The sequence below is a fragment of the Halichoeres trimaculatus genome, unplaced genomic scaffold (genome assembly GCF_033239565.1).
Source record: "Halichoeres trimaculatus isolate MK-OKI-2021-1 unplaced genomic scaffold, fHalTri1.1 fHalTri1_scaffold_17, whole genome shotgun sequence".
NCBI lineage: Eukaryota > Metazoa > Chordata > Actinopteri > Labriformes > Labridae > Halichoeres > Halichoeres trimaculatus.
The window spans coordinates 2,376,428-2,664,785 of record NW_027437195.1 but is presented as its reverse complement, the minus strand read 5'-3'; the positions used below and the strand labels follow the sequence as shown (position 1 = coordinate 2,664,785).

The window sequence follows — 288,358 nt, the reverse complement described above, 5'->3', positions numbered from 1 at the left end:
TGACTCTTTGATGGCTTAAATCTTAATTTATAGGAGTGATGAACATTTTGATACAAACTACGGAAAGGTGTGAAACTGATGAATGGCCTATTAACAGAAATGAGTATTATGAAGAGTGTGTGTGTGTGTGTGTGTGTGTGTGTGTGTGTGTGTGTGTGTGTGTGTGTGTGTGTGTGTGTGTGTGTGCTCAGCGGTGTAGATGCACAGAGAGCTCAGAGAAAAGTAGCAAAGCTGTTGGTCTGCATGTCTGCACGGCACAGAGAGAGGCACTGCTCTCAGCATCATCATCATCATTATTATCACCATCATTATCATCATCATCATCATCATCATAGTCATCATCATCATCATTGTGCTGGGGTCCACCTCACAAGCCTCCAGCTCCTGCAGCAGCGTCAGTGTCTGAGTTTCTCCAGTGCCGGTGTTCTGTTAAAATCTGCTGCCTTGTAAAGGAATGCTGCTGCTTTATAGGCTTTTAATTGTGTAACTGCTGAATTACTTTCACAATACCTCTCTCCTCTTTTTTTTTCATTTATATAATATTTTGTATGCTTTTGAAAAAAATTTAGATTTTAAGATTTATGGACGTTGTCTGTAGAATAATGCTCCAAAGCTGCTTGGTAGCACGTTTATATGAAACACCGGGGCCAACATGATTTAACTTCTTTATCTGTTTCCATCAGAAAAACAAGCTCATTTTTTATTATTATCATTTATGTTTTACAGAGTCTAAAGAATGATGAAATGTGGACTTTTAAAGATGAAATGTCGAAGTTTCCTGTGACAGTGGAAAAAAGGGCCCACAGATTAGTTTGTAAATATTGTGAGGGTCGAGGATTTATCCCACATACATGCTGTTCTGTTTCTGACGCAGTCACTTAAGATGTAAACTGTTTTTCTTAGAAATTATAAACTTTTTCCAAATAAAACATATCTACAGTTTTATTGTTGTTTTTTTCCTGTTGCAGCTTTCAGCATCAGTGGGAGAAAAAGATCCCGTCCAGCACAAACAGACGGCGACTGAACGCCTGCTGCAGCTGATGTGAGCTGAAACTGTCAGATCAGGGATCATAGACAGAACCGCTCGGTTATCTGGATGTAAGCTGGAGTGTTAGATTTATAGATTTAAAGTTGTGATGTAGCGTGGGTAAAGTCATGGATTTAGTAAGAAATTAGTATGTGTGTCTTTTTTTGTTTTGTTTGTCTGTTTGTTTTGTTTTGTTTTTTGAAGGAGAAGCTCAGCAGAGCAGAGAGTTGTTAGCACTCACGAGGACTGATGATGTTTCAGTTCCATAAATAATTCATTAATATCTAAATCTCCACACATCAGGCACATCAGACTCACGCCGTAATAAAATCTGAAATCTACACCCAAACTCTCACATTGTTGATCAACCTGATCCTACGTCTTAGTCTTTCATTCAGGCCACTCTGGGCTTCCGTACAGTCGGCCCATCAGCTCAGCTGAGCCTTAAAGAAGCAGCTGATGGAAACTTTTGTTAAAATGGATTAAAACAATGCTGAACGAAAACATTTACAATCTTCACATCTTTATTGTGCTGTTTATACCCGTGCATGTCAAACCCTGCATGGACCCTGATGTGGACTCACAGCTCTGTTTTTCTGAGCCTTCAGTCCGGTTTTTGCACAAAAGGTTTTAAGTCTAACGCCTCGTATAATCAGTGACAGGATTTAAAGATCATTCCTTCAGGAAGGAATGATCAGGAGGTCTAACAGTTTATCCTGAGAAATCTTTCCCCGAAAAGACGCTAAAGAGATAATTTCATGATGAAATCTTAAACATTTTTGATGAAGTGTTTTTCTTTAACACTCAGGGAGGTTTTTACAGTTTATCTGACTGTTTCTTTGATTTCTGCAGGAAACCTGAGCTGGTGTTACAATTTATCCCCAAATTAATGCTTCATGAAAAATTATTGAATCTGCTTTCATTTCAGAGGTTGAAATAACTGCAGTAAGTTGGTTATTGATTGTTTTGGGGTTTTTTTTCTGTGATTTTTGATGAACAAAACATTTGTGCCCTGATAGTTTTCAGAAGAGACATGAGGAAGTCTTTCAAACCCTTCAAAATAAAAGCCTACAGCTGTTGATTTTTAACAGGGATATTTAAAAAAAGATGTTTTTCATTCTGCCATCTGTTGTTGAGGAGTAAAAATGTCCTGTGAAAAAAATGAAATGTGCACAAACCCCCCGTACAGCTGGCTGCAGACACACTGATTCCAATAAACACATTTAAAGAAGTGTGAGACCCAACAAGCTGACTTCTTGTTTCAAGAGGGTTTAGTCTCAAGAGGCTCTGATCTCTCCTCCTCCTACAGCTGAAGGATCAGGACGGAGTTTACGATGACTCTGTTGTGTTTTTGTCAAATAAATCTTCATTTACAGCCGCTCCTGTGACTCCCTCTTTAACCTGCGTGACTCAAACAGATGAAGACTTCTAACCAGTGTCACATGTTTTCTTCCTCTGAGTCACGCTCCGTTCTCCTCTTTAATAATCACTCAGCAGCTCACTCAGACGTAAGGATGTTGTGTGTTTGTTTCTCACATCATCATAATCATCATCGTCATCCTTTATTTAAGATTCCCAGCAGGCAGACACATTAATGACCTCTTCACCTCCATGAGATGTTAAGCTCCACGTGAAGACGTGTGAAGGGATGGTGTGTTGTTTACCATGCTTTTCAGCACACACACACAGACACACACACAGATGCTGCATCCCAACCGAAGAGGCCTGAACCCCGTTGGTCAGCTGCTCAGCAGAGAGTCAAAGCTTTGATCAAAACTGAACAGACAAAGAATTCAAATAGTCCTGTCTCTGCTGTGTTTCAGCTCAGATAAATACGTCTGCAGGAAATATGGAGCTATTTTCTTTTTCTGGTCTTTGGCAGAGACACACACATCAAACAGAGAGGATATCTGCTGGCTGTCAGCAGCTTCACCTCTCTGTACCTCTGTCAGGGGGGAGAGGATGCAGTCCTCTGAGAGCACGAGTCAGACATCATCCCCCTGATTCTGCCTGCAGTGATTTACGGATTTTAATGCCGATTATCTACGACACAGGGCGTGAAGCAGAACTGCACCGTGTCTCAGCTTCAGAGGCTTTGAAGGACTGTACAGAGCTCCTGGCTCAGCGACTGACTGACTGACTGACTGACTGACTGACTGACTGACTGACTGACTGACTGACTGACTGACCATCATTTCCTCTGTCTCAGCTTCTGACTACCATCACTCTAAGACCCATCCCTGGAGCCTGAACGACTGCAGTTTAATCCATCAAACAGACGTTTGAGTTTAATCTCTAACAGTCAAATTAATCTGTGAGCTCAGTCAGAGACAATGAATCCATGAACATGTCACTAATTTTACTTGAATCGTGCATTAAAACAAAGCAGCTGCTCAGCTCCAGATGTGCTGGCTGATTTTTTTTCCCACAGTAAACGAGCAATTTGTAGAGATCATGCTTGTTCATTTGGGATTATTGAATATTCAAGAGAAATAAATCTGCAAAGTTTAAAATGACAGATCATCCTCAGCTGCAAGATGAAAAATTAAACTACAAAGCTGGAAACACAAGCTCAACCCAGCAGATTTATCAGTGCAAGTATCATTACTATGACTCTAACACAGGGAATATTCATCATGATCCAGATATCTATCCCTTTTTTCTTGTTATGTTGTTTCCAAACACAAGTCCCAATGTTTCTCCATCAGAAATCCTTTTTTTTTTTATTCACAGAAAGAACAATCTGTGAGATTAGCTCCTCCTAAATTTGAACAGACTGTGTCTTCAACTGGAAATGTAAAGGATTAAAATCAGCTTTTAAAAAAATCTACAATCAGACAAAGTCTGAGTCAGTTTGACTCTGTTGTAAATGTGATCAAACATTTCAACTCTAGTTAATCTGAACTGTATCACAGGTTGTTTCTGTTAAATTAACTGAAGTCCAGGACATCAGGTCTGACTCTGAGCTCAGCAGTAAAAACCAGCGTGGAGTTAACAGCTCTGTGAACATTACAGGGCCATAAAAGCAGAATGACTCTGAGCGGCTGCTTTACTTCACATGTGAATCAGATCAACACAGAGAACAGAGCCTTCAAACCAACAATGGATTAAAATGAAAGTCTTAATAAAACACAATAAATGACTTTGAAAATCAACCACAGGGCTCTCCAGAGGCTGAGGCCTCCAAATGACTCTGATTGTTTTTTTACAACCCACTGTTAGAGTCCATCAGCTGTTCGATCCATGAAATTATTTAAAGCAAAAGTCCTTTTTCTCAGACTGCCAGCATAAAATGTCACATTTTATAACAAGTATGAAACTGATTTTTGCTTATTTATTTATTTATTTTACTCCCACTAGAGTCTTAAAAATAACCTAGTCGAGCTTAATAATTCAGCTATCCCTTTAATGTTTCTCCAAATTTGAAAAAGAAGTTTCCAGCTAACAGAAAAAAACCTGTTTACCTGTGTGGCTGTTCAGGAGTTTTGAAACCTGCTCTACATAAGGTTCAGCCAGTTAAACACAGCTCGGAGGTTTCTCTAAGAGGAGTTCACCTGCCCCTTTGAAGGAGTCAGCTTTATTTCCCTCCTTTGGCCTTATTTCTCTTTGAACTCGCGCGCCCTCTGAACACTGTTTGTGAACACGCGCGTGCGACCTATGGCGCATGCGGCGTGAAGCGGTTCAGACCCCGGACTCTCCAGTGAGAGCCAGTGAGGCCTGAGAGCTCGTAAAGAAATCAGACAGCGTGTGGGTGATGTTTCATTTGTATTTTAATGTATATAATTTCTCACTTTAGGTAGATTTTCGTTTTTTTTCTGCCCAATAAAATGACATAAACACGGCGCGCGCAGCTGTGTGGCACTGCGGCGCGCGTGCAGCCTCCTCCTCAAACTGAATGGCGTTACATGGGATACAAAGAGGCAGAATTACAACATTTAATATCCATAAAAATGTCACAAAGTTCATTACGATATATTCAGACACGTCAGACGGCGTCACGTGGCGCCGGCCTGCGTCACATCACAAACTTAAATTAAATATAAATAGCGCACACAGAACCAATAATAAAATGTAGATATGTACAACTGTGCAACATGGCAACACGTTTGTTTTTTCATCACACCACCACCAGCATGTCGTCGAGTCCACTCTATGTACACACGGAATCACGTGACCTGATTTTTGTTTATCAGCTGTCCGAGTCCACGTCGCTTTTACTCTGGTCGCTTTTCTCCGCGGACGCTTTGGTGGCTTTGTTCCATTTCTGCGAGTTCTCGGACTCCTCTGAAGAAGAGCGCTTCTGCCTCCTCCACTTCGCGCGTCTGTTTTTGAACCAAACCTACGTGATAGAAGAGAAGAGCTTTAAACTGAGGCCGACACGCTCCGGGTCTCTGCTTTTATAAAGTCACACAGTCACAGCGTCCCGGTAATTTCCCTCCTTAGACACTTTGCATTTCAGCTCTGACTGAATACCGCCCTGACAGACTCCTGACTATATCCAAATAAAAGCCCCAACTCTCAGCAGCTTTTTAAGCGCTCCACATTTTCAGGTACATTGAATATTTAGTTGTCGGCTTTTTTTTTTTTTTTTTTTTTTTTTTTTTTCATTTTACGTTTTTTTTTTTTTAATCGTCTATTGCAAACGTCAAAAATCGCCGAGTGCAATCAAAGCTCTCGGCTGCAGCCACTTATTTTAAACATCAGATGGTGAACAACTTGTCTTTGTTTTTTCGGTTCTGAACTACATCCCTTAACTTTAATCACGTTATTTGCGCAGTAAAATTCAGTCATTTCCGTATTATTTTTTTTACAGCGTTAATAATAATAATTATTTAGTTGATGCGTGTACTTTAAACTTTCCCAAATTATCGCCTAAGAAAAATACCCTCTTTATAAATATTAACACAGCCCCGTTTGGACAAATCAACACTGACACAAAAACTAGTTTAATCTAGGCTACTTAAGTTTTTGTCGAATTTATTTTTGTAATAAATCAAATAAAACATTTTGTATTTTGTTCTTAAATCGGTTTAAATCTGAGCATCCGTCTGTTAACCTTTGTGTGTTTTATCTGTCCTCTTTTTTTTTTTTTTTTTTTACATTAAATCCATCTCTTAAGCCCGGGTACCGACAGAGCTCTTTGGGAATTCTGCGGATGAAATAGTTTAAAGCAGCGAGAAAAAAAAAAAAATAAGAGAGCTGCACTGACCTCGACCTTCTCCTCCCGGAGGTGGACCTTGCGGGCCAGCTGCTCCCGCGTGCCGACGTCCGGGTACTTGGTCTCTTGGAAGAGGCCCTCCAAAGCCTCTAGCTGCTCGTCGGTGAAGATGGTGCGGTGCCTCCGCTTCCTCCGGCAGTGCAGCTGGTTGAGGAGCTGCAGCTCGGTCCGCGACAGGCTGCTCATGTTCATGTAGGACATCATCTGGTGCGGGACCGGGGACAGCAGCACCGAGCCCGGGCTGTCGTAGCCTGCGTGGCGCAGGGGGGAGGAAGGAGACACATGAGGCACGGATGAGTTGGAACAATCAGAGTGTCACAGCGTGTGTAAACACAGAAAGACCGTTCATGAGTTATGAGGCTAATTGGAAAGCTCGGCCCTGCTTGTTTACATGCAGATTACTGCTGGTGCGTCAAGTGTCACTCTCTGCGGTCAGTCATGTGTCTTATGCACATTTTAACTCAAGCTTAAAAATAAACTGTTTATGCTCAGATCGTGAGTAAAGCGACGGTTTGGGAAGTTTAGTGACATTTATTTGGTGACATTAAATCATAGGCAGCAGTGCTGGTTTTATTCAATCAAATGCTAAAATATCACCGAGCATGCGTCAGTAAATGTCAATATTTTCGAGTTTCTAGAACAAATCTCAGTGTGTAAAACCAAGGCCGAGTTTAATTCTGCGCGTAAAGATACATTTTGATGCTCTGCAGAACATTAGAAAGTCTCCGCATACTTTAGGTCGCGAGATTTTTTTTCAAGGAAGCTAAACAAGTTATAAACAAGATTTATGGGAACTCACATTATCAATTTAAATAAAATCCTTACTACAAAGTTAGCATCAAAATAATTCAGCATTCAGTCAAAGGAGGAATTAATGTAAACATACACACAACTCGTTGTGAAAATACAAAATATGAGAGGGACGTGTGTGGTATTTAAAAATCATTCCGTGCAGATTTGTGGAAGCGACGCTTTGGTTCCACGGCTACACTAAAGTTTTTCAAAACTCATCAGAGCGGGACTCTGTTGCTCCTACCTGCTGGGATACAGGGGCACTGCTGCGGGCTGAGGCCAGGCACAGAGCCGCAGCACGGTGGACCTCCTCCGGGGCCCTGGACGTGCAGCTGTCCGTAGTAGTAGCCGTTATATCCAATCCTGGTCCCGTTCACTGACTGAATCCCGGGAGGAGAAGGCCCGCACGTGGCCGAGTACAGTCCGTTGTAGTCGGCGTAGATAGAGTCCGTGAGGCCGGCGGAGAGAACCACCGGGCCGCTTCTGTGCAGCAGCAGCGGCTCCTTGCAGCTCGGCCGGCCGGACAAGATGCTGTCGATGCTGAACATCCCAGCGGGCATCACACCGGTGCGCGGAGGCTCAGGAACGCGGGGAGGAAAAGTGAAAGTAAGCGTTTCTTGGTGTGAATTCAAAAAAACGTCCGGACAGAAAGATCTCCGAGTTCCTCTAAAAGTGCGTCATGATCACTCTGGAGGCGTCTTTTCTTTCCTGCATGCGCGGCTCCGCGAGCTCGTCTCTCGTGGATGCGGAATGGGTGTTTTAATGGGACCAGTTGGGAGCAGGGCTGGTTTTATAGGCTGCTGACGTCACCGCGGAGCAGAGCTGCTCTCGGATCAGCTGCTGCAGCGCGCGGCGTGAACGGACCCAGATCTGTGTATTGAGAATTAATTCAATTAAGATAATCCGCACTGTTTGCAGACTTTAGGAAACTCCGCTGCTGGGTCACACAGTAATCCGATTACTTCCTTGTCAGTGAAGGCATCATAATGAGTGGGACACATTAACACACATTAACTAAGATTCAGCGCGTACAGTGAGGGCAGCACACGGCCTTTATGTCAGCTCGACTCTCACAGAGTCCGAAAGAGCCGAAACAAAAGGACTTCGCCCACCGGTCCATTTCTAGAGGGTTTCTCTGGACCAGGTCCGAGGTGGTCTCCTTTAAAATTATCAGGAGGAGTAAGAGTGGCGACAGAGTTTAGTTTAGTTTAGAAATGAAACAAACAATTTAACCGTAAAACAGCTGCGGGGAAACTTTTTGTCTCAATGTGGTGACGTGAATTATTTAGAGAAAAACATTTTTTTCTATCAATTTATTTAAAAAAAAAAATCAGAGGCAACAAGAATTTACAAAAATTCATCGACTACAGTTCAGTACTCCTTCAGTTTCCTTTACACATCCGAAAAACCGAAAGCTGCAGATTATAAACTCAGGGTGGAGTGAGTTTAAGTCCACACACGAATGAGCGTCTGTCAAAGGACGTTTATAAACAAGCTGTAGCTTAAACAAAATGCCGATATTAAGTGAATTTGACTCGTTCAAAATTCATCAACTGAAAACCTTAGCGTCATCAAACTCGAGAAGAAAAAAAGTGAATAAAGCAGAATTAAAAATACAAAATATTTAGACTCGAATTGTACGTTTTAGGTGTTATCATTATCATTATTATTATTATTATTATTATTATTATTATTATTATTATCATAATTAATAGTAGTAGTAATAGCAGTAGTAGTATTTTTTATAAAAAAAATACTGATAATAATTTAGGCTGAATAATAATAATAATAATAATAATAATAATAATAATAATAATAATAATAATAATAATAACAATAATAATAATAATAATAATAATAATAATAATAATAAATAGTGACCTAATATCTCATCCCTTTGGGCCCTTGAGGGGGTTTATTTATGGCTCATTAAAGCTCCTCCAGGCTGTTTTTGCGGACTGCAAGTGAGTTGGTTGGTTCAATTTTCCAATCACGGCATTCATTCGTTTGTTTCTGTCCTTGCTACATGACTAACTGAATATTAACCATATTTTCATGTCAGTCCGGATCCACTGAGCGTTATATCTGCGCTTCATCTCATTATCGGGCCTCCGCTCCTCACTCCGCGGGGAGCAGATTTTCCTCCCGGCAGTAGCTCCCTCTCCGCGGGGTCACCTCGTCCGAACATTTCCCCCCTGACCGAGATAAGATAACGGCCCATTATCGCCTCCATTCAGCCTGGAAAAAGAGAACTTATGGGCTATTTACACCGCTAATCAACACGACCTGAGTGGGCTACAGTGTGTGTGTGTGTGTGTGTGTGTGTGTGTGTGTGTGTGTGTGTGTGTGTGTGTGTGTGTGTGTGTGTGTGTGTGTGTGTGTGTGTGTGTGTGTGTCTGTGGAGGAACGTGGATTCAGTTCAGATCTTAATGGGACTCGCTGATTGCATTTAGATCTCACTGGGGTCTTAACACATGCTCATGTCAGGCTGACAGATAAGTGTGTGACGGGAAATGTGTGTGTGTGTGTGTGTGTGTGTGTGTGTGTGTGTGTGTGTGTGTGTGTGTGTGTGTGTGTGTGTGTGTGTGTGTGTGTGTGTGTGTGTGTGTGTGTGGTTTACATCAGGGATGATTAGCGCTGCACGGCGCGGACTCACAGCTCTGTTTGAGGAGCATTGTCTCCACTAATGCGCTAAAACAGCTGATTTCAATCATATCAGAGGAGGCGTCCTCAGACCTGTTTCCCCTGCAGGGTCTTTGAATCACACTCATTTACAGGTTATTTTAAAGTGAGGATAAACACAGGACTGATGCATAAAGGTTAGTCTGACACACCGAGCTAAACGAAGCTCAACACTTCACCTGAGGAGGAGGAAAATGAGCTCTGAGCTTTATCTGACAGATCGTGGATGCCATGAAATTTCCCAGACTCTGCAGTTTTCTTATTCTATGATCTGAATTTGTATTTTTGTGGAATAAATTTTAAAAAGTTTATTTCCAGAAATTACGACAATTTTTCTTGATTCGAAAAATATGTGCGCATGCGCTGCTTCGTTATTTTCTTATTCTTTTAAAAAATATTTTTTCACCTGAATCTTCAGCCTGCTTACTGTCAGGAGACAGTGTGAACCTCAGCCCCACAGGCATGGACCCTTTACTTCATCAAGTATTTCTGCAAAATGCTCCCATTTCATCACTGATCAAACAAAAAATAAATAGAACAAAAAACAAAAAAGTTAAATTATGATATAATTGTACAGAATCGTACACTCCCTGTGAGCTAACTTTATTTTTAGGTGATAAACTGTAAAATTAATCTGATCTCTTCAGCTCATCCTGTCTGGGCTTCTCCAGTGCAAAATGAGGAATGTGAAAATTAAAGAATACTTCAACTTGTGATGTAAAAAAAAAAAAAAAAAAGTTTTCAGTGACCTCCAGACTCCCTCCTAAGCCCAAACATCGATTTATTTTTTAACCTCCATCTATGAGCTTCAGTTTAACTCTGGGTGCTTCCTTATAGTTACAGTTGGACACAGTCCACTCAGGTCAGGCCTATTCTATACACGTTTCTCATAATATGAAAAGCAAAACAGGATTTTTAGCTTTAAAATTAGATTTAAATTTTATTCCCTGTCTACATCCCAGCTCAAATCATTTGCAGGTGGATACATTTAAAATGTGACACATGGTTTTTGTGTGTGTAATGGCACACGAGGATGAGTTTTCCCTCTCCCCCTGTATGACAGGAGCTTTGCTTCTGCTGCCTTTTGATATGGAAACATGTTGTTGTTGCTGAAAAGCTTTTTTCTGTAATACAGTCACTCTGTGATTCCAGCCAAGTGCACAGACAGAGTGAGAGGAGAAACATTAAGGGCCATGCTGTTATTATTTTCACATTTATTTCTATATTTCGACTTCCCGGTGGCAGTGAAAGGAGCCAGTGAAAAGGATTGCTTTAAAGCCAAACATCCATTTGAAAATAAAAGCTGAGGAGCAGCAGTGAAGGCAGCACTTATAGGTGAATAGAAGCGTCAATCAGGCTGCAGATGGAGGCTGAAGACTCACACCGCTACAAAAGAAGATGCATCTTTATATATCAGAGCCCTGATCTGTAAAACCTGGTTAAACACAGCAAATAAAACACGGACGCTTGGTAATGCATCTGTCCGACAGAGGATAAATACAGAGTGAGGGCCGGACGGGCTTTTACATCAGACTGCAGGAAAGCAGAGCATCTGCAGCATTTACATAATCACAAGGTCAGAGAGATCCTGCAGGCCTGGATGGATGGATGGATGGATGGATGGATGGATGGATGGATGAATGGATGGATGGATGGATGCTTTTTATGTACAGAGAATTTATGGTTTCATGTCTGAACTTTTTAAAAAACCTTTTAGCAGAGATATCTTCAGTCTTTGTCTTTAACTTGCTCCAAAAAAAGAAAATGTTTGTAATTCCTATTTTAATTAGTTTGAAGACTGGTCTAAAATATCCAGCATGGCCACCAAAATCAGACATGATGGATCCAGAAAGACTGACATTTTAATCTAAACACCTAAACTATATTCAAAACCCCAATGAGGAACTCCTAAGTGGTTTCACAGTGATTTATTTGCCTGTTGATAACCCATGATTTAAGATGTGATTATCTACACCAAAATGTGTTTGCATCCTGGGAAAAGCTGTCTTGAAAAAATATATATATATAGGTAGGGGTAAAAACAGGATGGTAAGAGTCAAATCTTTCCCACAGTGGGTGATTGTCCCAGAAAAACACTACCAACTCCAGCCACAGGTGTCACTACAACCAACACCAAACAGTTTCCTCACAGAGACTTTAAGTTGTTACAGTTTAAAGTAATATCTCTGTTTTTATTGATTTGTATCTTTATTTTAAACTATCATCCAACAAGAACAGCTCAAAGTGAAACTAGACATGACTGTATTTCTCATCATGAAGCAAAACAGTAAAAAGATCAGAACAAACTTGAAGAGATGGCAGAGGTGAAAGAGTCTGTGCTCATTAAAGTCTGATGATAAATGCCATGTTTATATAAGTGATTATACGTGTGTGTGTGTGTGTGTGTGTGTGTGTGTGTGTGTGTGTGTGTGTGTGTGTGTGTGTGTGTGTGTGTGTGTAACAGTTCGACCAGATCACACCAGGACAAAGCTCCAGAGGTCAGAGTGGACGATCAGACTCACAGGTGTGAAGACAACATGTGTATTTGAAGCTTGAGAGTGTGTGAGAGTGTGTGTGGGAGCAGGTGATAGACTCATTCATAGATACACACACACACATCCAGACTGGTGCGGTGCCAGACAGGAGTGTGTGTGTGTGTGTGTGTGTGTGTGTGTGTGTGTGTGTGTGTGTGTGTGTGTGTGTGTGTGTGTGTGTGTGTGTGCATCTGAGTGCGTGTGTTGGAACAGACATTTGCAGGGAACCTTTAGTGTTTACAACCTCAGGAATGGCACTGTGTCTTCAATTACTAGATCAAAAGTTTTTTTTTTGTTTGTTTGTTTTTTTTTTTGGCTTTTTTTTTTTTTTTTTATCAGTGAGAACGTTTTAACCTGTTGTGTTTGATTTTAATGCTATCAAAATGCTTTGTCTCTCTGTGTATTTTGATTCCTTTTCTTTGACCATGAACTCTGCTCTGGCCTGCCAAGGACTCCATATGGAAATTAGCCAAATAGCTAACTCTGGCATATTAACATGGATACTGTGCTCAAATGTTCCCAAGTATGCACTGTCTCTTTAAAACAAATAAATAAAATCAAAATTAAAAACACTAATTTTTTTCATCCCAACAGTTTACCCTTATCACCAAATTGATTTTAGAAAACCCAAAACCTTAACCCTGGTTTAATCCAGTCTTTGAAAGTCTCAGCCAGTGTGAGGACACGGTCACACTGACCATATCCGTACCGTACTTAAGCACATTTCAGCCCTAAAGCACAGCTCGTTTGGTCAGTGTGACCACAACTGTGCCGTGCATAAACACAATTCTCTTCTCTGCTTTGGCACTCTTTTCAGAAGGTGGGCTTCAGCACGGTTTACTTCATGCTTGAGCACAAGCATCATCATGTATTATACATGACATATGATCCCTGCAACCGCTCCTCTCACCAATCATTTTGAACAGCAGTGGGGTGTTGGACCAAAAAAAAAACCTAACATCAGTCAAAAAGTCTCTAAAGTTGTAGCAGTGTGTCTCATTTTGCTGACTCTGATCAGATCCCATTTTTTGTAAACAGACGCTTCACAATGACGTAAGCGAGCCATGTGTGTGCCTTAAGTCTGGTTCATCCTGGAGTAGTGTGACTGCTGGTCGTACTCTGCAACAGGGGAACAGTGCTGCTGGGGGGCAAGCATGCTTGAGTACAGCACAGTTTGAATGGCCAGTTAGACTGCACCCTTAATCTTGGCAACTATTCAGATCCAGTCCTAAATTCAATCAAATTTTAGATTTTCTGACATTTTTGAATTTAATCAACAAACATTTAATTTCTATTTTTTCTCAAAATATCTTTGGTTTAAATTCATTCATACAGTCAATCAGAGATTAATATGAAGGTTTTACCGAAACTTAAAAACTGCTGCATTTGCCTCTCTGAACACTGTGTCTCGTGTAATACCACAGAGTAAAAACTGATTGAACGCATATCCTAAAAAACAAGGGAGATGTTTTCTTAAAAATATGTCAACCACTTACAGATCCCTGACATCTACCTAGCGTGGCTGGACATGTATGAACTCTGAGTGTGAGGGAAAGGAAAAAGATGGGAGAAAGAAACGAACTGTCACCATGGCTTATTAATGAATTACTCTCTCTTTTTTAAATTAATTAATTAATGTATTTTTTAATCACATTTTGCTTAGCTTTATTCTGTTTTTGGACTTTGATTTTATTTATTTATTTATTTTTTTGGGCTTTGCTCTTGTCCTGTATGCATATTAAGTGTAAAAAATTGAATAAAACAATAATTGGGAAATAAAACAATTAAATTAAATTAAAAAAAAAAAAAAAAAAACTGATCCAGGGGTTGTAAAGCAGCTGTTCTATCCCTGCTGATCTATAGAGTAAGGAAAGGTCATTACACATACACATTAAAGTGGGGTTGTAGAAAAATGATCTTTGTCAAAGTCGAGTCTAAAGAAAACACTTCCTGTGGACGCTGTTTCAATATCTGTATTCAAACAATGAGTGCTTTGAACACACAACACAAGGACTGATAGACTCTGCAGATTAGGTCAGGGGTTAACAGGGGTTAAAATCATCATCCAAGATGAGGAAGATGCATGAAGGACCCACAGCTCACCTGCCACAAGTAGCACAAACCAGGGTCTCTGAACTTCAATGGCGCTGACCTGATCCCTGCTGTGGGAATACACTGACAGGTCAATCCACAACAGATTAAAAAGGCTAATTTTAGTATCCTTAATCTATCTGACGTGCATACATGAGTCTACCTGGTCACATGTTGCTGCGTTTACTACTGTCACTTTCCTGGGTTAGTCACTGTGGGGGTCTTCGACCAAGAAATGTGAAAAACAAATCAAACATTTTCTGTTTACATGCTTAATATTAAATTTAACACCAATTTGAGTTTGTGTTTGTACAGCAATGGAAAATAAAATTATTTTTTGGTTTTGGAAGGCACTCTGAGACCCCCAGGGGATCCTGGAGGGAAATATCTCAGAATTTAGATATCAAATAGCACAGCACAATTATTCCTGTCACGTCCTCAGAGTCTCAGTGCAGTTTTTGAGCTCATCTTTGTCAATGAGAAATGTGTCATTAATGATGATTAATTAAATTATCACCGGTCCCCGCTCCAATGATTCAAAATTAAAAACAGTCCTCATAGAGATAGCAACGCAAGAACACACACACACACACACACATCTGTATTTATGGCCCATGTCAGACCTGTCATGTTGGAGCTGCAGCGTTCTCCTTTGGACTGAACCTGCGCTGCGTTCAGGGTCCACGATGAAACCCATGTGTTGTCAGGTTTGCTGCAGTTCAAGGACACACACACACACACACACACACACACACACACACACACACACACACACCAAACCCCACCACCGTTCCCACCAACCACCACCCCTTGAAAAGAGTCTGGTTCTCAAACAAAACCACAAAGTGCCTGTAGCCTGACCACAAATCTAATATCAGCCTCACACACACCAAAGGGCACGAATCTCAGACTGCAGGTTTTGTTCAGCTGTCATGTTCTTCACACAGCAGCTCCTACAAAGCTGTAAACGTAATAATCCCAACACAGACAGGCTTCTGCTGACCGAGAAACAAGCAGCAGAGACGAACGATGCTTCCTGACGTCTCATTCTTCTTTGAGCCTGCGCAGACTTTTCTCACAAACTCTGAACCAACGTTCACTTGTTCGGTTTTACTTTTGAAAATTAATTCTTAGGTGAGCAGCAGCTTACAGGCAGTCGTCTAGATAGGAGTATCAACCAGAAGTTTTTACCACTGACAGGCTCAGCAGAGGTGTGCACAGAAGGGGGGCAAAGGGGTCCCTCCCAGTGGACCAGGTGCTGTAAAACGTGTGCTGAGGTGTTTGCTGGGAGCCAAAACATGCGCTACAGTGCACTCTAGTGAGCCAATGTTGCACCAGAGTGTCCTGTGAGGGCCAAAATGCACGCTGAAGTAACTGCTTGTGAGCTAAAAATGTATGCTGAAGCGCCCCTTGTCTGGTTAAAGCATGATGATTTGCCCTCTTCAGTGGTTAGTACCCTCTTTATATGCCCCTCCCCTTTAAAAAGTCTGTGCACACCGATGCTCAGAGGGGTGAGACTTTACAGAAGATTAAGCCTTTACAGCAGAACTTCTTCCTGCTGTCTGTCCTCCTCTGTGGACTTCTCCTCAAGCAGATTTACCTCATCTCCTTCTATTTTCCCTCATGGACTTCAATGACCATTAGAGGGCGCTGTCTCTTGAATTTGGCCATATTTCATTTTGTGCCACTTGCTGCTGTGAGTAAAAAATTGTCAGCGCTGGAAGACATGAGCCCAAGTGTAAACAGGTTTTAAATGTGGCAATAATAAAATCAAAGTCTGACATTGTTCCCACATAACCTGCCAAAAGTGGAAACAGTGAAACACATCAGCAGTGTGTCCTTTCTCTCTGTGACGCTGTAGATGAGATGCACGTTAAAGCTTTAAATCTGTGCAGCATTATGGCTGATTTCTCCTCAGAACAGCCCTGAGCTGTCTGCGGCACCCGGGGTTCAGGTTTCAGGAGTGGCATGAATATACAGACACTCAAAGAGCGGCCGAATGCAAACACGTTCATTTCTTTTCAAAGAGCAGGGTGCTACCTGCTCTCGCATGTGTCCAGTCATTTTCGACTTAAATGGTTTCAATTCAGCGCCAACGTCACGCTGTCAGAAGACAGAAAAGGCCCCGCCGCTCTCTTTCAGGGGTCATCAATCATTCATTATAACCACAATCCATCAGCCAATCCTGGTAATTACTGATTACAGGCAGCCAGTCATGTGGCAGGATCAGGGAAACACACACACACACACAGATGTCATGTCAGGAATCAGAAACACATTTACACATTAGAAGGTCTGGAACATGCTCTCTGACTCCCCCTCTTTTCACAGAGGTGCTACTTAACACACTTTGGAATTATAAGAAATTCAAATGAGCTCTGCAGGCGCTGGCAGGAACATAATACAACCTCAAATTATTCTATCAAAACAAGCCGACACACACACACACACACACACACACACACACACACACACACACACACACACACACACACACACACACACACACACACACACACAGCCAGGATGAATTCAAACCTCCGCCCTGTCTCTACGCTTTGAGACGTCTTTCATTTCCACACAGCAGTGTCATGGCAGTGTGTAAAACTACAGTCAGTATGTATTTACATCTCTGCTAACACCTCAATGCACGCTCTCACTTCATCCCACGTCTGACTATTTTACACTAACTCTGCCACGCTCAGGGTATTGACTCTTTAAAGTATAATCCTGAATGAAAAACAGAAACAAACTCTGGATTTGTGTTTAGTTTTCTGTGTTGTGGTGCAGCGTTAAGTTTCTATTTCATCTCTCCCTCATCAGTCACATTTTATAAGACTTTAAGTCTAATTGTTTCTTTTATCTTAAATGGTTTCTGACATCAGTCGATCAGTTTTTATCATGACCAGGGAGGGAAGCATGGATGCTAAAAGTACTGTATTGACCTAGATATAGGACAGCCCAAATTATGAGACAACAGCCCTTTGTTCAAGACCAAAGTTCAGAAAATGAGTCTGATAACCAAAGTTTACTTTATTCAAAGGAACTTTTTTAATAGAATTTAGAGAAAATCATTGAAATAATAATTAGAGAAAGCTTTCATTTTTGTCTTTAAAGGTGCTGTGAGGAGTTTCTCAGTGATCTTGAAAAAGTCTCCCTTAGAGATTTATGCGTGATCATAATCCAAACTTTGAAATAAGATTATCGGAACCAATATATGTTATTTAGAATAGTACTCAAAGCTTTATCTTCGCTTCCTGATCGGGTTGAGCAGGACAGGATTGATTTACAGCATGTCTAAGTCTCTATGACAACACCACACCAGCTGATGAATTTAAGTAGAGAGATCTGTGTTTTTCTCTGCTGAAAACAATTTTTATGATTAATTTTGTATCTGGTGGTTTTGTATCTGGTAAAAAGTTGATTTCAACAAAGAAAATTTGTTCCAAAACAAACACACCCTGGTTAAAAGTCACGTCTTTACAACAGTGTGTGTGAGACTCCGGGCCAGAAGGTGGCGATCCTCCTCAGAGCATCTTTAAATACAATCACTAACATCTGTGTGTCATTTTATTTTTTAAATGCAATTCTACAATTGGTAACGAGCCTTTGTTACGTTTTTGAATAAACTCACACACCCTCCTGTGTCAGTTTCTTGATAACAGCCGCTTTGAGGACCACAATAAACTTTTCTTTTACAGTTTGCATTTTTCAGACAGTTTTTTTGGATGCGCAATCTTCAGACATTACTCTCTATAACTTCTTTTTTTTTGTCTGACTGACAGTTTAACGTCTCTGCTGCATTGACCATCATTATCCTAAAACTAGCATTATAACTCCACCTTAGTTTGTCTGTAAACTTGCCCAACCTTTGGTCCAGTCTGCTCTGGAAGAGTACTACTTCATGTCTCGTCTCCCATGTCTCTGCTGTGACAGACACATCACCACTCCCACAGTGAGGTCACTGGCTTTGCAAAAAGGTGGCAGCCCTGACCTTTTGAAATTATTTTCAACAACAACAACAAACGCAAACTTGTCTTATATTTGGGTCAATACGATAGTTAATAAAAATCCTGTTAATGCTGTAGTGTATCCACAGAGGGAGACATGGGGGGTTGTTGCCCTCTCTCGTGGTCCAATTGTTGAAAAACATGCAGCCAAAGTGTCCTCTTGGGAGCCAAAATGTGTGCTGAAGTGCCTTCCTGGTTAGCAGAACACACTAAACTGGCCCCTTGGCTCTCCAGAACATCCCAAACATGCTGTGTGTACCTTTCTTTTCCTTTTAGCCTCTGCACACCACTGTGTTCATGCACTCTACAGCCTTTCTTCACTCATCCTGAAAAATTTCTGACTTCGTCTCGCTGGGTCGGCTTCACCAAGTCAGAGCAGCTTTATTCTTAAAGCACATTTCAGGCCAGCCACAGCTGACGAGGTCAGTCTCAGAGCTTTACACAGAAACTACAGCGCAGCAGGTTTATGATAAAATCTGTTTTTCACGTTGTCTCCACAGAGGAGAGATGAGACTCCAGTTAAAGCAGGTGTCAGGTTGTGTTAGCAGTGGTCAGGTGGCCTCCAGGTGAGGAGCAGCTGAGACACATCCAGCTGAGCAGGCTGTCCTAAACATGTGAGGAGAGCCTGAGTCTGATGTCTTCTGTATTTTTCCAGCAGCGTCCATGAGGTGGAATCAGAGCACCTGACTTTACGAGCCTGTTTCCCTGCGGCTAATGTTCAGTGTGAACACCGCAGGACTGATCGATTCCTGCGGCCTTCAGGCGCTCCGCCCGCTTAAAGGATAAATAAAGGACACAGTTCTTGCTCTAAACTCTGTTAGCTTTCAAAGCTGAGCTCACAGTGACTCTGGGCCTACCCGTCCACCTCGAGCAGCTTGATAAATACCAAGTGTGATGGCACAGCACCAAGACCCAGGGCAGCAGGGGAAGCAGAGCACGGTGCGGCCCTGAAACAGAACCAGATTGTTGAGATCTGGGAGGTATTACCTAGCCAGCACCTGGCCTGCATGGGTCCCTCTCCTCTGTGTAACTCAATCTAAAAGCTTAACTCTGTTGAGCTACTGGCAGAGGTCCCCCATTAATCCAGTGCAGGTGCCAAAGAGCCCCGTCCCCCTGCTGCAGGGCCAGCACACGCTCCACTACCTGAGAGTTCTCCTCTCGTTGTTTTCCAGGTGAATGTGCCGCCCTGTATGCATCACGGGCAGAAATAACACGTGAAGAAAACAGAGAAGGAGCTCCTGACAGAGGAGAAATCAGAGAAGAAGACCTGATTCAACAGAGGGATGTAAATCCTTTAAAAACCTTGAGCTCTTATGAGGGATTGATAGCAGACAATGCCCCACTTAAACTCCCTGCTCACTTCTTGCCCCTGGAAATTAAAGCTGATTTTAACAGTGCTGCCATTGTGATTTACAAATAATTTGTCAGAGCGGCTAAAATCTTTAATATCCCATGATGACAGAATGGAATTAGCCACATATTTCCCCCCTAACTTTCAATTTTCCTCCTGGTTGTGTAAGCCCGGGCCCTAATCCCATCTTTATACGGCTTCAGTATTAACCCTCATCAAAAACACTCACAGAGAGGTCCCCGGCCCGCTCCAGGACCCCTCTGTGGAGCGAGGTGCGTCTGTTCACAGAGCCTCAACGTGGTCTTTGTTGGGGCAAAGTCAGGGGTAGGGGGGGTGTTGCAGTTTGCCAGCAGGAGGGGTTATTTAGGAGCCTGAGAATCAATCCAGTATTACAGTTAAGCCATGTAATAATCACCGTCATTAGGAGTAACTGGAGCGTGGAGATGACCAGAGCCTGCTCATAAACCTGCAGCTAATGCCGTGCGTTCCTTCAGACGTTTGTCATATACATAATTCAATAATCCTGGAAATACATATTAACATTCCCCTGCAGCTGAAAACTGTCAGAGCTTTGCCCCGCAGCTCCCCGGCTCTGCACTCCTTCTCCCAGGAGTTTACAAGGTCAACCTCCACATTTCTCTCCTTCCTCTCCCAGCACACTCTCAGAGAGCTTCCTCTGCAGGAGTCTGCGCAAAATTCAATTACTGCATTGGTTTTTGGGGTAATTCAGATAATCACCACGATGTATTTTAATCACAAATGTTGTTTTAAGAGGAGAAAAGGCTCTGCAGAGGCAGCACAGATATTTATTTACTGGTTTTTTAGGATGTGGGCATTTAGCAGATCCCATTAGTGAGTCTGTGTCTGCGCACTTCATGCCTGAAATCGACAGAACATTTCATTACAGCCTGCCGATCTGCTGCAATAAACAACGCCTGGTAATGCTTTAAAACCTTTACTCAACCTTAAAGTGCACCCTCTCAAATTAGACCCTGCTCAGCGTGTTGTTATTGGCACAAAACTGCAGCAGATTTCTATCACAGGTCGGATAATTCAATAAGCATGAGGGCATTCAAGCGATAGCCTCCAACCACTTCACTGGGTTATGTTATGGTTAATGTAATTCAGATTTAATGAGCGTTTATGGAGAAAATCTGGCAGATGTGCCGATAACACAACTCGAAGTAAACAGCAAAAAAAACAACTCCAACACAAAAAACTTTTTCTTTCCATAAAGACACAAAGGAAACAGAGATGTTCAGTGTCTGCAAACCACAAACTTCATCCCTCAAAATGCAGAGCTGTAATTCAGAACAGTCCCAGTAAATACAAACACCCAGTTTCATGCAAACCGGGACACACAAAACGTTTGTGTGTGAAACATGTGGCAGTATGAAAAACAGACGAGAAGAAAACTCACTGAGACAAAGAGGACGCAGGGCGCATAGAGATAAACTTTATCAAACTTTGATTTGAGTTCATGATAAACTTGAGTAAAGTCTCGTAGAAATTCATTTTTAATAAACATCAGGGCGAGGACATTACACTTTTCTCCTGATTCACTTGGCTCATGATTTTGGGGTACGATCCTGTTCTGAATTGCAATTCTTCCGTTATTTTCCCTTTAGTTCACTTTTTTAGAAACTAGGTACTAGATAGGTGAAAAAAAGAATTCGCCCCCTGCTGGAGAGAAGTGGTAACTTTTTTCCAACCCAGCTCATGAACAAAGACTAAAATGAAGGTATTGAATTTAAAAAAGATTTTTGAACATAAAATGACAATTTCAAAATTTTGTTACAAAAAATCGATATACTCACTCAAATCCTCCCCACACACAGTTTATTAGTTTTCTTTATTGACTCACTACATCTTACTTAGCAAAATTAAAAAAAAACAACAACAACAAAAAAAAAAAAAAAAAAAAACAAAGCAATAAAACAAAAGCAAAATATGTGGAGAGAAAAAAAAACAAAAAACAAAGCCAAACAATGGACCAAAAACATATAGAGATAAAAAAAAAAAAAAAAAGTTGGTAGATTGGTACAATTATATTTTTCTAGCTGAAACATGATACTGTTGTTTCAATTTCTGCTGCACTTTAAACCATATTATTTGATCTACAGTCTAAATTATTTCCTTAACAGGCATAAAACAACGATTTATCATCAACATATGAGAAACTCTGTCACTTTCTTAAAGTTATTATTTCATGTTTAATGTCTTTTTTTCTAAAGCTGCATCCAAAGTTTGGTTGAACAACAGGAGTCTCTCACATTAAAGCTGTGAATAAAAAATAAAACAAAATAAACAAAAGCTTAAAGGCAAAAACCAGCGGTACATCATCAACAGAAATAAAAACAAAAACATGACTTTAGATTTCAATTTTAGAGGTTCAAAGAAGATAAAAGCAAAGAGTAAATAATAAACAGCTAAGACAAGTAACCCTTTAAGTCGCTACATGTCATTGAAAAATGTTGAACTATATAAAACCTGATTAGGGCGTTTCTACAGCTTGAAAAAAAAAATCTGACTTTGTTGGTTTCTGATTTTAGTGGCCCAGCAACATAAAAAATGTTTTTTTGTTGTTGTTGTTTTTTTCAACTATCATTATTATTATTTGCCTTAGGTGAAATGTTAAAGAATTAAAAATAAATAGATTTCATATCCCTTGCATTTAAAATAAGGAAAAGTTAAAGGTGTTATGAGAGATTTGTGTCATAAAAAGTATTTACAGAATGTGGAGCTGCTATGCCTCAAGTTTCAGGTCCAGCCTGCAGCTCATAACATCGCTCCCTGCTCTCCGTCTGTTTCATAGTCTGTCCTGTCCTCTCTGAATAAAAACATCAGAATAAAAAAAACTACTGTACAATGAATACTAAAAGAATAATTATGTAGCAGTAAAGAAAAATACAGTGACGGAAATTGAAAACATTTTGTGTATCCTGTGTTTTTGGGACAATCAGTTTTTGCGCACAGGGTCTGTTATATGTTTAAAATCAGGTAAAATACAAATGTACCAGAAATATGTTTATATATGTTCACAATACATCACACTGTGTGTCATCTGAACATGTGGCTATGCATGTTAGAATTTCTACATGGTGAGCAGGACATGAAGAGAGCTAGTTTCCTGTTCACTGTACAGTACCCTGATTTCAAAGCAGCTAAAGATGTAAACATGTTGAGTTAAAATATTCATTCAAGCAGCTTTAAATGATTCCTCTGGTTCCTCTGTCGATAACTCCTCCATGTGTTTTTCAGTTGAGTTTAAACCTGATCCTGTTTATTAGTCGACAGGGTTATCAGGACTGAGAAATGGGTTGAATGTCTCAGCTTTAAAGATTCTCGCTCTGTCAACAGGCAGAGGGAGGTGAGATGGACTACTTTCTGTGAAGTGATCTGATACGACATCATCAGGCTGTCCCTGGTGTGGTTTTACCTCACCCAATCAGAATTGAGTATTTAACACAGCCAGGAGGTAATGTGTGAGTAAATAATCCTCCCGTTCTTCTCTCTGTGGATGGAGACAGGTTTTTCTGTCCAGCTGTCAAACATAATAAAACTCTCCCCATAAGAGCGAGCGTCTTTTTCTCTGGAAACACATCAAAACCTTCGCTGTTAACCTTTGACCTCTCTGCTGCTGAGTATCAGGATGTTTTTGGGGGGAGAGCTGGATGTGGAGTCTCTGGTAGTTTAACCCTGTGCTGATGTTTACACCTGCAGCAGAATACACATCCAGCCATCCAGAGGGATCAGCCAAGAATCTGCTCAGCTAATTGGGACTTCACTTTCCACAGAGAGAGCAGAGCAGAGCAGAGAGGTAGTGAGGAGGAGAAAAGTCTGTTGTGAACTCTATTCGCCTTAATTTCCTCTACAACGAAAGAGAAGGAAGATTAATGAAATATCCTCAAATCCATCCTGTTTCATTTCTATTAAATCAGCAGTGAAACTCAAGCATCCAGCCCAGGCTGAGGAGAGGGGGAGGAGGTCTCTGGGATAAAGTTTCCCCGTGTTGCTAAAGAGACTTTTCTGGTGGTGAGCGATGATATTTTGAAAATTCAATTGTTGCTGAAGTGCGTGGATCAGGTATCGCTTTGATTCCCCTTCAGACTCACAGTTATTTGATTACACCGGGGCTCGGACCATGTTTGGGATAAATAAGACATTTTCCATGAACCAGACGTTTTTCTCTTTAACCCTGACAAAGAGAAAATACAAGCCTTCTTAATTCTCCCTGTAGGCTGGGTGAATAATAGCAGCTATTTCCCTGAGTGCAGTGTGCTTTAAATCTGCGCTTGTGTATTCAGACAGAATGAGCTGAGGCTTCAGATGAGGCTGCGCTGAAGTGAAGTGTGAATACAAATGCAAACAGCAGCCTCCTCATTGAACACAGTGAGACGAGCCGCTCAGAGCCTGCAGAGTTGACTAATCCCATCTCAATTAGAAAGAGCTAATAAGGAGGCCTGTAATTAATCCCACAATAGAGGAGGCTGGGAACAAACAGCTTACTGCGCTAAAGCTATTAGACCTGCAGCTCCCAGTGTGTGTGGGTGGGTGTGTGTGTTTGAGGGGTTGTTGTAAATTCAAGTCCTTGAGGATGCTTGAAAAACATAGTAACATTAAGAGCCAGTGAAACATGTTAGTTTTCTAATATAACCAATTGGTACAGAATTAAAACCTGCTTCTAAGGCTCCTTGTATTCTACCAACACTTTTTTCCTCCAGCTCATCACGTGAAGCTGAGCAGAAAAAAAAACACTTCAGAGCTGGAGATTTACTCAAAGAGTTCTATGAAAATAAAGTATAAAGTCATCAGATGTTGGGAATAGAGCTGAAACAGCAAAGAGACAGGCAGCTCAAGAGACTATAATAATGCAAAATCACAACACTGATATGAAAAAGTAATCAGATGTCCATTTTTGGTGTGTGAGTGGTAGATTCATAACTTAGGAACAATCAACAGACGACACTGTGTGAGCTGCAAAACAAACTCAATGTAACCAAGGGTTTGTGTCTTATTTTTCTGGGACAGTAAGAAGTATTTGTTTTAATTGGACTGCTGCGACACTTTATGAAGTCCCACGCACACTGTCATGAAGACGTGACTCTAAACAAGGTGTGTGTTTGTTGTGAAATGAATGAAGATCAGATCGTCTTTTTAACTCTACTTTTCTTTGTTCAAGTCAACTTTTTACCAGATCCAACGCCACAATGTAAGTTATTTATCAACAGTTAGGTAGAGCTACGCTTTGAAACCTGACAACAAGCTAACTTTGTCAGTTTGTACTGTAGTTTAGTAGCCGGCTATATTTAGCTCTACTCACAGCCTGGTGCTCTAAGACGTGTCAAATATGTAATGTTAATGATCCCTGGTTCTGCCCTACCAGAGCTCATCTACCAACTCCAACCTCACCAATCAGAGCTAACGTAACCCCACTCTTCATTTTATTGATAGACTCTAAAGTTTGAACAGACCACTGCAGAATAACTGCTGACTGTGGGTTGGAATGAACATTAGCACAAACAGATTAGCCTGTGTTAAGCCTAAAGCTTTTGTTTTAGCATTTAGCCCATTTTTAGCCTTTAGCTTGTGCTTTAGCCAGGTTTAAGTCTTTAGCTTAATGTTTTGGCCTCTGATCTGTGTTTTAGCTTTAACCTATGTTGTAGCCTTTAGCTTGTGTTTTAGCTTTTAGCTCGTGTTTTAGCCTTTAGCTTGTATTTTAGCCTTTAGCTTGTATTTTAGCCTTTAGCTTGTGTTTAGCCTTCAACCTGTGTATTAGCCTTCAACCTGTCTTTCAGCCTTTAGCTTGTGCTCCATCTCTCTCCTGTTCATCTTTCTTCTGCTCTTCTGTCCTTTTTCTGTCTGACAGTTAGGCTCCAGTGTCCACCATCACTACAAAATTAATCACAGAAATTGTTTTCAGGAGAGAAAAACACAGATCTCTCTTCTCAATACTAAATTTCATCAGCCCCATGGTGTTACCTAGATGTGCTGTAAATCAATCTGGTCCTGGACCCGATCAGGAAGCTAAGAAGTAGCATTTAGGAATAACTTATATTAGTGTTGATAATCTTATTTTTAAATGTGGATTACGATCAGGCATAAGAAGTTTTTTAAAGTTACTTTTTTGGCTTTTTGTGCCTTTAATGAGATAGGAGAGGACAGTGGATAGAGTAGGAAAGGGGGGAGGGTGGGAAGTGACATGTGGTAAACAGGCCACTGGCTGAATTCGATCCCAGGCCACCCACCCGAGGGTGAACCTCGTGGGGCGCAACCCAGACTGCCAGGCCATTCTTAATTCTTCTTATTCCAAGAAACTTCTTAAGTGCGTTTTTTGTAGAAGTATTTAATGAAAAACTCTTTGAGAAGGAGACATCATGGTAAAAGTGGATATCATTGAGTTTTTGTTTTGTTTTGTTTTTTTAACACTGAAATGCCTGTCCATCTATGCTGCAGACCGTTGTTCCAGTTAAAGCTTTTTCTGGCTCTTACAAACAGTTCTGCCTCTTGCACTTGTCTCCTTTAAGATTCAACTCACCAAATCCATCTGCAGTGTGATGAACCACAATCCAAACCTGCACAGACTGAATCTCCTCCCATGCTAACAGGCTAACTGTGATGCTACACGTTGATGATGGCATGACTTCACCTTCTGTATTATTGTTTTTGTTAAATGGCCTTTGTTGTTGTTGTTTTACTGCCCTCCACTGGTCTGGTGGTGAAGTGCAATTACTTTTTTTTTTTTTTTTTTTTTTTCCATATACATTCCTTTACATCACCCACCTGTGTCTTCAGCCCACACTGGAAACATGGTTGGGTGATGACGATTGTCAGATAACCCAAGTCTGTTTGCACAAAATCTGAAGATACAAGCTTCTGTCTTTAAGTGTGAAGATAGAGATAACAGCCTCTTCTCTTCATCCCTTCTATTTCCTCTGCTGTGATGCCATGCTTGCCTTGTGGCCTCTCAAAGACCATGACTGTACGGCATCAGTGGGAAATAAGACAGGCTGAAAAACAAAAGAATCGCATCAGCTCTTAAAAACAGTTATTTGTTGTTGTTTCTTTCATCAAAAGGAGAAAAACTGTTGACACATTTTACTCACTCAGGTGGGGTTGAGGTTGGGGGCTGTAGTCAGCAGTAAATTGCCTGTCAGACTAAACTGAGGGCAGAAGACGAGTGGATGGATGACACCTTCAGGATGTGTTGCTTTTAAAACCTGTAAACCTCCTGAGCTGTGGAGCTAAAACTCTCTGAGTGTCGACTGACAGCTGGCGTGTTCGAGCCTGACGATGATTGGTTTTCAGCTGAACACACACACACACTTACACACACAGCTGTATGACAGTATGTGTGAAGGCTTCAGGCAGCATTTCTTCACCTCAGATGATTTGGCTCTCTCCTCCTGATCCCGACCTGACATTTGGTTCTCATAAGTATAGGAGACCCAGAGCGGGAACACTCTGACCCAGCAGCAGCGGCAGCACCATCAGTTGGACTCCTCCACCCTCAACTCTGCACTCTGTCATTTAAAACAATAATAAACAAGCGCTGAGGAGAGCATAAAACCTGCTGAAATCTATTACAGGGGACCAGTGTGGTTACATGGACGAGGGGGGGTTAGGCATCAGTGTAATTCAGAGTGCCATGCTGATCCGGGCCAGGCTCGCCACATACACTTATCTGATCCTTACGGGTGGTCTGACCAGAGCCGCCATGTTGGAGACTGAAGCTGGCAGATCTTGATGTCTTCTCCTCGAGTGGATTCAGAGCCAGTCTGCGAGGAGCTGCAGGAATGACGGAGAGGGGAGGGGGGGCGTGCTGTATGTGGTTCTTTGTGGAGGTTTATGTCTTTTTTAAATGCTGATGCTTTAGGCTTTCCTGGTTTGAAGATGAGTCTATTTTCCAAAAGATAACACAAAACATATGACTTCAAAAATAACTTCTCCTTAGCCCTCAGAAAGCAAACAAAAGCTGGTTTAAACCTGGGCTTTGTGTATCTGTGAGTCTGTGTGCTTCTGTGTCAAATCGACGGCTTCGCAGATGCCCAGTGGCACACTGAGCCATTTAAGGGCTACAGTCCTTTGGGGACCCTGCATCTACTGGTCTAATGTTTCTGATATGTGTGACTATTAATCCTGGATTTTTAATCCCTACAAATAAATAAAAAATATTTATGGGAGTGTCAGCTCACATAATTCATGTCCCCCTGCATAAGTCAGTGCTGTGGTTGGGGCACCCCAGTCTAAAAGGTGTGGACACACCCCTGCTTGTCTGCACATTTCTTTACCTTTCTTTGTACCTTTGTTACTTTCTTATAAAAAGATGGATCTATGCTGAACAGAGGGTTCAGTTGGTGGAATAGAGAGAGTTTTGTTGACTCAACCTTGCCCCAGGTTGAGTCACCATAACCCAGGGGGTTCCAATGCCTGGTACCTAGTTATTGGTATCACTACTCAATGCTACATTCCGTGTGTTTATGTGGTAATAAATATCAATTTGTTCCATAATAAAATCTCAAAGTTTTTCAGTTAAACATATTTATTTCTCACTACAGAACCTTGCAATGCTGTGTCCGTGTCCAGCATGGAAAATCACCGTCTCTTCCACTCTCTCACAGTCACAAGGATACGTTTAGGTACCTAAACATGGTACTGTTTCATTGATCAGTTGGTACCCATAAAAGCACCTAATTTGGTACCCGTCCTTACCCCAGATAAAAGTCAAACACCTTCTCAGGTGTTTATGGCAATGCAATTAAAGTTGATGCAAACCACCCATTGGCGTCCTGTTCCCTCTCCACAGTCAATATTCACAAACAGGATGAGCGCCATGGTTTGTGAATACATGTCAGTGGCTACACTTGAATGGTGAGTAATAATGATGACGTTTCATTATCAAACGCTGGGATTCACGCTGGGACCAAGACTGGTCTCGAGAACTGCAAGCCTAGTCTTCTTCTCTTAGAGTTGGTCAGCAAACCAGCTCATTCCTGCGTTATCCCCATAGACTGTGTGCAACATGGGCATCACCCGTCTATTCCTGAAACAGTGAAATGAAGCCAAATTGGTGGATGCGGCTATACTGGATATGACTGAGCTTTCTTTCTAACAGCTGTAGCGTGCCTGTCAGTCACATGAGCTGAGCTGTGTCTCTGATTGGACAATCATTCATTAATTTTCGGAACCGCTTATCCTGTTCAGGGTCGTGGGTGGCCGTTCAAACTTGAGAGTCTATCAATAAAATGAAGAGTGAGGTTATGTTAGCTCTGATTGGTAGATGACTGGCAGGACAGAACCAGGATTCACTGATGTTACACATTACAGACACGTCTTAGAGTACCGGGCTGCTAGCTGAGCTAAATACAAACAGCTACTAAACTACTTACAAACTGACAAAGTTAGCTTGTTGTCAAGTAAACTGGTCGCCAGTCAATCACAAGGCTGACACAGGCAGACAGACAAACTTTCACACACACGCTCACACCTATGGGCAATATAGAGTGACCACCTGATGAGCATGTTTTTGGACTGTGGGAGGAAGCCGGAGAGAACCCGGACAGAACCCACAAATGCACGGGCAGAACATGCAAACTCCACACAGAAAGGCCCATCGGCCAAGCTGCGAATAGGACCGGTGACCTCCTTGCTGTGAGGCTGCAGCGCTAACTGTTGTGCCACCATGCAGCCCATTGGACAATCAAACGATCCTAATATCTTCCAAACTGCTGATTTAGAAAAAAATTCACCACCTGTACAGTATGAGCGAATGGTGAAATTAGTGTCTCAGACCCAAGCCATTTATTGAACCAGGCCGTAAATATGCTTTTAATGCTGTAAAAGTTTGATATTTTGGCTGGGTGTGTACGTGGTTTCTGGTCTTTCTGCAGCCAGACTCCAGCAGATCTTCAGAGAACAGAGCAACTCATATGCAATTCAGCATAGGCTTCATTTTTTTTAAACCAGATGTTGCCGCTTGGTCATCACCAATGACTGTGGAGAAGCAGTTTGTCATCAACCAAAATCATCCAATAATAATAAAAATCACCAAATTTACCTGTCATGTCTGCGTGAGTGGATGTAAAATTTGCTTGTGCTGTCTCAACTTTTATGGAGAAGATGGAACCATTTAAGGTCAGTCTGGAGCCCTCCTACATGAGCAATGGATCAAATGCATCCTGATGCTATTATTGTGAGGAGACTTTTATAAAACTATAAATAAGGGGACAAAATATAAAGAGGGCATTTTGGGGGCCCCATAGGGCCTTGTATAAGGCCTAGGGCTGCCTCTCCTTACACCACAGGTCTATGTAGCTCTTATCTAGGAGCAGAAACTTTTACATTTTATATGTATCCACTCTCAAATGAAACCATGAGGTGGACTGTAAGGCTTGACTGCTGAGCCAGGTCGTGCTTCCTGTATTCACAACTTTTCTGTAGCATCATGCCGCACATCGCCCGTCTGTTTCATCTCTGAGGCACCTCCTCGCTGTTCATTAATGGAATAATTGCTGAGTGATAAAAAGCAACATGTACCAGCTTCAGGTTACGCCTTAAAAAAAGCAGAAAACATCCTGACCCTCTGATTGGCCAGCCCTCTGGAGACCTGTGAGGGGCGGGGCTATGGGTAGACTTTGGTGTTTGAGGGCCCTCCAACTTGTCATAAAACAGTTGGGAGGTACTTTCGTGATGACCTCATCATTTCAGCAAGATCTGGTGAAGATCTAGTCCAGATTAAAGCATTTCTACAACAGATGAATGTGTGGAGACTTGAAAATCTGCACATGCTCAGTCTGAACATCCAGTGTTGGTACTTTAGATCCATGTGAACCATATGGGAAAGAGGACTACACACTCTTTTGGGGACATTACAAGTGAAAAATGTAGGACTTTTACTCATAAGTGAGTGATTTTATTTGATAGCAGCACATCTGCAGAATGATGAAACATTAACTTTTGAAGGTTCATTTTTAATAAGTCAACATGAATTCTTGCAGAGTCTCTCAGAGTTGGTTTAACAGAGGAACTTTCAGATTATTTCTCTAACTTTCTGAGTTTGTGATGTTGGTTGAAATGAGTGGCATAACCTTCTCTATCTTCGTCTGATCTCTGTTTCTCTTTAAGCCTTCATGTGTGCAACCCCTCTGTATCTATAAATCATCTCATTCATCACTCTGAGGTTATATGTCAAAATCTACATGTAGCCTGTATGTTCAGGGTCATATCTATATTGTGCAAAGTGTCAGAGACATTCAGAATGACTTAAATCTAAATAAAAACACCTGGCGTGTCTTCATGTTCTGTAAAACGTCCACTTTAACCCAGCTGTAACTTTGAGTGTTGCATTAAATTCATCATTTCTCGGCTGCAGCAGAATTTAGCAGTCATGACACCGGCCACGGCAGCTGGCGGCTGCGTTACACGTGAAAAAAATCAAAGAGGTGAATGTGATCTGGTTGTGCAGGAAACCAGCTCAGCCTGTGCAGTGAACCTGGCTGCTGTAATGTATGGGCTCTGTGTAGTCGAGCATGTGAACCGCCCCCACACTCGTCTCTCTTCAGGTGACAGATGAGGGCGGCCGATGAGACCTCCTGCTCCGGAGCGGCGTCCAGATGAAAATAATTACAGGGTGTGAGATGATGAAGAGGGAGCGGGCTGACCTAATACATAATCAATACGAGCGTTTACATTCAGAGAGCAAAGTTAGTTCAGTCAGTTAACCCAGGAACAGATGAAGAAGAGGGAAAATATTCAAGTTTCATCTAAAATAATGAATGTAGCAATCAGATGTCTGTCTGCCTCTTCAGGCTGAGCTCTGCTTTGAGTCTGCCGAGCCTCTGCAATCCTTCACATGAACTTTCTGTTTCCATATCTGCTGCTTTATTAAAATACCACAGCTCCTGTTCATACAGAGGTGTAACTCATGAGCATTTTTAATAAAAACACTATTTTGAGACCTCAGGGCCTCTGTAGAGCTGGTTGCTTATCCTACGTTAGACATTAAAGCGGGGTTGCCCCAGCCTTTGTGAGGATGGGCGCTTTTCACTTTTCAGCAACTAAACAAGTCTGGAGCTACTTCTAGTCACCTTAATTTTTTTATTGACAGATACACATTTAGTAGTGATGAGAGAAAAAAATTGATTCACATTTGTATCACAATTTTTTGGGTTGGAAAAAAGTTACCGCTTTCTCCAACAGAGGGCAAAATGTCTGTCTCTGATCTCTTTTTTTTTTTTTTTTTTGAAAATATGATTCCTAATGTAGTCTGTAGACATTATCATCATTTCGCCCCCTATGGTCTGGTGTTAAAAAGTAAACTAAATATCACATAAAGTGGAAATATTGAAAAAATAAAAAGCTGTTAGAATTGAAATGGCACACCAAAAATTATAAAACAATCAAATTGGGCAGAAAGCTCTAATATTTAGCACCTTATTACAGACTCACCTTAAATATGATGTTTGACACAGTGTACTGTGAATCAGGGCCTTGTAATTTGTCTCTTTTTCTTTGATTGACCTGGTTCACACATTGCTTATCTCCAGTGGTACACCAGCCTTTGTAAAGGTAAATTACGATACAAATTTGTACAATAGCTCTGTTAACATCTGGCTCCAAAGCGATAACCACCGGCTACTGAGTCCATACACAAGCTACTGCTCATCAGGACAGGTGATGGAGTAAAAAGCCCTGTTTCCACTAAGCGGTTCAGTCCAGTTCATCTCAGTACGGCACACATTTTGTGGCGTTTCTTTTGACTAAAACTGGTACAATTCCCCAACTTACTGACCTGTACTGTCCCATTTTTGGAATCCTTCTGTGGTGGTGCCAGACAAACTGATCAAAGCTCAGAAGGTGGAGCTAGAAACACTTCAGCCTGTTGTGACTTCCTGTGTCAGCAGAAATAAAGAACAACACATAACCCTGCCATGTTTAAATCTCTAGTCCACTTCCTGAAGCAAACGTTCTCTTTTTTTGAAAAATGGCAACACCAAAAAGCCTGGAATTGCTTTCAGAACAAAACGGTTGGGCTTTTCTTCTTCATTGGATTTATTAGCGGGGTACACTGTGTCACGCTGCTATGACGTCACGCTATTACATAGCTGATGTGGCTATCAGCATCCACCTTGCCGCCTACCATGAAGGGCACAGTTGGCTGTGGAAACACAAATAGGATCGGGCTTCACTGATCCAACCAGCACCAAACTGTACAGAGGACGCGGTCACACCGGCCAACTGTGCCGTGCCTAAGCACGCTTCAGCCTTAAAGCACGTTTGGAAAGGCCATTGTGACCGCAATTGTGCTGTGCTCAAGCACGATTCGCTTCCGTGCTTTAGCACGCTTTGGAGAGGTGGGCTTCGGCACAGTTTACTTCATGCACGAGCACAAGCACGCGGACAGTGTGTGTGATCCTTGATGTATGATCGCTGCAAGAGCATCTCTCGACAATCATTTTAAACAAAGTGGGGGTGTTCGAGGGCTGTGTCGGGTGAAAACGACTTACTGTAAGTCCATAAGTCTCTAAAGTTGCAGCAGTGCTCTCTGTGTCTCATTGTGCTGACTCTGATGAGACCGCACTTCATGTAAAAAAAATGGTAAAATGGACTTGAGCTTATATAGCGCTTTTCTAGTCATGGACCACTCAAAGCTGCTGTACACCACAGGTCACACTTACCCATCCACACCCATTCACTCTCACATTCACACACTGATGGATCCAATCTTTACTATGACAGCTATCCATCAGTATCTCTAACACAGTCACGCCCTTTTCATACCCATTCACTGACGCAGCAGTGGGAGCAACTAGGGGTTAAGTGTCTTGCCCAAGGACACATCGCCATGTGTCGCACCAAGCGCATTCTCCAACTGCGCCACCGACGCCCCCGACGTAAACTTCACAATGAGGTAGGTGTGCGCGTGTGTGATGCCCACTAAAGTCTGGATCATACAGGAGAAGTGTGACCACTGGACGTACTCTCCAGCTGGGGATCGGCGCTGTGGGGGGGCAATCGTGCTTAGGCACGGGACGGTTTGGATGACCAGTGTGACCGCGCCCTGAAGCAGACCACCTGGAGGAAATGGGGCTATTGAAATGATTGGCTGATATTCTTTGTGGGGTGGGGGAGGGGAGGTTGGATAGATATAGAGTTGTAGTGAGTAGAGTTTGAGTGGATTCTTTAGGTTATTTATTCTTTTATTATTTTTTTATATTCTCTATTTTCTTGGTGAGCCCCTCATTGAGGGCCAATGAGGAACCGGTAGCTTGCGACCCACCTGTTGGCGACCGCTGCATTAAAGGATCATCACATTGTAACTTTTTAGCCGTTTTGATGTCATTTTGAGGAAATCTTTGATATAGGGTTTTTTCAGTGTTTTTCGATTCAGAGAGAGTATAATTCCTTCACTCTGGAAATAGAAATTTTAATATTTCATTAAGTTTGTATCATATTTAAAAAAAAAAAAAAAACAGTGTTGTGTGCTGCTCCAAGTGCAGCAGAATGAGAATGTAAAGTACATTTACACACAAAGGTATTTGATTTAGTGCATTGGTTCTGAACAGTTAACAAGGAAACAATATGAGACTGTCAACAGCTCAAATTATACAGAATGAACAGTTATACAATATAAAATATAATGTAATATTTAAAAAGGTTTAGATATAAAATATGAAAAGAATGAAGAATGAACATAGCTTCAATCAATGTTTAATGCTCATAGATCCTGACAGGCACATTAAGGGCTCTAATTTCGTTGACCAGGAGCATATTGTATACTCTCCCGGTGTCTCCGCCTGATCCTCCTTACAATAATGTACTCCATCTTTTTAGATCAGGTTAAAAATAAAGACTAAAACAGAAAAATATGGGAAATCACGGGTAAATCCTGAGTGACATACATTTGTTTTGTCTCTTTTTTCTTTGTCTTTTCTCTCCCTCTTTTCTTTGAATCAAATGAAATGAGAGAACCAGATATATACTCAGTATCAGATGTTAAGGCTGTTTATTGTTTAATTGTAAGATGTGCATCAAACTTCCAGCTGCCGTCAGGTTAACTTTCCATTATGACAAACGGCTTTAATCTGACATCAGATGTGATGGACAGTTAATATAGATATAAATGTATATGCTGGTTCAGACAGTTACATTAAATAGTGATTGCTGTGATTGTTTACTGCATTAAAATGTGTCTGACACTCTGGAAACCTGCCTCTGAGGCTTTGTTGACATGAGCGCACATGTGCGTTTGTCACCAAATTACAGCTGCGTGGGGTGCGCTCCGCCTTGCGCCGAGGATAGACCAGGTTGTAGCTGGCGAGCTTTCAGCGCACTTTTTGCACTTTTTTGGCACGAAATTGTCACTGCGCCAACATGAATCTGCTGACACCTCCCCCTGGTGCGCCGTCAACTCCCCCTGGTGCACAGTCACACCCATCTCTGTGCAGACGGTTTACCAAATTGTCAAATTGGCAGCTCAAGGCAGTGCGCAGCACGAAATTAACTCTGCCCGGATTCCGCCAGGCTTGCGCCTGTGTGGAACTGACCAAAGCTGATGATCTTAACCTGAAATCAGCCAAGCTCTCCATAACTTCTCGCGTTACACTCTTTCTGATCCCTGCTCCCTAACTTTTTCAAACATTTAGGCCTGGACCACAGGAATATGAATATATTCCTAAAAGCACATTTTTTTTTGTCCGATTGGGCCTCTCAACCACAGGAACGCAGCGATTTCACCCATGTAAACAGAGATTTTTTTAAACGGATAAAAAAAGTTAAGAAATATAAGGATACCCAGTTTAGTGGATCCGTGTAGCGGTGTTAAACAGAGCTGATGTTGACAGGATGACGTCAAGCACCTAGCAACAAGTCACGGTAGCAACAGTTGCTAACAAGAACGATCCCTGACATTTACCATGTTATTTCTGTGTTCGTTGCACTTTTTGCCCTCATTACAGCTCTACAAATATGTAATGTTTTTGTGTTTGCTTTTTTACCATCACCTTACTCCGTTGACTGCTTCTTCTTCCTGTGTTTGACTGCACATGCTCATAACGTTCTTCTTCTGTGGTTTTCACATTTTGCTAACCTGCCACTTATCGGCCAGGCATGGCATCGCACGCTTCAGAGGCGATTGTTTTCAGTTTTGCCTCTTCATATGGACAGAGATATTTCTGTGGTGTGGACAGAAAATTTATTTTAAACAAGGACAAAGATATCCGGTCAAAAATATATCCATATACGTGTGGTCCAGGCCTTAGTGATTTTTCTCTTTGACTTAAAATTTGAAATTGCCCAAAAACAGACAGTTAGTGATCTCTTGGTGGATTTCTGCAGCATCTAAACCCCAGAATGTGCCACAAACACTGTGTAAAGAGACTTTCTGGAGCTAAAGTCACCTGGAATAGTTCTTCTCTCCTCCTGAGATGAAAAGTCACGCCGCGTCCTCAACAGTAAATACATTTTCCTGCTCCGAAACCTCTCACAGGGCAATCTGAACACACTCATCTGTCAGAACAAGCAATATAAAACTTTCTTATCCACTGTGAGACTTGGGAAATCTCCGAGCGAGAATTGAAAGTTGGAGAACAGAACATCTGTCACGGACTAATGGCTCGACCCGCTCGCTGTAATTCCACAAATGCATCCGAGCTCTGGCTTCACGTCGACTTCACGTCACAAACATCCGAATCTGATAACAGCATGTCAGAGATAAATAAAAAAATCATTTCATTTGTCCGCCGGCCGAATGAGTAAACCGTCAGCACACACATGCAGCGCTGCGGCCCCGGCCTCGGCTGGATTAGATTGTACTGATAGAGGAGATGTATTGGAGAATTAAAGTGGTATACCTCCTGCTGTAATGCTTCATTTGTTTCATATTCATTACATGTGGTCTGAGTTACTGAATATACTGTTATTCCTCCCAACGGCTGCTTTTATTGAGTCATATGAAATGTTTTTTAAAGAGGAAATGTGATCCTGGCAGTGGCAGATATTCAGTGCTTGATTATCATCTTATAAAGCAGCGTAGAGAGGCAGAGACGCGCAGTGATATAAAGTAAAGACAGATGATGGTTGTGTTTCTGTCAAGCCCGTTTTTGTCTCATTCACATGCAAACACATCAGTCCATTTCCCCTGCAGGATTGGTCCCCTGGAAATAATATGATTCAGCCTTTTTTCACAGGGTGTGGGGTTGATTTAGAGGAGGAGGGAATGTTTCTGTGAGGGTTTAAATGCTCCGTGGAGTCCTCCTCAGACACACGGTGCTCTATGAAGGATGGCTGAGGAAATGAACAGGTGAAGGCACAAAGATGCACAGGCTTGAAACTACAGAGCCTAAAAACAGAGTACTACATCTGTGGCCCAGGTATCAGGAATATTTTATTGTTTGAGGTAACACCAGTGTTAATTTATAATCCAATAAAGTATCAACAAAGCTGCTTTCATTGAACTGTTTAGAGGTTACAGAGGAACAGTGAAAGAGTGCTGTCCTCAGATGGAGCACTGAGTTTAAAGCAGCTGGTGATCCAAACACAGAAGCTGTGGGCACAACATACAAGATAATGTGTTATGATCAGACCTGTTTAGTTTCTCCTCTGCATCTAAAAAAAAAAAAAAAAAGTCATGTCTTAACTCTTTAATTTATGACCCTTTGAGGATGTTGGAGGACAAAACGCCCTCTACCAAAAACTAATAGAAAAATAACTCATATATTTTTCTACTTTTTTTCCCCTTTTGCTCAATTTTACAATTAACTCCAGTCCAAATAAAACTGTAAAATATTTAATTAATGTAATATTTTGAATTACTATTGGATTACATTATGTCACAATTTTATTTTGGCAAAAAAAAAATAAATGAATAAATAAATAAATGAATAAATAAACAAAAAAAATGTTCTGTTCCAAACTGCCATAAAAACATAACTAATTAATTATTTTGCTGCTTTTTTCCTCAAATCATTTAGTCAACTTCAGTCCTTTTCAAAAACACTAAATATCTGATTATTTTTTAAAGAAAATAGAAAACAACACTGCTACAGTTTTTAAAGTCATTTTGATCATAGGAAAATTGTCTCAACTCATAATAACTCTAAGAATGAAAAATATCCTGTTTTTTTTTTTTTTTCAAAATGAATACCTGAAATAAGAGAATGCACGATAATACTGCGTAATGACTGTATGCTTGAAAATTGTGGCTGTAATGGGACGAGATGGGACATTTTTGTCCTCTAATGTCTTCAAATGGTCGTAAATTAAGAATTTCAAACTGCAAACAAATAAATAAAAATAAATAAATAAACATTAAATCAATTTTTCTTACTTTTCTAATATATAAAATTAAGTCTGATATTTAAAAAATCCCCATCTCTCCAACATTTATTCTATGGAAAACAATTCATTTAATGTTTTTCATAAAAGCAGAGTCACCATGTAATCAAATGGGCATTGAAAGGTTTAAGATGCAAAAACAAATTCATGTAATTCCTGTTCAAAATAATAAATAAATATTTGATATATTTAATTAGGATTGAAGTTGATGGAAAGATCTAGGCACAAAAAGTAGAGAAAAAAAATCCCTTTTATTTCTATAATAATTTTTGGTAGAGGACATTTTTGTCCTCTAATGTCCTCAAAGGGTCAAACATTTGTGTCCAGTGTATTGCTGACCTCAAAAACAAACAAAAAAAAAACCCATCACAAAACAACTTGAATTTTAAGATTTTTCATAAAAAAGATGTCGTTACAAGATTTAGGTCCACATGGAGTATCGCAACCAAATTAGCAAACCAAAAGAGCAAAAATATGACCTGGAAAGACAAAGGATCCAAGGATCCATTAAACAGAGAATACACCCTGCAGCAGCAGAGACTTCATCTGAAGTCTTTTTACTGACCTTGTGTCTGCAGCGTGAGACAAAAGCAGGTTTAGTTTCCTGGAGGTTAAAATGTCTGCTTTATCTCACAGTCCATTTGTTGTCTCAGTTTAAGAAATTAAAGAAGAAAAACCAAGAAACAAAAACCCAACAAGTGTTTATTCTGAGCTGAGTACAGAGAACGTTGGAGGATGCTCGGGAGGAAGACTGGTTTATGAGGGCGCTTTGAGGTTCAGTGTCAGTTTCAAACGTTTACAATTAAACTTACACAGCACATCATCTTTCACTGATCACACACACACACACACACACACACACACACACACACACACACACACACACACACACACACACACACACACACACACACACACACAGTCAAGTTCACAGCACCATGGAATGCCGTCTGAGTCTGTATTTAAAATCAATGGGTGCTTTTTGTCAAGAACTATAAGTAAATGGTTCCAGGCCTCAAATCAGACCAGTGACGTATGGAAAGAAAAAAAAGGATTTTCACTACACCACCAGACCAGCAGAGGGCAGTAAAACAACAACACCAACATCTCTCAGCAAAGATGTCACCATGCAAGGTGGTTGTTATGTGCAGCATCACAGTTAGCCTGTTAGCATGGCAGAAATTCAGCCTGTACTGGTTTTGATGGGGCTTTATTTCATTGCAGATGGATTAGTTGAGTCAACACTTGAAATGAGACAAGCTCTAGAGACACATCTGTTTCTAAAATCAGGAAAAAGCTTTGACAGGAACAATGATCTGCACCCAATACAACAAACATCGCCCAGTGTCTCTGTCTGACAATCAACTGTATGGATTACAAACTTTCATCTGTTTCTCTCTCAAATGAGAAAACTAGGAAAACAAATCAAGGAGGACTTCTTCAGTGTTTGAACTGTTTGTAAACTGGATCTCTACTGACACATTCAGCTGAAGGTCTCCACTTTACAGGGTCACTCTTTAAAGTGATACTCCAGGATGGAACAAGTTGGGTCCTATCACAAGGTTTAGGGCAGAAATGACCCCTACAGCAGTGTTTTTGTGCAGCAGAAGCCCAGGGCGCTCGAACCAAACACCCCCTCCCTGCTCCTCTGCTGGTTTCCTCTGCACTCAGACGGGGCCAATTTTTACTTGACCAAAAACACAAATAAACAGACTCACACCGAAAAAAAATCTGATATCGGTTGCATTCACGCTTTATCAAAAACACTGTGACTGGTCCACCAATCAGCCTCTCAAATGTGCTTGGAACCCTGGAAACTACCCCCTGTGAGGGCACTTTAAGGGGTAGATAGTTATCCCAGAACTACTCTTAAGCCCCGTTTCCACTAAGCAGTCTGGATCAGTCCAGTAAGATCAGTAAAACCTGATTCTGTTTGGGTTTCCACAGCCAACCATGCCCTTTATGGTATGACGCATGTAAGCCAGATGCCAATAGCCGCGTCAGCTACTTCACAGCGTGACGCCATAGCAGCGCAACACAGTGTACCTCACTAATCAATCCAATAAAAAAGAAAAACTTGACCATGAAGTGATGTTTCGTGACGCCATTTTCCAAATAAAAAGAAAATAATCTTCACAAAGGACTGCAGTGTTTCTAGCTCCACCTTCTGGGGTCAGATTGGTCTGGGACCCCAACAGAAGGGTACCAAAAAGTGGGATGGTATGAGTTGGTAATCTGGGAATCTTTCCCAGTTTAAGTCAAAAGAATTGCCACAAAATGTGTGCCGTACGGAGATGAACCCAACTGAACCAGTTCTTGGTGGCTTGGTGGAAATGGGGCTATAGACTCTTCTTCCTGCAGTCAAAATGAACACAGTTCTTTGAAAAGTTCCTTGTTCCTGAGGAACAGTTCTTGTGGTGGAAAAGTGCTTTTTATTTTCAAGCTTCAGTCTTCTTTACTCTTTCTCTGTGTTAGTCCTACTTTACTTTCTGCCAGTTAAGCATATCAGTGAATAGTTTAATGGTACTTATTAATCAATAGAGCTCTCTGTCATATCAGTGATCTTAGAGCAGAAAGCCGATGCTTGGTGTCACTTGTGAAATAAATGCTCTGAAGGCTAAATGTAGCACCGCTGCAACACCCAGGAGAATCAAACCCTGAACAACGCTCAGCCTGAGGTTCGGACATGATTTTCTGGCTGCGTGCCGGCTGCAATCGACCTCACTGGGAGTTGATGGTAGACTAAATGCAGAAGAGATCATTTTTTACTCGTCATTCATCTCCTTTTGCATCTGAAGTCTGAAGCGGCGGGTGAAAACTGGATTCAGAAGTCTAAACGGTCTGGGGTCTGGCTCGTCCTCCTGTCAGCAGCCTGTTAGAGGCTTTCTGAAGTTTCCAGTGACGCTCCTCGCCGAGCAGAGGCTCTGGGAAAAGGATCCGAGCCCAGGAGTAGAGTTTCCATCCCACCTACCATGTGGTGCCCTCACCGGCCCGAGCCCACTCACAGAGCCGCATTTATCCTATTACATCAATCTGCTGGGATCCACTTCACACACTGGCAGAGTTTAGGAAAATATGCAATAGATGGAATTGACAAGAAGCCACAGTTGTGGTGCACATCATGTCCATGAATATAATTCCCTTCGTTTTTTGCTGCCAAACATCTCAGACCGGCTTAATACCTTTATATGAAATCCCTCTAAAAGCGTATAATTTCCAGTGATTGCTCACACTTGTGGCCTACTTACATTCACATTGACAAGCGAGCTGTGGCACGGCTCCAGAGAACACACTCCGGCTCTCTGGTGTTTCCTCGAGCTGCCAGCTTATTTATTCTGCTGGGCTTTAAGTGTCGGCTGTGGAAAAGGGCGGAAACAAAGAGTCATTCTCAGAGCATGTGTGAAGTGAAAACTGGAACCTTTTCACGCTGCTGGGTGAGAAAGCAGAGAGCGACTTAGGCTCCTTTCCAGCGTCAGAGTTTAAACGGGTGAAGAATGAATCGACCTGTTGGCGTTTAATCTGTCCATGATGTTTCTTAAGAGATGATCTGTGATTAACTGTTCAAACACGCTCAGTCAGTTCACTCAATCATTTCTGAACAATCAAACATTGATCAGCTGTTTTTACTCCATTCTGTGTTGTTCTTAAAACACGTTCCTGTGTTATTTCATGGCCTCTTTGTCAGATTAGGGATCAGAAGTTCTCAGAGGACGACTTTCCTGCCTGCCTGCAGCCCTGTGCCCTGTGTTATTCTCCTGCTCCATCCTCACTCCTCCCTTAAATACAGACATAAAACCCTCAAAACAAAACTTTGATTTTCAATTAACATTTAGGAATTAAAATCATAAAAACAGGAAGAAACCAACTTCTTTACTCTTACATTTCCTCACTATGAAAACGTTTTTTTGTTTTTTGTTTTTTAAAATCTGTTTAAGTCTTCCTGATGACAAACAGAAGAGGAGTGTGTTTTGTGATTGACCAGTTGTTTTTTAGACGTATGCAGTGGCTGGTCTCACGGCAGTCTATCCTTATTACCTAGTTTGTCCAGGTCATGAAAAACTTTTTTACCCCAATTTTTTTATTGGTATTTAAACACAAAAGAAACATACAGTAATTGATAAACAAGTTTAGACCACTAACCCACTCAATAATAATAAAATTTAAAAACAGCAACAACAGTAATGATAATAATAATAATAATAATAATAATAATAATAATAATAATAATAATAATAATAATAATAATAATAATAATAATAATAAAAAAAAATAAATAAATAAATAAATAAATAAATAAATAAAAATCTGGACATTTCCATAGATTTTCTTTTCATTGGCACATTTAGAGCAAACATCAACAGCAGAAATATGAGTGATAAAATGCCATTAGATGGACTCTTTATTCTTTAAAAATGATAAAAAGTCAGACTCAACAAAACTAACTCATGCTATATTTGTTTCAAGTCACACGTCAAAAATGACCACTCAAGACCAGACATAGAAACTATCACTCTCTGTGTTAACGTGTACTGTATCAACTTCACTACTTGTGATCATTACAGGTTTGAAACATCTATTTGTTATTTAAGGCCTGTAGGCCTCACAGATCTGGGTTTATACAAATTAAATTCAAGTTCTAAAATCATTTCTTTTTTCTTTTTTCCAATAGAATAGCAGCTGTATTGTGTTCATGGTCAAAAGTGACCATGAACATTCTACTTATGAACAAAGGGAATTATCTGCAAAGTACACTGAAAAAAATCCCAGTTTTCCAAAATCACTGTCTTATAAAAGAACAGCTAACAAGAAGAGTAATATGATCATCATCAGTCTGTCAGATGTGTTTTCCCTGAAAAAAACATTGAAACATTTTCAACATCCCCCATCAGTGAGACAAACTGTGATCAGAGAGATTTAGACGGTGGGTGGAGGGCCTAACACTCACTGTAAAACAGGTCCACATGTCACAGCAGAGCAGCCTTTGGTCACCTTTAGAGGACACTTCTTAGAGGTAGTTGGACTTGGGTTAGAGATGAGTGTAAGGTCTGGATCCTCTACACTTTTATTTTCTTAGCTTTTAACCCAGCTTCACTAGCAAGGATCCCGCCACAACAATGTGAAGTTAAAGATTTAATGAAAAGTAATTAATGAAAGAATGTTTGAGGGAAAGAACAAGGATAGATGGAGGATTTGTCTCGAGGCTGGTCCGGCAGGTCTGCTGGATACTGGGCAGAGGGAGACTCAGTGTGGGGGTTCCGTCTCAGCGTCTCTTTGCCCGAGCTGATATTGGACCCCGGACTGTTCCTAGAGAGAAAGGTGTAGGAGATGACATTATAGAAATAAGAGGAGTTGTGATGAAGAAAGGGGGGGAAAGGGTTGGGTGGGTTGAGAGATCTGAAACTGACAAGGCCAGATGTGTTCGCCAGATATATGTAGACTTGTCAGGTCATTAGAGGCGTGGTTGAGGCGTGACCCTGCTCCCGAACCTAAGTTAACATATTAACTTCATTTATGACTCTTCCTGTTTTAGTGTTTTATGGTTTGTTTTATGAATTAAGTAACATTTTTTTAATACTATTCATTAAAATATATATTATTTTATTTTAAGAACAATGAAACAATTATTTTAGTGCTTACAAAAATGTTTTATTTATGTCTACGTCTGTTTTGTTGTGTTATCTTTTTATGTATCTCACTTTTTGTCAGCTGTGGCTGTTTTTAAAGATCATTATGAATAAGGTTCAGTTCTGCTTCTGACACTTCCTCACTTCATGTAAGCTTGTTTCACCTGACAGGTCTGGGAACATGTCTCAAGATATTTGAAGATAAAACCAAGGCCTGAGTTGCTTGATAGAAAATAAAATCTAGTTTTTTGTTTGTTTGTTTTGAAAAAAGGGGAAAAAAGTTTTGTTTACTTATTGTTTTAAAAATTATACAAGAAATTTGAAATCAGACATAAACACATGCTCAGGTTTGAGATCTCGCAGCGTACAGCCAGAATTGAATAAAAAAAGAATTGGATATGAAGAGATATAGCAGAGCACTGTTAAAGGGTCAGGAAGCAATGGACTAGACTTTGACTCGACCCAGCCTGCAACAATCCTCGTGCAGAAACTCAAAAATTATTTTTAGCATTAGTACTCATAAATCATACAAACTATTTTTCCATTTAACTTTTTGCATTTTACTGAGCAACACAAACTGGGTATAATAAGTCATAACTGAGACGCTGTGGAAAGGAGAGATAACGTCACGGGGGACACAGAAAGCATGTGAAAACCACTGTAAATATGTTTATAACTATAAATAAACTTCCTTCTGCCGATTCTTGTCTTTTTTTTTTAAGTCTAAATATCAACCCTCCTTCTTTATCCAGGCCTGGACCAGACAAAGTGACCAAAAAGAGATGAGCATAGGCAACATTCATTAGCATGCTCTGATCTCTGGCTGCAGCTTGGACGGACTGCTGCGTGAGCAAAGACTAGGCCATCAGAGATCCCCGGGCTCATAAATAAAATGAGGGGTCTGTAAAGTCGCTAAATATAGCGCCAATGTCGCAGCAACACCGCGATGGGCTTTGATGCTACATCTTCTTCATCTGCTCCTGGTGTTATCCAACTGAAAGGTGCAGTGCTGCCACCTACTGGACTGGAGTATCAAACAGTGGATTAGCAGAGGGGAAATAAACGGGCTAAAATCTGGTGACACAAGATTATGGAGAAGAGTGGTTCAGCTAGCCAGCCCCATAGACCAAACAGGGAAGAGATTAGTTTAATGATAAATCGAAAACTCTCTTTCCTCACAGGAAGGCGGTCTCAGTGCTGTTCACCTCAAGGCTTTTCTCCCCCCAGTGTGTTGTTGTTGTTGTTGTTTTTGTATCTGTCCAGATGCATTTTCATGATCTCTGCAGCTCTGACGTTTCTGCTGCCCTGACAGAGGCAGAGGGTCGAGTTGATTTGATGATCTCTGTAAACAAACCTCGAGCTGTGAGAACTTTGTTCCCCGTCCCACTGAGACTCCGCCGACCGATCGCTGACCACACCAAGGTAACCAGATCTGTCTGTTTGGACGTCTCTGTGAGCAACAAGACTTTAAAATATAATCTGAGAGGAAGTCTGCTCGAACTGACCGGGAGTCAGTTCCTCACACACACACACACACACACACACACACACACACACACACACACACACACACACACACACACACACCAGCGGCACTGCAGCAGGTATTATGTCAGGAGTCAGGGGTCAAGTGGTGAAAACAGGGTTGTTCCAAACCCTGTGACCACGCCACCTGCGTCTCCCAGAGACTCACAGCATGAGTAAACATTTAAGTCCCTGGACGGCTGCAGGCTGCAGGAATCTGAGCTGAGGTGTGAAGGCTCAGTTGAACCCTGCAGACGGCCCAGTCCTGCTGTGTATCCACTACCTTCACATGTAGCTGAACTATTTTATGGGAGATTTGGCTGCTGGGTCACCTCCTCCTGATTTGGAAAAGTTATTAATTCTCATTTGCCGTTCCTGGACAGAGGAGCAGGAACATTAAAATAATAAGGAACTTTTGTTTGGCGTAAATATGCTGATCGAGATGGAAAAACACTTCGCTGAGGGAGCAAACACGACTGGAACCTGGAGGTGAGAGTTGGCTCTTTTAGCGAGACGACTGTACCGAGGTTGTTAAAATAAAACCTCATTAAATGAACAAATCATTAACGTGTTGTTCTCTAAGATAAGCAGAAGGAAAAACAAAACCTTTAAGATTTAACAGAGCAGAAAGACTCGTGTCTGTGGACCCTGGACTTTTAGTCCATGCAGAGGACGACGTGTCAAGAGGAGCTCAGCAGTTTAGGATTCTTTACAGGATGTATCTCTCTAAAGGGGCTGCACGGTGGTGCAACGGTTAGCGCTGCAGCCTCACAGCAAGAAGGTCACCGGTTCAAATCCCCACCTCGGCCGGTGGGTCTTTCTGTGTGGAGTTTGCATGTTCTCCCCGTGCATGCGTGGGTTCTCTCCGGGTACTCCGGCTTCCTCCCACAGTCCAAAAACATGCTTACCAGGTTAATTGGTCACACCAAATTGTCCCTAGGTGTGAGTGTGTGCGTGCATGGTTGTCTGTCTATGTGTCAGCCCTGCGATTGACTGGCGACCAGTCCAGGGTGTACCCTGCCTCTCGCCTAATGATTGCTGGGATAGGCTCCAGCCACCCGCGACCCTAAACAGGATAAGCGGTATAGAAAATGGATGGATGGATGGATCTCTCTAAAGACCGTCCGGGCCCTGTTTCCACGACAATGTTCCATCTGAAAATGCTAAAACCCAGTGAAAAAAATGAGCATTTACACGGAAACGCTGAGGGACTGAATACCACCTGCAGCCATAACTGTCCTGTCCAGAAGCAGCTTTTGGATCTCCACTGAAGCAGATTTGAGCCGATCATCTGGTGTATTGGGGAATACTAAGAACAGAAGAGGAGCAACAGATGCTCATTTTGGTTAAAGACAGTCAGCAGATTCAGCAGATTGAGCAGCACAAGCACAACATGGTAGTTTGCGACGATCTTAACAATGGTGCGGTTGTCCTGTTGTCCTCTCGCTTTTCACTGAAAACACCAGCTTACTGTTTACACGACAACGGTGTTGGCAGTGTTTCATAAAAATCCCACTCTGGAGGCCGTTTTCGAAAGTTTGCATTTTAGGTTGGCTGAAACGCTGTTTCTGTGTAAACGCGAGGCTGAAACACAACAAAATTTTTGGGTTTTACCCTAAAACCATTTTCGTGTAAACAGCCCCTTGATTTTAGGTTGATTTGTGGATGTATGCATAATTTAAAACATGATTAACTTCAGTGTCATAATTAATACATTGTGAGATGAAGGCTGTATGAAACTGGGCCTTGGGCCTGACTTTGGACATGTCTGAGCTGTTCAGTGTTTAACTCCATCCCCATCAGAAGTGTCAGATCAGTTATATTTTAGTTTTATCACACTGATGGCTCGAGGAACAGGGGGGACATGAATCCCTCAGACTCACAATGACAAACATGCCAGTTTGACTAATTGACGTGATTACAGCGCATACTGAGAGTCCTGGGTCTGAGTGCTAAAGGTGTGTTCATGCTGCTCACAGATGTTAGAAATTTGTTGGAGTCAAAATCCCCAAAATCTGGAGTTGTATCTCCAGCTCAGAAAGTCAGATAAATCTCACCAGCCTGACATAGAATTCATGTTAATTTTAACTTAAAATGTTGAGCAGTAGGAATCCTGACAATAAGCTAACAGCTGATTTGACAATGATGAATTACAAATTTGTTCAAATGTAAAGTAGGTTGAATGTAAAACCACAAGACCACTAGAACAATTCACTATGGAAAAATACAATCATGGTTACATTTTTCAAGAATTTTGGTCTCCACCGATTTTGGGTCTGGAGAAATATTCTAAAGGAGACCATAAATTTCCCAAATTTCCCTTTGGGATAAATAAAGTATTTTTCATTCATTTCATTTCATTTTTCATAAAGTGGGTGTCTGATCCCAAATCTATGTACTGAAAGGCCAGGTAGACCTTAACATTATGGATAGCTGTCATCCATATGTATATATGATCTATGGGTATCTGATATGTGAACACATGAGTACATGTGAGGCTGCATGTGTATGTTTGTGCAAATAACTTACTATTGATCTAATGATGTCAGTGAAGCTTTTTCACATATTCACATAAATCTTAATGTCTTTTCTCTTTTCTTTTCCCTTTTTTATTTTTTTATTTATTTAGTTATTTATTTCTTTATTTGAAATGCTAATCTTATGTAGAGTTTACAAACTTACTTTTATTCATAGAAATAGGTTGTTGTTTACACTTCAGTTCATACAAAAAATGTTTAAACAAAACATATGTTCACTTAGGCATGGAGTGGAAAAATAACTCATTGAGCTGTTGGGTAAAGCCTTGCCCTTCCTGTTCAAAAACTCCTTCTGTCCCCCTGTGGGAAACCCCGTAGATTTTTATATGTTCAGAGCCCCAAAATTATGTTTTTTGAAAACTCCAGCCAAAGTGAAGATTTTGGAAAACTCTGGTTTCACTGGGAAACGTAGTTTTTGACTCACAACCATCACAGCCGAATGACAGGGGTTCATTCTGATTGGCTGGAAAACACACTGCCACGTAAAGGTTTAGCATGCTTCAAGCTGCTACATGTGGACAAAAGTATTTCTTAAGGAATGAGGGGGAATATTTGTTTTTGAAAATACACATACTGCATGTGTACAAGGCCTAAAATCAGCCAAACCAGGAAGGGCCTCATCCTCCGGCCCTCTGTGTAGATGTTTCTTCACGTCTGAGATGATCCATGGTACCAGCAGAGATGTGAATATCGGTCACTTCAGAAGAATCTGAGCTGGCAGGACGCTCTCCCCCATGTCACGTCCACAGAGTCTTATGATTTGGATTTTGTGTCACACGTTCAGTGAAACCTCTGATGGATGCTGGCGTGAGCTGAGGAGTTTAACTCTGTGTTTGTGACTCAAAGCAGCTAACACCGCTCTGAGCTCCTCCTCCACCCGTCCTCCGCCCGTCCTCTGCCGGCTAAATTAATGTCTGTTGTCCCTTCATTATGTTAAGCTGCCACATTAGGAGGACAACTTGTCACGGCATCACAAGTGTTTTTTCCTGTTCTGAACAGCCGCCTCTGTGCACTAATGAACCTGTGATTAATAAAAACATGTCCCCCGGAGCAGCACTGTGTCAGGGCCTATGAGGAGGAGGAGGAGGAGGGAGGAGAGGGGTTAGAGGAGTCAAGCTCCCATTACATCATCCTGCCCACATGCTGAGCGGGGACCGAGCAGCGTGATGTCACGGTTTACTCAGCGTCCAGGCCGTTTGTTTGCCTATGAGTAGCTCTTTTGTTTATTTTCATCACTCTGAATATCAGCCTCTGCCAGTTTCACTTCAACTCTAAAACTCAATTAGCTTAACGTCTCCTGCGTTTCTACCGGCGCTGCTGCTGCTGCTGCTGCCGCTGCCGGGAGCGCCTGAGAGGTGCCCATTAAAACGCCATTTCTGACGCTTTGTTTGCTTTGCAGGGCTCAATTATCAATGCACCAGCACCTTTTACAGGACCCCCGGCTGCAGGGTTTTAAGAGCTCCAGGAGAGGTGAGATCTGTGATTTTTCGAGGGCTTTCCAGGAGGAACCTCGGGGGGCGCTAAACACCTCAGCAGAGCAGAGGCAGAAACCCAACTGTGTGTGTTTTTTTATTTCACGACCCTGAAGACGTAATTTCACAGAACAACAGCCTCCCTCTTCTTGATAACTGTTAGCCTCCAGATGATCCGCGCTGAAATTATACAGCTGATGTATTCCAAGAGCATTAAATGAGAGAGCAGATATACAGGATCATGAGCCGCCTCCAGGGGGGCTCCTCCAGCAGATGGATTTGACTCAAATTATCTGCCTGTCCCTCTGACTTAGGATGTCAAACTGATAAGATACTGCGAGCGTATCCACGCCATGCACAATAACACAACATAATCAGCAGGAGGAAGAAAAAGTGCACCTCCTCACGGCCCGGCCGCTCACTTATTACCTCACCCAGGGTAATTGTTGAACTCTGCAGGGACGGATTTGAGTGAAGGCATCAGCATCATGCTATAAATTCTACCTCAGAGCCGAGGAGGGGAAAAAAGGAAAAAGTGATTGAAAGTCCGAGTTCAGTGAGAGTGCAGGCCCGAGCTGCTGGCTCTGGGTTTCATCTGATCCGCGGTGGCAATAAAAACACAAAATATTTTAAAAAAGAGACGAGGGGCGGGTCAGAGCCGGTCCCCTCTGATGTGTTTTGGATGGAAAATAGGATTAATGTGCTAAAGTGTGATTAGAATGGTTAAACAGGATTAATTGGAGCGGACTCAAGTCTCTTGGGGACCTGTGTGTGTGTGTGTGTGTCAGTGTGTGTGTCAGGGTGTTTCTGGACAGATTCCAGCTGAACCAAGTGAACAAAGCGCACTAACTGTCCAGGATTTTCCACGTCTTTCCTCCTGTACGTGTGTGTGTGTGTGTGTGTGTGTGTGTGTGTGCACAAGTGCCTTTTCCCTTTGCATTTTCTCATAGCCAGCTTGTCTCAGAGCAGATTGAACACAGCTGAGAATGTTGGTCTAGGCCTGCAGCGCACCATCCTCGGGGAATAGGCAGGAACCACGAGGCTGGACTTGGCTCGCCCCCGCGACGGCTGAAAACTGCCATGCACCCGGGGCAGGGGTCCAGGTGGATCGGCTGGGGAGAGGGGAGTAATTTGGGGGTTATTTAAAATGATCTATTAAACCCCTGAACTTTAATCAGGGCTGCTACTATACTGACAGCCGTGATTTAACTACAAATCAGTAGGACGAGGATGGGAGGGGATGGATAGGCTCAGAATGGGACCACTTCATCTGAATTATGTTCTGGGGCAGCGGGGTCGGGGCGTTAGCGTTGATGAGGCCTGCTGAGGAAAAACGATAGCTCTTAAAGAAATCTGCATTCCTTCCAAATGCAACAGATCTGCAACATCATCCCCGGCTGTTGACGCAGAAATTGCTTCATTATCCTCCTCCATCAGCCTGGTATCAGCGTGTCCGGGATGAGAGAGGGCTCAGCGCGGGGAGCAGGCAACCTTGGTGCTGTCAGCGAGAGCCAGAATACCTCACACGGGGAGCAGACCCCCTCCTGTTTGAGTTCAGTGTAAATACAGGCCGCCTCTGACGGACACCCAAAGTCAAACTGGTTTACGGAGCGCCCGAGCAGCCAGAAAGCAGAACCGGGCGCTCACAGGTCATTACCGCCGGCCGGCCTGTCACTGCGGTAATTGAAAAACCACAGGGGTGTGATGTAATCCACCGCCACATTACAGACAAGTACACACATAAATATGCAATCATCACAGGACAAGGAGCAGGACCAAGCCGTAAACACAGAGTCATGAGCGTGCTGATCCTGTGGGCGGCCGGCTTCATAAAAAGGTCTTGTTGGGTTAATATTGTTTCTGATCAAACAGATCTGGGCCTCAGAAGATCTCCACCGCTGAGAGCCGCTTCGACCGCTGTTTACAGCTCAGATGTTTGTTTTTGTCCAGGAACTCTTCCTGCTCAAACCTTTGTTAGTGTTTCAAAATACTAAACTGTCAATATTTCAGAAAAATCAAAGTTCAGATGAGGTTTGGAGCCACCCGTATCTGCTACTTGCATAAAAGAGAGTAAATATTTCTTTTCAAAATCTGTTTATTGTAATAGCTGCATATCCTGAGTTTTTATTTTTAGGACTGCGCTGTCACAGCTTGTAAAGGTTCAGGGTCCTCACAGCCGCTGGAGATTTGGCATGAAATAGGAAGACTGTATATGAAAACAGAGCAGCCACAAACATGTGTGAGCCTCAGTCATGTGGAGGTCAGACTGCCACTTATCAGCCTGATTACAGCCCAACCCATGGTCTGATCCCGTGTGGTGTCAACGTGAACGACAATCGAGGCCACATCTGGGACGCCTGGGATGGATGTTGACCAATGAGAGCACAGAGAGCTCTGCCGTTCTGTCTGTTTTAGCTCACGACTTCACAAAGTGGAAAAAAGCTGGAAGGAGCTGTGCCGAGTTTCACCAGATCCAGGAGCGCTCCGTCCCAGCACCGGTGACCTGACGGGTTCCAGTTCTCACCAATGTGTTCACGTCCTCTGGCTCCACTACGCGTGTTTTAGACCTGCCAGGACAGAGCCCTCCAGATCACGTACACAGACTTCTATCTCTGCTGGATTCTGTACAGAGCACAAACTGAGCAAGACACAAAGTCAGGCACCAAAACAACAGCTGCTTGGGTTTCAAAATAAAATACTGTGTGTCAACTTTAGTTTGTGGGGGGTTGTAAAGACGGCTCTGCTACAGATAAGCTATCACTTTTTGTTGCAGTTATCCTGAGTTTTATCTATATATATATATATATATATATATATATATATATATATATATATATATATATATATATATATATATGTCAATCGACTTTATTCTTTGATCAGTCATGTTATCTGAGCCAGAGCCGTCTCAACAACATCACAGGCCAAATCAGAATGTTTGGGCCCCGTTCATACCAACTCCTGTCAACAATCAAAAACACAGAAATAAATCAAATAAATCAATAATAAAAATGTTAGTGTTGATCCTTGGGCCTCCTTTAACTAGTGGGGGTTGGGTAGGCACTGGGCAACTGGCCAACTTGCTCCTGTCTAACCACGGCTCTGATATGTATTCTCTGAATTACTAATCTGAATGAGAATGAAGAATCTGAAATAAAATCCAAACCAATTTTCCGACTAACATGCCTTCTGGCATTCTGACAAACAGTCCTTCAGATTTTTTTTTTTACTAACAGTCCTTCAGATTTTTGTTTTTGACTGACAGTCCTTCTGATTTTCTGACTAATGGGCCTTCTGGTTTTCTGACTAACTGGCCTTTCGATTTTTTTTTTGACTATCAGGCCATCTAAATGACGGGCTGTTAAATTTTTTTGACTAATGGGTCTTTGACTAACAGGTCTTCTGACTGATGATCCTTCTAGTTTTCTGACTAACCAGCCTTGTAATTTCCTTACTTGTTACCTTACTTATGATTTTCTGCCTAAAGGGCCATCTGTTTTTGTCACTGATGTGCTTTTTGACTAATGGGCATTCTGACTAACAGGCCTTCTGATTTTTTTGACAAACGGGCCTTTGGATTTTCTGAATAATGGTCCTTTTGATTTTCTCACTGGTGGTTCTTTTGACTGATGGACCTTCTTACAAACAGGCCATCGGATTTCACATCGATGTTTCTTTGACCAATAGGCTTTCTGACTGATAGGCCATCTAATTTTCTGACTGATGGGCCTTCAAGTTTTCTGACCAATGGGTCTTCTGATTTTCTGACTGACAGGCCTTCTGAGACACCCTAAATTGGTAATAATTTCACATAGTCTAAATAACCGCCAACTAAATGATTTCTCCCCACAGTTAAAAGTAAGCATCATCACAAAAGTTGACACTGATTTTGTTCTGTAAGCTGTGAATGACGTTATAAAGATGCATTTATATTTAATCCAAAGCAGAGATGCCTTTGCTGATGATAATAATAATAATAATAATAATAATAATAATAATGTATTATAATAATATTTAATAATAATAATATTTGCAGTTTGTGTGATCTGTTTGAGATTCATATCAAAGTTTGTCATGCAGGACAAACAAAGCAAATGCCGTGTTCTGGTGACATTTGGACCTTTAAGGTGGAGGGATTCAAGGACCAGTTGAATCACTCTCTGAGTAACATGAAAAAAGCTCTACTTCAAAAGTGCTGCCAGCTGAAAATAGAGGCTATGAACTGAATTAGAGGGGGAAATTATTTATTATTTCTTAGAGATTTCAGCTGTCAGATGAACATGTGACAGCTTGTTGCTAACAGAGGTCAACAGGCTTCAGTGGAAGACAGTCAATAAGGTGTGATTAGGTAATAAGACAGCTAAATCAATGTAAATATAAATCATTGATAGTTTATTAATTTTATTTTATCTTATTTAATCATTATTTGATTTATTTTTGTTTGATGTTTTTAATTTTTTGTTTTAAATATCTGTTTGATTGTTGATATGTTTTCTTAATCCTTTTGTTTGCACATTGGCTTTGACATGTTTTTTTTTTTGTTTGTTTTTTTATGTTTTTTTTTTAATTAATAAAGAAAAAACACGTAATGCCTTTTAAGCTTATTTTTAATCTTTTTTCATATTTATAACATTTTTTTTTTTACTTCAACCACTGAATTCACCATGCAAAGGGAGCAAAGTATTCTCTACGTTTCCTGTAGCCTGATCCTTCTCTAGTCAGTTTCAAGCCCATGCACGGATGTGCCCTGTCCAGCCTCTGCTCACCCAGCTCTCCTCTGAATTCTGCATTTAACAGATGATTATTTAGTAATATCCTAACACTTAACACTGTGCATTTCAATAGTACATGTCAATACATGGACACTATTCAAATGTTTCATCAGGAGCCCCGTCATGACTTTGATTCTGTACTCGTAACATTATTGTTATGCTGTGAGGCTCAGCCTGATTTACCTTCCCATTAAACATTTGAAACTTTACAGTTGGTCTGAAGACTGTTGTTAATGTGTGCAGACCACACTGAGCTGATATCTGCTCTGCAGCTCAATTTGGGGCCTGTTATGACTTTGTGTTAACTTAGTGATTTGTCTCTCTCTGAGAGGTTTAGCGGACACAATCCTTTTATTAAATGAACATGTCTTTAAGTAAAACCTGACCTTTCTCCTGTCAGAGGGTTAAAGTGGAGCACACTGCAGCCCGTAGCCAGTCCAACACCAGATTGCTGGTTGATGAAAAGCGTTTGGCAGCAGTCGGATAGATCCACCCTTTGACTGGGCTCTAATTCTTGGTCATAACACAGTTATTTCACCCAAATCAAAAAACAGACATTTTCTCACTGTGCTGAGGATTGGAGATATTCATTGGAGATATTCATCTCTGAGAATTCTGGGAAATGTTTTTCTTTCTTTCTTTCTTTGTGGAAATCAAAGCAGTGGAAAATTGAACCTTTGGATAATCCATAGATCTCCCTGACATCAGTTTTTGTTGGAACTTCTGTCTACCAAAGAAATAGTCCCTCCAACAACTGATGACAGAGAGGATTAAAGTGAGCAACCAGGAGGTTGTTTTTGGAAGAACACGTTCGTGTTGAGTGTTCAGGAATAAAAGAAACACCGTCGTTTCATCGGGGACAAGTTTGAGAGGTGGTTTCATCCAGAAAAGTCTGTCAATGAAACAAAAAAATCAACATGCACAGCCAGACATCACTTAGTGGGAGTAAAAGTAAAGAAATCACAGCCATGCCAGTAAACATTGTTGATACTGGAGGAGTCTTTAAGACCTTGAAACTTTCAGATTTTTGAGGAGAGAAAGCCTCACAGCGATGACGGGAACAAACGAGCTGTCTTAGTTTGACCAGAGGATGCGTCAGACTTGGTCGGGTCTGATCATTCAGTCACACCGACGGTCGCTCACACGATGTACTCTGGCTAGAAAAGAGTTTTTCCTCTCAACAAATCACTTTAACAGCTATCATTAAGGTATCAGAGAGATCTGACATTTCTGAGAATCTTACTTTAAAATAAAGAAAACAACCAAAGTGGAAGGATGCAACTCTCCGAGGAGTGAATGGGAATACGAGGCACCAAAAGTCATGTATCGAGTAAACCCCTGAACCCAGCCTCCAGAGAAGGAGCCAGAGCTTTGAAGCTGATCTCAAACTGTGTCCAAAACCTGCAACAGTATCTTCTGGGTCAGTCACATGATGCATCCTGGCCAGAAAAGACATTTTCCATCTTCTGACATCTTGAAAAGCTCCATGAATAACTGAAAAACTTTGCTTGTTTGAGTCTTAACCACAAGGCTCCTCTAAGGTCAAACAACAACACATCTGTTTCATCAGATCCAGAGAGACGAGTTAACAGAGTCAGGGCTGTCCTGAAGAATTAGTCAGGTGATTATACTGTTATTAGAGACTGATACAGACTTTCTGAATTAACTTCTGCTGGAGCTTTATTTAGAGAGGGGGTATTGTGTTTCTGTTTACTCTTTATTCTGTCCCTCTGGAGACCCCGTAGAATCTATACATAATTTACAGCTCATAAAAATCTCTATTTTTCTCTCCCTGGTGTTTTAGAAAACTTGTATTCAGCCTCTGTCTGAAACAACTTGTTTTTACTGCTGTCTCTTTAAGGCTCCTCACTCCACAAACCCCCTTCACTCTGATTGGCCGGCCCTCTGGAGGCCTGCCAGGGAACGGGAGCAATGGACGAAGCCCACCCCCTCAAACATGTCATAGACCAATATGAACCTTCTGCGTGGTGTACGAATAAGGAAGTGAAAACACAGAGCTCAACAGAGTTTAAAAACATTTAAATTAGCCTTTAAAGGAGCAGTGTGTAGAAATTAGGGTTTTAGCAACATCGACACCTTCAACAATGAAGCACCAATCCACCTCTGACTGTCAGAGAGGAAAGAAAACTCTCAGACAGAGAAACAGTTATGTTTACTACACCATAAACAAAACAAAAAAAGACCTTTACAACCAATAAATATTGCTACAGAAACATTCTCCAATGGTATGTTGCTCCTTTACCTGTGGAGCAGAGAACAGCCAACTTCAGCGTCGTCCTTCAGACCCAACTTTTTCATTGATGACTCCCAGCTCTGAAACTCTACACCCATGTTTACTCTCCTTTCAGTTGCTGTCTGTCCTGGTTTCTCTTCATTTCTATCTGATCTTTTTGGACCAAAAATCTGATGATTTACACTCATGTGATGCAGGTTTGTGACTCTCCATCATGAAAATACTCTCAATACTCGTGCAAAACCACAGAAATATACTCCCTTCTTCTTCAACAACCTCTGTCTTCTTCTACTGTAGAAACAACACCCACCCCCTCTCTTCTTCTCTGAATGACTTCCAGGTAGATTTCAGGACTGGCAGCCAGGCTCATAGTGAAAACTGGGTTTTGCTCTTTTTGTCCCCGAAAATCTGCCATAGAAAATCATGGCTGTTTGTTGTGTCTACGTCCATAACACCTCAAACACTCCGGACATGTCTGTCGATGCAGTCTCGGTAAGTACTAACCATAGACTGTATATAGAGTGGACAGCGTGGCTCCGCCATTTATCATTCTATGGTTTTGAAGCCGAAATACCGCCGTCTCAGGCGCAGCCATTGGTAGCAGTTTGAAACCAGAGTCTGCGCAGTAGAGACAATGAGGGATTCTGGGAGAATCTGAGTGGAGCTGGGTGACAGAAATAATTTTTGTTTTTTTTTCTTTCGAGAGTCTAATCACTTTCTGACTCGACCTCCCGACATATTTTACAATCCCCGCAAAAAAATACACCAGAACGGCAGCTGTCAATCATCGTTAAACACTACGTAAAGTGTCATTTTTAACCTGGTATAACTAATGAAAATGAAACTTTTAAGAAAAAAAGAGGACCTGAATACAAGACAGCCAAATGATATCTTCAAATCACCACAACAATCAGACATGAGAAACATTTCTACGAGGAGTATTAGTTTTTTTAAGTTTGACCACAGCCCATCTGGAATGGCTGGAAAGCCGTATTTTTTACCAGTCACCAGGGGGAGCAGTTTTTGTGGAGACCTCACTTCAAGCCAAGCAAGCGGACGTCCATTTTTTTTTTAAGTCAATGGTACCAACTGTGTCTGGCACGGTTCATTTTATTTTGAAAGTCACCAGGTGTTTTTATGTAGTTTCCACACACAACTTCCTGTCTCACTCAATCTTCCCTGTGCTAAATTTATGCGTCACAGTTCCGGCGTCCGACAAAAATAGGATGGCTGCATATTACCTGCCTCACAGCCAGAACACAGAAGAACAGATCCAGGGTAAGTTGACTGATTGACTTGAAGGGAAACCTATCAACTATGGTGGCCTGGTGGAGTGGAGATAAACCAGAGCTATATCTGTTTATTTCAGCTGTAAGCAAGACCTGCAATGGTGTCAATATAAAAACCTTTTTTCTAACTCAATAAAAATAAAACCAAAGTTTTATTTAGCGATCATTATACACATACATCCATATACTTCACAAACATACATGAACATTATTTCCAATTTCTGTTCAGCCAAATGCTGCCAACTTCTACACACTACAGGATAGTGTTGTGTGAATCATGAACGAATCGTTCAATACCCGAGAATCATTTTACTGACTAGAGAATCATGACTCTTCACCACAAATGACTCATTTACTGACTCAGTACAAAGCTCACGATAGCCCAGCCCCTCACTCACATCACGGGAGAATGGCTGGTACGTAGAATGGCTCAACTCACAGTGTATACGGGCCATTAACTCACCCACAGTACATACGGATCACTAACTCACTCACAGTATGACTCAAAGCACATACGAGTCACTCGCCAGCTTAAATGTCCGTAGCATGGCTCGACTCTTACTCTTAGCACATACGGTCGCACTTACTCACAGAATCACTCATACAAGTCACTCGCTGGCTTGAACCTACGTAGCATTACAGTCTCAGTCCTGGAAAGGTTCGTGAGATCATTTTCCTGATTGCCAATTTGTTGTGAGGATAATTTATTTTAGAGGAGGGGTGACTTTTTGATGACTGCTGACACTTTATTTTTATTTCACTATTGTTTAAGCTATTTCCGTTTATTTTCATACTTGTCAAGAGGCTTTATTTTACTTCAGATTTATTGTACATAGTTATTTTTTCTAATGTTGCACTGTTTGAACCTTGTAAATTTCCCTAGTTATATTTATCTAATTTAATGTTATTTTTATTTGTGAGTTAGAAAAATAGAAGTTTCTTTAATATTTGTTGATCTTTCACTCTTTTTTTCACATTGGAGTGTATTAATTGTCCTTCTCAGTCATTTCGCTGGCATAAATCTCTCTGAAATATAGATTTCTATGCACTTTCTGGGTAACTGACTCGAGTGACTCAAATGACTCATAAACCCGATTCACTTTGGTGAGTTACTCATTGAAACTCGACTCAGTAAAAAGAATCGTGTTTCCCATCACTACTATGGAACCTTACAGGGATTTATCTGCTTTTGGATGCAGCCTCCAGTGGACATTTTGAAACTGCAGGGTTTTTTTTGCACTTCAACAGTTTTCGTTTTCATCATCAGAGGTTTACATTCGTCTCTGAGCTCAAACAGGTAGTGTGTCTCATGTGTTGGTAAAGCTGGATAACAATGAGGCTTAAAATCATCAGACCAGGAGGAAACGAGTGAGAGGAGCTTCTCTTAAATATATTTTATCTGTTTATGATGTAGTGTCTGTTAGTGTCAGAGTAAGTCAGAGTGAAATAAAACCCTCAGAGTGTTTGTAGTTTTAAACATTCAAACACGTGTTTTTGGGTTGGAGTTTTTGTGAAGTAATAAAAGTGAAGATTAGTTTCAGTCCGAACAGTAAACAGAGGGAGTTACAGTAAATGTGGTTTCTGATGGGAATAAATGGAGATTGGCCTGGAGTTTTATTCCAGTTTAACATTTCAAATCCAAGTTTGGATTTCTCTCATAAACTCTGTGATAGAAATAGGAGTTGGTTTTATTTTGTTTTTGTAGTATTTAACATGCAGTGTTTGGACTGGATCTCAGAGAAACATCACTGTTTTCATTTCTTACATAAACCAACCTGACGGCTCCTTCTTGCTGATGTAGCACACTGAACCAGAGATGAGTATCTGTCCCATAAAGTGTATGAAGTCAGGCAGCTGGAGCTAATAAAGTCCACTGAACCCTGTAAAACCTTCACATGTTCCTGCCTGAGTTAAAAAGCAGGATGCACACAGACGGAGGCACCGATAAATCCAGCAGGATTAGGATTGAAAACAGAGATCATACGTTTACTGTCAGAACGAGTGGACGTTGTGCTTCGTCACACTCTCTGGGTGTCCTGACAGAGATGGTGTGACTCGTTCCTGCAGACGGCTGCGTGTGGATTTCTGAGACGCTCTTTAACCTTCAGCGCAGGCTGACGGCGCTCCCAGCAGAAAATGAGCGGGTGTTACAGTGGAGAGGGGAAAAAAAAAAGAGCAAAGCGTGTGTTCCAATCATAATACCCAGCATCTCCTTGGCAAACACCTTCACAGTGAAGGAGTCATGCTTTATGAGAGTGTTAGCTGAATTAACAAATTGTAACGCAAACCAGAAACATGCCTGCAGGAAAAACAACCAGCATCGAAAAGCACATCTCAACACCCCGTCCATCTCACCCAGACTTTAAAGTCCTGCGAGGTCTTTCGGCGACACATGCCTCCTTTTTCTGAGCCGAGGTGTTTCTCTCTGGTAGATTTATAATGTTCTGTAGTTTCTAAAGGAGCCAAACATTAGCGGGTTCAGGATTTTGGCCCCTGACTCACCAAAGTGGTAGAGAATTACTCCGCACCGTCAGGGATTCAGACTTAAAGGGGAGGCTTTGCTGATGCCTGTCTGTAATTGGCCGAGGTCACGGCCGCCGCTTCACTGCTCCTGACCCCGACAGGCCTTATATATTATTACAAGACAAGGACTTCAAACCGCTCATAAAGGGAACTATCAGGGGTATTCCTCTAAACTTTTAGCTCTGGAGGTCTGCAGTTTGTAAAAATCAGGATCCCTCCTCCCTCCCTCCCTGTACACAGGTTTTTCCTCCCCCGTCCCTCCCAACATTAATCCACAACAATGGTACTTTTCATCTGAGTGAGAGCAGAGCGAAGCAAGGCTCGCGCAGCATCTGGTGAGGAGTGAGGGGTCAGAGCACCCCGAGCTACAACTGAAGGGTCTGATTCTGAGCTGGATCCAGAGATGACCACACCCGGCCTGACACTTCCACGTGTGAGGCTCTGGAAGCTGTCCACCTTCAAGGTCAGGTGACACAGTGTGACCCCTGACCCCAGATCAGGAGTTTGAGCAGTTTCCTGATATCTACTCAACACCCACAGACTGTAATGGAGGGAGTCTCTGTGAGGTCATCTGTAACGCCTAATTTACTCATAAAGCATGAGCGCCGCGCCATGCCTCCCCAAACTGGCGGTCTTTCTTTTGGTGGAGGACGCTGCAGAAGTATGTCAATCTCTGCAGAGCAGATCATAAAAACAGGAAATCAGACACAAAAACCATCAGAGTATCTGGTCATTTCAAAATAAAGCTCCATGTTCTGGCTCCCAGTGGTATCTCATATCCTTGTTAATCAAAACTACGTCACTGTCACATGGCCAGAAGTCATCAGCAGGTCAGATCCAGAGGAAAAAGTTAATTTTGGAGGTGGAAAACTTCATAATTCTATACGACACAACACACTAACAGAGAGGAGAAGAATGGACTGAAGCAGGGGCGCAGCTACCTACTTTCTGGAGGGTATGCAGACAAATGACAGCCCCCCCCCCCCCAAAAAAAAGAAAGTATTATAATATATATATATATATATATATATATATATATATATATATATATATATATATATATATTTACTGTCAATTTGGGAACACCAAATCAAGATTCTCCTGTATGAGGAAATTCAACCTCTCCAGAGCCTTGTAACCCTTAAGTAGACAACCTGCTGGGTTTGTTTCTTGAATGATATATCTCATGATCTGTTATATTGTAAAGTAATATTAGTAGTAATAGTATATCTAATGATCTGTTATATTGTAAAGTAATAGTAGTAGTAATAGTATATCTAATGATCTGTTATATTGTAAAGTAATATTAGTAGTAATAGTATATCTAATGATCTGTTATATTGTAAAGTAATAGTAGTAGTAATAGTATATCTAATGATCTGTTATATTGTAAAGTAATAGTAGTAATAGTAATTAAATAGTAACTTACTCGCGACCAATCATGTCTGCTCGACTATCAGCAGGCATGTTCAGTACAGTACAGTACAGTTTAGCGAGTAGCAGCTTTAGCTAACCTTAATTTTTACAAGCCTCATCTTTAAACACTGTCAGACAAAACTTACTGATTGTCTTTTAACCAATTTGAAAAACTTTTTTTTGATTGCTACTGAATCTTTTTCCTTCTCCCTCTTCCATTTTCTGTTCTGTGCCCCCTAAAGCTTTCATCTCTGTCCTTGCGTTAGTTGTCCTGCCCCCCACACACGCACACGCACAAACAGGGCGGATGAGAGGTGTTAAAGGAGCGGAGGGGTGCTAATCAGTGATGTGCCGACGTGCCTCTGTTATCGATTATATCGTTCAAACAAACAGCTGTCAAATACAGAAGATGCCAACTCAAAATACCCCCCCCCCCCCCCCCCCCCCATCGCTTTGGTGCCCCCTTTAGTGAGGCGCTCCTATGCGCCGCATATAGTGCATACCCACTTTTTGCGCCACTGGACTTAAAGGTGCTGGAGTTTAGGGAAGACCAGATGAGTTTAACATGCTAATTCTTCACAATGCAAGTTCGTTGCCATGGGTGGGATTCAAGTGATACGTGTGAATTAAGGGTTCGTTTCTTAGAGTTTTGCAGCCTAACATTGACAGCTGTCATGTTTGTGCTGGTAAAATGTACACAGCTGCCACTTTGATAAAGCAGCAAATTGGGTGATCTAGAACTTTATGGTATTCAAAAGCATCGCAAGCACACAGACTAGAATGCACACGCTGCAGCAGAAGCCAGTATCATGCATACAGTCAAGTTCTCCCACAAACTTTAAGCACAACACCAACAAGTTTTTTAACTTCTTCTTGTGCTATTTAATCAAAGCAACAGACTCCAGTGGATAGAGAGAATAAAGTTTAGGCTAAAAGGAACCTAAAAACCAGCTCCCTGTAGACTAGATAGCTAAACAAAGCACTTTCCTTAAAGCCACCAAGAACAGAGCTGTCTGCGGTTCTGAAAGCTGATGCTGGATAGATTTCCAGCATCAATCTGCCAGTTATCAGCTTCTGTAACAGTTTACATGATCAATCAGTGCTGATAACTGATTACCTTTAAGGAGCTTTAAGGAGACACATTACAAGACAAAGTTTACAGTGACACACACTGAAAAAGTAATGACTACAGCATTTACAGTGGGGAAAATAAGTATTGAACACCTCAACTTTTTTCTCATTACATTTATTTCCAAAGCTGCAATTCAAACAAAATTTCTACCAGACATTGGTATTAACTCAAATAATCCACACATGAAAAGAAATCACAGAAATCAGGTCCATAAATAATGATTATGTGGAATTAAGTACGGTAACACAGGAAAAAAGTATTGAACACACCATGGAAAGACTGTATACTTTGGCAAGGAAATGCACCATACCACCTGAAATCTGTCAGTAATTATTACTTGAACGTCCAATCAGTGCAAACCAACATCAGCTGGGCTAGAGCAAATTGATAGTCCTATGAAAAAGGTCGTTTTTTCACCAAGCAGTTAAATAGCACACACCTCATGATGGGTAAAGGCAAAGAGCTCTCTGAAGACATTCACTACTTGACTGTTGCTCAGCATCAGAATGGAACTGGTTACAGACTTATATCAAAGCACCTGAATATTCCAGTCAGCACAGTTGGGGCCATTATTCACAAGTGGAAGAAGCACCACCTTACCATCAACAGGCCACGCACAGGAGCTCCTTGAAGATTTCTGACCAGGGAGTCAGAAAGATAGTCAGAAGAGTACTCAACGAGCCAAGGACCACCCTGAAAGTGCTCCAGAAAGACTTGGAGGCAACAGGTACAATTGTTACAGAGAAAACTGTTGGCAATGCACTCCACCACCATGGCCCCTATGGACACTCAGCCTGCAAGACTCCATTCCTCAAGAAAAGGCATGTTGAAGCTGGTTTAAAGTTTGCTAAACAGCATCTTGACAAGCCTGTAGAATACTGGGAGAATGTTGTCTGGTCAGATGAGACCAAAACTGAACTTTTGGGCTGTCATACTACAGACCATGTTTGGAGGAGAAATGGCACTGCACATCACCCAAAAACACTGAACCAACAGTGAAGTTTGGAGGTGGAAGCATCATGGCATGGGGTTGTTTCTCATTTCATGGTGTTGGCAAACTTCATATAGTTGATGGAACAATGAATGGAGCCATGTACGGGGAAATTCTTGATCTGAATCTGCTGCCATCCACCAGGATGACGAAGATGAGACGTGGCTGGACCTTCCAGCAGGACAACGATCCAAAGCACACGGCAAAGTTGACTCTCAAATGGTTTCAAAAAAAGAAAATCAATCTGTGAGAATGGCCCAGTCAATCACCTGACTTCAGTCCAACTGAACATTTGTGGAAAGAAGTAAAGAAAAGGGTTCACCAGAGGGCACCAAAGAATATTCAAGATTTAAAGACAATCTGTGCAGAGGAATGGGCCAAAATCACACCTGAGCAGTGTGGGCCATTAGTTCAAACATACAAGAAGCTTCTGGAAGCTGTCATTGCAAACAAAGGCTTCTCCACTAAGTATTGGATGAGTCTCAGTTAGCGTGTTCAATACTTTTTTCCTGTGTTATTGTACTTAATTCCTCATAATCATTATTTATGGACCTGAACGTTGTGATTTCTTTTCATGTGGATTATTTGAGTTAATACCAATGTCTGGTAAAAAATGTTGTTTGAATTGCATCTTTGGAAATAAATGTGATGAGAAAAAAGTTCAATACTTATTTTCCCCACTGTACATGATGGCACACATTGGCACACATTGGCACACGATGGCACACGCTAAGGGTCGACGGCAAGCATACTACAAGCTCTGTGGTTGGTCTGCTGAGCATCATCATATTTCTTGCAACATAGTTACTGAATGATCAACAGCATTGGCTCCAGCTAGACATAATGCGCTGTTAAAAAAAAGGAAACAGGAAACGTTACCAGTACAAGAAAGAGACGATCCAACTGTTACACAGATCACACTGCCCCCAAGTGTTCTGGTGGAGAACTGCAGAGAAACGCAGACAGAGCTCATGACCACGTCTTAGAAGTTGACAAGAAGTAAATACCAGGCTAAAGGGGCAGCTGTGGCTCAGAGGTAGTGCCAGTTTTTGAGGGTTGGTGGTTCAATTCCAGCCCCTGCTGCTTGTGAATAAGAGGTCCATGATGTGTACACAAACCCTCTACCGTCAGACACCATCAGGCTGCTTCTCATGGCATTTGTTTCCACCTCCTTGACTGACTGACCCTCCCTGACCCCTGTCTGGGGGTTTCTGGGGGAACAACCATTGGATTCATCAGGAGTTTAACATGAAGCTCCTGTGAGTCTTTCAAGTGATGAGTGTATCGTTCTGTGAGCGGCTCCTCGGATGCGAGGCAGACCGGGCTGATAAATACCCGTCAGTCTTTTTGGCGCCAGAGAGTCACAACCAGCTCAAACTCTGCAGCTGTCTGGTTTCTTCCAGCCCTGGGGTCCGTTTCAAACTGGAAGCATTATCTCTTTATAAAGTTATATTATCCTTATAGTTTGGGTATAAAGAAGGGTCAGAAAACACTTTGTCCAGGAAGCTCCTGAGAGAATGGAGGTAAAACTGAACCCCACAGGTCGTGGACTCCTAAAACACACGTGAGCACGTGAACACGCCTCCCAGCCTGAGGAATCTTAATGAGGTATTTGGGAACAGCCATCAGGCGCAGGTCAGGCTCCCTGGGATGGATGGATGCTGCAGCCTCTCCCTGTAAAGCCTGTGTGAGTGTGATGTGTGGACTCCTACTGATAACTCTGCTTGTTGAAAAGCTTTACTTAAGTGGATCGAAAAATCCCAGCGAGAGTGATCGGATATCTCCAGGGGAGCAGAGCGGAGTTTATTCAGACAACACTTAATCCTTTTCCCTGTTAAGGAAACTGAAGCACAACTTTTAAAAAGTCTGCAGCTGAACGTCGCCGTGAGAATGTCTGTGATTAGTGACCTGAGATATTAAAGTGCAACACGAGGATTTATGAAAACATCTCATTGCGAGGAGTTCAGGGCTGGTTTCTAACATTAGGTGCAGGACATAACTCAGTCCAGGAGACACAGAGACGGATCACAGCAGTGAGGGAGTCAGAGAGGACAAAGGAAAAACAATATGAGATAAAGGAGTGTAAAAATAAGAGAATTATCTTTTTACAATGAATAAATAAAAAACATCAAACCTCTGCAGTCCCAGTCCTCTGAACCAGCAGCAGAACAAGAGAACAACAGAAATTTAAAAAAAAAGACATGCATGTTGAGGACAGAACAGAAAATATCACAGCAGGTCTTATTCTGCCCAGGCTCTTATATAGTCACACCATCAACATAATGGCCCAAGTCATTTTTTGAGGAAAATGATTTTTTTTGGGACAATGGCCCATGTCAAGAGAGTGACTTAGGCCATTAATTTCAAGCCTAAGTCAAAATTTTGGATTATTTAGGGTAAAATGTGTGACTTGGACAATTTAACAAACTTCACAGTAAACCCATATATGTTGAGTTTACTTGAAAACTGCTTGTTACCTTAAAAAAACTAAGTAATGAAATAAGTTCATTGAACTTAACATTTCAAGTAGTTACAATTATAATGAAAAATCATTCTACTGAATGTCTTTAATCAAATAAACCTGATGATTATTTGTTACAAATTAAAACATTAACTAATGTTAAAAAATGTTGCATATCACTGTAAAACCTAATAAGTTGACCCTACTCAAAACTGAAAGATGTGATATCAAAAAAATTGTCGTATGAAATATATAAATGTAATAATAAATAATTGATGCAGATCTAAATAATTAAATTAAACAACATTTTAAAGTACAGCTGTGTCTCATATCCACAGGGTTCTCTCCTCACTCATGGTTACAAACACTGTCCCAACAAAAATCAGCTCTAATTTCATAACTTTGCTGTTTGGGCCAATTTTGAAATTAGGTGTTAAAAGATTTATTGATTGATTTTTGACACAGCCAGTCTGCTCCACATAGAGAACAGACAGCTGATCGATGCCACGAGGAGCACAGACAGCTGGTCCATGCTGTGACACACAGACAAACCAGGAGTGAGGAGAGAAGGCAGTAGATATGAGACCCTGCTGTACATTGAAATTTTGTTTTTCAGGGGGTAGAGTTTGTCTGAGTCCCAAAGCACTGACTGGTGGTCTGTGCTCCATGACACTGGGTCTTGTACCTATGGACTTTGCAGTGTGCCTAATGGTTGATAAATTAATAAATAAAAATTTTGACTGGACTTTCATGCTGTTTAGGTTGATTTTGAAATTAAGTGTAAAAAGATATATTTATTTATTTTTGACACAGCCAGTCCACACCACTTAGAGCATAGACAGTTGATTGATGCCACAAAGAGCACAGACAGCTGGTCCATGCTGTGAAACACAGACAAACAGTCCATGTCATGTGGAGCACAGAGAACCTGTGCTACTGCTGCACATCTAGAAGAACAGAAGGGTCTCATATCGACTGGTCCCCTCCTCACTCACAGTTACATAACACAGTCACAAACTATTGATTCTAAATTGTGCTTACTTAAACAGTAACAAAAGTTAAATCTACTCAGAATTCATCATTTTCAACACTGAAAACTCAGACATTTGAGCAAATTAAACTTACTAAAAAATTACGTTTTCAATGCTTAATCCAATTGAGTAATTTGAACTTTAGGGTTTACAGTGTTTCATGATGGCTGCTGCTTCAAGAAGAAACAGAAACTTCAGTGTAGAAGAAGAACATGGTTCTTGAATCAGTTTCTACTGGTAAGTGATTAGGTTCACTATCATAAAGGCTAGGATATAATGTTGTGTAGTACTTTAGTCTAAATTTCACAAGTTATAGCTCGACTACAAATTTAGCTTCTTCTAGCTAGCTACCTATTCCTGGCCAGCCCACTTATTTCTACAACCAAACATAAATGAGCACAAAGCAATGATACCCATCAAAATTTTAAATTTAAAGAAATGTTTCTGCTTTTTGGTAGGAGATGTGATAATATGCCTACTCAGTGTATGGTTGATCTGACATTTGTTCAGTTTAGGTTGGAGTTTATTCATGTTTGAGTTTGTTTTATGGAATTAAAGACTGCTAATGGTCAGGGTTCAAACAGTCGTCAAAACTGGATGTTAGAAATGTGTTAAGTTCAATAAAAACTCAGCAAAGAAGACCTGAAGAAGTGAGGACAGGGACTGCCTCCTGACCAATCTGATTTACTGACATTTGTTTTAAAAAAAATTAATCTAAGTCACTTTATTCTTTAATGTCACATGATTGACACACAATGTTCTCTGCATGTCAACAGTCATCCACTGTGAAGAACTTTTGATTGAAATGATTAATTAGTTAAAAATGATCTGTATTTGGTGAAGTTTTTGTGTTTTCCCAAAAATGACTTAGACCATTGTTTTAATAGGGTGATGAAATTAAAGTCACCTCCAAACGGGGAAGGTTCTTCCCAGTGGGCTTGGACAGAGACGAGCAGCTTCAGCACAGAGGACTTAGCTTCAGTGGATCCCCTTCACACACTGCCACAACTTTTATGTTTAATCATTTCTGTCAAGTAGTTAAAAAAATTAATCAAGTCAACCACGTCTACTCAGTGGTTTATCGTGCATAATTAACTTTTCTTGAGCTTGATAGAGTTTGCAGATACAATCTATGTATTAAAATTCTGCAATTGACTTCAATGATGTTTTGAGTCATGCTGTCAAATGATTAAAGTGTTTAATCAGATTAATCACAGAGTTGCCGTGGATATAAATCAGGAAATAAGGAAATATTTTTGCACTTAACGTGTTAATTAAACACCTGTAACAGTTCATGTTAACAACAAATCTTCGTGCTTTTTGATGGAGCCTTGTTCAGTGTGTCTTCAGAGGCAACTTTGCCCTCTGCGATATTAATGGGTCTGCAGTTTGTTGTAATCCACTCAGCAGTTGTGAGCGTGGTTTGTCAGCTGGGTGACACATTAGCCAAAGTGGTAGCAGAAAAGAAAAATTCTTCCTGCAGACTGTGAATTTCTTTTGTACTCACATTTACTTACACAAACTGCCCAAAATGTGTTGCCAACATTTCAGAGACTTTGAGTCATTCTGTGCTGCAAATGAGTTAATTGTGTTAAAAATGTAAGCAAGTTTATAATGAAGATGGGTTTAATCTGATTGATAATTTAATTTTGACAGCCCTAGTTTTTAGGTGTTCACTTTTTCTCCTTTTAAAAATCAGGGAGGACTGCACCGTCTGAGAGGCTCTGAATCCCAGACTGCTCCTGCTTCTGGTCAGCGCTGTGTGATCGCTGCTGCTCTCCTTAAGCAGCAGTCTCTGCTGCAGTTTGTGGATGTGATGAGGAAGTGTGTGGTGCTTTGAAAAGAAGATGAATTTTAAATAATTTCTGAATCTTACAGTTACAGGCTTCATGTTATGTTCCTGATCCCTGTGACCAAAGGCTGGTGTCTGGATGTAAATTAAATTGAACTTTCTTTTAAGTCCAGTTTGTTCATTGTATTTTTCAAAATAAGAGCACTCATTGAATATGAACATATTCAGGATGCAGTAAAACAAAGGGAAACAGAGGTGTTATTTTGAAATTCTTTTTTTTTTTTTTGTTACTTTTTTGTTTATTTATTTTTTTATGCCTTTAACTGGATAAGGGAAGACAGTGGATAGAGCAGGAAATGGGGCAGGAGTGAGGAGCAGCACGCGGGACAGAGGCCTCAGGCTGGAATTGATCCAGGCCGTGTGAACCTCATGGTGGGCAACCTAAACCACTAGGCTACCTGTGCTCTGGAGTTGTTTCTATATAAAGGTTGATATGCTCCCAGTTTAACAGTCCGGCCCACTAGAGACCAAACCGGGGTGTATGTAGCCCCTGAACTCTCTGAGACCGCAGCTGTTCTCGGTGCAGGGACTGAGACTGTCCAGACTGTTTGGGTTCTGTTTGTGGTGTGGATTCATTTTAGCTTAAAGACTCTGAAATAAATCTTAAAATTTAATATTTTATATGCAGGAGCTGTGCAAACTACAAACCAAGTCCAAGAACTATTTTATGTCACTTCCTACAGAGCGCTTATACTTAGATTTAAGAATTTAAATATGAATTTATCTTTTATCTCATGCTGGTTGATTTTCATTTCTCTATCTTGTTTCTCTTCATGTTTATCTTTTAATTCATTTCCTGTATTTTCTCATGATTTGGATTTTTATTTCAGATGTTTTCGTTCATACTTACTGTTTATCTTAATTGATTAAATGACTAAAAGTTTAATGTTCATCACTTTATGAATAATCTTTACTGTGCTTTATGAGTCAGATCTAACCAACTGAACAGGGAGGTACACTATGAAAAAAGAAAAAAAGAACATCTGGGGGTTGCAATTATTCTACAATAAAATTAAAAAAATAATTACTGTCAGAAAAATAACAGTATTTTACCTTTTTAATGAAAATTAAAAAAGAAAATTAAAGAGTAAGACTCCTTCTGGTAAAATGTATCCCTCTGTTCTGTTCTGCTGAAAAAACAGTGTGAACCATTTTTCAAATCACATTCACAGTGTTTCACAGTTAGCTGACTTACTTTATATTGTTTACACAAATTTATTAAAACTTCTTTTTTATAAATCAAATGACCAACAGCCAGCAGTGTAAAGGAACAAAGTAAAAGTACTTTGTTAGAGTATTTACTCAGTAGGTTTTGGGAGGATCTATACTTTAAATAAGTTTCTATATTTATTGCAACTTTTACATTAGTTATCTAAATTAAAGAAAGAAAAAAAATGCTAATTTCACTTCACTACATTTACATTGTCACTGTTGTTACTCACTACAAAATAAGAAGTGAATATAATTGTCCCATCATGTCTGGACTATCAGCTCTCATATTAATCTGAGACTCATCTCAGTGAGACCACACCATCACACACACAGCCTGGAAATACCCCTCAGTGTCTACAGCATGATGGAAGAAACCTCATCCACTGGTGATAGTAGAGACACCCCCACACCCCCACACCACCACCACGCTAGTTTAGCTTCAGGCTAAACACCTGTCACCATAACTAAAAAACATTTTCACATTTCTCAGGATTGAAGGTTCATCTAACAGGATGAAGGGCCCCCTGTGTTTGCTAAAAATAACAGGATATTGGTGTTCCACAATTGACTGTCAAATCTAAAAAAACAGGGAGCAAGAGGAGAAGAAAGGAGAGAAGGAGGGAAACGCTGCAGCATTTAAGTTTTGGGAGTTTCTTTTTTTTATTAACTCAAATAACTGAAATTCTTGCTAATGTTAGCTGCTGAAATGTTCCATGGTGACATGCATATAAGCCCTGTTTCCATCAAGCGGTTCAGTTCAATTAGTCTCAGTACAGTATGCATTTTGTGGCATTTCTAGAGACTAATCCCGGGACAGATCTCCAAATAACTGAGACAAACCATCCCAAAGAATCCTCACTTCCTGTTTGACAGCAACTGCTGTATATCTCCTGGTAGCTCACAGTCTTCTCTGAAACAAAGCTGATTATTCTTTGTAACAAAGATACACATGCCAATCATAAAGAAGACGAACTGCTGGATGTCTTCATCGTTCCTCTTTGTTTACTGTGTCGCGTCACTGTGTCGTGCTGCTATGCCGTCACACTGTTACATAACTGATGCAGCTATCGGCATCCAGCTTACACGCTGTCTACCACAAGGGGGCACAGTTGGCTGTGGAGGCACAAACAGGATCAGGCTTTACTGATCTAACCAGTACTAAACCGGGCTGCTTGGTGGAAATGAGGCTTTAGTGTATTCATGAACGCAAACAAACTGGAAACATCACATATAAACTTTATAATGATTTATGAGTTTAAGAAAATAGCTACTTACCAAACAAATGAGCTCAGGTGATGCTTTCCTATGAATGCAAAAATACTGCATGATATTGTAACTGAAGACAGATGATCTGTGGTTAAGTGCTATAGTTTAGGAATACATTAAAGTTCTGTTAAAAAATGGTTGAATGGACTGCAATTAAACAGATTTTAATTTTGTGTTAATAAAGTGCTGCACTTAACAATGACAGATTAATATTGTTTCATCTCTGATCCTCACTCTCAGGATCTGAGTTTGACTCAGCTGCAGCGAGCACACCTTTACAGCCTGGCAGTGAGTACATCAAACCAACAAACTGACCGCTCTGTCTCTGTCTGATCAGCTGATTCAAACCTCCATCACACCCCCTCCACCCTAAAGTGACCCACCTGGGACCTGAAACCTGAGGCTAACTGTGTGACTGATGGAGCACGCTGTCAGAACCACACGGTCTGGAAAGCAGCACGTTCACCTGACAGGCTGAGTTTGTGGTCAGACGTCTCTGAAGAGTAATGAACTTTGTGGTCGTTTAATAGAAACGACTCCTGGAGATCATTTATTCTGGGACTGAACCGCTGTGGACTCCATGTCCCAGTCTCTGTGGGATCTCTCCACCTTCCCCCTGAAGTGAAGACTTCAAGTTTGGTTGGTTGTTGGTTGACAGCTGACTCTAAACGATGATAGGCTGACAGTCTGGGAGCTGGGATCTCCTCCTGCCTATAGCTCAGGGTTCAGACCATGGATGGATGTTTTAATCAGAGAAACTAAAGTGGTCCACAGATGGTCTGTCCTGCTGAGTTTGTTCAATGTTGAATTAATGGTCAAAATGTAATTAAATATTATCTTTTTAAAGAGGTAGAAATTAACCATAATGGAGCCTTATGTTAGAAATCAGGCTGCGTTCAGGAATGATTAAGCAGAAGTAAAAACAGTGACTTTCTGAGTTACTTTAAATGAGATGAGCTGTTTTTAAAAACATGTATTAAAAAGTCTAAAGGCTTCAGTACAACAAGTCTGATGCTTTTCTTTTTGTAATCCTCTAAACTGTGCCATCGGGCCAGTAACCGTTCAGAAAGATCACAGACTGGTTGAAACACTCACAGGAGCCTCTGAAGATGGCCTGAGGTCTGCTTTCATACATCTTCTAAATAATACTCACATTTACACTTTCTGTCACGGTCACAAACCAGAGCACAGGCTGACCACAGTTGGTGAGATATCTTCATCAGATTTCTCAGTACTTACCAAAGTTTTTATTCACAGTGCATTTGTGTCATTCATCTACAGCTGGACTTCCCGAGGAGGCTGAGGAAGTTTGGTTTAGACCAAAGCTGTTTTTGAGCCGGGCTGTAAACGTGTTTTTAATGATATAAAATTCAGTTTTTATGGCTGGGTGTGTACGTGACTTCAGGTCTTTCTGCAGCCAGCCTTAAGCTAATTCTCAATGAACAGCAACTTTTTGCACTTCAGCATTGTTTTTATTTTTATTAACCAGATGTTGCTCCTTGGGTACGACAGCTCTACTGCTATGGACCGCAGACGCCTGCAGAGAGTGGTGAAGAGAGGATGACTAAGGGTGTATTCACACCTGGATTGTTGGGGGCAGTTGTACCGAAACAGTGAGCAGCCACCCCAGAAAGTCTGGTTCGTTTGGGAATATGTGAACACAGCAATGGTGCTCGGATGTGGGACAAAATAAGTGGGTCGAGATCACCAAAATAAGTGGTCTCGGCTCGCTTCCATCCGAGCCCTGAAGTGGTGCCTGTGCAGTGAGAACACAAACGCCCCAGCAACCAGCACAACTGACTCATAACTGTGGCTCACACTGTAGTGATGGGGGCAGTAATGAGCCTGGTTGACGAGTGTACAGTCAAAACAGCAGAAGAAGAAGAAGTAGAAGAATCAACCACAGCAGCAGAAGAAGAGAGGGCTGAAGAACTGAGGAAAATAAGTTGTGGGCTCACGTGGAGCAGCAAGGAAATCAAATGCCTCATTGAAAAAACGACATATGTTGATCATATAGCCTAGCGCACACCAGTACATGAGCCATAAACGCTGCAACGCTAACTAGCCACACACGTTGTTGATGCTCCATGGCAGGTAAGAACATGAATGAATGAATGAATGAATGAATGAAAGAAGATAGGGAAACTCCCCACCTTCCGGGTATGATTTCTGACCAGTGAGAGAAAAAATCGAATGCACGTAACATTTGTTTACAAATTTTGCTTTGTGAACACAAACGAACCAAAAGACAACCGCTACAATGTTTTGCCCCTGAATCGGAGCAAAGCAAAGGAGCCAAAGGTGTGAATACACCCTAAGATTCCTCTGAGCTGTCTGCACAGGAGAGCTGTCATCGTCCTCAAAGACCCCACCCAGCCCCAACACAGACTGTTCACACTCCCACTCTCAGGCTGGAGGTCCAGGAGTATGAACTCTCTCCAGACTCAAAAACTCTTTTCTAATGTCGTCCAACTCTTTAACAGCTGATAGGAGTGTAACAACCAGAGACTTCCTCATACTCAGTTTGTACAGTTGCATTTGTATTTTTTGCACGTTAGCACATTCATTTTTGCATGGTTTAAAATTTTATTTGCTCTTTCCACTGCCTTCAAGTGCCTTATTTTCTGCACTTTTTGTACATTTGTACATTATTATTATTATTATTATTATTATTATTATTATTATTATTTATTTTTTATTTTGTATTTTTTTTTTATTTATCTATTTTTCTTTGGCTGTTTTCAATATTTGATTGTTGGCATTCAATGATGAAGGAAAAGAAAGAATTTAATTGTACAGGGAAACATGTTGTCATACTGTGCACATGACAATCAACTCTTTGAATCTTGAATTTATCCTGGAGATACAGAAAGGTACTGTTAAATGAAACCCTGAAAAATAGTAACCCCACAAAGAAAAGGCACAGTGCGGGTCATGGTTTATTGAAACAAAATCCCTGACACAGACTCAGAGAAACTACAGAATTAAATATGCAAGCGATCCACCATCACATCTGTCGATTTGTACATGGCACAAAAACTGTGAGAGACAGGGACAGTGTTGGTTAAACAGAGCAGTTGACGACGTCTCAACCGTCTTTCGTCCTCTGCACTTTGCTTCACCTCCTTACCTGGGTCTCATGTGTTAATGTAAGGACAGTCGACGGTCAGTTACGTGGTGTGTTTGGTAAACACTGAGTGCACAGAGCGTGCTGTGTGTGCTGAGGTGTTAATAACTCTCTAACTTCATTCCTCTGACTCGTGAGGAGTAACATCCGAACCAGTCTGCTCCACGTTTTTAAAGTGCAATAACCAAACTTTCATTTCTGCTTTTTCTCAGAGGAGCAGGCAGAAAATGTAATATTACCCCTCCTGTGTGAGTGTGTGTGAGTGTGTGTGACCATCAGCGCACACACTCTCATCTCTGCAGCATTATTGAAGCTGGAATACATAAGCTTCAGATAAACAGCTGTGCTCTGGTGCTGTAGCCTTAATGTTCCCGGGCTCTTTGGGAGCAGTAAGGCCCTCATCATCTCCTCTAATGCAAAGGTAATCACATGTGTGTCACTCCTCACCCCCTCCTTCACCTCCTCACCCCCCTCCCTCCAGCCCGGCCACTCCAGCATGAAAAACATCCTTTTTACAACCTTTTTATTCCTCCTCGGCTGCTGATGGACACCCGGGGAGACTGTGTGACACTGATGGCTGGGTGAGGGCATCATTTCCATGAGTAAAATATCAAGCTCCTGTCAGACCTGTCAGCCAAACACACACCGACACACAAACACGCACACACACGGGCTCAAAGCATGCTGGGAGAGAGCCGCGTCTCCTGATATGTGTCTCTTTTTATTCCAGAGTTTTCTTTTGAGCCCCAAATGGCTGGTAGGAAGAAAGAAAAAAGCATTTGTATTCACGTGTGTGACAGTTGAGGGGCCCGGGGACCCTCCTCCTCGCTCAGTGTCAGGTGGTTTACCGTTCAGCCGGCGGGGGCCACGGCAGACGCAGAGAAATGGCAGCACTTAGCCCCGGCGGCGCGACTCATTTTGTTTTCAGTGGGCAGCGTTTACAGACACTCTGTGGGCTGAAGAGGTCTGTGGGAGAAAAGTCATTTGTCTGTTTGAGCGTTTTGTTTTTCTTCACTTCTGTTGACTCGCAGACGTGTTTATTTCTCCAGAGACAGATGACATGTGATTATTCAGATCAGACGCCGTTTTACGGGCCCTCGAGGTGCAGAAAACGCCTCATAATTTTTATCCATCACAATAATACATATACAGCGCTGGGAATCATGCATTCTGAGGGGGCTCCAATTCATCTTTAACACACTCGGACATTGTGTGCCGCTCTGTGGCTGCGACTGTTTAGCTCCTCGCCTGCTCTCCGGAAAGTTTTAAACAAATTGAGTGGTTATAAAATTTGCAAATACAGCTAAAGAACAATTGGAGGGTGTTACATCACATCACACACACTCACTGAAACCTTTACCAGTGATTATTAAAGGTCAACAAAACTCTAGTTCCCACTTGTGAAGTCTGAGAAATGTTTGAGTGTTTTTTGACTCTAGGATGAAAAATCATTTCCCCTTTTTTATTTGCACAATCAAAAAGTCTCCATCCCACACAAACACTTATCTCTCCCAAAATCCATAAAGTACACAAGACAGAATCTCCAGTATGTCAAAAAGTCTCTTAAACCTGAGAGGGAACACGATGCAGCAGGTATACTGGAAGAGTTTGAAGTTGGTGCTGTTTGGGTCTGAGACTCCTCACAGACTGCAATACAGGGATCTCCTGGCCAGGGGCGTATTTAGTGGTTTGGGGGCCCAAGGCAAACCCAGTCAATGGGGCCCTCCATGTCCTTGTAACTCATCTTCCTCAGAGCTAGACTGGCCTTTCCTGGGTCCACTGTCTCTTTCCCAGAATCAAGGCATGAGACAGTGCTAATCTTGTACATGGTAACTTAACACAACTAAATGCATTTCCTCAAGTTCTGTACTTAAGTTTGACTTTGAAAAAAGTGAATCCATAATTTAGTCCACTTTGTCCTGGATTTGAAATCTTTTATGGTCAATTGACAGCTTATTTGTCCCACAGTGGGGAATTTACAGAGTAACAGTAACAAACAAGAAAGTATGAAGTGAATCTTTTTTTAAGTAAATATTGAAAAAATAATTTAGTAAAGAAAAAAATATGTAAATATCAATCACGACATAAAACTAGAAAAAAAAATCTACTGAAAGAAGTGATATTTACAGTTACCATACTTTCTGGTACTATTATTTTAAAGTTAATGTATTTTTATTTGACCCCCTGTCCAGTGAGTTATCTATGCAAAAAAAAGAGATTTTTTTGTACAATAATATTTATCACCAACTCAAAAAGTTTGATTTTGAGAAAATTATCCTGTTTCCTGGGCTAGATAAAGTCCCTAAAATCCTAAAAGTCTGATATATTATCTCAGATCTCAGAGCAACATTGTTTTTATTTCTCACTTGGTTTAAAATAAGAAAAAAATGGGGGAAAAAGTGTTTTTACCACTTTCTTCCTGAATCAAATTTTCAGATGTGTTGTAACATGGAATAGCCCATTGAATAAGAAGGGAGGGGGAGTACCCAAAACCATCATTAAAGATGAAGCCTTTTGATTTATTTTGAAGCATGTGAAGTAAGATTTAGGAAAAAGAAATGCTTTCAATTGAAGAGAACTTCATAAATCAGTTTTTAAGAGATGCTTTGGGGCCCCTGGGAACCTTGGGGCCCCAGGCAACTGCCTGTGTTTGCCTAATTGTAGCTACGCCCCTGCTCCTGACCAATCCTCCTTTAAGTCCACCTCCCATGCCTCAAGTCTGGATCATGAACTTTCCTTTGAGTTTGAGGTGAGCCAGTTATGAAATCAATGGAATCAAACCACGAAGTGAGGGCAATGGAAAGTGAAACATACATAGGTCTACATTTGGATGGTGAGTCTCCTCTGTTAACCTCTTACTGCCTGAATTAATTTACAGTTATATAAAAACATGTTTTATGTGTTTTTGCTTTCTAACTGATGCTAAATTGAGTGGAGAATGTACATTTATAGCACATACAATAGTTACAAAAACATTACATGATATATCCAGATAAAATAAATTCACTCTTTGACCAACGTGTTGGGACAAAGAGCATTTGATCCAATCCTTTATATGTGTAGAAGAAGAATCAATAGGCATTAGTGTGATTCAAAGTTCATCTCAGCTGTATGTCAAAAATTCACAGCAAAAGTCATCAAGGGCTGAACCCTGGTAAACTCTGGAGTCCATTTCAGCTGAACTCAAACTGCTCACAGGTTTTAAATCCTTCTTTTCAAAGGGAGGTGCTGGCTGGAAGCAAACCTGAGCTCTAATCATTCTTAGTCTGCCATGTTTTTATCTTCCTGTTTCAACAGGTTTATGGAATTTGTTGTTTTTTAATGTTCACACGTTTGTTTTATTGTACTGTTACTCTGTAAACTCTTGTGTCATCTCATGCTGTTACATGCACTGTAAAAAATAATCCTAATCTATTGTAGGAGCCATGAATACATTTATAGTTTGTTTTTGGTATTTCTGGAATTTTGAGGTGTGAGGTTGTTTTATGGTAATTTGTTGGTTTGTGAGGGAAGCACATTAATTGGTGTGTGGTGTATTGAGTGGGGGTGGAGATATGAAGTGATTTCCTTTTTTGTTTTTTACCTGTCATTGTTTGTGTGGCGTGGAAGGGAGAAAGGGGGTGAGCTGGGTCATCGTATCTTTTGTTGACCGTTGTTTGCTTCAAATCACCGTTAAAATCCTTTTTTCTCATGTAAAAATCAGTTTGTTATAATTTGATCATCTTCAACAATAAAAGATCAATTGTTTATCTTGGGATTTCAGTGATTTTTTGCACCGATGAGTTGGACATTTTACCAGGTCCAACCTCAGCCTCTCAGTGTTTTTTTGTGTGTTTGTTTCTTGGAAGTCGCTACATTTATGGTTAATAACCCTACATTTTACAGCAGTTTTTCTGTTTGTTTTTGTTGTTGTTGTTGTTTTTTTTGTTTTATTTATCTATTTATTTATTTAAAAACAAAATATAAAGCTGTTAAGTTACAGAAATTGTCTGTAATTTCTTTTTTAAGTCCATGCCATGGAGCACAGACAGCTGGTCTGCAAGTTATTAAATGGAGCCCAATATAGCTCAGTGTGCAGGATCAGGAATAATAGGTCTAAAAATGTTGTTTTCAGATAAAAATAGACTGAATATGAAAAATAATTCTGATCCTGCCGTAAAAACATCCTAACATATTTTCTCCACATCGCCCCCTAATGGAGAACTTGTTCCTTGGCCAGAAGCAGAGTTTGCTGATGTTTATGCAGCAGGTACTTACTGTGAGGGTTAATATATGCGTCAGTCAGAGCTGCCGGCGCTTGGTTATTATTCACTACATCAAATGAAAAAGTTAAAACAGCTTCACCTGTTTGATAAGAATCTACCCTGAAAGAGATTCAGATATTTGACTTAAGTACATTCATTTGATTTTCAAATCAAGACATCGCCAAAAACTGCCTTACACTTTCTATATAGACTCAAAAAAGCTAAATATTCTAATTTTAATCATTTGAATCTGTAATAAATTATGATAAAGGAATGTATCATTTGACATTTTCAATATTAAGTTTCAGAAAAATGTCTAAAATGACTCAACAACAAACTGTCAGGTTTAAATGTTGAAGCTGGAAATAAAAACAGTATTTCATATTTATTTCACATCGCAAAAAAAAAAACACTAATTATCTGTCTGAATACTTAAATATGCTTCATAATAATGTGTAGATTAATTTGAATGATATTATTTATGCACATGCAGCCTTTCACATGCACCTGTAGTTCAACGTGCTTTAAACTCACTCAGCAAACTTTACTTTTCATGACTGCAGATCATAAAGTCATGTTAGTATATAACACATGCATCAATTAATTATCAGAGCTTACATTTGTGTTATTGGTTAACTCATAATATTTTAAACCTCATTATTTTTCCCATATAACTGACCTCAAAACTATAGGGTTGTTTTCTTTTTATTTGTATTTTCTAATTGATTATTTTTTTTATTTACAGATTATCCAATTTTTTATTTTATTTTATTTTTTTTTCATTTTTATTAGTTTCGGTGCCTTTGTGTTTAAATGTTTCCTCGACGTCGCTGTGTGTTATTTTGACTGTTCCAGTCCAAACAGGAGGGTAAAATGTGAAACTGTTTCCTGTCTGGCCCGCGGCGTGCTGATTCTGAGAGATTTCCAGCCTCTTTGTCCTAAATCGTATTTTGTTGTTGTGCAGAGAAATTAAAGCAGCTCTCAGTCAGATGCTCCATCCTGAATATCAATCCTTCAATTAACATGCAGAAAAGCACAAGTCTGCTGCTCTGGGTCTCAGCTATCCCTCCCTGCATCCACCTCCACCTCCACCTCCTCTCCCCCTCCCTGCTGCGAGCTGAAGGAGGCCTCCGTAAAAAGTGATGGAATAGATTTATTCAGATTATCAGGTGCCGGGGCCCCTCGGCTCCCCGCTCCTGATATGTTTTCTCTACATTTGGGGCCTAATAAGGAAAGCAAACACAGATATCGCTGCTTCTTATTTCAGGACAATTGTTGCTGATGAGTTGGAGGATAAGGAGCGGAGGATGTGGAGGAAATTGGGCTCCGGGGTTCTTTCTGCGGCCCGGCGGGAGGCTGCGCGCAAAGCCTGAATAACAAATGAGTTTTTCTGAGGATTTGGCTAATCATGAGAGAGAGGGGGAGACAGAGAGAGGGAGCACTTGAACTGCGGACCTCGCACTCTAATTAACGACAGCTCCAAATGAAAAGCAGCTGGCAGTAATTACATAATTAAAGTGCCTTTAGGGGGAAGAAAAGCATAATTTCTGCAGCCATCGCCATAAATCTTGTGCTGTCCGAGCTCATAGGTTTAACATGAACTCTCGCGGAGCAGGTTAATGCATTACTCATATCAAAAACACAGGATCTCTTTGTGTTTGACTTGGACCTGCTTAATAACAAAGAGGCTGCAGGATCGCGGTGCCCGTGAACACCTCACAGAGCTGCTGGAGCATGAAGCGCCGACACCTCAACTTACCTCCGCCTGTGAACATCTCTCCTGTTTTCCACTCGGGTCCTGCCCACAGCTCCATAACATCGAGTTGCTGGGATCAGACATGTCTACGCTGCTGCAGAAAAACAGGAAACTCGGCCGCGGGTCTCTTCTCTTTGACGCATTCCTGGTCTAAAGGCGAGCACCTCCACCTGGCGCTGTGTGCGCCGTGAAGAGAGAAACCCACAAACACGCTCACATCTTCAAATGAGCAATTAAAACCTCAAAGCGCACATTTGGTTTTACTTTGGATAATTCGGCTGAAACTCTGCGCAGACGGGAACTTTTACGCAGCCACCAGCAGATGAGCAATTAAGCAATTAGGGTGGTTTGACGGAGTGAGCCATAAACACCTCGCGCTGCGTTCAGGAGCAGCTCAGCACGCTCCGTGTCAGCCGCTCCCCCATGATTAATAGTTTAATTTCTCAAAATTATTTAGACACACAAATAATTTGATACAACGAGGGGCTATTAGCACATCTTGTAATAGACATGTTACCCTGATGAAAGCTTTAATTTGTTTTTAGAGCACTTACAGGGTTAGAAAAGCCACCGCGCGCCCCATCATCAATCATGTGTCACTTAGCACGAGCGTTAGATTATGGCAGAAATGCAAATATGAGCTTAAATACAGGCTGTCCGACAGCCGGCCTCTCTGAACCTCTGAGCACTGTCTGCACTGTAAAGACCATTACAGGCAGTCACCAGGGAGGGTGGGTGACGGCAGACAGACAGACGGTCAGACGGACAGACAGACAGACAGCTCTCTAACTGCTGGCTGTGGTTGAGGCACTTTGAAAGGCAGAATGTGAAACTGAAATATTATTAATTAGTTGAAATAAATTTGCCAAAAATTTCTCTTTTCTTTTTTTGCCCCCCTTACACTGATCTCTGTGTGGAGCCCTGGCTCTCTCTTCCTTTAAATCTTGGAGCTTCATGTTTCTGGCTGTTTAATTTTGTTGTTTTTATGTCAAATTGAACTAAATGTTTAGTGTGTTGGAGATAAAACTGGACCCCTCAGGACACTTCCTGTATGTTAAAAAAAAAAAAAAAAAGATGGTTCACCTTGTGGAAGGTTTGGTGCTTTGAAAACAGCAAACCTTTTGTGACACCACAGCAACGTGACACAGTGTACAGTGTAATAAATCCAACGAAGAAGAAAAACATGACACAGTAAATGAAGAGTAACGATGAAGACACCCAGCAATTTGTCTTCTTGTGATTGGCATGTGGCTTTTTGTTACAAAGAACAATCAAGCTTTGTTTCAGAGAAGACTGTGATACAGCAGCTGCTGTCACAAAGGAAGTGACCTTTCTTTCAACCAATCAGCAGTCTGCAACAGTTGTAGCTCCATCTTCTGGGGTTGGACCATAGACTGAATGAAACATGGACGTAGTCTCCCTGACGTCACCTGTCTGTTTCTGAACCGGAAAATGAAACACATCGGCGATAGCGGCCATATTGGTAGTGGCAAGGGCTTTGCCTACAGCCATAGGGCGCCTGTCGGTCACATGACCCTGAGCTGTGCCTTTGATTGGGTGAGCTTGCCATCTTAATATCCTGTGAACGGCCGAGCTAGAAAAAAATTCACCCTCTAAACAGTTTGTGCTGATAGTAAGATTAGCAACTCAGACAGGAGACGTTTTTTGAGCCAGGCTGTAAAAAGGTTAATTTCTGCTTTAAAAGCAGCTTTTTTTGGCTTTGTGTGTATGTGACTTCCAGTACTTCCGGAGCCAGCCTCAAGTGGACACTGGAGAAACAGCAGATTTTTGCACTTCCGCATTGTCTCATATTCGTAGACCAGAAGTTGCAGCTTGGGTTCCATGGATTGAGTCTGGCACCCTTACATAGGGGTAACAGGGCTTAAGTGATCTTGAAAAAGTCTCACCATGCCTGATCTTAATCCATACTTTAAAATGAGTTTATCAGTGCTAATAAAAGTTATTCCTAAATGCTACTTCTTAGCTTTCTGATCGGGTCAGACAGGACCCCATGTTGACATCTCTATGACAACACTACACCAACTGACAAAGTTTAGTAGTGATCAGAGAGATCTGTGTTTTTCTCTGCTGAAAATGATTTCTGTGATTAATTTTGTAGTGATGGTGGACACTGGAGCCTAACTGTCAGAGAGAGAAAGGACAGAAGAGCAGAAGGAAGATAATCAGGAGAGAGATAGAGCACAAGCTAAAGGCTAAAAGGGCTAAACTGTTTGTGCTAATGTTGATTCCAACCCACAGTCAGCAGTTATTCTGCAGTGGTCTGTTCAAACTTGAGAGTCTATCAATAAAAGGAAGAGTGAGGTTACGTTAGCTCTGATTGGTGAGGTTGGAGTTGGTAGATGAGCGCTGGTAGGACAGAACTTCACTAACGTTACGCGTTACAAACCTAACAACAGAAACCGGTACCTCCCATTAGATGCAACACAAACGAGGATGGTAAAGATGATGTGTTGGTGTTGAGTGGTAGAAGTTGAGTGCAGATAGAGCGCTCAATACGTTAACTACAATGTTTTTTGTCGTCACCAACCTTAAACAGAGCCATTCTTAAAAACCTCTCCTTCCTGGAGTCACACTGTGCGTGAGCTTTGTTTGACCTCACAGAGGACGGCCTGAAATCCTTTCAGTTTCCAGCTTGGTGCTCAGAGTAAACAGTGAAGGCACTTTTTGTGTGTCAGTGTTTATGTTCAGAGTGGAGCTGACTCTTTTAGTAAAGCCTGACTGTACGGCAGGAAGCTAAGTGCTGCGTGCAGATCAAACGGATTAAAAGCTGCTGTTCAAGGTCTGAGACTCTCCTCAGCTCAAGGTCGGCCATGTTCCCATCAGCCCCCTTTCCTGCTCCCCTCTGGAGCCAGACCTCTGTGTGTTTTCTTTTCTTTAACAGAAGATGATGTTTTGTTGTGTGGTGATGAGTTCAAAAGGTGAAGAAGCTAAAAGAGGTTCCTGCATTAAAGGTAATCACTGCTGCAGCCAAACTCTGCGGCACATTTATCAGCGTGTTTGTCCCGCAGCTCTGAGCGCGCTCAGATCGGACTGGAAATGAGCTGTGTTTTTTCTGCGCCTGTTTTTCTTAGCGGCCTTGTTGACACATCAGCGTGCTGCCACAGAAACGCAGTGCTGATTGGGACCATGAGTGTTCCAGTGCATTTCAAGCATCTTGACAGACTTCAGGGTTAAGATGTTCTGAATTAGATTTGAATTACAACCACTAAATGCCCCTGTCAGAGCTAATTACGGCTGACACTGGCCATGTGTGCAGAGCCGGCTCGCTCTTATAGCAGAGGCTTAAACAAAGAAATACTCGAGAGGCAGCGCCCCAGAAATTGTCACAGCGTAAAGGGTAATAGGGAGGGATTTCTCTGCTAAGAATGCTAATCCACACTTGCTCTCAGGCGGCGGCTTGGCGCATGAAAACAGCGGAAAAATCTCTGCAGAGGTGTCGTTCTGTAGACAAAAGGGAAGCTGCATTATTCTAAGGTAAGAAGTTTGTTTTCTTTTTTTTCAGAAGTAAAGCACCTTTTCTCCTCTCTCTCATGGTTTAAACTTCACATCAGTCCCTGGTCTGGTTGGATCCTGGCCTGAGATAAGCTGGCGCTCAGGTGGATGGGCTTTCAGGTTTTCAGGAGCAGCTCAGTCTTCCTCGGCGGCTGCAGATGTTTAAGCTCACTCTTCCTGACACAGTAATTGCCCGGGGAGCCGAGGTATCCTTAAACAACGCTCAGCGTGGCCCGCAGAAATGGAAGGACGATGAAATGAATTAAAATTCTTGTGTGAAACGGTGAAAATAAACAGCGTGCCTGAAATGGCACCGACAGTCCGCAGAGAGGGACTCTGTGATTTCTCAGCGCTCAGACTTCCAGCGCTGACGTCGCAGGGAGGCCGATGCTCCCTCGACCTCTGCTCTCTTTCACCTCCCTGACAGCTCAGGTGTGAAAGTTTCACTCTCAGAAAATCAAACTGCTTCCCCACCTGAGCCTCAGCCCAGCTCTGATTACAGCAGATCAGTTTCTGTGCAGCCGGCCACCAGAGGATGTCCTTTAACCAAGAGACAGGAACACACCGCATGTATCAACTCCTCCCTTCTTCATTCAGACAGTTTGGCTTATGGTTACATTTTCAAAACTCTGTTTCATTTCTAAATTTTCCAGAGAAAGCTGCTCACCAGTGGTGTGAAGAGGGGGGTGAGAGGGGCAGTCAACCCCCCTTGTGACTTAATTATAAAAAAAAAAACAAAAAAAAAAACACATGCTAAAGTGCAATCTTGGAAGCCAGAAACATGCCAAAGTGCCTTTTGGGAGCTTATACCCCATTGGCTGGCTAAAATATGATTAACTGCCCTCTTTGGTGGAAATAATGCGCTGTATTGGTCTCTTTTTTTGTTTTCCTGCCCCCGTCCTTCAAAATGTCTGTGCACATCACTGCCATTCACACACGTCCCTCACATCATGGAATCAATCCTGTTGGTCAAAGGTCACATGATTCAAATGTCAGCTCATCTTGACCACACACAGACATCTACAGGTGTGCTGGCAGGACAAAATCCAGGTAAGGTCAGGGTGAGAAGTGTGGCTGTTTGTGTTCACACATGCAGCCCACCTGGAACATTTTGTTGAGTTTTCAGGAGTTTTGAGAACATGTGAACAGTTTGTGTCTTTTTAGACTTAATCTGAGCCACATTTACCTGACAAGTCCAGAAAAATCTCTGATTTCAAGATATTGGGACATGAAGGACACGTGATTAAATCTGCCAAGAGGTTAGAAAAAATGACATGAAATAAGATGAATAAACAAAACTGAAACATACTTGTTACGTCATCAGTAGATTGTTTTACTCTACAAACTGTTTAGGCATCATTTTTGTCTTTTAGTATCTTCACATAGGACATATTAAGGGCCAATCCCATTTGTCACTCTTTCCTCTTCGTCAAACCCTTTTGTCTCCTTGATCTGTTTTGAAGGCCAAGGGAAAGGGATGAAAACACATCTCTTAGAAATGAGATGCCACTCGTTCCCAGCTATGTCATCACCACTTGTCTCTCTCTGGCTGTCATAGTCAGAGCGACTGTTTCTTCTCTTCCAAAGCAAACACATTTTTACAAAACTGATGTCAGATAAGGGCGACACATTCACAACAAACAGACTTCACTACCATGTACTGTATTACATGAGTGATGAGACAGCCAAGCTAGGAAAAGCTAACGTTAAGCTAACACACACAGTATCTAGATGTATTATGTAGCTGCTATGTTATGTAGCTTCTGTTCATTTTTGTGAAGTCTGTTTGTTGTGAATCTGTCACCATGCTCTGACATCGCTGTAACTATTATTAGCCAACAATTAAAAACAGGGCTAATGTTTACGTGGAGTAGCAAAGGATTGGATATCTGATAATTAAAAAAAGAGAGAAAGAGAACAAACAAGAGAAAAGAGCAACAAAAAGAAATGAAGAAAAGAAAACAAAAGAGAGAACTCAACTTCAAAAAAAATAGACAAAAAGATGAAGACAACCAAAAAGAGATTGCATGAAGTTTTTTCTTCCAGGTAAAAGACAAAGAGGGCTTTCCTCAAAGCGCCACTGATTTAAGTCACCAACACATTCCTGCCTGTTTGTTTGTTTGTTTTGATTGTATTTTCTCTTTTTCTTGTTGTGTTTCTTTCAATTTAATTTTACTTTGTCATTATGTTGATCTTGTTGTTGTGGATTCTTCTTTTTGTGAATTCTTTTGTGATTTTAGCTGGAGGACCCAAACCGTGTTTGACTGAGTCAGATAAGGGGGTTGGATGAGAGGATTAAAATGAGAAGGTTAGGATAAGAGGGTAAGGATGAGAAGGTAAATGTTAGAGGGTTTAGATTAAAAACTTGTGATAAGGAGGTTAGGATAAGGGGGTTTGGATGAGAGGGGTAGGATGATGGGGTAAAGTTGAGAGGGTTAGGTAGAGAGGGTAAGGATAAAATGGGGTTAGGGTAAAGGGATTAGATTAAGAGGGTTAGGATGAAAGGGTAAGGATGAGGGGGTTAGGATAGAGGGTTAGGATGAAGGGATTAGGTTGGGAGGGTTAGGGTGACAGGGTAAGGATGAGAGGGTTAGGGTTAGGATGAGGGGTTAAGATGACAGACTTAAGTTAAGAGGGTCAGGATGAGGGGGTTAGGTAGAGAGGATCAGGGTTAGGATGAGAGGGTTAGAATGAGAGGGTTAGGATGGAATGGGGTTAGGATAGGGGGTCAAAATGAGGGGGTTAGGATGAAGCGATTAGGTTGAGAGGGTTAGGATGACAGGGTTGGGATGAGGAGGTTAGGGTAAGGCTGAAGGGATTGGTATGAAGGGGTTAGGGTGACAGGGTTAGGATGAGGAGGTTAGGGTAAGGCTGAAGGGATTGGTATGAAGGGGTTAGGATGACAGGGTTAGGATGAGGAGGTTAGGGTAAGGCTGAAGGGATTGGTATGAAGGGGTTAGGGTGACAGGGTTAGGATGAGGAGGTTAGGGTTAGGCTGAAGGGATTGGTATGAAGGGGTTAGGATGACAGGGTTAGGATGAAGGGATTAGGTTGAGAGGGTTAGGATGAAGGGATTAGGTTGAGAGGGTTAGGATGAAGGACTTATGTTGAGGGGGTTAGGGTGACAGGGTTAGGATGAGAGGGTTAGGATAAGGGGGTTGGGATAAGGGGGTTAGGATGAGGTGAGTCCTGTGTGGCAGCTCTGTCTATGGAGCAGAGTCTGTGTTCTCACCCTGGTCCTTGCTCAGTGTTACGTCTTTACTCAGTTTTTAGAGCTGGTTGTCCGGAGTGCAGCGAGCTCTCCTCTGCGTGATATCAGCGCTGGGAGCTGCAGCCGAGCAGCGACATGTTTATGTCCGTTACATTTTTGTTTATGGAGGAGAATAAAAGTTGAAATCACCTCCGTCTCTGCCAAATGAAATCTCAGAATGTTTTTAACACACAGTATTAATGTCTCTGCGTCATTTTTGTACAGGCCTATTATTGTTTTCTCTCAAATATCCTCCTGGAGCCCTGCGCAGTTTATTCGTGTTTACAATGGCTCTCAGGAGCTCTGATGTAATCTGACTCGAGAACCGGCTCCAGCAACACCTCGTTACTCGCCCGGGTCGCCCTGCTGTTGCCTTTGCCCCCTCAACCTCTCGAGGTGCCCGTTTGGTGACGCAAACAGGACCCCCTTTCTGCAGAGACCCCTCCCCCAGCCCTGCAGCAGCAGCCTGCCTCTGACCCCCCCCCCCCGCCCTTCCTGTGCTCGGTGTGTGTTACATACAGCAAGTGCAAATTAGGTTAGTGAGTAATATCCAGCGCGCGGGGGCCGCTGGGTCTCCAGCCAGTGCTCATGAACATGTTTAAGGAAAACAGTTACTGAGCTGTGATTATCAGGGGGGGGATTAGAGCGGGATTTGGCTGGCCGTAAATATATCACAGCTTCATTAAACATGGACAGCGCTGGAGGGGGGAGAAACGGGGTGAGGGCTTTGGGACGGGCTGTAAGTTTGGTTTGCAGGACCAGGAGTGAGGGTCTGGTCAAGGCTTAGCTAATTCTTTGATTATGGACGTATGGGGGGGGGGGCCTTCCCATCTGAGGGCTCTTCATTAACAAAGCCCGACCCCCCCAATACATGCACACATACACACACACACACACACACACACACACACACACACACACACACACACACACACACACACACACACACACACACACACACACACACACAGGCAGCAGCATTAAACAGCTGAGGGTGAAAGCTGAGAGGCCTGAGCCAATTCAGCCCAAAGTGGAGCCTTGATTTGGAGCGTTTATGCCTCATCACTGTCCGACGGGGGCTCAGTTTACCCTGTGGGGGGGTCTGGCAGCCAGATTAGCTTTGATGCAGTTTGATGATATTTCACAAACAAGCAGCTCAGAGTTCAGGGGGATTATTTTGTCTGAAATGATTCAAATTTAAAAGTGCAAAGAGAAGCAGAAAGGCTGAACAAGGCAGTTTGTTTCTGATTAAACCAGAAAAGTACAGTAAAGAACAGTAAATCACAGCAAAGTACAGTAAAACACAGCAAAGTACAGTGAAGTGAGCAGTAAAGAACAGTCAAAAACAGTAAAGAAAAGTAAAGCACAATCAAAAACTAGTGCTGTCAGAGGATTGAAAAGATTAATTTAATCATTCACAAAATTTGTAATTAATTAATCAAATTAATCCCATTTTAATGTCATATCTGTTTAAGGTCCCTGAATAGAGAATCTAAATTCTAGGACATTACAAAATTGTAGAGCATGACTGATCAAAGGAATACACCAAGAAGAGAAGGTTTATAAATCCACATTGTTTAACCTGTCATGTTTTTCAGCATCGGGAGGCGGGGCCTGTTGGAGCTTGTCAATCAAAATCCTGCTCGTAAACTACTGAGGGTGAGAGCAGTGCTCTCTTTGGATGAGAGCTCAGCATGGATATGAGGAGAAGATGTGAGATGACAGAGGCGTAGATAGACGCTGCGAGTCAGAAAAGTTCAGACGTGTGGTTGTAGTTCAGAGAGAAAGAGCGGCGCCATGGTGAGAAAAGATGACGAAGATCAAGGAGAAGATCAAAGATGGAGCGCCAAAGATTAACAGGATCAAAAAAAAGTAAATTTTGTCTAATTTTTGGATCAAAAAAAAAAGGAAGAGAGACATAAAATAAGAGAGTCCACTCTTCTTATGTAGTTTTGGTGTTTACAGAGTCAGAGAGAACAAGATTATTTGGGTCTTGAAAGATCATTCAAGATGCTCTAAAAATGGCTGGCAGCCAATGAATGAATTTTTTTAACGCATTAATTTACTTTGTAATTAATTAATCAAATTAATGTGACAGCCTTATCCAGAAGATCAAAAACTCACACTGCTGTTTAGATCGGCCTCCAGACCAGATCCATGCTGCCAACGTAGTGGCTTGTTTTTTATATTTAAAGATTTTTTTTTTTTTGAAGTTTGGGAGGCTGGCGTGACAGCATGTCTTGATTTTGACAGCCACAGGTGGACAAGACCACCTTGTTTGCTCAGCAGTCCCTCCTAGCTGCAGACAGAGAAAGAAAGAAAGAAAGTTCATTAGTAGCTCTGAACATTTTCACAGTGTTTTGAAACACTGTTGTTTTTCCTCTCTCTGACAGGCAAATAGCTGCTCTCTTTACTGAGTAGTTGGCAACACTAAATCAGATACACAACTTCTATTTTTGCAGGATGCAAGAGCAATGACACAATGACACCAGAGCAGGAAGTAAGGCACTAAAAACACATTAAAACATCTGGTGACCTTCAAAATAAAACACAACGTAGACTCCAGATGGTATTCATCTTGACGACAAATGGACACAGGAGTCAACAGATCAGAGAGCACACAGTCAACACGCAACAGAGCAGCTTTAAGTTTCATTTGTCTGTGCAGGTGTGGAAACTGGGACCTGATCGTCTGTTGTGTTCACACTGCGTGCAAATAAAGTTAGTTGTTCACTTTAGAGTAGGCTGGTTTGTGTTTACACGTTGAATTCTAGCAATAACCTCGCTCCGTTCATGTATCAGATCTGATGTGTGTGAGCACCCAGAGACATGAGGCTCATTATGCTGTTTCCTGTTTCTGTTTGCTTGCCCTTTTTTGTTCCTGTTAAATATAAACAACCAACAGGTGGTGGCGCTCAGTTTAGGGATCCCAAAGACTGAGGGCTCTAATTTCGTGGCGCAGCGCAGGGGGCGCAAGCCTGGCGCAGCCTGCGCAGTGCTAATTTCATGCGGTGCACCTCCGTGCGCTGCCAATTTGACAATTTGGAAGACCGTCTGCGCAGAGATGGGTGTGACGGCGCGCCAGGGGGAGTTGATGGCGCGCCAGGGGGAGTTGACGGTGCGCCAGGGGGAGTTGACAGCGCACCAGGGGGAGGTGTCAGCAGATTCATGTTGGCGCAGTGACAATTTCGTGCCAAAAAAGTGCGCTGAAAGCTCGCCAGCTCCAACCTGGTCATCCTCGGCGCAAGGCGGAGCGCACCCTCCACAGCTGTAATTTGGTGACAGGCGCACATGTGCGCACATGTCAACAAAGCCTCAGAGGCAGGTTTCCAGAGTGTCAGGCACATTTTAATGCAATAAACAATCACAGCAATCACTATTTACTGTAACTGTCTGAACCAGCATATACATTTATATCTATATTAACTGTCCCGTCACATCTGATATCAGATTAAAGCCGTTTGTCATAATGGAAAGTTAACCTGACGGCAGCTGGAAGTTTGATGCACATCTTACAATTAAACAATAAACAGCCTTAACATCTGATACTGAGTATATATCTGGTTCTCTCATTTCATTTAATTCAAAGAAAAGAGGGAGAGGAAAGACGAAGAAAAAAGAGACAAAATAAATGTTTGTGACTCAGGATTTACCCGTGATTTCCCATATTTCTCTGTTTTAGTCTTTATTTTTAAGGTGATCTAAAAAGATGGAGTACATTATTGTAAGGAGGATGAGGTGGAGACACTGGGAGAGTATACAGTATATCACCAAAGGTTCTGCTATTTGGTGATGACAAACCAGGAGTGCAGGTGGATCAAAAGTATTCTGAATGGATAAGCCAGCTGTGTAACTGTCTCTTCATTTTGTTCTCCTATTAATGACAAAGGAACAGATTAAATCTGTCTCTGGAGCTGGCCCACACGGTGACGCGCTTCGTGTCCTCCGATGTGCCCCGCTGTCCATTGTCCTGCTACAGGGACAGCGGCTCTGACCGTCTCCGCTACCAGCACTCTCTCCGCGGTGCTGTAGATCAGTCACACCAATCAGATGCTGCAGGGCATTTAAAGGTGAGGAGAGGCACTCATTTGATCGGTTAAAACAGTGCTCGGTTGTGTTAAACCCACTCACGGCTTTTCTCCTACCTCTCTGCCATTTGCACTGAGGGAGGCATGGACGCGCAGCTCTGCGCTCATCTGCGCTCATCTGCGCTCATCTGTGCCTGGACTGCGCCTCTCTTGGCACTGCAGGAAACTTGCAAAGTGCACTGGTCACGCCCTGTGCGCACGGTGAAGGCCGGCGCAGGGCAGGTGCGCCTGCGCCTGTGCCTGGTCTTAGAGCCGTAAAGTTCCACTGGTCTTTTCTTACATCATACGCCCTCCCCCAAGGATCTGCATGCTGATTGGCCATCCTCGCTCAATAATTTGCTGAGGAAAACTGCAAAGAAGCTAATGCAAATCTGTATTATTCACATGTATAGCTTGCCCTGTTCACACTGTGCTCTCTGAGTCATCAGTGTCCCCTGACAAGAGCTCACATCCAATCACATCTTTATGTTGACTTAAGTTTCATCAGGTGTGGATGGTTCTTGTCAGAAGCTGGAAGGACTCTGATGAAGTTTCTGTGCCTGCATCATCAAAATAAACAAGCTGTAGAGCTGCGTGGCTGATGGACATGTAAATGATTCCTCTGACACGATCTGATGAACATCACCAATAAAAACACGTCATGAGTCCTCTGCTGACCATCGGTTCCCTGAGAAGTCTTCAGTTTGCTTTTTTAAATCTGTCCAGATGTGACTGAAACGTTTGAAGCCTGGGTCAGTGACCCACACCACATTTGACTCAACAATCTGCCTCATTGGTGCTGTCAGTAAAAAAGTGCGCGTACATAATGAAACAGTTTGGACGTATTGAGCAGAGGAAGATTAAAAAACGTGCTGCCACCCGGTATTTTCTGAGGAATTTCCACAACATCTGTCAAAGGCCTCGTGCAAATCCACCACTGAAAATCAACTGGATGCTAAATCTGTACGGGGCCAGTTGAGAGGTATTTACAGCCACCCTAATAACACTGTAATATTATACTTATGCTCCCTATTTTTCTTTCAGATCGTGCATGTGTCACTTTGGGCTCCCTCCCACAAATAGGAATTGAGGGTATTGCTGCGTGGTATTTCTCTCTGGCTCGTGAACAGACGATCCAAATGGAAGCCAGGTCCCGTCTCTCCGCCACAAAATGGCACGGCTGTTAAGAAGGAAAATACAAGAGACGAGAGGCTCGGAGATCAGATTATCATTAAGTAGCACCAGATCCCCTGGTATTTTGTCGAGAGATTTGGGTATTAAATCTCTGCTTCAAAGTGGCTAATTACGCTAAGTCCTGATTTCATGGTCACAGCTGCTCTTTATTACCAATCACAACATCTCAGCGCAGACTGCTGCTCCCGCCCCGCTCCGCGAGGAGCTGCGGCTTATCTCAGCTGGTATCCATGTCAGCGAGATGCTCAGCAGAAACATGTGGACTGATAACTCCATCTTCATCCTCTTCTTCATCAGCAGACAGCACAGACCCCAGGGCTCTACCTTCACCTTTCAACATGCGAGCTAAAAACTCTCTGAGTCCTCGTTCACCGCCTCCCTGAATCCGTCTCCCTTCACGCTTCATTTCACGACTTGCTCGCACTTTAAAGCAGCACGTCACACTCCATCAACAGGCCGAAAGGCTCCTGTGATGACCTGCAGAGGCGTCCACATGCAGCTTCACCTTCTGCAGCACAATTAATATCAGATTCCGGGTTACTAACAGCAAAAACAAAGTTTGATGTGTCACACCTGAGGGAGGAGTTTATCTGCCCTTACAAAAAATACATTTATTAAAGTATGCTATTAGTATACTTATTTTCAAGACAGTACACTTTCAGTTTACTTTCGATGTACTTATCCCAGGTATACTTAACAAAGGAATGCGTAAGCATACTTAGATTATACTTAAAAGTATATTTAAAAGTCTAAGTATACTTAGCCTATAGTTCAAAGTATAAAGAAAGTCTAAGTATACTTAGAACTACTGAGAAGTATAAGGAAAAGTCTGTGTATTTGGCATATACTTAACCCTCTGATCAAGACATACAAAGGAAAAGTATAGTAGTAGTATAATAGTACTCAAACTTACATGCCTAACGTTCAAGTGAATTTGGGTTGTAGCTGTGCTTATTCTTTTGATAGCGGCCTTTTCAAATATTAATTTCCAAGCATGTTTGCTTCTTCAAAGCATACTCATACTTCATACATGTCAGCTGCAAAATAGGACAGCTGATAATAAATGGTATATGGCTGGGACTGAACTTAATTGTTTATGTAGTGTTGATACACCACACAAAAACAGGTTAAAATGTTTTTTCCTTATTTCATTTGAGAAAAATCTCACATTTTTAATACAGTCACATTTTTGTTACAGACTTGACACACAATGGCTGCTATCATGAGCTGTTACCAAAATTCATTATAAGCTACAACTTGATATAACTCATGACTGCTTTATTATTCACGTTCATACGGATTTGGCAATGGTGTAATGTACAACTTCTCAGCTTTTTCGACAACAACACATTTCATTGTTATCATATGAGGCCAGAGAGCCCTTACATCTCCAGTCTTCCTAACTTCATGTATGAAACTACTTTGTATACATATCTGTAAATCTTTACAAAAAGGCCTGCTAGATTTAGCATGTGCCTCAACCAACACACAGCAATGTTTAGTGCAGGCACAACATGTAGGGTTTTGATGAACACACCTTTGTTTAAAAACGACTAACTCATTAATTAAACAGAATTCACCATCTTTCAAGAATACAGCACTGTTGCATCTTTTTTTATGTGTGCATAATTCAGTGTTCTGCACATGATTCAATGTAAAGTTTATTGAAAGTACAGTCAAAGGTGTATTTCAAGTCTAACAATAATGTCTAAATTGTAAATTAGCAGATCTTTTTAAGGTTCAAAAACAATAAATAAAAACTCAAATATAAGTATGATGTTAAGTTCACTTAAGAAGAACTTCAGAGTATACTTACAGTTTAAAAACTATTAAACTAGCAGCGTATTGAGTTTTTTTTTTTTTTTTTTACTATATTGAGACTTGAATTATACTAAGGAGTGCACTTTCAAAGACTACAAAGTGGTTTGGAAGTTTATAAGTTGTATACTTGCAGAATACTTGTAGTATTGTTGCAGTACCAAATAAAACTTTAATATGACCTAGCTGTCTACTCAAAGTTTGCTACTCTTAACTTGACAACATACTTTTAGTATTCCCTTAGCATAATTTTATGAACTACTATCATATAATTAGTGGACTTAAAGTGTACCAGCAGTACACTTCACAGTATACTTTCATAAACTGAAAAGTGTGTTAGAAGTATATAACTAGTAAATTTAAAGTATACGTGTAAGTTTCTTTGTAGTATACTTGCAGTACAAAATAAAACTTGAACACAAACTAGTAGTGCACTCAAAGTTTACTTCTTTTAACCTAAAAAAATATTCATAGTAAACTTTTTTAAAACTATAATGGGCCAATTTAGTTCCAATAAGTATCAAAAAAGTACACTGGTAAGTAAACTATTAGTATATTAATGTTAGTACACTTGCTGTAAAAAGTGTACTTGAAAAATACACTTTACCTTTACTACAGTATTCTCAATAAAATGAACTTGAAGTATGCTTCTTTTTTGTAAGGGTGACTCTCACACTGACCCCTCTTCATGGTTAAACTGAGATGATCACAGATCAGATTATTTCTCTTCACTGACTTTTCAGTGTCTTTGTTCAGCTCAGACTCTCTGAGAGTAAACCTGAGTGAATGTTCATCCTTCAGCCTGACGTGTCTGTTCAGATCTATGTAGATAAAGTTTGTCAGTGAGAATGCAGCAGAAAGATTTTCCCCATACAACTACATGTTTTCACATAAGGTGGACTGTAAGCCCTGTGATTGGTCTGCTGAGCACACATCATCTTCACTTTCCCCATCTCCTCACCTCCTTTTCTCCTCCTCTCCTCTATCCTTCCTTGTAAAAGTTGCTGTATAATGAACATCAACAGTGCTGTACACAGCCTCTTTAAAGGGCGGGGGTAAAAGAAAAAAGGGCCACCCACAGCACATCCTCACCACTGAAGAAGGCACTTTGTTCTGCATGTTTTCCAGGGCACTTAGCACACATTGTAAAAATAAGAATCCCGATTATTTTAAGTGATATTGAAATCACAATTAATATACACAATTATTCATTTATTCAAAAACTTCAGTACTGATTTAAACACAACTTTAAAGAACCAGCAAGTGGCACATACAGTGTTATTGATACACATAAGTCACACACACTCGCTGTGGCTGCACATGGAACACAGAAGAGCTATGAAGCACAGGAACTTGCATACATCTACACTGTGTGGCATATCAATTGTTTTTCTTCGATTATATTGTTTTTATGATTGTCAGATGGCAAAATTGAAATTACGATTAAAATCCGATTAATTGTCCAGCCCTATTCCAAGGGTACTCTAAGGGTTTATTTTTTGATTAATATAACTTCATATAGCTACTTTCTTTACTTCTTTCTTTCTTTCTTTCTTTCTTTCTTTCTTTCTTTCTTTCTTTCTATTTATTTTTTTTTATTTTCTTTACATTTCTGTTTTTATTAGCCTTTTCTTTTGTGGATTCTTATATAATTTATTTATTAATTCATTTTTTATTTATTCTTTCATAGATTCTTATAGAATTTATTTATTAACTCATTTTTTATTTATTCTTTCATAGATTCTTATAGAATTTATTTATTAATTTCTTGATTCATTTAATCTTGTATAGATCCATCCATCCATCCATCTTCTTCCGCTTATCCGGGGTCGGGTCGCGGGGGCAGCAGCCTAAGCAGGGAAGCCCAGACTTCCCTCTCCCTAGCCACTTCGTCCAGCTCTTCCGGGGGGATCCCAAGACGTTCCCAGGCCAGCCGAGAGATGTAGTCTCTCCAGCGTGTCCTGGGTCTGCCCCGGGGTCTCCTCCCGGTGGGACCTGACCTGAACACCTCACCAGGGAGGCGTCCGGGAGGCATCCGTACCAGTTGCCCAAGCCACCTCATCTGGCTCCTCCTGGAGGAGCAGCGGCTCTACTCCGAGCTCCTCCCGGATAGCCGAGCTTCTCACCCTAGCTCTAAGGGAGAGCCTGGCCACCCTACGGAGGAAGCTCATTTCGGCCACTTGTACCCGCGATCTTGTTCTTTCGGTCACTACCCAAAGCTCATGACCATAGGTGAGGGTGGGAACGAAGATCGACCAGTAAACAGAGGGCTTCGCCTTCCGGCTCAGCTCCCTCTTCACCACGACAGACCTGTGCAGAGTCCGCATTACTGCGGACGCTGCACCGATCCGCCTGCCGATCTCTCGCTCCATCCTTCCCTCACTCGTGAACAAGACCCCGAGATACTTAAACTCCTCCACTTGGGGCAGGATCTCATCCCCGACCCGGAGAGGGCAGTCCACCCTTTTCCGGCTGAGGACCATGGACTCAGATTTGGAGGTGCTGATTCTCATCCCAGCCGCTTCACACTGGGCTGTGAACCGATCCAGAGAGAGTTGGAGGTCACGGCTTGATGAAACCAACAGGACCACATCATCTGCAAGAAGCAGTGATCCAATCCTGAGGTCACCAAACCGGACCCCCTCGACACCCTGGCTGCGCCTAGAAATTCTGTCCATAAAAGTTATGAACAGAATTGGTGACAAAGGGCAGCCCTGGCGGAGTCCAACCCTCACTGGAAACGAGTCCGACTTACTGCCAGCAATGCGGACCAAGCTCTGGCACCGGTCGTACAGGGAACGGACGGCTCGTAACAAGCAGTCCGACACCCCATACTCCCGGAGAACCCCCCACAGGACTCCCCGAGGGACACGGTCGAATGCCTTCTCCAAGTCCACAAAACACATGTGGACAGGTTGGGCAAACTCCCATGCACCCTCAAGAACCCTGCTGAGGGTATAGAGCTGGTCCACAGTTCCACGGCCAGGACGAAAACCACATTGCTCCTCCTGAATCCGAGGTTCGACGATCTTACGGACCCTCCTCTCTAGTACCCCTGAATAGACCTTACCAGGGAGGCTGAGGAGTGTGATCCCCCTGTAGTTGGAACACACCCTCCGGTCCTTCTTCTTAAAAAGGGGGACCACCACCCCAGACTGCCAATCCAGAGGCACTGCCCCCGATGTCCACGCGATGTTGCAAAGTCGTGTCAGCCACAACAGACCCACAACATCCAGGGCCTTAAGGAACTCTGGGCGGATCTCATCCACCCCCGGGGCCCTGCCACTGAGGAGCTTTTTAACCACCTCGGCGACTTCAACCCCAGAGATGGGAGAGCCCACCCCTACATTCCCAAGCCCTGCTTCCTCCAATGAAGAAGTGCCGGTGGGATTGAGGAGGTCTTCGAAGTATTCCTTCCACCGATCCACAACATCCCGAGTCGAGGTCAGCAGCGCACCATTCCCACTGAGCACAGTGTTTACAGTGCACTGCTTCCCTCTCCTGAGATGCCGGATGGTGGTCCAGAACCTCTTCGAAGCCGTCCGGAAGTCGTTCTCCATGGCCTCACCAAACTCCTCCCATGTCCGGGTTTTTGCCTCGGCGACCGCCGAAGCTGCATTCCGCTTGGCCTGTCGATACCTGTCTGCTGCCTCAGGAGTCCCACACGCCAAAAAGGCGCGATAGGACTCCTTCTTCAGCTGGACGGCATCCCTCACCACTGGTGTCCACCAGTGGGTTCGAGTGTTGCCGCCCCGACAGGCACCAACCACCTTACGGCCACAGCTCCGATTAGCCGCCTCAACAATGGAGGCACGGAACAAAGCCCATTCGGACTCAATGTCCCCTACATCCCCCGGAACACAGTTGAAGCTCTCCCGGAGGTGGGAGTTAAAGCTCTCTCTGACGGGGGATTCTGCCAGACATTCCCAGCAGACCCTCACGATACGTTTGGGTCTACCAGGTCTGACCGGCATCTTCCCCCACCATCGGAGCCAACTCACCACCAGGAGGTGATCGGTTGACAGCTCCGCCCCTCTCTTTACCCGAGTGTCCAAGACATGCGGCCGCAAGTCCGATGACACGACTACAAAGTCGATCATCAAACTGCGACCTAGGGTGTCCTGGTGCCAGGTGCACATATGGACACCCTTATGCTTGAACATGGTGTTTGTTATGGACAGCCTGTGACGAGCACAGAAATCCAACAACAAAGCACCACTCGGGTTCAGATCGGGGGGCCGTTCCTTCCAATCACACCCCTCCAGGTCTCACTGTCATTGCCGACGTGAGCGTTGAAGTCCCCCAGTAGGACAAGGGAATCCCCAGACGGAGCACTCTCAAGCACTCCCTCCAAGGACTCCAGAAAGGGTGGATACTCTGAACTGTTATTTGGACCATAGCCACAAACAACAGTTAGGATCCGTCCCCCCACCCAAAGGCGGAGGGAGGCTACCCTCTCGTCCACCGGGGTGAACTCCAATGTACAGGCACCGAGCCAGGGGGCAACGAGTATCGCCACCCCTGCCCGCCGCCTCTCACCATCGGCAACTCCAGAGTGGAAGAGAGTCCAACCCCTCTCGAGAAGGCTGGTTCCAGAGCCCTTGCTATGAGTCGAGGTGAGGCCGACTATATCTAGCCGGAACTTCTCAACCTCGCGCACCAGCTCAGGCTCCTTCCCCGCCAGAGAGGTGACGTTCCACGTCCCTAGAGCTAGCTTCTGCAGCCGAGGATCAGACCGCCAAGGTCCCTGCCTTCGGCTGCCGCCCAACTCACATTGCACCCGACCCCTATGGCCCCTCCTGCAGGTGGTGAGTCCATGGGAAGGGGGTCCCACGTTGCCTCTTCGGGCTGTGCCCGGCCGGGCCCAATGGGAACAGGCCCGGCCACCAGGCGCTCGCCATCGAGCCCCATCCCCAGGCCTGGCTCCAGGAGGGGGCCCCGGTGACCCACGTCCGGGCAAGGGAAACGTAAAACCATTTCTGTTTGTCATCATTAGCGGTCTTTGTGAGCCACTCTTTGTCTGGCCCCTCCCCTAGGACCTGTTTGCCATGGGAGACACTACCAGGGGCATAAAGCCCCGGACAACTTAGCTCCTAGGATCATTGGGACACGTAAACCCCTCCACCACGATAAGGTGGTAGCTCACTCATGGAGGGGATCTTGTATAGATTCTTATATAATTAATTAATTAATTAATTTATTAATTAATTAATTTATTAATTAATTAATTTATTTATTTATTTATTTATTTATTTATTTATTTATTCTTTTATTTATTCTTTTATTTATTCTTATATAGATTTATTTTTGTAATTTGGCACTCTCACTACTCCATAAGAAACCCCATGCACATGAATGGTGTAAAGTGACGTCATTTCCCCCAGTCAAAATGGCGTTGTAGATATCTGAAATGACATCTGTGGATAGGCAGGATGTATTTGCTGATATCTCAAATGTTCTTTTTGTTATTTGTCTGTGTGTTTGTGGCCCTTATCCTCTTTCGTATAAAATAGAAAAATCTCACCCTAGCTGTAAACTGTACCATTAGATATGGCTTAATTATGTTTGTGTTAAATAAATGATTAATTTATAAAAGTTTGAAGTTATGATCATGTTTTTGTGGGGTGTTTGTGGATTCACTGGGTCAGAGATGAGAGGCAAAAATGTTTGAGACCTGAAAGTGGGCCCTGAATTAGAAAAGGCAGGGATCCACTGGTTTATACAAAGTGAAAAGTCAAGTCCTGTTGGGCTTGTTTTGGGCTTGATTCCTCAGAGCTGGTGGCTTGTTTCCTGTTTTTATGGCAGCTTGATCTGCTCATAAGCAGACTCTGAGTTGTTTCCATGCAGAATCGCTTAGCAACAGAATCTGACAAAAGTTGTTTACATTCAAATATTGCCTAACCTCCCAGATCAAGGCCTGTCATGTGATGTCATACTGTGACATCACGGGGATTCTAAGAGATGAAGGAACATTCTGAGAGCAGAGTTTTATACCCCCCTACAGATCACTGAGAAGATTCATTTCAGGTCTCAGAGCCAGAGTGAAGAGTTCAGTATTAACTTCTTAGAGAGCAGTTTAGTGCTAGCTAAAATCCAAACAAAGATGTCCAACATGAGAACATCAGACACAGAAACACAAACAGAGCAGATCTTTCCAACGATCTCACCACAAATCCTCCGTCCGGTCGTAGACACATTCCTGGACAAGATCACAGACAATCAGTGGCAGAGTCTAGGGACAGGGGCCAACGACCCGGTAACGCGAGGGATTATAACAGATATGTGTGAAGATATAGTGAACATCATATCAAAATATATTTTCAAAGCTTTGGAGGAGACAAACAAAACAGAGTCTCCTATGAAATCCTCCTCTTCTGACTCCGACAACAGCATCACAGAGGAACAAATCAGCAAGTGCCTCGGGGAGTCAATCTCAAAGACTCTTGCGGAAAAATTGGGCATCAATGAGGACATCAGCTGCGTTTCCTCACAGAAAATCACCGGCCTCGTGGTCAGAGAGGTAACTGAGAGAATCAATTCTGAGAGCGCCAGCAAGGGACAGGAACCACAAGCCTCCAAGTCTTATTCAAAGAGGCTAAAGGTGATTGTAGACAAGATGATGAAGTTTATGAAGAAGATTGCCAAAAAATTGTCCAAAGCCAAAGTTATCAAATTGGATCAGAGTCCAGTAACTCCCCTGGTGGACCAAAAAGATGAGGAAACAAATGAGGAGAAGGTGGAGGAGAAGGAGGAGGAGGAGGAGGAGGAGGAGGAGGAGGAAGTTACTGAAATTAGAGACTCTCATGTTACCTTCCCGGTGGATGTAGAAACAAAAGGAGATAATGAGGAAAGAGAGGAGGAGAAATTGGATCAAGTTTTTGGTTTTTCTGAGGCTCCATATGACTCCCTGATAAAGAAAGCACTAGAGACTTTTGATGATGAGAGTCTCAAGTCAGACACACTAGAGGAGGTGAAGTCTATCTTAAAGGAAGGAGCTGAAGATGCTGCTTCATATCCAACAAATGAAGACTTTTCAAAGGAGGAGCATGAGGTCTTAAAGTCCAGCGCAGACAGGGATGCTGACAGCGCAGCTCATGACTTAGTGGAAGCTGTCTTGAACATTCCTGAAGAGGAGAAGAGCACCCACACTATCCGACCCATCAAGACAAACACACCCACCTGGAAAAAAATAACCAGACGCATCAAGAAATTTTTCATCCGGGCATTTGCAAAAGAGACCATCTTGAGTATTTTTGCCAAGTTGAGGAAAAAAGTTGCAAATTTGCTCAAAAAGAAAAACACCACACCCATGGAGTTGCTGACCAAAGAGGTGGACGGCTTTGTGGATAAGATGCTGGTGAGATACGGACCAGAGAGGAAGAAAGTAGATGTGATGTGCCTTTACAGACGGATGGCCAGAGACATCACGCGTGGCAAGTTTGAACTGACAGAGAAGATGCTGGCAGAGTTCATTTTCTGCCATCTCAGCCCAGAGAAGAAGCAGAGGGTGCATGTGATGGGCTTTATCGAAACAGAGGTAGACAGCTTCATGAAACTGATGTGGAACTGGCTCAACCAGCAGGCCGAGAGACACCAGAGGGGCAGAGACCACGCCTCTGCTGCTCTGACCAGGATCCAAGGAGCCGTTTCCGTTCCACCTTGCACACCAAGTACAGCAGGAAGTAGAGCAGCTGCTGTCCAAGATGAGGACACAGAGCAGCCGGCCCCCCAGGAGGAGACAGAGAATTGGGACAAAATGACCCTTGAGATTATGGTGGTAGAACTAGTGAACAACATATTGAAGGATGTTACAGTTGACCGGCGCTGCTACACTTACAAGGACGCTGTCATTACAATGCTGACGGAGTCACTCTGGGTAGAGCTGAAGGATACCCCGATCAAAATCCAGCTCAGCCCCAAAAACATCAAAAAGATCCTGAAGGCAGCCAAAAAAGACATTCTCAGAGACACTGGCAAAAACACACTCTGGAGGAAAATGCTGCTAAAAGACTCCAGCGTTTTATTTCACATCACTATGACTCTGAAAAAACATCTGTCAGAGCCAAAAAAGAGTGCTGTGAAAGTTTTCTTTAACTCCCTGTTCAAGACCATGGCCAAGCCGTTCACCTGCTGCATCTGCAAACAGCAGTAGGAGCGCGGGGTCGGGGCCTGAGGTTCAGCTTTGCATGTAGATCTGACTCTGTGAGCTACCAGCCTTACTGTGAGTGACTGCACAAAGAGTCAGAGCTGGATGTGAGGCAGGACTTTAGCTCCTTATAGTTCTGGTGGTGCAGCAGGTCTTTACACCGATGAGGCAAAGGTTCACACCAGGGCCTGAGCTCATCGCCGCAAGTAAGGACTCTGCTTTAGGTTTACTCCGAGGACTTCGGTTTCCCTACATTTGACATCAAATAAAAAAACCCAACAACAACAATCACCACCACCAGACCCCTACTACCATCAACAAAACAAAAAAGAAAAATAGAATTAAAAAATAAAAAATAAACAAACCAAAACAAAAAAACAGATTTCTGATGGATATAACTTGAATCCTGTCTCCAAATTAGCCAACCAATGTTAAACTTTAATTTCTTTTTGTCTCTTTCACTTGTTTTTCAATTAAAAAGTCTGTTTATCATATACTAAAGTATATGGGCCACAGATAAATAAAGATTAAAAAAAAAAAAGTTAAAAAATGCCCATTTAGCCACTTTCTATCGTATGAACTTGTTTTAAAACTGCATTAAACATTTTCAGTGCATCACATGATATCTCCTTTGGAAAAGTGTCCTTCCTGGGTAATGGAAATGGATTTGAAAATAAATTAAATGTTATTAATTTTGGTGTTTAAAAGTTAAGCCCAACAAAATTTTACTTCAAAGAAAAAAACACAATGTTCACAATTTATGTAAAATATTAGGACATTTACACTGAAATGGATTCATTAGTTCCCTTTCAGTCTAGACTAAAAAGAACAGAGAAACAGAACACTCCTTTCCTATTTGTCAAAAGTGCATCACCTCAGCCAATCACAAAATGATATGGTTGCTAGGAGAGACGGGAAGTTTTGGGAGTGACAACATACGGGAAAGTGAGTTTTCATCTATTTGTGACTTCAAACGTGTTTGGATTAAATCCTTGCTGTGTAGTAGAGTGTTGAGTATTTACTGAAGTTTTTGTGTCTTTTGTGTCAGAGCAATGAGGCGACTCATGGCAATTATTCTGTAAGATCTTGTTGACACCTGATGGTTTTGTAAATAGTTGAACAAAAATGCCAGGCAATTTCCTGTTTTAACCCTTTGGAGTCATGGGTATAAATTTGTCGTTTTTGCCTCTTTTTGTTTTCCTTTCATAATTCACCCTCAATAAATTCACACCTTGCCTTGCTTGGTATCATTTTCACCTTTGTCACCACATAGTGTTTTTTTGGTTTAGTCGTACTGAATTAATACATTTGGCCTAGAACCACAAAAAAAAACAAAAATTCCGAGTAAGGAAAAGATTTATTTTTTTACTAAATGGAACAAGTGCATCTTCAACAAACTGTTTTGACAAATTGGAAAGAACAAATAAAGTGTGCATATGAAAAATTTGAGTTGAAATTCAACAAAAGCCACAATGAATACAACTATTTACATAAAAAATAAGTGTAATTGTCAGACGATTTTGTTCAGACATTTACAAAAAACACCCTATGGGTAACAGAACTCACTTCAAATGCAACTCCAAGAGGCAATTTCTAATATTTTTAAACAAATTATTAATGTATAATGTGAACATATCTAAAACATGTTGAACAAAAGCAACTATTTACATAAAAAAAGCAGTCTGTGTCAGGCTAACTTACACAAAGACACACAACACATTTACTTGTGCCACTCCATAAAACAGTTTGTGTCTAACACAAGGCCGAGTGCCACATCGCAGGTCATGCATTTCCATGGAGTATCACTTCTCTTATTCTCCACTTGTTGGCAGCGCACACACTTTCGCCTGCCTTTGGTGCCTTTCTCCCCAGCATCATTGTTGGCAGCTACCAGCACTGGAAGGTGGTCTGCAGGCCAGCTCAGGGGAGCTCCAGCCTTGTCCACCCCACACAGCCCACATGCCAGCTCCACCATAAAGTCTTTGTGGGTCATGGGCTTGTCATGCCTGGCTGTGCAAAGTTCTTGGTGCATGATGTATGCATTTGTGGTTGCAATGTCCAGGAAATGGAGAAGGAGGGTCTGGTACCATCATGGGGTTTTCCTCCTGGTGGAATAATATTGGATCGACTGGTCCGATCGATCTACCCCACCCATGTTCTTGTTGTAATGCATCACTGGAGTGGGACAGAGAATGTCTTCTGTGGTCCATTGACCATCTACATTCTTCAGTCGCCTCCTCACTGTCTCCCCCGAAAATGCAGGATGGATGGTGGAGCACAACGCCACCAAGTGTCCATCCACTTCACAACAACGATGGGGGCCCTCCTGTATCCACCTGATAGACCCTCTGGTTGCCTTTTTTGTGCGAGCATTTGCCCTCCCTTGAGGGAACCTCTCCTGCTCTCCCTGTATGTACCACATGCTCCGAATTTTATGTTGGCCAAATCGATAAAAAGTTTTGGACTTGTGTAAAAATTGTCCATGTAGATGTGGTATCTGGTTCTGAGAATAGATGGTCTCACCAGGTTCATGACAACACCATAACTAAGCCCATTTGGACTTTGGGCTTCATCCTTTCCAGTGTATATTGAAAAGTTGAAGGTGTAGCCACTGCGTGACTCTGCCAGAACAAAAAGCTTCAATCCCCATTTTGTAGGCTTTTCCTTCATGTATTGTGTCATCCCAGTTTTGGCTTTAGTGGCAACCATTCTTTCATCCACTGCTAGCTCTCTTGCTGGGTGGTAGAAGGTCTGGCAGGCAGTCAGCATTTCATTGTAAAGAGGCTTCACCCGAAACAGTTTGTCGTGCTCAATGGTTCCTTTTTTTCTGTCATTTCCATCATCCTCTTCAGGGTCACTGAGGTGGATGTTCTGAAATATAGCTCTGAATTTCTCTCTCACAGACAAAAAGTGGTTTTGTCTCCAGTCCTGTAGACTGGGCAGTGACACAAGTGACATATAAATAAGGAGACCAAAAAAATTGTACAGGTCATTGTTGTCAATGTCACACCACTTGTGTTTTTTTTCCTACATTTTTTGCAGTGTATTTGTTGGTGTTTGTGCAGATATTTTTTACAGTGTCCGTGGCTAAAAACAAAAGAAAGAGGTCTTTCGGGGTCTGGGGGGAAAACGTCTCAATGTGCACCCCTGGTGTTTTTCGTGGTTGAAACCTGCTGACTGCTGGCACAGTGTCAGCATCCCGCTCCGTCTTCCAGGTGGAGAGGCTCTTGCAGGCTCTGCATCTGGCAACAGGGATCTGGAGTGGGTGGGCGTGCCACGTCCTGTCCACCTCTACGTGCAGCGTCGAGGTGCACTCTTGGGGTGAGGCTGTACCTCTGTAGCCTCTATTACAGAGGAGGGATCACCCACCTCATCATCGGAAAAATCACTGTCAGTGTCTGATGACAGCGCCTCTGTTTCTCCCTCGAGCTCTTCCTCACCAAAGAAGAGCTCTAACGCCTGCTCCACTTTCATAAGTCTCGTCATGTTGTAAAGTACACAGATGAATAATACAATAAACACTCTCAAATATATATGAATCCAGCAATCAAGACACAAAAAATACCAGTTGGACCGATTGATCGCCTTTAGTATATTTACGTTCTAGCTGTCAGTCGCCGATTACGTCATGAGCTACTACGAATTTCATTCATTCTCTTCCGCGGTACTCTTCTTTACCATAGCAACAGAAAATGATTGACAGTGATTGTTTCGACACTAGCCAATAGCAATATGGCTTGTATTTATGTAGTTTGGAGTGTTTACTATCAGCACAAGTTGAAACGGAGTATCGGCAATCCCTCGTCTGACTGTGACAGAAACTCAAAGTGGTCGCGTGATTTGGACACGTCGGCGCGTCCATTGACTCCATGGGGTTAATGCAAAAAGTTAACAGTATTGTTTTCTAAATTTGTACATTAGTGTTTGAAACTCAGTATTTACATTTGCATTCCAAGTTAGAAAAATTAATTGCTGCACGTTTGTGGTTTCAACATTGAAAAAATGCATCCTACTTTGATTTTTTCCAACAAATTTAGGTCCAATGTGTCCACACATCAAAATGGACACAAAATGTATATGAATAATCAAAATGAATATCAATACACATATCAAGTGTGGCCATTCTGGTTTGATTGTATGCATCAAAGCAACATCCCAATGCTAAGTCAAAATATCAGATATATGGTATATTGTGACATGGTATAAAAATATTAAGATATGGATAAAAGGCCATATCACACAGCCCTTGTTGCTAGGCGCTGCCCTGTTGGCTATGGCTGCCTTTTGCAGCATCTCTCTTTTCTTTGTCTGTTTCTTGTAATTTTCATCTTTGTATTTGGAGTGGATCATTACTTTGTATGGTTCATTATTGGTCATGGACACCAAACTTTTTGTTGCTTCAGTGATATTTTTTACTACTTTTCTCCTGTGTTTGTCTGGAGATCCTACATGTAACCATGGCTGCATTGTTTACATGTGAAATCAGCTGTTAGCAGTCTGTAGCATGTCAGTGCTAACTGGTGTAAGGCCTGATGTTTCCCACAAGGTGAGGAGAAGGGGGTGAAGACAACGTGCTGGTTCTCAGGTTACTTATTCACCCGCAGACGTGTTTCAGTGTAAAGTGTGACCCTGTTAACTGGTGACTCTCAGCCATTAATCACTGATACTCTCGGCTAAGAGTCACTAGTTAGCATGGTTGCTATTAATTCCAAAACACCGATGGCTCTGTGATGGTCAAAACTTGAAAGGCGTTGTCTCTGTTGTATAGTATGGTTTCTAAAAACTGACCACGGTACAACAGTACATTTTGATGCTGATGACAGATTGAATTTAGTGTTTAAAAAACGCTGACTCGTCTGAATGAGTGGAGCTAAACGCTGCCTCTGTGGTCAAGATGCGTGCACATCTTTATGACGATGTAGACTGATAATCCCTCTATAGTAAGGAATTTTAACATTTAAAAGCTGAGTTTGAGTTGAGCTGAGTATCCAAAACTAACATTGTAGATATCAACAATGTATTTCTGAATAGTTATAGTTACATTTCGGAAAGTCTGAATTTTAATTCAGGATATCTGAAACTCAGGGGCTGCACGGTGGTGCAACGGTTAGAGCTGCAGCCTCACAGCAAGAAGGTCACTGGTTTCATTCCCAGCTTGGTTGGTGGGTCTTTCTATGTGGAGTTTGCATGTTCTCCCCTGTGCATACGTGGGTTCTCTCCTGGTACTCCAGCTTCCTCCCACAGTCCAAAAACATGCTCACCAGGTTAATTGGTCACTCTCTTTTGGTGCGAGTGTGTGCGTGAGTGGTTGTCTGTGTCGGCTGTGATTGGCTGGCGACCAATACCCCGCCTCTCGCCCAATGACAGCTGGGATAGGCTCCAGCCACCCACGACCCTGAACAGGATAAGCAGTATAGAAAAAGGATGGATGGATATCTGTAATTCAGTTTGGAATAGGCAAAATGTAAAGTAGAGGTATCTATAACTTGATTTTGAGTAGGTGACAAAGCTTATCTACAAGGACCCAGGCGCACGACTTGTATGAGCTTTGAAGGTTTTACTACAAAAAGATGTATAGAACAAAAATGAACAAAAACCTCAGCAGGTGCTGGAAAACCACAAAAACTGTAAATCACAGGAGAGTCTGGCCTAAACACACTTGGAAACAAAATACTCGACTTGATTCAACAGCAAAACTTTCTGGCATGACAAGACAAACAGACACAGGACAAAGGGAGACGCAGACTGTATATTCATGAGGTAATGAGCCACAGGTGGAGACAATGAGGGCGGGGTCAACAATCGCAAGAGCGGGAAACACACCAGGACAGGAAGTGAAGTAATCAGAAACAAGAGGAGAGCCATTACTACAACATAAAAACCAGACAGGACAACAAAATATCACACTGAACTAAGGATGTGAGTTAACATATGAGACGAGACATAACAGTAGGCAAAATTCTGTGACAGATATTTACAAATTTCAAATATTTGTCATCAAATCATATTTCAACATATCTATAATCTGATTACAGATATCTACATCTGGGTTATGACTACCTCTAATTCCTATTTCAGTTTTTTTTTTTCTTAATTATATAAGAATCTAAAAAAGAATGAAAAAATGAATCATTAAATACACTTTATAAGAATACATTAAAGAAAAGGCTGATAAAAGTATTAGTATAAAGACCACTCAAAAAATAAATAGAAAAGCTGCGTCACAAACACAGGAGGAATCTAAATGGAGAAGAAACATGGCGGCAGAAAACTTGACAGAAGAACACTTGGAAGTTTGAGAACAACGTAATTATGATGGAGAATATGTTTTGGGGACAACAAGGACATTAGGGAAGTGCTGGTATGTGTGCTTTGACCCACACAGACTTCCATGAGCTCGTGCGGCCAAATCTTGAGAAAATAAACAAAGCATATCCCAACATGTTTGTCCATCTTCCTCCATCTTCCTTGATACCCCAGACATAACATATGACAACCTTTTAACACAAGGCCTGATCTAGCCGGTTGGAAGAATCGAAGCTACATAAGTCATGTTATAGTTACATTCTCAACTTTGTCCACACAAGCTCGTCTATGTCCGTGTTGGTCAGTGCACACATAACACCAACACTTTCCATTATGTCCTCTACCGTTCCCAATACATACACTCTGTCCTAATTGTTGTGTTCTGTAATTTCAGCCAATCTTAAAGTTCTCCTGTCAAGTTTTCAGCCGCCATCCTTCTTCAACAATAGGATTCCTTCTGCGCACGCGTACAACCACATTCCTACTGCGCATATTTTTCTGCGCATATTTCCTTCACTTTTAAAGTGACATTTTAATGTGATTTAAATACTTTTATTTATTTGTCTTTATATTTATACTTTCATTAGCCTTTTATTTTAAGGGTTTATTTTTGATTAATAAAACTTCATATAGCTATTTTTTTTCTTTCTTTCTTTCTTTCTTTGTTTGTTTCTTTCTTTCTCTATTTCTTTCTTTCTTTCTATTCATTTTTTTTATTTTTCTTTATATTTCTGTTTTTATTAGCATTTTCTTTTGTGGATTCTTATATAATCGCGCTATATATATATAAAAAAGCGCTATATAAGCTCAAGTCCATTTATATAAGCTCAAGTCCATTTCTTATATAATTTATTTATTAGTTCATTTTTTAATTTATTCTTTTATAGATTCTTATATACTTTATTTATTAATTCAATTTTTATTTATTATCTCATAGATTCTTATATAATTTATTTATTAATTCATTTTTTATTTATTATTTCATAGATAATTATATATATATATATATATATATATATATATATATATATATATATATATAAATATATATATATATATGTATATATATATATATATATATATATATATATATATATATATATATATATATATATATAATTAACATATTTATTTATTTATTTATTTATCTATCTATTTATTTATTTAAATATTCTTTTATTTATTCTTTTATAGATTTATTTTTGTAATTTGGCACTCTCACTACTCCACAAGAAACCCCATACACATGAATGGTGTAAAGTGACGTCATTTCCCCCAGTCAAAATGGCGTTGTAGATATCTGAAATGACATCTGTGGATAGGCAGGATGTATTTGCTGATATCTGAAATTCTATTTTTGTTATTTGTCTGTTTGTAGTTTGAAAAACCAGTAATGAAAAAAAAAGATTAGACACATTTTTTTTTTTGTTTTAGTGGCCCTTATCCTCTTTCGTATAAAATAGAAAAATCTCACCCTAGCTGTAAACTGTACCATTAGATATGGCTTAATTATGTTTGTGTTAAATAAATGATTAATTTATAAAAGTTTGAAGTTATGATCATGTTTTTGTGGGGTGTTTGTGGATTCACTGGGTCAGAGATGAGAGGTAAAAATGTTTGAGACTTGAAAGTGGGCCCTGAATTAGAAAAGGCAGGGAACCACTGGTTTATACAAAGTGAAAAGTCAAGTCCTGTTGGGCTTGTTTTGGGCTTGATTCCTCTGAAACAAGAGGAGAGCCATTACTACAACATAAAAACCAGACAGGACAACAAACTATCACACTGAACTAAGGATGTGAGTTAACATATAAGACGAGACATAACAGTACCCCCCCTTTTATGGACAACTCCAGGCGTCCCAAGACTCCTGGATTGCCGTGAGAAGAAGTCCTTGATGAGGTCTTTATCAATGATAAAACTTGCTGGGATCCAGGACCTTTCCTCTGGACCATACCCCTTCCAGTCTGCCAAAAACTGCTTTCCCCGCCCTCGCCTCCTGACAGTCAGGAGGCGTTTCACCGTGTACGCTGGTCCTCCATCTATCATGCAGGGAGGGGGAGGAGGTTTACCCACAGGAACCAGAGCACTCTCCTTGACCGGCTTGATCTTTGAAACATGAAAGGTGGGGTGCACTCGTAGAGACCTGGGGAGGCGAAGGCGGACAGACACAGGGTTAACAATTTTTGAGATGGGATAAGGACCCACAAACCTGGGAGCCAGCTTCCTGGATGCCACATTGAGGGGTAAGTCCTTGGTGGAAAGCCACACACTCTGCCCTGGTTTATAAACAGGAGCCTGACCTCGATGTTGATCAGCAGCTTTCTTCATGCGGGCAGAGCTGCGCATAAGAGCACGGCGTGCTGCTGCCCAAACCTTGTGACAGCGGCGAATCAGAACATGGGCTGAAGGAACTGTCACTTCTTTCCCACTTTCAGGAAACATGGGAGGTTGGTATCCATAGCAACACTGGAATGGGGTCAAGCCAGTAGCTGAGGTAGGAAGCGAGTTGTGGGCAAACTCGACCCACATGAGGTGTTTGCTCCAGGAAGACGGGTTCTGTGAGACCAGGCAGCGAAGACAGGTCTCGAGCTCCTGATTCAGCCTCTCTGTTTGCCCATTGGACTGTGGATGATAGCCCGATGAGAGACTCACAGTAGCTCCAATCAATGAGCAGAATTCCTTCCAGAACTGAGGCACGAACTGTGGACCCCGGTCAGACACAATATCCCTGGGAAATCCATGAACCTTGAAAACATGATTCAACATAGTTTCTGCTGTCTCTTTGGCAGACGGTATTTTTGGCAAAGGGATGAAATGAGCCATTTTGGAGAACCTGTCCACCACCGTCAAGACAGTGGTGTTACCTTGAGACACTGGAAGTCCTGTGACAAAATCCAGGGATATGTCTGACCAGGGCTGGCTGGGTATGGGCAGCGGCTGCAGTAATCCACTCGGAGCTGTAGAGGGCGTCTTGTTGCGGGCACAAACGGGACAGGCCGCCACATAATCCCTCACCGCCTTCTCCATAGCTGGCCACCAGAACCTTTGCCTAATGACAAACAGAGTACGCTTCACCCCAGGATAACAGGTAAGCAAGGAGGTGTGTGCCCAGTGGATGACCTGTGACCTTACCACCTCAGGCACAAACAACCTCTTATGCCGCGGCCACACCAAACGCGAACACGCGAATTTACTCGCGCGAATGGCCTGTCACGCGCCGCGTGAACGCCCGAGTCTCGCCGCTGGACTTTTTTGACAAGCTGAGGCGCGAACACGCGAATGCGCGGTACTGCGCATGCGGAGTAGAAAGCTCGTTCATTTAAAGACCGAAAGTCCAAAAGAGCAGCTGAAAAACAATGAGCTGTGGTTTCCAAAGCATGACAGGAGAGTGTGAGAAAGCTTTGGAGATCACAATCAATGCCTGCTGCCTCTCCCTGGTAATCCACCAGCCCTGCCTGGCTGTTCCCTACGATCTCATCCTCGATCCCCCGAACCTCCGACCCCCCGTACCCCCGACCACCCGAACCCCCGACCCGTGTTCCCGGAGGTCTCCCTGGGGATAATGAAGGGGTGAGAGGAGCACAGAGAACTTCCATCTTTTCCCTGGCTCTGCCCCTGCCCCACTCTTTCCTCCCCTCTATCAGGCTTAAAACTCCGCTGAGGAAAACACAGTCGGACTCAGTGATAGCCAGTGCGGGCAAATCCAGCTGGGAACGAATGTTTTCAGAACTTACATTCAAAACCTGTCTCCTCAGAGACTTTCACCCAAGCCTGCTCCTGTTTTTCCGGTCTCTGTAGAGTACACACGTCGTATCGTATAACTCTGGATGATGACACACCGCACAGATTGTTTTCTCCTCCATCCTCCAGCGGAGTTGGAGCCGGAGCAGGCGGCAGTTGCCCCCCAACGTTGTCAAAACAATGACGTCGTGGGGGAATATTTTGAACTCGAGCGAATTCGCGTCTACCGCCCAAACGCGTGAACGCTCCAAACTCGCTGCACCAAACGCGCGAATCGCGCCGCCCGAGGCGAATCGGCGGCTAAACGCGTCTTTGCATTGACTTTGTATGTAATCGCGCCGCAAATTCGCGTTTGGTGTGGCCGCACCATTAGGAGGACAACCACGAGGTACTGGGCTTGTTTTGGGCTTGATTCCTCAGAGCTGGTGGCTTGTTTCCTGTTTTTATGGCAGTTTGATCTGCTCATAAGCCGGCTCTTTCACTCTGAGTTGTTTCCATGCAGAATCGCTTAGCAACAGAATCTGACAGAAGTTGTTTACATTCAAATATTGCCTAACCTCCCAGATCAAGGCCTGTCATGTGATGTCATACTGTGACATCACGGGGATTCTAAGAGATGAAGGAACATTCTGAGAGCAGAGTTTTATACCCCCCTACAGATCACTGAGAAGATTCATTTCAGGTCTCAGAGCCAGAGTGAAGAGTTCAGTATTAACTTCTTAGAGAGCAGTTTAGTGCTAGCTAAAATCCAAACAAAGATGTCCAACATGAGAACATCAGACACAGAAACACAAACAGAGCAGATCTTTCCAACGATCTCACCACAAATCCTCCGTCCGGTCGTAGACACATTCCTGGACAAGATCACAGACAATCAGTGGCAGAGTCTAGGGACAGGGGCCAACGACCCGGTAACGCGAGGGATTATAACAGATATGTGTGAAGATATAGTGAACATCATATCAAAATATATTTTCAAAGCTTTGGAGGAGACAAACAAAACAGAGTCTCCTATGAAATCCTCCTCTTCTGACTCCGACAACAGCATCACAGAGGAACAAATCAGCAAGTGCCTCGGGGAGTCAATCTCAAAGACTCTTGCGGAAAAATTGGGCATCAATGAGGACATCAGCTGCGTTTCCTCACAGAAAATCACCGGCCTCGTGGTCAGAGAGGTAACTGAGAGAATCAATTCTGAGAGCGCCAGCAAGGGACAGGAACCACAAGCCTCCAAGTCTTATTCAAAGAGGCTAAAGGTGATTGTAGACAAGATGATGAAGTTTATGAAGAAGATTGCCAAAAAATTGTCCAAAGCCAAAGTTATCAAATTGGATCAGAGTCCAGTAACTCCCCTGGTGGACCAAAAAGATGAGGAAACAAATGAGGAGAAGGTGGAGGAGGAGGAGGAGGAGGAGGAGGAGGAAGTCACTGAAATTAGAGACTCTCATGTTACCTTCCCGGTGGATGTAGAAACAAAAGGAGAGAATGAGGAAAGAGAGGAGGAGAAATTGGATCAAGTTGTTGGTTTTTCTGAGGCTCCATATGACTCCCTGATAAAGAAAGCACTAGAGACTTTTGATGATGAGAGTCTCAAGTCAGACACACTAGAGGAGGTGAAGTCTATCTTAAAGGAAGGAGCTGAAGATGCTGCTTCATATCCAACAAATGAAGACTTTTCAAAGGAGGAGCATGAGGTCTTAAAGTCCAGCGCAGACAGGGATGCTGACAGCGCAGCTCATGACTTAGTGGAAGCTGTCTTGAACATTCCTGAAGAGGAGAAGAGCACCCACACTATCCGACCCATCAAGACAAACACACCCACCTGGAAAAAAATAACCAGACGCATCAAGAAATTTTTCATCCGGGCATTTGCAAAAGAGACCATCTTGAGTATTTTTGCCAAGTTGAGGAAAAAAGTTGCAAATTTGCTCAAAAAGAAAAACACCACACCCATGGAGTTGCTGACCAAAGAGGTGGACGGCTTTGTGGATAAGATGCTGGTGAGATACGGACCAGAGAGGAAGAAAGTAGATGTGATGTGCCTTTACAGACGGATGGCCAGAGACATCACGCGTGGCAAGTTTGAACTGACAGAGAAGATGCTGGCAGAGTTCATTTTCTGCCATCTCAGCCCAGAGAAGAAGCAGAGGGTGCATGTGATGGGCTTTATCGAAACAGAGGTAGACAGCTTCATGAAACTGATGTGGAACTGGCTCAACCAGCAGGCCGAGAGACACCAGAGGGGCAGAGACCACGCCTCTGCTGCTCTGACCAGGATCCAAGGAGCCGTTTCCGTTCCACCTTGCACACCAAGTACAGCAGGAAGTAGAGCAGCTGCTGTCCAAGATGAGGACACAGAGCAGCCGGCCCCCCAGGAGGAGACAGAGAATTGGGACAAAATGACCCTTGAGATTATGGTGGTAGAACTAGTGAACAACATATTGAAGGATGTTACAGTTGACCGGCGCTGCTACACTTACAAGGACGCTGTCATTACAATGCTGACGGAGTCACTCTGGGTAGAGCTGAAGGATACCCCGATCAAAATCCAGCTCAGCCCCAAAAACATCAAAAAGATCCTGAAGGCAGCCAAAAAAGACATTCTCAGAGACACTGGCAAAAACACACTCTGGAGGAAAATGCTGCTAAAAGACTCCAGCGTTTTATTTCACATCACTATGACTCTGAAAAAACATCTGTCAGAGCCAAAAAAGAGTGCTGTGAAAGTTTTCTTCAACTCCCTGTTCAAGACCATGGCCAAGCCGTTCACCTGCTGCATCTGCAAACAGCAGTAGGAGCGCGGGGTCGGGGCCTGAGGTTCAGCTTTGCAAGTAGATCTGACTCTGTGAGCTACCAGCCTTACTGTGAGTGGCTGCACAAAGAGTCAGAGCTGGATGTGAGGCAGGACTTTAGCTCCTTATAGTTCTGGTGGTGCAGCAGGTCTTTACACCGATGAGGCAAAGGTTCACACCAGGGCCTGAGCTCATCGCCGCAAGTAAGGACTCTGCTTTAGGTTTACTCCGAGGACTTCGGTTTCCCTACATTTGACATCAAATAAAAAAACCCAACAACAACAATCACCACCACCAGACCCCCACTACCATCAACAAAACAAAAAAGAAAAATAGAATTAAAAAAAAAAAATAAACAAACCAAAACAAAAAAACAGATTTCTGATGGATATAACTTGAATCCTGTCTCCAAATTAGCCAACCAATGTTAAACTTTAATTTCTTTGTGTCTCTTTCACTTGATTTTCAATTAAAAAGTCTGTTTATCATATACTAAAGTATATGGGCCACAGATAAATAAAGATTAAAAAAAAAAAAGTTGTCTAGAAATGCCCATTTAGCCACTTTCTATCTTATGAACTTGTTTTAAAACTGCATTAAACATTTTCAGTGCATCACATGATATCTCCTTTGGAAAAGTGTCCTTCCTGGGTAATGGAAATGGATTTGAAAATGAATTAAATGTTATTAATTTTGGCGTTTAAAAGTTAAGCCCAACAAAATTTTACTTCATAGAAAAAAACACAATGTTCACAATTTATGTAAAATATTTGGACATTTACACTGAAATGGATTCATTAGTTCACTTTCAGTCTAGATTAAAAAAACAGAGAAACACGACACTCCTTTCCTATTGGTCAAAAGTGCATCACCTCAGCCAATCACAAAATAATATGGTTGCTAGGAGAGAAGGGAAGTTTTGGGAGTGACAACATACAGGAAAGTGAGTTTTCATCTATTTGTGACTTCAAATGTGTTTGGATTAAATCCTTGCTGTGTAGTAGAGTGTTGAGTATTTACTGAAGTTTTTGTGTCTTTTGTGTCAGAGCAATGAGGCGATTCATGGCAATTATTCTGTAAAATCTTGTTGACACCTGATGGTTTTGTAAATAGTTGAACAAAAATGCCAGGCAATTTCCTGTTTTAACCCTTTGGAGTCATGGGTATAAACACTTTCGCCTGCCTTTGGTGCCTTTCTCCCCAGCATCATTGTTGGCAACTATCGGCACTGGAAGGTGGTCTGCAGGCCGGCTCTGGGGAGCTCCAGCCTTGTCCACCCCACACAGCCCACATGCCAGCTCCACCATAAAGTCTTTGTGGGTCATGGGCTTGTCATGCCTGGCTGTGCAAAGTTCTTGGTGCATGATGTATGCATTTGTGGTTGCAAAGTCCAGGAAATGGAGAAGGAGGGTCTGGTACCATCGTGGGGTTCTCCTCCTGGTGGAATAATATTGGATCGACTGGTCCGATCGATCTACCCCACCCATGTTCTTGTTGTAATGCATCACTGGAGTGGGACAGAGAATGTCTTCTGTGGTCCACTGACCATCTACATTCTTCAGCCGCCTCCTCACCGTCTCCCCCGAAAATGCAGGATGGATGGTGGAGCACAACACCACCTCCCGCGTGTCCATCCACAATGGGGCCCTCTTGTATCCACCTGGTACCACATGCTCCGAATTTAATGTTGGCCAAATCGATAAAAAGTTTTGGACTTTTGTAAAAATTGTCCATGTAGATGTGGTATCCGGTTCTGAGAATAGATGGTCTCACCAGGTTCATGACAACATCATAACTCAGCCCATTTGGACTTTGGGCTTCATTCTTTCCAGTGTATATTGAAAAGTTGAAGGTGTAGCCACTGCGTGACTCTGCCAGAACAAAAAGCTTCAATCCCCATTTTGTAGGCTTTTCCTTCATGTATTGTGTCATCCCAGTTTTGGCTTTAGTGGCATCCATTCTTTCATCCACTGCTAGCTCTCTTGCTGGGTGGTAGAAGGTCTGGCAGGCAGTCAGCATTTCATTGTAAAGAGGCTTCACCCGAAACAGTTTGTCGTGCTCAATGGTTCCTTTTTTTCTGTCATTTCCATCATCCTCTTCAGGGTCACTGAGGTGGATGTTCTGAAATATAGCTCTGAATTTCTCTCTCACAGACAAAAAGTGGTTTTGTCTCCAGTAGTCCTGTAGACTGGGCAGTGACACAAGTGACATATAAATAAGGAGACCAAAAAAATTGTACAGGTCATTGTTGTCAATGTCACACCACTTGTGTTTTTTTTCCTACATTTTTTGCAGTGTATTTGTTGGTGTTTGTGCAGATATTTTTTACAGTGTCCGTGGCTAAAAACAAAAGAAAGAGGTCTTTCGGGGTCTGGGGGGAAAACGTCTCAATGTGCACCCCTGGTGTTTTTCGTGGTTGAAACCTGCTGACTGCTGGCACAGTGTCAGCATCCCGCTCCGTCTTCCAGGTGGAGAGGCTCTTGCAGGCTCTGCATCTGGCAACAGGGATCTGGAGTGGGTGGGCGTGCCACGTCCTGTCCACCTCTGCGCGCAGCGTCGAGGTGCACTCTTGGGGTGAGGCTGTACCTCTGTAGCCTCTATTACAAAGGAGGGATCACCCACCTCATCATCGGAAAAATCACTGTCAGTGTCTGATGACAGCGCCTCTGTTTCTCCCTCGAGCTCTTCCTCACCAAAGAAGAGCTCTAACGCCTGCTCCACTTTCATAAGTCTCGTCATGTTGTAAAGTACACAGATGAATAATACAATAAACACTCTCAAATATATATGAATCCAGCAATCAAGACACAAAAAATACCAGTTGGACCGATCGATCTCCTTTAGTATATTTACGTTCTAGCTGTCAGTCGCCGATTACGTCATGAGCTACTACGAATTTCATTCATTCTCTTCCCGCGGTACTCATCTTTACCATAGCAACAGAAAATGATTGACAGTGATTGTTTCGACACTAGCCAATAGCAATATGGCTTGTATTTATGTAGTTTGGAGTGTTTACTATCAGCACAAGTTGAAACGGAGTATCGGCAATCCCTCGTCTGACTGTGACAGAAACTCAAAGTGGTCGCGTGATTTGGACGCATTGGCGCGTCCATTGACTCCAAAGGGTTAATGCAAAAAGTTAACAGTATTGTTTTCTAAATTTGTACATTAGTGTTTGAAACTCACTATTTACATTTGCATTCCAAGTTAGAAAAATTAATTGCTGCACGTTTGTGGTTTCAACATTGAAAAAATGCAACTCCTACTTTGATTTTTTCCAACAAATTTAGGTCCAATGTGTCCACACATCAAAATGGACACAAAATGTATATGAATAATCAAAATGAATATCAATACACAAATCAAGTGTGGCCATTCTGGTTTGATTGTATGCATCAAAGCAACATCCCAATGCTAAGTCAAAATATCAGATATATGGTATATTGTGACATGGTTTAAAGATATTGAGATATGGATAAAAGGCCATATCACACAGCCCTTGTTGCTAGGCGCCGCCCTATTGGCTATGGCTGCCTTTTGCAGCAGCTCTCTCTTCTTTGTCTGTTTCTTGTAATTTTCATCTTTGTATTTGGAGTGGATCATTACTTTGTATGGTTCATTGTTGGTCATGGACACCAAACTTTTTGTTGCTTCAGTGATATTTTTTAGGGGTGTAAATCACCAGTTTCATGACGACACGATATCAATTCTTTGGACGATATGATATTTGCCGATATCACAAAGTCTGTCACGATACGATACGATACGATACGATACGATACGATACGATACGATACGATACGACTCAGGGGCCTTCGATCGATTTAAGACGATATTATGTCCTCACTGAACACAATCAGCAACATTCCACCTGAGGCAAGAAAGAAATACAAATCAATTTTGATAGTTTTATTCCTGAAATGTGGAACGATGTGCTGACCTTTGGGTATGGTAGTTTGTAGAGGATTATAGCCATCTGTATGATCTCATCATGTTTTAAACATCAAACTGGTATTTTTTTGTCCCCACAATTACCTTATGGGTCTGACTGTTATACTGTAATGTTTGTTTATTATATCAAGTAATGATGCAACACTATAATTAAAAATTACTGATTACATAAACTTTATTATTGACCTCCAACATTTGACCATTTTCTATCAAACCAAAAATTTAAAGCTTTGATTTTAATTAAACCCAAACATTTCTGTTGTTCAAAATTAGAACTATCAACTTAACTAACTTAACATTGATAGTTTTTTTACTGTGATGCCTGATAACCACAGTTTGTATGTCAGTGTGATCAGACTTTGTTTCACTGTGTAATAGTCGATGTGGAGGAGGAAAGACACTAAGCTCTCGCAGTTTTACTTTTTAACTTTATGAAATTTCATGAATCAGTGGCTACAAAATCAAATAATGAGATAACTCACTGCAGTCGTGTGATGATGCACTCCTGTAGTGTGTGCAGCCTGCATCCTCCTCAGTCAGGTCGACCATATCTTACCCGGATACAGGAGAGCTATTTTATGATTGGCCGATATGTCTGGCTCCCTTTTAGCTCTGTGATGCTAACAGTGTCTTGCTAGATGTTCGCCTACAGCCGTGTGACTTGGTGGGAGCTAAACAGTACATTTTACAGCAGGAGAAATATCAGGCGTGGCGTTTCAGAGAGTAAAAAGGTTCAAACGTGTGTCTCATACGCTGTGTGCGTGAGGCTCGAGAGGAAACTTCAGAACGACGCGCGGTTGGACGGAGACAGACATGTGTCCGGTCAGTATTTCAAAATAAAGGCGTACATTAAAGACCACGATGATGATCGATGTTTGGACTTTCCATCGATGTGATTGGATCATTGCTTAACCAATCGATGTATATCGATGGATCATTACACCCCTAATATTTTTACTACTTTTTCTCCTGTGTTTGTCTGGAGATCCTACATGTAACCATGGCTGCATTGTTTACATGTGAACTCAGCTGTTAGCAGTCTGTAGCATGTCAGTGCTAACTGGTGTAAGGCCTGATGTTTCACACAAGGTGAGGAGAAGGGGGTGAGGACGACGTGCTGGTTCTCAGGTTACTTATTCACCGCAGACGTGTTTCAGTGTAAAGTGTGACCCTGCTAACTGGTGACTCTCAGCCGTTAATCACTGATACTCTCGGCTAAGAGTCACTAGTTAGCATGGTTGCTATGAATTCCCAAACACAGGTTGCTCTGTGACGGTCAAAACTTGATAGGCGTTGTCTCTGTTGTATAGTATGGTTTCTAAAAACTGACCACGGTACAACCGTACATTTTGATGCTGATGACAGGTTGAATTGAGTGTTTAAAAAACGCTGACTCGTCTGAATGAGTGGAGCTAAACGCTGCCTCTGCGGTCAAGATGCGTGCACATCTTTATGATGATGTAGACTGATAATCCCTCTATAGTAAGGGATTTTAACATTTAAAAGCTGAGTTTGAGTTGAGCTGAGTATCCAAAATTAACATTGTAGATATCAACAATGTATTTCTGAATTGTTGTAGTTACATTTTGGAAAGTCTGAATTTTAATTCAGGATATCTTTAACTCAGGGGCTGCACGGTGGTGCAACGGTTAGAGCTGCAGCCTCACAGCAAGAAGGTCACTGGTTCCATTCCCAGCTTGGTTGGTGGGTCTTTCTGTGTGGAGTTTGCATGTTCTCCCCTGTGCATACGTGGGTTCTCTCCTGGTACTCCAGCTTCCTCCCACAGTCCAAAAACATGCTCACCAGGTTAATTGGTCACTCTCTCTTGGTGCGAGTGTGTGCGTGAGTGGTTGTCTGTGTCAGCTGTGATTGGCTGGCGACCAGTACCCCGCCTCTCGCCCAATGACAGCTGGGATAGGCTCCAGCCACCCGCGACCCTGAACAGGATAAGCAGTATAGAAAATGGAGGGATGGATGGATATCTGTAATTCAGTTTGGAATAGGCAAAATGTAAAGTAGAGGTATCTATAACTTGATTTTGAGTTGGCAAAATTATATGACAGAAATTTACAAATTTCAAGTATTTGTCATCAAATCATATTTCAACTTATCTATAATCGGATTACAGATATCTACATCTGGGTTATGACTACCTCTAATTCCTATTTCAGATATCTACATTTCCATTTTGCCTCGTCAAAATTTAATTTCAGATATCTGAAAAAGAAATTGTAGATATCTTGAATTGAAATGAATTACAGTTATCTGTAAATCTAACTCTGTCTAGTCAAAATGTTTTGAGAGATATCTATCCCTAATTCACATTTTGGATATCTGAAGTGACGTAGCTGACATTTTGAATGAGAAACTATGGAGTAGTGAGAGTGCCAAATTACAAAAGTAAATCTATAAAAGAAGAAAATTAATAAATTAATTAATTAATTAGTAAATTATATAAAAATCTATAAAAGAATAAATTTATATAAAGATATATAAGAATCTATAAATGAATAAAAAAATGAAGGAAAAATGAATCGATAAATAAATTATATAAGAATCTATAAAATAATAAAAAATGAATTAAGAGGGCACTTTAACAGGTAGTTTGGTGCCCAAAAAGCCCCTCCCAAGCCTCCCAAGAGGGCACCTTGGCATGTGTTTTTCAACCATTGGGTCATGATGGAGTCAACTGTTCCTCCTGCCTCCCTCCTGTGCACACCTGTCGTCATCAGCTTCTGCAGAACACGCTCAGAGCCGCTGTGGAAAAGCAGAAACATACCATAACAGGAAACAGGGGATCTAACGTGCATGTGGACCACAGACCACACTGCCCTCATGTGTATTGGAGGAGTCCTGCATGACGACAAAGGAGTATGTAGATTGTTTTTTTTGACAGTGAAAATTTACACTGAGAACTGGTATGGAGTGCGTGCGAGTGCGAACTGCAGTGCGAGTGTGTACAGGGCTGGATAAAGAGGTGTTAAAAGGTGTTCACCTAGTGGCACATGTAGATTTCCATGCACTCTCTGGGTAACTGACTCTGTGACTCAGTGACTCAAAAAGCTGATTCACTTTGGTGAGTCACTCATTAAAATTCAATTCAGTAGAAAGAATTAAATTTAGCCCCACTGATGAGAGGTCACATGTTGGGATTCTGTTTCACTCAACCACCCGTTCATTATACATGAACCTGTACTAAAGCTTTCAGAGAAGGAGGAAAGAGTCAGCAGCTGACTGTTTAGTTTGTTGGGATCAAACTTTAAACACCTCTCTGTCTCTGATTGTTCTGTTTCTGCCTAAATGTCCAAAAAGTGACCCTGCAAAAACCTGCAAAATGACTTTTTGGAAGTGGATGGAGGAGATACTGGATTGACATCAAACATGCACTGTGAGTGTGTGTGGAGGCAGTCACACACACACTCACAGACTGAAATCCTCCCCGATCCGTGTCTCCTGTGGACTTTGACGATGTGCAGAGTGAACCTGATACTCCGACAGACGAGTTTGACGTGATCTGAGTCTGATTCGAGCCGACACGCCGCTCTCTGTGGTCCAACGCTCAGCGCTCACAACAATCACTCGACTTAGTTTCCCTTCTAATAAAGCATGTCTGCTGCTGGCGTGCTCTGCCCTCACCATTCCAGATGCAATCAGCCTAATATTTTCTTCTTGAGTTACTAATGACTAATAATCATAGGCTAACATGGTGGAAACATTACACGCAGCTCCTCTCAGCTGCACGGCTCCGCAGAGAAAGTTCCTGAAGAAAGTTTGTGATAAACCCAGTGAGCTATACCTGCTGTGTGTGTGTGTGTGTGTGTGTGTGTGTGTGTGTGTGTGTGTGTGTGTGTGTGTGTGTGTGTGTGTGTGTGTTGGATGTATTATTTTCTACAAACAATAACTCAACCACTTTTTAAAACAATGTTGAGAATCTTTGAGTCCCAACTGAATCCATGGAGCCTGAGTTGAAGGTCTCTGTTTCAGCACATCGTGATGTTCACTTTGGGACTGACACAGGGTTCAAGTTTAAACCAAGATGATCTGAAAACATGAAGCTGATGCTGAAGTGTTGCAGTTCCTCAAGTGTCCACCAGGTGCTGTCAGAAACAGCAGAAACCACATACACACCCATTCATAGAGTCCATCTTAACAGCAAAAACAAACGTCTTTACAAACTGGTTCAAAAGATGGGTTTTTTTTAATACTTATAATTTATTCGCTTTTTAAATGAGGTTACATCAAATGGGTCCCTCTTTTACCATTTTCTTGTTATGGCTTTCTTAGATGCCACAAGTAATATTCCAACCAGGTATCTGCCTTTGTTTTGAATCATTTCTTGTGTTAAGTTTCCCAAATACAACACTCCACATGCCTTAGGAATTACATAACCCAAGATTGCTTTCACTGCTTTCCACACTTCATCCCAGTACTTGTTAATTTTTACACACTGCCAAAACACATGAGCGTGGTCCACATCAAACTCCCCACACTGTCTCCAGCAAGGTTGTGGGACAAGTGAGGATTGTCCTTTGATTTTTGGAGTGATGAAAAATCTAATTATATTTCTCCAGCCATATTCCCTCCATGTTCTAGAGCTTGATGTTTTACTTTGCGTCTTACACATGTTGTGCCTCTCTTCTTTGGTTATTTTACTCTTTAGGTCTTTTTCCCACTTATCTCTTATGTCAAAAGATGAGTTTAGTCTGAAATGATTTCTTTACCAACACACACATTTTTCAATTTCTCATTTTCAAAGTTATTCAACTCACAGTTTTGACAATATAAGGGCATGACTGATTGACTAACAGCTCATCAACCTGGAGCAGTCAGAAGAGAAATTTAAGCCCTGCCTCTTTACCTCAACCTAACCCTCAACTCACACATACAGTGTGAGCACTGCACCACTCTTAGCTGCCACACTATTTTTATCTATTCATTTTATTTAACCTTTATTTAACCAGATAAATCCCATTGAGATCAGGATCTCATTTACAAGGGCGACCTGGCCAAGAGGTCAGCAGCACACACCAGATAACAATAAGAAATGAAAAAATATAATAAAATACATTAAGGCAATAAATGACATCCAGTAACAACAAATTGGTAATAGGTGAGCAGTAATTTTTCCAGGACAGCTACAATTAGAAACATAGGCATTGTTCATGGGATTCTTATTGTCTGGTGAGCAGGGTGGAATGAAAATCTTTGAGTGACACCAGTTCAGCCATTTTCAGTTCAGTCTGTATCGTGTTCCAGGCTGTTCGGGCCGCATAAGAAAAAGCTCTTTTTCCAAAGTCAGTTCAGACTCTGGGCACGTGTAAATGATAGACTGCACAAGAGCGTAAGGCATAGGTGCTTCTCAACTTCTGCAGCAGTGAGCATAAATAGGATGGTAATATACCCAGAAGAGATTTATAAATCTGCAGCATCCAGTGGGTATACCTCTGGGAGCTCAAGGAGGGCCACTCAGCTTTAGCGTAAAGGTAACAATGATGAGTGAGACGCCCACAGCCAGTAACGAAATGCAATGCACAATGGTATACAGTGTCCAGAGCCCGGAGACATTTGGTTGAGTCACTCATGTATAGAACGTCACCATGATCAATCAACGATAAAAAGGTTGCAGAGGCAAGATATTTTCGTACTCTGAGGGAGAAACAGGATTTGTTTCGGTAGAAAAATCCAAGTTTTGCCTTCAGTTTATGGACCAGACTAGTGGTGTCCTGCATCCACATGGGCTCGCTACGGTCCATCTCTGGCATCATGCCACCAACCGCTACTTGTGGCTGTCAAAGTGGCTACTTTTACAATATTCGGGTTTAGGTCAGTGTTCTGGTTTCTGAAACATTCAGAATAATCCATTTACATGGCCGTGCACAACCGGGTTATTGCTAATATTTTGAATATGAAAGGGTTACTGACTGCATGTAAACGTAGCCATTGTGAGTCTATTTTTGTTGGATTACGCTGCAGAAACGTGTCAATCTCTGCAGAGTAGATCATACCAAACAGGCAAATTATCCAAAAACAAAAAGAGTGTCTGGTCATTTCAAAATGTAACACCACACTCTGGCTCCCAAACTTATATCTCTTCCTTGTTTATCAAAACTACGTTACTACCAGGGGCATAGGGACAGAAGTCAGGACTGGACATGCAGCTTGTGTGAGTTAATGAACACAGCCAACAAAGCAACGGAGCAGAGTCGGGCAGTCACTTCAGTTTTTGGGAACATATTTTAAACACAGGAGCCTCTTTATTGCGCGTTGTCATTGTCTCCTTTCACGACAGTTAACAGGTTATGTAAAGCTTAGAGGTCTGCAGGAGTATCATTACTTGCTTGTAAACACAACATTCAAACAGGGCTCAGTGGGATCAGTGCCAGCAGCAGCGCACACCCACAGCCTCTGACTGTGAAGCTACACGAACACACTCACTAGCCCAGCAACCACCTGTAGCATCACGTTTCTACGTGGGAGAGACTTGAGAGCCGTGCACCTGACTTGGCATGTTAGCACAAGCTAACCACAGGTATTTGACACATACCTGGTTAGTGACAGTCAAGCCAAGCCTCACGCTTTTTTTTTCATCTGTTTGGCATTTTGTTCCACTTTAGTTGTGTTTTTCTTTCTCTGTGCTACATCCACACAGGCCTCCACTCACTAACTCACCAGAAGTCAATTGCACACAGGGCGCTCCGTGATTTGCTGACATAAGCACGTCCAGAAACATTCCAACACAACCAAAACATCAACATCCAGGCAGAGGAGGGGGTTGAGGCAGACACAGACACTGACACACACGTACACAGGCCCAAAGGGGACGAGTGAGCAGGATTATTCCTGCAAAAGTTGACTTTTTATTTTTTAAGGGAAATCCTGTAGACTCTACCTTTAAATAAACAAGCAGACTTAGTTTTCAAACTGAGCAAAATGGTCCTGAAGGTGACACTCATCTGCTGAACTAATAGAGGATATGTGCTCTGAGCTGTTTAACGAGAAGCAGAGCGTGCTCCAGGGAGAGCACAAACTTTATTATCAACGTGGATGGATCTGTGGTCGGTGCAGGTTTAACATCACAGCCTGCGTGACACGGCCTCTCCGATGATGGAGACGGCTCCTGTGGGTGGAATCGTATCTGTGTGTTTTTTCTCTTTGAATGAAGTGCACAATTAGTGTAAATGCAGCCAGAGCGAGACGCAGTGACAGCTTGAGGTCTGAGAGAAGGAGGACGCTGAAGCTGATATGTTTTTGATATATTATTATCTGTATAATAAGTTTTCTTTCCTGGCAGTGGACATGAGTCACACACACACAGACAGAGCGGTGAAGGTGTGTGTTTCTCTCCATCAGCCGACCTAATATCATACTTTCACTCTGAGACGCGCCCCCTCTCGTTCAGCGGGCTCGTATCATATTTAAAGTCCTGATGATTGAGTCCCCCTCCTCCTGTTGATGGCATATTTCTCATTTAGGTTAAATCAAAGAGACGTGGTGTCAGACCTAACCGCTGCTCATTACCGCCATCGCAGGAGTACAGGGAGCAATTTACCTGCAGAGCCGCGGTAATGCTGAGTGGAAATAGGCCGAGCAGGAGCTGAAATGATGTTTTTAATTAGGAGACATCTCTCCCAGCGTTCCCATGCTGGAACGCCGGCCTCCAGCGCCCAAACTTCATTTCAATATTTGCGTCTCATCAAACGGCGAGGAGGGAGGGTGTGTGTGTGTGTGCTGCTCGCCTCCACACGGCGACCTCTGCACAAACCAAACAGCAGCTCGGCACAAAGTTGTCTCTGTGTTGATTATCTGTGTAAGCAGGCGGCGTCGGCTCATTTTCCTCATCACTAACACTCCGTAAGGCTTCAATCAACCGCTTGATTCTCATTTATCTCTGCTCTCAGCCCGCTTTCATTATGCACACCGACCCTGCTGTGAGATCAGGTGGAAATGACAACGAGCTGGAAATCAAAACCGTCTCCGGCTTTGGAACGAATCAGAGAAATTAAAAGTCTAAAGTCCTGGATGAACCTGAGGTGATTTGTCCCCCTGCTGTGGACCAACACTCGACTTTATTTCTGAAATTATGAGTCATCAGTACGAACAGACACAACAGCTTCCACCATCCCCTTTAAATGGCCAGACTATCTGTTGAGATAAAACAAACTGTTTATAAAGCCTGAGAATATTTAAGTGCTGTTTTTTGTAGGAACACTCAACACACTCTGACGATCCTTTTCATTTACACTTGAAGGAAAGTCCTTCCAAACTTCTGATATTTCAGGAGCTTTGGATGCTTTTGGGGGCAGAGACCCTCAAGTTCTCCCTTGTTTCTTTTTCTTTGACTTGAGTAAAATCCTCTGTCTGCTCCACAGGGCTGGAACACAAAAAAATCTTTGAGAAGGAGTTTACAGATGAAATCCTGCTCGCTTCGTATTCTCTGTCCTTTGGTGTGAAGCGGTTACACACCTCTGGACTTTCTTTTTGTCTTGATGTTACAATAAAATTGAAGCAATTCGATCCTGTCCCAGGTCATATCCTCTCACTCATGACAGAGGAGACAGAAACACAGCCTGTCAGAGCTAACCACTGACCCTGAACCCATAGTGTGTCCCAAATCGCATACTTCCATACTGTGTACTCAAAATTTTCAAATTGAGTGTACTAAGCATACTACATACTCACTGGCTTAGTGCGCAAATTTTGAGGGTGTAGTGCTGTCCCAAATTGCATACTGCCCAGTGCTGTACTTACCGGGAATGATGACATGATGTCGAACTGTTCTTCTTCATTTAATTGTGACCAGCTCGTCATCAAGCTCTGCTCGAGCCTGATAACGAGCCATTCATTTGAATCAGGTGTGCTGGAGTGAGGTAACATCTAAAACATGCAGGGCAGAGCGTCCCCAGGACCAGATTTGAGAAACACTGGCATAGCCTATCATTCGCGGAACAAAACAAACAAAAACAAGTTACACCACATACACAACGTCAACAGCTGATGGTGCTTGGTGGAAACAACACGAGTAAAAAACAATATCAATAACTTACATTTATACATTGCTGCCAGAGGATGAAATGAGTGCGTTAAGTGTCCACAGCTGCATACTCAAAATCCGGGCCGATTTGAGTACATCATCCTGGTACTTTTGCATACTCATTTTTCGCGTACTGTGCATACTGTTTTTCATTTTGACGCAGTATACTCAAAATTTTGAGTATTTGAGTATGGAAGTATGTGATTTGGGACGCACTACCAGTCTTAGGCCTGAACCACACTTATATGGATATATTCCTAAACGCATATTTTTCTGTCCAATTGGGCCTCTCAACCACACGAACACGGCGATTTCACCCACATAAACGGAGATTTTTAAAAACGGTTGAGTAGATCCGTGTAGCGTTGTTAAACGGAGCCGGTGTTGACGCAATGGCGTCAAGCGCCTAGCAACAAGTCAAAGTACAGCATCAGTACTCTGCCTTGTCCACTTCGACGTCCCGAGTCGACCGCCTTACGGTAGTTTGCCCTTATGTTTTTGAGCTTTGTCGACAGTATTACCTTGTTATTAGACTCCTTTGAATGAGGAAAATCTTTCGCAATGGTGTTACCGCTGTTGGACACGTACACTTCCAGAAACTCCTCCAGGATGTCAGGGTATTTTGTGTAACATGATTCCCAGTCGACATTTTCTTAGGCCTTTTGCTTTTATAATCCAATGTTACACAAAGTAACAAATCCACCCACCTCCGTCCACACAAACGACTCAATTTTATTTGTTTTCTTCGCCATCTTCTTACTCCGTCTACTCAAAACATCCGCGTCGACTGCTTCTTTTTCCTGTGTTTGACTGCGCATGCTCATAACGTTCTTCTTCTATGGTTTTCACATTTTGCTAACCTGCCACTTATCGGCCAGGCATGGCATTGCAGGCTTCAGAGGCGATTGTTTTCAGTTTGGCCTCTTCGTATGGACAGAGATATTTCTGTGGTGTGGACGGAGATTTTTTTTTAAATGAGGAAAAAGATATCCCAACAAAAAAATATCCATATACCTGTGGTTCAGGCCTTAGACCCAGTCTTTGCAAAACCTTTAAACAGAGACTGGATCCTCTGAGACCTGTTGTTAGCGTGAGATGTTGGTCTGTTTTTTCAGGTGTAGGAACTTTTCCACCACAGGAACTTTACCAGGAACTCTGGAACTCTCACCCTTTGAAGAACCACCTGCTTCACTACTGCAGGAACGGCCCCACCTGTGGGTAGCACTTTCCAGAGTTCCAGGGACTTTTGAGAGCTGGGGCCTGTGAGCTGAAAGTTTCTGATTGGTGGAGCAGCCACAATGTTACCTCCATCCACAATAAGATGACCCCCAGCTGTGGTAGACTGGTGGTGCAATACATTTGTACTCAGAAGTCAGGATTTACTAGTTCTAAGTGGCAAATTTCCACTGGAACACCTCAGAGGTTGGAATTTCCCACCAGAAAGTCGACGGATAAACACCACTTCTGAGTTTACAATCAAAGATGGCTGCCCTGGGTGTAAACAGTAATAAAGCTCCTGTTATATTCCGTTTATTTTAGAATTTCTGACGAGTGTTTGCTGTAATACATCAGTCGTATACATAGTAAAATTTGATGTTTATATAATGAAATATTGCTGTCATGGCAAGTTTTTTTTAGACTTGACAACTGGAACACTTTTAAGATGAGAGAGATGAGAGATGACGTCATTCCCACTCCCAAATTTTGATGTAAATAGACTGCCAGGAGGGTTTGGTACCTCCTTTGTGCCTGATAGTGTGAATCTGTCTCTGTCAGATCCCGGTGTTCCAGTTTAAAGAGTGACCCTGTAAACTGGAGACCTTCAGCTGAGCGTGTCAGCGGAGATCCAGTTTACAACAGCTGTTCAAACACAGAGGAAGTCCTGGGGAAGTCATACTAGTGTACTATATATGTGTCATAACCTCCTCATCAGATCAGGATGCAATGATGATCTAAAGCTGTTTGAGAAGGATGCATCCCGCTCAAAGTCCTCAATCAACAGAGTCGCTCTTTGACCTGAAACACTGGTCGATCTGTGCCGTCCTCATGCTTCAGTCAGCACAGATCAATTGTGGGCTAACTGGCCTGTCTCTATCTTACATGGTGCCATCTTTGCTGAATGGTCCTCGTCGTTGTTTTACTGCCCCCTGCTGGTCCAGTGGTGTGAAGAGTCTGTACAGGACCAACAACAAGCCACAGGAACCATTTAAGACCTATGACCTGACCTCTCAGGTGGGGGTCATGTCCTCATGGCAGGTCTTAGTGTGTGTGTGTGTGTGTGTGTGTGTGTGTGTGTGTGTGTGTGTGTGTGTGTGTGTGTGTGTGTGTGTGTGTGTGTGTGTGTGTGTGTGTGAGAAGCATCAGACAGCTGGAGAAAGATGCAGAGCACGAGAAGAGAGAGACTGCAGCTCAAACTCTGCAGGTCACAGACACACACTTTATTTCAGAGGGGAACAATGCACACACACACACACACACACACACACACACACACACACACACACACACACACACACACACACACACACACACACCACCCCTATCCTTCATCCAGCATATTTATTCCGCTCTCCGTTGTTTTCACAGCGCAGAATAAATGGCTCATGTGACACAGCACAAGTCTGCACATTATCAGCACAGGTAATAAGTCACCATTAAGCTGCTCATTCCCACACAACCCAGCTCTGCTGACCCTGGGCTGCTCACACACACACACACACACACACACACACACACACACACACACACACACACACACACACACACACACACACACACACACACACACACACACACACACACACACACACTGACCTGTTTCATCAGCTCACAGTCACATGTTTAATCAGTCGTCTGCTGCAGTTTTTCTGAAATTAAAAGTGAAACTTTGGGGTTCTTCTTAACGTCCACTCGTTCTGAAGTTTCTCTGAGCGTGCTCAGTGAGAGGAGTGGCTGTAGGTAAAGTTTAAACACCTGAAACGTGACCTCATGAACCATGTCACTGTGTGAAGACGGGCGCTGGGCATTGTCATCATCAACATAACTGAATAATTTTCTGATCAGGAATAAATTAAGAAACTTTAAGGATTTCTTTTTTCTCTTTCTGCAGATGTTTGGACATTTGAAAGGTGACATCCTCAGACAGTGTATTTTGTATACCATATTCAATAAAAATGTATTTCAAATAGTAAATAGAACATTATTTATTAATTTAAATTAATCTATGTGAACAGATTTTTTACATAGTCCCAGTGACCAGGGGCGTATTTAGTGGTTTGGGGGCCCAAGGCAAACCCAGTCAATGGGGCCCTCCATGTCCTTGTAACTCATCTTCCTCAGAGCTAGACTGGCCTTCCCTGGGTCCACTGTCTCTTTCCCAGAATCAAGGCATGAGACAGAGCTAATCTTGTACATGGTAACTTAACGCAACTAAATGCATTTCCTCAAGTTCTGTACTTTAGTTTGATTTTGAAAAAAGTGAATCCATCATTTAGTCCACTTTGTCCTGGATTTGAAATCTTTTATGGTCAATTGACAGCTTATTTGTCCCACAGTGGGGAATTTACAGAGTAACAGTAACAAACAAGAAAGTATGAAGTGAAAAACATTACAATAGGTAAATATTGAAAAAAATAATTTAGTAAAGAAAAAATATGTAAATATCAAGCACAACATAAAACTGGAAAAAAATCTACTGAAAGAGGTGATATTTACAGTTACCGTACTTTTTGGTACTATTATTTTAAAGTTGATGTATTTTTATTTGACCCCCTGTCCAGTGAGTTATGTATCCAAAAAAAGATTTTGAACAATAATGTTTATCACCAACTCAAAAAGTTTGATTTTGAGAAAATTATCCTGTTTCCTGGGCTAGATAAAGTCCCTAAAATCCTAAGTCTGATGTGTTTATCTCAGATCTCAGAGCAACATTGTTTTATTTCCGACTTGGTTGAAAATAAGAAAAAAACGGGGGGGAAAGTGTTTTTACCACTTTCTTCCTGAATCAAATTTTCAGATGTGTTGTAACATGGAATAGCCCATTGAATAAGAAGGGAGGGGGAGTACCCAAACCATCATTAAAGATTAAGCCTTTTGATGTATTTTGAAGCATGTGAAGTAAGATTTAGGAAAAAATAAATGCTTTCAATTGAAGAGAACTTCATAAATCAGTTTTTAAGAGATGCTTTGGGGGCCCCTGGGAATCTTGGGGCCCCAGGCAACTGCCTGTGTTTGCCTAATTGTAGCTACGCCCCTGCCCAGTGAGTCCAAAGCAACTGGCTCTTTTCTGTCTATTGTTGCCTTTCTGAATAGACTCCATGGTTTAAAGAGGGGGTATTCTGCTTCTCTGTGTTTTTAACATGGATCTAAAGTACCATCCATAGATGTTCAGACTGAGCATGTGCAGACTTTCAGACATCTATATTATTATATGTTGTAGGAATCTGACTCTGTCTGTGATCAAAGCAAAAACACTCAGTTCCTAAAACAGCACAAGATCTGCACCAGGCTCGCCGGAATGATGAGGTCATCACATAAGGATCCTCTAACCTGAGGGGCCACATGAGAATCCTGAATTGTGTCATGGGGCTCCATCAACAACAACACAAACTTAATTCTGCTCAGTATGAACTTTTCCTACAATACAATCCACCTATATATTTGATTCGCTGCTACTGGTGCCCTCTTAAAATTTCTTTTTAGTGACTGTAATCTTCATATGCTCTCAGCTGCTCAGTCAGTGGGTGTGTCTCAAAACAATTACCTGCAGTCCCCTCTCTCCTCTCTGCCACCAGAAGTACTTTCTGAGCCACCACATCGTGTGGCATCCCAAAGCGCTAAACGTGCTCAGAGGAGAGAGGAAACACAGGAGCGGGGTTTGAGGAAGTCTTTTCACTGACAGACACGCCCCCATATGGAATATCACTCTCTGATTGGACGCTGCAGTGGCTCAGACTACTCTACATGAAACTTCATAAACACAACAGAGTTTAGTGAGAGAAAAGACGAGCTAAGGACAGGCACAGAGGATCGTTTAGAAACAGGTCATAGAGCTGGAATTAAAAAGTGTTTGATGTGAGTTTATAACTGTTTAGATCAGATTTATCATCAATGAAAGGATTCATACTGTTAAATAAAACAGAAAATAAATATTTATGATCAGTTATTTCTTTCCCTGTTGATTCTCTTTGTCTCTCTGAAGATAATTTGATTCTGAAAGAAAAAAACACTTGTTCAATTTCCTGCAGAGTTCATAAAGTTTTATTCATGAGCCTGAGGTTAGTAAAAAGGAACAGGATTTCTATTTTCACTGAAATCTAATAAATAATATCTTCCTGCAACACAATAAACCAGGTCATATTAATAAGTTTCAGAGTTTATGATCAGATGGGCTCTAGATAAAGGCTAAATAATTCATAAATAATCTCACAATTACGCATTTTACCCGTAAAGTGATCTGTGAGCTTCTAAACAGCACACAGAATAAACAGAGCAGGTTTTCTTCATGGTAACGTGTGTGTTTAACTGGTTAAAGGAACAGACAAATCTCTGTTACTGTTTCTGTTTGATCAGAGTTATTACAGCGCACATGTGCAGACACACAAACAGCTGTTAGAGCTGACTGACAGATGATCCAGAGGTGATCAGCTGATGCCGACATCACTGAAACACGTTGCTTCATGTGACGCTCCAGAGGAGAGGACATTTCTCTAAAAACTAATCTCCTCCATCCTCTCTCCATCTCTCCACCATCTCTGTTGGGAGGGACTAGCGAAGGATCCAAGTGGAGGAAGGAAGGATGAAACTTTGGGGCTTGTGTCTGGATTGCAGGACAAGATTTTGCCCCATTTTTCAGGGAGAACATGCAAACTCCACTCAGCCAGGCTCCTTCAACTGCCGAGGAATCGAACCAGGAACCTTCTTGTTGTGATACAAACAGCCCAAACCACTGAACCTAAGTCAGACTATGACTGTTTACAAAATATTACTCTTTTTATTTTTTGACACAGTTCAAATGAAGTTTTTCCACAGCTTCTCTGAGCGAACACATGCAGATAGAGGAGCATCACTGTGCCGGTTAAGTCCAGACAGAAACCTGATCCTGTATGTGTACCTGCTGGGTCTCCAGGGCCTGTTAAACCTGCTGTCCCTCTCACACTGCAGCAGTGTGCTGTCAGCAGGCCCCTCAGACGGAGCCAATATGGAGGGTGCTGCTGACGAGGATCAGAGTCTGACGAGATCCCAGCACACGACGGGCAGGCTGAGTCCACGCAGAGCTGCTGCAGGAGAGCCGGACCCTGAGGATACGAAGCCTCAGGGTGGAGAGAAATGTTTACACCCACCACAAAAAAATAATTGAACTAAAAAACACTAGAAGTATCAAATTAAAGGTGAATGTTTCGGGGCCAAATTGCGTCCAAACGCATCTTTGCATTGACTTTGTATGTAATCACAACGTGCGTCTTGATTATTAAGAATGATTTTTAATAAAATAAATAAATCTCTTAAAACATATAGATTCCAGGGACAAACAAAGAGATTTCTCCTTTCTGAAGCTCTCTAACTTCAGTGTTCACAGCTGTGGAACTGAAGTGGACTTCCTGGCCTCATGGTGGTGCTAGAGGAGTATCCAGGGAGTCTTCAACTCACGATGGAGTGAACTCTTTTTAACCTTTGTGGGTTCCTTGAATTTACGATCCGTTTACAACAAAAATGTCCTGTCAAACTCGGTTTTAATACCGATCTTATGTTTAAACAAACCTGCCTTTTTCAAAAGAAAAAAATCCCCAGCCTTCCCACATTTTAAATAAAGTATTTTATGTTATTTTTTCATAAAGGTGATATAGTGACATCATGGAATGACATGGGCATTTAAAGGGTTACAATGATAAGAAAAATAATTATTTTTTAGGTATATTTATGTAAGATTGAAGTTGCTTGACAGATTTGAGCAAAGAAAAAGAGAGAAAGAAAGAAACTTAATCTGTTGTGTTTTCTATAGTGCAGCAGATAATTGCATATTTCAAGAGAATCATTCAATCAATGGTGATGCAGGCATGAAATTTTGCACAAATACTCTCCTAAGGGACACCTGTTTGGAAAAAGGTGCTGCCACTCAAAATTTAAAGATGGTAACCTTTATTGCAAAATGGCCCCATTTCTATTAAATGCTTATTATTTCAATAGTTTGAATGGTTTTAATGGTGATGGAAGCATAAAGTTTGGTACAGTTATTCTCTAAAGGCCACGTAAAAAAATGATTCAAGGTCAAAACAGCACTTTAAGAGATTACAGAGGTAAAAAAAAAAATGTTCAGCTACTATTGTTATCAGTGGGGTCAAACAGTGATACATCACATTAATGTATGGGATACAACCAGGTTCAGGTCTACCTACATCTAGCCCAGGGGTCTGCAATCTGTGGCTCTTTGACTTCTTTGCAGTGGTCCCTTTAAGTTTAAAAAAAGTATTGAAAGAAAAAAGAATATTTTTTCTCACAGAGGGTATTTATGATTTAAGACGTTGGAACTAAATAAAATCACGTGTTAACATTTTGTTGAACTAAATCTTCATCCCATCTGTAAATAAAGCCTGCCATCGCTCTACTTCACCTCCTTCAACATCAACAGCCCACCAACTTTCCATGCACCTGTGGATAACCTCAAGTTTTACAGCCCTGGGAAGAAAACTACATCTACAAAGACAAATGTGGAAGAAAATACAGATTAAAATTCTGTGTGAATAGATTCATTTAACTGCCAGTGTGCCGGTTCAATGTACATGCTTAATATGAGGCAAGACATTAGCAAATAACAAACAATAATTTCAAAATAATTTCAAGATTGTCTTTTTTTCACAAAATTTGTGCATGTTTTCATTTTTATTTTTTCAAACTTTTGTTTTTGTTTTTCTTTTCAAATTTTTGAAGTTTACAATTTTCAGATTTCTTTTTTTCTGTTGTAATTAATGGAAAATAACTTAAAAATCATAACCTTTATAATTTTTTTCACTTACTCAATTCCATTTTAAACCTTTTTTTTTTTTTTTTTTTTTTTTTTTTGAATTTTTTGCTTTTTTCTCAATTTTAACAAATATTTGAAATGTCCAAAGTTTTCGCAAATTTAGTAAATTGCAGTTTTGGTTTTTTGCTAATTTTTTGATTTTTTGTTCGTTTTTTTAAATATTTGCAAATTGATCAAAGGTAAAAAAAAAAAAAAAAACTTGGCTATCATGTACATTTTAAAAAATTAAAAAAGAATTCTCATTGAGAGAATCATTTATCATCATCATTTATCTATGAATACTACTTTACTTTATTGTGAAGATAAAGTAGATTTTGTGGCTCCTGATTGACTTTAATCCAGGTGAGCTGAGGCAAAATAGCTCAGATGAAACTAAAGGTTGCAGACCCCCATTTATGTCCAGTGTGATCTACAAAACCCAGGTATGGACCAAAAAAGTGTTTTTGTGTTTTATGCTAAACATCATTTAACAAAAACTGCATCCTTCTCGTAAAATTATTGCCATCTTTAATTTTTCATAGGTTATTGTTTTTTTTCCAGAGGAGTGATGTATTTCCAGATTGGCTAATAAAAATTCAATGGAAATGGTGGCCATCTTGAAAAATGGCTGCAATCTTGAGTTTTTGAGTATCTAACATCTTTCTTTCTTGTCTTGGCCAGGTCACTCTTGAAAAAGAGGTTTTAAATCTCAATGAGTTTTCTTACCTGGTTAAATAAAGGATATTATTTTCCAAACAGTGACCCTCAGAGGGCATCGGTACCAAATGTCATGCTTGCGTCACCATGGAAACCATTTTTTCAGTTACCTGCTGCAGTATTAGTAGTTTTTGGTCGAGGACATTTATATCCTCTAATATCCTCATAGGGTTGAGAACATGCCTCCAGTGAACTGTTGACCTTATAAAAAGTTTGACATTTGAATTAGATAAAAAAAATCCCTCTAACATGATATGACTCTTTGTGGGTTAACAACCAAGAATGGAGCCAAACCTGACCTGAAAGGACACAATGTCTCTGATTACCCCTGAGGGTTAAACCTCTCAATAAGCCACACACACAGATCTGAATGACCATACCATTACTTTATTGTAGATATACTGGGCTACAATTATAAAAAAAGAAAAAGAAAAAAATCCAAACAAACAAATTAAAGGTATCTGTGATCCATAAGGTGCAGACCGCAAACCACTGCAGCTCCTATTACAGTATGATTGAGGAGTTTCTTTCCAAATGTCCCTTAAACTCTTGCTGCAGGTTGTGATGGCCCATAATTCACCACACTGACATCAGTCCATCACTCCACACGTCCAGCTCTGCTCTGCTGCTGCCGTCAGACGGCTCCCTGCTGGGTCTACCACAACAACACCATGCTGCCGGACCCCAGATTTCACTGTTTGTTCAATCTCTGTTCACGCTCATCACACCGCTCTGAAGGAGGGGGAGGAAGAATCCACGTTTCAAATGATACTGCTGGAAAACACGCTGGCTGTGTGCTGATTTCTGTTCAGGGTGTGTTTCTTTAGGTAGAGTCTAAATAGCAGGAAAAATTCAGGAAAATGTGCCACGACACAGATGTTTCATCAGAGAGGCTGATAAATTATAAACTGATTGGTCTATTTCCTAACAAGTCACAAACTTCACTCTCTGAAGGGGATTCTTCAAAGGCAGAGACAGTTTTGGAATGGCTCGAGTAGATCACCAGCCTGCAGCCGCCACATGGTGCACATGAAAGAGTGTCTAACCTGACTGAACCTGGGAGTTACCCTTTAACTCTGGAGGAAACTGAAACTTTTGGTGAAAATAATTCAGGATAAATCCAGAATATGTTAAAGACTCTGAGTTAACAAACAAAGGCCATGTTTACAGACTGGGTCCAGTTTTCCAACAGTACCTTTTTTGAGTGGATTGTTCCTTTAAGCTCTGATACAGAGCTATGAGAGGTTGACTTTCACTGACAGAGCTCTGAATGAAACGCTGGTTGAACAGACCTCCTTGAAGTATTCTGAGTGTGAGGTGGAAATTGAAGTTTTATCAGAGTGAAGCTGAGGCTGACAGCACCCGCCGCCCCCTCGTCACAGCCTGTTACGGTTAAAACCAGCATTCGAGGCAGCAGCAGAGCCCCAACCCCGAGTTAGTCCTCTTTAACATCATATATACACACTTTTTTCCTCCATCGCCCGCTCCCTTTCTCACTCTGACATGAGGTAAAGTATGGCGCCCAAGTGCAATGCTCAATTGTGCTACATGTACAAAAAGAAAGGAAAAAAAAAAAAAACATCTGCCGGAACGAAACGACAAACTCCGCTCTGAATAACCAAGGACCCACCCTCCCTCCCTCCTGCGCACACACACATATAAACACACACCTCCCTCCTGGAAAAAAAAAAAAAAACATTGCTGAGTTCTGATGAGCGTTTGTATGATCCATATTTTTAGACACAGACGGAGAGCGTGGCACTGTATGAGTGATTCACATTCTTTGTTAGTAACCCCCTCCCCCCTGGAGACGTACAGGTTGTTAGCTTGTAATGGCTGTGAGCGTGTGTGTGTGTGTGTGTGTACTACAGACTGAGGCGTTGGGAGGTGTGTGACTCTTAGAGAAAATTCTAAACAGCTCAGATTTTAGGATTTACAGACGCAGAGGGTCAGACGTGCTGGAGATGGAGACGCACACACTGCACTCTTTGACGTGATTGAACCCGAGGTGAAGGATGGCGTCTGAAGCGTACACCTCGTGGAATGAATACTTCACGTGGTAGCTCCATGCGGAGGTGGCGGCAAAGACTAGGGTCAATCCCAGCACAGAGGGTAGAGGAAATGTGCACTTTTCTGTGTTTGAGCTTCATGAAACTCGTGTTGAAGGTCCTGGTTCTTGTTTGGACCACAAAGTGTCTGGGCGGGCTTCATAGAGTTTTTTTTTTTTTTAATCACACATACTGAAAGGTAGGTTTAGAAGCGGTGCCAGGCAGAAAGGAGCAGATATCTGCAGACAGTCATACACATAAAAAGTCAAATTTAAACAGACTCATCTGCTGGTTTTAAAGCTCCTGTGAGGACTTTTCAGATAATAAGAAAAACTAAAGCGTGACAGGTTACACAGACTGGCTTTCTTATTTGCCCCCAGCCGCAGAAACAGCTTCTTGTGTTTTTTCTAAACTAAAGACTCAGCGAGAGTGCAGGCTAATCCTCCCACTGTGTCCACAGGGGGGCGCTGATACCAGCACAACGTCCCTCCTCACAGGAGCTTTAAATCCAGCGTTTTCTGTAAGAACTTCTCAAAAAGAAGGCACCAGATCTGGTTCGTGTCCCTCCATGAGAGGAAAATACTGCATATGTCTGTCACAGTAAAGAGAGATTACAGTTTGTGTAACCGGATTGAGTGCACCGTCGCTGAGGTAGAAGCGCCTGTGAGTGAGATTACAAAACTTTGATTCCTGCCGGGAACCACAGAGGTAAACGTCTCCTTCAGGAAGATGGATCTGAGCGTTTTTAAAAACTTGGGTCCTTTTTTTGTCATACTTTAAGGGGACGATGGCCGGAAGGTAGAAAAGGTTAAAGAAGAGCTGCAGCAGTGACACAGTCTGTAACGGCTGAAACACAACGACTGGGGGCGAGTGCATCTGATCACACCACAGTGAAGAGGACAATTATTTTTCTGGCCAGAGACACTTCACCTAACTCCACTGAACCTGAGCCAGTGTTTCCATCTTATATCTGTTAAAAACAGCTTTATCAGCCACACTCACATGACAAATCCAGAAAAAAATGTACTTTGGTTTAGTTTCTTGAAATAAAATGTCTTAATTCAAGAAACAAAACATTTTCCTTCTCCCATTGGTAGATTATATCAGTCTGTACAGGCGTCATCTTTGTCTTTTAATATGAGACACTTTTTATGGACTTTAGCAGAACATGGCCATGTTTAGTCTGATAAAACCATTTGTAGTGAAATAAGACAGCAACACTTGCTCAGATGTCAGTGTTTGGAAACACATGGTGTGCTGCTGCCTCTGTGGGTGTAACACCCAGCATACTGAAGCCCCATGATAACACATGAAGGATAGGTGCTTTGGACAGAAACTGAGCAGCAGCTCCCATCTCCTGTGGAGTCAAAGATCTTTGTTTTAGCGAGTGATGGAGCGTCTGTCTGTGGTCAGAAAAATGAAGTTATTAATCTTCCAGAGAAAGATTCATCTCTGTGGGGATCTGTTCTGTGATGCTGTCACAGTCTGAGCCTGTCGCACAGAAACGAGCAGCGACAACATCTATTTTAAGAGCTTCAGGCTGAAGCAATCTTCCTGAAGATACACGAGATTGTTTTAATGTCCCCGAAATATGCAAAAATGGGCCCGAGCTGAAAGTCCCGCACTGGAGACTGAATTTTAAAAAATCACGAGAGTTTTCAAAGAGTGCAGTCTGACGACGTCCACGAGCATGGACCCTCCTGATCCATCAGTCCTGTTAGCTAACCCAGAAGTCTACGAGCAGATTCTCCACTAATGAAACTCGAGCTAATGAATGAGGGAAAACATAAAAGTTATGCTTATGTGCAGAGAGTAGACTTCCTGCCCTGCCCCCACTCTTCCCCAAAGTGTCAACCTCAAGTATGGGAGGGGGGAAAGACGACAACGCGGCTCTCTCCTACAGCTTGATGGCTGACAAACGGGACAACCAAATCAAACAGATTTCCAAAAATTAAAACAAAAAAGGTCAAATAAAGAGGTATTATAGTTACAGTGCAAAAAAGATGAGAAATTCAAGCTTAATACAAAAACATAGCACCAAACAAAAAGAAAAAAATAAAGACAAGAAAATGCATGCAATTAACTGAGGTATTCACGTGAAAAAAGGGCTTATTGATGAGAAAAAAAGACATTTAGCGAGAAGCAAAATTTGTCGGAACAGAAACCACAAAAAAAAAAAAAAAAGGCTGGTATCCTTATCCCGAGGAATCGACTTCAACCTCATAGTGTCACATCTGTTTCAGCTTTGGTAGGATCGGGATGTGAGGAACACTAGTGTGTTGAAATGAATCGGCCTTTTTCACAAAGACTGTTTATCTGAAAAGATTCTGTGTCGAGTATCCAATTAGTAGAAAAGTCTGCAGCATATATCCAACGTGTGATATGTCTCTCTCTTTTTGTTTTTTAATTTATCAAAACTGGATGATCCATTCGGCTGAAAGACATTTTAGTGCGCAAGATTTGACTTCCATTCACTCTTTGTATCAAAACACGTTAAACCAAATCATGGAGATAATGCCATAAACATCTAATGTGGCTTTCACACACTCTGTAGATAGGATGTCCATAGATTTAAACATTTAAAGAAGCCATCCAGTTGTCATGGTTTACACATAAGCTACAAGAACATGCAACCCCAAGTGCGGTTAAAAACTACTTTAAATTACAGTAACTGGGAATGTTGAAATTCCTCTCCTCTCTGCAGGACATGAGGGTGAGCCTCGGCTCCGAGGGCCGAGAATATCATTGTATTTTATTATTTTCATATATATTTATATACTTTGCTACGTAAATGATTTTGGTGTCAATGTGACCACACAATTCTCAAAGTAACAGACCCTAATGGAACAAGTGCAAAAATGATTAAGAATACCTTTTCAAGACAGATTCAGACAGAGGTGCCACCAGGTTTGTCTGCTCCAGTGGTATCTGTTAGCCACGTCTGCCGTTAGCGTTCATCAAACCGCTTTAAAACTGACTGGCACTAGTGCACAGGCTGAGGAGTTTAGCGTTTTTTGTTTTTTTTTCTTCCTACATACTTTGATTTACACCTTTGATTGAACTATGTACAATCTACAACTACACAATAAGCATAAGCCTCGTCTCACTGACACGGAGGTTAACAAAGAAATCAAACAGTGAGGAGTAGACATTGCGACCTGACCTTTTTTTTCTTTTTAACACTTTGCTAAACGTTAATAAAGCACTCATGTGATTACACAAAGCAGAGAGGGAAAGTAAAGATTGTGTTTGCGCAAAAAAAAAGGGGTAAAAAAGAGAAAAGGTAAATGATCCGATGTGAAATCTGTTGTGAGATCAGTCTGCTTCTTCCTCTGCTGCGTCTCCACGCACTGTTCCCCGGCTAGCATCGCGCTGTTTGGGAAGCCGACGTTGCGCCCTCTCCGTTAGCGTTGATAGCTTAGGTGCTAATGCTGAGCTCAGTTGTTTTGGACCTGAGGTTGATTGGCTTTGAGGCTGCGCAGAGCTCGACGCGCTGCCGCTGACTTGGCGATCCGGTAGCTGCGGCCAACTCCTTTGAACTTGCCCTTACCCACAACCTCCACCGTCACCCGAACCTTCCCGTCATACGTCCTCTCTGCAGGGCTGCAAAGAAAGGGTTAGAGTGTTAAAAATGGGCAGACATGGAGAGCTTTTAGTCCTTAACACGGTCACACTGGATGTTACTTCCTGAAAGAAGTCCTACGGCACGAGGAAAAGATATTTGTTTAAAAGACGGTTTGGCTTGTCATCTCTTACTTTTAGAGGTTTTTTAACTGTAAAAATCTTTTTACAGTTAAATTTGATTGAAATGACAGAAAATTCTGACCTCTTTCTTAATTAAGCTGCTTTCGACATTCAGTCTAATGTTAGGAACCTTGGTGTCATCTTTGATAACCATTTTCATTTTGATAAGCAGATCAGTGCTGTTGTGAAAGCAAGCTTTTTCTAATTCCGTCTCTTAGCTAAGACCAAGGCCTACTTCTCACAGGCAGATCTCGAAAAGACTATCCATGTCTTTATTCCATGTAGATTGGACTATTGTAACTCTTTATACATTGACATGGATAAGTCATCCATTAACCGCCTTCAGCTCAATCAGAACGCTGCTGCTCAATTTTCTTCTTGCAAGGAAAAGTGCGACCACATTACACCAGTTTTAGCGTCCCTCTGCAGTCCGCTTCGCATGGATTTGCTCCTCTGTACCTGTCCGAAGTCCTGCATCGCTACTCCCCAACCAGAGCCCTAAGGTCTTCTGACCAACTGCTATTGGAGGTCCCCGAAACCAGACTTAAAGTGATACTCTGGGATGGAACAAGTTGGGTTCTATCACAAGGTTTAGGGCAGAAATTACCCCTACAGCAGTGATTTTGTGCAGCAGAAGCCCAGAGCGCTCGCACCAAACACCCCCTCCCTGCTCCTCTGCTGGTTTCCTCTGCACTCAGACGGGGCCATATTTTACTTGACCAAAAACACAAATAAACGGACTCCCACTGAAAAAATCTGATATCAGTCAGCATGCACACTTTATTTAGAGAATTTTCAGCGCGTTACTTTCACACAAAAACACCGCTGAATAAGGCTCTAGTTCTCATCGTGTAGTAAAACGGCGCTACCTCCGCTGCAGAGCCACAGCTGGCTACGAGACACTCGCCGCTTAGTGTATCAGTCCGCGCGCGGCGTGCCAGATATAAACAAACGCAGGTAGTCTGCCAGGACGAAGAGACACGATGACACGGTGACAACTGCTGTCTATAAATTAACATGACATGCTTGCATTAAGATTCTTCTCTTTATTTTCAGCAACAGTCTGGGAGTTCATCACATTAAATCTGTAAAAACAGTGTACCCTGCTTAATTTCTTAACCATTTAAAGTCAGTATTTTTAAAACCTGTTGCATCTATATTAAAACAATCATTACTTCAAAAGCGACACAAAATTCAGCGTCTTCTGTGTCTATAAACAGATAATAGGGCTGGAAAAGGCTGCATGTGCTGCCAACATCACTACACCGATGAAGATCACTTCCTCATTCAGCCCTTTATGATCAGTCTGACCAAAGATCTGAGCATTTACAGTGAAAAATTAACATTTGCTTATACCCAGTGACAAAAGAAGAAAGCAGAAGTGTAGATGTCGTACCTGAACTTGGCAGTTTCTGGTTCCATCTCGAGCAGTTCCCTCACCGGGGAGCGCGGCACATTGGCAGAAAATTTCTCTGCAGGTGGTGAAAGGATGGAGGATTAACTGAAGGTGGTAGCTTAACCATACATGAACACTTTTCATTTCTTAAAGGGTGTGGACCCTGCTGTTGCATATTCTGAACATGGATATAAAGTAACAACACTGGATGTTCAGATTTGATGTGTGCAGATTTTCAAACAGATACATAAGGGGAGTTTTAAAGAGACAGTAGCCAAAAAAAGTGTTTCAGACAGAGGCTGTAATAAGGGTTTTCTAAAACACCAGGGTGAGAAAAGTAGGGATGTTTATGAGCTGAGTCATGTGAAGATTGACTAAAAAAAGAAACAATTCCCCCTCTTTAAAGATGTCGACTCAGTGTGGTTATCCATTAACAATAACTTGCATTCCTCTAAAAACTCAGTAATCATGAAAACAAATACAAAAATGTGACCCCCTCCTCACCTATGAGCGGCCTCATCATTGGATAATACACCTGCCACACCGTCTCCAGAGACATCCTGCTGTCCATGTAAATGGCTCCAGCTAGAGACTCAAAGATGTCCCCCATGGCCTTTGGGACCTCGATGTCCTCCTCCTTCTCCTCGTCTTCTTCAGAACGACGCAGCTACAAGAAAAAACACACAAAGTTGTGAGCTGATGAAGAAAACGCACAAACAGAACAACAACAACATGCTTAAACAACATATCTCATATCTCATGCATCTCCGTTGCTAGGCGCTACCCAAGTAGCTGCCTGTTGCAGCAGCTCTCTCGTCTTTGTCCGTTTCTTGTAATTTTTTTGTCTCTTTTTCGTAATCTTTGTATTTGGAGTGGATCATCACTTTGTATGGTTCATTGTCGGTCGCGGACACCAAACTTTTTGTGGCTTCGGCGATATTTTTTTTACTACTTTTCTCCTGTGTTTGTCTGGAGATCCTACATGTAACCATGGCTGCATTGTTTACATGCAAAATTAGCTGTTAGCAGCCTGTAGCATGTCAATGCTAACTAGAGTAGGGCTTGATGATTTCCCTTGAGCTGAGGAGGAGGAGGTGAGGACGACGTGCTGGTTCTCGGATGTGAGCTGGGAGGTGACGACGTGGACCTGTCCTTCCATCCATCGTTGTTGGGAACGTGGGATCTATCTCCGGGGGATGGACGAGCTAGCTGTGCTAACCCAGCGGCATCGTGCTGTTCGCGGACGTGCCTGACGGAGCTGACATCGGACGCCGGCCCCACATTGGAGGAGCTTGCCTGCTGTGGGCAGACAGGATCCAGGAGACAGAGACTGAACAGACTGCTGGGGAGGCTCAGTCCTGGACCCTGTGGAGGTGGAGACTGGCTGGGCTGGAGAGTGGTGGACCAGTGGTGGACGGGATGTCGTCATCTAATTTCTTATGGACCTTTTTGCACTTTCTATACTCTTTCTTACTTTTGTTTTCTTACATGCTGCTGTGACTCCTGAATTTCCCCTCGGGGATAAATAAAGTATTTTCTATTCTATTCTATTCTATTCTATGCTTATGAGAGGAATGTTTGGAGCTTCAGGGACAGCTCTAGGAAAAAAGAGCTCATTAGTGAGGAGCAATCACGTTGAAAAGCTTTTCTTCAGTCGTAGAAATGTTTGATCCATGTTAGAAAAAAAAAAGTCACATAAATATATGAAAAACTACAAAGCAAAGAACTGAGGAAGGCATCCACACCCTGTGCAGAAAGTTGCTCGATCTGCTGGTTAGCATGCATCATGATACTTGCTGAAGATGTGGCTCAGTTTAAACGCATGGCCTTGTATTTGAGCATCACAAAGAAGCAAAGCAGCTCAGAAACCTGTTTAAAGGGAACCCTGATTTCAATGACAAGTGGGCCTTGTTTGATAAACATTTGTATCACATTCAAATCTCTATCTAAAAATGCTACAGACCATTTTGTTTTTATGAATTTCAGTAAATTAATTTTGCTCACAGGCTGCCATTGTTGTTTAGTAGCAATGCATTCTGGGTAATGATGTCAAATGGTGGCAATAAGAGCTGAGCATGCTCAGAACAATCCAGCTCACACCAGTGAAGACATAACTTTAGCTGATGGAGGGACACTGACAACAAAGGACAACAGACAGCGGACAAATCTGTAACTGAACCAGATCCATTTTTCTTTCCACAGCGGGGCTAAAGCATGGTGGCTGGATGTTAACAGCAGTTGCAGTGGGATTCATCAGCTTATGAGGACCAGAATCTTCATTGGATGAGCAGCATAGTTCATTTACATGTAGGGTGTTTAGTGTGGAGGATATGTGGCTGTGAGCTGCTAATAATAGCTAATAAGTTTTGGGCAAACTGGGAGTGCTCAAATGGAGTTTTGTACTGAAAACATGTGGCTCCAGCCTTGCTCTTGTTAGACACTCATATACTGGATCAGTGTTTGAGAGCCTTTGTGTCAGCTCCCCCTGGCTCTGTGACAGCCTGCACTTGTTTATCAGCTCTGCGGGTCCATTGAGGTTATTAAACCTTCTCTTAAGACTCACCTCTTCTCCCTGGCTTTTAATCAAGGTTGAACGGACATCTGGAAAAATATTATTTAAATTCAAATTTATTTTATCCTATCTCATTTTATGTTATATTTGCGCTGGTTCTTTGTTCATATGTATCTTAGTATTGTTCTTGTTTGTGCTGCTTTTAATCTGTAATCTGTTTGTGTTTTTGGCTACTTTGTAGCTGTTAAACATAGGTTATCACCAACAAGTACTTACACTCAGGGTTCCCTTTAAGTACAGTCCAACATGTTGACTCTGGTGATTCACTGACAGACATGTAACAGTCTGCTTCATTGTGTTATTGTTCCTCTAATGGGATACAGTGAAGCAGTACCAGATTACTCCTCAACATTTTCTGTATTTTTTTTTCAGCTGTTTTATTTTTGCTCTTTTTTTTGGATGCTTGTGTGCGCCTGTTGTGCCTAAGGCTGCAAGTACCTCTGCAGCAGAATGAGAGGAGATCTGGTGCCAAGATAGCCATTTCCAGGCAAATTAAATCCAACTGCATTTTCTGCTCAGTCCTGAAATCTTTGGAATATGAAACAGATTCATAGGAGCTGACAGCCTTGTTACCCAGGCAGGTCTGTCTGAATGCTGACTTTATTTTGGAGGGAAAAGTCTACAACAGCAGAGATTAGGTTTCTTCCTGCAGGGTTTTGTTGTCCAGTCCAGATCCTGCTGTGTTTCTGGTACAAACAGGACTCACCTCAGAGTCCATGCCTTGCATCTCGTTTTTCTCCAGCTGAAACTGAACAAAGTCGTCGATGACGTGGAACAGCTCGGGCGAGATCGCCTTGAAGTACTTGTGGTAGTCGTACTTAACGGCCAGAGAGGCAAAGATGGTGTTGTTGACGAGAGCGGAGCGCAGGTCTGTCAGCACACCAGGAGAGTGCTGCCGTGGGTCTTCATAAAGGTGCTTTGTTATGAGGTAGTCTAGAATTGCATCACCGAGGAACTCCAGCCGCTGGTAACAATCTGAGGAAAAAAAAACAGACGTCACACACTCTATGCTGATAAAAACAGTTAAAATCTGCAGAGCACGTTCATGCACTAACCATTGATGTGTTTTGGAAAAGTAATATACTACTTCATGTTTTATAAAGTCCTGGCTCTGTGATGATTCAGATGATTCAATTAATCAATCTTTATTTACACCGCCAAATCATAAAAACATTATCTCAGGACCCTTTCCAAAAAAACACAGCAGGTCTAGACCCATTAATGTCAATAAAACTTTGTTAGCAGAAACCCAACATAAAGACAAAGTAAGGAGTCTGATCTCATCTTGACCCACCATGAGTACAGAGCTCTGCAGCATTTAGCAAGTTACAATGGAAAGGAACAAAGGGACACTTTTACCCTCTTCCCACCAGTGATTGTTTATGCTAGTGCTTAGTTTGTTCTAATCATGTTCTTCCTAGGAACTGGTTTGGTTTTCCACCAGCAGGGAGCCAAGTGAGAGCCACGTCACTGCATCATTGTATAACGTCAGCATGTTACTGTATACGTGGCCGTCCCAGAGGGAGGCGATGTTGGCCGCAGACACTTGGGGCAGAAGATGGCAACATAGTTGGCGCTGGGAGTGATTTAATACAGGGAGAGGTTTGTTTTACATTTCTTTTCCCGACTATCTGCTACAAAGAGTGCGCTCGTTTGTTTGTGTGTGTGAACACACCGGGGCAGAACTCTGCCACATGTGATAGAGGGCAGAGGAAAAATGTGAACACACAAACATGAAATGAAATACTGTCATGTTTACAGGATAAAGTACAGCTTGTTTCTGTAAAACACAAGACATTGCTGCTCCAGTTTTAACTTCAGTTTAAGTTTTGAATGAGGAAACTCCAACATGACAACAGATAACTCACTCAGCAGCTTTCCTTTTATAGAATGACTGTTTTTCAAGCTGATCGTCACTGTAGCCCCGCCCCTGGATCCTGACATAGTTAGCGCTTAGCTCTGGCCCAGCAAAGAGTTGGTGCTTGCTTGGCACCTGTTTTAAACAACTGGAGCAGGAGCTTTGACAGTGGAAACACAAAGAACCAGTGCTGACACTGACACTGGAACTAGCACCAGTTCAGTCTGTTATTTCCATCTACTGTTGGGGATGGGTACCAACATAGGAACTTTTATTGGCACCAACAGAATTCTGTCTGAAGCATGGAGGACTGATTCATGTAAAATCAAACGGTACCATGTTTAGGTACCTAAACGCATCCTTGTGACTGTGAGGGAATGGAAGAGAAGGTGATTTTCCTCTTCAGAGTCTAACACCACCAAGACTACGTCCATGTATGATACACTGTGTGACCCTAATGCAGGGCTCAGCAGGCTGCCTGTGTGAAGTTAAGAGACTTCCTGGACCATCTGTGTTCCTTTGGTCCCTGATAAGCACTGATGGAGTTTCTTCAGACTGACCTGTGATGGTGTTGTAATGGTAGGAAGCGTGGGTGAAGGCCTGCAGCAGGTAAGCCTTGTTCTGAAAGGTGTAGTTGATCTTTTTTTCAAAGTTCTCAAAGCCAGAGATGAGGTGGTTGAGGGTCCGCTCTGCGTCCGGATGGTCCAGCATGCAGCGGGGCGGGATCTTCAGCCAGCCGTAACACAAGTCGTTGGCTGTGTGACGGTCCTGCCCCCCTGCTCCTGTCAGGGCTCCTCTCTCCAACGGCAGCACCTGCAGTCAGGAAAAACACCTCACCACCTTGACAGACCTCTGCTTATTCTATAACAGGGATAACACAGACCACTGGGACAGCCTGTGGTCCTGCTTAATGGTTGAGACAAGCACGGTGAAAGCCTCAGCTGCAGATCCTTTCTCAAAGAGAGGAGCAAAGAGAGATGACAACTTCATGTACATGTTCCCTTTTCTTCACCTTTAAGAGTCAAACCTTAGCTTTGACTTCTTCATTGACTAATTAATCAATCGTATTGATCATTATTAACAAAGACCCAACATTGAGACAAGATAAAGAATCTGGTTTCTTCTTAAAGCACCGTGAGTAGAAACCTTTATCGAGTAAAGGAGGCAAATGTAGCGCTCAAATATTCTGGGTCTTTTCTGACAGAGCTGAGTCACTGTGCACACAGCCCATCATGTGTACATCATGTGTACATCATACACACTGGCATTCAGTACACCCTGTTCCTGACTCTGTGAACCATGCAGCGAACGTGGCGGTGCAGACTCACCTTGAGGCCCAGTGAGCAGAGGAACATCTGGGCAGCTCTCTCTCCACAGCTGGTCAGGTAGCAGCCCAGCAGCGCCTCCACACAGTCAGCGATGCTCTTGTCTGCGATGCACTGCTCAGTGTGCAGGTCGTACGAGATGGACTGCTTACCAAGCTCGGCGCCGCAGTTCTCCTCGGACGGATTCCAGAAACCGACCACGAAGTCGTCCTCCTCCCCAGCTTTACTGGGATCCAGGTAACACATGGCATCCCACGAGCTGTAGTCAAACTCCTCGGTAGCGGGTCCGCTGGGCGCCGCTTCGGAGGGGAAGTGGGCTGTGGTTGGGTGGAGGGGCTTCTTTGGGGCCTTCCAGTCGTACGGAGACTCCATGGCCGGGGAGGAGGCCGAGGCTGGGGTGAGGGGGGGAGGGAAGCCGCTCAGAGAGATCTTCTTACCAAAGGCACCGGATCCCAGCAGCATGTTGTCGATGAACTTGATGTGCTCCTTATAGTACTCCAGGTCGTCCTCCATGTTCACCTCGTCCTTTGGCTCATCCTTCAGCATCAGCTCAGCTTCATCGTCCATCTCCTCACCCTCCTCCTCGTCTTCCTCATCAAAGTCGTTTCCGGAGCGTCCGTTGGCAAGAATGTCCTCTTTGGCCTGACGCGGACACACCAGAGCAGAGTTTGAGAAAAGGAGACACAGTGGATAAATCAGGGTGACTGAGGATTGACCAGCAATTTTCAGCTATTTAAATGTCTAAATTAAAATGATGTAGGATTTCCAAAATGAGTTTTCTGGTGTGTGGTTTATAAGATGAGTAAATATCCAGCAGACTTCATTTTCTTTGAGTCATGGCTTTGGTTTGGCTGCGTCTCCACACACACACACAAACACACACACACACACACAAACAAACACACACACACACACACACACACACACACACACACACACACACACACACACACACACACACACACACACACACACACACACACACACACACACACACACACACACACACACACACACACACGATTGGCTCTTTAGTTGTGGTTTAGAAAAATGATTCTTGTAATAAAAAATGAAGTTGTAAAACAAAAGCTGTGAATACATGCTTACTTGTTTGCAGAAACAAAGGCAATGAAAATCAATCATAATCCACGAAAATCACAGTTAAAGAAACATCAGTCTGTGGTCTGCGCCAAGTCTAAACATAAACACAAATCTCAACCAAAACAACTGCAAAAATAATCTGATTCTCTACTGCTTCTTTCTCAGCCTGAAGGGAAGACTGGTCTGCAGGTCAAGACCATTCTATCATGTCTACCATTTCTGAGACTACCTAATTAATATAAGACATCTATAAAGGCTTAAAGTGAGGCTGGCATCCTCACATATTTTACCCAGCAGAGGGCGCTCTGATTAGTTAGTTTACAGTCCTCTACCGCAGTGTTTCTCAATCCTGGTCCTGGAGGACCCCTGCCCTGCATGATTTAGATGTTACCCCACTCCAGCACACCTGATTCAAATGATCAGCTCGTTATCAAGCTTGAGCAGAGCTTGATGACGAGCTGATCATTTGAATCAGGTGTGTTGGAGTCGGGAACATAAAAAACATGCAGGGCAGGGGGTCCCCAGGACCAGGGTTGAGAAACACTACTCTACTGAAGGGCGGACTGTTCTTTCCCCCCAGCATTGTTGACTATGCATGAAAGTATTTAACATATTTTAATAAAGTTGACTTAATTTTAAAAAATGTCAAAGGTGCATAAACTGATATACTTTTGCAGGATTGATAAGTTTGATTTAAAAAAAAAAACGAGGACCAGAGTTAAAAAATGTACAATTAGACACTGAACAAAAACAGACCTCTTTCTCACTTCTATTTTTATTCATCTGAGTTTTGTGGGACATATAAAAACAAAGCCTTGTTCAAGATTCTTCAGTCTGAGTATGTGCTTCAGTCTGAAGTTGTCTAAAAGTTTTAAAGTTTGAAGTTATGTTTTAAAAATTATGTTTTGATGAACAGAAACACTTCAATCAGAATTAACAGGCTGAAAAGACAGGAAATTTCATTAAGTTGCAGATTTGGATATATAAATCCTTTCCCCAAACCAATTAAAAAGTAAAATCCTGTCATGTAAACGGTGAATCAGAACGTTGTGAGGGTGGGTTCTGTCTGAACATGGTCTTGATGTACATGCACAATACAAGTACAAATCGTTCCCACTGGCAACTTGAGGACTTTTCAGACCCCTCTAGTGACATATTGTGATTTTTTTTTTTGTTTATTTATTTTTGTTCAAAAAAGTGACTAGCTACAAACTGAGACTCTAATGTTACATCACTATTGATCTCTTGTCAGCGAGCAGCGGCTGCTGAGCAGCCACCCCACATTCTAAAACACTCAGGGACAGAGAAATCCTCCTCGCTCACAGCAGCATCTCCCCGTGTGGGTCTCTTTTGGGTCACTTTGACGGGTCCAAGCCCGGAAAAGGAGGAGGGTTAATATTTTGACTTTAAAATAAAAACAATATGTTATGATGTTATCCCTCCCTCCTACAGCATCTGTGACAATTGCATGCAAATGGCTTATCATGCAAAATAGGTGATGGCATCATTAAGCCACTTTTAACTTCTTGACAGACAAAAGTGACTTTTCTTACTGAGGAGTTGGCAACACTGGCTGCAGACCTTCATGCACGGCTTTGTGGTGATGTAAAAACAATCAGAGATGCTGTGCTAAACAGACGATAGACCTCCATCTTTGATAGTTATATGATGCTTTCAGAGATTTGAGCATGTCACACGTTTGCAAAACTGCTGCTCTGATTAAATGTTGTAGCACATGTAAACACCAGACCAGAATAGATCACATCACATGGAAACAGCTAAACCTGAGATCTTTAATCAGAATAAAAAAAGGTCTGAATGTAAACCTGGCTGCTGTCTACTTGCTGGAATAAACCCTCAAAAAAGCTTTTTTAAACTGAAATGATTAACAGAAGATAGGGATGTCCCGATATTACATTTTCACTTCCGATACGATACAGATACTGCAGCATTGAGTATTGGCCGATACCGATATTAATCCGATCTGATATCAGCATTAAACATGCATACTCTTATTACTTATTTTGTAGTATGTCTGTCACTTTAGAAAAAGCTTGATTAAGTGATATTATTCAAACAAAGAACAGTAATCGGCAACAGTAGGTATGAGAAAAAACTGACCCATTTATTATTAACCAATGGGTAAGAGAAATGTTAACATTAAACATAAAAAATACTAGTAGTTGAATGAAATAAAGAATAATTTAGAAGACCCAGAAAATAACCTTAAAAAAATCAAATAAAAACAGCAGGAGTGGAGTCTGGAATGGACTGCTTTTATCAGAGATTTTCGATGCATTCCGGTACGATACCGATACTTGTTTTTTTGCTGATATCGGACCGATATCCAATATCAATATCGGACTGGGACACCTCTAACAGAAGACTTAAAAAAGTCATTTTCAATTTAAAAAAAAAGAAGAAAAAAAAAGATCTCAAAAAGGCACTCTGTGTGTAGTAATGAAAGTATTCAGCAACATCTAGCAACTGGTTCTAGGCTGAAATGCTCCTCTGCTCAATTCTCCTGTTTGTAAAGAAACGGTGGCCTTCAAGGACAAAAAGCTGCAGTGATGCATGATAAAAAAGATAGAAAGGAACCAAACTATTACCAGCAAATCTACAATCAGAATTTAAATCACACTCCACCTCGCCTCCCACACCTTCAGAGGCGTTAGAACTGTAAACAAAAATACAAAGTTGATGTAAATGTACCTCCTCTTCTTGTATAAATGCTACAAACACATTTGAGCCAGTAAATTACACAATTTTTTACTTTCATTATCACATTCAGATATTCTATGAAGTAGCTCAGAACAGAGTCACTGACTAGGAGACATAAAAGCCAAACACCATGACAATGTGGCTGCTACGCAAGGTGTTAGTCTGCCCTCTTGTGACCTTACACTGACACTACACCTACAGCAAACGGACAAAAACAAAACCTTGAACTATGGAACAACCAGAGTCTGAAACCTCACAGGGTCATTTTGTTTTTTTTTTGAAGGAAAGGGACCCAGCACATAAGTTTGCAGATAAACACACAATCACACAGGTGACATCCAGTAACTGACCTCCTCAGAGTCCAGTTTGTCTGTGCTGCTCTTGTCCTGGTTGACCACGTATCCAGGAGGCAGCCAGTTCACAGGGGGGTCAAAGATGGACACCACCATCCTGCTGGGGAGACCCTTCTTCTTCCCCAGGCGGTACAGGTTACAGTTGCTCACCTGAATGAGGACAAAGAAACAATTACCTGAAATGTGACGACAATCTAACAGAGCAGCTTCAGTCTGGAGATGTCACATTTACTGCTTCAGGCTTCAGGGACAAACGCTTTCTGCTTGTTTGAGTAGTTTTAAATGAAACATGGCTGTGTCTTTGAGTTTCATCCTTTTTTTGAAAACATTAATGTCAGAGGGCTTTACAGGAACAACAATCTGACAGCATCACATCTGATTCGCTCCCAATTAAAGCTGAGTGTACACAGGTTTCATACAAGCACGCCAACAACAGCTGATAGACAAACTGAACTGGTCCAGATCCTGTTCACTTATTTATAGAGAAATGATTTACGACTCACTCCTAAGTCACATGGACCGTGTTTGACTTTAGCTCATGAAAAAGAAAAGACAAAAGTTTAAGGGTAAAATCTTTACTCTCTGTTGCAACACTTTTCAGAGATGGAAGAGATAATCTATCACAGTGCCAGGCTGCCTCACCTTCTTGCTGCGCATGTAGCTGAGTCGTCCCTCGTGAGCGTCGGGGTAGGTGCAGAACAGGTAGGTGGTGATGGCGTGTTTGAGGAAAGAGTCTCCGAGCATTTCCAGCCTCTCCAGGTTGAAGCCGTCACTGGCGTTGGATAGGGTCAGGGCCTGCAGGATGAGGCCCGGGTTTGGCCCCAGGCTTTTAGGGGAGTCCCCTGCCTCGGCTCTGTGCTGGGGGGCAGTGGGGAGGTCAGGGGAAGGTGCTGTGTGAGCGTGGGGACCCGTGGCTGCCCGGCTGCAGACTGAGGTAGCTAGATTTTTGTGGTCTGAGGTCCTCCCTGCTGTACATTCATCGCTGGGCTGTGGAGGACTGGAGCTGGGCTTCTTCTCGCTGGGAGAGGGCTGCACAGAAACTGAGGTAGTGGTTTGTATTGATTCAGGGCTCTGCAGCTCCAGGGGGTCGGGCTGCGAGCGTTGGCAATTGTCATGTTGGTGAAGGTGCTCGTGTTGGTGGCCGTCGTCGTCACAGGTGGCGACGGGGGCAGTGCCGTTGGTTAGGTTCCTCGTGCAGGGGGCCTCTCCAGGCTTCAAGGGGGAAGAGTGGTGGCTGCTGGGATGTTTGAGGGAGTCAGGGTCAGGGGTTACAGTCTCTTGGTGTGTACAGTGACCCTCACCATCCTCGCCGCAGGACTCGGGACAGGTGATGAAGGTTTTGCTGTCGATGGATCTCTTCCAGCCAAAGTCCAGGTTTGGATACCTGCATCAAAAGACAAAAACAAGCCAGCCTCAGGTTATGATGTTAAAGAGCAGTGTGGGGAGGGTTTAACACACTGTCATCATCACAGCAGCAAACGTTTGATATTTCTATCATGCCCCACATGCCTGCAACATTAAATAACTTCACATAATAGATTAAAATAGAATGTAATTTATTTATTTATTATGTATGACATAAGTGTAAAACTTCTTGACCTGAAATCAGGGGGGAGGGTCTGGGCTCCAACCCCAGCTTCACTGGCCGTCTGAGCTCTGAGCTCCTCTGCTGTCAGGAGGCAGTGGAGGCGGTACAGGATGCTGGGCAGACACACAGCTTTCCTCCACAGGGAGGCCGGGATCGGGTGGATGGCACACAGCTCAGGAACCAGGATCTGAAAAACCACATCACACCGTCAGAGCAGGACTATCCTGGTACAGGACAAGTATCAAGCTGTATGGCTTATGTCTGTGGTGAGGTTAAAAGTCCCACAGGAGCGTGGAAAATCAGCAAAGCAGGAATTCAATATGACTGGAAAGGCTGTGGCTCAGCGGCAGTCACAGTGAAGTGACTCTTTGCCAAGACACTGAACTACAGAACACGCAGAGTGTGAACACGTAGGGTTAGAAAGCCTGTTTACCATCTGCTGCTGAAAAAAAAACGTGTTATTTTGACTCTGGGGATGACGACAGGAGCAGGTGTTACCTGTTTGTTCTGGAGACTCTCCCACTTGGCCTTCCTCTTCTCTGCACTGCTGAGCGGCAGGGCTTTACCCTTCTGGTTCAGGTGCCGAGGAGTCAAAAGGTTCAGTCTACAAGAGATGAAAATCAACATTTTAACCCTGCTTTAAGATCCCACTGCTGCTTCATCATGTCACACGTTCTGGTAGGAAATACTGGACAGGATGATAAAATTCAGAAAAAAATTATCTTTGCAAGTAGGAACATTTACAAGGTGCTCAGTTTTTAAGATAATACCTTTAATTCATCCCACAGGGGTAAATTTACAGAACCACATTTTCAAGACAGCATGTAGTTAATTCTAAAACGCTGTAAAAATATACCTCAATGCACAAGGCTCTGGTTTTGCCATGGAATAAACTTTTTTTTAAATATATAGAAGCTTAAATTTGATAATAAATTCCCCATCCTCCGAGCTCTACTATTTTCACCACAAACTCAGCATCAACAAGTAGACTGGAATCTTTTTTTAAAAAAAATTTTAGCTGTAAAAAAGTTTTACTTGTGTTGGTTAAACCAACACTATTGTTCAAATTTGTGATAAAATAAACACTTCAGATAGATCAGCATGTTTAAACTGTTGTAGTTTCTCTAAAAGATTAAATGTGTAAATCCTGTTCTCTGACTAAAAATGCTTTAAAAAAACCCCACTAACAGGTGAATCTTATTGCCATGAGCTCAGTGCTGCTGACCTGGAGGAGGTGTGGTCCACATCCAGGAGAGGCTGGTTCAGGTTGGACAGGTCCAGGTTGTACTTTGTTTTGTAGTACTCTGCAAACGTCTCATACTCAGGTGAAGGGAACTTGCTGAGCGGTGTCAGGTCTGTGTACACATCAGCAACGTAGAAGCGATGAGGCTGGTCAAAGTTACGATACCTGAGGGAGAAGAGGTGTGACTTGTCAGTGCAGAGCAGCTTCATATTCACCATCATCAGAATTTTAGTATTTCTCAGTTAGAGTACAGTTTCAGTCCTTTCCAAAAGCGATGCGGTACCTTGGAATGATCACAGCATCCTGGTAGTCCTCAAGCTTGAAGGTGAAGGGGTTCTGCTTTGTGTACTGAGTGGTAGGAATGCCAGTGCGGGCCTCAGACTTCTCAATGTCCTCCATAAACTTAAAGTCCATATCAAGGGTGTTGGTTTCCCCAACTGATAAGAGACAAGAACCAAGAAGAATCTAAGAATCTGCACACTTTAGGAAAAGTGAAAACCACAGAGTCTGACAACAAGTGACGCAACTCACCAACATTCAGAGGTAGAACGCAGTACGCAGAGTCAGCCAGCGTGGGCTTAAACTCCAGTGCAGGTTTCTCCAGGCGGAGGATGTGGGAGAAAATGTACTGGTGCAGGCGGGTGATGAGGTCAAGCTGGGCGGTGGTGAGAGAGAAGCCGGACTTCTGCAGTTCAATGGAGATGGTCACCTCACCAGAGCGAGTGTACACAGGGAAATGTGGGATCTGAAAAGAGACCAGCAAAAGTCAGCATCAAGAAGCAGCATCAGGTGGAAGTGTGCTTGGATATAAAAGCACAGAGACTTCAACCAGAAGACTCACTCGAGGTATGGGTTTGGCAGTCAGGATGCCGAAGCACCTGGTGGTGTCCTCAGGTGGGTAGAGCTTCCTCCTACGGAAGTTGAGCTCATCAGGGAGAGGTGTGGTGAGGACCATCCCGATCACATAAAGGTAGTAGGTCTGTCCAGGTACAGCGTAACTGTCCCGCAGACACTCTGGTATCTAAGGGGGACAGACAGGTACTTAAAGGTACTTTCTATACAAGTCTGAACAGTTTGTTAATGAGGAAAGAGGAAAAAAATCTCTGATCATAGCTTCTCAAATGTAAATATTTTCAGGCAGGTTCCTCCATACCACGTAACGCTGCCCTGTGTAAAAATGAGACATTTGAAGGAGCCAATCCACAAATTAAATGCAAAACAATAAAATAAGATAATGAAAACAATCTTAGTTACAGACAATGTGCCCCTGAATTATCTGAATTTAGCATTTATATCATAGGTAGTGCCGTCAGGGGATATAAGAATAAATCCAATTAATTACAGGATTTATAATTTATTAATTAATTAATCCCATTGTAATCTCAGACTTGCTTAAGGTCCCCAAATAAAGAATTTGAATTCTAGGACATTACAAAACTGTAATGCATGACTAATCAGATGAATACTTTGATAAGGGTGGATTTGTAAATCTACATTTTTTTCAACTGGCCAGTATTAAAATGTCCGTGTTCACTGCCATTGGCGTCTGAAGATGAAGATGCTCGTGGCAATAAGATTCGCCTGGGTTTGTCGGAGCTTGTCAATCAAAATCATGCTCCTGAGCTACTGTGGGTGAGAGCGGTGCTCTCTTTGGATGAGAGCTCAGCATGGATATGAGGAGAAGATGAGAGATGACAGAGGCATAGAGAGAAAAGACGACAGAGATGAACACAATCAAAAAAAAAAGTATGTCTTGTCTGTTTTTTGGATCAAAAACAGGAAGAGAGACGTAAAAGGGGAGAGTCCACTCTTCTTAGATAGTTTTGGTGTTTACAAAGTCAAAGAAAACAATATTATCTTGAGTTTTGAAAGATCGTTCAAGATGCTCTAAAAATGGCTGGCAGCCAAAGAGTTAATCTGCATTAATTTTTGTAATGCATTAATTTGCGGTGTAATTAATTAATCTAATTAAGATGTTAAAGTGACAGCCCCAATCATAAGTATTAAAAATCTGAACTCCTCATTACAGCAAGAGCTGTAGATAAGAGAAATGTTTGTTACAATAGACTTCCTACACCAAATGTGTCAGAACTACAAGTATTTACCATAAGAAACAGATAGCTGCACCTCTGGTGATCAGTGTTACATGTGATAACAGTTTAACTATAGACGCTTTGAAGCAGCCTCACTTCCTAACACACTGGAGAAAACACTTGGGATACATACTCAATGTTCCTGCTTCGTGGCTACCAAACATCAAAGTTAAAGTTTGCAAAACAGCAAAATCACAGGACTTGTGAGTTGCAGATAACATGCTAACTTCATCTTGTGTTTCCTTTGCGCTTGTCGTAAATGCCACAGAGTTACGTTTCTTCTCACGCTTGGCAAACAGACTCAAATGCTCAGCAAAACCAGACGATGGTCCTCGGAGCAGCACAGCATCAGTCAAAGTGTTTCAAGGTGAAAATGAACCAAACAAACACCAACGGTTCACTTACGGCTTTAGGGTAGCACTGCCTCCTCTTGGTAGAGCCAGGTCGGCCTGGTACGCTGGTCTCCTCCTCATCATGAAGGTCCAGCTCCTCCTCGTACTTGACGGTCTCCTTCCCCACCGGCATCAGGTGATCATCCAGCTCACCTGGAGGGGAGAGAAAGATAAGCAAGCTGAGATCAAAGCTGAAGTTCTGCACTGGTACGGCTGTGTTTCAGTGCATTCACAAATAAAAATCTGTATCCTGGTTTTACCCATCTTGTGGAGTTTCTCACAGCATAGTAGTGCAACTGCTTTTTCTGCCAGTCTGGCACAGTTCATGATAGGACCCTGAAACGACAGTGACATCATGAAACCAGTGAAGATCAGCAAAGTGGTAAGTCTACGAGTTCACGGTTCATTTGAATGCATCCACGTTAATCTGAAAAACATGTTTGTAATAAATCAAAACTGTTCCAAACATTTAAGAAACACGTCACACCTTACATAGCTGCATGAGATAAGCTTTTTATGATTCACATGGTCTTCCTCACCTTTACAGGGACTCTCAGGGGGGAGTTAATTGGTAGGTAGAGTGTGGACTGGAAGCGTCCATCTTTCATCTCCCCTGTTCTACATTTGGGGGCTAGGTGTGTGAACGGGTCACTGGGCAGCCGAGCACAATACCTGAGCACCACAGAATGAAACAATGCTCAAAATTGCTGTTTTTTTCTGGTATTTCTTGTATCCTTTGGTAAAACCGTCACCCACCTGTTGATGTGTCCGATGGCTGTGTTGATGGTGACACGTGGACCTCCATCCTCAGATCGAAGCACATATGGTGGAAGGATGTTGTCATCATCTGCCACCTGCTCCACCTCACACTCACTGACCTCCACTGACTTGGAGCACTTGTTTCTTAAGATCTATGAGCAGAAGAAATTCACCGTTACAGTCTAAATCTCTCCCTCAGAGTATAACTTACATCAAAGCAGACAAAGACAGAGGGTCACCTTCTCTATGGCCTTGTATGTGGTGAGATCGTCCTCGAAGGCTTTGGTCCTCTCACTGTCAGCCAGCATGATGTAGTTGGAGACGGGGGCTCGAGCCCGGCCTTTGGACTGAACGTAGGACCTGTACTCTGTGGGCAGGTCAAACCGCACCACCAGGTTACACTTTGGGATATCCACACCCTCCTCCACGATGCTGGTGGCGATCAGCAGGTTGGTTTCATGAGCGCGGAATTTACGCAGGACCTGCATAACACATCACTGTTAAGTCTACGCTTCATTTCAAGCAAAAACACAAATATTAGTAGGAGACTCTGGAACACAGAGAAGCCTGGTTTTTAAAATAAAATGTCAAGACCTCATTTTACAGGAAATAAACTGAATTTAGATTCTCAAGATTCCAGCCACAGGTAAGCAACATGCTACCAAGTTCTGTCTCAATTAACAGCTATAATATCAACGTGACTTAATCAGAAAGCAAAGCATCACTGACTCGTTCCTGTAATTTGTAAACCCCAGGGACATCTTCCCATGAATAGAGAAAACCAAGCCTCATCTCACAAAGACATCTCACACAGGGTCACTTTAACCCACTGCATACCTCCTCCTGTTTCCTGAACTCCACCTCCATCTGTTTGTTCCTGGGCTGGTTCTTGCCGATGCTGTGGCCGATGATGAAGTTGCTGCTGATGTACGCCAGCTCTGGGTCCTGTTTCCCTGCTTCTTTGATCAGACTGACGACACAAACAACAACAACAAAGACAGCAAATTAATTGTCTGCTTTGGCTGCATGAAGCTTCACAGGGGATCTCTGAGAGTTCTGTCAGCATCAGGATGAAAAAAGTTGACAGGGGAGTGAGAACATCTCTTGGTGCTCTGTGGCACAGTGATGGTAGACAAACCAGCTAAAGCTGTTTTCATAAAGAAAAAGACACTAAAAAGCTCATTAGGACATGTAAAACTAGAATTAGCAGGAGTCTGGATCAGTCAAAGCTGAAAAATAAAGCCAGGGCTGTACCGGTTGAGGACGACAGCAGTGTATCTCCTCTCCACAAAGATGATCCCACAAAGGATGTTGGTGAACGGTGAGGGGAAGTTTGCTTCTGGTCTCTCTTTAGCCTCCACCTCCTCATCCTCATCTTCATCCTCTGAGTCACTCCAGGACACGTAGTTGTCCTGGTTGCGGTTGTTGTACCACTCAACGCTTTCAAACTGCTGCCTCTCAAACGGCTTGTACTCGTGAAGGATCTCGAGCAGCCGGAGGACTTTTGGGGTGACAAACTTGAGGTCAAGCGATGCAGGGGAGAAGTGCTCCTCGCAGAGTGCGTGCACTTTTCGCAGGATGGTGTCGGTGAAGAGCAGAAACTTGCGGTTTAGCTCCTCCTGCTCATGTTTGATGTACTTCTGGAGCTCCCGCACCATGATGCCTGCAGCCTTGTCTGCACACCAGGGTCCCAGTACCTGCAGCACGGCTCGGCAGTCACTCAGGACCTGGACAAGAGGGAGCAGCAAGTTGAGACATATTTATTTCATTAAACAGCTGCTGCTGCTGCTTGTAAGAGCAGTATTTAAACATCTACAAAATGAGCAAAATACAGTTCGGAGAATCTCTGGGCAGAGGGACTGCTAACATGGTGATAGTTTACAGTAGGGTTGCACAGTATACTGATACTGAGAAAGTTTGCGATTTGCTGTTTTCAAAAAGTTAACAGAAGGTGTTTTAAGCATCGATACTCCAAGGCATTTTTTTCTTTTAATTCGGAGACATTTTGAGTCAGGCAGCTTGTGAGTCGGCAGCCATCAAGCTGGGTCATCTCTCCTCTCTGAAGTCCTCTCTGAAGTAGGCAGAGACTTGCTCTCACTCCAAAGTGTGTGTGTGTTGTTGTGCTGATCAGCTTATAGTTTGATTTCTTAAGCTGGATGTAAATAAACTGACTGAGATACAGACATGGCTTCAAGTTCCAGCGCTCCTGTGAACCAGTCGCAGCTTGTTGAAAAACCGCAGAGTGAAATTTGGCATCTCTTTACCGACGAAGCCGACTGTCGGGGCGGCTTCGTTAGCTAATAGACATATCAAAGCCCATCTGTAAAGCTAGCTACAGACACGCAGACCAGAGGAGGAAACACTACGAACATGGTGAAGCACCTCATCATTCAGCATCATCTCCTTAAAGAGCAAGTGTGACAGATTCAAACAGCGTGCCCAAACACAGAAGTCAAACGAGTGTCAATTACTTTTGTCATAATGGAAAGTTAACCTGACGGCAGCTGGAAGTTTGATGCACATCTTACAATTAAACAATAAACAGCCTTAACATCTGATACTGAGTATATATCTGGTTCTCTCATTTCATTTAATTCAAAGAAAAGAGGGAGAGAAAAGACGAAGAAAAAAAAGACAAAATAACTGTAAGTCACTCAGGATTTACCCGTGATTTCCCATATTTCTCTGTTTTAGTCTTTATTTTTAACATGATCTAAAAAGATGGAGTACATTATTGTAAGGAGGATGAGGTGGAGACACTGGGAGAGTATACAGTATATCACCAAAGGTTCTGCTATTTGGCGATGACAAACCAGGAGTGCAGGTGGATCAAAAGTATTCTGAATGGATAAGCCAGCTGTGTAACTGTCTCTTCATTTTGTTCTCCTATTAATGACAAAGGAACAGATTACATCTGAATTTTGCTATATCGTAGTTACCGCAGTAAAGCATTGTCACACATAATTTAGTCCAAGTAGTGGTTCATCTATGTGGGAGATTTATTTCTTCTGACGTGAGAAGACACTTTTCTGCCTCAGCCATTCTGAAAATACACCTTTAAGTCCAGTAACACCGAGTCAGTGACGTGATGAAGTAAACATTTAGCGCGTGCAGAAAGTGAAACAGCTGGTGTGTGTATGATGACTGCTTCCCTGTTTGGGACACAGGCAGTACATCACTATAGGTAAGAGTCTATGGTCAAACTTCAAAACCTAAAATGTGATACAACCATTTTTTGACAAAAGTATTGGGGTCAAAATAAACATTTTGAACCAAACTGATACTGTTTGCAGACTATGAGCCGCTACATGTTTCACACGCTTTGAATCCTGTGGCTTAAACAAAAGTGCAGCTAAATCAAGGATTTTTACGGTCTAACAAACATCATAGCCACGTAGCATTAAAAGCAATACATTTCACGTTTGTTTTCGTTATCAATAAAATGTATGCCACCAAAAAATGCAAGTTTTGCCAAGATTTGATGAAGTTTAGGCATAAACAGCCAGCCTGCTCCGGTGCATCTGGACGGACAACAAGCGTTGTGCTAGTTTACTCAAAGTCTGTTTACACTTTTTTTGACCAATAAACATGCAGCTTCAAAATGCCTTTGATAGACTCTTGTTCTGAGGATGAAGCCTGAGTGCAGTCCAGCGCCACATCATGTTGTTCTGTCGGGACAGGTTATTGCTCTTATTCCTTGTGAGTGACGATGATAAATATCTAAAAACAGCATTAAATGGTTTAGGAATCCTACCTCAGATTGATAAAGCTGTAGACAAAGCAACTGCCTCAAAAGTTTTTGTTTTTTGGTCGTGGTTCAGGCTCTGAGTCTGAACTGTCGCCCTCTGTTCTTCAGTCACTGATCTGTCTGTATGTCTGCGTTTGTTTGTTGCCGAAAAACATGATTGTGGTGGAAAAATCACGTCAGTGAAACGTTAAGTCTCATGCCACAGCCGTCTGTTTTACAGCAGTGTTTAGAGGACTGAAAGCTCAGAAATCTTAAGTGCTTCATCAGACAACCTTACAGGCTTCAGAAAAAAATAACAATAAACTAGTAATGTCAATTTTAACAAATTTATTGGCATCCAAAATGTTATTAGTTCATTTCTCACCCTTTTTGAATAAAATGCAAAAAAGTTATTTTTTTCTTTAAGTATTCTTCATTCTTCAGACCCCGTTTGCTCACCAGTACAATGCACTTCAAGCTTGAAATAGGATAAACTTCTCTTCCAAAAGCACATTGTGGGCAAAATCTGGCAGGATTATTTAACCTGCTCAATAATAAATAAGTTCAGGTTCCCTCCAGAACAGCAAAAATCAGCATCAGCTCACTTAAGGCAGCCTTCCATTCAAGCTGTCTATTCAATTCATTTTTTAATGTTTTAAGTTTTGCCATGGTATCGTTTAAGTGTCGTTATCAAGATATTTGAGAGGTTGTCGCATCGCATTATGACCTTGGTATTGTGACAACATGAATTTACAGTGTCTGTAAAATCATAATATGCCTCTTGAATCAAATAAAACAAACACTTCAAGTGGACTCAGCGTTTGTGTAAAACACTCCTAACTTAAGTTTTGACAATTCTTATTGACGTATTTCATGCAGCTCTGCACAAAAGAAATAAAAAGATGGAGAACAACTTTGAATTCATTGTTTCCAATGAGCAAGTTAACAAAATCACTGTGTCTGCTGAGTCCAAGTGCTGAATGTGAAGATGTAAAAATTGTTAAACCACGCAGCTCTGGGAGTGTGGAGTAAAACGTTTACCAAGATAAAGAAGAGCCAAGATACAATTACTCACATAGACAGACATCTGAAGCCCAAAATAAAGGAGAAATGGCACAAATACAAGAAAGCTGTTATCATCGTACTCACCTGTTTGGAGATGAATGTGGGGTCACGGTCCTCTCTTGCAACAGGAATGTTGCAGTCATTCAGGAAGTGCAGAGCTTCATCGAGCTCCTCCTGCAGCTGGGACGAGAGGCCGCTCTTATCCACATAGGGACCACAGTCCAGAACCACTTCTCTGGGCTGAGAGGCGTACCTGTCCAGGACGACAAGATCAGTGGCCGTTTCAGCGTTGCTCTTCAGGATCCTCTCCAGATTCTGGATCTTGTGCTCCAGCTCTGACGGGTCACACTTCCCGTTGAGAATAGAAGCTGTGAGACCGAGGATACGAGAGCTACCTGAGCCCTCGAAAAGCTGCAGACGCACAAAGAGGAGCGAGACGTCATTTACAGCTCAGTCAGACATCTGTTAGTCTGTTCACTTTACCTCCACAGACTCACCTTCATAATGTCACAGTAGGGGTGGTCCGTGATGGCCAGGTGACAGTCATCAAAAACCACCAGGTTAATTTTCGATAACTGTAAGATTTTATTCCTCAGAACGTGCAGGAATATGTGGCAGGTCATGACCAGCACCTGTCCAAGAGAACGCAGAGAGTGACAGAGAAAACATCAGTGTCAGATGGAGCGTGGTTACATCAGGCTTCACTACAGAGTGCTGCAAACAGACTGGCTGCTGCTGCTTTGATCCCTCAGCGCAGAAAACCCTAAAGCTGTCAGTCACCTGTGCTGCTGGACAATATGACAGTCTGAAAATAAACTGAGACTTTTTCAGGACTGGGGGCGATCAGCTGGCACAGATATCTGTTCTGATTCATAAGGAAGTCTGAAGGCACCAGTTAAACAGCTTTTCTCTCTCATTAAGGTTTAATCATATGTTGTTTTAACTGCAGAGAGCAACAGTCCATCTGTGAGACTCATTGTTGTTAGCTTCTTAAGATGGGAGCAGGGCCTGAGAGGGATCAGCAAACCTGATTCTGGATTATCTCCTGACTCCACTGTTGGTCAGTCCATGCTGAGGTCTCCTCCAGATTTGTGTACTCTCCCACCTGGAGGTCTGAGTGAGTCCGGACTGCAGCTGCCTGCTGAACTACAGACAGAGCTGGACAACATAAAACAGAAGTTAAACTGAGTCCATGCTACTGAATTCAAACAGAGGAGATGGATGAGACGTCAAAATGAGCTGTTCACGTCTGCACGTACCCGAGTTGACCAGAAAAACTGTCCTCTTCGCATTTTCTTGGTAACTTCCACGGATTTGGTGGGAGAGCTCTTTTGTTAGAAGTACTGCAATAAAGGTCTTCCCTGAGCCACTATTCAAGCAGACGATAGTATTATGTTCAAGAGCTGCTTCAAGAAGTTCTACCTGTGGAGGGAGCGACAGTTTTCAGAAAGCAGAAGCTAAAATAAGTACAGATTAGACTGATTTAAAATAAATTGTGTTTGTTCTTCTGATGTAATCTCAAACACATCACCTAAAATCAGACGAATGATTACCTGATATTTCCTAGGTGTATAGATGTTATCGTGGATCGCCTCCTGCTGCCACGGCAGACCAAAGAAGGGCCCCATGGGTGAAGTGGCAGGGGTGACGAGCTGTAGGCCTGCCATGCTTCAGAGAGGTGCAGGTGAGGGGACTGGGCTCCTCCAGTCGTCCACTTTATCTCATACCATTATCCTCTTCTTTCACAAGTTTACTAAAAGCAGAAGAGATAAAGGATGATGTGTTGGACAGGGCAGGTGCAGACAATAAAAGAGAGACAAATCTCAAAAAAACAGAGGAAACCATCAATGGTGCTTTCTTCAAAACATCCTGACAGCAGGACAAGTCCTCGTTTTTGAGCTTCTCAGAGACAAAACGTGCAAAACTGAATCACCATCTGAAAAATGTAAACAGTGTTTTATACTTACAGGTAATACGTGGGACTCTCCGGACAGATAGTTAGAACTTAGTCTGGGCTTCATTATAAAAATGAGCTCGATCAACACCTGATGCTTCCTCTCATTTAGGCAGAAACACACCTGAGAAATCAAGGGGACACAACATCATTGTTATGATTTATCTACTATCATATGTCACTGTCAGATTTTACTGCTATTGAATTTGTAAAACACCTTGTTTTTAACAAACTTGTGTTTTTTTAGGAGATAGCAGTAAGTCATCAGCACTGTCTTACCCCTGTCAGGGTCCTGTGACCCAAGATCTGGTGCGGTTTTGGTCCAGACGAAAGTAGTCCCGCAACATGGCTGGGGTCACGAAAATAAAGCATTTTTCCTCTCAAAACAAATTGTGTTCAAAAGAGTGATAAATTTGCATCACAAAACTGCAAACCGGAAAAAAGTCAGACTCCGTTATCGATTGGCACTACTTTCTGCTGCGTATCACTACATCCATACCCTTGGCTCTGTGCTAAATGTAATGTCATTTCATCAGTGTCATAGTCAGACATGTTATTGTTAACTTTTTTAAGTTGTAATGACAGTGACAACACGCGCCGGTTAGCTGGATGCACCGTGCGACGCAGTGATACACAGCAGAAAGTAGTGCCAATCGATAACAGAGTCTGACTTTTTTCCGGTTTGCAATTTTGTGATGCAAATTTTTCACTCTTTTGGGCACAAAGTGTTTTGAGAGGAAAAATGCTTTATTTTCGTGACCCCAGCCATGTTGACGGGCTACTTTCGTCTGGACCAAAACCGCCCCAGATCTCGGGTCACAGGACACTGACAGGGGTAAGTCAGCGCTGATGTACGTAACAATAGATGAGGATGCCATACAGGTTCACGTCAAAAAACCCGAACTATCCCTTTAATTTTGTTGAATAATGAAGACAATAAAGGATTTCTTTATGACATACGCCCAAATGAAGACACTCTCACCTTGTACACATAGGAAGTGGCAGGGATTGTGACTGAGGCCACAGTTCTGCAAAAAAAAAAAAAAAAGGAGGTGAGGTACTGCTGGCCGTCAGATACTTAAGGCATATGGGGAAGGTAGGCTCCATCCCCAGAGGAGAAAAGCTTTCTAACATAGTTTTAACCATAACTCTTCCGTATAATCTGACAGTAAGGACTGTTTCAGTACAGATGTAACTGTCAAAGCAGTCTGATTTTTGCAGCAATCGTAAGCCTATGACATTATGATGCAGCTCACATCTGATAGCAGAATGGAGTAATACGGCCACTCTAAAGGCAAACCAATCTAAGAATGTTGTCCAATATTACGACTTCATTCTCCTACAGTTGTTCTTCAACTGTACTAAAGTAGTTTATTAGAGCATTTAGAGGGTAAAACTGTAATTTCATGTTTCCTGTGACTTGCTCTTTCATTTTTTTTTCCAATTGGAGATAATGCAAGTAACAGAATACTGTGCCAGACATATAAAAGGATTGATCAGCTGGCCTTTATCTTTCAGGGTGTTTTTTTTTCTTTTATGAAGCTTAAAAAACAAGCACTTTTTAAAGACATTTAGATGTTTAAATGTACTCTAACAGGTAGTGTATTGCGTTATGTATAAAGTTTAGAGCACACAGACTGTCACAGAAATGAAAAAGTAATTTAAACATGAACAACATAAAAAAACCTCAAGTGTAGTTGTGGAAAGGCTTAGTAACCTGGAGTATCTTTTAAATTACTGTTTCACACTTGTGAGCTGATACTGACATGCCAACACATCTGCCATTGTCCCACAGCCCTTAAAGGAGTGTGTGTTTTTGGCAGCAGCTCTGTGAAGCCCGGCATGTGTGCAGAACACAATGTTCAGAGCTCCAGCCACAATGATTCATTTTCACTGCATCATATCCAGTAGTTAGAGTCATTAACTCTTTGACCTCAGGCCAGTGTGAAATTCAATCACTCCAGTGTACAGCAGTCACTCTGGATCAGTCAGTCATATGTCATCCACAAAGCATCTGAGCTTCCTTTGAAAGTACAAACCGTTACCTTATAATTTAAATTAAATTACCGGGAGAGACCATGCTGGCATTAGCAAGTTAGCAGCATAATAACTGCCAAGCTATCTTTTGTCCACCATGAATATAACCAAACACATCCATAACTTTTCCACAGTTTTATCAAACGTTTTGAAATATCTCCTCTAAGTGTGTATGGGCACACATGAAGCCTCTCAGTGTCTTTGGCCTCATTATCGATGTCAAAGTATGAACCGTGAAGTGAGCTAGAGAAACTGCTGGATGCTAATCATATAGCAAATTAGCTTCTTTACGTTCCGCTAGCTCAGCTGATATCACGTTCAAGAAATATCGTACACAGAAAGTGGCTTTCTTTTTTGTTTCGAAACTCTAATTTGTCACAAGCCAGGGCAGGTGCGATAAAGCTCGCAAAGCTGCCGTAAAACTCTCTTATAGCGTTCAACAGGATAATATTAGCAATGCTAGCAGGTGTTCTGAGAACTCGCGCTACCATTTCGAAACGTGCTTCCTCATGGCTTTCCATTGCTAGTCGTGTATATCACACACGTAATTTAACTTAAACAGCATTTACACTCGTGCATTTATTCCGACTGGCAAACGTAAGCCAAGTAAATATAAGTATAATACCCTGTTAAATCTTTTTTTAAACCCTCATAGGAGAATCTAAGAACCATTAATGAATCCCCCTACAGAAGCACGTTACACTGGCAAAACACAAAGTGGTATAGATTTAGTGTAATGCAACACTTTTATATTTTGTCATCTTTATTTTACCAGTGGGCTCAATTGAAGGCTACATCAAAATGCACTATATGTGTGGAAATACATTTGTTTACTGTTATCACACTTTAAGTCAATACGAGTGAGTTTCAGCCGTACAATGTGAATAAGAGCACTTCTAATCTTGTGAGGGCTTAACTGCGCTCTAAAGATAAAACTTTCTTTTTTTCTTGCTGTCTTTGGAAGCGAGTTTGCATTCCTTGATGGCCAGGGTGACAAGTGTCCAAGACTGGGATACTGCACGTGCGCAGACATGCCTTGGTGGCACATTAGACAGGTAGCAATATTCAGCAGAACACCTCATGGCTCGCGCCTGGCTATAGACAATTTTTACAGAGGATAACTTGATATAGTTAACATTTAACTTGATAAGCCCGAAACAAGTAGTTAATTAAGAGAAGCTTCAACATAGCTTGCTGCAAAATACTCGGCGAGTATTGCTACGCGACGTCTAGTCAGCCACCATGCACAATCATCATCAGTTAGCCTGCCTGTTAGCGAAGTAAGCCAGTAGCTAGAGAGGCAAATGCATTAAACGGAGCAGCGTTATTCGGTTAAACGGCTCGTGTAACTCGGTAACTCCTCTTACCTGTTGTCTGTTTCTTTAGTGATCGTCTCTCTTGGATAGACTTGTGAACAGTCGTTGAATATCCTCACTGCCATTCACTAATACTGTCTACATTTGGTGGCTACTCGTCCACGGTGGGACCACTTCCTTTCCGTTGGGCCTCCGCTACGCAAAAAGTTAACGTGAGCTACGTAACAGTCAGCCGCTGCGTTATACGCGATTCTACGTAAGTGGACGTGAATTCCCGTTCTGTGTAAATAGCAAAGAGCTGTTGGCTCGCATAGCCACACAGAGGACAAAGTAAATGTCTGATTAAGTCCAGACTAAACTTTTGTTATGTTGTTGTTGTTTTTTTCTCCAGAATTCTGTTAAGTGTTTGTGTCTAGGTACTCCTTTAAGTTAATCAGGCACTGCAGCTGTTATAATTATTGTTCTATATAATCTATGATGAACTCATAAGTTTACATACCCTTGCAGACTTTGTGAAATGTCCATTTCTTGGAAATTATGACTGACCATGCAGAAAACTTTTCTTTTATTTATTGTTTGATGATCGTGCTTTTCTGTGATGTCATATGGTCTAATTTGATTCCCAAATGGTAATAAAATAAATGTGTTCTGCCTGATCAGTCATGTGTTCTTTATAAGCAGGGGTTCTCAAACTTTTTAGCATATAGACCCCTTTTAGGTTAGACATTTTTTCAAGGACCCCCCTTGATACTGTAACAATGATTAGCTTAATGTCAATACTACATAACAATGTACCATGTAGTATTTTGCAATTATAGATTTAAGCAACGTTTATATTTTCCAAGTGCTTTATTTTTTAAGCTTTGAAGAAATGTTATCTCTGAAGCAGTGGCGTGCACAGAGGAGGGGGGTTACCACCCTCACGGCCCAACTGTTGAAGTGACCTCTTGGGAGGTCTCAAGGTGTATGAAAGTGGCCTCCTGGTTGGCAAAACTCACTCAAATGCCCTATTGAGTGATTAAAATATAATACACTGCCCTCTTGGTCTTGGGTGACAAAAATGTACGCTATATGTGCCTTTTAATGTCTTTTGGCCCCTGCCCTCTAAAAGTCTGTGCACACCAATGCACCTAGGTGCATTCTTTTTGTGATTTGTTTCTTCCTTTGTTTGTAACAGGACATAAACCCTATAAATCTGTCTGCATTCAAGAGAGAATGATCATAATAAATATTGAGATTAAAGGAGGATAATATGCTATGCCATGCAATGACAAAATCAAATGTATTAAAGGCTGTAACAGTTTTAAATGCTATATTTTTCAGAGTATTGAACTAAATGAATGAATAGTCTAAACTTATTTCTGAATATCATGAAGATTTTTTTTTTTTACCTGTAGGTTTACATATATACATTTTATGTTTTATGACTTCATCATTTTAAATCTCATTAGTAGCCCATTGACAGCAAACTGGTCACATTTGCAGTGGTGTTTTTACCTTTTATTTTCCTGTGGCTGGAGATCCTACATGTAACTATGGGTGCATTGTTTACGCATGAGATTTCAGCCCGTAGCATGTGGATGCTAACTAGTGCTAGGTCCAATGTTCCTTGCAAGCTGAGGAGACGGAGGTGAGGAAAATGTGCTGGTGCTGTGGGGTGAGCTTAAAAGAGACAACATCGACCTGTCCTTCTGACCAAGGTTATGGGGAATGTAAGATCTCTTTCTGATAAGATGGACAAGCTAGCCAACTCTTTGCAGGGTAAAACTGATGGATTTGCCTGAAATTTATTGTTGATCAAACATCTGTAAGCCTTCTTTAAGACACACAACCCTGAAATGAGACATGGTAAAGTTGTGACTTTGGCCTACTCCCTTGGTTTTTACAGAAATGTTTTCGTGGTTTTCAACTCCTCATGTTTGCTTTCCTGCTTTTTGTTTTTAACTGCATTTCACTGACTTCTTTCTTTTTCTCAATGAGTGTATGTTCTAACCTTTATTTCAGTCACCATGGTTTCATTTTATGTTGCTTTGTCTGGGTTCATACAACTTGTGCTCTTTGCTAGGGTCTTGTTTTGATGTCCTGTTTGTGTTTCCATGTGTTTGTTGTCTGCATGTCTGCATGCTCTGTGTGTTGGTGTTGCCAAAGCCCTTTGTAAATTTCTGTTTTCAAAGGTTCTATATAAAAAAAGCTATTATTATTATCATTATTATTATTATTATTATTATTATTATTATTATTATTGTTATTATTATTATTATTATTATTGTTATGTTCTCATGAATTCACACTCATAGAGGAAGTGATGACTATATCTCATGATGTCCTGTAGAGGGCAGCATCACCATACACAACTACCTGATGCTGCATTTAAGGCCAAGCCACACACACACACAAACCAGCTTGTCTGAGTCAGTACACTTATTTCATGTGGCAGTAGTGTCAATGTTATTTCTCACAGAACAGGAGATCATCTTGCAGCTTTGACTGTTAAATACATCTACCACATTGTTGTGCCACCACATGGGAACAGTCATGACACGATAATTGTTTCACACACTACAGTCCATGATCCAAACAGATGAAGCACTGGTACTGTTCATTGATCATTACTCTAAACCTGTGCACGGCTTGTTTTATCTGAATATATATAATCAATCCATACTGTACATCTACCCATGAGCTGTGCCACCCACAGACCCTACCTGAATCTGGATATATATCTATGATATATATATTTTTTTTTTCCGTTGCTAGGCGCTACCCAAGTAGCTGCCTGTTGCAGCAGCTCTCTCGTCTTTGTCTGTTTCTTGTCATTTTTTTCGTCTCTTTTTCGTCATCTTTGTATTTGGAGTGGATCATCACTTTGTATGGTTCATTGTTGGTCACGGACACCAAACTTTTTGTGGCTTCGGCGATATTTTTGACTACTTTTCTCCTGTGTTTGTCTGGAGATCCCACATGTAACCATGGCTGCATTGTTTACATGCGAACTCAGCTGTTAGCAGCCTGTAGCATGCCAATGCTAAATAGTGTAGGGCTTGATGATTTCCCTCGAGCTGAGGAGGAGGAGGTGAGGACGACATGCCGGTTCTCGGGTGTGAGCTGGGAGATGACGACGTGGACCTGTCCTTCCATCCATCGTTGTTGGGAACGTGGGATCTCGCTCCAGGGGATGGATGAGCTAGCTGTGCTAATCCAGCGGCATCGTGCTGTTCACAGACGTGGCTGACGGAGCTGACATCGGACGCCGGCCCCACATTGGAGGAGCTTCGCCTGCTGTGAGCAGACAGGATCCAGGAGACAGAGACTGAACAGACTGCTGGGGAGGCTCAGTCCTGGACCCTGTGGAGGTGGAGACTGGCTGGGCTGGAGAGTGGTGGACGAGTGGTGGACGGGATGTCGTCATCTATTTTCTTGTGGAACTTTTTGCACTTTCTGTACTCTTTCTTACTTTTGTTTTCTTAAATGCTGCGGTGACTCCTGAATTTTCCCTCGGGGATAAATAAAGTATTTTCTATTCTATTTCTATTCTATTCTATTCTATTCTATTCTATTCTATTCTATACTAATTTACAATGACGTGCTCAAACATTTTGAGGGCCAGGAGCAAAAGAAGAAAAAAAAACAAAGAAAAAACTGAGGGGACACTAAGTTCCACATGTTACTGAGACACTTAAGACTTTTTCATCATGCTGTAAACAGCCAAGAAGACTCTTTAGCAGGCAATCTTGGATCCCAAGAGGGCACTTTGGCACACTTTTTGGATCTCATGCAGGCCCATTAGTGCACATTTGGTTCCCAAGAGGACACCTTAGACCACATTTGGGTCCTGAGGGCATTTTTACTATGTGGCCATGGGACCCTGTTTCACACCCCTGCTGGTTAATCAATAAGGAAAAAGCTTGGCGACTGCTCTGCGTAATGATGAAATACATTTTTGGACTGTTAGTATGAGGGTTGGTGTAACCACGATGCACACTGGACTCTGACAGTTAGAGTTCCATCCTTTTTGTTTCCAAACCCTGTTTGTGTTTTTTGGACTTGACAGTTTTCTCATTGCTTGTCTGATATCTGATTCTGATTGATTCTGTTGTTGTTTTTTCTGTCCACCTGCATGTGACAAACACAGATCTTGGTCTTGAATCTGAGTTTGTCCACCTGAGGAGTGTACCTGTGTGTCTCTGCTGAGCAGGGAGCAGACTGTACAATGTGTCATTCTCTAAACAGAAGTGGCGCCCTGAAGGATGTCTCAGCCGCTCAGCAGGCTGAGTGCAAACATCTTTAGGCTTAGTTCTTATCTCAGTGGACTTTGTTCAGTTAAAGACTGGGCTTTTTGCTGCACATCACTCCCTCCCCTTCCCATTTTCAGTCCATCATCCTGTCCTAGTCGCTTACAATCCACAGATTACCTGCAGTGTTATTCCAGAGGAAGGAGAAAAGAGGACTGATCAAAACAGGTTTGTCCACTTGATTTTGGGTCACATAATCGGAACACATATTCACTGATCATCTCATTCTCCATGATCCTGTGAGCATCATTATTTTTATTTATTCAAGCTTCTAAAATATGAACAGGTCAGCTGTGGTGAAATGATACGCCACTATGTGCAGTTTGTGTGTGTGGCCACTCACCTTAGAATCACAACCAGATCTACTTTCATCTGATGAGAGCTGGACTCCTGTAGACCTCTGAAGGTGTGCTGTGGTGTCTGTCCTGAAGCTGTCAAGTGGATCCTCCATGGATCAGACTTCAGCATATCTCACAGATGCTGGATTGGACTGAGATCTCGGAAATCTGGAGATGAGGTCAGAACCTTGACCTGCTCCTTTGGAACATGGCTCTGTGGTCCAGGTTTTAGTAGAGGTCAGAGGTCAGAGGTCAGCGTGGACACACTGAGCAGTCTGCAGCTCCACAGCCTCAAACACATTAAACTGACATCACTGAGAGTTCTGACTCTTTTCTACCAGAACCAGAACCACTGAAAGGTCTGCAGAGAGACAGCTAACTTTATTCACCTCACCTGTCAGAGGTTGTGATGTGATCAGTGGAAAAACGTGTCTTAGGGAGCTGAATCTGATTCTGGTGCTCTGTAAAAATGGTCACACACACTGAAAGAAAAAGTGGAGAAAACTTCAGAAAGCATTTCTTAAAGAACAGCCAGCCAGAGACAAAGGGTTTAAAACACGTCGTTTATTGCACTTGACTGGTTCTGTTGGAACAATTAGGCTCTGACACAAAGAGGCTTTTACTGGGTCAGTCCTTTCATTGGTTTGGAGGGGGTTTTGGGTGGGGGGGCGGGATCTGTGGCCATGGTCACTGGAGACACACACACACACACACACACACACACACACACACACACACACACACACACACACACACACACACACACACACACACACACACACACACACACACACACACACACACACACACACACACAGTCTACTGTATCCTTGAAAGAACTCTCTCCTGGACTCTTGGCCCTTAAGCTCTCTGATGTGTTAAAGACCTGATGATCCTCTCTGCAGTGGACCCGTTTGCTCTGAGGTCACAGAGACGTGTTCAGGTCCGCGCGTTTGCAAATTTTGTGAAAGGCTGCAAAACCTGGCTGAGGAAGATCTTCATGATGTTGAATTCTCAAGTTAAAATCTTAATCCATTTTTCTGGACTCGTCAGGTGGATGTGGCACATTCGGGTCTATTAAGACAATTTTTCCTGAAAACAACAAAGGGCTCCTGCTGTCATCTGTGGGCCTTGGTACCAACAGGACTTCAGAGAGTGATCAGAGAAAGTTTTTAGCTCTCACAGATTTTATTTTGAGTGAATTTTTTTTCTGACTCCACAGTTTAAAGGATACTAGGATCATTTGATTGTCCAATCAGGGTCATAGCTTTGCTCATGTGACTGACAGCCATCATGTAGCTGTTAGAAAGAAAGCTCAAAGCATGTGTCATATCCACTGTGGCTGCGTCTGTGGATTGGCTTCATTTCTCTGTATCAGGAACAAATTGGTGACGTCATGGAGAGTACATCCATGCTTTATACAGTCTGTGATCCTGAACTCAGGCTCCACAGAGACTGTACACCTGATCAACACACTGAGTGAGCAGCTGAAGGAGACTGAAAATTAGACTGAAATTAGTTTTAGTCTGAGTCTGTTGTGATGGGTGGAGCTGTCTTCATCTGCAGAGGTTGATAGTCCAGCTTCTGCTCTGGTTCTCTGCTCAGTTTCTCAACAAAGGGACCTGGACCTAACCTGGATCTACTTGGTAATACTCGCTAGAGACAAATCATTTCTTCAAGAAAGAAACCAACATTTGGTCAATGGGTGTAAAATCAAAAAGTTCAGATCTGATCTATACAGAAACCCAGAAAATGAAAGATATAAAAGGAGGACATAGCTCCAGTTCTCACAAGGATAGAGCACTGAAAAACTGGAATCTAAGCAGGTGTTTTTGTCTTATTTTAAGTAAAAGAAAAGTCGTATCAAACTTGATATGAGCCACATTCAGATGAAAAGTCCAGAAACATGTCTGATTTCAAGATATTAAGAGAGAAAAAGGAGGTCCGAGTTGCTTGAAGCAAGTTAAAATATTTGTCAGTGGGGGAAGAGATGAAATTAGAATGATGTCTTAATACAAAAAAAAATCTCTTTCCACATTGGCAGATATTTTTACTTTCTACAGCAATTCTGACGTCATTTCTGTCTTAAATACTTTGAATTACAATTTTTTGGACTGGTCAGGTGAGTGTGGCTAATATAAAATCTAAAAAGACTTTTTTTTTTTTTTTTTACTGAAAACAAGACAAACACTTGGTTAGATTAATTTTCTTTTGCAGTGAGGGACACACACTCTTTGCACTCACACACAAAAACACACACACAGTCTGTCTGATGCACTGGGCTGTGAGGTGGACTCACTGGTTGTGGACTGCAGTGAGCAGCTCTTTTAATATTCAGAGTAAACAGAGGGGCTGTGGCCCGGTGAGGAACAGAGATGGAATAATAAAGTCCGGGTGTCGTAGTGCTTGGTACAGACGGTATTTAAAAATAACATTTAGAAAGATATTTCATCGTAAAGCATTCTCTTTCCATGGACGAGCTCAAGCGTAGCTGGTTACATAAAACATTTCTTTGTCATAAAACTTTTAAAAACCCATTCATACATCTTATGAGCCATAAAATATTACAAATACATATTCTGCCTCCACTATTATACAATATAGAGCTGGGTGATGCTTCAGTACAAGAGTTATTCTAGACCTTCATCGTGGTAAAAACAGGTTTTGTTATCGGGCTTGTGGTGAGTTGTGTTCGTTCTGTTTTAGCACTTTCATCGCGATCTTTGGCAGTTTGTTTTCTCTCTCTTTAATGTGCAACACGATCAAAAACAAAAAAAATGCCTTCATTCAGACTGATTCCTTCTCTTTACAATACAACAGGTACATATTTATATTTATATTCAGCTCCTCTGTCTCCAGTTTTACTTTGAGCTTCTTCATCTGGGTTAAAATGGCTTTTCATTTAGGCAACTGTGCGTCCGTACATCCATAAAATGAATCTCTATCTACACATCAGAGCACTGTACAGTCATATGGGTTAACAGAGTCGGCTCTGTGGGCTTTGCACAGCAAGAAAACACAAACTCTTATAGTGTATTTAAACAAGGAGCAGACCTGCAGCAGTGTGTCAGAGCCACTGGGGGCAGGTTTGAGGAAAGAGGGGAAAAATATGAGAAACATGGCCCGTGTGTACACTTCTCTCATCTAGTCCTGTTTCCATCTGAGCCTCTGAGGTTTCATTCAGGGTCATGGTCATGGTCATGGTCAAAGTAAGATCTAAAATTCACATAAAAAACATCAACTTAAAAAAACTTGAATGCTGTCTACTCTAAGAATTATCATCTCACTTTGTTTAAAATGTTGTTTAAATTCACTTCTGGACTCTTCTTTATGAAAATACATTCCTTTTGGTCTTGTTTACATGTAGCCGGGTATTTTGAACGGTTGGGGTAAGTATTTACAGAAATAAATGAACCCACTTTTTGGTTTTTAAAAACACTTTTGGCCACGTGTAACTGGACAAATCTGCCAATAAGTGCAGCTCAAAGAACAACAAACCCAAACGTGGCAGTGCTTTCAGTCAGCCAATCAGAATGAACCCCCATCATCAAGCACTGACATTTGAGAACCAAAAACCCGGTGAAAACCATGAAACCAGAGTTTTGCTAAAATCTTCACTTTGGCCAGAGTTTTCAGAAAACATCATTTTTAGTGACATAAAACTGTGGTTTCCTGTGAATGACAGGCCCACACGTATAAAAATATATGTTTCCCAGATACCCGACTCCATGTGGACATGGCCTTAACTAATGTCAAAGTCCCTGTGAGAACTTTCTGAGTGGTCTGTGATTTAAAATGAGATTACCAGCGCCCAAATCGTTAGTTTCTAAGAGTTATTTCCCAGTATCTATGGTCAGTCAGGTCAGACTTTCTCAGGAGAACATGAATCTGTTTACATAGATCAAAAGTCCCTTTGATGACCCGCGTAGTCCACGAGTTTTCAGAGTTTGACTGTCGTCACCTTTCTAACTACAAATAAAGACATTGGCTTGTCGCATCCTGGGAAAAGCTGTCTTGAACGAACAAAATTAGCGTTAAAAAGAACTGCTCAACAAAAAAAACCCACAATCCTTGGTAAGGGCCACGTCTGCACTACAACGAGTCATGCCCACTAAACATTCTATGGGCGTGCAGATCAAGTCTGTATCGCGTCTGTTGGTTCAAGACCAATTCTGGATGTCTCAGCACCACCTAACTTGGACGTGAATATGCAGTTTAACATTTCAATGTTGGCTTTTTGGATGCCAAGTGGACGACTGAGCAGGAGTGAGTGATCCCACTTTGCAAAGAGACGTCCTCTCTGGATAAGGATGGGTACAGAATTAGGTACTTTATTAGGTACTGACCAAATTCAGTCTGTGGTACCGAGTACTGATTTACCTAGAATTTAAAAGGTACCATGTTTAGGTACCTAATCACATCTTTGTGACTGCGAAGGACTGAAAGAGTAGCAAATTTTCCACTCTGGACATGAACGCAGCATTGCAAGGTTAAGGTACCGCTACCAATTGCCAGTTACCAGGGGTCTGTACCATATCGCTTTAATGTGAAAGGTATCCATCCCTATTTCTGGACATCTAACTTTAAACATTAGTTTTGAATCAAAGTTACATTTTGTTTGTTTCCATTTCCTGTTTCCATTCTAAAATGCTGATGTGTTTTCCTGTAGTGGTTAATTTTCTCGTAGCTTCATTTGGCTTAGCAGCAGCTTTGAAGTGGAAATATATAACGCCTTTGTCGAGATTATCAAATAAAGCTACAGAAAAATGAACAGGAACAGTCTGTCACCTTCAGTAACTGGACTACAGTTCGACACAGAAACTAGGAGGAATTTGGACGTTGTAAATGGACGTTCGCTAGATGTCGGAAGAAAGACATTGTCAGGAGGAACAGTCTGCACCTTCAGGAGACCAAAGTTGGATGTCCAAAAACTGCACTTAAAAGAGGAAAAAAACCCCACTACTGATTCTGACCACAGGTGTCACTGCACCAAACAGAAAGTCCTCACAGAGACGTTAATGAGTTTTTCTATTGAATGTCACTTTTTCAGTTGGATAAAAATAGGTCTTTTTTTGTCACATTTCAACTTTTAAAATATTTACATAATTCTTTAATGTTTATTTTTTGTATCTACACATTTTATCTTGTTTCTCTTCATTACATTACTTTACATTACAAATCTAAGACTGATCTCTGATAAGAAGCCCTTTTATGTGCTAAGAGCTAAGATGAAATCACCATGATGCAAAATAACTTTCTTTACATTCATTCCTCTTTCAAATATTTCATGCTTTTACCTGCCTAAAAAGGGCCATGGTTGGTGTTGTTTTCAATCCAGCTCATAAATAATTAATCTAAGATTAATTCAGTGAGAGGGAGCTGTTTCTGACAGTTTTTCTTCAAACCACAGACCAGTTCCTGCCCCACAGCAGCTCTGACACAGATTACTTTAAGCCACATATAAAGCTTCAAAGCAAAAACCTAAAACAAGCTCTAAGAGTTTAAAATACACGTTTTAAATGCCTTCACTTGGTCTGGAGTTCAGTCAGAGTGACGAGCGGGGGACAGGAGTGGCAGTAGAGCTGTGTCAGTTTGTGTATTTGTTTGTCAAGTCATGGTGCCTTTAACTATGTAAGATAAAGTGTGTGTTAGTGTGTGTAGTGTCTGAGTGTGTGTGTGTGTGTGTGTGTGTGTGTGTGTGTGTGAGTGTGTGAGTGTGTGAGTGTGTGTGTTCAGAGGTTGAGCAGCAGGCTGGGCAGTGTCTTCAGGTCCATCTGTGGCAGTATCCAGAAACAGTAGAGCAGCAGCCACAGCAGCAGCAGCAGGTAGAGCTCGTAGCCATCAGCCCACCTGCACATGGAGACAGGAGAAAGAGGTCGTGATCACAAACGGCAGCAGCTAACAAGAAGCAGGACAGAGGAGGACGTCACATTCAACTGAAAAATATGCAGCGTCACAGAGACGACTTACCAAGCAGCAGAGTCAGCGCTGTCGGTGTCTCTGGTCGCTGCGGTCACAGCAGTCTGACTGTTCTGTGAGCGGGAAAAGAAGATAAAGACAAACACTCTGAGTGTACAGTTTCAGACAGATATTTATCCAAGCACAGGGATACGTCCACAGAGAGGGAAACACAGAGTCAAACCCACCGTGGACTCAGTGAGACGAGCCCCCTTCCTGTGACGGAGAACTGGAGGGATCTGGATCTCATCTTGTCTGCCTGGGCTTTCAGACTCACTCCTGGACAGAAAAATAAGATCTATTAAAGTCTGATGAGAGCAGAGAGAAGACATGATGAATATTTGAAGATCTCTGAATCAGGAAGTCAGAGTGTGAAACTAGCACAGGCTAATCTGTCTGATAAAGTTCTGACTGTGGTGGCCTTGTTTTACTTCTTTTCAGTGTTTTAATGAAGTTAACACCAATCAACAATCATGCAGGGCATAGGTCACACAATCCTTCTCAAAAATCACGGTGTTTTTGTGTGAAAGTAACGCGCTGAAAATTCTCTAAATAAAGCGTGAATGCAGACTGATATCAGATTTTTTTCGGTGGGAGTCCGTTTATTTGTGTATTTGGTCAAGTAAAATATGGCCCCGTCTGAGTGCAGAGGAAACCAGCAGAGGAGCAGGGAGGGGGTGTTTGGTGTGAGCGCTCTGGGCTTCTGCTGCACAAAAACACTGCTGTAGGGGTAATTTCTGCCCTAAACCTTGTGATAGGACCCAACTTGTTCCATCCCGGAATATCTCTTTAAGTGCAGTTTTCAACAATAATGCAAAAAAAAATCACTTGGTCATCATATCTTTTGCTATTGTTCCTCCAGTGAATTTTCTCTCTACAAAATGCAGCGTTATAGGTTTTCTGTGTCTACAACATTTTATTGAGTTTATCAGTAAATAAATATGGAATTGGTCAGTGGATCTGGATATCTCTGGATATAAATCAATATGAATAAGTTAAAACTGCATGTCAAGTTGCGTCAATGTACTGTTTTGTTTTCTGTTGTTGTCTGAAGTAGGCCATCCAGTTTCTTGAAGTGGTTATAACAATGTTTTGAGTTGTTTGGAACCTTGAGCCTGCCTTAGCTATGAAGTCAGCCATGAGCCTGCACGTACCTTTCCTTCCGTCTCACCTGTTGATATTTTGACATTTGGAGTTCTTAGTATTGTTAACGAAAAGTAACTGTGATATGCTTCTGTGATAAAAGTTGGAATTATGTTGTAAAACCGGAGTTCAGTCAGGAACACTCTCGTCATACATTGAACCATTTATTGCCAAATGGATACAGTTAGAATTGGCGTTACACCTCTGCTTTACAGAGTACTCCCTGGGTTAGCCGAGCAGCCTGCTCGAGTTTTCCAGGGAGTGCATAGCAAACCCCCATATGAACATACGGATCAATAGGATACATACAGAGTCTTAATAGGAGGAGGCTGGGGTGGGGGAAGAATTATTAAGACAGCAGCAGCTGGGTAGCAAAGAGGTAGCAGCAATAAGAGAGAGTGAAGACATGATCTGAATTCACCGCCTTGTTGTTAAACATACGCTGTGATTGGTTGAGAGGGGTTAGAGATTGAACATCAGCCTGTCAGCTGATCACAGCTGGGTGTATGACTTATGTGTCCTGCATGAGCTAGCGCTAACTTAATTTATACCAATGTATGATAACCGCTAGAATATCTATGTAAATTCCCCTAAACGTAGCATCAAGCTAATACTATTTTTCTATATGGTTTTTGGTCCATTAGGTTATATTTGACATGTTTATATATATATATATATATATATGTATATATATATATATATATATATATATATATATATATATATATATATTTATATATATATATATATATATATATATATATATATATATATATATATATATATAGATATTTATATATATATATATATATATAGATATTGTGACGGCCCATGAAGCCGTCCATGCTTGTGTGTGGCACTGTTGAGCTGCCCTGCTCTCTCTTGTAGGTGACGTCTGGAGTAGGTGGAGTTGCATGATGGAGCAACCTGAAACACCTGGCCAGTGTGAGGGTTGGGCCTCCTATTTCTTCGAGCCTGCAGGGGGGCTGCGGGCTCTCTTGTGTGTGGACGTGGTCGTCTTTCTGGATGTCTCTGCGCGGCTGCGCCCGAATAGCTCTGATTCCAGAAGAGATATGATGGACTTTGCTTTTTAAATAATAAAGAACAAACGTAAACCGGTTTAAACCTTGGAGTTGTCTCCTTCCTTTGGTGTGCCTGAGAGCCGGGCGTAACAATATATATATAGATATCGGGATATTGTAACATGTTGAATGTGCTGAATAGGAATCCAGTGTAAGAGAGTAATGATCTTTTCATGGTGTGTTCGATACGTCAGGAAAACCTAAAGCTGACAACCCTGAATCAGAGTTTTCTTGAGAAATTGTAATCATCTGCTGAGCTAAGCTAGCTGGGGCTAAAAGGTCCTGTAAGGTATAGCATAATATAAAAAACTGATAAAGGAATAGTTAAAGGGATAGTTTGGGTTTTTAGACATGAACCTGTATGGCATCCTCATCTGTAGTTACATGCATCAGCGCTGACCTACCCCTGTCAGCGTCCTGTGACCCGAGATCTGGTGCGGTTTTGGTCCAGACGAAAGTAGTCCGGCAACATGGCTGGGGTCACGAAAACAAAGTGTTTTTCCTCTCAAAACAATTTGTGTTCAAAAGAGTGATAAATTTGCATCACAAAACTGCAAATCGAGAAAAAGTCAGACTCCGTTATCGATTGGCACTACTTTCTGATGGGTATCACTGCGCCGCACGGTGCATCCAGCTGACCGGCGCGCGTTGTCACTGTCATTACAACTTAAAAACGTTAACGATAACATGTGTGACTACGACACTGATGAAGATAACATTACATTTATCCCGAATATACTGATGCTGAAATTCGTCAGATGGATCTAGAACGGGTAGAGAGAGAGATGATCACAGTCATGTCGCTCCTGGAGCCATCATCAACCCTCTGTGATCTTCTCACATACAACTGTAAAATCACTCGGTTTTTTTTTTTTACCTTTAATGCTTTTAAACTTTTAATCTCTTAAAGGAACTTTACATGTGTAATAGCAGATTTACTTTCTGTCCAGGCTTAAGCGACGCTCAGCAGGTACGAGCTGTGATCATGTCACAACCATGGATGTATCATAAGAACTGGATAGCGTGGCTCAGCCTTCCACCATGTTACGTATTTAAAGCAAGAATCTATATGGTCACAGCCTTACAACCAGCTTACAACTTACGTTTTTATTTTATTGTATTCATTATTATTTTATATTAATTTTGATGTGTCAAACTAAAACCCACGACCCGACCTGCATGTTATTTTTTCCACCAAGATCCAAACCCGGAGGAAAAAAGGTTTTTAAAACCACCCGCAAATCAGCTGTTTTTGCAGGTACCCGACCCAGTGCAGGACTCTGCTGCACACTTCTGACAAGTGCACCATCATTTGTCTGTCACTCTCTCTTTCAGGGCTCCAGCTGTGGCTCCAGGAGTGACATGACTGTGATCGTCTCTCTCTCCACCCGTGTCACCCCGCTCCATCTGACGGATTTCAATATCAGTATATTCAGGTTCATAAATAAATCCCCTTAGCTCTGTGCTAAACGTAATGTCATCTTCATCAGTGTCGTAGTCAAGCATGTTATCGTTAACTTTTTTAAGTTGTAATGACAGTGACAACACGTGCCGGTCAGCTGGATGCACCGTGCGGCGCAGTGATACGCACCAGAAAGTAGTGCCAAGCGATAATGGAGTCTGACTTTTTTCCGGTTTGCAGTTTTGTGATGCAAATTTATCACTCTTTTGAACACAAATTGTTTTGAGAGGAAAAAACGCTTTATTTTTGTGACCCCAGCCATGTTGCCGGACTACTTTCGTCTGGACCGAAACCGCACCAGATCTCGGGTCACAGGACGCTGACAGGGGTAAGACAGCACTGATGTAGGTAACTATAGATGAGGATGCCATACAGGTTCATGTCAAAAAACCCAAACTATCCCTTTAAGCAAAGAGGCTTAGGATGTTGGTGGACTGAACCATTTCAAATCTATTCCTAACAGGCACCGGTTATTCATACCCATCCCAACTGGTGCAACAGGTTGAAGCAGAGTATTGACTTTTTTCCCTGCCTGCTCTGCTCCGCTCACTGGCAAGTCACATAATCAGATCACATGACTAGTCAAATCACTGACTTCACAGTTAGAAAATCTAATTTTATCATATCACAATATGCGCAGACAGTCGTTCAGCCCCAACTGAAACAGTTTTAAAGCAGCAATAAAAGGTTATCTAATCGGGATAATTTTCTCTAAATCCCATGTGCAGCAATAGCCAGAGTTAGAAAATAGAAACAGTATTAGAGTAGGGTTTGATGGGACTTTAGCTTTACAGGCGACCATGAGCGTAAGCATTTCATTCATTAATTCATCCACATTAATGTCTGTGACCCTCAGCCCGTCTCTCCACGCCGCAGTGTCTCGACCCACATAAGGCCAGTCTTGGTTCCCATCAGCGGCCGGCAGAGATAACTCTGTCCAGTACATTTAAGGAAATATCTGAGCCAAGTGAACGAGGCCGGGTCAGTGCAGTCCCATCCATTGCCATAACATTAGTTTCCCCCGGGGTGCAGTGTGTTTCTCTGTGTGCCTGTTCATCAGTGTGTTTCTCTGTGTGCACCATCAGCTGACTAAGAATAGAAAACCCACCTCACAGACTCCGTGTTTTCCCTGGCAGAGTCTGAACTCTGTTTCTCAGCCTCCCTCAGATCCCTGCAGTCTGCTGGGACATCCCCACCCCACAGCCCTTCTTTCTTCAGCAAACAGCCATCTGGGGACTCAGGTGGTGTGAACGGCTCCAGGTCGGTCAGACTGATCACCTGAGAGCCAGAGACAAACAGAAACATGTTCAGGGAAGGAAAAGGAGGAGGCTGACACTGAAAGTTTCACAGATACATGAAAAGTTCCCAGAGCTCTGTTAAAGGAACACTGTTCTCATCCCAGAGAGTTTTCACACAGTGACAGCTCCAGGTTAGACAGCTATTGCTATAATTTATCCTTTCATTTCACCGTCAGCCTCTACAGATGTAGCCCTGAAGGGATTAAGCCCTGACAGTTCACTGGGACAAACAATGAGACAGTTTTAGCTCAGAGTAGTTTGAGCATCTTTGACCTGTAGGGTTAATAAAACACACTCAGTATGTGCCCTCCAGATAAATCCCAAAACACACACACACACACACCACAGGGGGGTGGGAATTTTTTCTTTTTTTAGAAAGTTTAGGTTTTTTTTTGTTTTTTTTTTCACATAACATTTCCATCCTAGCTGGAGTGTGTTTTCAATTCCATTGTTTCACTAAATAACCCCTAACTGTTCATCTGTGCATGTTCATTTCAGTTACTTGTTCTTAAGTTATTCAGATATTTCCAGAATAACTGAGCAGAGAGTAGGAGAATCCTGCATTAACTGGAACCGAGGTAAAAGGTTCATGAAATCCTGGTTTTGATTTTTGCCCTAACCGCCCAGCCCTGGGCTCAGCTGTGGGTGACTTTCTCGATGAGCTAGTCCAGTGTCCACGTCAGCCCCGTTTCCACCAAGCAGTCCGGTTTAGATCAGTAACACTTGGTAAGGGTTGGAGCCAAAGCCTGGTCCTGTTTGTGTTTACACAGCTAACCGTGCCTTTTCTGGAAAGTGGTGTCTAAGTTGGACACCGATAAACGTGTCAGCTACATAATAGCACGACACAGTGTAAACCACTAATAAATCCAATGAAGAAGAAAAACGTGACAAAGTAAACAAAGAGCAACAAAGGAAGACATCCAGCAATTCGTCTTCTGTGTGATTGGCATGTGGCTCTTTGATACAAAGAACATCAAGCTTTGTTTCAGAGAAGGAGAAATACGCTGCCGCTGTCACACAGGTAGTGACCGTTCTTTTCACCAATCAACAGTCTGCAGTGTTGTAGCTCCACCATCTGGGGTCAGATCTAGTTTGTCTGGCACCCCATCAGAAGGGTACCAAAAAGTGGGACAGTACGAGTTGGTAATCTGGGGACATGTCCCAGTTTTAGTCAAATGTGCTTGAGTACAGCTCAGTTTAGATGGCCAGTGTGTCCACGCCCTTGAAGCACCCTGTCCAAATGCATGGATTGGTCAGAGGTATGGAGCCATAACAGACTGTCAGACTATAGGCTCTTTTTCTGGACTTTCTCAGTGAAAGTGAGTCATATTAAGTCTATAGAGACATGTTTTACTAAAATAAGACAAATACATGGTTAGATTTCACAAGAGCCTCAGCCTGGTTTGATGCTTCACATCTCCACCCCTCTTTCCCTACACATCTGTTACAACCTTCAACTGATCAGAGGGGAACAACTTCAACCTTCATCACACTAACGAGGGAGTAAATATCCCATCTTCAACTGGAAACCTGTAAGAGTCCTGAGCATCAACAGCTCCATGGTGGCCAAACAAAGGGTGGGTTAGGATTATGATTCAGCTTAATGAGGTAAAATCGTTCATGGCAACTTGTTCCACCAGATCTGTCTGAGATATTTAAACCAAACCCACAAACTGACAGTTCCATCCCAGGGAAAACCAAGAAATGACAATTTAAACAACACAACAGTTTAAAAGATAGTAGAACCGTCAAACTCACGCTCACCTTGTTGTCTTTCGTGGTATCCACTCCATTTCTGAAGTCCTCGCCCAGCAGGATGAGCGGCTGGTCGTCTGAAAGGGTCTCTGAAGCTGGCGCTGGCTGAAGAGGAGACACGCTCAGAACGGAGGGCCAGCTCTCCATTTCAGAGTCCAGGGGCTCAGTGAGCATGGGCTCCTCTTTGTCAGGGTAGAACAGGTCCATCGGTTCAATCAGGTCGCCAAGGAGGTCCTCTGTGGGAGAGTTTCGATCAGAGTCCATGCAGATTAAGTCTGTGTCTTTGGACACACTCCCGGCTTCACCAGATGAAACACAGGAGGGACCGTCTGGTTTTAGGTTGATGAGGTCCGACGTGGTCTGCTGTGTCATGGCTGTCCCATTATCCTCAGAGATATCTATCAGTTTGTTCTGGTCTCCATCAGATAAGTCTGCTTCCTGCCCCTCCTTCCCAGGTTGAGCTTCTGGAGAGGAAGTCTGAGCGATGGAGCCCTTCTCGGAGTTTGTCTGAGGTTCTGGGTTTAAAGGCTCTGACTCCCGTTTATCGGCATCCTTTTCGCCTGATGTCTCTGTATTTGAAGACTGACTGATGCCATGTTTATCAGTTTCACCTAAAGAACCAGATTCCTTTTCTTTAACTGGCTCTGAAGTTGTATTTCTAGCATTTACTGATACAGGAGAAGACGTCTCAGGCTCCTTATCCTCATTGTTGTTCTTTGACTGGCTGCTTGATTCTTTCTGGTTTTGAGAGCTGCTGACATCTTTGACACTTGCGTTCTTTCCAGATGCCTCCACCTGATGAACCTCATCATCTTGGCTTTGTTGGTCACACGTCTCCTCCTCTCTCTGCTCCTCAGGCTCACTTGAAATAGAGATCACAGGAATGTTTATGCCCGGGGCAGGACGTGTCTCTGTGGCGCCGTCTTTGTTCCCCTCATGGTGAGTCTCTGTGCTGAGAACCACTTCACTTCCTTTGTCTTGTGTTTCCACCTCCCCCTTGTCTTTTAAAACCTCTGACTCCTCTTTCGACTCTCCTGTCGTCTCCTCTGTTTTCAGACGTTCAGTTTCCTGCTCAACATTCTGTCTCACATTCGTACTTTCACTTGGACCATTAGCTTGTACTGTCTGTCCCTGTGCCGCCTTGTCCACAGTTTTCATGTCATGTTCTAGTTTATCTTGAGCACTCTCTTCAACACTGGTTTGCTTTGTGAGATCCTCTGAACCATCTGGGGGTTTGGTGATGGAGATGAGCGGGGACGGGCTAGTTTTGTCAGTCTCAGAGGGATCCTCTCCCCCAGATTCAGTTGGTAGTTTTTCAGATTGCTCTGGCTCTTTCTGAGGTTGATTTACTTCCTTCAGTTTAGGGTCAGTTTCCTTTTCAGTCTGTGCTTCGCTCTGATTGGTTTTCTGTTCTGAAGCCACCTCCTGGTTTGGATCCTTGACGGCATCCTTCTCACCTGATGAGAGGCTGATCTCTTTCTCGGTCTCCACCTCCTCTTGTTTCTTCTCCGGCGCTCTCTCCTGAGTGCTCTCCAGTGAGCTCAGAGAGTAAATCCCTTCATCAGCGTAGGACTCAGTGATCGACTGCTCGTCAGGGGTTTTATCCTCTGTTAACGGGATGACATCATCGAGGGTAGTGATCTCCACCGGCGTGGCGCGGTAAACATCCCAGGCTGTTCCACTGTCGCACAAAGAGCTGTCGCTTCGACTCTCACTGAACTTCTCTGGCGTGACCCCAAACTCGCTTTCCACCCAGGAGTCCGGGGAGCTGATTGCCGAGTCGCCGACCACAGACTCTGTGTTGACGGACTCAGGCACGGAGGAGCTGGTGGGTGACTGGGTGTGGGTCAGTTGTGCAGGACTGGATGCTGAGTTTGTTGATGCCTCAATGGACGGTTCCTCAGCTTCTTTAACAACACTCCTACAGAGTTCCTCTGAGTCCGCTAAAATGTCTTCACTGGACCAGGAGCGAGCTGCAGCCACCCTGAAGGAGGGCGGCTTGGCGCCCCGGTCCTCGGACACAGAGGAAATGAAGATTTTGGGAGGGGGATGGGCAGAGTCTCTCTCAAACATGTAGGACCTCTCCCTCACTCTGCCCCGGTGGGTGCCGTTCCTGAAGTACTCAGAGTCAGCGTCTCTGTAGTTGAGTCGGCACATCGAGACGCTGCGTTCGATCAGGCGGCAGTGCTCATCCTGAGACAACGACAGGAGGAGAAATACATCAGGAAAATTATCAAGGTGTATCAACCAACCTTGATCCACTCTCTGGAGGACTTACCTCCTCGAGGCCAGGGAAGTGCTCCAAGAACTGCGACACGTAAATGATGATGGATTGTTCGTCTGGCGTTTTCATGGTCACATCTAAACAAACAGAGAACAGTCACCACTGAATGTTTCACATCACCAGGCCTGACTTTCACTTTGTGTCAAAGCTGAGCTGACAGTTCTGGACACAGATCTACCGCATGAAGCGATATCAAGTAGACATCTCTCTGTCCCCTTTTATTCTCCTCTCAGCATGGGAAACAAAATTCATCCTTAACTTTTTCTACTACAGAAGGGGGAAAGCGTTCAACTTAAAGGGACGAACCTGAGTGTACTTCAAGGTAGGGTCTGCAAGATTTTCAACTTTTACTTTTGGCCTCTATACATGTGTGTAAGTGTCTGTGTCTGCCCCAACCCCCTCCTCTGCCTGGATGTTGGTGTTTTGGCTGTTTTGAGATGTTTCTGGGCGAAGAGTAGGCGTGGTTATATTGTCCAATCACAGAGCACCTAGTGCGCAAGTGACTTTGCATGTTGTTGATCGAGAGTGGAAGAAGCTAATCAGCTATGATAGTGGACGTCGCACAGAAGAAGAAAAACACAACCAAAGTGAAACAAATCACCAAATAGATAAAGCTTTTTCCTAAACGAGGGTGAAGCTGCATGGAATATAGAGTGACGCTAGTTAGCTTTCTGCTAACCAGGTATGTGTCAAATACCTGTGATTAGCTTGTGCTAACATGCCAAGTCAGGTGCACGGCCCACGTAAAAACAGGATGCTACAGGTGGTTGCAGGGCTAGTGAATGTGTTCACGTACACACAGTCAGAGGCAGTGGGTGTGTGCTGCTGCTGGCACTGAGCCAAGGAGGAGGAGTCCAGTTTAAATGTTATGTTTACTGATAAAAAACTATTTTTTTTGCAGAGCCCACCTACCTTATTTACCTCTATTCCACCAGTGCTCATTCGGTGCTGGTGCTAGAGTGCTTAGTTGGTTCTAATTACATTCCTTCTAGGAATCGGTTTAGTTTACCACCTGCAAAGAGCCAAGGAAGGGCTACGTCATTGCATCACTGTAAAACATCAGTATGCCACTGCATTTGTAGCCGTTCCAGGGGGAGGCGGCATCAGCTGCAGATGCATGGGGCAGGAAACGGCAACAAAGGCGCTGGGAGCACTTACAAATCTTCAGAGATTTGTTTTACATCATTTTATCCTGACTCTCTGCTACACGGAGTGTATTTGTTTCTCTTTCTCTTTTTCCTGTGTGGTTGTAAATGGAGCAGATCGCTACCTTGTGCAGCACAGAGCAGGGGAGTAATGTGAATGCACGAACATGAGGCAAAAGTGACACCCTGTCATCAGGCTGTTTGGTCTGTTTGATAAAATAATAAGGTATAGACCTAATGTGTTAGAGTCAAAACATTAGCCCTTTCATTTTGCCTCCATTTCAAATCATGAATGAGGAAACTCTAACAAAACAATGGAGGACTCGCCCAGCAGCTTTCCTTTTTAACAATGACTGTTTTTTAAATGATCATAGGTCACTGTAGCCCTTCCCCCGGCCCCAACGTAGTCAGTGCTTCATTCTGGCCCAGCAAAGAGTTGGTGCTTTCTTAGCACCAGTTTTGAGCACCTGGAGCCAGTTCTTTGTCTTTGGAAACACAAAGAACCAGTACTACATCAGGCACTGGCCTAGAACCAGCACCAGCACAAATTTGGTGGAAAAGGGGGTATCAGAGAGTGTGACCATTAGTATCACCTCTTTGCTGATAAAGAGAGCATAATGGATTGATTTGTCCTCCCGTACACTGAAGCTACTTCTCTGCACTAATCCATCCATCAAGTGATACCTGTTAGCCTCAGCATCGACACACCAAACCCTGCTGAAAGAAGCCTTATCCACGGATGGTGGTTAAAGTGTGGATAAGACGTAAGCCAGTTATCCACGTGTAAGAAACCTGGTGAGGAGGGTTAACTATCTGGCTTTTGCTCAAGTACTTCTTCATTCCCCTTCAGTAGACATGGTTAGCTCTTTACTGAGGAGGAAAAACAGCTGTGATCTTGTTACCCTCAGGCTCCAGCAGGCGGGGGATACCCAGGCTGTAGTGGGCTATCCTGAAGGCGTCCTCCAGATTCTCCCTCGCAGTCCTCAGCAGCGCCTTCCTCATGTCCACCAGACTGGGGTCGATGGACTTTATGACAGCCAGGAAGGCCAGACCGCTTGTCCAGCTCTTCCCAAAGTCCTGCACTGCAACACCATACCTAGGACAAGACAAGGCCAGAAGTGAGTCACAAAGACCTCCAGAAGGAGAGGGAGATCAACTTAAGCTGGTCTGTTTCAGTCGAACAAAGCACAGAGTCTGTTTCATGGTGTAAAGATCAAAGATGTCATTGGACACTCCACTCACTTGCGTGTTCTCTTCTGTACCCACTGCAGCAGCTTCTTGATGGCTTTGCTGTGTTCCCTCATGGCACCAGCCGCCGTCTGTCTCTCGTCTGAAGGCGTGCTGCAGTAGGAGGCGTCGGAGTCGGAGCTGGTGGGGATGGAGGACAGGCTGGAGGTGGAGGGGAACTGGCTCCTGATGTTTCCAGTCAGCTCCTTAATCTGCAAGGACACAGAGAGATGGATTAAATTCCCCTTCAGTCCATGGTTTTAGAGGTCAGGATCAGATTCATACAGCTGGTTATTTTATCCACCGTCATCTGAGCGCACAAGCTGCTGAGAGGGCTCAGTTACAGGAAAACAGCTCAGTGAGTCATTTTTATCAGAGCGTCAGACAGAAAATATCCCAGGTGTAAGATCTGATCTCCTCTGGCTCAAAAATAACAAACACGAGGAGGTCCCAGGGAGGAGAGCAGGATTTATCACCTGATGTTTGTCAGGACAAAAGAACACGCAGCACCTGGTCTGTTTGGTCAGACAGGAGCCTAGGTGAGCGGCTCTGAGCTACAGCAACAGAGACACGCTGGCTCAGGTGAAGTCATGTGTTATTTCTACAAACAAATATATGAGAAAGTATTTCAGAGTAAGGGAGACAGAGCCTTCGACTTCTATAACTATGACACATGATGAAGAAGCTTTAAGGCATGGTCCTGTAAATAATGAGTCTATGATCCACGGTGGATCACAGTTGGCTCGGCTCAACAACGGGAACTAGGCTCAGACTTTCACTTTTGTGACTAAACCAGCTCTAAAAGAGTTGTTGGTGTAAGTGTTGGCTCTACATGGATGCACTAGGGGTGTCCAGGAGCGCTTGTAGTGAGGAGAAGAGAAACCGGTCACAGATATGAGGTGCTAATGGAAAAATATATAAACTTCCTAAAATATAAATACTTATCACAGTTATAGAAGGATGTCACAGAGTGCATCCAGACGGACCAAGATTTAGCAAAAATATATTTCTTTATTTTCCAAACATGATTTAAACGGCAAGCAACACTTTGAGGGAGAGCTCTTCACGGAGAGATCTCCAAACTCCTCTCTCCAGTCCTAGGCTCTGGAGAGGTCTCTCACTCTCTGCCATGCTACACCTTTTAACACCTTCCCCTCAGGTGCCACTGATTACCTCGCACTCACAAAAAAACACACACCAGTCACCAATCCTTCCCCCATTAACATCCTTTAACTTAAAAGAACACTATTGATTGTGATTGCGTACTTATTAATTTTTCTTTCCCTTTTCTAACCCTGCTTAATGTAATCTGCAGTTCTCCATCTATCTACTCAGGTATGCTTGACAGACTTATGTCAATGTTTTTCTATTAGGCTCACTGGCAGTGGTGGTGGGGGGGTGGGTGGGGGGTGTGTGTGTTTGTTTGTTTGTTTTTGTTTTGTTTTTCTTCTTTGTTATACAGTAAAATGCACGATTTAAGTATTTCTGTGCTACCTCTCTCTCTAATACTTTTGGACTGTGCAATTATTTTGTTCTGTGAAAATTTCAATAAAAAGATATTGATTTAAAAGAACACTATTGATAAAGATGTAATGATGGATTAACGTTAGTAACAGAAGAAAATGAATTTGATAAATAAACTGATTGGCCAATCCTTAAATCCCAAATAAGTTAAAGATAACTTAACCCATAAACTCAACATAACATAACATAACATAACAACATTCCCCATTTATGTTCAGAGTATGGATGTATATATGAAGGTGTAGGAGTATGTGTGTGTATGTGTATGTGTATGTGTGTGTATGTATGTGTTAGTGTGAGAGAGAGGCTCAGACAGACAGGGCAGCAGGCCCAGCAGAACCTCCCTTCACAAAGGATTATCACCGTCATACAGATGCAAACGCTGACGGCAGAAGCATCACTTAGCTACATTCATACAGGTGAGCTATCAGTCTTTAAACAATAAATTAAAGCTGCAAGCTGAATAAAAACGTCAGGTTGTTCTGTGGTCAAACAATACTATACAACACAATCAAGTAAGGACAGTTACAGAACAACAACCAGTGTTTTGGAGTTAAAAGCGACCATGCTAACTGGTGACTCTCAGCTGAAGGTATCAGTGATTAACAGCTGAGAGTCACCAGTTAACAGGGTCACACTTTACACTGAAACACTAGTGAAACTGCAGGTGTGTAATTAAATGTTTCTTCTTCATCCAACCTCAGTTAACCAGGTTTGATCACACACAAGCAATATTAACTGCTGATATTCAAAATACAGATTTGACTTTGCTATTTAATGAAAACGTTGGTTCGGGGCTGAGGTTATGACCAAACATGGACTCAATATAGCAAGGAAATAATAAGTGAAGCTATAAATTGTGGTAAACAGAAACAATCACTTACTATTAACTAGTATTATTAAATGGTAAATGGTAAATGGACTTGAGCTTATATAGCGCTTTTCTAGTCATGGACCACTCAAAGCTGCTTTACACCGCAGGTCACACTTACATTCACAATTTATTAGTCATCCTGAAATACACAGCCATTGATATTCTGGTATATCTGGTGTGGTTCTCTGTCTGCCTGTAGTTTTCTGGCTAATTTATCATGACCCAGGTCTTATTCAGCAGTCTGTGTGCTCTTTTTGGTTAGGGAGGGTTTATGATTTATTGGCACATGTTTATGTCCTGTTATTTCCTGGTAAGCAGTAATGGAGGCATGAGTCCACTTGCTGATCTCTTCTATCCACTCACTGCTTTCTCACAGAGCTGGAAGCTGTTAAGCATCCATCAAAGTCTTGATGTTAAGTCAAAAAATGCAGTCTTTGGGGGTTAACTCCCTCACGTTGCTTGACAAACCAGTATACTCTGCATTGATGATTAAAAAAAGCCCTCTATAAGTCATTAGCTCTCTCTGGAAATACTGTAAACATACCAGATTGTTCTGAATTCAGCTTAGAGTCCAGTGTGACTTATGTTTTTTCCTCTTAATGATGCATTTTTTGACTGATGTGCCTTACAGCCCAAAAATGACTGTTGTAGATAAATATTTAAGCAGACAGGGTTTCTTACATGTTTTTTTTAGTTAAGGTTTTAGAGTAATCTTCCATACCTTCACTTTTGTCATATGCAATACTAAACTACTTATGACTTTGTCTTCATGGACTGCATATTTTCATATAAAAGGAGAACAGCCTTACACACAACCGTTTCAGAGATGAACACCTGATAATGACCTATGTAGTCTTTTTTGAGTGTGAACAGTGGTCGTTTACATTTGAAAATGTTGTCAATCTAGTTCAAGTAAACTTTTGCTCGCCAACGTCTGCTTCAATCATATTAAACATAATTATCGAACAACAAATCTGTGGCTAGTGAAAATGCTGAGTGGCTAGTAACTCTGGAAAACCACTAGCCACAGTGGCTGAGGAAAAAGTTAATGTCAAGCCCTGTTTGGGATCACAGGGTTCCTGATAGAGGACGTCCTCTCTGATGAGAGCACAGTCTGAGTGAACTGACTGACCCCCGCTGCCTGTCCCAGCCACTGACCCGCTGTATGGATTACATAAACTAGTCAGCTCCACTCTGACAGTGTGTGTTCATGGAAACTCCACAGGTTGTCGAGTGGACTTTTTTCCTTACACTTGACCTCATTTTGAGTGAAAACAGAGAGCGAGGAGAGGGGATGGAAACTCAGGGTGGATGAAGAGGAATTAAATGTCGAGAGAAGTCCAAAAACACGAGCAGAGAAAATGAGATTACCTGGAAGAAGAGGATGATGTTCCAGATGAGCCCGAGGATAATGGAGGAGTTTCCATCAGCCACATCAGACGCATCGATGCTGACCAGCTTCACCTGGAGACGTGTTGAGACTGTGTGTAAATACTTTATCCAGTTAATAAGCAGCAAGGGCACCACTGCCTGTGGAACTCACGTTTCTCTCCTCCAGGAAAGACAGGACCTTGGCGATGTTGTTGAGTCTGAAGATGCGATGGGAGGACTTCTTGAATCCTTGGAGCTGGAAAATGATGAGAAATGTATTAATATTAAAGAGTGTGGGTATTCAAAAACACTATCCAGTTGCACAAGTGAAATTAAATAACACTCAAATCAAAGTGTGAGAGTCTGACCAGTTTGCAGCCGGAGAGCTCCTCCAGCAGGGCCATGAGGATGTGTCCATCCTGGATGTCCCGGAACAGGTCCTGGACCTCGATGGGAGGGTCACACTGAGACACAGAGCAGAAAGAGTTGAAGAAGTTAGCAAGAATAAGTTTATTCCAGAAAAACAGAAAATATCTGCAGGTCATAACTGCTTAAATGTTTGTTTGCTCCAGCTTCACTGAGTGTGACTGAGAGGAGCTGATATCATCTCCACTCTGAGCTGCACAGAGCTGAGCTGTGAGCTCTCATCCTGACTAAAGACAAAAAACAAACACAGAGTATTTTAGAGAGAGTTTGACTGGCTGAAATCTGATATTTCTGCAGAACCTGAACACCCCCAAGACCCTGAGGTGTGCAGATCAGAGAGGCCAACCTTTCTGACTCCAGACACAGACTTTCTGACACCCTCTCCCAGGGAGAAGGACACCTTCACATACTCAAACACAGCACAGGCGTAACTATTCACCACAGTAACATTAGAGTTATAACGCACACTGGACCCATAGGGTGTCCCTCACATGGACTGGTCTCTGTGTCTGAAACCATTGGAGGGAAATGTGCAGATGTGAGGACACAGTGTGGAGACTGGTGGTTTGAGCTCATCTCTTTACAGCAGACAGTTAAAGCTACATTAGGCCTTCTATTTGCACATCACATCATGTAAACAGTCCACAGGGCGTCAATAAGACAGAGAGACCGGAGAGGCGCACTCAGTGTTGACCGCTGACATGCTGTCCGCTGTGCTCCTGTCAAACACATCCTCAGGCTTTCATTTAAAACATTAGCTGGCACAGAGATGATCTCCTATCGCTTCAGATATCTCTCACTCAGAAAGAAACTCTCACACTTCTGTCTGCTTTCAGGAACAACAAGCACAGGAAAAAAAAAACAATGTGTCTTTAATCCAACACGGGCCAACGTACAGTCTCAGGTTCTCCATAAGGTCGCGTCTAACAGATTCAAAGTTCAAGACTAAAGACCAGTAGTCAGCCGGCTGAGGTCCTGGAAGTACCTGCAGTAAAGAGATCAACTATCTTTGTCTTCTCCCAACATTTCTAACACTTTAAGACAACAAATGTTTCTAAACAGAATCTTCTGTCTGCTGGACAGTCTGTTTTGTAGGGATGGGTACTGATTATGGATGTTTGATACCACTTTTTTCAGACTGATACCAGTATGAGTACTCCCTCTTGAGTACTCAGCAATACCGAGTACTGCTAACACTAGTACTTTTGATAGATCAATTCTAAATTATTTTGAACAAAGATGGCAAGGTCACTCTGACATTTAGTCCAAAGACAAACAACTCTCTGAGTTTAAGATTTGTTTTAAATGCATTACCAAAAGTGTAAAATCAAACTAACAACTGTCAGAGTTTTAGTATTTTTATAAATGAACTGAAGTGCAAAATAAAACAGTTTATCTGTTAACTCCCCCTGACACACAGTTGCTGTGGTGTCAAACCACAGCAATGTAGTGCCACCTACTGGCGAGGAGGACTTACTCGACATACAATTTTTTTTGCTTTGAGTATCAGCTGCATATTGGCGGACTTCATGTGTACTGATACCCTGAAATAAGGCTAAAATCAGCCCAATACTTGGTACCAGTACTTGCCCATTCCTGGTACTGCTGGTACTACTACTAATAAGATGTTACTGATACCAATGCCCTTATCAATTCTGCTCCAAAAGCAGCTGAGTGTCACAGAGCGTGTTCCTGATCATCTGCAGCGCCTGACACACGCTCTGCAGGTGATCAGAGAGAGTTTGTGGCCAGTCTGTCACTGTTTCCTGCATGTGTCCCCCTGATGACTCAACAGAGTGTTTCTTGTTGTGAGAGCACAGCTGACAATGACAATCTCCCACTGGGAGGGACATGTGTGAACGGCATGCTCCTTAGAATATCTGGATGTCCTGAAAGCAAAGAGAGACTGTCAGGAGTTCACGTGTGACAAATACAGACTCCACACAGGCAGGCTGTAAAGTCCCGTGCCTTTGGACTTGTTAAATGATGATTCTTAGTTGGATAAATCCAATTTAAATAATCACAGTACTTTCAGTGTGCTGAATATCTGAAGATACAGCTCTGAATGGTTGGTCCGGGCTCAGTAACGTGTTCCTGTGTTCCTGTGTTTCTGTGTGCTCCCACTCTCTCTCTCACTCTTTCCTGAGCTGTTTACAACTTTGCTTTGAGCATTCATAGTTTATAGTCCATAAACTAGTTTATTTATGGTGAGAAATCTCAGACATCAAGCACAGAGGAGTAAATGGAGCTCATTTATGTTATAAAGTCTGTCAGTCAGTAAACCACAGCCCGCAGTCTGAGATTCTGTCATCACAACAAGTCATTACAAACCAAGGAGTCTGTGAACCTGTCTCAACATGGAAGACAGCGTGTGTGTGTGTGTGTGTGTGTGTGTGTGTGTGTGTGTGTGTGTGTGTGTGTGTGTGTGTGTGTGTGTGTGTGTGTGTGTGTGTGTGTGTGTGTGTGTGTGTGTGTGTGTGCTCCAAAGTGAGTGGAACTTTCCGAGATAACTGAAGACAAACGTGTGATTGTGGATTATTGGGTCAGAGATTTGATGTGAGGCCAAACAGTGAGTAAGAGAAGAGAGGCCCATTGTGTGAGAGAAGACAAAAGATCTGATCAGAGTTCAGACTCAGCTGACTCACCCTGTCTCAGGGCTGAGACCAGAGACACAGAAAAAACAAACAAACAAACAAACAGTATGTCAGGGTAAAAACAGTGATGTCAGGCTCTGTGGAGGTGCACAGGGTTTAACTCTTTGGTTAGGAGTCTGTAGTGTGCAGATCCACGGCACATACAGAAAGGTTATTTATTCCTCAGAGTGTAAACATGAGTTAAAATTCACCTGTGAGAAAGTTAAAGTGCACTAGGTCCACATCAAATCATGCACGAGTTGTAAAACGTTTCCCCCTGTGGCCAGAGCGAGTATTACAACAACAAACATCAGTAAATGTTAAAGCTTGCTTCTGCTTTTGTTTTCACTTACCTTTAATGCTAAAACGTGTGTTATGATAACAATGAGGCCAGGACATGTCATGAAAAAGGCTTTTTGCTCTAGTTTAGGCAAACTAAAGATAAAAGAGGAGTTTTTCAGAGAGGAAGTCAGAGAATCTGTCCCTGGAAAATTTGTCTTCATCTGTTTTTTTCTCCTCATTCTAGTTCAAACTGAGACAGTGAGTGGAAACTATAAGAACTGGGGATGTATTAACTACTGAATGAAATCTCTGCAGCTTTTATTATCAGCTCATAATCAATAAGCATGTCATAAATATGAACAGAACTAGGGTTGGGTGATATGACATTTTATTCATACTAAAATATCTTTAGGCCATATCAGGATTTATGATTTTTCAATGTTTCATCTTAGCCTTGAGATGACACATTGATGCATACAATTGAGCCAGAATGGAAACACTCAGTCTATATATTGATGCTTTTCTGCGACGTAATTAGTGTTTCCACTCAAAACATTGTAGCAAAGAGCCCTAGTTAGTTCCTTTTATTCAAGGCAAACTCTCAAAATAAAATAGTCACTTGTAGGTTCAAGCTACATGCTAAATGTCATACAGGTACTTTTAACTGGCTACTTTTGATCTTTTTTTATTTTTGCTTTATATTTCACCTTAACACTGTTTGAATTCCACTGCATAGAGTCTTTTTATAGCACAACTTGCCTGTGTGATTTTAAATTTATTAATTCATTTTGATTTATAGTATATACACACTGGACCCAAAAATGCAAACATCAATCAATCAATCAATCAATCAATCAATCAATCAATCAATCAATAAATAAATAAATAATAATAATAATAATAATTATTATTATTATTATTATTAATAATAATAATAATAATAATTTTTTCCAATCTGATATTCAGGCCGATTGTTAAATAAATATATATTTATCACATTTTTGTGAAACGCAGCAATTTCTGAGCAACTAAAAGAAATCTATTACAATAAGTCGTGTCCAGTCCTCTGAACATTTATTCAGCTTTCAAAACAATGAAATATTTTGTCTGAGTAAACACACAATGTAACAAGCAGTAGTAAACATTCACACTCTTCTTAAAATGTCGAAAAAGAAATTTAAACTTATTAATATAATTTGAACAAAAGTATGTAATGTATTTAAGTGGTTCCACAAGTTTGAGGTGCTCATCTTTTTTGTGCCTGATCAAAAATTGTGTCATTTTATACAACGGATCAAAAATCGGCTTTTTAAAAGAAAATACGGCCGATGGCCGATAGAGACAAATGTCCAAATATCGGCCCGATATATCGGCCGGCCAATATATCGGTCTACCTCTAAATAATAATAATAATAATGACTAATAAAAAAATCTAAGCAGGACAAATCTGTAATTTTTTTTACTGTGGAAACCATAAACCTGTAATAAATTATTTTTATAACTTAGAATGCAAATATAGTAAATAAAAAAAAAAAAAAACCCAATACACTAATTAAGCAAACAGTTAAATATAACTATTTGCGTTAAAACAAGAAATTCCTCGGAGTTATGTACAATTATTTACAATTCCCCCATTTTTACAGTTTCAGCCTGCACCAAACCCATGACTAGGGATGGGTACCTTTCACATTTGAAATGATACAGTACCATTGCCCGGTACCTGGCATTCGGTACTGGTACCCAATTTTCGGTACTTTTTTGTTTTTATGTGGTAAAAAAATATCAATTTGTTTAATAATAGAATGTAAAAAAATAAATTTAACATATTTATTCTTCATTATTTAACACTTCAATGCTGTCCTGTTCATGTCCAACATGGAAAATCACCTACTCTTTCACTCACTCACAGTCACAAGGATACATTTAGGTACCTAAACATGGTACCTTTTGATTCTACGTGAATCGGTACCTGGTACTTTTGAGGGAATTCGGTACCTGTAAAAATACCTAATTCAGTACCTATCCCTACCCGCAGATCTCAGGAAGCAGCTGTCAGATGTTCTTTACAGTAACACACTTTCCTGCTGAACACCTGACACTGAATTCAAAACCATCTCCAAATTATTGAGCTATTATTCATCTTTGACTGACTAATTCATCTTTGGTGGCTGTGTGTGTTAGACAAAGTTGTTGCTACTGGCTGGCTCTTTCTGTTACGTTGATGTTATGTATGCAGTAGTCCTCACGCCGCTACTGTGAAAATATCGCAATATTAAAAAAAAAATCAAAAATAAATATCAAAAAATGTATACCTGTATTGTATACTGATCAGTTTTAAACCAAACAGTTTGCTTCCTTGAAGTTTAAAACTGTGAAAACACATTTTTATTCCTTTAACATTTGTTTTACTTTAGCATTCTTTAAAGGTATCGATGTGTTTATGTACACTGTATATATACACACAGTTTTATGTCTCATTGACTCCTCTTTACATCTCCAGCTTTACGATTTTCTTTACAGGTTTAATCTGTTTTAATGCTTCTCCTGTGGCTCCACAGAGCTCTTATCCAGTCAGCCTCCAGCCTCTCATCCATCAGCTGACAGGGCGGTGTCGAGAGGAAAACGACCACCCTGGGCTGAGTGGGTCTGAAACACGACCGCTGTTCTCGCAGACGTGCGCTTTACAGCCCTGTGAAACTTCAACGCTGAACACAGGCGGCTCCTCGCCACCACACCTATAATTCACAGACTGCAGCGTTGTTTATGTGCAGCACACGTCTCAGCCAAGCATGGTGGGTAATCTCAGCCTCATCTTACAGTCTGCGGTGAGGGCTGAGCTGCTGTGGCTTTCGGGGCGGAGCCACAATAAAAGACACGTTCCACCCAGTAAGTGAGCAAGAGCTGGGGGAGCAGCTCTGTAATGAGTGTGTGTGTGTGTGTGTGTGTGTGTGTGTGTGTGTGTGTGTGTGTGTGTGTGTGTGTGTGTGTGTGTGTGTGTGTGTGTGAGTGGACACCATGATTACTCTTTCTGCTGTTTGAGTGTTTTCTGCAGACATGAGTGTATCAACAGACCTTTTCTAAATGCAGGTTCATCCATCGAGTGAAGGTCCTCTTCTGCACCACCTCTCTCTCAACTGCAACAAGGAGAAGGAGAAAAGATATGAGTGGACAGGAAAGTGAAGTCAGAGCCACAGTCACCTTATAGTCATCATGTACAGTCATCACACAGTCATCACACATTGTCAGAGTAAAGAAGCAGGTGGATCTCCTCCTAAACACTGTTAGTAAAGTACAAACATTAGCCACTCAGCGCTACTTTTTACCATCAGCACAGTCTAAGATCAGAAGTGGTTAATGAACTGGGTTTAAATAACTTTAATAAGTAAGAGATAATGCACAGTTAGCAGGTAGTTATGTAAACATACACCCAAACTAACCCTGTCTTCTCCAGCCTGACTTCAGTTTCTTGATGCTAACTAGAGCTAACACTTCAGTAACATTGTTTCCCACAATCTTTGCCAATATAATGTTCACGGAAGTGTGAGCCACATCATTAACACATCAAAACAGTGCTAACCAAAGCTAAATTTTTAGCCACATAGTTTTCCAGTATGATGCTGATCAAAGCTAAAGTGTTGGTAACGCTGTTCACCACTATGATGCTAACTGAAACTAGTCACATTGTTTACCAATATTATGCAATCAATAGCTAACGTTTTGTTCACACTGTTTATGAATATGATGCTAACAGAAGTTAGCTTTTTGGCCACATTCTTCACCAATATCATGCTCAACAACATTTGAGTAATATTGTTTACCAGTATGATGCTAATATAAGCCAAAGTGTTAGCCACATTGTTTACCACTATGATGCTCATAGATGTTTGAGCTACAGGAATAATCCTGCTCAGTTGTCTCCTACAGGCCTCTATCAGGTGTCTGTGTCAGCCTCATCCCCCTCCTCTGCCTGGATGTTGATGTTTTGGTTGTGTCAGGACATTTCTGGGCAGAGAGTAAGCGTGGTTAGATCAGCCAATCACAGAGCACCCAGTGTGCAAGTCACTTTGCATGTTGATGATCGCGAGTGGAAGCTAATCAGAGAAGCTACGATAGCAGATGTAGCACGGAATAAAACCAACACAACCAAAGTGAAACTAAACACCAAACAGATAAAGCTTTTCCCAAACGAGGGTGAAGCTTGGCTCAACTTTCAGGAACTTGGAGAGTAGCACGGGATGAAGAGTGATGTAAGTTAGTTTTCTGCTAACAGGTATGAGTCAAATACCCGTGATTAGCTTGTGCTAACATGCCAAGTCAGGTGCACGGCTCTTGAGTCTCTCCAATATAGAAACGTGATGCTACAGGTGGTTGCTGGGCTGGTGAGTGTGTTCACGAAGTCCCGGTCAGAGGCAGTGGGTGTGTGCTGCTGCTGGCACTGAGCCAAGGGGGGAGGGGCCCGGTTTGAATGTTGTGTTTACTAACAAGTAATAAAAATTCCTGCAGACCCTACATTGAAGCTTGAAATGTTGTAAATATTTTACTGGACAAAGGGGGGAGGGACCGCAGCATGTTTATTGTCAGTCTCCAGCGACCTCTCTGCTCCCCTGAAGGAGCTCTGGTCTGGACCGACTCTGCTGCACCAGGGTACACAGAGCTAACATGAGGGAGGCAGCAGCAGTGAGAAAAGGTGGGTGGAGGAACTCTGCTGCCATGGTAACACCTCCAGAGTCAGCTGTTATTCATCTTAATGTCCAGTACGGCTCAGTGAGGCTAACTCTGCATCACACACACTGAGGGTAATGAGAGCATTTGATGCTGGATGATATTGATTTCTCTCCTCTAGCGGAGCGACATGACGGCTTCAGACACACTGACAGTTAGCTGAAGAGCAGTGACACGTGGAGGACCGGGCCAATGATTTGTTAACTCATTAACACAGCTGCAGTCTGCTCTGTGTGATGGTCCATCAAAGGGAAACGCCTCAAACGCAGAGTTTCATGCTCTGTTCTCAGAGCATGCAGGAGTTTGGTTTGTATTCAGGAGGCGTCGCTGAAAAGACTTTAAGGCATAAATCTTTGTCAGAGCAGAAACAAGGAGGAAGAGGAGGAGGGAGGAGGAGATGACACAGCCTGAAGGCAGGGGAGTGAGATGAGACGACAAGAAGAACATGTTTTGGAGTGAAACACTACCAGGAAAAACTCAGCTGAATATGATGTTTACTCTGAACAATCAAATAAACCAACGTTAGACTGACAGCAACACGTCCACCAGCACGTGTCATCCCACACCATGTTGATGTCTGGAGTCTGCTGCCTCGTCAATCTGCGGGATGCGTCTTAAAACAGATGCTGATTTTCTGCTTACGTCATTGATACATCACAGATATCAGAGCTGTACAAGAGTCTGAGTTTGTCATTATGAAGAAAAGTCGGAGTTTCCTCTGAGTGCATCCTGATGATTGAAAAATTATTTTTGTGAAGCCACAGGAAAAAGTATGTGAACTAGCTAACTCGTAGCCCTTTTTAAAATAATCATCATTGGCTGGAATTTTTCCTATCAAATGTTGATATGTTCTTTATTTCTCATAAGACAAGAAATGCTGGTAAGCGTTGCAGTTGCACAGAATGATGTCTTCTCAGCAACATTCTCATGTTAATGACTTATGCTGCAATGGTACTAATAATTAGTATGTGTTTCAGTCTTTTGATGTTTCTGTTTTTGCTCTTGGTTTCCTCTTCTTCAGTAGGAATTGTATTCAGGTGCATCCCTGGTGAATCAAGCGAATTTTTGAAGCTGTTTTGGTCCCAAGCAGCAACCTCCGGTCTAAGAATATAAGACAATGCAGAAGTGCTAAAATCTGCTGTTTGTCAAGTGTTCGCTTGAGGCTGGCTCTGGAAGTAGCGGAAGTCACATACACAGCAAGCCAAAAAAAAGCTTATTTTCAAAGCAGAAATTAACCTTTTTACAGCCTGGTTCAAAAAACATCTCCTGTCTGAGTCGCTAATTTTACCATTGGCACACACTGTTGGGGGGGGGATTTTTTTCTAACTTGGCTGTTCAGAGGATATTAAGATTGCGAGCTCCCCCAAGAAGAGGCACACCTGAGTACGGGTACTCCGGCTTCCTCCCACAGTCCAAAAACATGCTCACTAGGTTAATTGGTCACTTTAAATTGTCTGTTGGTGTGAGTGTGAGTGTGCGAGTGAATGGTTGTCTGTCTCTATATCAGCCTTGTGATTGACTGGAGACCAGTCCAGGGTGTACCCCGCCTCTCGCCCAATGATAGCTGAGATAGGCTCCAGCCACCTGCGACCCTGAACAGAACAAGCGGTATAGAAAATGGATGGATGGTTGGTCCATGTTTACTGGAGTCTATGGCTGATACTGCTGAAGTAAACAAAGAGGCTTTTTTATGACCTGCTCATGCAAAAAGGACAACCAGCAACAGTGCTGTCTGTCTCTTTAAGGTCATTTTCAAAGCTCTTCGTCGCTGTGAGGTTAAGGATGTATTAAAGGGGACATATTATACAAATTCCACTATAATATAGTTTACTGACAGAAATATGTGTCACTAGCGTGTCTACAAAACTGCCTAATATGAAAAAAGATCTAGCCACCCTTTTCTTTGCCAGCCCCTATTTTCTAAGAATCTCTCCTCAAGCCAGCTGTTTTGAAAATACAGCCCAAAATGATACGCACATCTCCAGAACGGAATGATGCTATCATGTGTGGCAGTTTGCTTGTTTGTAGTAAAGTTACCATGGTAACGGAATGCTTGGGCTGCAGGTTACTTCCTGAAGGGGTGGGGTAAACCCAAGCTCATTTGCATATTCTGTTCCAGAGGATGACACAAAGGGATTTTCAGCAGGCCTTTTTTGGGGACATCAAATTTCTAAATCAATTGACTTTTAAGTTTTTTAAAAGTATAATTTTTCACTTTTAAAACCAGTGTTGTTACCTGGTCTCCAAAACATCTCCTAAAGTCCACCTGCTCATCCAGGCCGTGCTTTCCAAACAAAGTGAGGTTTGGCCTGCTGTGGAAAGGTCAGGGATTAAAACACCAGCTAAGGGACTCGGCTGATCCAGACCAGTTCAGGAGATAACAGTAGTCTGTTCAGTGCAGAGGTTTGGGAGAAACTGAGCTCACCTGGCTGCTCCGCTCACAGCTCAACATGACTTCATTTCTGGTTACTTGCATGAAATAAATCAGCAGTTCTCACAGTTTGGCTCTCTGAGAGGAAGCTCTGTGACGCACCTGAGCCGGATCCTGTGACCTAATCTTTCATAAAAGTGTCAAACACCCCGACGTCGCTGCTTTTTCAAGACACTGGAACAGGAAGCGGAGCTCAGTTTGGAGGTTTCACCAGGAAAATGACATCAGATGAAACTTTTACTGCACATAAAGGACTTCTTTCAGTCACAGCCAGTTTTATTTTTTACCAGTCTGACTCAGAAAGTTCCCCTGCAGAGACTTATTACATAATCACAACATACCTGTTTGTACTGAGATGTGGAAAATGACAGCAAACAGAGAGCTCCCATGAGCTGCAGAGGAGCAGAGCTCTGAACATACAGGGGGGATAAATAAGAGGAGGTGTTTTTACTGGTTGATCATTTATCCTGAGGCTCAGCAGCCTGTGTTTGTGCTGCATGGTTAGTTTGCTGCTCCGTACAGATGTGTGTGTGTGAGTGTGTGCAAGCATATGAACTGAGGGACACTGACTCTGCAGCTCTGAGTGAAGGTCGGTGTAGAAGCAGCTGCTGAATCTGTTTTAGTTTCTCTGCAAACACAGATGACGGACAAAAGCACAGGAACAATGAGCGTGCAGCGCTCTGATCAAACACTCTGCTGTATAACATTTGAAACACCTCCAGCAGGTGTGTTTAAGGCGTGTCTTGCATTGCACCCTGGGTAATCTGGGTTCAAATTAAAAGGAAGATGAACAGGAACAGTCTTCCACCTACAGAAACTGGACTACTGTTAGACAGAAACTAGAAGGAGGATCAAAACTATGAGAATGGCTACAATAGCTGCAGTGACATCAGCAATGACAATAGTTTGGTTACATAGGGACTTAGCTTTAGAACTGGAGGGATGCTAGTTTGAGTCACAGCGTGAACAGATTGTTTTTTTCATATAAAGGTACTGTGGACATCATAAATGGATGTCAGTAGACGTAAGAAAAAGACGTCGTCTGGAGGAACAGTCTGCACCTTCAGGAGACTAAAGTTACAGAGGCTGAAAGAATGTCCTTTGATCGTCTCTTTGCTCAGTGGGGAGGAACGTGGAGCATTTTGTAGAATTCATCAGCAGCACACTGACGTAAGTATAAGGACCCTGACGAGATAGCTAAGAAACGGGGGCTAAGGAAGAACTTCAGTAAAGTTAGAAAGGTATTCACAGATTCATCTGTCCCCGATCAGTAACTGATCAGTGGAACATTGCTTTGACAAATCCACACCTCTCTGCAGTCACAGCGAGGTAGACTGAGAGCTACAAACGTATTTTCCTCTAAATGAGCCGTGCTCAATGCAAAGTGGCTCTTGTTCCAATGAAACGCCTGCAAATTGCTGAGCCAATAAAATATGAAAGATCTAGAAATATTCAGTAAATCCACCCAGGAGAGGTGGAAGGTCATCAAAATCATTTGACACGTTACCTCGCGTTTTTCAGACCACATTTCTTAGATCTGCTGATAGCCCATAGCTATAGTCTAAGATAATGACTTTATTCTTGTAAATCAGCTTTTGTTGTTTTTTGTTTTTACTGTAACGTGGCCCTAATCGTCCGTCGTATGTAACTCCATCAAGCTGCAGTTTAAACAAATAGAATGAAGCATCTTGTTGCAGAAGCAGCTTTCTTGGTGAAATCCGGTCTAAACGTAAACAGTTTACCAATATCCAGAAACCATCATTCACTTTGGGACCCATACTGACTGTGGATGTCACAGATGGATGCCCTCTGTGGTGTCCTGTCCACATACTGATCCTGTGTCTGTGTGCTTGGCTCCCCCGGCCTTTGTGCGAGCCTGGGGTGGAATTTCTTAATGGGGCTCCTCTCACCATGACGACAGTTAGCTCGCCGTTTTCATTCATTCAGTTTCTACTTTTCATAGCTGGGACTGAGCCAAGACCTGGTGCTGTGAGGAGCAGAGGGGCCAGGAACAGGGGCAGGGCCCAGGCTGGTGCTAACTACTGGGTCCAGTCTGATTCATCTCCAGGAAGAAGATTCAACTGCTTATAGTACGATGAACAGGAACCAAACCAAACATGACATGAGCGGTTTTACTGCTAATTACAACCTGATTTAAAAGGAGGATGCTGGAAAACAAAAGGCTTTAGAAAAAAGTTTTTACTGTAAAGGTGCAATTTGTTGAAATGAGAATTTTAGTGACATCCCATCACTCAGTGACTCTCAGCCTTTGCATATCAAAGGGGATCCTGAAGATGGTGTCATTTACTCTGATCACCATGTTGATGGGCGTTGGTGCTGCGGGACCAAGCAGCATCCTCCGGTCTAGGGCCCTGTTTCCACGACAACGTTTCATCTGAAAACGCTTAAACGCAGTGGAAAAAATCTGCATTTACATGGAAAGCCAAGGGACTGAAAACGCTGTAGTAAGCATGCCAGGCCTGTAGTGGGTGCTATAACTGTCTTGTCCAGGGAGATCTTCACTGAAGTAGAGTTGAGCCGATCATCTGGTGTATTGGGGAATACTAAGTGCAAAAGTGGAGTGATAGGTGCACATTTTGTTAAAGATTCAGCACAGTGAGCAGCACAAGCACAACACAGTAGTCCACGACGACCGTAACAACAGTACTGTTGTCCTGTTGTATGGGCTCGTGAAGAGCGGAGTGTGACATTTCATTTCCACTGAAAACGTTGGCTTACCATTTACACGGTAACGTGTCAGCAGCGTTTTAGAAAAATCCCACTCTGGAGGCCGTTTTCAAAAGTTGCGTTTTAGGTTGGCTGAAACGCTGTTTCTGTGTAAACGCAAGGCTGAAACGTAACAAAACTTTTGAGTTTCACCCTAAAACCATTGTCGTGTTAACGGCCCCGAGAATATGAGACATTGCGGAAGTGCTACAGTCTGCTGTTTCTCTAGTGTTTGTCACACACACACACAAAACCGAAAAAAAAGCTGTTTTCAAATCAGAAGTTGATCTATTTACAGCCTGGTAGCTCCATGACAGTCGCTAATTTTACTACTCGCATACTATCTGTGTGTGGGGGGGATTTTTTCTTACTTGATGGTTCAGAGAATATTAAGATTGTGAGCTCGCCCAATCAGAGGCTCAGCTCTGGTCACGTGACTGACAGGTGCCATATAGAGGGATTATTTGTTTATTAACAACGCCTGATGCGCGCAACTTGGGTGCAGAAGCACTTTAGAGTATAATGGTTTGTCAACTGACATGGTGGAGCTTACCACCAAAAAACACATTTTTAAACTAAATATCATCACTTTAGCAGATGGTAAACAGCTCCAAGGTTTGTGAAATAGCAGTGAGTGAACAGAAGAGATCATCAAGTGGACAGATATTAGGTGGACAGATGTTTTTAGAGGAGAAATCCAGTGTGTACCCAGAGAGGAACTTAAACACACAACTGTCAATCGATGCTCATGACTGCATTATCTGTGGACACTAACCAGACTGTGACAGAACAGGACGTAAATACATGTCAATAAATCAGAAACCCTCCCAGACCAAAAAAACAAGCACAAACTGCTGGGTCTGAGACCAGGTTCACAATAAAAGAACCAGAAAACTACGTCCAGAGTTAATTGTTCACCCACGTTGCTGGTGTTTCAGCATAAAGTGTGACCCTGTTAACTGGTGACTCTCTGCTGTTAATCACTGATACTGTTGGCTGAGAGTCACCAGTTAGCATGGTTGCTATTAATTCCAAAACACTGGTTTCTCTGTGACAAAACTTGATAAGCGTTGTCTCTGTTGTATAGTATGGTTTCTCAAAACTGACCACAGAACAACCGTACATTTTGATGCTGATGACAGGTTGAATTTAGTGTTTAAAAAACGCTGACTCGTCTGAATGAATGGAGCTAAACGCTGCCTCTGCGGTCAAGATGCATGCACATCTTAATGATGACGTAGACTGATAATCCCTCTATAGCCATAGCCCTTTCCAGTGCCAATATGGCCGTCGATGTGCTTCATTTTCCGTCTATGTGAGGGATATGTCTCATAGCTGAAGAAACTGTCAGAGAGGAAAAGAAAACTAATAATATAACATATTACTAATAATTACATTACTAATAATACATTTTAATACTAAAATTATACTCTGGAGTATGATTTTATACAATCATAGTTACTGAAGTTGTTAAGGTAGAGAGTGAGGATAAATGGTAATGTCACTGCTCTGATTGAGCCCACCAGTCGAAAAATCTGAGCACCTCCCTACACAGAGGCACACAGTGACAGTGGTATGAAGCTAACAGGCTTTCAGGTTTGATCAACAAAAGCTGGAGGAGAACTCCTGTTGGTTTTGAGAGAATGTGAGGAAAAGAACGAGGAACAATAACTTCTGTCCCAAAGAGAGCAGAAAGGTGACTCCTCTATGAGCGTGAAGAGGATTAACGATCAGCTGCTGCGTAATACGTGGGGGTGGACTCAGCACAAACACAGCACCAGTCATTATTACAGTCACCAGAAACTGGTTGAGATGAAGTTTAAAATAAATATAAACCATACAGAGTGATGAGGGCACTTCTGCCTGTGCTGACTGTGTATATGGAAAATGTGTGTCTGTAAACTCTGATGAATGATCACAGTCAATCGTTTTTCTCTAGTAACTGTGCGTCCTTTGCATCAGAGCAGAACTCCACTGTGCACAATACTGACAGCTGAGAAGTGTGATTGGCAAATACCCTCCCAAGCTCTGTCTCTCATTGGATTAGACCATGATTTGATCCTACCATGAGTGTGAGTACAGTCACGAGAACACACATGATGCACTTTTGAAAGATAGCTGATTGCTTCCAGGCAGCATCAAAAAGTGTGACATTCTTAAAGTTTTATTCTCATGTAAAGGAGCAATGTGAGCCATGTGCTAGAATAGAATAGAACTTTATTGTCATTGTAACAAGTACAACGAAATTGAATTCACAGCAGCAATCAAGAAAAAATAAGTAAGAGAGTATAGAAAGTGCAAAAAGGTCCATAAGAAAATAGACGCTGACAGCTTGTCCATCATTGTCCAGTTCAGCCAGTCTCCACCTCCACAGAGTCCAGGACTGAGCTTCTTCAGCAGTCTGTTCAGTCTCTGTCTCCTGGATCCTGTCTGCTCACAGCAGGTGAAGTTCTTCCAATGTGGTGTTGGTGTCTGGTGTTAGCTCTGTTAGCAATGTCTGATAATAGCATGATGCTAATTTGCCCTCTGGTATTCTCTCTGTTGCTGGGTTAGCACGGCTAGCTCGTCCATCTTACTGGAGATAGATCTTACGTTCCCAACAACGATGGATGGAAGGACAGGTCAATGTCGTCACTTCTTAGCTCACACTTGAGAACCAGCACATCATCCTCACCTCCTACTCCTCACCTTGTGGGAAACATCAGGCCTTGCAACAGTTAGCATTGACATGCTACAGGCTGCTAACAGCTGAGTTAACATGTAAACAATGCAGCCATGGTTACATGTAGGATCTCCAGACAAACACAGGAGAAAAGTAGTAAAAATATCACTTAAGCCACAAAAACTTTGGTGTCCATGACCAACAAATGAGCCATACACAGTGATGATCCACTCCAAATACAAAGATTATGAAAAAAATTACAAGAAACAGACAAAGAAGAGAGAGCTGCTGCAAAAGGCAGCCATAGGCAACAGGGCGGCACCTAGCAACAAGGGCTGTGTGATATGGCCTTTTATCCATATCTCAATATCTTTAAACCATGTCACAATATACCATATATCTGATATTTTGACTTAGCATTGGGATGTTGCTTTGATGCATACAATCAAACCAGAAGAGCCACACTTGATATGTGTATTGATATTCATTTTGATTATTCAGATACATTTTGTGTCCATTTTGATGTGTGGACACATTGGACCTAAATTTGTTGGAAAAAATCAAAGTAGGAGTTGCATTTTTTCAATGTTGAAACCACAAACACGTGCAGCAATACAACTTTTTTTTATTTAGAATGCAAATGTAAATAGTGAATTTCAAACACTAATGTACAAATATAGAAAACAATACTGTTAACTTTTTGCATTAAAACAGGAAATTGCCGGGGATTTTTGTTCAACTATTTACAAAACCATCAGGTGTCAACAAGATCTTACAGAATAATTGCCATGAATGGCCTCATTGCTCTGACACAAAAGACCCAAAAATTTCAGTAAATACTCAACACTCTACTACACAGCAAGGATTTAATCCAAACACGTTTGAAGTCACAAATAGATGAAAACTCACTTTCCCGTATGTTGTCACTCCCAAAACTTCCCTTCTCTCCTAGCAACCATATCATTTTGTGATTGGCTGAGGTGATGCACTTTTGACCAATAGGAAAGGAGTGTCGTGTTTCTCTGTTTTTTTTTATCTAGACTGAAAGGGAACTAATGAATCCATTTCAGTGTAAATGTCCAAATATTTTACATAAATTGTGAACATTGGGTTTTTTTCTATGAAGTAAAATTTTGTTGGGCTTAACTTTTAAACGCCAAAATTAATACCATTTAATTCATTTTCAAATCCATTTCCATTACCCAGGAAGGACACTTTTCCAAAGGAGAAATCATGTGATGCACTGAAAATGTTTAATGCAGTTTTAAAACAAGTTCATAAGATAGAAAGTGGCTAAATGGGCATTTTTTAACTTTTTTTTTTAAATCTTTATTTATCTGTGGCCCATATACTTTAGTATATGATAAACAGACTTTTTAATTGAAAAACAAGTGAAAGAGACACAAAGAAATTAAAGTTTAACATTGGTTGGCTAATTTGGAGACAGGATTCAAGTTATATCCATCAGAAATCTGTTTTTTTTGTTTTGGTTTGTTTATTTTATTTTTTTAAATTCTATTTTTCTTTTTTTTTGTTTTGTTGATGGTAGTGGGGGTCTGGTGGTGGTGATTGTTGTTGTTGGGTTTTTTTATTTGATGTCAAATGTAGGGAAACCGAAGTCCTCGGAGTAAACCTAAAGCAGAGTCCTTACTTGCGGCGATGAGCTCAGGCCCTGGTGTGAACCTTTGCCTCATCGGTGTAAAGACCTGCTGCACCACCAGAACTATAAGGAGCTAAAGTCCTGCCTCACATCCAGCTCTGACTCTTTGTGCAGCCACTCACAGTAAGGCTGGTAGCACACAGAGTCAGATCTACATGCAAAGCTGAACCTCAGGCCCCGACCCCGCGCTCCTACTGCTGTTTGCAGATGCAGCAGGTGAACGGCTTGGCCATGGTCTTGAACAGGGAGTTGAAGAAAACTTTCACAGCACTCTTTTTTGGCTCTGACAGATGTTTTTTCAGAGTCATAGTGATGTGAAATAAAACGCTGGAGTCTTTTAGCAGCATTTTCCTCCAGAGTGTGTTTTTGCCAGTGTCTCTGAGAATGTCTTTTTTGGCTGCCTTCAGGATCTTTTTGATGTTTTTGGGGCTGAGCTGGATTTTGATCGGGGTATCCTTCAGCTCTACCCAGAGTGACTCCGTCAGCATTGTAATAACAGCGTCCTTGTAAGTGTAGCAGCGCCGGTCAACTGTAACATCCTTCAATATGTTGTTCACTAGTTCTACCACCATAATCTCAAGGGTCATTTTGTCCCAATTCTCTGTCTCCTCCTGGGGGGCCGGCTGCTGTGTGTCCTCATCTTGGACAGCAGCTGCTCTACTTCCTGCTGTACTTGGTGTGCAAGGTGGAACGGAAACGGCTCCTTGGATCCTGGTCAGAGCAGCAGAGGCGTGGTCTCTGCCCCTCTGGTGTCTCTCGGCCTGCTGGTTGAGCCAGTTCCACATCAGTTTCATGAAGCTGTCTACCTCTGTTTCGATAAAGCCCATCACATGCACCCTCTGCTTCTTCTCTGGGCTGAGATGGCAGAAAATGAACTCTGCCAGCATCTTCTCTGTCAGTTCAAACTTGCCACGCGTGATGTCTCTGGCCATCCGTCTGTAAAGGCACATCACATCTACTTTCTTCCTCTCTGGTCCGTATCTCACCAGCATCTTATCCACAAAGCCGTCCACCTCTTTGGTCAGCGTCTCCATGGGTGTGGTGTTTTTCTTTTTGAGCAAATTTGCAACTTTTTTCCTCAACTTGGCAAAAATACTCAAGATGGTCTCTTTTGCAAATGCCCGGATGAAAAATTTCTTGATGCGTCTGGTTATTTTTTTCCAGGTGGGTGTGTTTGTCTTGATGGGTCGGATAGTGTGGGTGCTCTTCTCCTCTTCAGGAATGTTCAAGACAGCTTCCACTAAGTCATGAGCTGCGCTGTCAGCATCCCTGTCTGCGCTGGACTTTAAGACCTCATGCTCCTCCTTTGAAAAGTCTTCATTTGTTGGATATGAAGCAGCATCTTCAGCTCCTTCCTTTAAGATAGACTTCACCTCCTCTAGTGTGTCTGACTTGAGACTCTCATCATCAAAAGTCTCTAGTGCTTTCTTTATCAGGGAGTCATATGGAGCCTCAGAAAAACCAACAACTTGATCCAATTTCTCCTCCTCTCTTTCCTCATTCTCTCCTTTTGTTTCTACATCCACCGGGAAGGTAACATGAGAGTCACTAATTTCAGTAACTTCCTCCTCCTCCTCCTCCTCCTCCTCCTCCACCTCCACCTTCTCCTCATTTGTTTCCTCATCTTTTTGGTCCACCAGGGGAGTTACTGGACTCTGAGCCAATTTGATAACTTTGGCTTTGGACAATTTTTTGGCAATCTTCTTCATAAACTTCATCATCTTGTCTACAATCACCTTTAGCCTCTTTGAATAAGACTTGGAGGCTTGTGGTTCCTGTCCCTTGCTGGCGCTCTCAGAATTCATTCTCTCAGTTACCTCTCTGACCACGAGGCCGGTGATTTTCTGAGAGGAAACGCAGCTGATGTCCTCATTGATGCCCAATTTTTCCGCAAGAGTCTTTGAGATTGACTCCCCGAGGCACTTGCTGATTTGTTCCTCTGTGATGCTGTTGTCGGAGTCTGAAGAGGAGGATTTCAGAGGAGACTCTGTTTTGTTTGTCTCCTCCAAAGCTTTGAAAATATATTTTGATATGATGTTCACTATATCTTCGCACATATCTGTTATAATCCCTCGCGTTACCGGGTCGTTGGCCCCTGTCCCTAGACTCTGCCACTGATTGTCTGTGATCTTGTCCAGGAATGTGTCTACGACCGGACGGAGGATTTGTGGTGAGATCGTTGGAAAGATCTGCTCTGTTTGTGTTTCTGTGTCTGATGTTCTCATGTTGGACATCTTTGTTTGGATTTTAGCTAGCACTAAACTGCTCTCTAAGAAGTTAATACTGAACTCTTCACTCTGGCTCTGAGACCTGAAATGAATCTTCTCAGTGATCTGTAGGGGGGTATAAAACTCTGCTCTCAGAATGTTTCTTCATCTCTTAGAATCCCCGTGATGTCACAGTATGACATCACATGACAGGCCTTGATCTGGGAGGTTAGGCAATATTTGAATGTAAACAACTTCTGTCAGATTCTGTTGCTAAGCGATTCTACATGGAAACAACTCAGAGTGAAAGAGCCGGCTTCTGAGCAGATCAACCTGCCATAAAAACAGGAAACAAGCCACCAGCTCTGAGGAATCAAGCCCAAAACAAGCCCAACAGGACTTGACTTTTCACTTTGTATAAACCAGTGGTTCCCTGCCTTTTCTAATTCAGGGCCCACTTTCAAGTCTCAAACATTTTTGCCTCTCATCTCTGACCCAGTGAATCCACAAACACCCCACAAAAACATTATCATAACTTCAAACTTTTATAAATTAATTATTTATTTAACACAAACATAATTAAGCCATATCTAATGGTACAGTTTACAGCTAGGGTGAGATTTTTCTATTTTATACGAAAGAGGATAAGGGCCACTAAAACAAAAAAAATGTGTCTAATCTTTTTTTTTTCATTACTAGTTTTTCAAACTACAAACAGAAAAATAAAAATAAAATTTCAGATATCAGCAAATACATCCTGCCTATCCACAGATGTCATTTCAGATATCTACAACGCCATTTTGACTGGGGGAAATGACATCACTTTACACCATTCATGTGCATGGGGTTTCTTATGGAGTAGTGAGAGTGCCAAATTACAAAAATAAATCTATAAATAAATAAATAAATAAATAAATAAATAAATAAGTTAATTAATTAATTAATTTATTTATTTATTATATAAGAATCAATGAAATAATTAATAAAAAATGAATCAATAAATAAATTATATAAGAATCTGAGAGAATAAATAAAAAATGAATTAATAAATAAAGTATATAAGAATCTAAGAAAGAATAAATTAAAAAATGAACTTATAAATAAATTATATAAGAATCCACAAAAGAAAATGCTAATAAAAACAGAAATATACAGAAAAATTAAAAAAAATGTATAGAAAGAGAGAAAGAAAGAAACTAACAAAGAAATAAAGACAGAAAGAAAGAAAGAAAGAAAGAAAGTAGCTTTATGAAGTTTTATTTATCAAAAAATAAACCCTTAAAATAAAAGGCTAATAAAAGTATAAATATAAAGACAAATAAATAAAAGTATTTAAATCACATTAAAATGTCACTTTAAAAGCAAAGGAAATATGCACAGAAAAATATGCGCGGTAGGAATGTGGTTGTACGCGTGCGCAGAAGGAAACCTGTCGAGGAAGAAGGATGGCGGCTGAAAACTTGACAGGAGAACTTTTAAGATTGGCTGAAATTACAGAACACAATGATTAGGACAGAGAGTATGTATTGGGAATGGTAGAGGACATAATGGAAAGTGTTGGTGTTATGTGTGCACTGACCAACACGGACATAGACAAGCTTGTGTTGACAAACTTGAGAATGTAACTAAAACATAACTTATGTAGCTTCGATTCTTCCGCCCGGCTAGATCAGGCCTTATGTTAAAATGTTGTCATATGTTATGTCTGGGGTATCAAGGAAGATGGAGGAAGATGGACAAACATGTTGGGATATGCTTTGTTTATTTTCTCAAGATTTGGCCGCACGAGCTCATGGAAGTCTGTGTGGGTCAAAGCACACATACCAGCACTTCCCTAATGTCCTTGTTGTCCCCAAAACATATTCTCCATCATAATTACGTTGTTCTCTAACTTCCAAGTGTTCTTCTGTCAAGTTTTCTGCCGCCATGTTTCTTCTCCATTGAGATTCCTCCTGTGCTTGTGACGCAGCCACATTCCTACCGCGCATATTTTTCTGCACATATTTCCTTTGCTTTTAGAATGACATTATAATGTGATTTAAATACTTTTATTTATTCGTGTTTATGTTAATACTTTTATTAGCCTTTTCTTTTAAGGGTTTATTTCTTGATTAATATCACTTTACATAGCTACTTTCTTTCTTTCTTTCTTTTTTTATTAAGCACTTTTCTATTCATTTTTTGAGTGGTCTTTATACTAATACTTTTATCAGCCTTTTCTTTAATGTATTCTTATAAAATGTATTTAATGATTCATTTTTTCATTCCTTTTTAGATTCTTATATAATTAAAAGAAAAAAAAAACTGAAATAGGAATTAGAGGTAGTCATAACCCAGATGTAGATATCTGTAATCAGATTATAGATATGTTGAAATATGATTTGATGACAAATACTTGAAATTTGTAAATTTCTGTCATAGAATTTTGCCAACTCAAAATCAAGTTATAGATACCTTTACTTTACATTTTGCCTATTCCAAACTGAATTACAGATATCCATCCATCCCTCCATTTTCTATACTGCTTATCCTGTTCAGGGTCGTGGGTGGCTGGAGCCTATCCCAGCTGTCATTGGGCGAGAGGCGGGGTACTGGTCGCCAGCCAATCACAGCTGACACAGACAACCACTCACGCACACACTCGCACCAAAAGAGAGTGACCAATTAACCTGGTGAGCATGTTTTTGGACTGTGGGAGGAAGCTGGAGTACCAGGAGAGAACCCACGTATGCACAGGGGAGAACATGCAAACTCCACACAGAAAGGCCCACCAACCAAGCTGGGAATGAAACCAGTGACCTTCTTACTGTGAGGCTGCAGCTCTAACCGATGCACCACTGTGCAGCCCCTGAGTTTCAGATATCTTGAATTAAAATTCAGACTATCCAAAATGTAACTACAACTATTCAGAAATACATTGTTGATATCTACAATGTTAATTTTGGATACTCAGCTCAACTCAAACTCAGCTTTTAAATGTTAAAATCCCTTACTATAGAGGGATTATCAGTCTACATCATCATAAAGATGTGCACGCATATTGACCACAGAGGCAGCGTTTAGCTCCACTCATTCAGACGAGTCAGCGTTTTTTAAACACTAAATTCAATCTGTCATCAGCATCAAAATGTACGGTTGTACCGTGGTCAGTTTTTAGAAACCATACTATACAACAGAGACAACGCCTATCAAGTTTTGACCGTCACAGAGCCATCGGTGTTTTGGAATTAATAGCAACCATGCTAACTAGTGACTCTTAGCCGAGAGTATCAGTGATTAATGGCTGAGAGTCACCAGTTAACGGGGTCACACTTTACACTGAAACACGTCTGCGGGTAAATAAGTAACCTGAGAACCAGCACGTCGTCCTCACCCCCTTCTCCTCACCTTGTGGGAAACATCAGGCCTTACACCAGTTAGCATTGACATGCTACAGACTGCTAACAGCTGATTTCACATGTAAACAATGCAGCCATGGTTACATGTAGGATCTCCAGAAAAACACAGGAGAAAAGTAGTGAAAGTATCACTGAAGCAACAAAAAGTTTGGTGTCCATGACCAATAATGAACTATACAAAGTAATGATCCACTCCAAATACAAAGATGAAAATTACAAGAAACAGACAAAGAAGAGAGAGCTGCTGCAAAAGGCAGCCATAGGCAACAGGGCGGCACCTAGCAACAAGGGCTGTGTGATATGGCCTTTTATCCATATCTCAATATCTTTAAACCATGTCACAATATACCATATATCTGATATTTTGACTTAGCATTGGGATGTTGCTTTGATGCATACAATCAAACCAGAATGGCCACACTTGATATGTGTATTGATATTCATTTTGATTATTCATATACATTTTGTATCCATTTTGATGTGTGGACACATTGGACCTAAATTTGTTGGAAAAAATCAAAGTAAGATGCATTTTTTCAATGTTGAAACCACAAACGTGCAGCAATTAATTTTTCTAACTTGGAACGCAAATGTAAATAGTGAGTTTCAAACACTAATGTACAAATTTAGAAAACAATACTGTTAACTTTTTGCATTAACCCTATGGAGTCAATGGACGCACCGATGCGTCCAAATCACGCGACCACTTTGAGTCTCTGTCACAGTCAGACGAGGGATTGCCGATACTCCGTTTCAACTTGTGCTGATAGTAAACACTCCAAACTACATAAACACAAGCCATATTGCTATTGGCTAGTGTCGAAACAATCACTGTCAATCATTTTCTGTTGCTATGGTAAAGAAGAGTACCGCGGGAACAGAATGAATGAAATTCGTAGTAGCTCATGACGTAATCGGCGACTGACAGCTAGAACGTAAATATACTAAAGGCGATCAATCGGTCCGACTGGTATTTTTTGTGTCTTGATTGCTGGATTCATATACATTTGAGAGTGTTTATTGTATTATTTATCTGTGAACTTTACAACATGAGGAGACTTATGAAAGTGGAGCAGGCGTTAGAGCTCTTCTTTGGTGAGGAAGAGCTAGAGGGAGAAACAGAGGTGCTGTCATCAGACACTGACAGTGATTTTTCTGATGATGAGGTGGGTGATCCCTCCTCTGTAATAGAGGCTACAGAGGTACAGCCTCACCCCAAGAGTGCACCTCGACGGTGCGCGCAGAGGTGGACAGGACGTGGCACGCCCACCCACTCCAGATCCCTGTTGCCAGATGCGGTAGAACCCCCTGCGAGAGCCTCTCCACCTGGAAGACGGAGCGGGATGCTGACACTGTGCCAGCAGTCAGCAGGTTTCAACCACGAAAAACACCAGGGGTGCACATTGAGACGTTTTCCCCCCAGACCCCGAAAGACCTCTTTCTTTTGTTTTTAGCCACGGACACTGTAAAAAATATCTGCACAAACACCAACAAATACGCTGCAAAAAATGTAGGTAAAAAAACACAAGTGGTGTGACATTGACAACAATGACCTGTACAATTGTTTTGGTCTCCTTATTTTTATGTCACTTGTGTCACTGCCCAGTCTACAGGACTACTGGAGACAAAACCACTTTTTGTCTGTTCCCCTTCCAGCAAAAGTTATGCCAAGAGAGAAATTCAGAGCTATATTTCAGAACATCCACCTCAGTGACCCTGAAGAGGATGATGGAAATGACAGAAAAAAGGAACCATTGAGCACGACAAACTGTTTCGGGTGAAGCCTCTTTACAATGAAATGCTGACTGCCTGCCAGACCTTCTACCACCCAGCAAGAGAGCTAGCAGTGGATGAAAGAATGGCTGCCACTAAAGCCAAAACTGGGATGACACAATACATGAAGGAAAAGCCTACAGAATGGGGATTGAAGCTTTTTGTTCTGGCGGAGTCACGCAGTGGCTACACCTTCAACTTTTCAATATACACTGGAAAGAATGAAGCCCAAAGTCCAAATGGGCTTAGTTATGATGTTGTCATGAACCTGGTGAGACCATCTATTCTCAAACTGGATACCACATCTACATGGACAATTTTTACACAAGTCCAAAACTTTTTATCGATTTGGCCAACATAAAATCCGGAGCATGTGGTACATACAGGGAGAGCAGGAGAGGATGCCCTCAAGGGAGGCAAATGCTCTCACAAAAAAGGCAACCAGAGGGTCTATCAGTTGGATACGGGAGGACCCCACCGCGGGAGGTGGCGTTGTGCTCCACCATCCATCCTGCATTTTCGGGGGAGACAGTGAGGAGGCGACTGAAGAATGTAGATGGTCAATGGACCACAGAAGACATTCTCTGTCCCACTCCAGTGATGCATTACAACAAGAACATGGGTGGGGTAGATCGATCGGACATGTCGATCCAATATTATTCCACCAGGAGGAGAACCCCACCATGGTACCAGACCCTCCTTCTCCATGTCCTCGACATTGCAACCACAAATGCATACATCATGCACCAAGAACTTTGCACAGCCAGGCATGACAAGCCCATGACCCACAAAGATTTTATGGTGGAGCTGGCATGTGGGCTGTGTGGGGTGGACAAGGCTGGAGCTGGACCCCAGAGCCGGCCTGCAGACCACCTTCCAGTGCCGATAGTTGCCAACAATGATGCTGGGGAGAAAGGCACCAAAGGCAGGCGAAAGTGTGTGCGCTGCCAACAAGTGGAGAATAAGAGAAGTGATACTCCATGGAAGTGCATGACCTGCGATGTGGCACTCTGCCTTGTGTTAGACACAAACTGTTGTATGGAGTGGCACAAGTAAATGTGTTGTGTGTCTTTGTGTAAGTTGGCCTGACACAGACTGCTTTTTTATGTAAATAGTTGCTTTTGTTCAACATTTTTTAGATATGTTCACATTATATATTAATAATTTGTTTAAAAATACCAGAAATTGCCTCTTGGAGTTGCATTTGAGGTGAGTTCTGTTACCCATAGGGTGTTTTTTGTAAATATCTGAAGAAAATCGTCTGACAATTACACTTATTTTTTATGTAAATAGTTGTATTCATTGTGGCTTTTGTTGAATTTCAACTCAAATTTTTCATATGCACACTTTATTTGTTCTTTCCGATTTGTCAAAACAGTTTGTTGAAGATGCACTTTTTCCATTTAGTAAAAAAAATAAATCTTTTCCTTACTTGGAATTTTTATTTTTTTGTGTGGTTCCAGGCCAAATGTATTAATTCAGTACGACTAAACCAAAAAAACACTATGTGGTGACAAAGGTGAAAATGATACCAAGCAAGGCAAGGTGTGAACTAATTGAGGGTGAATTATGAAAGGAAAACAAACAGAGGCAAAAACGGCAAATTTATACCCATGACTCCAAAGGGTTAAAACAGGAAATTGCCTGGCATTTTTGTTCAACTATTTACAAAACCATCAGGTGTCAACAAGATCTTACAGAATAATTGCCATGAATCGCCTCATTGCTCTGACACAAAAGACACAAAAACTTCAGTAAATCCTCAACACTCTACTACACAGCAAGGATTTAATCCAAACACGTTTGAAGTCACAAATAGATGAAAACTCACTTTCCCGTATGTTGTCACTCCCAAAACTTCCCGTCTCTCCTAGCAACCATATCATTTTGTGATTGGCTGAGGTGATGCACTTTTGACCAATAGGAAAGGAGTGTCGTGTTTCTCTGTTTTTTTTTTATCTAGACTGAAAGTGAACTAATGAATCCATTTCAGTGTAAATGTCCTAATATTTTACATAAATTGTGAACATTTTGTTTTTTTCTATGAGATGAAATTTTGTTGGGCTTAACTTTTAAACACCAAAATTAATACCATTTAATTCATTTTCAAATCCATTTCCATTACCCAGGAAGGACACTTTCCCAAAGGAGAAATCATGTGATGCACTGAAAATGTTAAATGCAGTTTCAAAACAAGTTCATACGATACAAAGTGGCTAAATGGGCATTTTTTAAGTTTTTTTAAAAAAAAATCTTTATCTGTGGCCCATATACTTTAGTATATGATAAACAGACTTTTTAATTGAAAAACAAGTGAAAGAGACACAAAGAAATTAAAGTTTAACATTGGTTGGCTAATTTGGAGACAGGATTCAAGTTATATCCATCAGAAATCTGTTTTTTTGTTTTGGTTTGTTTATTTTAATTTTTTAAATTCTATTTTTCTTTTTTGTTTTGTTGATGGTAGTGGGGGTCTGGTGGTGGTGATTGTTGTTGTTGGGTTTTTTTATTTGATGTCAAATGTAGGGAAACCGAAGTCCTCGGAGTAAACCTAAAGCAGAGTCCTTACTTGCGGCGATGAGCTCAGGCCCTGGTGTGAACCTTTGCCTCATCGGTGTAAAGACCTGCTGCACCACCAGAACTATAAGGAGCTAAAGTCCTGCCTCACATCCAGCTCTGACTCTTTGTGCAGCCACTCCCAGTAAGGCTGGTAGCTCACAGAGTCAGATCTACATGCAAAGCTGAACCTCAGGCCCCGACCCCGCGCTCCTACTGCTGTTTGCAGATGCAGCAGGTGAACGGCTTGGCCATGGTCTTGAACAGGGAGTTGAAGAAAACTTTCACAGCACTCTTTTTTGGCTCTGACAGATGTTTTTTCAGAGTCATAGTGATGTGAAATAAAACGCTGGAGTCTTTTAGCAGCATTTTCCTCCAGAGTGTGTTTTTGCCAGTGTCTCTGAGAATGTCTTTTTTGGCTGCCTTCAGGATCTTTTTGATGTTTTTGGGGCTGAGCTGGATTTTGATCGGGGTATCCTTCAGCTCTACCCAGAGTGACTCCGTCAGCATTGTAATGACAGCGTCCTTGTAAGTGTAGCAGCGCCGGTCAACTGTAACATCCTTCAATATGTTGTTCACTAGTTCTACCACCATAATCTCAAGGGTCATTTTGTCCCAATTCTCTGTCTCCTCCTGGGGGGCCGGCTGCTCTGTGTCCTCATCTTGGACAGCAGCTGCTCTACTTCCTGCTGTACTTGGTGTGCAAGGTGGAACGGAAACGGCTCCTTGGATCCTGGTCAGAGCAGCAGAGGCGTGGTCTCTGCCCCTCTGGTGTCTCTCGGCCTGCTGGTTGAGCCAGTTCCACATCAGTTTCATGAAGCTGTCTACCTCTGTTTCGATAAAGCCCATCACATGCACCCTCTGCTTCTTCTCTGGGCTGAGATGGCAGAAAATGAACTCTGCCAGCATCTTCTCTGTCAGTTCAAACTTGCCACGCGTGATGTCTCTGGCCATCCGTCTGTAAAGGCACATCACATCTACTTTCTTCCTCTCTGGTCCGTATCTCACCAGCATCTTATCCACAAAGCCGTCCACCTCTTTGGTCAGCAACTCCATGGGTGTGGTGTTTTTCTTTTTGAGCAAATTTGCAACTTTTTTCCTCAACTTGGCAAAAATACTCAAGATGGTCTCTTTTGCAAATGCCCGGATGAAAAATTTCTTGATGCGTCTGGTTATTTTTTTCCAGGTGGGTGTGTTTGTCTTGATGGGTCGGATAGTGTGGGTGCTCTTCTCCTCTTCAGGAATGTTCAAGACAGCTTCCACTAAGTCATGAGCTGCGCTGTCAGCATCCCTGTCTGCGCTGGACTTTAAGACCTCATGCTCCTCCTTTGAAAAGTCTTCATTTGTTGGATATGAAGCAGCATCTTCAGCTCCTTCCTTTAAGATAGACTTCACCTCCTCTAGTGTGTCTGACTTGAGACTCTCATCATCAAAAGTCTCTAGTGCTTTTTTTATCAGGGAGTCATATGGAGCCTCAGAAAAACCAACAACTTGATCCAATTTCTCCTCCTCTCTTTCCTCATTCTCTCCTTTTGTTTCTACATCCACCGGAGAGGTAACATGAGAGTCACTAATTTCAGTGACTTCCTCCTCCTCCTCCTCCCCCTCCTCCTCCTCCACCTTCTCCTCATTTGTTTCCTCATCTTTTTGGTCCACCAGGGGAGTTACTGGACTCTGAGCCAATTTGATAACTTTGGCTTTGGACAATTTTTTGGCAATCTTCTTCATAAACTTCATCATCTTGTCTACAATCACCTTTAGCCTCTTTGAATAAGACTTGGAGGCTTGTGGTTCCTGTCCCTTGCTGGCGCTCTCAGAATTCATTCTCTCAGTTACCTCTCTGACCACGAGGCCGGTGATTTTCTGTGAGGAAACGCAGCTGATGTCCTCATTGATGCCCAATTTTTCCGCAAGAGTCTTTGAGATTGACTCCCCGAGGCACTTGCTGATTTGTTCCTCTGTGATGCTGTTGTCGGAGTCAGAAGAGGAGGATTTCATAGGAGACTCTGTTTTGTTTGTCTCCTCCAAAGCTTTGAAAATATATTTTGATATGATGTTCACTATATCTTCGCACATATCTGTTATAATCCCTCGCGTTACCGGGTCGTTGGCCCCTGTCCCTAGACTCTGCCACTGATTGTCTGTGATCTTGTCCAGGAATGTGTCTACGACCGGACGGAGGATTTGTGGTGAGATCGTTGGAAAGATCTGCTCTGTTTGTGTTTCTGTGTCTGATGTTCTCATGTTGGACATCTTTGTTTGGATTTTAGCTAGCACTAAAATGCTCTCTAAAAAGTTAATACTGAACTCTTCACTCTGGCTCTGAGACCTGAAATGAATCTTCTCAGTGATCTGTAGGGGGGTATAAAACTCTGCTCTCAGAATGTTCCTTCATCTCTTAGAATCCCCGTGATGTCACAGTATGACATCACATGACAGGCCTTGATCTGGGAGGTTAGGCAATATTTGAATGTAAACAACTTTTGTCAGATTCTGTTGCTAAGCGATTCTACATGGAAACAACTCAGAGTGAAAGAGCCGGCTTATGAGCAGATCAAGCTGCCATAAAAACAGGAAACAAGCCACCAGCTCTGAGGAATCAAGCCCAAAACAAGCCCAACAGGACTTGACTTTTCACTTTGTATAAACCAGTGGTTCCCTGCCTTTTCTAATTCAGGGCCCACTTCCAGGTCTCAAACATTTTTGCCTCTCATCTCTGACCCAGTGAATCCACAAACACCCCACAAAAACATTATCATAACTTCAAACTTTTATAAATTAATCATTTATTTAACACAAACATAATTAAGCCATATCTGATGGTACAGTTTACAGCTAGGGTGAGATTTTTCTATTTTATACGAAAGAGGATAAGGGCCACTAAAACAACAAAAAAAATGTGTCTAATCTTCTTTTTCTCTGTTAGTTTTTTCTCAGATTTAAGTTAAACAATCATTAATCAATAGTTAAACAAATTGTTGAGCGTGGCCATGTGCATGGCGAACCATTTTAACATTTAAAAGCTAGACTGGATATGCAATGCAGATATCTGTAATTCAGTTTGGCTTTGACAAAAAGAACATTTGAGATATCAGCAAATACATCCTGCCTATCCACAGATGTTATTTCAGATATCTACAACGCCATTTTGACTGGGGGAAATGACGTCACTTTACACCATTCATGTGCATGGGGTTTCTTATGGAGTAGTGAGAGTGCCAAATTACAAAAATAAATCTATGAAAGAATAAATAAAAGAATAAAAGAATAAATAAATGAATAAATAATATAAGAATATATAAAAGAATAAATGAACTAAGAAATTAATAAATAAATTATATAAGAATCTATGAAAGAATAAATAAAAAATATATAAGAATCGATGAAAGAATAAATAAAAAATGAATTAATAAATAGATTACATAAAATCCACAACAGCTAATAAAAACAGAAATATAATGAAAAATAATTTAAAAAAAAATAGAAAGAAAGAAAGAAAGAAAGAAAGAAAGAAAGAAAGAAAGAAAGAAAGGAGCTATATGAAGCGACTTTTACTGAACTCGGTGGACCTGAGAGTTAAGCTAATACGCAGCAACAATGCCTTCTGTCTGATGGGTGCTCGGGGCTCTGAGTTCAGTAAAAGTCGCTCGCTGAAAAATATGTCCCCATGGAGCGGGCCCAGCAGATCGACTTCTCTAGATTCAGCCGTGTATGCGGCTCTCTTGTTGAGTCCTCTGTTAGGACCATTGTTGATGACTATAGAGTCCATAGCACCTGCTGTGTCTTTGTAAAAAAGACCGGCGCTGAATTGACTCATTAGTGTATCTTCTGAAAAGTTGAGCAAAGTCTCAATCATAGCTCTGTACGGATGCGTGGCGCTGGACTGTGAAATCAACCGATCCCCCAGCATAATGTCACATTGGCTGAAAATTGTATTCAGAGGATAATTGATGAGCCCTACGGCCGCATCAGCTGGTATGTCTGTCCCATCCATCGCCATAATTTTTACCCGGAGATATAGCATGGTATCATTCAGATCAAGATACTTTTCACCATCCCCAGGGATGAAAAATTCAATGGGGGAATCATCATTTAGCCCTGAGAGGGGTTGGCATTCTTGATATTTTTCATCCTCCATGGATAACTGAGTCATGGGGGCTGAGAAAAGATCCAGTTCAGCCAGGCTGCACTCTGACGATTTCTGATGTAAAAGAGCCATTTTTCACCCCCTTTTTTTTCCCCTTTTCTTTGCTTAAAATATATCTGAGCTCCTTGGGGACTTCCTTCTCTTAGCCCTGCCTGTCCCGAATGATTTGCTCCTTTTTTGTTTTCCGCGTTTTTTAGAGGTGGAAACTCGATCTCCGGGTGGGCGTTTCCTGGCTCTGCGAGATAACACCATAATACCCCCTGAACCCTCTTGATTTCCCTTATCAGCAGTTTACCCATCACTCGCTTGACTGCGTCGGCGGCAATGTTGGTAGCAGCTGTTTTAAGATGAGGCTTGGCTGCAGCAAAACCGGTCTTTAGTAGAGGCGATACAAAACGAAACAATTTCGAGAAGAGAGATCCTATACTTCTACCGTACATCATCGGTGCCCCGTAAAAACCGGGTAGAGCCCCTCCCACTTGACCCTCATAATAAGCGATAAAGTGACGAGGGTCGTCGTTGTGAGGAAGCATAATTATTCTTGTGTCAGTCCAAGTTACACGGGACGCTGAACCGGTTTAAAATGGACCTTCACAATAGTCTTTCCAAAAACAAAGTCCACGTTCCTGTTGCGATCCGTTTTAATTTCGATGTTGATGGTTTTGATGTAATTCTTGGATACGGGAAGGTAATGTACTTTATTGTATCTGAGACTCACCACGTCTCCGAAATCACCTTTCACGTTCACTACGCCCAGCAGAGGTGAGTAGCTATCGCCAACCGCTTGATACTGAACAATGTCGGTATAAACAAACAGGTTATATATCCCACAGTTTAAATCACAGGGATAGGGGGCACTACGGGGTCTCAGAGTCACCCATTCATTGACTTTTAAGCCTAACATATACGCCAGAGGCGGATAAACACGGATTTTATGGTGTCCGTTGCCTTTAAACTCTATGCACCTGGTCAAGTTGTTGAAAGTGGCATCAAAGGACTCGTACTTTCTGACTGCAGGAACCAGCTGCTCCAGGATATCCTTTGGTCGGCTGTAGTACCCACCCTGACTGAACCTCACAATTATCAAGGGTTGAGCTTCCTTTTCATCAATATTTTTATTCAATTCAAAATAGGAGTTGTCCGTGGTTAAATTATACCAGGTACGCGGGTAGATAAATTCGCACAGACCCACCACCCATTCACCAGTCAGTTCAATGGGTTTAGCCAAATCCACGGTGTAACAACTAATAACTCCTTACTGGCGTTGGAGGGCAAGGTCACATAAAAACCTTCACAGTTGCTGTACTCCATGCTTCTCTATTCTTTAGTCTGAATGATCCGTAGAGCTCTGTGCGAGATGTTTCATATACCAACTACGTCCGAGGCTTTGACCCAACTGTTGAACTTTTCAGGCCAGTTTTTCCATCATACAAAAACCTGTCTTTCACCTTTCACACCGCGTCGTTTTAAGATTTTCTCCACTTGAAACATTCTGTCTCCGGTCATTTTCACTTTTTGCAGCTCTGCTTCATAAAACGATCCCTCAATAGGTTCCCCGTCATAATCTTCTACTTTGTATACAGGAGGTGTGCGAGAAATACTGCACGTCACTGTAAATACTTCGTAAGTGAAACTCTGGTCGTACTTTTTATCAAACACTCCTCTCAACTTGGATATTCTAACCAGATCCCCTTTCTTAAATTTCATCTTTATTTTAGGACGAGAGAACTTTGTAGCATTTGTACCGTTCGCACTGTACAGGTTAAGAAACACCTTTACAGCGTTCTCAGAGGTCACTTGCATAGGCGTCATTTTTATACTCGGGTGGTAACTGTTGTTGTAACTGTCTAGTAAGTCCGGTAAGACCTCAAGGTATCGTCTGGTGTTTTGAGCTGTAAAATATCTCCACATTCTGGTTTTTAATGTACGGTTAAATCTCTCCACCACCGAGGCCTTCAAGTCACTAGCCGTATTAAAATGTACGACACCGTATTTCTGCATTAGAGTCTTAAAGCTCCTGTTAAAAAATTATTTTCCCGCATCCGTTTGTAGCTTTTTAGGTACTTGACTCTCTAATAACACTGACTCGAAAGCCTTTACTACTTCAGACGCTGTCTTCTTCTTCAAAACGCACGCATAGGCTTTTTTTGAAAATACATCTACAACGGTCAATAAATAATTGAATCCATCATTATGATCGGCCAGGGCTTGCATGTCACACAGGTCAGCTTGAAATTGATTCAGAGGTTTGGTTACAAATACTCTGTTTCGTTTGAAATGCACTCGCACTGGTTCTGATTTTTATAACACAAGAAGGGGGTGTGGTTTGGAAGTAGGAGGTTTGAGGAGGCGTGGTTAGCGAGACGTTGGAATCGGCGGGGAAAAAAAAAAAAAAAAAGCTCAAAAAGCTAGAGTTTTTCTCACCACCATAGTATCTTTCCAGCTGCAATAGCTCTGGAAAAGGGACGACATCCTCTCCTTTATTTCCATCATCTTTTCCAGTCAAAGTGTCGTAGGTATGACCAAGGCGGTGCGAAATAATCCACAGTCAGGATTGAGTCTCTCCAAAACAAAAAAGTCACTGGATCTCCTCCCTTCCTTGGCCACAGAACGCAGACTGGCTCGAGTGATCCATTTTCCTGAGCTTGTGGTTCCGGACAGCCATATTGAACTTTAGAGGATTTCCAACTTTCCAAGCTCAGTATCATTAAACTGAACACCCATCCTCCGTCGTTTTTGAGAGGGAGGATTCTCACTCCCGCAACGTTCTCTCTTCCCATTCTCCTCTTCCTCCTCTTCTTCCTCGTCCTCATCTTCCTCCTCTTCTTCCTCTTCCTCCTCTTCTTCCTCGTCCTCATCTTCCTCCTCTTCTTCCTCCTCCTCCTCTTCTTCCTCACAGTTAAATCTCACTCCTACTAGTTTCTTAGAAACAGCCATCTTTATCAGCATCTTCATCACAGCCCAATCCTCAGCATTCAGCACCGTCATCGGGGTTGAAGGATTCAGAGTTTCCCCGTCACGAAGTTGGTACAAGCAAAGCTCACCCGCAGCGTAGTTGAAAACATATCCCCACGATGCAGACATCCGGGGATGTAGAGACCATTCTTCCCGCAGACTTGCCGGCGGTGGCACCTGGGTCCGGCACAGATACATCGTACATTTCTTAGGAGCACCCGGTACCGTGAGTGTGTTCTGGTAGACAGTTACAGGCGTCATGCCCAGAAACGATGAGGACCAGCCATCGTCGGTTGTATCCATTTTTGTTTCGGATTTTGATGACTTTTCCGTTAACTTGTCCTTTAAAATCCCTTTAGTGCACTTGTCGTCACACTGGTCCTCACGCAGACTTATACAGGCGGATTCATCTCCATCCAAAGGTTTAGAAACAGCATTTTCCACGAGAAAAGACTTCACAGAGAGCACCTCTATGGTGGGGGGAGTTGATTGACAACAACATCAGGTGAGGGGGCGGGGTTGTTACAGAGTGTCCAGCAGGGGTGGACTGGCCATCGGGAGCACCGGGAGGTTTCCTGGTGGGCCGCTGCCTTAGTGGGCCGGTACGACCGGAGACAACCCCCCCCCCCCCCCGACAGCGGGGCGGCCGTCGTTGGATGGTACCGTCCGTTGACAGACAGACCTGCAGCACCGGTCGTTGTCGGGCTTAACAGGTCGTTCGCTCGTTCATAGAGCGGGGGGGGTACGCGTCCCGTTGTTATGGGCTGGGCCGAGTTAAAATCCAGGGCTGTTTTTCAGTCCCAGTCCGCCACTGGTGTCCAGTGTCCACAGATGTTTCCTCTGTATTCCTTTCAGTCTCCATCTGTAGCAGCTCTTCTTCTGTGTAGCTACTTCGGTTCATACAGGTATCCTTTGGTTCCAAAGTGAATGAAACTTCATCGTCACTTCATAGTCATTCATTTTGAATTTCCTACGCTGCCTCACAATCCTTAGAGTACAAACAAAAGAATTACGATACTTGATCAAAGTTACACGAGGCTAAAACCAGCGCTCGAAGCGTAGCTTGTTTACATTCCCTACAGCTGGAAGGAGGAGGGGGGACGGAGCGCACTAGCGCTGCGTGTAAGGACACACGAGTTAGTTAGGTCCTGATAAATGTTTATATTTCCGAAGACTTAATGCACTTAAAGAATATTTCATGTAGCGTACTCTTAAACTGTGGTATTACTTTTTGATTTTAGTTCTTGTAGGCTGAGAAAATAGCCTTTGAATTTGGTACCGTCTGTCCCTGTTAGCGTCTATTTCCTCGTCACCATCGATTACAGTTTGTGTCTTACTGAGGGAGAGGAGACAACTTTCTACTGTATCTAATGTCCTTAGTGGTCACATAGAGCTCATACAACCCCACTTCAAAAAAAACTGAACTATCCCTTTAAAATCGCTTACTATAGAGGGATTATCAGTCTACATCATCATAAAGATGTGCATGCATCTTGACCGCAGAGGCAGCGTTTAGCTCCACTCATTCAGACGAGTCAGCGTTTTTTAAACACTAAATTCAATCTGTCATCAGCATCAAAATGTACGGTTGTTCCGTGGTCAGTTTTGAGAAACCATACTATACAACAGAGACAACGTCTATCAAGTTTTGACCGTGAGCAACCAGTGTTTTGGAATTAATAGCAACCATGCTAACTAGTGACTCTTAGCCGAGAGTATCAGTGATTAATGGATGAGAGTCACCAGTTATAGGGTCACACTTTACACTGAAACACATCTGCGGGTGAATAAGTAACTCTGGATGTAGTTTTCTGGTTATTATTATGACTCAGCTGTCTGTGTGCTCTTTTTGGTCTGTGAGGGTTTCTGATTTATTGACACATGTTTACGTCCTGGTCTGTCACAGTCTGGTAAGTGTCCACAGATAATGCAGTCATGAGCGTCGAGCGACAGTTGTGTGTGTACATTGCTCTCTGGGTAAATGCTGGATTTCTCCTCTAAAAACATCTGTCCACCTAATATCTGTCCACTTGCTGATCTCTTCTGTCCACTCACTGCTATTTCACAAACCTGGGAGCTGCTTACCATCCATTAAAGTGATGACATACTATTTGAGTTTAAAAATGATTTTTTTTGGTGGTTAACTCCTCCCTTTCAGCTGACAAACCATTATACTCTGCAATACTCTCAATACCAATTCTTTCATGCAAAACAGCAAAAACATATTCTCTACTTCTTCTTCTTCCTCAACGTCAACAACCACTGTCTTTTTCTTCTTCTTCTAAAGACAAACATGGCCGATTATTAAGTCTGCCTCCATGAACAGGACCCGCAGTAACGTAAAGCTTTCTTCTGACTTAATAAAAAGAAAATGAAAGTTTCATGGGGATTATTGTTCCCTTTTTCTAAGATACTTCACAAACAGACATGCACATTTTATCTCATTTCCTCTCTTTCTGTTTGGCCGAACGCTGTCAACTTCTCCACGCTGCTTCTTTAAGCAGAAACTTCTGAACACGGCGTGTTCAGACCACTATGGCAACATTCACTGACAGATCAATGACCTGATCTGATCCACTGAGGACAACATGGCAGCTCCAAGAGTGAAGCCAAAACATGTGGAGCTCCCCCTGCTGACAAACTGAGGATAGACCGTTAACCCCACCTCCTCCATGTTAGCAGATGGGACATGAACTCTAAAATCTACCAAGTCACAGTTTTTTTTCTGTGATGGGTTTGGTCTGATTCAGTTATTTAATGTTAGAGGGTGTGACTTCATGATTGACAGCTGTGTTGACCGATGAGGCTTCTGCAGCGCTGAGGAGGAACGTAACACACACTAACATAAGAGTCACTGAATTTAACAGAGCCCTGACAGACACACCAAAGGGATTATGGGTTATTTTACCATCCTTAAAGGAACAAAAGCACCTGTGACATCCAGGTTCATCTTTTAAAACGTTCTCTTCATGTCAGCCTGTAAACTCAGATTAACGGGAGGATTTATTTCCACGTTTGTTTCAGAACTCAAAACACTGCAGCACAAAAAACTGTCGTTTCTTTCATTCTTCCCTCGGTGCCAATTAGAGGCACGAAGACGCCTTCTCCCACTCTGATGAAAGGGTGAAAAACAGACGCCCACAGACGCTCTGGAGCTGCCTACACACACACCTCACATTCACTTTGAACACAGGCTGAGGAGATGAAAGATGCTTTGTGACTGTTGGTCTGCACAGTCCCATCAGACTGAGAGAATCTGAACGCTCCCCGAGGTTACAGCCATGAAAAAGCCTCCCCGTCTCTCCTTCTCTGTATTGTGTTGAAATATTCATGCAGCAGCAGTGACAGGGGCTTCCCTGCACACTGCAGCGCTGCATCATGCAGAAGGTTACATAACTGCACAGTTCACTGAGAGGCTCCTTTTCTCCGAGGCTGAATCATCATCTCACCTGTTTGTCTCCAGATCTGTAGGAGGACGGAACAAAACATGAAGCACGCTCCAAGAAAACATCATCCAAACACTGATTCTCCCCTACACTACAGAAGCACAGAACAGACCACTCTGAATATCTTTGAGGTAATTATCTCTCCCAATATACATTTGATCTTAAATCAACAGCTGAACGTGAGCACAAACCTCCTTCTGCCATCATCACAGACTGATGACATCACTGATCCCAGATGATCCGTGGTCAGTTTTCTGCAGGGTTACGTGCTGCATGAAAATCAGCAAACTCTGCTCCTGACCATGGAACATGTTCTCCATTAGGGGGCGATATGGAGAAAATATCTCAGGATGTTTTTATGGCAGGATCAGGATCTGGATTGTTTTTCATCTTCGGACTATTTTGACCCCAAACAACAATTTTAGACCTAAATATTTATGATCCTGCTTTCTGAACTGTTCTTTTCTGCTCCATTTCTTCACTTGAGTCTGGTCGTTTCCTCTGATTGTGTTTTTTGATCTCTCACATGTCATCCTGATAAATTCATTCATTTAAAGATGTCAGCTGGAAGAGTTGCTGAGTTTCTCCATTTTTTAATGAGCTGAACTCAAAGATCTCAGATTTTTTTCTACCTAGGAGGCTGTTGAGCCTGGGGGCTGTTTAATAAACATATGCTTAAAGACGTTTGAACAAAGTTAATGGTTGGAGTTCAAATTTTGATGCCAATATTTTCACTCTTACTGCTGATTACTACTGATAATCGGTATTAGCCCTGAAAAAAAAACACATCAGTCTTTCTCTAGTGCAGTTGGCATGCTGACTGCAGGAACATCCCACAGAGCTGCTGCCTGTGAAATGAATGTTCATTTCTGAACTATACGCAGTCTACAGTCCAACCGGCCTCACAGCCACAGAACACAGGTAACAACACCAGCACCAGGACCTCCACACCCAGCATCCTCACCTCCAAGATGGTCTGAGACCAGCTACCTGGACAGCTGCTGCAACTATCAGTTTGCATCACCAAAAGGTCTCTGCTCAATCTGTCAGAAACAGCCTCAGGAAAGCTCATCTGCACGCTCACCATCCTCATCAGGGTCATCTGACTGCAGTTTGTGGTTGTAACAGACTTGAGTGGGTAGATGCTCATGTTTGAAGGCATCTGGTACTTAGAGAGTTGTTCTCTTCAGGGATGAATCCTGGTTTTCACTGTGCAGGGCAGATAGCAGACAGGAGGAATAGTGTTGTGTGAGTGAGCAGTTGTGCCCATTGTGGTGCCATTCATCCACGACCATCACCCCATACTGCAGGGTGATAACACACGGTCCCATGTTGCAAAGATCTGTACACAACTCCTGAAAGCTGAAAACATCCCAGTTCTTGCATGGCCAGCAGGTTTGGGATGCTCTGGATCAGCGTGTGTGACAGCGTGTTCCAGCTCGTGCTGATACCCAGCAACCTGGCACAGTCACTGAAGAGGAGTGGACAAACACTGCACAGGCCACAGTCAACAACCTGATCAACTCTGAGCCAGGGAGATGTGTGGTACTGCGTGAGCCAAATGGTGGTCCCACCAGATGCTGACTTAAAAAACGTCTCAGATCTCAGAGTTCAGCTCATGAAAAATGGGAGCAAAAACAAAAATGTTGCATCTATATGTTTGCTCAGTGTAAGGTGACAGCTGGTGCAAATGAAAATGGACCTTGGGCCAAGACTGGCCCCACTCTGACTTTGGTTAGCCTGCTATGGTTTCACCACTACATGAGGAAAATAATGAGCATAGCAGCGTCAAGCTGAGGAGAGCAAACCTGCTCAGAATAACAGCAGTGATAAGACAGGAAGCCTCTGAGCGGTAAATCATTCACCTATCATGAGCTCCACTTCCTGTTTGATCAGAGGTCAACCACCGCTAAGAGACGCTGAACACACTGAGGTTCAGTCTGAGTGATACCTGATCACCCCAGGTCAGTTTTAGTGTGTTGTGTCGTCACATGACCACCATCCTGGGCTCCATGTGGACTTCTGGAGCTTTAACGTGACTGTGGTTTAAACACAGAGATAAGACCAGGGCCAATCCTGGCCTCGGCTGCAGAGTTTACTCCAGAGGTTTGTCTGTTAAAGGGTTAACCTCCTCCTCTGGTCTCATGACTGACGAAGGTTTAAACTACAGCTCTGACTGTTACGTAACCTCTGAAACCACAAGCCGGGATAATGAGCAGGTAGGACCTCCAAACTGTCCCGTCCTGTCTGAGCAGCTGTGAGGAGACCAGATTTACAGTCAGGTCTCTTCAGTCCTCAAACATTTCTTAACCCTCTCCGTTGGGGAGGAAAATTCTCTCTTAACAACAAATTATTACTACATGAAGGTCTTCTTATTGGATTAAAGATTATTCAACAACAGTTTTACCAATCTGAGCAGCAGCTGTCTGCCATCCTCTGCCTGTTTGACTTCTTTTATTTCCAGAACATTCAGGATCCTGCTCGTACCCTTTTTATGAACAAAACTATGGAACCAGGGGTGCTTTAAAAACTGGGGCCAAAAGTGTGTTAAAAAAATGAAGAATGTCATTTAAATTATAATCTATCATTGAAAAAAAAGTAAAATCAAATGAATAAAATGTGATTTTATTCAGACACATAAGAATGTATAGGGGTATAGAAATGATTAAAAAATAATAAAACATTTGATGTCCATGTTTTTAACCTGTTTTGATGCCTTTACATTTTTTAATAATCCAAGTTTATTAAAGCCAAACATTAAATTTATCGCCTCAGCTCCACAGTCGCTTTGCATCTTGGGAAGTTGTCTTGAAAAAAGAAAAGAAGAGTTATAAAGAAAATCTGCATTCAAAAACAGATGCTCGCCTCACGTCTCCACCTCAGTTGCAAATGGTTCATGGGAAATGCAGTCTTCATCTTAGAAAAACACTACTGTTTTTGTCCACAAGTGTCACTGTAGCAGCATCAAACAGACAATCCTTACAAAGTTAGTTTTATGAAAAGTTCACAGACTTGTACGGCTCATTCTCCAAACAGAGAGTCACGTTCAGGTTTACATTTTACACACAGACGCCACACGGGCAGAGGTCAGAGGTCAGAGCATGAAAGAACGAAACTGTGAAATCTGTAGTTGCAGAACGACTTTCACCATTTCACACTCACAGGGATATTTCTGTATCAGGGTCTCACAAATATGTGTGTGAGGTATTTCAGTCTCATAAATTTTCAAGGGCAGGGTTTGGACTTTCTGGATGCAGGAACCTTAAACTACTGCTGCCTCTGCTGTCACTCAGACCTCTCTCTGAGCCTTTGAGTGTCTGAAGAACCTTTCAGAGGTAGACAGACCTGAACCAGCACAGATTGGTCAGTCCTTCTCCCTCTGAATCATCTTATTTTAGCTGCACACAGAAACATGATCCCATTCTGTAATCTGCTCAACATGTTTGTGCAAAGCAATGGTCAGTGGCCTGGAGGGCCTGGGGGGGTTGTTGTCCTTGTGTCATTGCCCCTCACACTGCCTTTTTCCACACACAGAGGCACATAAACACACTTCATGAGTCCTTAGGAGCAGAGGCACAAACACCTGGATATCAGATCTTCAGACAGAGCTTCTTTTTGGCTGAACAATTCATGAGTTAGTCACAAACGAGCATAAGTTTCTGATAGAAGCTCCTCAGAGCAGGTCTGATGAGGGAATGATGAAATGCCTTTTTTCATGTGGGAGGTCTGGAGCGCCATCAGAATATTAAACATTTGAGGACGTCTCCATGGAAGCCTCACCGTCATCTTTGCACATTAAGAAACACCGCCTGAGGACCACTAGAGGCCCCTTGTCTGCTTTCTCCCATGAATCACTGCTTCATGTCAGTCAGCGGGCTTTCATACTGAGCTGGAAACATGGAGGTCTGAGCACCTGAGGGCCAGTTGATCAGAAACAGAAGATTTATTTTTTGATGGTTAGAGCAACAAGAACTTCTAACCACCACGTGGCTGCATGATTCTAGCAAAAAGAGCTCGTACACACCAAAACAAAACAAAACTTTTACAGCATCAAAAATATATTTACAGCCTGGTTAAAAAAACAGCTTAGGTCTGAAAGGCTGATTTCTTTATCAACACACACTGTACTAATTAGTTTTCTATCTCTGCGGTTAAGAGGATATCGGTAACATCTGATTGTCAAATCAGAGACACAGTTTAGCTCACATGACTGATGGACGTAGCTGTTAAAAAGGAAGCTCAGAGCCTGTGCCACCTCCAGTGTGGCTGTGTTTGACGATTGTCTTCGTTTCACTGTTTCAGGAACAGACAGGTGACTCAGAGACTATGTCCACATTTAATAAAGTCTATCAATTTCATATGGTTATATGAGTTACTGTTGCCTTTCTATCAGCTCCAACCAGTCTGTCCATTCTCCTCTGACCTCTGGCATCAACAAGGCATTTTGTCCCACAGAACTGCTGCTCACTGGATATTTTCTCTTTTTGGGACCATTCTCTGTAAACCCTAGAGATGGTTGTGGGTTAAAATCCCAGTAGATCAACAGTTTCTGAAATACTCAGACCAGCCCGTCTGGCACCAACAACCATGCCGCATTCAAAGTCCCTTAAATCTCCTTTCTTCCCCGTTCTGATGCTCAGTTTGAACTGCAGATTGTCTTGACCAGGTCTACATGCATTGAGTTGCTGCCATGTGATTGGCTGATTAGAAATTTGCGTTACGAGAAGTTGGACAGGTGTGCCTAATAAAGTGGCCGGTGAGTGTGTGTCATTGATTTAAGTAGACCACCTAGTGGTAATACCACTGAGCCGTAGTTTTTCTGTCAGACATGAAACTGCAGGTAACTTTTCTCACATCTTCCTGTTTGGAAACATAAGTTAGTATTTTGTCATCGCGTGGTTTCACTGTTGTTTCCAAAGACTAAATGTAATATGTCTCTGTGATGAAAGTCAAAATTCTGTTCTGAAACTGAGGCTATATTGATGTATGCTAACCACTAGCATACCAATGTATATTATGTGTTATGGTAAATAAGGATATGTAGAACATGTTGAATGTATTAATTAGGAAACTGGTGTCAGAGAGTAGTGTTCATTTCTTTGTCTTTTCAGTTCTTCAGTAAAACTTAAAGCTGAAAATCCTAAATAAGAGTTTTTTTTTACAAACTGTTGTCATCTGCTATGCTAAGATAGCTGGGGCTAATGGGCAACATAGGTCTGGCTGCTCTGGTGTAATGTAAAGAATCAACAAGGTAATCATTAGGCATTAAGGCTGATGAAGTTGATGGACTGAACCATTTCTAATCTAATCTAACAGGAACCAGTTTTCAATGTCCAACCCTCATCAGTCATGTAGAGTGAGCAGCACTCAGTCTTTACTAGGGCTGCACGATTATCGCAATCGCAATTGCAATCGCAATGTCAGCACATGCAATTACGTAATCGCAAAAGAGGATATCGCAATCGCAATCGCAATGTCAACACATGCAATTCAAATTTTTCTCCATGATAACCAAGCAAGTCTGTAGACTCATCATGACACAACTTTTTTTATTAAATCGCAAGCACAATCGCAATCGCAATATTGTCCACCTAATCGCAAATCGCACCTTTTCCCCAAATCGTGCAGCTCTAGTCTTTACCAATGGTTGAAGGAAAAGGCAGTAGCTGTGCTGCTACATATGTGAATTGAGATTGCAATAAATGAATTAATCTCACAGCCCTTAACTACATCACAGGAAACAGCTCAGTGACAGTAAAAGCAGCCAAACTGCTGCGTTCATGGAGTGTTTGAATCTTCTGCAGCAGTCTGAGCTGACAGTGAATTCAGGTGGAGACCACCTGCTGTTTCTCATTGGCTGCACCGTTCTCTACAAAAACAGCCTTCTGGCTCCTGAAGCTCAGGAACAGGAGTCCAAACAGCTGACGGTGATGTCTGTGACTCACATGTTTCTCTAACCTCTGCTTCAGAGAACATTTCAATAAACTAAGTGAGATTTGATCCTCCCAGGGATGATATAACCTCGATTAATAAGATGACGTGTGTTTAAAGTGACGGCGGAATGAAAAGACGTGCTGAGCTCTTCAACCGGACAACACAAAGGGATAACAGGGCTGTGATCCCTCGGATCAGATCAGAGAGACGCGCTGAGGGAGCTCATGTCTTCAGTGTTTAACGGACTGATCTGAGAGCTCAGCACACACACTCGTCTGATGTCATCCTGCAATAAACACAGAGCACATTCCTGCAGATCACACCAACCTGCTGCTTTTTCAGACTAGGGGGAGATTTAACAGATGAGCTCAGCAACACCTGACGACGAGGATCCACTCAAACCGCCCCAAAGGCTTCAGAGGAGGGCAGGCTTGAAAATAGATGAGTGGAAAGAGGATCCGGAAAGCAGAGGAGTGGGAAGGAGGACGAAAAGAGCAAACTATTTCACAGTGAAACTTGAGGAGGGAGAGAATCAGCAGCTCAGGTTGAAGTGCAGGAAAAACTGAAACACCATCCCTGGTAGGTGTGTGAAGGTGTGTGTGTTGCTCAGCGAACAGCCCCCCAGGGGCCACAGGTCAACCTGAGAGCATCATCTCTAAGAAACACTGTGAGGACACACTCTGCTCTCAGTCATCGTTAACCCTTTGAAGGCAGCTGCGTCACACAGTTAGCATTGTTAGCTCCTCCAGCAGCTTCCACACCAATCAGAGAGCGGAGACAAAGACAGGGCCTCATGTAAGCCAGGAGGAGGTTTACCTCATAATGTAACCACTGACCTTTGCGCAACACAGCCCAGGTATTTTTAGAGGGGGAAGTGGGCACCGTGTCACAAAAGGAGCACTCTTCAGACCGGTTTGTGAGCACTTCTCTGGATTTACAGGTAATTACTGTGTGACAGGAGAGACAGTGGGAGTGAGTCTGCATGTGTGTCAGAGTGCAGTGTTGACTTACAGCAGAAAACAGCGCTCGGCAGGAGGTACTGAACTTTTTAGACACAAACACCAATCATCAGACGTTTCTTTCTCTCATTACTCAGTGAGTCATTCAGTCGATGAAGTGTCCGTCACAGATCCATCTCCACACTTTGTCATGGTGTGCATCTCAATAAACCATGAGCTATCGACTGTTTCACTCTTCAAACCAGGAGGAGGAGTGTTTCTCAGCTTATTTTTTACCAGAACTGGACTAGACAGATGTCGTTTAACAAAACACATCAGAAACTAATCTCCATTCTGTCACTGTGATCTACAACAGCCAGCGCAGGTTTATTTTCAGATGAACATGTGATTTTTTTAGAAAACTTTTTACTGGTTACTGTTAATTTTGAACGTATTTACTTTAATTTTCCCTCCTATCTCAAATGACACCTGACCCCATACAGGTCACGGTATTGTCTTCGTCATACAGACGCCTATGGCAAGCCCTTTTAACATTTAATAGCTACATTTGACTCTCTGGAATTAACATTATAGATTTCAACAACATAATTGTGACTAGTCAAAATTCAGTTTTGACTAGTCAAAAATACAGCTGGAGATATCTATAATTCAGTTTTGACTAGTCACAATGACGGTTAGAGATATCTGTAACTCAGTTTCCACTAGTCAAAACTGAGTTATAGATATCTGCAATGACTCCCTGAAAGCTGCCCTTCGCCTCGTCACGCATCCTAAATGTCACTTGCAGATATCTCTAATTCAGTTTTGACTAACCAGAATTACAGTTATAGATATCTTAAATGTGATTTTGACTGTCAGAAATGTGTTCCTGACGCTGGACATGCGAGGCTTCCCATTGGATACTGACCCAAATAAACTGGAGGAGAGAAGAGAAAAAAATCATTCTTACAGTTTTCTTAGCAGAAGAAATGGCGATTGAGGTCATCAACAAGATATTTAGAAAATGCCATGAAACTGAACCAATTTATAATCAGGGACTTTGTGGGAAACAAGAGCTACGTTTACTGCAGCAAGCCCCTCCTCCTATACCTGTCATAACTTTTGTCATCATCACAAATATCTGCAACATCAATTCGCCTAGTCAAAACTCTGTTTCAAGATATATGTAATTACATTTTGACTAGTCAAAATAAAAAATTAAGATATCTCGAATTTGAGATATCTCTAACCACAATCAATTTAAAGATATCTGCAACTAAATTATGGCTTTCCATAAATCTAGTTGCAGATATCTACAATTTCATTCTGACTAGGCGTAATTCCAGTTCAAGATATCTTTAATTACATTTTGACTAGTCAAAATATAATTAAAGATATCTATAAATGCTTTTATAGATATCTTTAATGGAAGGGGGCTGAAGATATCTTGATTTGGAATTGTGACTAGCCAGAATGAAATTGTAGACATCTGCAACAAGATTTATGGATAGTCATAATTTAGTTGTAGATATCCACATCTCACATTGTGGCTATCTATAAATGAATTTAAGATATCTGTAATGAGAAACCCCACACACATGAATGGGGAAAGGGGCGTGATTTGTCCTAGGAGGAATTAAGTCGTGGATACCTGGAATCACAATTGTGGATAGGAATAATGTCATTGTGGATATCTGAAATGTTTAATTTGACTAGGAAGAATTGAATTGCGGATATCTGTATTACATATCCAGACTAGATATTAAATGTTAAAAGGGCTTGCCATAGACGCCTCCTTTCTCTCTGTGCCAAGAATACATCAAGAACTTGAACACTATGCCTTTCAAAATAAGCCCCCTCTGACTGGGATAATCTTCATCTCACCGAACTCGCTGAAATGATGAGGTCATCACACAAAGATCTCCTGACTTGTCCTTGGCACCTTGTGGGGCAGACGTCAAACACCAAGGTCTGTCACAGCCAGTGGCCAATCAGAGTGAAGGGGGTTTGTGGAGTGGGAAGCTTAAAGAGACAGCATCTAAAGCAAAGTGTGTCAGGCAGAGGCTGGAATAAGAGTTTTCTAAAAAACTAGAGAGAGAAAAATAGTTTCTAAAGCTGTAAATCATGGAGCACAGATGGTCTGGTGGTCTAGGTCACGCTCCATGAGGTTGGCCCAGGTTTGAATCCAGCCTGTTGCCTCTTTCCTGCATGTCACTCCCCACTCTCGCCCTGTCTCCTGCTCTATCCACTGTACACTCCCCTCCTGCATAAAAAGCCCAAATAAATAAAATAAAATGAAAAAAAAGTACATTTGTAAATCACACAAAGATACCAGAGGGACACAGTATGGAATAAAAAATAAACACCCCCTCTCCAACGTCCTCATGTCTGTGCTGGTTCCTCATGTATCAAATGAAGTATAACTTCATTTCACCACAACATGATATCTGTGACTGTTTACATCCAGGTAGAGAAGCTTTAGAGCATATGGCAGCAGACATTACAGGTTTCTGGATCCTGGGGGAAGTAAGAGCATCTAACACTCTGTGCTTCTTTTCTTTACATCTTTGGTGCTTCTCCATCAGGTCTGCCTCAAAGAACCAGCCAAACCTCTGCCCAAACTTTAACTACAACACAGACGACATCCTGGGAGTCAGTGTCACATTCAAACAGTCATTCAGGGCTTTGGTCTGTGGATGTTTAGTCTTTTCCGTCTGTTCAGTCCACTGTCCTCTTTCACTCTCATCAGCTGACTTCAACATTTTCATCTCTCAGTCAGGTTATTTCCAACCTGGTCCTGTGTGTTTCCTGCTGACAGGTGAATGTTGGATTGTTTCTAGATCTGAACCGTGCCGTCTAAAACTTGTCAGATTATTCCTTTAAATATAACTTTTAACCCTGGACTCCACATGGGAAGATATCAAACGTTAAAGCACTCAGACGTATCCAGGCCTGGAAAGACTTCAGTGGGACACTTCTTACTGTGATAAACAGTCTGTGACTGTTATAAAGATAAACTGATCTTCATTAAGTGCTGTAATATCCACAGAGCTGTGTTTACCCCACTCACTGTGGTGTGTAATAGCTGAAGTCAGTCAGAGTCAGTGTTATCTTGTTCTCACTAAGTGTGTTTGCAGAAATGTGTTGACTTCTCGTCTGTTTGCTGAAGGTCTGTAATTACCCTCTGTTAGCTAACATCAGTCTCTGCCTGGTGTGTCACTCATAAAAGCTCCTCCAGGGACGCGTCACTGATCACATGAAGCCCTTCAATCACTTCAGGACCAATCAGGAGCCAGGTTTCAGAGTCCTCTGTCACAGAGTCCTCCGTCACAGACAGGATTTAATGTTAGGTCCCATTGTTAGAGCGAAGAGGAGACTGTGAGAAACATCTTCATCTGCTCCTTCATCACCTCCCGCACAGAAACCAGGTGCTTATTCATCATCTGTGTGTGTGTTCATCAGGGCAGCTGTGAGCGCACACACACACACACACACACACACACACACACACACACACACACACACACACACACACACACAGGGCACTGATACACATTTTTTTTATCTGAGTTTCAGTTTCAGCTCTCCCACACTTTAACAAAGATCCTGCGAAGAGGAGGAACACCAGCTCAGCACCGATACACACACACCAAACTGCACTGGATGCATAGATGTTTGAAACTAGGGGTGCCACAGCACCCTGCTCTCCATCAGCAGACCCTCAGCATCACGCTTTTGAAAAAACAAAGAATCTGAATTTAAACTCAATTTTTCTTATTAACATTTATCTCTTTTATATAAAAATCCTATTTTCCAGACTGTTAGTCACAGCAGTCAAAAATGAGTCATGAAGAGGAAAAATTCTCTAAGTTCCACTGAGTCGCATTTTTTTAAAATGGTTTAATATGTTGACAGTATTAGAGAAAACTATTAAGAAATAACTTTGATAATTCAGTATTTTTGAATTAGAAGGTTAATATATTTTTCCTACTGCACCTCATAGCCATGATCATGAGTTTTAGTCCCCCACCCCCAACGCTCTGCCGTGAGTGTTTGCTGGCTAGACAGGTGCAGTGTGAGCCACGGGGATTTAACACCTCGTGGAAGTAGCCGACAAGAGGTACACCATACCATCGCGAATATATTTTTCACAAACTGTGCTTTTCGATAAGTACAACAGAGAAGGAAAAGGTCGTTTACACTGCAGCGTTAACACAACAACGCTCAAAGTTTTGTTGCGTTTCAGTCTCGCATTTACACGGAAACAGCTTTTCAGCCAACCTAAAATGCAAACTTTTAAAGACAGCCTATGAGTGGGATTTTTCTGAAATGCTGCCGACACCATTGCTAGGTTAGCGTTTTCAGTGGAAACGATGATGTCACACTCCACTTAGCATGAGCCCATACAACAGGATAGCAGTACCATTGCTACGATCGTCTCAAACTACCATGTTGTGCTGCTCAATCTGCTCAATCTGCTGACTGTCTTTAACCACAATGAGCATCTGTTGCTCCACTTCTGCTCTTAGCGTTCAAAATACACCAGATGATCGGCCCAACTCCACTTCAGTGGAGATCTCCCAAAAGCTGCTTCTGGACAAGACAGTTATAGCACCACCTACAGGCCTGGCATGCTTACTACAGTATTTTCAGCCCCTCTGTGTTTCTGTGTAAACACTGATTTTTCCACTGAGTTTTAACGTTTTCAGATGAAACGGAGTCCTGTACATGGGCCTTAGATATAATGAGCATTTTTCAGCCACATCCAACCCCAGAGCCCAATGAGCCTGTTTATACTTCAGTGGTTATAAGGGATTTTTATACTTTTATATTTCATCAAAAGCAATGTGTTCCAGTTGGTCAGTAAATTCTTTAGCAAAGCGGTTAACTTGCATTTCCTGCAGTTATTTTCAGACGGCAAAGATATACAGTAGTTGGTGATTTATCATGCTTCTATCGTTATCGAGCTAAAACTGCCCAGTTTATCCTGATATTGATTTGAGGTCATATCACCCAGCCCTAACCATGACACAGGAGAGACCAATGCATCTGGTCAATGTGAAACCTCAGAGTGATCACACTGATGAATAAGATGTTTCAGCCCTGCTTGAAATATTCATCAGGGTTAGGGTCACTGAGGGAAGGTATAAGCCCTCAGTCAAGAGCACAAACTGTCTTTCTTTTTGATTAATGCTGGTATGGCTCTAAAACGATTTATCAAAGTTTCATTTTCTTAACAATAAAGATCCTATGTTCATCCATTCTACTTCTCTTATGCTACTTTAAAACAACTTCAAATCCTTATTTAGTGATAAGTGTGCACTGTGCCCCAAAGACAATAGTTCAGACATCCATGACTGGAAAGTCCATGAAAAGTTTCTTCATCATTAGTCTTTGCTTGAGAGCGACTGTCTGAAAAGTTTGATGAATAAACCATGTTGTACATTTCATGAAAAACCTCAAACTTCCTTCTCATGATGGTCGTCCAGCGAAAAGGTCAACGCAGTGAGGTTTCCTGATGAAAGTCAGAGAATCTGCAGCGTTTAACACCATCCCTCCACCTGATGGAGAGGCGCTGACGCTGTGAAGCACCTGGACTTCACCCTGAGGAGAGTGGGTCTGTAGCTCCAGGATTCAGAGAATGAAAGCCTGTGAGAAACAGCTGATGGGAATAAAAACCTCACTGAGGCTGAATGGATGGAGGGAACAAAGACGGAGATAATAAATCGGATTAAACTCTGAACACAAAGAGCAACATTTGTCTGCATAAACTGCTCTGAATCAAAGACTATTCGACCCATTTATCAGATATTAAAGTGGCCCAGGAAGCTCTCCTGCTGTTCTGACCTCAATCTGCAGCTAATGAACCAAAAATGGAGCCGTTGATGTGAAGCTCAGAGACTTTCTGACCGACTTCTCTGTGCTGGGAAACCTCGGCAGAGACCAACAGCTGCTTTGTTTAAACAAATGAATATTACATGCAAAGAAGTGGAAGAACAGCCCTGTGCAGACTGCTGCAGCATGACTTTAGCTCAATCCTCCTCTCTGAGATAACCTGGTTAAAGAGCTCTGTGACAGATGATCCTTTGATATGCTCCTTTAATGACGTCCTCTTTAACTGCTGGATCATCTGAGGAGGAGGTGGAGTTACACATTCAGCCGGAAAATGATCATTTCTAATCAGATCTCTTCTCCTCCGTGTTTATCAAAGCTTCTGTCATTTATTTAGCAACAGTATAATTTAAAAAAGAAGGACTTTGAATGTGTGTTTGAAATTTTTCAGACACCAATGAACCAGAGTGCTGTAAAACTCAACACTTACTTTCTCAAACACTGTGAAAACGACAGTACCTCCTGTTTTCTTTCATGATCTTATCTGAATCCTCTGATGACCAACACCCACAGATGATCTGCAAACCCCAGGCTGTCAGTGTGTAAACGAGGCAAATTCAACAAACACACAGAGTGGTCTGAAGTGATGCAAACATGATGCATTTAGACAAAGACACGCTGCACACCAGTCAGGATAAAAACACGCTAGACGCGTCACAGGTCCAGCTCCACTCTGTCACAGATCTGAGAGGTTTTAAAGTCAACGTTTCCACTCACACTGGATCCAGCCTGGATACGTCTCTGCTCTGGCAAGTCGCAGCAGATACACAGGCCTCCTAAATTTGCCAGTTGCTCAAGCTGTGACATGTTAGTTTTACAAAAAGTGAGACATGAAAAAATGACCTGGAATTGTCCGTTGACTTGAGCCGGGCCTCAAAAGAAATGAATGGAAAATATAAACCAAAAGATGCACACTAAAGAAAAAGCTCTGCCCCAAACATCTGTGCCGTATCAAAGTGATCCTGGATGTGTTAATTCTGCCCCAGGAGTCACCAGGTTTGAGGTTTTACAGCCCAACATGAACCAGGAGAGGATCATCATCCTCGGTCTGTGACTCCAGCTGTCTGGAGATCCTACTATGAGCTGAAGTGAACACACAGCCAGTGTGAGCTGACAGAAGAAAGAGCATGGTGTCAACATGCAACAGAGCAGAGCTGGGTCTGGTGTATCTCCAGTGTTACACTTGTTTTCTGGGTTTGTGTGTGAAGGACTTTCCCTGAAGTGATGTCCAAGGATTGAAACACAAAACTGTCAGTGAAGATGATGAAATTGAGTGAAATACAAAGAACTCTACCTCATGATATGACAAATGAGTGCTTGTTGACTAAACTTATTTTTAAAGTTATGGAAGTTATGTGTGAGGCATCAGGTCAAGCTGTTCATCTGGCAGATTCAACTCTGACTTGGGTTTGGTTTTTGTAGGGTAGACTGGGAAATCATCAGTCTCATAGTCAGTCTCATACTGGATCTGTGTCTTGAGTTTGGACTCAGAACTGAGCACATTGGCTTCATGTTTCTCCCTCTGAATCTTCACTTCACTTCCATGATGGTATAAATGGTCTTATACAGTCACTGGCTATGCTACCATGCAGTCAGTATCCAGGTTGAGGTCGATTTCCCAGTTTCTAAAACATTCAGAACAACCTGTTTACATGTGTAAGCAAACAGAGTTATTCCTGTTTACATGGTATCCTGATCAAAACAGCAACATCTCAACGCATGGAGAACGTCATGACGCAATGCGCATCATTTCCGCTTCTTCTTGCTGTATCCATAGCAACAGCAGCAGCAGGACAGTACTTCCTGTACTCAAAAGACAAAGATTCCTTGCGAGCAGAACATGAGCAGAACACAAAGGAATGAGAGAATACATGGCTAACTATTCAAGTTAGAAAAGGAGGAATCAAGGGGGGATTTTCAGGTTTCTACAAAAACAGAATATGAGCATATCCTGGTTTTTAAAAAGGGTTCTGTGCTGATATCTGAGTATGAAAGGGTTAATGACTGCATGTAAACACAGCCAGTGATGCTGGTTTTACTTTCTGTCTTAGCATTGTAAAATCCTGCAGGTGCTGAAACAAAAGTAGAGCAAGAGGAGGGGAACAGGACCGGACACGCCACCAGTTTACAACAAGAGGAAGAGTGAGGGTTACTTCATGGTCTAAACTGGTAAACATGCAGTTAGTTCATCTTTAAACTGAGCTGTTAAAGTTTATTGGTGTCGTAGCTGAGCGACCGTCTCTGAGGTGAAACGTCTTTAACCTGAAGACTGAAACTTTACACAGGTGAGTCATAAGTTAGAGGTGATCCCTCCTCACTGGCTCAGTGTGCAGCTTCACTGAATCCATCCATCTTTAAAAGCTTCAGGAGCATGAAAAATGTTATTACACTTTGAGCACAGATCAGGCTTTGGAGAGCACTGCCATGTGTGTATGTGTGTGTGTGTGTGTGAGTGTGTAACCTGAGCTGCCTCATCACAAATTCTGCTCTTAGTAAATCTAAGAGTTGGGGGTGGGGTGTGCAGAGAAAGCTTCTTTTATTGAGCATCAACAAACATATGAAAGAGTCTGTGCGAGCCTCCCTGCAGGACACAAAAACTGACAGAGGATTTCCAAAGAGGACGATGAGGGGATGAGGAGCAGAAATGGGGCTTTTGTTGTGGACTCCTCCTCCTTTAACCTCCAGAAAATCACTGAACACTCTGTGAAGGCTCCTGGAGGTGGAGGGACCGGGCACATGTTCAAGAACGCCACAATGTGCCCGATGAGAGCAGCAGAGCCCGGCTGTCACTGCTGTTTGCAGACAGTCTGGATCAGACTGAGGAGAGTCAACACGGCTCAGAGGAGGGAGGGAGGGGAGGGGGGTCTTTGTCAGGCCTGTCTGGACTGGCTGCAGGTTCTATTCAGCAAAGTGTTTAATGGAGAATCCTTTACATGTTCCTGTTTCTAATGGAGATGAACGACTCGCTGACAGGAGAGCAGTCTGTCACTGAAAAGATGCAGAAACTCTTTCTGATCTCTTCCTCTCAGATTTAGTTTGACTTTCAGGAAGCAGAGTCTTTGTCCTGGAAAAACATCACTGATTCCAGCCACAGGTGTCACTGCTATCAACACCAAACAGAGACCTACAGGAGGCTGAACCATATCAATGGGTAGGTCCCCCCTAAATGGTTTTGCTGTCGTAGCTTTGGATTAGAGGCTCCCAAACTTTTTAGCTGCGACCCCAAACTTCAGTGCTACATGTGGGACCTGGAAACATGTGAAGCATGTGAATTTTGTGACGTTTCCTTTGACTAAAACCAGGACAGGTCCACAAATTACCAACTCGTAAAGTCCCACTTTTTGGTCCCCTTCTGTTGGGGTGACAGACATACTGATCCAACCCCAGAAGGTGGAGCTACAACACTGCAGTCCACTGATTGGTCAAAAGAATCATCACTTCCTGTATGACAGCGGACAACACATTACCCTGCCATGTTTAAATCTCTAGTCGATTTGCTGAGGAGAGCTTTCTTTTTGTTTGGAAAGTAGCGTCACCAAACAGTGTGAAACTGCTGTCAAAGTGAAACTGTGTCACGTTTTTCTTCTTCGTTGGATTTATTGGTGGGTCCTAGGGGTGGGTAAAAATATCGATGAATCTTCGCATCGAAATATTTCCTCGCCCAATTCAATATCAATTCAGCAAATCCTCTGAATCCATTCATCTCCTGGCAAATGGGGGGAGTGTGTGTGTTATTTGCGTTGTGTGGATGAGGGCCACGGGAGACCAAACAACCAAAAAATGGCAGCCAAAACAGCAGCAGCAGCATAAAGCCAGATCCTCCAGTTTTTAAGTCTGACGTTTGGTTTGTTTTATTGCTCCAAAAGGTGAGGTGACATACCACATATGTTCACATGGGGCATGAAAATCGATGATCAAAGCATTTGAATCGTAATCAAAATCAATATCGAATCAAATGGCAACCTAAAGAATCAAAATCAAATCGTATGAGGTTCTTAGCAACACCCAGCCCAAGTGGGTACGCTGTCTTGCACTGCTATATCATTATGCGGTTACATAACTGAAGACTTCCACTTAGTGGAAACCGGGCTTTAGGGGTCTGTAGTGTCCACAGATGCAGCCATGTGAGTTAGCAGAAGTGATGAAACAGATATAATGGCACAGAGAGGTGATGTGAAAGCAGACTTCTGTTAATGAGAATAAGTCGCTTTATGTCCAAGTTGGGTGAGTTAATTATTAGTCCTTGAAGTGCCACACCTGTGGTGTTTACTAGCCAGGGAACAGGAAGACTATCCACCTGTAGCCTGCTTTAATATTAACTGTGTAAGTGTGCAGCATAGTGTTAGTTATGAGTGTTAACTATAGCACTAACTGAAGATTACTACCGTGTATCTGAGAGAGCAAGTGTGGAGAACGCGTCATTCAGTAGATCGGGATGTCCTGCAGTATACAGCCATGTTAAACTGATGTGCTGGTGTTTCTGTATTTACAGAGCTGGTAAACTGACGATCATAAAACCATCTTTATTCTGGTTTAAGGCCCATTTATGATACGGACCAAGCCTTCTGTTTATACTCTGCGTTCATTTCCTCTGTATTTCTGCACGTTTTCATAAAGCTTAGGGTTATGGGCCAAACAGAGCAGTACCACCAGAAACCATGAGGGCAGTGTTGTTGTTATTACCTGATACATAGCTCTAGCTAGACATGAAGGAGAAATAACAATGGCAGAACTTCTGTGATGTATTTCACTGCCTCACCATCCTACCTCCTACAACGCTGCCGCCCTTTTTCATCTTTTGTGCAAGTGGTACATTATCAACACCTCCTTCACAGTCGCCATGTTTGTTTATGAGTTTGTCATCATAAACTTTGACTCTGGGCAAAACAAAAACCTGTGGGCTACAAAGATCCATCCAGTAGATCGTAGAGCCAAACCCCTTTGTCATTTTTTTCTGTATGGTTTGTTACTCTTACTGACAACTGGAGGTCAGTAAAATTTCACAGTGTTCCTTTTTCTTTTTCAACTAAGGAATGCAAAAAAGACTTGTTTAAATGCTGACAGTATCTTTTGTTGGTTAGTCATATTATAAAATTACTTAAAACTTGTGTTAAATGAACAATGCAAAAGATAAAGCCCCCCCCCCCCCCCCCAAAAAAAAAAAAAAAAAAGAATCCTGTTCTTAATCGCAATAGCAATATTGGTCTAAAAAAAATCGCAAGATTATTTTCAAAAATTGTTCAGCCCTACTACAAACTAGGGATAGATGAAGTATCGGGCCATTTATTGGCGCTAATATTGGGCATTTTGAGGCAAATTGGCATCATTATTCCATTGGCCGTTAAACAATTTAAAACTGTGTTATTTTGTACTACCTGAATGGTTACACAGAGCCGTGCCTCAGATAACAGCCAATCAGCAGTGAAAGCTGTGCATGCACACTGCGCACACATACTGCAGACTCTACCAAAATTGTAACGAACGTTCCAGTCCCAGTATTTTACGTGTTCATTTAACTTCGCAGGACATGCTGCCTGGGAGCTGTTTTATGAACATATGCTTAAAGGATTTTAAACAGAGCTAAATGTTTGTGTTATCATTATTTAAAATATTGAGGCCAATATTTTCACTGTAACTGCAAATGAGTATCAGTTTCAAATACCAGTCACTTGTAGGGATGGGTACCGAACTAGGTACTTTTAAAGGAACTGACCAAATTCTGTCGAAAGTACTGGGTACTGATTCACGTAAAAACAAAAGGTACCACATTTGGGTACCTAAACCCATCCCTGTGACTAGAAGAGAGTGGAAGAGTAGGCAATTTTCCATACTGGACATGAACACAGCATTGCAAGATTATGTATTCAAGAATGAATATGTTAAATTGAAAAATGTTTATACTTTATTTTAAAACACAAAAAGTACCCGAAATTAGTACTGTTGAGTACTGGTACCAATTGCCAGGTACCGGGCATCAGTACCGTATTGTTTCAAATGCGACAGGTACCCATCCCTAGTAACAGACCTCCCTGACTACTACTAATCTGTATCAGCTCTGAATAAAATGTACCAGTCTATCTTTGCAACAAACTGAGTTTGGGATGAGGGGTTTCTTCAAAGTTACCTTTACATAACTTGCATGTCTTTTAAACATGTTCTTTTCCTAAACCAGCAGAAACTTTGACAGAAAGATCAGTGAGGGAGACAGCAGACAGATGGGAGCAGGACGACCCTGAATAAGCACTCCACATGATTTACACTGTGAAGGCTTTTAAAGCTCAGGGTCAGGATGAGGCCGGTACACCGAGATCTGTGCGGCTATCACACATGAACACCTGTCACTGTTTTCAGAGGTTCCTGAACATTCTTTAAATAGAAACTCTGCTCAGTGTTTCCTAACGTCCAGATAAACGTTACCTTCCCGCTTGAACAAACTGTAACCTGGAGACAACCCAAACACAGTCCAGACCTCTGAGGTTTCATGTTTACCTGGATCTATTCTGGTCTTCATTTCAACTCCCAACTATGAGCAGTCTTCATCAAATCTTTGCTTTTGTTTCTATTTCATGTTTTCAGCAGAGGGGAGGACACAGAGGCTCAGACGTTCAGCACACATGAGGCTGAGACGTGAGCAAACACTGATCATAAGGATCTGGAGTCAAGTGAGTTATCGTCACCATAACAGCAGAAGACACTGAGGCTTAACACCGGGTTTATATGATGCAACAGCTCCAGTTAAAACCTGCAGAACAGACCTTACACAGCGCTGAGAGAGACCTGCATGAGGTGGGAGGCAGTGTGTGCGCATGTGTGTGTGTGTGAGCTGTGTGGGCAGTGTGATGTAGGAATCTTGCTCTCAGGGACTCAGCGCTGTAACGCAGAGGGGGCTGCTCTCGTCTCATCGTGTGTTATGTAACAGCCTCGGGGCCGTTGTTTTAAAGCGCTCGCTGATCGCCGCTCCTCCAGCTTTCATGCACAGAGTCACAGACTGCTCGGGCTCATCTCTGAGTGTCACAGCGGATCAGGACGGAGGCACTGAAACTCCTGCATGGTTTGGAGATGCTGGGAGAAGTCAGCGTCACAGCTCGGGGTAAAGCTGGAGTCCACGGTGCAGAAAGAATCTGCAGGCTCTCATTAGAGGAGCGAGTCCTGCAGAGAGCTCAGGCCTGCTGCAGTCTTCAGGGCTGAACACACACTCACAGCTCACATTAACTCTGTGCAGTCCAATGAAGCCTGAGGAACAACATGATACTAACAAGAGTGCAGGCAGGAAAGTGTCTTGATCAGCAGTTTTGGTCCTGAGAGCTGAAAACCTGCTGACACGAGATAACAGATTCACTGGAGGAGAGAGTGGAGCTGCACACTTTCTCAGGTTTGTGTTTCAGCAACAACAACGAAAAGGCTAACATAATAACTTAGTCCAGCTAGATCTGCTGTCAAATCATGTCTCTTCAGATGCTTTCAAACCGCTCGTTTCAGTCTAAGGCTGCTCAGAACACATCTCTCACCAGACGGCGATGGAGCCTGGCTGCAGGACTACCAACGTAAATATTTGACATTAACAGGACTATCTCATGTTGGTGGTGTTGCCACCCTTACATTACGTCACAGCATTGTACAAAATGCACTCTGCATTAACAGCGTCCTTTGTGCTAAAGCAAAGCCGAGCTTTCCACCGCTTCGACCTCTCCACCACTGTCTCAGAAACTCTGCTGCAGAGCATGATTGACATGTGGGTTGTCCTCATAAGGTCCAGCTGCTTGGGCGTAATGCAAAGAATTAAAGAGGAAATAGGATCAAGCCATGAAATCAGGGATGTACCACATTGGATTTTTTTCTGATATGTTATACATCGATATTTAACAACTTATTAAGTCGATACCATTTTTTTTTTTCTGCGCACATAATTGCAGGGATCAACTGTCTTCCGTGTTGGAAGTAGCATATCGTATTAACTTATCACATTTGTTATGTCATAGGGACAGACCGCTGGGCCGATTATTGGGGGCAGTATTTGGCATTTTGAGGCATATCGGTATCGGCCCTTTTTTTATTTTGACAGCCAATAAGAAACACATTTAAAACTGCGATGTTGCAGCCCCTCTGCTGTCTGCAGTCACTACTCAGTCCCCAGCACTGTCCTACCCACAGTATCATCTGATTGGTCACAAGCAGAGCCATGGCTTGGGAAACAGCCAATCAGTAATGCAGTTATTACAGTTTTTTGCAGTTACATAGAAATTTGGGAAAACTTATTTACTGTAGAAAACTTTATCTATTTTTTTATGTTTTCATTTTACTTAATAAAACATGCTGCTAAGCCTGGGAGCTGTTTAATAAACTCATGCTTGAAGGCATCTGAATGCAGTTCAGTGTTGGAGTTTGTATTGTTCAAAATGTTGACACCAATATTTTCACTTTGACTGCAAATGAATATCGGCTTCAAATATTGGTTATCAGCCTCCTTGACTACAAATAATAGATATCAGTATCAACCTGGAAAAATCCATATCGGTCTATCTATATTATGTAATATTAATTTCTTGTGCAAAATAGTAAAAATATATACTTGAAACTGTATGTTTATTTGTGAGGACTGCTTTCAAACAAAAAATTCAAAGAGATAAATCCTACTTGAAAGCTGTATGATGCTGTTTCTGAGAAAATCATAACAGGACAAATTTGGCCAATTTCATAACTGACAGTCAGTAAACACAAACTCTGTTCACAGGGAACATCTGAGAATAACAACTGTACAGCAGTTAAACCATATTTGAATAAAATATTTTGCTTTGGTAAATGTGTCTAAATCAGTCAGATACATGCTTCTTATAGGCTGCTGCTTAAGTTCAAGTTTGACTGTAAACAGGAGCCAAATATGGGACTACTCAATCCGAACTGTGCAAACACAATCACAAAAACATTTAAAAAATATCTGCAGCTTCAGCTCATCATTTCATCAGTTTATTATAAAGGCAGAATTCAGAGTGTTGGCTGATATCTGATATTTTATTTTTAAGCTTGTATCAGCTGATACCAATAACATGCCGATCATATTATGCATCCAATGATGTCAATTGATTGATTCATTTATGATCAGTTCTTAGCAGGAACCATCTATAACCAACAGGTTATCTATACCCATCCTTAGTCGGGACATACCATGTCATACCATGAAGGGCGTCGGTGGCACAGTTGGAGAATGCGCTTGGACGGTGACCGGAGGGTTGCAGGTTCAAGCCCAGCTTGAACATGGCGATGTGTCCTTGGGCAAGACACTTAACCCTACTGCTGCATCAGTGGTGTGTGTGAAACGGTATGAAAGCGCGTGACTGTGTTAGATGTACTGATGGATAGCTAATACAGTAAAAATTTGCTCCATCAGTGAGTGAATGTGAGAGCGAATGGGTGTGGATGGGTAAGTGTGACCTGTGGTGTACAGCAGCTTTGAGTGGTCCATGACTAAAATAACGCTATATAAGCTCAAGTCCATTTCACCATTTACCATTGGTCATGGAGACAGTATCTCACCTGCATTCCACCTTCTCTTCAGAGCTTTTTAAACATCTGTCAATGAACAACGCTGCATGTTGAGGTTTTTTAAAATTGTGTCTAAATTTGTTGTGATTTCAATGCTATCACCTGAGAAACAATTATTCTACATGTGTTCACCTGTTGCTAATGCTAAGCTAGCAAAATGTCCCTCCTTTGTTTGTTACATGCTGTAAAGCAGAAGTTGTTGCTGTAAAGTGTCTGGTTGTCTGTGTGTTCTCTAATAAAGCTCAGTGTGGCAGCTGTTCCACATCGCTGTACCAAACTTTTCCTAACTAAGTTAAGTTAAGTTTGGCTTTACTGGGGGATTAAAACGCCTACAGGTAAAACAAGTAGACTAGGATTTGGGATTTAAAACCCCTTTACAACAAAACCAAAAAAGTATTTAACCCAGGTGGCATGAAGGAAAATGTCCTGAGCACACGAGTCCACAGGTGTGACCAGCAACATGAAGTCACTGTGAAGTTATGATGAATCGGGACGAGCTCAAAGTGAAGTCTGACTAATTCCACAGAGATCGGTGACGTTTCCTCTGCTCTGTGTTTTTCTCACAGCTCTACACCACAACTCAAAGTTGTGTTTCCAGGGCAACTGTTGCTCACCAGGTGTAATAAGACGCGGATCACTGAAATCACCTCCCGTGTTGTTTTTTAGCTCACATGGTGGGGGGGCAGACCACTCCATCTTCATCTGCTGCTGATCATGTTCCAAACTCAGATTACACACACCTGTAAAACCAACAGGTACAGTTACAGGTGAGACGGAGCACCATGTTAGCATGGTTTGATGTAGCCTGGAGGGTCTGATGTGGAGCTAACTATACAGAGGTTCAGCTGCTTCTCTGACTCTGTAACTCTATGTTTGACTGTGATGATTACAGTTCATTAAAACCCCAATCTACCATAACCCTGCCCTGTTTAAATCTGCAGTTGACTTTCTGAAGAGAACTTCTTTTCTGCTTGCAAAGCAGTTTCACGCTGTTTGCTTGGAAAACTGTGACACCAAACGGCGTGAAACTGCTTTGAAACGATCATGTTTTTCTTCTTCATTTGATTTATTAGGGGGGTACACTGTGTCCTAACTGCTATGCCGTCACAGTATTATGTAGCCGTTGCAGCTCTCCGCATAAAGCTTACACACTGCTTACCACGAAGGGCACAGTTGACAGTGGAAACGAAAACAGGATCAGGCTTTACCGATCCGACCCGTACCAAACTGTACTGATCCATACTGGACTGTTTGGTGAAAGCAGGGCTCTAGTTGTCAAGTTTGGATCCATCCTTTTCCACCAATACCTCGTCCAGTTTTGAGGGGCTCTACCATAGTCTGTATATAGAGTGGACAGCGTGGCTCTGCCATTTACCACTGTACGGTTTTGAAGCCAAAATACCTCCGTCACAGACGCAGCCATTGTAGCAGTCGTACAGCCAGAGTCTGTGCAGTAGAGGCTGTGAAGGATTCTGGGAGAATCTGAGTGGAGCAGGGTGACAAAAATGTTTTTTTTTTTTTTTTTTCAAGAGTGTAATCACTTCTTGACTCTACCTCCCGACATATTTTACAATCCCTGAAAAAATACATCAGAACAGCAGCTGTCAGTCATCATTTAACATTACGTAAAGCCTCGTTTCTAACCTCGTATAACTAATGAAAACAAAACTTTTCAGAAAAAGGGGGACTTGAATACAAGTCAGCCAAATGATATCTTCAAATCACCACAACAATCAGACGTGAAAACCAGGTTCAAGGTCAAACCTGAAGTTACTTCAAGAACCACAAACTCACAGAATTTTGCGACAAGTGTTTTGCAATTTCCACAAATAAAGTGGTCTATCACTGATTATTAAAAAAAATGAGGAAAGAGAGGAAAGAGAGGAAGAGGAGGCTAGTGGTTAGGGAGAGCTGGCAAAAGGTGCCAAATAGGACTGAACAATTAATCGATTTTAAACCGACATCGCAATGTAATAGAATGCAATTTTCAAATCACAAAGGCTGCACTTAAAAAAAAAGGTTCATGTACACAGACCTGGAGGGAATATAGTAACTTGAACTTGTTCTCCCTTAAAACCAGCAAAAGTCAAAATGCTGTTTTGTTCTGGCGAAAAAAAAACCTGTGGGCTACAAAGATCCATACAGTATATCGTAGAGCCACACCCCTTTGTCACTTTTTTCTGTATGATTTCTTACTCTTACTGACAACTGTAGGTCAGTAAAACTTCAGAGTTTCTTTTTCTTTTCAATTAAGAAATTCAAAAAAGGCTTGTTGGCTTTTGTTGGTTAATCATACTTTAAAATGACTTAAAACTTGTGTTAAGTGAACAATGCAGAAGATAAACGTCCCCCCAAAAAATCGTTTGCTAAATCTCAATTGCAATATTGGTCTAAAAAAATTGCAATTAGATTATTTTCCAAAATCGTTCAGCCGTAGTGCCAAATCAGATGCTACTGATGATAAAAATGACCAGGAGACACTGGCCGGGCAGCAGGCAAAGAGGAAGGAAAGGACAGCTTTTAACCAATGTTCTTCATAGTTCCTGTGGTTGTGGCACAAGGGGAAAACTATGTTGGGTTTATAGTCGATGGTGTGACCCGTCTGTTGAGGCAACTTTGAACTTTGCAGTTACACAACAACAGTTAGAAACACAAAGTCTGTCAGGACCAGTGCATCACTTGAAACACTGAGCCCCTTCCAACTTCTTTTAGCGATTTAGATGAGACCAACTTTTGCACAGATATGCTGTTAAGGTCATTTGAGTACATCATTTAGGAAAATTTTAAAAAATATTAAACTTTGCTTTTTTTCAAAGTATTTATGCTACTTTTTCTTTGAAAAGTATTTAACAGAAATATCCTGTTTGATCAGCCAGTCCTTATTCCAGACAAACTTCATTTTTACAGTGAAACATTTAGCAAATATCAAAACTCAGTCAATCTTTACTTCATAAGAAACTACGGCAAGCCTGTTGGGACCAGTATTCATCAGCGAACACACTCATTCTGTACCCCCCTAAAAAGGGGTCAATCAAAACTGGTGCGACCATCTCAGAAAGTTGGTAGCCCCAGTGCCACCAGTGGAAAAGTTAGTGTAGAGCTCTGGATTTGTAGAGCTGACACAGCCACCATAACTCCAGGGTGAAGGCTCTGCTCCCATGATGCTTTACAAACAATCAGCTTTTAGGTTTAAACTTTTCGTGAACCTTCAGGAGTGAAAGTATTTCTGATGAAAGTGTAAGTGACGCTGTGAGTCCATCTCTGCTTTTTCTGCCCACACATGACGCACAGCGCCGCTTCCACTGCACGGTTAGACGTTGTTGCCTGTTGCAGTGTTTGGGTTGATCCAGTTTGAGCCGAACAAAGCTTTCATTCTCACCACGGCTCATTAAATCAATTACTTCCACTTTAAAGAGCAATTGTTTAGTCTGCTCCTCTAATCTTCCCAAAGCCGCGTTTGGCACACTGGCAACACTTAGCGTAGCGTATGAGGTATTCCCACAGGACTCACTAAAGTTCAGAGCAGAGAGCCGCGCGTCTCAGACGGGTTTAACTGGACGAAAAAAGAGCAAAACTTCAGAGGAGCGATAACACCTGAGAAAATCCCCCAGGACGGCATGAGACGTTCACAGCCGACCTAGAGCTCAGACACTAAAATGACACAGTATAGCCACAGTGGAAAGTTGAATCTGAGAGATGTGAACAGTCACCATGGGGTTCATGCTTGTTTTTGTCTGTTTGCTCCCACAGCCTTACAGGAATAAATGCACTGAAGAGGCAGAGAACAATTTGTACACCCACAGCAGCAGCAGCAGCAGCAGAGAGCGGAGCGAGTGATGCAGCAGTGTGGGCTGTTCCTGAGGAGACAATCACTGACTCCATCTTCAGCTCCCCAACCCTCAAACTCATGATGACCTCTCACATTGATTCAAAGGGATGCTAACTGCACCACGCTAAACATCACACAGACTCGGCAAGCTCCGAAAACACAAGTGAACTGAATCAGGAGTTTAGCTTCGTGAGCCATGCAGATCTGGAGCTAGGAGGAATGTTTTGGATGAGGTCTGGATGAAATACTCAGACATTCACACAAGCAGTTACCTCTGAGATATCAGGAGCTAAGAGCATGTGAGGAACGTCATGTTTTAATGTGAAGCTTAAAATAAAACTCCACACAGGAAGAGATTATGATTTCATTAATGGAGAAAGAGACAAAAGAAATGAGAATGGTGTGCACCAAAGATGATTCAGATTTATAAAACCGTTGTTGTGCACACCTGCACACAATGTTTTCTTTATAGATCGGGGTCCACATGGAGAAGCTGTGAATTCCTCCCCTGACACGCCCATAATCAGCCATAAATGGTCAAAGCAAAGCACCTGTAGAATGAAAATCCACACAAACGAGGGGCAGATTAAAGGTTCCCAAAGCTGGATTACAGCAAAAACAGGAAGTTTAGACAAAGAAATGAAACTTGGTGGATCAAATTGACTTATGGGTAATTTACTGCAGCAGGATCTCAAACTCCACAACAATCAGAGAAAAACACCACGTCACTGCTGCATCCACCCTGTCCTATGAGCCAACACATCCACTGTTCTTCATTAAGCCCAAAGATACCTGACAATTTACATGAGCCACACCAACTTCCTCTTCTATTTTCAGAGAGGACACGTCAGTCAGCAGCCTGCCTCACTCTGGATTATAAACAATCAAAGGTTTGATCCACAAACTAAAACTCAGTGTGCACTGGCAAGTTACAAGGAACTAAAGACCTAATGATCATGTTAGGGATGATTAGAAATGGGTACCTTTCACATTTGGAACAATATGCTACCGATGCCAGGTACCTGGCATCCGTACTGCATCAGTACCAGTACTCCACGGTACCGATTTTCAGTACTTTTTTTGTGTTTATGTGGTACAAAGTAACACTATGTTTAATAATAAAGTATATTTTTTTTTTCAATTTAACATATCTATTCTGCAATATATCACCTTGTTATGCTGTGTTTATGTCCAGTATGGAAAATCTCCTACTTTTCCACTCCCTCACAGTCACAAGGATGCATTTAGGTACCAAAACATGGTACCTTTTGTTTTTGGTTTACTTTTGACAGACTTTGGTCAGTAAAATAAAAGTACCTAATTTGGAACCTATCCCCAGGGATGACTTAATCTCTGCTCTCATATCATTACAGAATAAATACAAGCAGCTGATGAAGATGTGATGAGTAGGCTGAGTGTGGAGGTGTGTGAGACCACCTCTGTGTCTCTGTGTGCTCATTGGTATTTTCATTAAACTAAAAACCACACTTGATGATAAAAGCACAAAGTGAAAAATAAGAATGGAAACATTTGTCTCTATGGTTTTTGTGTTGGTTTCATTTTAATCTCTGTATCAGTGATTACATTAGTGCCCAGTCCTTTGAGGTCCATTCAATATAATGAAGGTCAGACAGCTCTGAAGAAATGTGTTACTTAGGGATATTGATACCACTTTCCTTCAGTCCGTTACCAGTTAAACTGCAGCAATGCAGCGCCAACTACTGGTGAGGAGGACCTATTCAACGTAAGATTTTTTGCCTTGAGTATCAGCTGCTGGAATCGGCAGCCTTCATAAGTACCGATACCTTGAAAAAAAGGCTGGTATCTGCCTAATACCTAATACTGATACCTGTACTTGCCCATTCTTAATATTTATTTCTTATGTTGATACAGGTTTATCATGGGAGTAAATCATTAAAGGTGGCTCGTTCACAGTTACAGCCTAAATAAAAACTTTAATTTGAATGATGATGATGATGATGATGTGGATCTGTCTGTACAGTTTTTATATTTAGTCAGATAAAATGGCAGAGACATCAGTTTGTACCTGCAGGCTTTAATTCACCACTTAGTCGTCTGTGTCAATGGTTTCTCCTGACTCCAAATGTCTGCGTGCAAGAACCAAACTTTACGCCACTTTCAAGCCCTGGTTTAGTGTAAGCAAGCTTAATAAATGAGGCCCCAGGTTTTTACCTGAAAATCACAGAGTGAAGGGCTCAGAAAGTCCAATTACCCCCATCTCTGACTTCAGACAGAGCAGGACAGATTGACTGTCTTCAGACTGTGTCTTTATCATCACGTATAGATCTGCAGCTCACATAATGAGGGCTTCTGTGAATCCTGCATCACTTCAGCAGAGACGTGTTCCCAGTCATGAAATAAATGATGAGGTTTTCACTTCTGAATCTGTTTTTATTACAGACTGTGTTGTGATCGTTTTATGCTTCTCTGAGCTTTTTATAATTCTTCTTTTATCCTCTGATATCTCTGGATCATCTCAGAGCTTCTTATTCTCCTTTTCATCCACCTTGTGCCAGATGATAAATTAACATTATCTATAAATCAACCAATAAATGTAAGGCAGAACAACCTTTGTCCTCAGCTCGGAGCAGAGCCTCCAAGTGTACAGTCAACAGAGAAGAAGAGGTGTTTTTTTATTTCAGCGCAGAGTGAGCCTTTGAGTACACACTCTGTTTACACTTTGGTTTTACGCACAGAGCTACACACACACTTCAAAGCGTCCATACAGCTGTAGCAGTGTTTAAGTAGTCAAATGATAGTGTGTGAACGGCTTCTCTCACGTGAGAATGAGCCGCCGTGAAGTGAGCGCAGATTCATTCGTGGGCTCAGAGTGGAAAGTTTTGGACTCGTGGCTGCAGAGGAATCCGGTCCAAAGTTCCCAAAATCAGAAGTAACCGCTGCAGGAGCTCGCTCCCAGCACACACTCACTCACACACTCACTCACAGTTGCGTGGAGGTTGTGCATGCGTGGCCAGGCCACTCACCGCACCACAGTGTTATCAAACAGCGCAGGAAAGAGGAGAACCCGGGATGCTCTTACCTTGCAGGTTCTGCACCCGCATGTCGCTGATCTGCCCGATAAATTCCTCCCTCTCGAACCAGTCTTCCCACTCGTGTCCGGCCATCTGGAGCCGCGAAGGGCGCGAGAGTCCCGGGCAGGATCACTCAGAGAGCTCCCCCAGGCTGGAGGAGGAGGAGAAGCGGCTCTGCTGCAGCGGGCAGGCGGGCTGGCTATTGTCCGACCGGCCGACAAAAAGCCATGCAAGTCGGGAACAAAGACGGAGAGAAGGAGCGGGACGGGTTCAGTCACCGGCCGGACATCTCCGCAGTCCGTCGGGCGATAACTCCGGGACTCAACGCTCGGACAGCGGAGGGAAAGATGGAGCTCCGGGAGGAGGTACTGCCGGAGAGATGAGCGCAGAGCGAGGAGGAAGGAGCTGCAGCACCTGGTGGGTATTTCCGAGGTGGGATGGAGCTGATCCAGGCCCCGCCCCCTCTTTCTCTCTCCCTCTCTCTCCCTTTCACACACACACACACACACACACACACACACACACACACACACACACACACACACACACACACACACACACACACACACACACACACACACACACCAAAACAATCCTTGTCAACAACAGAAATAAGAAAGAGGCATAAACAGAAAGATGAAAAACACAGTCAGATCCATTTGACAGTTTTTATTTGGATGATCTTCAGACTAAATGTTTCCAAAGTTTCATCATCATTTCCTCATAACACAGAGTCATTAAAGTGATCAGTATGAGACTGAAATAGCACCGCTCTCTTTGGGAATTTAATCATGTTGATCTGGGCACGACTAAACGTCACAAACCTAAAAGAAACTAGCAGCAGTTTGATGGTGTCCTCACCAAAACCAGAGTAACAGATGTCTGTACATTTAAGAAAAAAAGAGATAAAAACAACATAAATTACTCAAATCACAACATTCATCAGAAAATAATCCTGTTTTAATCTTCCAGTGGGGATTATTACCCACTCTGCAGGGTTCAGATTACAGCAGAAAACAAAAACAAACAGGTTACAAAGATGTAAACAAACCATGCGTATACAGCACATGGAGGGACTCACTTCACATTGGAAAGCCTGATTTTGCACCTGGCCTTGGGCTGTCCCCTCTGAGGTCAGGTCAGACTCCACAGCTGCAGTACTTGCAGGGCAGCTGTGGAGGAGGAAAAGACTCACAGAGCATCCTCACCCAGCCTGTCCACGGCGTCTTGTGCAGCTCACTCAACCATCCTGTCCCTCTGAGAGCTGCAGATGTTTCTGACTTTGTGTGTCATTCTGAAAAATCCCTGTGCTGGTGCAGAGCGTCTGAAACGACACAGCTTCGGTCAGGGTTGTCTCTTCATGAACATCATCTGAACCCTCTCCAGACCCTCAGCCAGCCTGTGATGAGCTGTGGAAACAGGAAGTGTCCTGACCTGCCTGTGTTCACTCTTCACCCCACAGTGGGTTATGTAAAGCAGTGCTGAACTTTATGGTGAAAGGGTTCCTGTATTTTAATTCCATAATGCTCTTTCACTGCAGAGATGGTGGCTTTCAGCAAGTTATGCAACAATCATTTATTATTTATGAAGAGGCGTGAGCTGGCTCCATGAACCATGGCCCTCCATCACTTATTCCCATGAGCAGAGAGAGGATTTCAGCTCAGCTCAGCTCAGGGTCTTCTTTGTCCTGTTATTAACTTTGTGATGCTGCAAATGCTTCAGTGACGGGTCAGGACTGCAGCAGGTCAGTTCAGCACCTGGACTCCTTTACTACAGAGCCATGCTGTTGTGATCTCTGCAGGATGTAGTTTGTGTGGTCTCTCTGAAATCTGTAGGGTCTTTCTGAAGAGGTCTGGATGGCAGCATGCGTTGCTCCTAAACCTGTAGATACCTGTGGATACCTTTAGATAACTTACAGAGCCCCCCTCCACCTCCACCAGGGATGCTGGATTTGAGCTGTGAGCTGAGGACAAGCCAGGTGCTCCCTCTCCTCTTTAGGGCTGTAGCCACAGCTTCCAGGATTTCCAAAAAGAATTCAGATTCTGAGTCACGGGACCACAGGACTGTTCCCCTCAGTCCATCACAAATAGATCAGGTCTCTGTGATTCTGGATCAGGTTTACATCTGGTTTCCTCTTTGCATGGTGCACTTTGAAACAGACTTAGTGGATGAATGGTGTTCTCAGACTGCGTTTCTTTTGAAAGTGTTTTTGAGCCCATGCAGTGACCTCCACTACAGAGTCACGTCTGTTTTTAATGTAGTGATCTCCTCTAGATGTTCTGTACGTGATGAAATCCTTCCATATTTTCTCATGTTCTTCTGAAAAACTATTCTCAAACTGTTTGCTCTCTTACCCCTAAATTCCTCCAATTCCTTTCTGCGCGGCGGCTTCCAAACCTCGTAAATTCACTGTCAATTAGAAAGCACTAGAAAGGAAGTCACCGTGTGAAGTACCCAGAAGATTCCAAATAAAACACAATGCACAAACTCTTGAACATTAATTTCCCCAATGTGTTGTAAATACACCAAATCTGGAGGCACGTGCATCAGGTAAACAGTTGGTCCGAGGGTCCCAGATGCAACACAAAGGCATGGATGAAGAGAAGCTGATCTTGGAAGTGGAGAAGTTCAACATTCTGTATGATCCTAAACATCCTTTTAATAAGGATACAGGCAGAAAGGACAAAGTGTGGACTGACATATCAAAAGTTATGGGAGTGGATGGTGATCGTGTGCTATTTACACAAGAGCCTGTGACTCTTGGAGGACCAACCCTTCAGCCCTCCCCTCTCTGGATTAAGCGGCACAGCGCACTGCTTCCAGTGAGGTTTGATCAGAGTAACAGTGTGTACCCACTGAAAGCATCGCAAATTTTTTGTGCGTTGATATTACATACAAAGTCAATTTAAAACCATGAATTGACGCTGCGTCGGGGCGAGCATAGAGCGACGTCAAGTGTGTCAGCGTTTAGCATTGAGCGGCGAGCGTTTCCAGTGAAAAACACTCGCTGCTCACCACTCAATGCTCGAGTTGAAATAATTGAACTTTTCGAGCGAGCGAGCGAGCATTTTGACGTGCTGGGACAGCCTATCTGCGTGGAGATCATCAGCAATGGACAGGCGCTCCGCAGCTGGAATGGAGCGCCTGTAGTTGGTATCCAGGCGGGAGATCCTGGCACCAACCCTGGATAGCAGGTCTTCAAACTGGGCAACAGTTAGCCTGAAGTACCGCTGGAACCGGCCGTCGTCCAGACGTAGCTCCTGCAAGAGACGGTGGAACTCACCGAGCTCACACCGTCTCCATAGGGTAGCATGCATCCAGTACTGACGTCGGCACCTAGCCTACAGCTGACTTCTTGACAGCAGGTACAGAGCAGCGATGGTGGTGATTGGAGCCATGTTCGACGATGAAATGATGATGGCGGACTTTTCGTGCAATGAAGCCGCAGCGAGCAGTGAGCGTTTTTTGCATATTTGTACCAGCATCTAAACTCGAGCGTCTAGCACGGCGCAATTTCACTTGACACGCGAATACATTCGCCCTCAACGCTTTCGGTGGCTACGCAATGTAAGACAGCGCTGTCCACTGTGCTCTGCTGCGCTGGGCGGTGGAATTTAGGGCTTAGTCTCTCACAGAGTGCTGAACCTTTCTGAGAGCTTCACAGCTGAAATACACCAGATGTGCCTGCAGTCCATCTCCGCTCCATCAGGGCAACACATCAAATAGGTGTCCATTCAAGTAAATCTTCCAACTCACACTGGATCTGCTCCAGCTCTGAGGGTTGGTGTGGCAGGTCGTAGGTGGTATTTTTGCTGGTTGCGGAGCTGTGACCATAGACTGTATAGATGGCTTTGAGCTCCCTTCTGAAAAGCTATGGGGTTCCTGTCAGTCACATGAGCTGAGCTGTGTCTCTGATTGGACAATTGAATGGTCCTAATATATTCTAAACCACAGAAACAGAAAAAATGTACTTCCTAGTTTGTGCCGACAGAGGAATCAGCGTTTTAGATCCAATCCGTTTTTTAACCAGGCTGTAAATATGTTTTTTATGTCGTAAAAGTTTGTTTTTTTGACTTGGTGTGTACGTGACTCCCTATCTTTCTGTGCCCATCCTCAAGCAGATCCTCGATGAACAGTAACTTTTAGCATAAGGTGAATATTCAAGAGCAAGAAAAGGTTTTGAAAAGGTGTTTTCTTTTGTTTTGATTGAAATTTACTCTGTTTCTGCAGCATCAAGAGCTGAGCTTATATCTGTGGGTTATGTGTAGTGTCATCATTACTTTCTGCACAGAGTTTGGACGTGACTTTGTGCTGCTGAGTAGTTGAGATGCGTCTCTTCCTGTGCTGCCGTCATTAAGCCGGGACTAAAGCTGTGTCTGTGCTCTGCACACTGTCACCACACGGAAATGAGGGTCCTATCAGTGAAGTGTGTTTATACACACACCCATACACACACTCCTGGTCCTCTAGCAGGTTACAGTGGAATACAGGGTGTGTGAGGGAGGTTTATAATCAGCCACATCAAGATAAATGTCCCTCAGATTCAGCCACCTGTTGAGCTTTGCAGCAGAGGTATAGTTGTCTGTTTAGCTTCTTTGATGCTTTTTTGATGTAACATCAAACTGAACAATTTTGGTCTTTGTGTAGTCTAAAGGTCCATTTATGCTCAGCGTTATATTTGTTACATCAGTTACTCTGCGTTCACTTTATCCTTATTCCTGCATGTTTCCCTAAAGCTTTCGGATACAGACCAAACAGAGCTGTACTGCTGGAAACCATGGGCGCTGTGTTGCTGTTACAACTTGATAGGTAGCTTTAGTGAGACAAGACAAAGGAATAATAATGGTCAAACTTTTGCCATAACAGCCTCACTGACCACTGCCTCCTACAACACTGTCTACATTTTTGTCTTTTGTGCCAGAGATACATTAGCAACACCTCCTCCACAGTCCCCATGTATGCTTTGAGCTGGTTGTTGTCAAGAACTTTTGATTCTGGCCTGCTCCCCCTGGTGGATGTAATGGTTAACAGCAATACCAGTGTAAAGAGCACATGGAAGTATGAGAGCAGAGACGGTAACATGGTTTGAAAAGGACGAATGCACTTTCATACGTTAAGGGAGGAGAAATGGGCCTTAAACATTATTACTCTGTTGGCTTTCTTGAGAAGCAGGACGTTTGATGACATCCAGGCCCTAACAGGCTCCACAGGCTTCTGTACAGTGACCAGTGGGTGTCGGACCATTTGCAAAAGCTACAACCATAGACTGTACAAAACATGGACGTAGCACATCATGGACGAAGCATATCGGCTATTGCGGCCAAAATGGGTAGTGGCAAGGGCTTTACATACAGCTATAGGGCACCTGTCAGTCACATGACCCTGAGCTGTGCCTCTGATTGGGCAAGCTCGAGATCATAATATCCTGTGAACTGCTGAGTTACAAAAAAATCACCTATCGGCTACTGTACTTCTGGCTTACACGCAATAGTTCTATTTGCAGCACTAGTTGGTGTATATAACTGTAAGTCATAGGCATAGCAGTGCAGGCCAATCCCAATCTTTTTAAAAGTTATTTTTGGGGCTTTTATGCCTTTCATTGGATAGAAGAGAGGACAGTGGATAGAGCAGGAAACAGGGCGAGAGTTGAGAGTGACATGCAGGAAAGAGGCCACAGCCCAGACACAGACCCAGGCCACCCGCGCTAGGGTGAACCTCATGGAGCGTGACCTAATCCACTAGGCCATCTGCGCTCCCCAAGTAACACTTTTTACATTCATATCAATGCTGTGTGTGCTGTCATCTTCACTCTCCTCTCCAGAACGGTTCTCCCTCAACCTCTGACATTTGTATTCATCCTGTCATTTATCACTCGTCTAGGCTCACTCAAGGCACACAGTGCTAACATGGTTACTATGGGGCAACACATAGAAAAAATGAAACCTATGTGGAAGTGCTAAAAGTTTCTGTTTATCAAGAATCCGCTCAAGGCTGGCTATAGAAAGAGCGGAAGTCTTGTATTTACCCAGCCAATTATAAACTGACTCTTACAGCGTTAAAAACATTTGGTACAAGTACTGATTTCAGGATCAGCACACACTGTACGGTGAGTGAATTTTTTTCTAACCCAGCAGTTTTGAAGTTGTTTGGATCACTTGTTTGTCCAATCATATGCACAGCTCAGCTCACATGACTGATGAGTGCCCTGTAGCTGGTAAGGTGGAGACTTGAAGCTGGCGTCATATCCAATGTGGCTGCGTCTGAGGATTGGCTTCATTTTAATCAGGAGCTAATGGGTGAGGTTGCAGAGACTAAGTCCATGTTTTATACAGTCTATGGTCATTAACCTAACCCACTCATATTTTCCCATGAGCCAGTCGGTGTGAAGTCTGGACTCAGATGTTTGGATGTTCACACATTAAGCTCACAACAAACATTTCAGGATCATTTTGAGGAATGGATTTTTTATGACTTTGACTTTGTTATGCAGTATTTACACAACTAGATATTCATCCTTTCACCCAGCACACCAACAGAGAGCATGTATAAATAAAAAAGTATGGGAGGGAGTCTCTGAGGAGCACATTTGCATGCTGACCCACATCAAGCCTCTCTAACAGTCAGGAGGTGTATTTTTCTCCCATACGCTCCTTTAAACAGCAGCAGAGTCGATGCTCTCCTGCCCACACGATACGAAGCAGAGGCAGATGTTTCGTAACCATTTCAAAGTGATCATCCTCCCACAGACAGAAACATCATGTTTTGGGGAAGAAAGACACTCCAACAACCCTCCAGTCGATCCTAATCTTTGGTGAGCTAAAATCAGCGGCGCCCCGGCCGATACCATCAGGAGTAATCTGTTTAAAAGCCATCTGGCACATTTTACTGCAGCCTGCTGTTCTCAACAAATAATCAAATCACACAGAAATACTTCCACCACAACAATGTCCTCCCCCTGATTACTGTCACACAATCAGCACACAACATAACTCATCCCTTCAGCCTGCTAAAAATGGATCTGCAGGTTCATCCACTGCAGCGCCCACTCCCTGCTCGCGCTGATGGGGATTATAATACAGCTCAATCTCATGCAGTTAGTAATCTCACAGCTGTGTTGACCCTGCTGGTGTGAATCTGACGGTGCATCAGCTGGTGAAGAATGTCAAGAACGCCACGGATGATAAGACGCCGTACACGCAGCTCCAGGCTTATCAGATTTCTGAGGTTTGAGGAAGCTAGCCGCTAAACAAAAACAAGGAAGAGGAAGGAGCTTCACGATGCTAAACATTTAGCATGAGCCAATCAGCTCTCCAACAGGAAGTTATGTTGCAGATTGTGCGATTCCTACTGAAAATAAACATCTGTGAGCCCTTCAGTGAGGGTGGTGTGTTTTATTTTGGAGAGCAAAGTCCTGGGGTCTGGAGATTGTGAGACTGATCCAATAAATTCAACAAGTAGGGTCATGTTTGGACTCCACAGAGGGCTGAATCTCAGGGAAATGATAAACACTGATAAGAATCCATTTTTCAGTCACTAAAATCATCCATGCTTCAATATTTGGTGTCAGCTTCTTTGAATCTTTAGTTTGTGGTTTTGGGTCAGGGTCCTGTCTTCATCCTGAGAAAAGGACAGGTTACTGCTAAAAATACTGGGTAAAAAAAATAACAAACTTGATAGTGGATCTATAAAAGGTGACCAGAAAGGTGAGGAGTTGGTGTCTGCAGACTCAGAGGCTGCAGGGCTGTGATCCTACAAGCCTTGCTGTTGGTGACAATCAGATCATACCAAACAGGAAATCAGATACGAAAACGATCATAGTATACAGTCATTTCAAACTAATAATTCTCGCTCCTGATCGTAAATCTCATCCTTGTTTATCAAAACTATATCACTGGCATATGACCAGAGGAAACCCTAAGTTATGGTTAAGGAAAAGTTCATCTTGGAGGTGGAAAACTTCATATTTTTATATGACACATTTTTATAAGGACACTAAGAGAGAGCAGAAGGCATGGACTGAAGGATCTGAAGTTTTGGGAGGATCAGGTAAGTTTAAAATGCTAATTAATCACCATGCAAGTAAGTTGTCATGGGTGGGATACCTGCAGTAACGTGGTTCTCCTGTGATCTGCGTTGGGTGCTGCCCTGCGCTGTGCTGCACGGAGCTCCAGAGACGCATCCAGTGTGAACTGAGAGCGGCGTCATGTAACCATGACTACCAAGCTCCGAATGCACAATGTTTAGAAAACAGCGAAGCTCGTTTACCAAAACATTACAGGCTAAAACAACAGGTTAACCGCAGCTAAAGTTAGCATCCTGAGCTAACACAGAGAAAGGGGGGACACTGAGGAAAAGCTCTTACATCTGCTCCACAGCACACAGCATTTAAAATACTCACATTTCCAGGGTCCCAGGTTTGTTGGCGGATGATTGGTAATGCGCCTGGATTCAGGACCAGTCTATTCTCTAGCCCTCTGAAGTACAGTCTAAAGTTGGAAAAGCAGCCGGCTGTGAAGCGACTAGCACACACATGCACAGTTTCACTGAGTGTAGCTGGAACATTTCCTTAATAAATTAACTCTAGCCTCTTGTCTTTTTCCAAGATGGGAAACTTGTGCATGGAACTATGTGGCTGTTTACAGCCAACAACAAAGCAGTGATGGCTCTTCGAGGGTTCGGGGGTATCTGCTCTGGTGGACCAATCAGGTCAGACTTGCTCCTGATTGGTCAAAAAGGGAATCACTGACATCGGCAAACCCTGGAAATTCCAAACAGCTTGTTTTAGGTCAGGATTTTATATTCACAAGCTCTACTAAGTGCAGGTTTTGTCATTAAATATCACATTTTTTGGGCTGGGAGGAAAGACAAAGATCCACAAATTTAACTAAAAGACTTAAAGTGATTTTTGCATAATATGGGACCTTTAAGAACATAATAAAGGACAAAATAAACACAGTTTTAAGAAGAATAAAGCCTACTGAACACACAAAGAGAATCAAAGCTAAACACCACTGATTCACAACATACAATAACTTCCATCCATGTACCCTGGAGTATGTTATCTAAATATCTTGCCCATGAATTTTGTAACTTAGCATTCTTAGCTCGACAATTCAGTTTAACTGGAGATAGTTTTCATTTGATAGCTAAAGAAAAAGTTTTGACGAAGCTAGTAAACATGTTGGTTGCAGGTGTTGTTAACTGCAGGACTCAACAGGAGCAGGACAGACTGAGCTGTTCCAAGATAAACTAGCTTCTGGAGGCTATCCTCTGTGCTGCTTCCACTTCCTTGCTGTTTTTTAAGCTTCTCCTGTTTTTTTTTTTTCTTTTTGTAAGAGGTGAGGGTGGGGCCCCTTCAGGGAGTTGTACACAGCCGACACGTCATTGAAAACTGTCTTCACTGTCACTTCTCTGTCGCGATTCAAAATTGGTCAGCTCTCTGAGGCCCCCTTCTGGCTCGGTGCCCCAAGCACTTTCTGTCCTACCTGAGAGCATGTGGTACCTCTGGCCTAGGTTGTAGCTCTTGAGATCAGATACACAACACTTCTATTGTAACAGGATGCTGAAACAACAGGTTTGGGACACAGTCATGCAGCATTACTCCTGGACTTAGATCATTCAATGCATAATAAATAAATCTTCTCTTGTCATACATAGTTTTGATGGAGGTATGATCAGGTCCTGAAATCCTTGGCAGAGGCAATCAGCAAGAGGGGTCAAGGACAGTCAATACCACCAAGCTTCAGCCAAGGTGACCACAAGGACATCCACAGCAAACATCACAGATCTACTCTGCTGGTTTGATCTCCACAGCCTGAGACTGGGTGATGTTGACTTGGAGTGGCTGCTGACAATTCCACCTCACATCACCCAGTCCACACGGAGACCTGACACCATCTTGGTGTCTGACCACAAAAAAACGATCCTGCTAGAGCTTAGAAAACCAGAGACCTCATGTACAAAGAGTACAGACCAAGGGGCAGCACAAGGTTTAGAAAAATGAAGCCTATGCTGAAGTGCTAAAAGTTGCTGTTCACAGAGAATCTGCTTGAGGCTGGCTGCAGAAAGACCAGAAGTCAAGTACACACCCAGCCATAAAAACAGACTTTTACAGCATTAAAAACATATTCAGCAGCTTGGGTCTAAAACACTGATTTCACTATCAGCACACACTGTATGGTGAATGAATTTTTTTCTTACTCAGCAGTTTAGAAGATATCAGGATCATTAGTATGTCCAATCAGAGACACAGTTTAGCTCTCGCGACTGATGAAAGGAAGCGTACAACCGGCGTCATATCCACTGTGGCCGCTTCCATGGGTTAGCTTCATTTCACGGTATCAGGAACAGACTGGTGATGTTGCGGACACTACGTCCCTGTTTTATACAGTCTATGGTACGGACACAAAAAACTTGACGTATGCTCTTTTTCACAGCAAAGTTCAGATGTATCAAGAGTAAAGTGACTGTGGAAATTTGCAGTGCCTCACACCAACTTCATGGCTGGAATACGCACGTTTCTACAGTTGTTGACACTAGAGATGATACTGGGATCAGTTAACACAACTAACACACCGACGAGCCTCCAGTTACATTAGTGGATATAAAACCATGTGCCATCTGTTTTAAACAATGTTTTAAACGATGTTAAAAACAGGCTGCTCACTGTGTCGTAAACGGCGCTACCTCTGCTGCAGAGCCACAGCTGGCTATGAGGCGCTCGCTGCTTAGTGCATCAGTCCATGTGCAGCGTGCCAGACATAAACAAACACAGGTAGTCTGCCAGGACGAAGAGACACGATGAGAACTAGAGCCTTATTCAGCTGTGTTTTTGTGTGACAGTAACACGCTAAAAATTCTCTAAATAAAGCATGAATGCAGACCGATATCAGATTTTTTCAGTGGGACTCCGTTTATTTGTGTTTTTGGTCAAGTAAAATATGGCCCCGTCTGAGTGCAGAGGAAACCAGCAGAGGAGCAGGGAGGGGGTGTTTGGTGCGAGCGCTCTGGGCTTCTGCTTGAGCTAAAGGTTAATTAGGCTTTAGCTCAATCTATAACACAGGGGTTAAATTGTTTGTGCAAATGTTGATTCCAACCCACAGTCAGCAGTTATTCTGCAGTGGTCTGTTCAAACTTGAGAGTCTATCAATAAAATGAAGAGTGAGGTTACTTTAGCTCTGCTTGGTAGATGACTGGCAGGACAGAACCAGGATTTTCTAACGTTTCACATTACAGACATGTCTCAGAGCAGTGGGCTGCCAGCTGTGCTGAATATAAACGGCTACTTAATTACTTACAAACTTATGATGTTTACTTGTTGTCACATTAGCCTACAGATACGTCATAGTACCAGGCGGACGATGTCACTAACATGTAGCTAGCTGCTACAACGCTTGCTTAATGTCACTGTACTACCTAACTGTACTTTCCTACCTTTCCTTTGGCGCATTGTTTCCAGTGAAAAGTTGTCTTGAACGAAGGAAATTTGTTTTGGTCCAATCTCCATTTAACTCCAAAACAAACACACACCTCACTAAAAAATTTTACAACAGTGTGCGAGACTCCAGACCACAAGGTGGCGAGGGAGGGCAATTAAAACAGATCCTCCTCATAGCATCTTTAATAACCCTGTGCGTAAAGTGTGAAATGTCTTTATCAGCCTCACCTTTTCCGCAGCGCGCCTCTGCACTCCCACACTCCCACTCACTTCCCTCTTGTGTTTGATGCTGAAAGCTCATTTTTTTGCTTGCCTCAACTTTAGCATGTAGCCCCTCCCATTCACTTTCCTTGAAATTCTCTTTTTTTTTTTTGGTCTCACTAATTCTTTTTCAAAATTTTTCTGATCGTGCAGAGAGGAAAATCTCAGGTACAGGGATCATTTGCATAAGACTTTTGTATTAAATCGGGGGCCTGGACCAGGAGGGTTAGGGGAATCCAACATGTGCACTTAATTCCACACTGACTGGGATGAACAAAGGAAATGAGCTTAGATTCATACATCTGGATATTTTTGCACGTACAGTATTTTCTGGATTTGAGTGTACATCAGGTTTCAGTAGAAAATCCACGTTATTCTTTGGACATGAGGCCCAAAGTGGGCAGTCAGGGCTTTGCCAGTCACTCCCTGAGCAAGGCATACGACACACTGGGCATTACAGGAGCCCACTGGCAAAGGGATGTCAACAACACCGCGGAGGCAGCAGAAAAGCATCCATATGGCTCTGGTTGAAGAGGAGGAAGCAGTGGGGGCAGTAGTACCACTTGGACCATGATCGGCTCAGCCTCAGTTGGGTTGACTGGAGGAGGGTTTCTGTTGTAAGACCTGAAACCCCCAGAGATTCCAGGAAACAACACAGTTAGTGTGTTGAAGGTCAAGCATTGGTAGATGTTTCTGAAACTTTATATTTGAAACTATACCTTTCTATATCTTGTTGCTAGGTGCCGCCCTGTGGCTATGGCTGCCTGTTGCAGCAGCTCTCTCTGTTTTGTCAGTTTCTTGTAATTTCTTTGTCTCTTTTTAGTAATCTTTGTATTTGGAGTGGATCATTACTTTGTATGGCTCATTTGTTGTACGACTGGCATCATAGCCACTGTGACACCACAGTTTTTGTGTCTTCAGTGATATTTTTACTACTTTTTCTCCTGTGTTTGTCTGGAGATCCTACATGTAACTATTGGCTGCATTGTTAACATGTGAACTCAGCTGTTAGCAGCCTGTAGCATGTCAGTGCTAATTGGTGTAAGGCCTGATGTCTTCCCACAAGGTGAGGAGGAGGAGGTGAGGATGACGTGCTGGTTCTCAGGTGTGAGCTAAGAAGTGATGATATTTACCTGTTCTTCTATCCATTGTTATTGGGAATGTATGATATATAAGATATATTAGATGGACGAGCTAGCTGTGCTAACCCAGCAGCAGAGGGCAGAGTAGCATCATGCTATTCACAGACACGGCTAACAGAGCTAGCACCAGACACCAACGCCACATTGGAAGAGCTTCACCTGCTGTGAGCAGACAGGATCCAGGAGACAGAGACTGAACAGACTGCTGAAGAAGCTCAGTCCTGGACCCTGTGGAGGTGGAGACTGGCTGAACTGGACAATGATGGACGAGCTGTCGTCATCTATTTTCTTATGGACCTTTTTGCACTTTCTATACACTTTCTTACTTTTGTTTTCTTGATTGCTGCTGTGACTTCAATTTTGTTGTACTTGTTACAATGACAATAAAGTTCAATTAAATTCTATTATATTCTATTATATTCTATTCTATTATATTATATTATATTATATTATATTATATTCTATTATATTATATTGTATATCACAAAATAACCATGAGATAGACATCTTAGACATGGAGTTTTGATAGAATTAATTTGTTTATATTTTGACAGACATAAAACTAACCAGTCATATCTGGGAGGAAGAGATGCAAATATAATCATCTAAGGCTTGCAGAGTGATTTATCAAACCTGAAACTGTTAATGTTTGCTCTTTTTGCTTCTATACTAAGCATGTTTGAAAGGCTCAGCGTGCACAGCGTTTAACACCTCGGTCATTGTGGCGCAGAGGTTCAATGAAAGACAAGGGATAGAGACAATCATCTGTGTGCGCATCAACACATTTGGACTGTCTCCAGAGAGCGCAGGAGATGAACCTCCATCTTCATCTGTCAGCGGCTCAGTTGAAGGACCACTGCCACTGAATGATCTCCTGACTGTCTCCAGGTCATTGACGGTCATTGCTAGCCAAGATACATCACCGACCAGCTGCTTCGAGTGCGCAATGGTGGCCCGAGTCTCACAGCAGAGGGCGCACCACATTTTGTACCCAGCTCTCACCTCCTGTAGCCTGTGACCCATACATCTGATTTCTCCACCTCCATTGCTTCAAACTCTCCATGGTGACAGCAGATAGCACGCCCCAAATCTTCATTCAAAGAGGGCGGTGTGCTCCTGTTATCAATTACACACGCACTCTTAGTAGATCACCTTCAATACGTCCACCACTAACAAATTGGAGCAGACGTTCCTGTTTTATTTCTCTAAAGTAGTTGTTTAATGCTCTTCAGTACATCTGTCTTTTTCAACCTCTGACAAAAAAAATAAACCAAGTCAAAAATAACCTTCGGATGTCTCACAACTCCCTTATGAGTAATGGAGCATTTCAGCTTGATAAAATAGTTACTTCATTTATATCGTGATAAATATCAATATTGACTGATGTGAAAATAATGATCGAGATAGGATTCTTTTGTCATATCACCCAACCCTACCTGAAATGGACATTTCTGTGCTTCACCTTTCACAAAACAAACATTAAAGATTGTGTAGCTCAGTCATTGTTTTGTATAGTAGTTGTCTGGAGCCTTTGCAGACTTTTTCCTCTCAGCTCTAGCTCAAAACCTCTGAGGGTTTTAGCTGCTTCAGTTTATGTAAGTGCTCTGTTTGCTGAGTGGGTGTATCTCTTCTTCAAGCTGGTAATTGGAGTAAGATTCTTCTTATTCCAGGATCAAAGTTTTCAGCGTTATGTGAAAACTTTCCTGATGAGTGTCTGCATGCATTATTTATAGCAACTGACTCACTTTTGAGTCACAATTCTGAATAAACCATCAAGGTTTCACATTCATCTGGTGCTGAGAGGAAAGTTGAACGTCTCTGCAGTTTGTCGGGAACATGATGTCGTTACTTGCAGAACATTTGGCGTGGACAGAGCTGGCAGCGAGGACACAAACAGGGAGTGAGCCATAACTCAATTATTCCTCCCGTCAGATCACCCAGTGGGCAGATGATTCCTCATTGATCTGTGTGATATGTGCCCTCTCTACCGGGCTGTGCTGACAGTTATATCTGCTCTATGAAATCCATACAGTGAACAAACAGAGCCCAGTCTGACTGTGAGTCAGGCTGCAGTCTGTGGGCGGTGGTGCTGTTTTTCTTTCTACAGGTGTCAGTCCTCAGAGCATCTTCTCTCTATCAGGAAGAGGCTTTTTCTCTTCATTTAGCCAGAAGGACAGACACGCTTCCTGCATGGCTCTGAGCCAATGAGCTGCTGGCACATGTTACGGGCAGCTATATTTACCTGTATCCTTGTCTGAATCCAGGCAAGGCTACATGCAGACGTTTTTTATTCTTATTGAAGATCTCAGGTCAACTCTGTACATGTGATGTGACCTATTCCGATATGATGTTAACACGTGCCACGGCATTTACTCAGAACGGCAGTTTCAAAGACATGTGTCATGCAGAGATCTACGAATACATCACGTAGTCATCACAGATAGAAGTCTATCCTCTATTTAGCACTGTAGTTGTGACTGTTTACACTTTTGTCCAAGCAACAGCTTGATACTAACTAACTCCTACTGGGAACACTGAGAGAAGAAGATTTACAGAAGGCTTTTTTGTTGGTGCTTTGCAATGTTTGCCTATTCTGCCCAGTGTTTCCACCTCCACAGTACGCACAGTAGCTATTGGCTGTCCCAGAGGGCGCTAACATTTGCATACTAATGAGCAATCTGCATGTATTTGTCATGGACGCTGTAGGAAAGAGGGGTAACATCATGTCGAAGACAGAAAGAGTGTCAAACCCCCCCCCCCCCCATTAAATATGTATATAGCTATTTAGGATTTGTCTGCATCTCAGTGATTTGGATAAGGCGTCACACAGAAGTACCGGCTGCTGGCTGAGCAGGGTAAGATCAATACCAGCTTTCATGTCCGTAGCTTTCCATTACACTTTTTTTTACAAAATAAAAAAGATATTCCAGAAGTTGCTATTAAGTACGACTGCACCTTGCTGGTGTTTTCATTACACAGTTTGAGTGAGTTGGAAACCATCATCCCCAGTTCACCTACTCTTGGGCTGTTTTCCAAACTGCCTACTACCTGCTACATGTGAATGTAGTATGTAGTAGGTACTACAAACTACCTACTGCTTTTGCTTGTTGTAAGTAGTATGACTAATATGATGGGTCTGTTTTGTAGTCTACTACTCTGGTTTCCCGTTTCAGAAGCAGAGCTACAGATGATGTTTTTTTTTTTTTTTGCCTTTATTTTAAATATACAAAGCAAACCATGGGCAGATCTCTGTCTTTTAGTCATTTTGTTAATCATATCACACAGAATCACCATTATTGATTTCTAATCTTACACCAAAAGTTGTATAGTATACTGAAAAAAAAAATCTAAAAGGGATTTTTATTTTTTACAGCTGATAAAAATACTTCTGTATAATCCATGTATGGTTAAAAAAGTGAATCAGTGGTTTATATCGGCTAATGAATTTGTAAAAGTAAACACCTCTTTTATGACTGAAAGTGACAAGATTTACTGGTGTTTCTTCCTCATCACTTCACTTCTATTTCACAGCCTGTCCAACATTAGTGTTGTATTGTAGTTAAAATGCCGACTCATTCCAGTAGATTCACCAAAACCTATCATCCACATAGACAAACACAGAGCCCTCGAAAGAGAGGCCTCTTTCGAGGGCTCTGGACAATCAGCGTTAGCACCGTGCATTGTGGGGAAACAGTTTGTCAGGTAGACTGGTCTGTTGCATACTGAGAAATTTTCCTGGATCAGTAGGAGATCCGGAAAATTTTATTATACTGGAGATTTTTCAAGTTTTCACATATTGACTACTACAGACTAAATTTCAGCCACAATAGTAGGCACTGCTGGTGAAGTAGGCGGTTTGGAAAACAACCTTGTACTCACACACACCTCCAACCCTCCCTCCTGCTGCTCTATGACCCACTCACAGCTTCCTGATGCCTTCACTGACACTTAGAAACATCAACATCTGCTCTGAACACAGAACCAACAGCAGAACTGTTACAATATGAACGCCAGAGTCCGTTTGTGTGGACGTGGACACTTACCAGGGGCTTCTGAGAGAGGATGGTGACTGGTGTCGTACTTTTGTGAAAAAGGTTTTTCCATTGAACTTTTCCAACAACCTTCGATACTGAAACTTCTGAAAAACCACCTCATGAGAGTGTAGTGAGCGGTTTTTCAAGATTTTGGTGTTTTTATAAATGGAGTTGGCGTTAGTTCATACAGGACATGGAAGTCATACGCCTAGCAGCTATCAGCTGACAGGCTGGTGTTCAATCACTAACCCCTCTCAACCAGTCACAGCATGTGTCTAACAACATGGCGGCATATTTAAATCATGTCTTCACTCTCTCTTATCCCCCTATCTTTTTGCTACTCAGCTGCTGCTGTCTTAGTAATTCCTCCTCCACCCCAGCCTCCTCCTATTAAGACTCTGTGTGTATCTTATTGATCTGTATGCATGCTTCTAATCTGTATGTACGTTTGGGGGTTTGCTATGACTCCCTGGAGAGCTTGAGCAGGCTGCTCGGCTAACCCAGGGAGTACTCTGTAAAGCAGAGCTGTAACGTCAATTCTGACTATCCATTTGGCAATAAATGGTTCAATGTATGACGAGAGTGTTCCTTGCTGAACTACTTTTTTATTGCAATATTTAAGTGTTGTGAATTGTAGATGAAATGGAAACACAGCTAGTGTCTTCAAACTCCAGGAAGTGGCACGATTTGTTGCTGGTCACTAAACAACAGCGATACAAAAAGAGTCACTGGAGGGTTCTGAAAAGTCGCAGAATATAGCAACATAGTCACCATGACTGGTTCTGCTCATGAGTGCTCTGAGGACCAGAAAGCTGTGGATGAAGGTCCACAGGAAAGACTGGTGGGAACAAGTTTTACGTCTTGACAGAGCACAGGCAGAGATAATGCAACATGACGTTTTTCCGTTTCACCATTTATGTGACAAAACTCTACTTTTGAACAATTTGGGAAAAGGAATATTGTACCCCTCTGGAATCCCATGAAACTCCACTTGGTTTCAGTTTGTTTACTCTGATGGAAGCATTTATATGAGCATTTTTATTTGCTAACCAAAATCCATCCATTTTCTTCTGCTTATCCGGGGTCAGGTCGCGGAGGCAGCAGCCTAAGAAGGGAAGCCTAGACTTCCCTGTCCCTAGCCACTTCGTTCAGCTCTTCCGGGGGGGATCCCAAGACGTTCCCTGGCCAGCCGAGAGATACAGTCTCCCCAGCATGTCCTGGGTCTGCCCTGGGGTCTCCTCCCGGTGGGACGTGCACTGAACACCTCACCAGGGAGGCGTCCAGGAGAAAGCCTCATCAGATGCCCGAGCCACCTCATCAGGCTCCTCTCAACACATTACGGCAGACGCCACACCGATCTGCCATCCCCGACCCAGAGAGGGCACTCTACCCTTTTCTGGCTGAGGACTGTAGCGTGAATCGGTGTCAAAGAATGACTAGTTAATTATTAACAGCAGAATGCCAGCATTCCACCGGAGCGAAAGTATAACTTTCAAAAGACATTTAAACTTACAATATGCGAGTTTAAATTTAAGTCGGGGCACCACCCAGTTTTGGAGAAAACAGGGAAACTCTAGAAAGGTTTACTGTAAGAATTTGTGATTTAATAATTCATAGAATTATTAATTATCAGGTCTCAATATCAAAAGGCCGCTACATCAAACGTGAATTCTTTTGAACGGTGTACAGAGGCCGTTAATTTCAACCACACAAAGACAGAAAGCAATTTCTTTATATATGAAAAGTTTATTTACTAACTAAAAAGAGGAAAATGTGCATGAATAAATGAACAGGTGAAAGATATAAAAGGATAAATGCAATGAGGAATAGAAAGTGAAACTGATCATAAAAACCGGAATAAATGAAATAAAAATGACATAAACCAACCCACATAAATCTAACTAACCCACCCAAGATCTCTGGGGCATTGACCACGATATACCAGTAAATGCAAGATTGTCTTACACAAGTTCTGAGGCCGATGGTGAGAGTGGAGGGGGCGACAGAGGTGGCTGGGTCCCGCTGCAGATGTCTGCGGATGTCCTTTGAGGGGTGATGGAGAGGCTGGAGGCCTGCTGCAGGTCATCTGAGCGTCACGGAGGTGATGTCCGATGAGTTGAGTCCGTAGAGTCGATTCTCACAGCGGCAGTAGCGGCTGGAACAACGGCGATGATGCCGGGCGTCGGGTTGAAACTTTGGCAGAGTTCCAAAGTTGAATCACTGCAGGGAAAGCAGTGAGCAGCGCTCGTCTCCTGACGTCAGCGCATAAGGGGGAATTCCCGTCGATCAGCTGGGTGTCTCAGGGAGAGACCCAGGCACCGATAGATGACTGGATGCAGTCGGGCTGAGGTGACTTGCGTCTCAGCCTGTAGAGTCTGGAGCCGGTGACGAGCTTAGAGTTGGCATGTGCGTTGCCAGTTGAGGAGCAGAAGGAGAAGATCCTTCTGAAAGAAGTAGAGGGAAAGAGAAGAGCCTTCGTGTAGAAGGGTAGAAGAAGAGAGCCTAGCCTCCTGGAAGGAGGGTAGAAGGAAGAGCCAGAGTTCTTGTCCTGGTGTGGAGTTTTACTCAGCTTTTCCCGCCGAGTCAGTGAGGTCACTTTAGGCTGACGCCCCTCAATGTCTCATCTTTCTGCACGTGGATCAGATTGTCCCAGAGATCACTAACTAACTATAACTTTGAGCTGTAAAGAGATTCCTACATGTAATAGTCAAAATCACATTTCTTATGATTTAAGCTTCACATCAAGACTAAACATGATAGGTTTTCCTCTTTATGAACCCAATAAAATAAAAATCAAGATGTTACAATGGAAAGACAGCAGTTTTCACACACACATTATCAATGATTTTCATTACACAGTACATGTTTGCAAAGGTGAAGATGTACATGTAAGTCTTAGTGTAAAAACATCATTTTTGTGTTGTTCTCAACTGTGTGAATCAAAGAGTCTTTGTCTTTGAGGAGAATGTGGGGAGCAGATCTTCTCCTGGCATTCCTTCTCTCCTGTTCCCAGAGAGAAAGGTCAAGGGTCACAAGATACTAGGTGGAGGCTGAGAGGTCTCTCCAGCCTCTCCCTGAGAGAAGGATGTCTGTACAGTTTCACATGTCCGCCAGGTGTCAATGAAAAGTCTTCGAATTTACAGCGATGTCTTAATGTTTTATAGTCTTGCAAACATCAGAGGAAGGGATGAGGCAGACTTGGGGAGAAAACCACTTTAGCGCAGAGGTCTGTTTTTCCAAAACTTGCTTTATTACCTCTCCTTCCTTGGGGGGGTTAAAGTTGGAGACTAGGTCAGAGCTGCGAAACCAGGTCCCAGCCTGACTTACGTTACAGTCCCCCCTTTTGGCGATCTGGGTCATCTTCCTGGAATGAGACAGGACGGCAAACCAAGGCGTGGCAGCTGGCAGGTTGAGCAGGTTAACCAGGTGACAACAACATTGCATGTACCAGTATACATGGTCAATGTACCCCTCTAACCTATTACCTATGCCTGGATTGAAAATTTTCTGAGACTCACAGTGGTTTGCTAACAGAGACTTAAAAGTATTGACCTAACTCAAAACAAAGAGAGAGGAAAGGAAGAGAGAGAGAAAAAAAAATATAATCTAACTTGAGTAAAGAAGATCATATAAATGTACATGTTCAAAGAAAGCGTTGGAGTACTGATGAGTACTAAAACTACTAATCTACATCTATACAGTGTATAGTGTAGTGTGAGAGTAGAGTGAGCTTGAACAGACTAAAGGGAACTTGGAAGGAACAGGGCTTTGGTAAAGATGCTCAGAGATAGAGAAAGGAGAGATCCTACCAATAGCTGGGTTTCTATGGAGGAGCCAGTTTCTTGCAGCGCATTACACATGAGCAGGGACTATTTGAGTGTGTGCATAGTCAGTTTGGACTACTGAAAAAGAAAAAAAAAAATTCCATCTTGCCTGGTCTGGTTTAAGGCAACACTATGGATGTTGAGGACTCAAAAAAAGGTACCTTTGAGAATTTCACGTGTAATTTGAAAATTGGCAACCCATCTCTGCACATTGTGTGATCATAGGAAACAATGCTTGAAGTTCCTCTATTTTTTTTTTTTAATCCTTCATAAACTGACTGCATTAACAGTAGAGGTTCCCAGGCTAACAAGGGAACCATGCTGTAGAGTTTTTCTGAACTTTCTTTGGTCACAGAGTTACAGCGGTCAAGCACCAGGTTAGAGTCAGCAGCATCATCATTCCCTAACAATGAAATGGGAAGATAACATTAACTACTGATTTCCATGGTCTTCTCTAGGTCCAGTACATTAAAGCTGTTGCTTGCTGGGTGGTCACAAAACAGGCATTAGATTAAAGTTTAAAATTTTTTGCATTTGGAATAGAGAAGAAAAACAAAATCGTTATACATTGTCTGGCCTATCTAAATTTGTGTTGATTAAAATCCCTAGTTATGTCGAGCATCACAGTATGGATCTTTATTGAAAAGCCCCACCCCCCTTTGTCATTTTTGTTTTTGAACCTGACTCTAGTGAGTGACCTGTTGGTCCTCACTGAGTCCTGGAGGGCTGTGGTGTGCCTTGATTTCACAATGTTGTGCACAAGGTGAGTCATGGGCGTACATTGGTCTGACCCCCCTTTGGCTACGAGGAATCACGAGCCTAGGCGAAATGTTTTCCTTGGAGACAGAAACACGATGGCCCTTGACGAGAAAACATTTGTGCGTGCCAGACATGAATTGATTGAAGTTAGAACGAGACAAAGTAGGCACATAATGTAAGGAACACGAAAGAGTAGCACAAGAGGCGTCAGCTGTTTGGGCAGAGGATGCCAAATGTGACACTCGAAGGACTGATGGGGAGGGCTGGGTGGGAAAAACTGAGTCCTGAAAATGAGTTCTGGGGGACTTTTCAGGTTCACAGGATTCTGACCCCCCTTTCCCCAACCAAGGGTGTGGTTGTGAACAACAAGTGATCGGCAGAAGCTGTGGTGACGAAATGTTCTGGTCGACAGTGTAACACTGAACCACTGCCTGCTGTGGCATTGAGAGTGGCAGGGGTCGCCGCACTTGTGCCCATATTTTGAGCTGCCTGTAGTCAATCAGTGGCATGAAGCGTGCAAGCAGGTCCTGACCAATGAGAAGTGGGACAGAGTCCACTGGAGACACGTAGACAGGATGGACCAGTTTCATAGGTCCAATTGTCCAGTGTAAGAGAGTCACTGCATTTAAGTGTGTGTCTGACAAAGAGAAAGCTTGGACATTCATGGAACAGCGTTGTAGTCGAAGAGTTTGGCCTTTTTCCTGCGTCAAGTTCTGAAGTTCTTCGAACAAGGAGGCAGATATGACTGTGATATCAGCTGCGGTATCAACAAGTGCTTCGTGAACCATCACTCGCTCAAGGGTAGTGGTCAGGTAGAACCTTTGTGCCACACCCTTTTCAGTGAGTTCACCTAGGAGCTGTCGAAACGGCTGTTTGTTGGATGGACGTGTGGAACCTGTTGGGTTCCTGTGGACCACTGGAACAGCGCTGTCAGGTACCTCGGAGGAGCTGTCAAGCTGGGTTGAGTTCTGATCCTCCCCCCTTAGCTCAGGCGGCTGGTGTCGAGGTTTTCCTGAGGGTGCTGTGTAGCCTACTGGTTGTTGGCGTAGAGTGGTTTGATAGTCAGGGTGGTCAGTTTTGGAAGCCCTGCTTCCACTCCGACCTAGTCGTAAAGACTGATCTGGCTTTTTGTCCGTTGTTAGTTTTCGGAGTGCATCAAGGATCTCTTCTGTCAAGACAATGTTGTTCTCTGGGGAGCTACACAACTTGGTCGTTGGTTTCTGTTGCTTCCCTTGTGGAAAAGATTTTTGATCATCTTTTTCAAAGTTGTTTGGTTTTGAGCGAAAGTTTGTCTTCGCCTTGGGTACTCGGTCGCTACGGCGAGGATTAGAGTTATAATCCCACCGAGGTTGTGTTTTCTCCCGAAAGCGACGTGAGTTTTGGGGAGAACCACTTGGTGATGGACGGGTTCTGTGGTTTGTAGGGGTAGCATATCCCCTAGAATTGTGTTGCGGTTTGGCTGGCAACCGATGACCTGAACCTGGACCACTTTGATGGCCTCTTTCAAGCTTTGAAGTTGGGCCACCACGGGTCACATTAAAGACGGCAGGTTCTGTGGTTTTGGAGGACGATGCTTTCTGCTTAGCAAAGCCCTTGGAAGCTAGCTCACGTAGCTGTGCACTGCTCAGCGTGCGAGGACAGGCTGAAACACCCAAGTGGTAACTGGTATTCGGGTGGAGATTTTCCACAAAGAGTGTCTTGAAGTGTTGTTCTTCTTCCATGCCGGGTTCGTTGCGATACCCGAAGTATGCTTTGCGCAAACGGCAATAATACACTTGAGGTGGTTCATTCCGGGCCTGTTTGATGTTCAAGGCGGCTGATAAACCAGTGTGAGCATTGAGGTCATCGAATTCAAGAGACAAAGCTTGACACAGTGCTTGGTAATCATCTAGGACACGAGCGGATTGTCGCTCGATCCAGTTGCTCACCTCTCGACTGGCTGTCAGTTTGATGAGATAAATCTTATCCTCTGTAGTTGCATGTGGGAACCTTTTCAGGTGAAAGTTGATATCTCTGAGGTATGCAGATGTGTCATGGGTACCGTTTGGTGTCGGTTCATACCTCGGAATGTTGCGAGCAATCTTATCCAGTTCCTGTAGGGACAATCCTGGCTGTCCACTAGGAGGAGGGAAAGATGCAGTTCCCTGTGGACTGGCATAAGAAAGGGGTACAGCTACCTGTGGGGAAGCTGAAAGAAGGGATGCTGTTGTTTGTGGGACAGCATAAGAATGAGGTGTATCTGCCTGAGAAGGAGCATAAAGCGAAGGTACAGCTGTTTGTTGAGCCACATGAGGAAAGGTGGTATAAGGAAGGGATGCGCCTGTTTGTGGAGGCGCATAAGAGGAGGTTGCAGCTGTTACTTGAGCTTCGCACAAGGTGGGCTCAGGACCAACCACTGGGGGTGTCTTAAATGGTCCTTGTGGGCTCACTCGCAGAAGATTCTGATCAGGACTGTACGAACCAAGAGACTCGAAGGTGTTATCAAGATATTTCTTGTTGAGCTGTCGAGCTCGTTGCAGTTCCTGCTTGGTGTCGGTCAACTCATCCTGTTGCTCCTTATGGCGCTGCTGGAGGTGATGACATTCCTCCTTAAGTATCGTTAGTTGACTTTCTAAGTCGTAGGCTCTCTCTCTCTCAAAAGAGCGCTCCTTTTTCAACTCATCTATTCTGTTAGTGAGTTTCTGAGTGTTGTCTGATGCTTGCCGTAGCAAGTGTTGGGCTCTTTGGTAGTCAGCGTTGACTTTGAGCCATTGATCCCCAGGGGGTCGATCGGCGACTGCATTCAGCTCTTCTTTGAGCTCAACAAGTTGGGTTGTGGCTCTGTGCAGTTCTCTTCCCTGTTCGAGGGAAGCTTGTTTACTTGAAGCAAGAGCTTGGGTTAGCTCTTCATTTTTGGCTTTTAAGACTGCAAAATTTTCACGAAGCGACATGTCTTTTGGATCAGGTTCTGCTGTCAGCTCAGCTACCTGTGCTTGTGTTTGGAGTAATTCCAGTGACACATCAGCAAGACGCGCTTCTGCATTTTTCTGCCATGTCACCGCATCAACACAACAAGCCTCAACTGCTTTTAAACGAGACTCGGTGTTACCGAGTTGTGCTTTCAGACTGGTTAGCTCAAGGTTAGATTGTGCCACCAAATTTAAAAACATACCACCTAACATTTCGGTTAGGGATTTATTTTTTAGAGTTTGGCTCTCAGTTTCACTCATAAGTTCTGCTATGTTGTTAAGTTTTTCAAGTTTAGACTTTCTGACTGTGTCTGCGAATCCTGGAATTAGATCTTTGGTCTTGTAGTTTACAAATTGTTCCAAGGTTTTCAAGTTTCCTAGAATTTTAGCCATTTTTAGGTTAAACCCTGTGGTGGTTTAATAACTAGAAATTGATGATTTTGTTCAAAGAATAGCTTTTAAGGCTATCTATTAATTCAGAATAACAATTTCTAGAACAACTAGATTTAATGTGCAAGTTGACTTCATGAATGATTTCAGGTTCAGCTGTGGAAATTGCACAAAACAACGATAATAAAAAGGAAATGAAAAAACGTTTAATTGTCTGTAACGAACTCGAATCTGTGGGGGTACAGATTTAGTTGTAAA

General features: G+C 42.4%; 3 protein-coding genes across 3 annotated transcripts; all 3 read right to left on the bottom strand.

Moving 5' to 3' along the window:
• Window positions 1–4,785: 4,785 nt before the first annotated feature.
• gsc (goosecoid) lies at window positions 4,786–7,780 on the bottom strand. Its single transcript, XM_074692540.1, has 3 exons — window positions 7,282–7,780; window positions 6,237–6,496; window positions 4,786–5,366 (listed from the first exon to the last, which is right to left on the bottom strand). The coding sequence occupies exons 1-3, from the start codon at window positions 7,595–7,597 to the stop codon at window positions 5,217–5,219; spliced, it is 726 nt and encodes a 241-aa protein (XP_074548641.1). The 5' UTR covers window positions 7,598–7,780; the 3' UTR covers window positions 4,786–5,216.
• A 132,141-nt stretch (window positions 7,781–139,921) lies between these two features.
• Window positions 139,922–170,561, bottom strand: dicer1 (dicer 1, ribonuclease type III). The gene is made up of 29 exons (XM_074691449.1): window positions 170,393–170,561; window positions 167,971–168,016; window positions 167,002–167,112; window positions 166,588–166,787; window positions 166,294–166,456; window positions 166,062–166,192; window positions 165,532–165,666; window positions 165,119–165,445; window positions 161,497–161,969; window positions 161,080–161,212; window positions 160,482–160,724; window positions 160,240–160,394; window positions 160,023–160,155; window positions 159,744–159,819; window positions 159,497–159,636; window positions 157,840–158,019; window positions 157,530–157,743; window positions 157,282–157,435; window positions 156,981–157,163; window positions 156,254–156,359; window positions 155,767–155,942; window positions 154,810–155,551; window positions 154,165–154,317; window positions 149,996–150,634; window positions 149,228–149,480; window positions 147,516–147,784; window positions 144,742–144,904; window positions 144,238–144,313; window positions 139,922–142,700 (listed from the first exon to the last, which is right to left on the bottom strand). The coding sequence occupies exons 4-29, from the start codon at window positions 166,699–166,701 to the stop codon at window positions 142,535–142,537; spliced, it is 5,697 nt and encodes a 1,898-aa protein (XP_074547550.1). The 5' UTR covers window positions 166,702–166,787; window positions 167,002–167,112; window positions 167,971–168,016; window positions 170,393–170,561; the 3' UTR covers window positions 139,922–142,534.
• Window positions 170,562–175,533: 4,972 nt separating this feature from the next.
• On the bottom strand, window positions 175,534–263,716 carry clmna (calmin a). The gene is made up of 13 exons (XM_074691753.1): window positions 263,314–263,716; window positions 202,508–202,569; window positions 196,463–196,558; window positions 196,267–196,350; window positions 196,095–196,187; window positions 192,341–192,537; window positions 192,001–192,194; window positions 189,948–190,030; window positions 187,679–189,862; window positions 185,725–185,894; window positions 181,118–181,208; window positions 180,942–181,003; window positions 175,534–180,821 (listed from the first exon to the last, which is right to left on the bottom strand). The coding sequence occupies exons 1-13, from the start codon at window positions 263,396–263,398 to the stop codon at window positions 180,704–180,706; spliced, it is 3,519 nt and encodes a 1,172-aa protein (XP_074547854.1). The 5' UTR covers window positions 263,399–263,716; the 3' UTR covers window positions 175,534–180,703.
• Window positions 263,717–288,358: the final 24,642 nt, after the last annotated feature.

What these genes read in the sequence shown, in the direction of transcription:
- clmna (XM_074691753.1), bottom strand. Translation starts at nt 263,398, where the DNA reads ATGGCCGGACACGAGTGGGAAGACTGGTTCGAGAGGGAGGAATTTATC. An exon ending in ACTTCCCTGGCCTCGAGGAG is followed by an intron (nt 189,863 to 189,947) that starts GTAAGTCCTCCA and finishes TCGTTGTCTCAG; the next exon opens with GATGAGCACTGCCGCCTGAT. An exon ending in ATACCACGAAAGACAACAAG is followed by an intron (nt 185,895 to 187,678) that starts GTGAGCGTGAGT and finishes TCTGGCTCTCAG; the next exon opens with GTGATCAGTCTGACCGACCT.
- dicer1 (XM_074691449.1), bottom strand. Translation starts at nt 166,701, where the DNA reads ATGGCAGGCCTACAGCTCGTCACCCCTGCCACTTCACCCATGGGGCCC. An exon ending in CCTACTGTGACATTATGAAG is followed by an intron (nt 165,446 to 165,531) that starts GTGAGTCTGTGG and finishes GTGCGTCTGCAG; the next exon opens with CTTTTCGAGGGCTCAGGTAG. An exon ending in CCATTACAACACCATCACAG is followed by an intron (nt 147,785 to 149,227) that starts GTCAGTCTGAAG and finishes TTTTTTCCTCAG; the next exon opens with ATTGTTACCAGCGGCTGGAG.
- gsc (XM_074692540.1), bottom strand. Translation starts at nt 7,597, where the DNA reads ATGCCCGCTGGGATGTTCAGCATCGACAGCATCTTGTCCGGCCGGCCG. An exon ending in GTGCCCCTGTATCCCAGCAG is followed by an intron (nt 6,497 to 7,281) that starts GTAGGAGCAACA and finishes TGCGCCACGCAG; the next exon opens with GCTACGACAGCCCGGGCTCG. An exon ending in TCCGGGAGGAGAAGGTCGAG is followed by an intron (nt 5,367 to 6,236) that starts GTCAGTGCAGCT and finishes TCTATCACGTAG; the next exon opens with GTTTGGTTCAAAAACAGACG.